This window comes from Vanacampus margaritifer, chromosome 12 (genome assembly GCF_051991255.1).
Source record: "Vanacampus margaritifer isolate UIUO_Vmar chromosome 12, RoL_Vmar_1.0, whole genome shotgun sequence".
Classification (NCBI taxonomy): domain Eukaryota; kingdom Metazoa; phylum Chordata; class Actinopteri; order Syngnathiformes; family Syngnathidae; genus Vanacampus; species Vanacampus margaritifer.
This window is the reverse complement of record NC_135443.1, coordinates 18,426,838-18,695,780: the sequence shown is the minus strand read 5'-3', so window position 1 is coordinate 18,695,780 and position 268,943 is coordinate 18,426,838. Positions and strand designations below refer to the sequence as shown.

Sequence of the window (268,943 nt, the reverse complement as noted above, 5' to 3'; positions counted from 1 at the left end):
GTTTATTAATTACCACAGACTATTATCCCAAAACACTTGGATACGCTTATATTTGCCATCACGGTGAATAGTTGCAGTCTGAGACTTGGTACAACCCAGCTCAGTGGCGTAGTGATAGTGTCCCCCCTGAGACTGGGAGGTCGTGGGTTTAATCCCCGCTGGGTCATGCCAAAGACTATGAAAGTGGGACCCATTTGCCTCCCTGCTTGACACTCAGCATTATGGGTTGGCAATTCTGGGGTTAGATCACCAAAATGATACCCGAGCGTAAGTCCCACCGCTCCCTCAGTGTATGGGTCAAATGCAGAAACAAATTTCACCCTACTTAGATGGATGTGACAATCAGTGGTCCTTTAACCTAATTATAAATTCCGTTCAGATGTGAGCATCGGTGACACACAATCATACTTTCATACTTTGCACCAAATGCATTACTGGAGTGTTTTATGTGACGTTAATTGTTGCTAAATAAGCTACTTGTGCTGTTGGAAGTTGTGCGCTTTTGTCTTTCAGAATAAGAGCATAATACAGGAAGTGCCATGTTTACTGTGTAATTGTTGCTGATTTAACAGCATTTTTAATAGATATCATTTTGTAAGTGCACTGATTTAATTATGGTTACTAGTTATTAGGGCTGGGACGATCTACTTCTGTCACGATCCAATCCGGATCCCAATACCTTGGTGGCGATCCGATATTTTGGGGGTAGGGTGGGGCTACTTAAATATTAAAGTTATTAACCTTAAAATGTGTATTTAAAAAAGGGATCATCCTGCCAGGATGGCCTATTTTTCACTCAAACTCATTGTTTGTTTGTTTTTTATTCAGGAAAGTAATATTAACGTGCATTTTCAATTTCATCTGCAGCCATGCTTTATACATTGTTTTTTTTTGTGTGTAACTGCACCTACTTTGTATGGGGCATTCCAGGGAACCACATATTACAGGGGGTGGGAGGGAATCGGTTTGTGTTTTTGATTTTCGTTGAGTTTGTTGTCTTTCTTTCTTTTATGTGAAGCACCTTGTGTTGCTTTCAAAGTATGAAAGGTGCTATAGAAATAAAGATTTGATTGATTGATTGATTGATTGATTGATTGATTGATTGATTGATTGATTGATTGATTGATTGATTGATTGATTGATTGATTGATTGATTGATCCATCGGTTTTGGAAATTCAGGGGGAAAAAACAAATGTGAATTGCATTACACTTTAATTATCAACACTTGGAAGTTGTAACACACCTGTCTTGTTTTGCCGTTGGGCGCCAGTCCCCCGCAGTTGGGGTTGTCGCAGCCCGCTTCGACCTCCGTTCCTCCAAACGCAGAACGAGCGCTGGCCCGGCCCGTACAGCACCCACCGGATGTCGGTGGACAGGACCCGTTCCCACGCGTGCAGCCCGCGTCGCGTCTGCTGAGGCGGCCACCTCGAAGCCTCCCCCACTGAGTTTAAACATATAACTAAAAAGTGGGGAGCCAGTGGAGGACGATATATTCCCCCGCGCAAAGCCCGCCGGGCTTGGCCGAGGGGGCCACCTTGAAACCTGGACGAGGAGGCAGCAGATCTCTGACCTCTGACCTGAAATCACATGAAACGACCTGCTGAAAGCACATTACTAAAAGGAGATGAAAAGAAACTAACCGGTAGCGGCGAGTGAAGAGGGTAAATGCCGTTTGTCTTTGGCTGTTCCTGGTCCAAGGCGAACATATTAGCTAATAACTAGTAGGCTACACTCTTGCTCATCTCTGTTTGTTTGTTTTTTGCCTCTAAACTGCAGTGGCGCAATACTACTCCCCGACTGGGATTGGCAGAGTAACATATGGCTGGCTACTTGTAATGCAGCTGGCGATGCACGGCGGGCGCGCTGCACGGCAATGTATGGTATCAATTAAGTATCGCGATGCCACTTAATGGATCAATAGTGCGGATCATGAGAACAAGTATCGCAATGTATTGCCAACCGATATTTTGTCCCAGCCCTACTATTTATCCTGTTTGTGTCAATTAGAAATCTGTCTTTATTTATTATCTTTCTCTCTTAGAAAAAAAGTATGCATGCACACAAGCACACATGCACAGGCACACGCTCAAACTGTGAAGCACCAAAATGTATTTTCTTCTTCCTTGTGGTTCTTTGTGTTTAAAATAATAATAATAATAATAATAATAATAATAATAATAATAATAATAATAATAATAATAATAATAATAATAATAATAAAAAATACAAATTAGCTCCCTCCTTATATATATTTTTTCATTCATGGTAAGGGTTTAATGAAATTTGGTTACAAATTATGTCATATGTTTTGTTGTTTTGAATATACTATTTGAAATGAGATATTTCGGACAATTATTTGCGTCCAGATTTGTGGGAACAGTTTGGGGGAACCTCTACTCTAGTGCACAAAGCAAGGTCAGTGAAGTTGTGCTTGGATGGGTTAGGTGTGAAAGAAGCCCATCAAATATCTATGGGATGAACTAGAACAAATATGATGAGCCAGACCATTTTTAGGCGGCACAGTCTACAGCCAAAATGAACTTCCAACATTCGAGGGAGGGGATTTTCTTCAACTCCATCTTCTAGTCTTGGCAGGCTAATTTTTCCTCTCTTTCCGTTGGGAGAACACTGCTGGTGGTATCCTAATATCCACACAGGGATCAGTATAGCAGCTTGTGATGTTGTCAGGATAGGACTTTGCAAAAGCTATGAAGCTCATAAAAGTCCACTTTTCATACTGAATGTCACACAGGACTCTGAAATCATAAAGTGCTTATGGGCCAGAAAAAATACTGTTGTTTTACTACTGGTGTCTCCTGTTTTCAAAGATGGAAAGGACACAAGAGCCTCATCAGTCCAATCCACTTTTTTGACTTCGCTGGGAATTGAGTATAATGTGCGTTTGTGTGCCAGGTATTCATACATGTGTTTATCTTCCAAAACATGAATCTGTCACATGCGGAGTCACCACCCGCAATGCAATGGAAAGGTAGACCCCATCTGGTGTTAAAACTTAAATTTGCTTTAAAGTCGGTATAGTAATAATAATAACAAAAAAAAACTGCTATGTTTATGTTAAGATTGTTAAATGCTATACAAGGGTAAAAAGTGTGCACAAAACTCATCACAGAACACCACTGAACTCCAAAAATGTTGAACGTCAGGGATTTAGTTTTTATTCCCAAAAACACGCAAAATTGGGAGTTGTTCAGACTTAAAGATGTGACTTTATTTTCCCTTTCTGTGGTGCCATTTGGAATGAAAATACAGAAAAAACAACAAAACAGATCAGCTCACTGAAGTGCAAGGATCCAGTGAAAAAGGTCAGCTCCAATAACCCAAAAATCTGGACTCCAAGCTGCTTTCATATTGCCCTGTGAGTCGCAAGTGTTGCCACACGTTCTCCGATGGCCATGTTCACCTAACTGGCTATGGTTGAAAAGTGTTGAGTTGAGGCCAATCTTGATCTGGCTGTCTCTTGAATATGAAAAAAAAGAGAGAGAGAGAGAGAGAGAGAGAGACAGACAGAGAAAATAAAAAATAAAGTTCTCCGCTAACAAACAAAAAGTGCCGGCTGGTGCACTTTCACCACTAAATGGCTTCTTCTGAGCAGGGTGTGAAAACTTTTACATTAAAACCAATCTAAAGTAGGCCAAAGTACATTAGGCAGCTAAATGTATGCATGTTCTTCATTCAACTTTTTCAATGTGGGCTAAATGTAGGACATTTTTTATCTCATTTTTAGAGTATGCCGCAGCTCAATAAAAACAAAACAAACAAGCTGTGGTAGCAAATAGCAATGTATGAATTAAGACGGGCCTCTAGACTCCTGAACGTATTATTTATTTATTTATTTTAATGACAGGAAACAACTTTGGCACACGTTTACAATCTGTGAGCTGCATTTTGGTATAAGACTTACAAAATATTAACCTTAAAATATAAGACAACCAAATTTTTGTTCATTTAAATGCAATTTAAAGACAGTTTAAAATGTTAGATTTAGATTTGTTTTGTAATATTAGGAAAATATTGTTAATTTATTGATTCCTCCTACTCCCCTAAACAACAGGAAAGGGAAATTCAGCCGGGGAAACCCCTCAAACTTGAAATTGGCTGCACTTTTTATATCTTTTGGAGAGAAAAAAATAGTGTGAAACCATGGCAACAAAGCAAACATATACACAACACAGACAAGTGGGGTCTTTTCGCAAAACTACAGGGGCTGAGCATGTCAACTATTTGGAGCTATTTTCTGGATAAAGCTCTGCGGTCGAATAAATAACTCCTAATCTGTGCACTGAGACCAAAGTGGGCATGAAATTGGGGCCTAAAAAAAAACTGGAGCCTGTGGAATTTGGGGTTTTACTGTACTGTGTGTCTGCTTTACAATCATCACCATCATCATCATTTTGTAAAGCTTAAAGAATACCACTAGATCCACATTAACACTGGATAACACTGACTGTACTGTGTATGTGTTTGTATTTGCGAGCCCCTTTAAATCTTTCTCATCTCTTCCGTCTTGCAATGGATAAACTGGATATATATTCTAAACATCACGGTGTTACCTTGAAGTTCAAAGGTCCGAAATTGCCGTCATTGCTTTTTTTGCAAGCCTGTTGCGCGATATTAGTTAACATGGAATAAACTCGAACCTTGTCTCTTAAAGAAGATATTTTTCTGTCTCACTATTTGGCTGTTTTTCTTCTCAAAGAAGCTCCATAAAGATGTTTGTTTGTTTCTTTTGCATCCATCCACAGCCCAGTAGTTGAGGACCCCTGATGTAAGGTAAGGTGATGTTTAGCATGCTTACCTGTTTGACTTGCTAGTACTCTCAGGTGGAGATGATGTGAAGCAGCCTTTATGGAATAAAATACTTTGTTTTTAATATTCTATGACTGGTGGTGTGCATTTTGTATGCTGTTTGACACGAAGAAGCACTACATTAGCTTCTGGCACTAGCCAAAGAACACAGCGCAAACATGAACTTTAACAGGGGTTCAACTGGATTTTTTTAAGATGCAAAAAGAATCATTGTTTAAGTTGGGTGCAGTCATAATATTGTAGCTCATTTGTCATTCCTGTGACAGTGTTGGGTAGAAAAGATGCTGCAGTGCAGTGATGCAAACAAACAGCATAAAATAGGAATTTCTTTTCTTGACAAATAAATGGAGATGCCATTTTCACTGCTTTTCCATTTATTTCTACATTATTAACATAATGTCACTGTCTCCTGAAGCCTACAAACCGGTTGGGGGATTTCATGTGTTGTGTTTTTATATCGTCCTTGGCACAAAATTTGCAATATTGTTGCCCGCTATAGGGATTGCAAGCAGGGAAATCACATTCTTGCTGCTCTTCTGCATTTTTGCCTGTTCAACCCTTTTCTTCTCCCCCCCACTGGAGCTAAATCCAGCTGATATCGCTTCCACGATCTGAAGCGTACTGAGAGAAAATCTGTTTCGCCTCCAGCGTGTCACTCCAGCTGTCTTATTCAGTTGTATTGTTCTATTTTTAGCTACAATGCTTTGTTATTGATGTTTTCATGTATATTTCAATGGGTTTGTTTGTGTGTGCCTATGGGTCATGTGTAGGGGAGACCGAACTAGTTGTATCACTTTTTATACTTTTATCTATTTCTTGGAATAAATATCTCACAAACAAACAAAATGTACACCAGATGAAAGACCAAAGTCTTAACTCTTAAGTATACTTTTTGTATTCATGTCATTTTCATACTTTTTGTCAGTGCGGCGTTATAAACCATCAAATAGAGGGAGTGAACATGTGACATGTTGCCCCACCAATGGGTAAGTTGTCACACTATATGGGGTAAGATGTCACACTGGATTTTACAACTAATAAAACAAGAACAAAGTTATCCTTGTTTTATTTACTGTTTGCCTTATTGATCTTGAAAATTTACTATAGTTAGTCAGTAAGAAAACTTTAACCTAAAATATTTTGAACAGAGTCCTTGGGGACTCCTAACATGTAGGTCATAGCTCTCAGCCTCAAATGCCTGTTTTGCTTCCCTTAAACTAGAAATTTGAGATTAAATTGGATTTCGAAGAAATAAAGCACTTGGGTAATGTATTGATGCATGGTTAATCATTAAACTTAAACCAGTCCTGACATGTGGGCATACTGTAGTTCCAACAACAACTGGAAAATCTATTTTTAAATAATGAAACAAAACCTAGCAAACAAATTTTGTCACTCTTCAGACTCAATTCTGCCATACGTAAACCGAGTTGCCAGAGGTGCATTTTTGATGGCCCATTCTTTGCATATGTGACAACAAACCCCAAAATGACTGAGACAAGTTGCCCCAAACTACCATGTTGGCTAAAACTTGTTCTAGTTTAAAGTTAGCTTAAAACAGAGCAGTGACTGAGGCATGACAAGATACCTGAATATCTCCTCTAACGAGTATGCATGATTTGCTGCTAGAATTTGTCTATGTATGACACCTGTTTCAAAATATATGAAGTTGAAAAATGTTACTTTGGGTAATGCAAAACAGATAACTGCCACTCATCTCAGCTCACAATGTGCTATTTATCTTCTCGAACAGTACACAACCCCTGACCATTTATATGAAGAAAGTTCGCAATTTGGATTTTCATCAAAATTTTTATGGAAAATGTTAGGATGAATCTGTGGTTAAGTAATTACACTCCCTCTACAGTATATGTTCCACTTTCTCGCAATGATTTAATCATCAGGTTCCACTTGTGTGCAGCTAGAAGTATATAGTCGGACTCTACAGTATTCATACTCAAGTGCTACTTGCTTCTATTCAGACTGTCCCCCTCCTACCACCGCTTTGTTTCTGTCTTGCAGCTTACCTTGTCGCTTTCATTGCTCATCATCAAACACATGTGGCCCCGTAACCTGCAGGACATTGTAAAAGGCTTGCCAGATGAGATATGTGCTCAAAAGTATTGGGACGGCTGGTCAAAACAGCTACAAGAAGCAAGGAAAGAAAAGTCTTGAGTTAGTCACACATTTGCTACTATGTCGCGCAATAAAAAACGGATATTTTAATGGATTTATTTAAAAAAAAAAAAAAAAGGATGACCAGACAGGATGTAAAAAGTGTTGGTCACCTACTCTATATTAGCGTTTCGTCTACTTCACAGTTCTGAGTTACTATGTTTCTAATCCCTGCTCTGGCCTTTTCAGTGCCGAATAAGTACTATACAAAATGGATGGACATGCTTTGTTTTGAAAACTGACCAAACAATCAGCATCATGGAACAAATCATGGTCGAGGTACCACTGTATTAGAATGTTGACTCCACATTTTTTGCACATAGCCTTATAGCTAGTATGTGTCTGTTGTGTGCAGATAAAGTGTCCTAACGCTCCTAATTAAGCAGCCTGACGGGCTGACAGTGATAAATGCTTATAGTGAAGCTGCATTGACTGTCTTCAAACGGAGCCAAAAATCCCATTTTCCCAGCCATCGCTGATATCAGAACATGAGAACATCTGCTGGTTCTGAAATCCCAAAAATGTTCAAGTCACATACGATTTGCCAGCAGGAAGGCCAAATCAACATTTCCCACAGAAGTCACGACAAGGGAGTCATCTGTGTGTTGAAATGTAGAAGCAGACTGCCAATCATGCAGCTTGTACTTGCGTAGGATGGAGCGTGTTTAAGTGTTCAAAGTGAAGCTTCACCGGAGTCCAGTTTATTTTGACTTGACTTGTCCAAGCATTTTAGTAGATGTTTATTAGCTTTGAACGCTTCCAAGTTAATATGTTTTTTTGGTTTGTGAGTTCTCATTTCCTGTCACGCCGGGACGTCTTTTGGATGTGCTCCACTGTCAGAATGTGTGTATTTGTGCACGGGAGACAAATCCACAACTTGTGGTTAAGTCAATAGGAGAAGGACTGTTTGCTGTGGCACACGGCCCAGAAGACTTGCAAACATGCAGTAAGTGAGGCTCCAACAGACTGCACTGTCTTGTGCATGTCTGCTCTTACGGTACTGTATGCTCAGGTTGGACTGAATACGGACGCACATGTAGACTGACAATCACTAAACAAGCAAACCACTAAACACAGGGGGACAATGAACTCAACATGGCTTAGGTAGGCATAAAACTTTCCCAAAAGGAGTAAAGACATTGGTAAATATATATTTTAGTGACTGAAGTAGCACTCCATAAAGTTTTAACTATTAACATTTATTTATTTATTTGGTATTTATTAATTACCTTTATTGGGAAAACGCAAAAAAAAAAAAAAAATTCCTTCTTGGTGCAACATCAGATTTTGTCATTAAAACACAATAAATAATCAATATAAACAACGAGCCTAGCAAATTGGAGAGTTCGGCAGTTTCTGTGATCAATGTCATATGTCACAAAAATGTGGCGGTAAGAGGAAATGAATGGCCTTGATTTAGATAGATTTTTTTCTTTTTAGCTGATTTAGTCCAGCATCAAATTGTAATTTCAGTCTAAACAACAAGCCTGACATAGTTTATTACTCAGATTCATGAGGATGACAAAAGATCACGGGACCATGATTTTTTTTCTGGCGCAAACAGAACACTTGAAAAAAAAAAGACTTATTTATATTTGTATTAAATCGCAAAATCAGTTTCTGTAATCATTAGCGTGCGCTCTGACATGAACAAGGCAGTAGGACGCAAGATCTGGCACTGGTGCTAGACGTTTTGTCAAGAGGGTTCAAATAGTTCGTTCCAGTCACAACATACTGTGACAGTGCGAGTAATTTGACAGTTTAACACAATACTTACCACAAAACCTTTAAGGACGTGTTGCAAGTTTGAAGACGTGCAAACCGAGCTTCTTTTTTTCCCTCGCCGTCATTTTACAGCACACACATCTAATAGAAGGTGTCGGTTTGGAGTAAGGAGGAAACCAAGATTGTTTTACTGGAATATAAATCACGTAGAGTATGAAACGTGAACAACTATTGGCCTCTTGTGCACTGTTATAATACTTGAAGGCTGCAGTAAAGCTCTTATTTTCTGCTGAGGTGCAATTTCAGACGTGCCAACTGTAAATACATCAAAACTGTGAACATGCTTATATTTCTCCCAAAAACAACAACATTGTAATATCAAGTTTATGCCAGGAAAAAAAATATGTCGAAGCAATTCTATGACACTATGGGAGTTAAAAAAAATAAGGTTGTGCATGGAACTTCTTTTTTGCTGCCTTGCAACAATAAATGAATTATAGGCAGACTATTTAACTATTTTACAGTACTTTGTCCTCTAATATGTTACAAACAAACTATAATTACAGTGAAAATGTTCATTTAAAATATATTTTTTAAACCTAATACAATATAGCAAACACAAACACACCAACTGAATTTGAAAGACAAATGTCAAAACAAACTTAAACTAAAGCTCATTAAAATAAAATCCAGAACTATTATAACCTATCCATAATGCAGAGTGTATGAATTCTTTCCTCCACAAGTAAAAATGTATTTCTCTATGGGTGGGCTATCATTTTTTTCTCCACACTCTTGTGATCTGCTCTCACAAATAGTCGGCAGGCTCAGGCTCTGCTCCCCGGTCATCATAGGAACTAAATCCCGACTTGCCATTGGCTCAGTGGTATACAGTTGCTCGCTTACATGAAACAAAAAATGGGTTTTGTAGTGTGACCTATAATTCTTGATTCTTTATTTAAATTGTTAAAAATAAAATAAAAAAATAAAGCATATGATTACTTTAAAGGCAAATGTGTTTCCATGCAGCTTCCTCTGAGGAATATGTGCATGTATATAATTGGCATATTTCCTAGCAAAGTGGAGCAAGGAGAAGGATTCTGGCTCTTCCATCTTTTTGTCTTCTGTTTTCATACATTCATGACTTGTGCTGTATTTGTGGATATGTGTGTGCGTTTTTGTGCAACTCAAACAGTGTCTTTGCCAAGAATGTGATTTAGCATATCCTCGGGAGAGTGGGAGGAAATGCAGAGCTAGATAGCGAGAGCATCTAATTTCACTCCCTGTCATGAGTCATGATGTTAAACAAGTTCAGAAAAATGGAGTTTCACCTAAAAATAGCCCTAACAATGTGAAATCACTCTCAATCTTCTAAACCCTTCTTATCTTACCTACAATACTTTCCAGTCAAATAGAAGAGATTTATTCATTTTCCCTCATGAATAAATAACAGTCAGGGGTGGACCTTGCGGTTCATTAACTTAAAGGAAGTTGCTTCCTGTGAAAGTAGATCAAATGGTGCCCAGATGAATGTTTAATGGGATGACTTCCTAACGGCAATGTAAATAGTGGATGCGGGCTTGTGCAGCACTACCGCATGAGCGCCACATGAAAGCACGATACCATTTAGTCAATAAGAAGCCTGCCGTCCAAGCTACAAAATGTACTTTTAAGTGCAGCAAATACCAAATAATCAATCCTGCCGTACTGTGCTTATAGTCAACATTGCACAGTGGTGCCTTGATATATTCCATGTGTTTAATTTATTCTGTGACCACCTTCATAAATCACAACAATCATATCTCAAATCAACTTTCCCCATTGAAATGAATGGAAATGCCATTAATCCGTTCCAACCTACCCCAAAAGTCCCCAAACATATTTGTCATGTGTGTTTTTTTAACTAAGGAAAATAGCTCTATATAATTTTGACTTCATATATTAACAACATAGTTAAATAGAGTGTAAAGAATGTATTGTGTTTGTGCATTAAGATTAATTTGTTGCCATTCTTTCTGGTGTGTACAACTTGGTCTTGAAGACACAATGTTTCACAAAAATTTAAATTAACTCAGTAGAGTGCAGTAATGTGGTAATGATGTGTGTGCTCAAGTAACCATTGCTTAAAGGGTTGTAGCACCATGACTATCGATGCTAATCTTAGCCGGTCTATGGCGTTTTAGATTCTAGTTTAGCACTGAGATAGCAGAAGCAAAACATGTGGTTGCTTTAAGTACACAATGTGTAATTCCCTTTGTTTTAAGTTTAGTTTGACAGTAAACTTCAACTGGGACTAGCACGTGACAATTTGTGCCATCCAGGTGATGTAGTTTAACGTCCCATAGGACTTCTGTCGACAGCAAACTAGTTGCGGTTGAATCAACAGCGCCTCTGCTGGTAGCAGCCAAGTAGTGCACTCCATGTTGCCTCTATCACGTCAAGATGGCATTAGGCTATACAAAATCGATTGATCATAACAATCAGTTCATTGGTTAATCGATTGCATTATTATCATATTAATGTGAGTGTGAAAGAAATAGAAACAAAGAACCTACCTAATAGAGTAAGCGTAGAATGCATAAAATGTTTATATAAATCACAATCAATGATGATTTTATGACTGAAACTGTGGAATGCAAACACACACACACACATAGCCCCACACGCGCATCCCCACACACGCACACACACTCTCGTGCCTGCTGTATTCTCGCCAGCCTGCATGAGCGCGTCGTCGTAGTGCGCAACAAGACAGACGCGTGCCATCCACTTCCACGCGGGAAACGTCCACATCCACGCTTACTGCACATTGCTACAACATGGCGACAGAGGTGAGACATGCTTTTTCTTTTCTTCTTTTCCCCCTCCTCCTGCACGTGGTGCCTTGAGCCCAGGTTGATAAAAGTCAGTCTTCATCTTACTGGTGCATGTTGAAATAATCGTGCCTTTATTTTCCTTATTTGAATGTATTTTCACCTGCAGCTATAACTGTTTGTTTTTGCTTTAGTTAAACTGTTAGGATCTAATTAAGAGCACTGATGAGGCATGGACTGTCAGCACCATGGACAGGGGTGGACTTGTTGTTCTCCCCTATTAAACATTAATGGACCACATTGAAACACTTTGTTGTCATGTGTTCTTCATTTACATAGCGTGAATGAATTCCCATGCGTCACTATGCGTATGCAGATTGCACATTACAGAGTGACTGTACTATATGCTCACTAGGCACAACATTAGGTACACCTACACAATGCAAGAAAAGACATCCTTTACATAAGATTAACAATTATTATTAATATATTAGTATTCCTAATATTGTGGCTCTCTCGTGTGACTAAATAGGATTAAAGTAAAGCATTACCCCAATAATATATATTACATGAAAAACGTTCTTACTTAAAAATGTATTGTGAACATGTACCTAATGTATTGTCCTGTGAGCGTATAACGCATGGGTTTCCACACGTTTTCCATACGGGCTGAGGGCCATTTGCATTCCGCTTTCCACTTTCCAGCAGCCCACAACATATACTCAAAATAACATTTGGCCTGGCCTGTATCACTATTTTATTTTATTTATTTATTTATTTATTTATTTATTTATTTATTTATTTATTTATTTTTTATAAGGGGAGGGTGAATAGTGTGAGCATTGATAAAGTCTTGCTTACGATATGCAAAAACTAAGAAACTCACAACTAATTACCAATTAAAATTGTGACAACATTTCACTTCATTATAGCAATAGTCTAAAATGTTGTCCACCGCTTTATGCTCCCTGTCTAGTTCCAATTAATTCTCCTAAAAAAAATCAATTTACTACAGCTTTCTTTTGTTTTGGCTCTCATTTTGAAGATCAACCTAATCCAGGGACGGATCTTTTCTCTTTGGTCACAGGGCTGCTGACCACCCCGAAATGTGCTTGTCACCTCTTAACAGAAAGCTGGGATGTAGTTGTTTTCTTTTAATAGCTACAATTTATAAATAATGTGAAATTGCTTGGATGATTGGTCTTACCATTTAAAAAAAAAAAGGGCTCTTACATCCTTCTGTTTTTCTGTATGCAGCCCTTGGAGGAATAAGTTTGGACACTCCTGGTATGGAGCATCACCAGTGCTTTAAGCCAATGTGCAGCCAACCCATATGTGTCCTTGATTATGTCACTTTCAAGCTGAAAGCGTAGCCGCTTCAGTCATCATCATAATGACTTCACCGGGGGAGACATGTGGTTAGTTGGGGCATCATTTCACCTTGAAGCTCCCTTCTACTCTTAGTAGGGTGTAATGTAGATAGCTGCAAGTTGTACAGTGAGCATGCTAAATGAGCAATGCAGTATATGTGATACAAAGGTATGCTGCTGCTTGCCAAATATGAGGACTTCCATGGCTCAATCCAACACTTGCATAGAAATGCACATCAATGTCGAAGCAGGTTGGAATGGAAATGCTTTAACCTATGAATAATCCATGGCGGACTGCAGCTGTTCATGTCCGTCAGTGATTGGGGCTCCTGTCAACCACTTTACTTCCTGTCCATCATTGTCTTTGCCACTTTTTCTACTCCTATTTTACCTACATCATAAATATTACATCTCCACTCTTGCCTAAGGCTGTACTACAGTCTGCCATTCAGATAATCACCCAAATACCCAAAAATGTTTGCTTTCAATGTATGAATCAAGTTTTCATTCTTGAAATAAAAGTAACATTTTAATATATTTTTAAAAGTGCATATAGTTAACAATCATACACTTACTATTCTTAATAGTAATCAAAGGATTAGGAGGGATTGAGTTAACTTGAACTGTCTTTCACTCGTTTGATATATTTGTCAAAATGTCGTACAAAAAAATGCTGAATGAGCTCGACTGTTTTTTTTCCAGTGATAAATGATGGCATTGTTTGCCACTGTGTTGTTAATTTGGTCTATTAATAGACCAATTTGTTCATTATGACGAGCAGCAGGCACAGACAGGAGAGGGGTGATATAAAGGATATTTAAAGCACAGTGCAGACAGAGCAATCTCATGGCTGTGTTTTTGGGCTGTGAAGAAGACTAAAATAGCGGCGTGGATGTTTTTCCTGGTTGTCAGTGAAACAACACATTTTCCAGTCGTCTTGGCCTTCTTATATACTCTGTGAATGGCTCCACACAGTTCTCATACATACTGTACAGACAGTACAAAATTTGTTTTATATATGTAAAATGTTGCTATCTTTGAATATAAATGAGCTGCTGAGATTTGGAGTGGTCAAATTCCATTTTGTTTTTGTCATTTTGCATGGGAGTTTTAGGCTAACTAAAAGTTTAGTGCAAAAGTGGTCCAAAATCTGTCAATACTGTATTTCCTTTCAGTCATAAAGCATAAATGTGTAAATGTGGACTGAAACAAACACATCTTTTGATCATTTCATTTTTTTTAAAGTCTGGTTGCTTTTTGTCTTTATCATGCATTTCCAACTAAATTACATTAGGCCTCTGTCAAAGTCCCAGTTTATTTTTACGTCCGGCAACGTGTCCAAATACTTTTCTTCATTTATGAATCACCCCACATCCCTCTCCACTTACTATCCTCTGGAGTGGAGTAATTGAGATCAACACAGAGTGAGTTTACAGTGTCCCACTTACTCGCTGTTGCCGATCCTCTCTGAGAAAACGTCAGTTTGGGTGTAAACCACTCAACATGCTTTTAAAGCAAAGTAGCAGCAATTGGGCCAAGTGATGCGCTGAGAGGGTTGACGATGTATCTCTGACTCAAAACTGACGGGCAACAAGATGTAACGCGGCCCTGAGTTTATCTTGTCGTGTGCAGTTTCACAGCCTCCAGGAGATGAGGCGCAGTGCTTCCCTGGTGATGAAGGTGTTCGTACAGAGGGACTACAGCGAGGGGACCATCTGCCGCTTCCAGACCAAATGTCCCCCCGAATTGGACAACAGGGTCAGTAGCTGACTTCTGTGAGGACATAATATCTCCAACATTAGGGTTAACTCTTTTGCTCGGATTAGCTACAACAGCAGCTTTTTTTTTATTACCTAACTTTTTCTCTGACCATCTGTTACAATTATAAGACTATTACAGCCCTGCCAAGTACAGTCATTATCATTGGGAGAACATCCCACCTTCACACTATAGTAAATGTCTGCATCACTTCACATAAACGTACTCTGGCAGATGCTCACAGGCTTTACATTCTCTTTTCGCCTAGTTTTTTTCATATTGCGTACAGAGGAGGACTTCTAATTTGCTGCTGAGTTGCTCTTGAGTCCAAGCAACACTTTTTGACTGTGATGACATGTGCATATTTGTGCTTTGCAAGTAGATTGAGCGAAACTTGCTGGAGGAAACAGTGAAGACCCTGAACTCATACTACATGGAAGCTGAAAAAATCGGAGGCCAGTCGTACCTGGAAGGATGTCTGGCTTGCGCGACGGCCTACATCATCTTCCTCTGCATGGAGACCCGCTATGAAAAGGTAAATTAGAGCGCCACAAACCAATCTGGTGATATATACTGAAAGAAGGTGTGTGATAGTCTATAGATTATCATTCCATTGTAATTGGTGTCAAAATGTAGAAAAGATGATGCGGCACATTCCAAAGTTCCGCAGGACTCTCAAGTTCTTCCACATCAAACTTGTGGATAGGGTTGCCAGATCCCCTCTCTAGTTGATTTAAAAAAAAAAAAACATTGCTACAGTATACTGTATGAGAAAATAGAATCTGGCCAAAAAACGAAACGAAAAAAATAAAAATAAAATTCAAAAAACAATTATGTTAACAAAATTAAAAAAAAAATGAAAACAATAATAAATAAACTTAAACTACATTTTATGTTTAAAAAACTAACTATAATTATAGTGAAAATGTCCTTCGTAATAGTTTTTTTAATTAGTTTTAATTAATTTAATACATGAGTCTTTGGGGATGATTTTATATGTGATTTTAGGTATATTTATTTAACCGGAATAAGGATGTTTGAAAGTGTGTCACACAGAATTGACGTCATCTAGCAGCGACCAATAGAAAATCAACTTCAGATGATATCGCTCCTAGGCGACAATTTTGCATGTTTGACTTTTTGCTCCATTGGCTCAGCTCACCTGCTTTATCATTTAACTCAGCCGAAATGCAACAATAGGTAAGAAATTTGTTAATTGTTTTCATTTTACCATGGTGTTTATTAAATATTGCACACAAGTAATACATTTTTTTCAACAACAAAAAACTAATACTGAAACTAAAATTTAACTAAAACTACGCATTTTTTTAATAACTAAAACTAATTAAAAACTAACAGAACCACCCTGAAAACTAAATAAAATTAAATTTAAATAAAAACTAAACTCAAAACGAAATAAATAACTAAAATGAAAATTCCAAAACTATAACCCTGGTATGGCCTATGATGTTTCTGCTATGTATTTATAAACCAGTGGTATTGCTTCACAGTATTGGATTGCATTTTTAGGGTTTTGACTACATTTACAGTACCGGCATAGAATGTACATTATTCTTTTTATTTGTTTTTAGCATTGTTGTTACATTTTTAATCAACAATAATGATGATAATGATAATAATGGTGGCTCAATTTATTTAAAAAAAATGGTTTGGTAACTAAAAATCATTGCAATCTCACAAGGTTGTTAAAAGGAAACTTGAAATAGATGCACAGTATTTACTCTTGCGGGCCACATAAAATAATGAGCGGGCCGGATATGGCCCCTGGGCCTCCAATTTGACATCCATTGAATTTGATAAATAGATCAATTTCCTATTACTTTTGTCTTCATTGGGGTCATAGGTGAGCTGCAGCTTAGTGGGGTACAACCTGAACTGACTTGACATTCTTCAATGAACCTAATGTGGACCGAATTCCAGTACAGTCACTGACCGGCCACAGACAGAATTGAGTGCAACAGTTCCTCTTTTCACTGAATTGCGTGCTTGAATGCACTCCCGCACATTGAGGTCCCAGTTGTTTGCACCCGCATGAGCCAAAGACACAGCAGATACAATCTGATCACGCAATAGCTTAATAGACCTCGCACACACCTGCGTGCAGGTGGGCGAAGCACGGCATGGCACGCCACTCGTACAGTTTGTACCACAAGCGTCCGTCCTGACAAAGGACGGGTGATGATAGCATAGTTGCACACGCAGTCTTTGATCACCTGCTGCTCTTATTGGGTCAAACTGGAGTTGCACAAAGTCCCAGCATGCCTCGGTGGGTTGATCTCTTCCACCAGCATCAATCATCTCCCTGGTTTTTGTCACTTTTTCTAAACATTTCCTTATCAACAGAAGGCACTGGGCGCTCCACAATGTTGTTTATAGCTGAGTTGAAGCCATGCAGAAAAGGTCTGCTCCAAGCTCCTTTCATGTCTTTTGTCTGCTGGTGAAGCAAAAGCTATCGTCCTGACTGGAGAGTGACTTTATTGACTCATTTGACAAAATGATGCCGGTTGAACGATGTTGACAAATGTAGCCACCCAAGTGGATCTTTTGATAAGAGGCCACACGCACCAGAGGGAGCGTGTGCAGAATCAGCAGAGCACCCAAAAGCCCGGATGCTTGCGACGCACCCTCTCAATGGGCACTGATTGCTCCAAGCATGTTGAGATGTGTGCTCATCCATTCATATACAAATAATGTCCATTCAGTGTTTTATTTTGCTTATTTAGTATTTTATCTTGGGCCACATGGCTGGTTTTATAGTATGTATCTAGAGCCCAATGTTATGAGTAACATTATAAGAGTTGTTGACCCAAGGAAAAGTTCTACTCGAAGGGCCACATTTTTTTAAAACAAATAGCAGATGAGATAAAATAAATAAATAAATAACATTTCAGTCTTATTTATTAGTAACATTTTTAATTAATTTAAATTAGTCAGCCAATCATTTAATAATACAAATAAATTTTTTTTTTTGGAGCATTTCTTTTATTGCAATGATTACAGTAAATCTAAGAACCCAAAGGTTCTCAAACTTTTTATACCAAGTATCAATTGAAAAAAAAATACTTGGCTCCCAAAGTACCATAAAAATGTATTGCACATGAAAATTTTATCAACGTTGTACTTATATACAGTAAGTGTTTGGGGGGGGGGGGGGGGTGATTATTCTAAAAGACTAAATGTAAATGATTTTTACTTCAAGGTTGAAAACAACTGAACTCTACTATGCAAATGTACTGTACTGGATTAAAAACAAAAACACATTTTGAACATTTAAGTCAGTTATTAATTTGTGTACCACTAGCGTAGTGCTTCTCAATTCGTTTTTTTACATCCCCCCAGGAGGAAGAAAATATTTTGTGCCCCACCTCCCCCCAGCAACTATAAATAGTATAATTTTTCTATTAAAATGCTAAAGTACATCTCTACGAAGGATAATACTCCTTGCAAACTCTTTGACAGTAAGCACTCCACTGCCACCCACTGTAGTGTGTGTGCAATTACATGTTATTATAGTACGGCAAAATAATAATAATAATAATAATAATAATAATAATAATAATAATAATAATAATAATAATACGTGTGTCACATGCACCAACATCGCACTGTGCCCCTAGGCAAAATGTTTTTTAAAAAAAATTTACATAAAAAAATTTGGAAAAAAACATTAATGCAACAATTGCTATAATACATTTTATTGTAATAATTGCAAATGTAACACCTTCCTGCTTTGGTCGCTACTGAAGTCTCACGAGAAATGGTGCCATTGCACATGATGACAGTTTTGAGCCCCAATTTTTGTTTGACTTCTCGGGAATATTTCGGCACCAAATTTTTGTTTCTGACATTATTATGCCTTTTATTCGAACTAAAAAGGTACATGCTTCCTCTGATGTTGTGGAACATTTTTCTATCTTCCCCCTGGGTTTCCACGAAGTGTTGCAAGTTAACACGCAGGAGAGAAAAAAAAGCGCTTTTATGGCTAAGGAGTGTGATTTGTCCATTTCAGGATCATTTTCCTGTCTTTTCCCTCTGCCAAATACAGAAAGAAGCGTTTACGACTATGCGGTTTTGTCTTCGCGCTGGGTTTGCGGGGTCACTACGTCGACAGCTTTGCCTGCAGCTGTGGAAGGCCTTTGCCATCTCCGAGGAGCCTTTGTCAGTATTACAGCAAAGCCTCTGTGGCTCTAATCTCTTTTGGCGCAACACTGGAACGACCTTTAGTTAACTCAAAGATGCAATGTTTAGGTGTGCGCTTCGATAAATCAGCGACTGTACAATAGAGAGCAAATACAAGACTTTCGCTTTAAATCAGACATATTGTGGTAAATTGACTTTTTGATGGCTTATATACAAAAAGTTGGGCAGAGGGGACGTTATGGAGCAAAAAACAGTTGTACATATTTATTGTCCGTCGGTACACAGATGTGCAAATGATCGCACTTGCCTTTTCAGCAGCACTGACAGCTTTCTTTGTGACGGCAAGGCACAGTAGACTGCGCTTCAGCTGTCAGACACGCTTTGGCTGCTTCTAGGGGATGCGTGGCATATCAGCATTGATGTTGTCCACAGAGGCACATAGCCCGTGCTCAATAAGCTGCCCTAATTATGCCACTTAAATCTAATAGCTGTCCTTTCAGCATGACTGGCCATCAGTCAGCACAAATCCTGTGGACATGTCGCAAGATTTGTGCTGCTCTGCTGTCCAGAGCAAACCCGTTATAGTCTGTGTGATGTAAGAAGGATTTAGATGAACTTTCTCTGTCAGTAAAGTAAATGGGACATTTTGAAAAAATTTTGTGGTTTCAATTGTCCTATTTGCGCACATATACTGTATTAGTATAGCTGTGTGATATACAGGAATGAGAGGCAACGAAAGAGCATTTAAAAAGAAAATAATTTATGACTATTTATTATAACCATTTATTTATTTAATCACTCTGTACCCTTATATTTTGGTTACTTTCTTGAGCTTCATGAGAGGCAGGATATTAGAACCAGATAAGCAGTTTTAATATGCTCCAGAACTCTTACACACCAAAATATAGTAATTGTTAAAACATCACAGTCTTTTAATGAGGGATGGGCAAATACCAATATCAGTTATCGGTCTCAGGCCAATACCAGAATTGGCCGCACTCTTGTGTCCATTTGTGTCCATTTTATGATTATGAGCTAGAAATTAGAAGAATAGAAATTTGTCATTAATTTCATGCAATTTTAAGGAAAAATACTATATTAGGATTATTGAGATATACACTACTTACAAAAAGTTAGGGATATTTGGCTTTTGGGTGAAATTTCAGTACGAGCCTAAAATGCATTCAAACCTTTACAGGTGAACTTAATGTGACCTTCTCTAAGCTTTTTAATGGACCAACTGTTATATGTTTCAGTACTTTTGTCACAAGTTGCTGTTTTCTAACGAGTAGTATAAAGCGATACAAGATTTATAACTCTTTTTCCAGTATTGGATTAGGCATTGTGTAAAAAGAATACAAGTGCAACTATCTCTGGCATCTTATTACCTGAATTTTCTTTTAAACTGATTAAGTATCAAAATAAGAATATACCGTGGTAAAAAACATTATCCTGGTCACGTGATCGTGATGACGTATCCGGTGCGTAAACGACAGCTGCCATCATTCATTTGCTGACGTAATGGGCAAGAAAAAGGCCGTCTTCTATCCTAATTACTGCGCCAATTCTGACCAGAGTAAAATCCTCAGCATCTCAGGTTTCATGTCATTCCGGGTGGGGGTGGGGCGGTAAGGTGGCCTCTGCTAATGTTGGCTAAAGCGTGCTTAGCACACAACATGTAGTTTAAACAGTCGTCCTTATCATGCTGTTCACAGTTTGACATCATGAGACCAAGACGACACCTAACAATGGATAAACAGTACCTTTCTATTGTAATGCTTCAAACAGGACGTTCTCAGACAGAAGTGGCCACTGAGCTTAGAGTGTCACAGTGTGACATCAGCAGGTTGCTACAGAGATACTGAGAGACTGGAAGAGTCACAGAAAGAAGTAGAAGTGGACGTCTTTTGGCCGCATCCCTCAATTGTACCCACCATTGTTGTTAACTTTTCTTTCCTGCACTTTTCTCCAGACCTGAATCCTATTGCATCAATCAAACAAACTTTATTTATAGGCCTGGATAGCAATTTTTAATAGCCTACATTAAAATGCAACTCAAGGTGCTAAAACATAATTAATCCAGTGATTGTGCCCCTACATGAACAACACAGGTGTAATTTCATCTTCATGGACAACAATGCTCCATCTTATGGAGGTGGCAACATCAGGGAACGGCTGTTGGAGACTGGTGTACCTCAAATGGAATGGCCTGCACTTTCTCCAGACCTGAATCCTATTGAAAAGCTGTGGCCGTGTAGAGGCAGGAAACTCTGTACCCCAAAACCTCAATGACCTGAATCCTATCTTCAAGAAGAGTGGGATGCCATTCCTCAGCAGAAAATGAGTCGACTTGTGAACAGCATGAGACGTCGTTGTCAAGCTGTAATTGATGCTCAAGGACACATGACGAGTAATTGAGACGTTGACATTTTTGGTTGCGGTGTACTCACCATTGTTGTTAATTTTTTTTCAATGGATTGTTTGAGTTGAGGAAATCACCAGCGCAGCCTTCTACTTAAATGTCCTGCTTTCATGATATGATATCATTGTAGCGTGAACTTTTGACATTATATATATATATATATATATATATATATGTATTTCTTTAAAAGTACTCGTACTTGTATCAGTCTGAAAAAAAGTGATATTGAACATCCCTACTTATATTATATGTATGTTATAATATATATGTATATTGATGCACCATATAAGAAAAATACATACAAAATACAAAAATACATAACAAAAATATAATTGATTATATATTTGTTCATTGTATTATGAATGTTTTTAAAAAATTGCTATTATAGGCCTATAAATAATGTTTGTTTGTTTGATTGATTGATGCTATAATGTTCATCAATTATAATGCTTGTAATTTCAAGGGACCTAATCACTGATCATATTTTAATGGGGAGGTATAACATACATGAAAATGATTACGAATTGTAGGTTTTGATGGAATTTTCCTTTAAAAAAAAATATAGCACTGAATTAAATTTTAACTCCTTGGGGTGAAGTTTGAACTGAAATTACATAAAATATTGACCATATCATTCAAACATATTCTCTAATATTAACGTTCTATGTTGAATTTCAGGTTTTGAGGAAGATAACAAGCTACATCCAGGATCAGAATGAGAAAATCTATGCTCCGCGAGGGCTGCTGATCACCGACCCCATCGAAAGAGGAATGCGAGTTGTATCCTTCAGAGAGGCACCTGCTGCCTCCTTTTCCTACTGACACTCAAACAGCACGAGTGCACAAAAGTGCATGGTAAGGCCACAGCTCTATTAGAGCAGTGATAACAGATAAGAGGCGGCAGCGGTTTAGAGGTCACGGAAGCCATTGTAGTTCGAGTCCTTGAAAATTCCACACAAGCATCTGGGTTGGGCGGGAAAATGCAAAACGCCTTCTTCTCCTCTTGAATGGCCACGAGGCTGCCCTTGGAATGGCACTTACAGTCAACTCCATCAGGGAGGATGTTCAATAGCTGACTGTCATGAATCTTAAATAAGGCTGTGGGAAAAAAGCACTGAGTCAGCGGTTCAGTGTGCGTTTGAGACATCTTGCATTGCATTAACATAGAAAAGTGTCAACTGAAATGTGTCCTTAACCTCCCTCTCATAGCTGGAGATCAGCGTGTTCGAGGACCGAGGCTCGGGCAGCTCCAGCCCCAGCAGCAGCGCGTCATCGACGGGGGGCAGTGCTCGATGACTGGAGGGCCAGCGCCAGGCTTACGGGTACCACCACGGGGGAAGCGGGACGCTCACCAACATCCGCATGCTGAAACATGAGAGCACCCGCTTTTGACACCTGCAACGCACCGCCTCGGTAACAGGAGGAACGCACACTGAGTAAGATAAATTGCAGCTAATGTTTACAGTCAGTTGTCAACAGCAGTCCGACCCCAAAGGGTGATATTTTTCTTTTTACAACTTACCATTTATCTGAGTCTCACGATTTATTTGATTTCGCATGAGTCCATTTTTAATTCATTACTAAGTCAGCAGGCTTAGACTTGATTAAACTGTGTCACCTTCATCAGTTCATACAACAAGGCTCGGTTAGACCTGACCAGAAGTGAGTTGGTGTGTGAAAACCTAACTATTTATGTTTCGAATTGGAGGCACGCCCCACCACCCCGAATGGTATTCTTTTGGGATGCAAAATGACCATTGTTCGGTCAACAAGTCGTTGGGTGGAAACTTCCTCATTTATGTTCCATTCAGTTGTCTAAAAGGTAGCAGAGTGTAAAGTCACTTACTGCCAGAGCAGTCCAGTTGCAATCGATTTAATACCCTATGAAAGTAAATGGCAGTCGTTACTTTTTGGGTAAACCAATGCTAATGAAAATTTGACAATGAACATTGTAGGATGTAAAGCAGATAATTTTCAATAATGGCAAAATTATTGGTGCATGCAAGTCAGAATGTGTGAGTAAATTTGCCATGTCTATGAATTTGGCTGAATTCAATGTCAAATGTAAATGGCAGTTTTTACTTTGCTTTAACAAACCGGTGGAAACAACAACGTTCGAAAATGCTGATAATTAAATATAAATGATAAATGACATTTGCTGTAAATAACCCAACGTGGACAGCCTGGGGAGGTACAGTACTTAACAATAAAGATAGATTGATTGATCCATGAAGTCAAAATGTGTTGAGAAAGTTCACATTAAATTATTAATTCTGTTAAATTCTATGTAAAACATCAAGAACAATACATTTGTTACATACCTTTAGTGTGCTATTGTTACATGCTAAAATTAGTAAAAACAATGTGGAGAAATGTCTACTCAAACATTTACACCTCTAATGCTTAAAGTGGAAGTCAACCTTAATAATTTATTGATAAAGTTATTTGTGACCTCACTAGTTTAATCATGACATTCTGATTAATATTACTTTTGTGGAATATGAGTTAAGCAGCAAAATACAGCCGTTTTTATCCATCTCAAGGGGCGGCCATTTTGCTACTTGCTGTCGACTGAAAATGACATCAGTGTTGCTCAGGGCTCAGACAACAACCAATCACAGCTCACCTGTTTTCAGAAGCTGAGCTGTGGTTGATTGTTACCTGAGACCTGAGCAACTGTGATGTCATCTTCAGTCAACAGCAAGTAGCAAAATAGCCTCCCCATGACATTGATAAAAACGGATGGCTTTTGCTGCTTAACTCATATTCGAGTAACGCAATATTAACCAGAATACTGTATTTAGACTAGTGGGTCTGCATGGAACACTATTGTCCCGAAATTTATTGAGGGGGTTGACTTCCCCTTTAATCTATTCTATGTACTGCTCAGCTGCCTGAATCATTGGTGTATTTTTGCATATTGAATTTTATTTGTTGGCTAATGCCATAATATCGGAACTTAAGATACTTTGCAATTCCCACCTCCTAATCGGCATGTCCACGCCAGTAACGCAGGTGCGACTCCCACGCAAAGCAAAAATATTCTAGATATTCTCCAAGATACCCACGGGAATAAAGACGTGCACGCTCAAGCGTGCATACAGCTGCGGAGACTGGCCATGCGTTCCTACACACGCTCGCACACGTACACACATTATTTGGCAGACATTTGTACCGGGCCTGGTCCACAGGCAGTATTCTCTGAGGTTCAATTTAGGCTCTATAAGACTGCTTGTTTGTTTAGTTGTATAGACCTCCATCCCAATCATTCAAATAAACACACTGGTTTAAAATTAGAAGTGGCAGACAGATGTTGACATAGCTAATCTAAAATGTCAAAATTAAATCATATACTGTAAGTGGTCAATGACTTGCTTGTTGGTTGATTTAAGGGGAAGTGACTAGATGAGAGTGTCAGTTGTGAGTGTCTTTTTGTCCTATAATGCACAGTTCTAGCGCCCTCTAGGGTAAAACTGGTGCCACTGTTAACTCCTTCATTCCCTCTTTTCTGTTCTCTTCACCCCTTTTCCATGTGTTCTCTGAGCTCATCTTCTTGTACAGCCTTTTGCTATGGCTGCAGGTCTTTAAACGGCAATTTATTCAAATGGAAATAGAACACGAGTTGTGCACGTGTGCATCCTCCTGAGCTTTTAATGCCTTCATGTTTCTTCATCCCAGTGGATGGTACCCCAACCTGGTGCTGATGGACTTGAGACATTTCAAATGACTCTTCACTGCCAGTGAGCCATAAACAGGCTTGATAGACAATGTATATTTAAAAAATAAATAAATGTTTGAGAGAACTATGCTGCACATGCTTGTTAATAATAATTTACGAGGTAGTAAAAAAGATATGCTTGGAAATTATGTAATTTGTACTATTGTAATGTACTTTCTTTAACACCAAATGTTCATACACTTTGTCTACAGCTGTATAATGACAATCTTGTTACCATATTGACACCAAATAATGTGTCTGAGGTTATGAATCTTAACTGTTTCTTTCACATAGTACCTCTAACATTTTCTATGATACATATTTATTTAAAAATATATACTGTATTTTCTCATACAGTAGTTCTGATATTTATTCTACCACACGCTTACTATAATTTCAATGCAGTTGTTTGTTGTACTATTGATTGTGTGACGGGCATACCAATTATATTGGCTAGACCAAAAAAAACAATGAAATTGGTTACAATAGAGAGTAAATTTAGATAAATCCCTTTGAAATATATGTATTGTATCAATTTATTGTCTTCTAAATGTATTTATTAATTACTATGTGATTACAATATATTGTCATATATATAATATTGTGTTTAAAATGGAAATGTGTGTCTGGATAGATCACTAGGCATGACCAGCTCATTGACCTAGTGGTAGAGTGTCTTCCCTGAGACTGGGAGGTTGTGGGTTCAATCCCTGGCCGGGTCATTCCAAAGACTATAAAAATAGGACCTGCTTGACACTCAGCTTTAGGGGTTGGAATCGGGTGGTTACATCACTAAATGATTCCCGAGCATGGCTGCTCACTGCTCCCTAAGGGGATGGGTCAAATGCGGAGAACGACTTTCACCCCACTTAGATGGGCGTGACAATCAGTGGTACTCTTTTTGTCAGCCTCTAATACAGATTAACCAATATCTTGGTCAGAATGACCAATTTGTATCAGTTGGCCCAATCACCAATATATATTGGTTGAAAACACCTACCATTCTAGAGTGGTTGTTTTAACCAAAGGATCTGTCAGACACATAACTACCGACTAAATTGGTCAAATTTGACCAATACGTTTTTAGGGTGTAGTAAAGGTGTGATTAAAATACATTTTAAAAATGTATAGTAATACTAGAACTACTACTATTCGTAATACAGTATCATGTATAGTATCAATAAGGTGCTTAAAGAAAATAATGTATAGTCACTGCAATACTTGAGTGTTATTCTAAAGTGTCAGACATCTTTTGTTGTAAATTCTCATTATTGTATTGTTTAACAAAATATAAGGTGTGTAAAGTAACACAAACACATCATCAGCTCTTCATGTATCACTTTTATTTTTTGACATCTACTTGAAAAGCAAGTGTAGTTGTGAAAAAAAAGCCACTTTTCTTTGAACACCTCAGGAGATATACTACGTGCTGATATGTGGCCAGTAGTTTTCAGCGCAGTGGCTTCTGATTAATGAAGACAAGCAAAGGGAGTGGAGATTCATTGGGACGTGAATGTGTTCTAATGCAGCAGAGAACTTCGCTTCGTCACACTCTCCATTAACCTCTGTGCCAAAACAAGGAGAACGCCTGCGTGCCAAGTATTGATGTATAGTCCACTTATATGTACATTCCCACATATGTTTATCTTTGTACTGTATTGGAGAGTCACCATTTGGCCAACGTGTACACTACTGTATATGAATAATGCATATTGTATTGTTTCTATTGAGATCATTTTGTAAAATGTCTTCCTCACGTTATAAAAGATGAGGCGTTGAAAGTCTCTTGGCGGAATGGGAAGATGCTGACTCAGGCAGACAAAGAGTGAATTGATGAGTCACGCTGCATGGTTTAACTAAAGACCAGACTTGAGCGCAAATGATTTATACAGAATTTGCTCTTCCTCAATCTACTGGTGTGTTATTAAAGATGATTTGCATATCAAAACTGACTTTTTCTTTTTTTTTAATAGTCGTTGTGCAGCTGCTGCAAGAGATGTGAAGCCGATGGTTTTCTACTGATGCTTCCAAAATGAATGCACTCTGAGGTCATTTGAGGTCCAGGTTGGACGCGCACACACATACACATGCTCACACACATCAGTGGCTACAAACTTGGGTTATTTGTGGTTTGGGTGGCTCCAATCCTTTACTGTCAGTGAGCGGGAAGAAATTACGCCTGCCGACCAAATTCTGTCATCTCGCTCCCAATCCTGATTCAAACATTTGGCTCTCCAATTGTTAATTACTCCAGTATGTTCCAAGTTAGTACATGTAAAAAATATTTTCTGTCTGAAATATCATTTTGTTATATTAAAAATGTTTATATATTGCAGTATCTGGATTTAATTGAGTTCAAATAATATATGATATAAATATTCATCATAAATGTTGCTCTCATGGACGCTTCACTAGTATACATAATCTTGTGAGAACCAATCATTATTTTTATGTAATGATCGATAAACATAAACATTGTTGACATAAGACCTTAAAATGTTATATTTTTTGATGCAGTGATTCACTTGCCTGAATTCACAGTCAAGTGATTGCATGAGTGTGACTGTAAACACTATGTGTCTTGATTGAGAGGCGACCAATCCAGGGTGTTGTCCCCAACGAAAAAAAATAAAACAAAAATTCAAAAAACTATTTCGTTAACGAAATTAAATAAAAACGTAAATGCTTTTTAAAAAAACTGAAACTATATTTTATGTTTACAAAACTAACTATAATTATAGCAAAAATGACCTTTGTTTTAGTCTTTGGTAATCAATTAATGCATGAGCCTTTTGGGATGATTTATTTTGATATTAACCGTAAAGAGGACATTTGTCATCTAGCAGCAGCCAATAGAAAAGCACCTTCAGATGACGTTGCTCCCATGGTGTTTTTTAAATATTGCGCACAAGTGATACACACTTTTGGCAAAAACTAAAACTAATACTGAAACTAACTAAAACTAAGCATTTATTAAATAAAAAAAATTAATAGAAACTAACAGAACCACCCTGAAAACTAATTACAAATAATTAAATTTAAAAAACGAAACTCCTGCGTTGATCGGTGCAGCGTCTGCAGTGATGCGGACGCTGTATCGGTCCGTTGTGGTGAAGAAGGAGCTGAGCCGAAAGGCGAAGCTCTCGATTTACCGGTCGATCTACGTTCCTACCCTCACCTATGGTCACGAGCTGTGGGTCGTGACCGAAAGAACAAGATCCCGGATACAAGCGGCCGAAATGAGTTTCCTCCGCAGGGTAGCCGGGCTCTCCCTTAGAGATAGGGTGAGAAGCTCGGTCATCCGAGAGGGACTCAGCGTCGAGTCGCTGCTCCTCCACGTTGAGAGGAACCAGTTGAGGTGGCTCGGGCATCTGGTTCGGATGCCTCCTGGACGCCTCCCTGGGGAGGTGTTCCGGGCATGTCCTACCGGCAGGAGGCCCCGGGGACGACCCAGGACACGCTGGAGAGACTATGTCTCTCGGCTGTCCTGGGAACGCCTTGGGGTCCCGTCGGATGAGCTGGCTGAAGTGGCTGGGGAGAGGGAAGTCTGGGCTTCCCTGTTAAAGCTGCTGCCCCCGCGACCCGACCCCGGATAAGCGGAAGAAGACGGACGGACGGACGGACGAAACTCCCCAAAAAATTAAAACTAACTAAAATGAAAAATTCCAAAACTATAAGAACCCTGCTCCCCACTAGCATAAATTGAATAAGCAGTATAAAAAACATGGATAGACGAAAAGGATAACTAAGATGGCAGGCAATGGGGTAGATGCCACGAACTTCCGACTTCCAGGATTTACACATCAGCGCCGTTTCCGGCCACTGCTGGCCGCGTTACAACACTCGCACTCCCACCACTGCGCCCCCCAACCGCGCGCTCCCGCTCATCGGCGGGAGGGCGTCTCGGCTATCTGAAAGGCTTCGGACACTGAAACAGACACTACACACTCGTAGCCTCGCACCCATCGACGGGAACGCGCAACCGAGGGGCACAAAGGCGGAAGCGCAAGTACTGGGACGCGGCCCACACGTCACAAACCGGAAACGGAAACAAAGTTGATGGGTGAAAACCCGGAAGTCGGAGGTCCCGCCTCCTCCGTGGCATATAGTCAATTGATTACATCTAAAAGAAAATGTACATCAACATTATAATATTCACTATTTATTTCATTTGTAGGTTACTACTGTATATTCCGTATTTTTTAAATCAGTTATGTATTCCTTTTGGTATATACTGAGGCATGGCACTTTTTTTTTGAAAAAGTTTATTAAATGTGGCAGGACCACTCACCTAAAAGTCCTAAAAGTCTACTGGGTAGTTCAAGCACAATAGAAAATATCATTGTGTGTGAGTATGTGTATGTTTGTGTAATCCATCATGGCCCGCTCATAAAGCCAATGATGAAGCTGTTCTGGCAAACTGTGAGCCATTACCACACCTGTGTGAGTGTCCAAAGGTCACTTTGACACCATCAGGCAGCTCTCAGCACCCTAATTTGCCCCTGCTACGTTGTTTATTTTTTGTTTTTGCTCCAACTGTTTGTTTTTTTTGTGGTCCAACTTTACAAATTCCCCATTCTTTGGCTGCGCATCGCTCCTTCCTTTCAGTAAACTTCCTCTAAGACCCTTCCTGCTCTAAACAAGAAATATAGGTCATTTTTTACACCATCTGTCTGGATGGAGAAAAAATTAACTGGTATTGATTGGTTGAAATGTTTCTCCTGGTGAATGAGTAGAAAGTCTAGTAAGCAAACTACAATGCTGCAGTGTTGTAAGATGATTGAGACTGGCAGCCGTGCTTGGCACAGGCAGCGCAGTGCTTATACTAAAGTGTGCCATTGTGCACTCGTATTTAAAGCATCAAACACCAAGTCGCAAAAGGGCCGCGCCTGGCATCGGACAAAAGCCAGGACTGCGCTTTTCAAACTCATCTGTATCCGGAATCACACATGAATACTCACTTATGAGTGAGGGTGGGAGCTGCATGTGGCTCGTGGCCACCAGTTGCCCATCCATGGCAAACAGTACATCAAGATTTGAATGCATGTATTCAACATTCTTATTTAGAAATTCCACCTCAAAAAGCCACACCCCAGTCAAACCCGCAGGTTCAGTCTAGCCACCTTTATTTATTGTATTTTATTTCATTTTTGGCAGAATCTCGTATGCCCTGCCTGTTAACGTTGGCATCTCCCGCTTTTTTTTCTTCCTGAAATGAAAAGGTTGAATGAAATATGTGGTTCCACTTTAAAGGCGACACCACCAACCACCTCGCTTCAAAGTGGCAAACGTTACTGTTACTTAGATCTGTTTCAGGGAAAATAAATGACATTTTGATAATAGTGCAAATAAATTTAGCTTTTTATTACTAATACTGTCCTAATGTGATAAAAAAAAAAAAGGTCTGTAATTACAGCTGTTAACTCGGCAGTCAATGACAATTCTGCTGCTACTTCATCACTTTTCTGAATTGCTTTAATCACACTCATTAGATCAGCCACAGTCAAATGTATTCAAATGACATCAGATGAGCCAATGCCATCGATTTTGTTTTTTGTTTTTCTTTTAATCAGGGTCCGAAGGGGTCTGAAGCCTCAATCACACAGATGACACATTAAGACAGGGAACCATTTAATGCACATTCACACTTCTGGACAAGTAAAAGTCTTCATTTATCATATGTTGGACCCATGCAACCATGTAAATGTCCAAAGAGAGATTCAGCTTGAAATAAAATTAAGTCAGTTCCAACCAGAGTGGAATTATTTAAATCACTGTTCTCTTATGAAATATGGTAGACATGATTATGCACAAAACACTTAATCTTGGCTGAAAAAAACCCCAATTAGAAATCAGACAAATTATTACAAAAATTAAAATAATATTGTAGATAGGAAATTACACACAAACAACAAACAGAAAAACCCATGCAGATATAAAAATTAAACTCAACTCTCCTTCCAGTACAGAGAAGTGAGCACATTATAGAAGTTCATGTTCAGATAAAATAAACTCTGTGACTGCAGCTACAAATACAATGTAAACACCCAAAAAGTTGTGGTTTATTTTTCCATTTATTCTTTAAACAAATCCACTCATGCTCATTTCCTTTCAGGGAAAATATTCAACATACTGTACTGTATCTCGCCGCCCGTGTAGCTGCTCTCAAACTCTCGTGGTTTAACTTCGACACTAACGTTGAATGTCGACATTGTGTGCTTGTAGGAAATTGGATGAGTTGTGATTAAAAGCATGCAGGTTGTTCCGCACACACGTGCACATTGTGTTGCTTCAGTTTGCAGAAGGAATTTGAGCAGCTCGTTTCATGGCTGGGGCACACATAAAAGATGCACGCACACACTCAGCATCCCGTTTGCAGAGAAAAGGATTGGACATCATTCAATGACACCGTTTTACAGGCTGAGTTTCTTTTCGAGCCAAAATGTATCACAGTATTCTGTTATTGCGTTCACTGATGTCTTTTTGTCATTGTGTATACTTCCACACTTCCCAAAAACGATGTAATCCTTCTTCCAGATAAGTCTAAAGTGGTCGAGCAGAGATACGCGTCGCTGTCATTTTTTCCCTTTTTACTTTATTGAGGATTAGCTCATACTTTGAACAATCCTCTGATGACTTTTCACAGTTAGCGGCCTTTGCCATGTTTCCCAGTGGGATGGTTGAGTATTTTTTTTGATGTGTCTTATCCTGTTCACAAAATGGCTGCCCACTTTGCCACAGGAATTTAGAAATAGAAAAACATTTGTCACAGAATCCTGCCCAAAGTGGGGCACACAAATTCCCGTTATTTTAAAATGTGCGACCCCACAAATGCATTGTGCTGCTCTCATAATGCATTAGTGAGGTGACCAACACAGCACAATGCACAGATAATGATACATAAAGGTTCTGTAGTACCAGGACTGACCTGTTAGAGGCAGCACAGTGTCCCAGCGCACCCAGACTGGCCAAATACAAACAAGAAGAAATACAAGGTGCTAAATTAACTGTTAGCTTTTCTAGTAACTACATTGTGATTGTAAACTGACTCTTCACCTTGCCATTTCTATTGTGGTAATTGTGAAACACATAATACAACCACGGTTGCTTCTAAGGTCACGTCCTATTTGGCTATCGTTTTGTTTAGAACACAGTGTTGACCATACACATAACAATTTTTTCAACTCTAACATTGTCAACCCAGATTATTTTCAGAGCTAACAGGTGAGGATGAATCATTTTTATCACAGTCTATACCACATGAAAGCTATTCACTCAGGTTAAGTGTAAAATGCTCAAATTAGGCCAGATTATAGACTGGGAGGAGAGCAGAAAGAACTCTATGGGTTGTAAACAAGAAAAAATGGGATCTTTATGGTACAGGCAAAAGAAGCTGAACACAAATGGCATAAAACATAAAAAATCAATTAGGTTAAACCTCTTAGATGCAAACGGGCAAAAGATATAAAATACTGGAATTGACTGAACCTAATCTGCAGGGCCCAGCTGCTAATGCTCTCTCTAACAGTTTCTTGGCTTGCAGAGACAGCATGACTCCATTGGAGCTCTGTCCAGCATCCTCTGTGCTGTGTGAGACTTTAATTGTTTCAATGCCATTTAGTTGTCATTAAAAACATCTGAAATCTCTCTTTTTATACATTTATTTACAGGTGTTGTCTGTGGTCTGGATCCAGTTTGTGAACAGATAAATGGATTATTGTCATGATCAACGCTGTTAGCTCAGATGAAATGTGCAACACTTTCGACAAAAGTGCGCAAAATATTTAAGAGGCCATGAATCACAAAATCTCACACACAAGGCCTGAAGAACTTCACTGGAATCTCAGCCAAAAGCACATGATGTAGTTCTGTGATGATGGTAAAGGCAGTCAAAACTGGACTACGGTGCAGTTGAGAGTTGTGGATATTCCAAGGAGAATTCATCCCTGGAGAATCATTTGGAAGTTTTAGTGAACACGCTGTCAGCCGCTTAATGTTTTTGGTCATCGTTGGAGCCAAAATAGTTCTTCAGACTGTTTTAAGGATCATGCGGCTATGAAGCATAGTTTGTCTCCCTGTGCGATGAATTCCACACTTTTACTGTTACGAAGGGATTGGCAAACTTTTGTAATCAAGGACCAGATTTGATTGATGATCTGAAATATATACAGAGTATAGTTCAACTGTGTATGTAAACTATGTAAAATATTTTATTTTTTAATTCCTACTTTTTATTGTATTTTGAATTCATATACAGTAGTTACTTGGGGTGTAAATCTCTCCAATCAAGACGATTCGATACGCATCTCAATACATGCAGTGCGATCCGATACAAGGATGGTTCGATTTTAAAATGGAACGATTCGGTTCGGTTTGATTCAGTAGGATTACGATTCGGTTCGATTCGGTGCAACGATTATTTGATTACTTGACAAGTAGTCAACTGCCAAATCCATTTATAATTATTCTGATATTCCATTAATCGTTTGAATATGTTGTTTACTTTAAAATGATCTAAATCTCATAATTTGAAAACATCTGCTTTTATTTTGGAAAACAGCTAAAAACATTCATCAAATGTGTGATCCTTGCTGATTTACGGCTCATGAAAACGTCTGATTATCCGTCTTTTGAACACTTAAGTTAAAAAAAAGTTTGTGTATTCCTCGTCGTGTCAAAGCCAGGGGACGCTGCCAATCCATTGAGATCTGACAAGGGTTTGCGTCCTGGACGTCCTGTCATCTTTCGTTTCCCCCTGCAACTGTACATCAATCCCAGGGGGTAATTCAAAGTTGTTTTATGCGACTCGGGGGCAATATAGTTACGTTTTGGAGCAAAATCCGACATAATATTCCCGTTCTTATCCCTCCTCAAATCACGACAGAACGGCTTGTTTGCTAATACTCGCTAGCAGTAGCATGCCGCGCCGGCAGGCAATCCGTCATTGATTTGGAGTGATGTTGTGAATGAACTGTAACCAATCACGTGAGTCACTGGCCGCATCGAGGATTGTATGATTAATGTATGCAAATTGCATATGGCCATGTTTTTTCCCCCCTCCTCTTCATTGGCGAACGGGGAGCGCGCACCCTGTAATTGTACAAGTAACATAAAATCTATTTATAACGTTTTGACTGAGCCATCGGCCGGTTCAAGCTATTTTTAGACCGATTCATTAGTCCGTGTGCCGGCGCACTCGCATCGTTCCAATCAAAACCGGATTTCCGGTTCAAATCGTTTTTTGTTACACCCCTAATAATTACCGATTATTTGATGAGATACAAATGTATGCATGCATGTTTTGTTTTACAAATATTTAAAAATCTACTATATACAATAAAAACACTAAGCAATTATTTAATTAGATAAATTAACAAAACACATAATAAATGACCAAAACATAATGAGTATTTTGTTGTGTGTTCTTTCCATTCATTGCCACTTCTGCTGGTACCGTACATACCTGTCCAACATGGTGCCTGTAAACATCTTTCTAACATGGCGCTCGTTGCGCATGTGGAGTACAGCTTGGACTCCGTTCACCAGTGAACACGCATTTGACAGATCGGTAAATTATATACAATACTTAAATTTAAATGTTTGACAGCTATATTAAACCCTTTTTTTTTTTTTGCTAGCTGAGCCATGAGCACGATTGTGCCCCACATTTGTTGAAATAATATTCACTAATTATGTACTGTAACACAGCAGTAGACCATGGTGCACATATAAAGACGGTTAAAAAGTCATTTAAACGCTTGGGCGTGAATATTTTCTCAATTGAGTGTCAGTAATTACAGCATTTGTTATTACCTTTAATTTTATCAACCTATTAAAAAGGATCTTTTTATGGCAGAGACATTGGCTCGTGTATTCTGGTCGTAGCAGCAAAAATGTAGAAGAGCAATTTGCTGAACTAGTTTTAAAAGTGAGTATTTCACTGCTATCTTTTATGCTGTCGTCATGACCTTTGTGAAATGGGCAGGAAAATCCCACCGGGCAACGTTAAATGGTCACTTTGGTTTGATTTGATTTTCAAGAAGGAGATTTTATTTCGAGAATATCATGTGGTTCAATAAAAAAGTATTTTCTCCTTGAACTTAATGTCTTTAAAATTGACATGGGAACTATGTAATTCAAAAGGCATTCATGAGGATTCTTCAAAGTTAATTAAATGATAGTTGGACTGTGCTAAATATAGCCAAATCATTTGTTATGCATTATAATGGGTATGTTCAACATACTCATTATTGGGCTTTAGTGAATTATTTTAATGAAAGTAATATGCCCCAACATCAACATTTCAAATGCTAACCACTGTCAAATTATAGCAAAAATAATTATAAAGTATTTAATGGAAAATGTAATCTTTTGAATTAAATGGCATGTCTGCCATGTTTTAATTTGATTTTATATTTATTCTGGGCACATGCAGGAGCACCCACAGGCACAGTGAAGCTCATGTTGATGGCATCAAATATAATATAGTGCTAAGTTGTTTTTTTTGGTTTTCTTTTAGTGAGACCATGTGGATTCCCGTAAATAAAATTAAACGTCATGCCATCACACAAAAAGAAAGTGTTCATCTTTGCTGTGCTGTAGAATTATTAATAGTTAACGAAATGTAACCCACCACCGCTGACAGATGGTCTGGCATATGTTCCCGAGCTCACACACGCACACACTGACACACATACTGTACACACGCACACACGCACACACGTTCACAACTTGTAGCTTGGAGACCTGGTGTTCCTCAGCATCCCATTAAGCCCAAATGCAGAATGAGAGCAGCATTGTGCACATACAGACGGCGGCCTCAGCGTGTCCCTAATGATTGTGGCCGGTGGAGTCAGTGGGTTCGATGCAGCGGTTTTTACTCGCGGCAGCCACCACTTATTGACTTGGACTCAGCTCAAATCCCACTGAGATAAATGCCAGGTGATGACAAGGGGGTGATGCGGCTCTAACGCAGTTAGTTCTATCATGCTCCCTGCAAGTTCCTGTCCAGCCCCAAAAGTGACGCATGGTGGCAAACACGACTGATATCACAGATCCATGGAGCTTGTTTTTGGATGAAGAGAAGGGAATAGAATGTTTTCTTCAAGAGTTTCTGTACATCCTTGTGAAAGTGGAGAAAGGAGGCGCCTACAGTAGTCCACTCTGGAGATGGTTGGAGATGAAAGGAAGCACGCCGATGGGTGATAGCCAGAGAGAAATGGCCGACCATGTGCGTTCCGCAGAGGACCGTGTCTTCCCAAAGTAAGCCACCTGGGCTGCAGAGAGAGAAGAAATTGGCCAACATCTGTGCCTTTATGGCTGACGGTGGAATCACATGGGAAAGGAGGATTAGTCATGCAAGACCACGGGGGTACAGGGATCAGACCAGGTCAGAGATGTTTGCACCGTGAAACACTTGACGCCTAGCCAATGTAGTGGACTCGGATTTGTTTTTCACACCGCAGCTGTAGCTAACTTTTTAAGTAGTAAAAACTAGGGGTGTCAAAATGATTGTGTTCATTTTGAGTTAAAGTTCCTTTCACGCCACAATTTTTTTTTAACACACGATTAATGACCACCCCTTACTTGGAAAGACTGTACTGGGGGAATTCCAGTCGCAACGCAGCAGACACCTCCACGTCAACATTTTGCAGCACTAAATTTAATAATAATGCATACTATATTTGTGGAGACTGGGGTCAAGTTGTTTTTTACAATTTTAAAAATGTGCAGAATTTCGCAAGTTACTTCATGTTAAAGATTAGATAGCTCTTAATGAAAAGAAAAATGCACTGAGCTGTCACCAATGTCTTACAAATGCAATTATGCCCTCTAGTGGCAGAAAAATGACCAGCACAAATCAATATCACTCATTTTTTACATATTTTTAATTTTAACTCAATTTTATGAATGAAACGTTAACCTGCATGCTTGATGAAATGTAATTGTTGTGAAAGCTCTCATAACAAACACGTCACGGCATTTTTTTATTAATTAACCATTATGTCTGTGACATTTCAATTCAACTTTCGAATCACAGCAAAACTATTTACTAGGAAATGTGGCTTAAGTCCAATACACCTTGGTTACTCACCCACACATGCAGACCCATCATCGTTGGGCTCAAAGCCCTGGTCGCATCTTCTCTTGGCACGGCATTTAAAGCTGCCATAGGTGTTGGTGCACATAGGGCGGTCAGAGGGGCACACAGAAGGGAACTGGGTACATTCATCTTTATCTGAAGAAGAGGAGGAGGTGGAAAAGGAGGAAGGGAAGACCTTGACTTTGATGATTTGGTGACATGACCAACACAAACAGCTGAAGGTTTTCAACTTACCGATGCAGCGTCCATTTTCATTAAGAACAAAGCCGGGACCACACTGCAAGAGAAACTCTCTGTTACGCCAGAGTGTAGAAAAAACAGCAATGGAATGTGTTTTTATGCTCCAGTTGTGAGGGTTGATGTGACCATGTGGGACCACTGTACCTCTATTTCCACAGTGGGGGTGACCTCATCGTTGTCTCTCGGATAGTAGATCTCCAGCACAGAGTTGATTTCTGACGGTTCCAAGGGTCGAGCAACTGAGACTCCATCTGGCCAATACACTTCCACATTTGTGGCCATGTCTTTACCTTATATGGACAAGCACAGACCATATGATAATCTTATTGTACTTAAGTGTAACGAGATGCTACATAGATCACATTTGATAAGGGGCATACAATAAATCCCAATTATGTGCAGATTCTTAGTCTTTTGTTTGGATTACAACTGTATTTTACTGTCCACATTTGTACTGCCTGCATATAATAATGTTACATATAGAATTATCTCATGGCTACTTGGCTACCCACTTGTTGCAGTTTACATTACATATAAGTGTCAATAATACTACATTTACTTAGAGCATACCCAATGATATCACGTAATTGTGGGGTCTTATGAAAATGTATAGAGATACGTATCAAATAGTATGCTATTGGTGAGACTACTGTGAAATTAGAAGAAAACTTAATGTTTAGTTGAATTATTGTATGCGCTGCCTTAACCAATTTAAAATTATGACATATTGATTGATTATGTTTTTAGATGTTGGCTTTAAAATTGTGTACACAGTTCCACAATTTTTATTTTGAGCAGGATGTTGACAGTAGGCATGTACCAAGATTAAATTATGACGGGATGATAACTGTGAGCAAAAATATTGCAGCATCATGGTATTAAAATTACAGTTCTAAAATTACCTTTTGAAATATTTATAAATTTTACAATAATAACAGCGTTTCAGCACTGCTAAGCTCTTTTGAGCTATTTTTAGAGCAGACCGGTAGGCTACCAATTTGACCTTGGGGCTAACTAGTACCCACTGGCACCATTATTTATTTATTAGGACAATGCGCATCAAGAAAGCATTTAGGCATCCATGTTGTGCCCAGCTTAGACGTGCTCAAAAAGAAAAGGAAGAGCTCATTTCCAGTGACAGAAGTATTAGCAGTTATTGAAACCTTGACTTTTTAAAACCCCGGCGAACCCTCAAACAAGTAATCAGCCCATATCTAGTTGACAGTATTGTGCAGGTGATTGGGTATATCATTGGCTATAGTTTTATTGATTAGGTAGGTTAGGTATTATTTACTATGTCAAAATGGCAGATTTTTGCACAGTCCTGTACAGCAGTGGTCCCCAACCTTTTTTTCACCACGGACCGGTTCATACATGTCCACAACTTTGGCGGACCGGCAACCCAGTGGGTTGGGGCTGGGGGGATTGCTTGGCTGTTCGTCGGCTGATTAATAAAAAGGCTACGACAACAAACGCAAGTCCACTACCATAACAAGGGTAACAAAACGCGACTGAGATAATTAGCATCTTGATATATGTCAAGAGTACTTCGTAAACAGAGAGAATCTGGTCACTTTTCAAAATAAAATATTTTTAAGCCTCGGCTAATCAATTAACCGGAAGTACAGTAAGTTTTTTTTATTCTTTCAACTGTGCGGCCCGACGCGGCCCGGTCCAAAGGTGCCCACGGCCTGGTACAGGTCCGCGGCCCGGTGGTTGGGGACCACTGCTGTACAGTACTGTGTTTCCATAAGCAGCCTAATTTGAACAGAGGGTTACCCCTGTTCAGCGAGACCCTTATTTGAAGTGACATTTGTCATGTAAATGCAGGTTATTTTGTCAGACAGCAATCTAGCCAGCAGGTGTGCCTAAAAATATTTAATCTGTACTCGCTCCCATACGTCACTTTGTGGTTGAGAGGTGGTGAGTGACTGATGCCTTTAGCAAGTGTGCAGTTCTCTTGTGAGGTCAGGGTGGTGCCAAAAGTTTGCTGTTGTGGTTTGTGTGTGTATTTTAGGCCTTACAGGAGAGGCCTAGGAGAGACGATCCGGTCTTGGGTGGGCCGAACCGGCCGCCAGTTTGTCACAGGGCAGGCTAGCTTCCAGCACTAGCACCTGTCTCCCCCCCAATACCTCGCAGAGATACCTCACTCTCCCTCGGGTGTCCAATCACGCCGGAGGTAACAGTCTGATGCTTTACACATTACTTGTTGTTCTTTCCAACTCTGCTTATTGCATTTCTCATCATCAGTATGTCATCCGTTTTAATAATCAACTGATTGTTTCCTATAAAATTCCATGTTTAGCTTTCGCTCTACTGTTAATCAGACAGTTGTGAGCTCTATAGTTATTATTCTCAGTTGCACAGCGCATGGGCAAAATAAGGTGGATCCATTGCAATTACGGATATATGGAGGACAATATTGGGCCTCAATTTTGTTGCTTCTGTCCATTCATTGCCAGATGACTGATGTTGGTTATTTGAGTGACACCAAATTCATCCGAACTTGCCAGCCTTTTCAAATATTTTATAGCCTCATCACCTCTTCATTCTTACCGAGGCCAAAGTGTGCCACAGGCTCCATCTCACAGAGGTACCCCGATCCTCCATCGATGATACGTGTATGCGGTCCACTCCTCTTTGTGTACACCACTACTTTAGCGCCTCTGGCAAAAGCGCCAAACTTGGTCCGGGGAATCACACGCAGCCATGAGTTTGTGGTTCCCTTTAGGACACACACCATTAAGGAACATTAGGTGGGGCTTTGGTCAACTACTGGACATGCACCTTCAAAAGATCCTTGGGACATTTTGTGGTATTTTCGGTATTTTATTATCATGCTATTTTGGCAGTGTTAGATGAATGAATGAATGAATGAACGAATGAATGAATGAATGGAAATGTTTAGTATTATCATTTCTGTTTCTTAAATTAGCATAAAATGGCTGAAGTACCCATAATCCTAGCAGCAAAAAAAAGTCTTCAAAATGTTGGATCCCACATTCATTTTAAACTAATGCAATTCTTTATGTTAAACATTTTATTTCAGATCATTATACTGCTTTCAATTTGAATTTAGTATAAAATCCGCCAGATTCATATACAGATTTTTACTTGATAAATTCAGTTGGTCAGGGTTCTAAGTTACACTCACCAGGTTGACTTTATAGATAGAAAGTGGTTGCGCTGCACTTTCACCATGAGACACCAGCAGCTCTAGACGACCGTCTCCATCAAAGTCTGTGGCTACAGCTCCTGAAGAAGCATCAGCATAACGACAGAACATAAAAGGATAATTCACAGACCTGACGGCTATGAGTAAATTCCTAGTGGAGTTTTTGTGCCATCTAGTGGCAGATAAAAGAACATCATCTCGTTTAGCTTCATTCAAGCTTCATTCTGACGACATATGTCGTGCTGCAGGACAACATTTGTTCCCCACTCACCAGTTCCTCGTCCCTCTGGCTCGGAAGCTTCGCCGACATTAAGCTCCTCTATCTGGGGGTCTCCATGCTCTCTCCTGCTCACCCTGACAATGAGATAAGTGAGCAAGCTGTTACTGAAAATGTATTTTTTTTTTTAAATAAATTGTATTTAAAATTTATTATATTAATTGTACATACAGTAGACTGTTCTTGCAGCATATAATATCGGTCCATCCCTAGTTACAGTAGTGTAATACAGTACTGCACTGCATCATACTAAAACGCACTGACCTTTGCTATTTGCACCACACAGCATTTCCATATGGAATGCATACTGTAGAGTATAATTTAATATGCTATAAGGCTGAGCCAAATATTGATGGTCATATCATAGATTAATTAGCCCGGGCACAATAGTGAGCTTGTTCTTTCATGGCCTGAGAGCTGCGTTAAACGAGTTGCTTCATCTTCATAACAAACGACGACAGAGCCAAGTGTTCTGGAGCGGTGACCCCTGTCGGACCATCACTGCATCCAAAAAGACAAATTCTCCCTCAGTGACCTGGCAAGCAGGCGTGTTTTTGATCCAGAAAGCCGCTGGGGCTTAAACTGATTATTGATATTCCACATGTTTGGATTCATCTGCTAATGGCAACATTCATCAGATGTTTCATTCAAGCTGCTTGGGCTTATGCTAGAAAGTAAGCAACTTGATATGCATCTTAAGATTGTGTTTAGAGGGCTGTGTTCATTAATATTATCTAGCGAGGAAGCCCAACCTAAAACTGTCTTTAATGAAGGAGTCGGCCATGTGTGCAGGAGGTAGGATGCCAGATAAGGATCCTTGGCTGCAAATTCTTACCGGCTTCAAGTTGAACATATTAAACATAGGAAATGGCCACAATATTAGGTACACATGTAGAATCAACAACAACAAAAATTCTAGTTTACAAAGATAATAATGTTCATTTTTGACAGACTGCATATTGTTTGTATTTTGTTTGCAGTCTTGAATTGCACTGAATCATAATAATGTAATTTATTCACCTGTATCTTTGGATTTACCGGTACTGAAGCAACTTTTATTTGTTTATTTTTTGTTTTTACAATCATGTGGCAGTTCTTGTTTAGTATAAGCCTGCCGTGTTAGTCAGAAAACCTTCTTTCTTTCTTTTTTTACTGCATTCTGTGTGTCTGAAATCTCTCTTCATTGCCAGGAATAATCTAGACAGACAGCCTATTCAAATTCTGCTTTTAACTGCTTGAGATTTAAAAATGAGCCATAAAAATCGGTCTCTATTCTTTTCTTTTGCAATTGTTTTGAGGCGTTTTGGTTACCTCATTTAGCAACATGAGGGTGTTAAAAATATTAAACACTTCTCATTTATGAGTTATCACCGCTGTTAACAACAACAACCGCAATAATCAGTGGTGGGAAGGAGTGCCCAACTGGTCGCGGGGAATTAAGTCAACACATACGCTACAAATGAAGTGTATTATTTTAGTTGCTATCATTAACTAATTTAGATGATTTATTTATTTTTGTTTACAATGTTAGCAAAGCCAATGCTAGCTAGCTCTTAAACAACAACACATGACATAATTGTGAATTATTTGTATTCTTCTCTTCTCAAGAAGGAAACTTCTGTGTGCATAATTTTCACCCCCATTATGTCAAGTTATTAAAACAGGTATTTATATGCTTAAGCACAAAGCCTGGGTACTTTGCCACTTCTGGAAATAATAAATACAATATTAACAATTTACAGTTAGAGTTAGAGTTTACCTAAACAGTCTGTTGGCTGAAGGCCCCCTGTAAGCAATGTTGTTGAAGAAGACCTCCAGCTCATTGTCGTTGTCAAAGTCTGCAGCAATAACCGTACGGACCGGGGATGGCATAGAAAACTTCTGCGAGGCTATGTCCTGGGAAGGAAATACGTACAACAGTTTGACACGACAGGACAGGAAATTAAAAGAACAATTTTACCAGTGAACTGATTTTTTTAAATTTTTTTTTTCAAATGTGTACCTTTTAAAGAGTTTGTTGCGATATCAGCCTTATGGCTTTGATTTTTACAATGTCAATTATTTGAAATGGAAGTGTGCACTCAGCTCATTCCATAACCTTGAGCCTGCAAGGTCATTTTGCTCAGCAGACAGCATTAATAATCTACGTCTAGGCCTTGACTCAAACACTCATCTGTCAAATGATCACTCCCTCACTGTAAAGATGATTTTAAAGTGGACAGGTTGTACTCAGAATTAAAGTGTATCTCCCCAAAAAATAAATAAACCACAAAAAAACTCATCAGCGTTTTTGGACGTGAAAGTAACAGATGTCTTTGTGCTTCACTGATGCAGTGATAAGTCGGGAAAGAATTATAGAGCAGCCCTTCACTACCTCCAGTATTTACACCGTGTTTTAATTATAAGGCTCATAAAGCTGCCGGGGGGGGGTTGACCTTCTAGCTTTTTAAGGTGAAGGAGAGGCAATGGCCGACGGAGGCCATGAAGTGGGGGGCGAGGGTGGGGGCTTTGGGCATACAGGTAGATAGATGATAGATGACAAAGACCCACTTTACTACCAATTACTACAAATGTGCCGCAGGAAAGAATTACAGGAAAGCCGTGTGTATGATATTGTAAAAATATGTATCCATAAATTTGAACTTGTTTCTTACTACTCGAAACACAAAGAAAAATTGTTGTTTTTGTCACTTTAGTTTAAATTCCTATTGAAAGCAATAATTGTGAACTGAATATCACTATAAGTGCCTTTGAGATCCTTGATAAAATAACTCAGTCATCATGAAAATGTGGTAGGATAGTAAAACTCTGGGGTCTTACTTACTATAAGGGAACAAACATAACACATTTTGACCATGTTTAATATATTTTCATAATGATTTCCCTCTAATGTTTCGAGTCACATTTACGACCAGCATTTGGGGTTTCATCAACGGAATATGTGGCAGTGGATGATTGCAGAATAAATATTTAGTTATATTGTAATTTTCACAATATTATATGTGTAATTGGCTAATAGCTTAATATGTCCATTTTTGTTGTAGTGAAATATCGATTGATATAAAAACTTTTCAGAAATTCAAAATAAAGCTGTTGAGCAGTACACAAACGGCTTGTGAAATGACTCATTGGATGTGGACTTTCTGACCATACTTGTGACTATTTAAAAAAAGAAAGAAAGAAAGAAAGAAAGAAAAAGTGCAGTAATTCCCCAAACAGGCAACATGAGATATAATGTCCATATTGTTTTCCAATAAGGAGCCCACTACAAGGCAATCATGGAGTCAATTGTGCAGTTTACTTAAACCAACACTAAGGAAACTTTCAGTTTATGTTGGCAAAAGCGGTAATGGTATGCCTGAAGAAATATCACATTTCCCATGAGGCCAAATACATTGCGTCGTTCTTGAGCTATAATTTACTTCAGTATTTGTAATGAATAGGGAAAGGCGGAAGTGATGTATACCATAAAGCAGTCAGCACATTTGTAGTTTTTTGTGTGGCAGTGTTCCTACCATCCTCTCCAAAGTTGCTTAGTGCCAGTATAAATGATACTGACCCCCTCAGGCCATGACAAATGTACCATTCAACTAGTTCTAAGTCAATGTTTCATCAGAAGAGTTATGAAAATATTTTATTAAGGTTGAAAAGTTCTTAGTGTTCCTTTAAGACATGGTATTATTTTTATTTTTATTTTTTTAAAGCAGTATTTTGGAAACATTTGCGTTATGTACTTCCCCCAAAAAATCATTTAGATAAAAATCAGTTTTTTGTTGTTTTGAAAATTTACTTAGCTTTTCAAAAATGTGATCAGCCATCGTTTATAGTTTTGTCCCCCAGGAGAAAAGTACACCATTTAAAAACTGCATTTTCTGTTTCTTCGGGTTATCTTTGTATGATATTTGCATGTGTTTGACGATCCTATACATTATTGTGGGGACACTATGTAATGTGCATTTGCGTGTTCCAACAATTGAAGAAAGAGAGAAAGAAAAGCGCAGTAATAGATTTTAATTAAAGCCCAAACAGGCCTAATCTGCACTTTCCACTGCGGTGGCAAGCTGCTGTTTCAGCCCAATTTAATTAGCGGTTTACTGGAGTGATACAACAGCTTCATTATGCAAGCCAAAGGTCAGCACAGCATGCAGGAATGTCAGCCTGGGTGGGAGGGAGCCATCTTAAATTTGTTGTGGGCTCCTGGTTTAACAAGCTTTGTCTGAGGAATAATAAAAATTAAAAAAAAGGAAAAACATTGGACAGCTTATCCAATTTGTCTTGTGTGTGTGTGTTTGTGTATATTTATGAGAACATGTATAAGTGTGTGTGTTTGTGTCATGTTGATGGAATTATCTTCAGGTTGCGGGTCACTCAATAACCCCTTCTTTGACACTCATAAAAGAGATCTCCATTGACATTTATCTCATCCATGAAGGATGCCGACTGCCTCCGCCCATTCAAACTCATCTCAGCTAGCGTCATCTCATGCATGGCACACAGCTGATCATCTCTTGAACAGATGTCAATAGAATTATTGGTGAACTATTCACACCCTCTGTCTGCATCGTAAAGGTGCGTTCATTTGACATTGATTCTGGCAGTAGAACAAAGGCTCACATCAGCACCTTGGATCAATTATTTGCTACAATGACTGCACTTGATCACTGCAAAACAATTACTCAGCATCCTTAAGTAAATCACGTAAATATCAACATGTTTTTAAAATTCAACTTCAGCTTTAAAATAGTGGAATCTTCAAGGTCTTACACAATTTATTCCAGGATGTCATTTGAAATAACGGAGATAGAAATATCATGATTAATGGAGGCGTTTAACTTTTGAGGTTCCACTGTTTTTACTTTCTTTGCCTTGACTCATTGATGTGCCTGGAATATGTATGCATACGCAGAAAGTGCGGCCTCACCTTGAACCTTTGCTTGCGGTTGTTAAGTTGCATGTAAAGACGATGAGGTCCGTTCCAGTTGCCGTAAACAATGTCCGTCTTTCCGTCACGGTTGAAGTCCGCAAGGGCTACGCCTCTGCCATGCTGCATGGGGTCCTCCACTCCTAATAAGACACATTGATACAGTACTATGCCAATGTTTTAAAAGGGAACTCAACACCCCACCCCCCAAAAAATATAGACAATAATATGTTCTATGCAGTACCACTAGTCTAAATATGGTATTCTGGTTAATATTGCATTAGTGGAATATGAGTTAAACAACAAAATACAGCAGTTTTTATCAATATCAGAAGGCGGCCATTTTGCTACTTGCTGTCGAGTAAAAATGACACAGTTGTTCAGGTCTCAGGTAACAACCAATCGCAGCACATCTTCAGAAAACAGGTGAGCTCTAATTGGCCGTAGCCGGAGCCCTGAGTAACTGTCATGTTATGTTCAGCCACCTCATGAGATGGATAAAAAATGACTGGATTTTGCTTCATAACTCATATTCCACACATGTAATATTAATCAGAATGTCATATTTAAAGTAGTGTCAGGTTGGTGGAGTTTGGTGCAGGACCCAAATGCAGGGAGCAAAGCAGCCAGGCAAGGATGCAGTCAAAAAGGGGATTTAATTCAGAAAAAGGCAAACAAGGTACTTGGCGAAAATAACAAAATCAACAATACCTAAAAACACAAGTCAAAGCAACAAACCAAACAGGAACACAGCTAAGCAAGGAAATGATGACCACGGGACATGGTATGGGTGTGACAGCGACAATGACTGAAAGAAAGCAGGGAACTAAATACCCATAGTAACGAGACAATGAGAGATACGTGGACAAGACACATGTGGCTTTGGGTAACACCAGGATAACAAGCACAGGAGGACATGATAAAACTTGACGAGACATTGACAAAGGGAGAAACAAGTAAAACATGACCCATACACGAAACCAAAACACAGACCATGACAAGTAGTGAGGTCACAAATAAAATTATTATTGTCAAGAAATGTTCAAGGTTGGCTTCCCCTTTAAGACTTACTACAATTACAACAACTAGTGGCAGACTGGTACAAATACGAATACTTGTGTTTTTTTGCTTGAAAAAAATGCTTGCAATAGCTTATTATTATTATTATTATTATTATTATTATTATTATTATTATTATTATTATTATTATTATTATTATTATTATTATTATTATTATTATTATTATTAAAAGTGAAGACAATTTGTGATCTTGTATTCAGCAAGAAAGATGACATCAACACATGATTTGCCTTCGCGAGTCGTATATATTGATGTCGTGGGCCGGATATGGCCCCCGGGCCTTGAGTTTGACAGCTGTGACATAAAGTCATCTTTATTACTGGGTAACATGTGGTAAGGTTTTACTCTGCAATTAATCTGAGAGACTGTTCATTTTCCTTGGACTTGGGTGCTGCTGTTTTGGTTAACAATCATTTAATGACCTCGGTAAAGTGAGTTTATTACACATTTCTGTGGTGAAATGTTTTACTGGAGCAACAAGAATTACACAAGTGTCTCAAATCTGAAGTCAACGGCGCACAAAAAAAAAAAACTTTTCCGTGTTAGCGGCAACATCTTATAGCCGCCAGTTTACTTAACATTATTTGCATATTAATAGCATTTGGGATTTTCCAAAGAATGAAATGTATAGGAGGGATCTTGACACCTTCATTTATTTATTTGGTGAAAAAAAAATCCTAACAGACAAGTTATTATTCCAAGTCTGTCAGGATCTTTAAACCGTTACTTTCTTCTTACCAGCCTGCTGCGCCACGTCAGTAAAAGTTCCATCTCCGTTGTTTCGGAACAGGAAGTTGGGTCCATACTCGTTGTCACAAAACACATCAGAGTAGCTCTGGCTCACGATGGGCCCCACGACCACACCTCGGCCTCCTGCGTGGAAAATTATAAGAGATGAACGCAAAATGAACAGCAGCTCTTAAACGCTGATGAGTCCAAACACGCTGACTGTCGTTTGCCGCTTCAAGACGCATTCAAGAGCAGAGCTGTATTTCCCAGTGACATTAGTGAGGTGACTGCCCTGCCATTTTGATACACAACTTCGCTGACTGTCCCCTCCTGAAAACGTTGTGATGAAAAAGCCATCTATTGTATTGTATATCATTCACAACTGTTTTGGCACAGCTCCTGCAGCCCGCTTTTGATGACATCTTTCTTGTAAAAATGGATGTGATGAAGATTGGTTTGTCAACACACCATCGCTGAAAACTTACTCGGATGAATTTTAAGGACTTTTCAATGACGGCCTACAACCAAGCGCGGTTTAACTCCCGAGGGCGTCGCTTATCAAAGACAGAAATCACTGGCAAAATGGTCCACGTTGTCATTTATTGTGCTGTCTTTACAACAAAGCAAGTATCCATCACACGCTTTTTTTTTGTCCTGGCAGATGTGAGCTGTTCAAGTGAGAGGGAGAGTGAGTTAGAGGTTGTGATATAAACAAATTGTTTCAAGGGTAAGCACTTACTTTTAAATGGCACTTATGTAGCAGCAGCATGCAGTTTTTGCTAGCCAAACTGATCCATTTTAACATGAACATTTTTTTATTAATATTAGGGCTACACTGTTAAAAAAATAGCCTTTTTTAAATTTAAAATGGTTCAAATAGCCTACTCTAATTTCATTATATCAACAATAACTGTTGACTGATTTCTGTAGTCCTTCATGAAAGAATACTGATTATCCTTTGTGTTTAAATCAAAATAAGACATTTGCAAACATCTGTTTTTACTTTGGAAAACAGTCACCGAACCGTCAACATAGTACAACATTGATCCCCCTTTTTTTAATCACTTTACTAATACGAAGGGCGAAATGAACACCAATCACTGGTTGATAAACAGTAATCAAGAGGAAAAATGCTTTCTGTAATACACTTTAATGCAAAAATAAAATTAATCCGATTAGTCGATTAATCGATTGAATAGTCGATAGATTAATTGAGTCTTAAAATATTCAATAGTGACAGCACCAGTCTCAAGTTTAACTGTGTTACTTTAAGTTGAGTTCCCTGCCAGTATTTCATTCAATTGATGGTTTTGTGGAGAGGGCATGGCTTAGCGTTCTCGTAGACATATGATCACTGTGCAAAGCTGTGATTACATTTCTGGGTACAACACAATTTGTTGGTGCATCCCAATCTGCCTCAGTTGTTTCTGTTCCACTTTCTCTTGAACTGCTTTTTTGTTTTAACTATTACAATTTCGCATACATTTTAATAATCCAGTAATATTGTTTAATATTACCGAAAAATGCATTTGTACAAATAAAGGCCTCCTGCTATCATCTGCAGTTGAGCAATCAAACAACCTTTGCCGTCTTTTGCAGAAATATTCTTGATATATATAATGCTGCCTGTTGTCCCATCTGACATGTTTTATATGACTGACTGTTTGTAATTGGACTGGCTAAAGGACTCAGACATAAAATACACAGTTGAGTGAATTGCTAAGATGCCAGCTGTAGTGATAGATGTCGTCTCAGTTCGTACGTGCCGCCCTTCCCCTTCGCCTCTCGTGACTTTGACTGGAGTAAACAGCTAACAAAGAGCCGACTGACATTCTCCTCCTCTTCCTTCTCCACTACAATTAATCACAACATCACAGTTTTTTTTCTTCCCACCTGGCACCACTTCAACTCTGTCATCCTTTCTTGCTCCAATATTTTAGACTCTATGTGTACAACAAGCACATGCTCCTCTGCACACGTCTGTGTAAATCACACCATGGCTGCTTTGGTGCTGGATGAGCCAAAAAGTCTTTATTACACACACGCAAAGACACGCACGCAAATTTCACCCACCAGTGAACTTGTTGACTCCCGCCTGCTCGGCCACATTGGAAAGGGCGATGACGCCTTGCGAAAGGTCACTCGCTGCCTCGTCCATTTCTATAAGCGCATGTGGGCCCACGGTGCCACTGGCATAGTTTGCTATGTAGATGGCATAACGGCCCGTGCCCTGCAGGAGAAAAACAACATTTACATTAAATGAAATTGTTGTTTGATTTAATAAAATGTGTCGGCAAATGACACTGTGCTAGAACTAGTGATGTGTGCCTGCTTGACGATCAATATAATGGCTTACAGCATTTTACTCTGACAAAAAAAAAAGACCCAGGACCCCTTTTAGGGTCCCGAACATATATCTGGCAAGGGTTGTGCGTGAGGATTTATTGTCTGCCTATAGATGTTTCTTGCCAGCACCCTACCAGTGACAAAGACAAAGCAATTTTGTGATATCATAGTGTTGAAAAACTTCCATTTCTTGAACATCTCAGACCAAAAACAATTTCCTGTTTGCGCTCATCCTTAGCAATTTTCATTCGTTTTCTTCAAGAAAACAGTCCAAACAAAAAGTTCATTGAAAGGCGAATGTGTGCAATTTTTGACCCGCTGGTATCTATTGAGCATACAACAGTTTGAGCTTAATAAAACCTTGAAAGTCCAATGCCACTGAAGTCAATTTGTTACAGCAAATCAAGACTCTTCCACACTAAATGAAACGGAATGAAACATTCCACCTCTATGCCTTGACTAAATGGACCATCAATAGTCTAGAGTCTGACTTTAATGTTTGACCTTGTTTCTGTTGTTGCCATAGCCAGTGGTACAGTTATGCTCACCAGTCTAAAGTTTTTAAATGTAAAGAAAGTGACAAGGAAGTGGACTGGGGTGTTTCATAAATTAGATTTTCCAAAATTAAGCCTCACAGACATAAACAGCATTGAAATACTTTTGTAAAGAATTTGTATTTAATTTATTGTTTTAACGTATCAAAGATCGGAATGAGTTGAACTATTATTAATCATTTGGCTAGATATACAGTAGCTAGGATTGTGGCCAGTAGTATAGTATCATATGATCATTATGGGGTTAGTTAGCTAGCTATTTGGAATGTGCTCCCATTTAGTTCATGATCGATATGTCCTTTAGAAATGTAAAAAGTGTTTCCCACACCATGTTAATACTTGGGCAGGCCACCCAAGTAAACTGGCCACCACCCAAGAAGCCTTCAAGAAAATATCCATCCGTCCATCCATTTTCTTAATCGCTTATTCCTCACAAGGGTCGCGGGGTTGCTGGAGCCCATCTCAGCTAGCTTTGGGCAGTAGGCGGGGTACACCCCAAACTGGTTGCCAGCCAATCCAGGGCACACAGAGACGAACGACCATTCACAACCAGGGACAATTTAGAGTGTTCAATCAACCTGCTGTGCATGTTTTTGGAATGTGGGAGGAAACCGGAGTACCCGGAGAAAACCCACGCAAGCACGGGGAGAGCATGCAAACTCCACACAGGAAGGCCAAGCCCGGACTCGATCTCACGTTTACCAGTTTCCTTGCTTATACCCCCTTCCCCCGCCTCCCTTTGGAGATTAATTTCACACTCCATTATCAGTCAGAGCCCCTGCAGACACAAACGGAACCACACTAATAGACCACCCGCTTGATTCCGATGAGTTTTCCCACCAGGCCGAAACATATTTCAGTCAATGAGAACGCATGCGTATGAGAAAACACGCTCACAGTTTTACCATTTGTGTCGAACCTACATGGTATTTGTGCAGGACACGAAACACAAATGATGTAGTTTCTATTTTTCTTTTTTCTTTTTTAATGTCATCAAGTGTCACATTGCCTCCTGCTGAGGTTGGAGGTATTCGCGACAGTATTATGCACACAGTCACGCACATACACATGCACACATGCACGCACACACACGCCCTTACAGCGTGAAAAATGAGACTGAGCTGCAATGAAAGACCTGGCAGTTAGTTAACAAACCTAAAAGTCAATGATTTTTCAATAAGTCTTTGCCCAAGGCTAATTTCTGTCAGTGCAATTGCCAGTGTGATGAGTGTGACATGCAGCTTTGCAAAGTACATGTTGGGTGCCGGTTTAAGTGCCTGCATGGCTCCTATATTAGACTTCATTGAATAGGTAATGGCACCATTTTGATCTGTTCTTAATTTTAATCTGTGAAGTATTTTGTGAGTATTATGAACATTTTTATTTTATGAGTACCTATTGCCTCTTAATGACACTTGTCCCCTTTCCCCACCATGTATCAATTTTATGTTGCACTTTGAGAGAACCTGATCACTTAAACAATTGTGAATTTCCCTAGTGGATGAATAAGGTATCTATCTATCTACGTATCTATCTATCTATCTATCTATTGGTTATGGTTAAGATATAGGTGGAGGGTTAAGTGGAGGGTTAGTAATATTTTATCACTATACATAAAATCTTTGTTTACTAGCTGTAAATTGCTTTTAACACAAATGAATGTTGACTCACTATTAGGTAAGTTCAAGCTATTGTCCACTGTCATTTATAAGGAGCAAAAGGACGCTGTATTCAGTTAACAAGATATCTATGATGAAGAGCTAGCATTTGCTAACCTGTAAACCGACATTTGTGACAGATATTTGTCGGGAGTCGTACTTGCCTTGTCGAACTCTTAACTTTGTTCAAACAAAAATCGAACTAACAAGAAACTAAGAAACCCCTGGGCGGATCCATGGCAACATATTGGCTCAATGGACAGGAGCTAAAGTGCTAAAGCCTTCTAAGGTAGGTCAAATGTTAACTAGCATGTAACAAAATCAAACAATCTGCCTACATTGTGTTCACCAGGAGATGAACAAGGATCATACTTGAAGTCTGCTATTAAGACAAGTCATTCTATTAAGACTAGATAAAATGCTAATGCTATGAGTTGCTAAGCTATGCTAAGACTTGTGCTGAAATATTGCAAGATAGCAACCTGAGTACAAAAATTGCTAATGCAGATAAGTGTGTGGAATATCTGATGACTTGAATAATTTGTAAAGTGATAACTAATGTCTAAGCAATGTATACATCCTAAAATGTAAAGTGGTGCCTAATAGCTTCTTTTTGAACACGCAAGACTACATGCATGTATTAGTCACCAACTGTTCAACATTGCCACATCTTTTGTTGTGCGTTTGAATATAATTTAATGAATGCATGTTCCCCATCAGCCTCCTGGAACCGCCACGGAAGAACACACACTGCGCCTCTTTGGCCGGCTCTTAAGGTATTACGCCATTACACGTAGATATCTTTCCAATCGGGGTGGCAGACACACAACCCATCAGTGCTCAGCGAGATGGGACTGCGGGTTGGAAGAAAAAAAATAACTATTGCGAACCAAACTGTCCTCTCCCGACTATTAGCTTCTTTATCCCTAGATTGGAAGTCAGCGTGCGATAAGAGACAAAGAAAGAGTCCGTCAGAGAAAGTAAAAGAGGCGGAAAAGAAATGAAAAAGGGTCGAAATGGAAAAATAGAGAAAATGATACTGGGCAAAGAGCAGTCATCACTCATCCCCTCATACGATGTTCTATAAAACAAACGAGCACCGGCCTCTGTAATTACACTGCTTGGCGATGGACAGAGGAGAGAAAATGGCCCAACATTCTCCCCAAATGAAGTGTCATAGCACAAGCTGAGGAGGGTGGCGCAGGCAGGGCATGAATTATCACTGGTAAACAAACAGCGGCAACCATGCATGTACACTGACAATGCGTGAATGTAATTTGTGAATGTGTGTGTGTGTGTGTGTGTGTGTGTGTGTGCGTGCGTGTGCGTGTGTGTGTGTGTGTGTGTGTGTGTGTGTGTGTGTGTGTTTACCTTTCTGTCCACACAGGCTACTGAGCGTCCAGCCATACGATTGGCCACGTCCCTGTGTTCGTTAATGTCATCATTCAGCAGATCCTCAAATCGTCCGTTTCGGAACTTGAACAGTTTGTCAGTATATGTCGCACGTCCTTAAAGCAAATGCAAAGATTGTCAAAATAGAAAAAGTCGATCCATCCAGCGTTATACAGTGTGTAGTGCTTATCCTCACTAGGAGAGCCGGCTTGCCCATTAGGCAATAGAGGCAAATGCTAAAAGCAACACAAAATCGGGAAACAAAATTCACCTTCAATGTAATTATTATACTGTATATATAAAACTAGTTATTAGCTTATAAAATAGAAAAGCTGACCTAGATTTGATTGTAAAGCAATTTCCAATGTGCACACAACCTCAACTCTGAGACAGACATGCTAATCTGACTTGATGATATTGATTCAAACCATGTACCTCACAACTGTAGGGCAGACTTGCTAACCACTACTCATATCCACATCTCAGTCTTGTGCAAAGGTGTGGCCACATTCTCAGTACTTTTTTTTTTCATTGACTTGAGCTTTCGAAATACAATTGGCATGCCTGAGTAAACTGCAGAAGTTCAGAAGAAGTATCGACTTTTTGCACAATGTAATTTGTTTTCCAATGCAGGTCTTTAAAACTTAGAAAATGCTTATTGTTTTTTGTGTACAATGGAAACATGTAACAATAAATATGTTGGTAAAAAGCTGAAGCAAGCATGCTTTAGGTATTCAATTGACAAACACTCAAAGCAGCAAAACGTTCCTGACACATGACTGGAAATACTTCTAAAAGGGTATTTTCCTCATTCGGGTGTACTTTTACCAGAAAAGGCGTTATTGGTGTTGAGTACGTAAATCTCCTCCCGACCGTCTCCGTCAATGTCACACGCTGTTACCCCGATAGCGTTGCCTTGGCGGTCTCTCAGGGCGTAAAATGGGGAGCTGCGGTTGTCCACGGCGATGTTGACGAGTCTCCTTCTCTGCTTGTCGAACTTCAAAACCAGATTAGGACCGTTGTAACTGCCAACATGGAACCAGTAAAGAACAATAAGAAAAATCGTCATCATCTTTTTTTTTTTGTCATGTACAACATATGTTACATCAAACTGTCATCTGGTTCTTTAAATAAAAAATCTCAAGTTCTTAGTATATTTTCTTAGCATATTAGCCCTATTTTTGTGCCCAGAATAAGTCTAGCACAGGGCAGTCTCACTGTAGAGTTTTCTTTCTTTTGGTAAATGTATTTTCGTAGATAATAACACATTAAATGAATTGATTTCTACAAGGGTTCGATATTGTCATATTTCTGAATAAAATATGATGATATCCACCACACATATCAGCGGAACGCTGAATCTAACTCTAAAAATTGTGTTACGCTACCTGTGCCATAACTAAAATAATAAATTATGTCTCCTTTAACCCTATAAAGCCAAACGTATCATATTAAATCCAAGACATTTTGAGCTCTCTATTTCATGAGTAAAATATTTGTTCCCATTGAAACCCCGACGTATATGATCTGACACATGCATTGCACGGATAATCCATTAGAGGGCAGTATCACCCAGCTGATGGCTTTTACAGCGACCTTGCAAGATCGGCGAATTGAGAAAGGAGAGACACCTATACTTATTAATAGTGGCAAATGTTATTTCAGATTTTTGGAAATACTAATATGTTTTATATGTCTGTTTATTATTATATTTTTGACAGTTATAAATGTACAAATTTAAAGCATTGTGCTGTATCAAATACGACGCAAATCAAAAGTTGTATGCGGAAGTTGATTAAAAAATATATATATTTTTTGGTTTGTTCAAAATAACCAATAAATACTCTATTTACAAAGAATCTGATTTTTTTCTTTCATATTTTTCATGGTACAGGCTTTATAGGGTTAAGATAAAATCTTCCTAAAGAAGTATTGATCAAAGTTTTCCAAGTGACTAATTACGGTTCCTTGCCTTTTAAATGGTCTATTAAAACGTAAAATAAAAAACATTTGAGTGAAACTCTCAACTTTGCCACTGAAGGTCATTATGTCAATACTGTCATATAAATGAAGGCTGTGATGATGTTCTTCTAATGTGATGCCCTCTCGCTCAGAATCGCTGCTGAATGGGATGCCTTTGCAGAAAAGACATTTATGAGGCGCGGCCATTTGCATCCATCTATCTACAGCCTGTGAGGGATTCATCGCCGCTTCATTGGTTAGAAGCAAGCTTGCCAAAGCATCTCCATCAATGGTGCTCTGTCCAATCTCATCCATTATCATCACATGAGTGAGCGCAAAGTCTTTTTAAGTCTTTTGCCTTTGTCTTCAACCTTTAGCTCAGAAAATGAAGTGCACCTCCAATCCACACATCGATAGCTATCACTCACAAGTTCAATCATCTGTTCAAATTTGTGTAATGGGCAAAATTAAACAATGTTGGCGCCACTGTGAGAGAAGCATTAAGGCTGGAATCATTTCACAAAGTACCCCGCTAATTTTCACCGACTCACTTACCCTGCAACAAACACCTCCAGGTCTCCGTCCCCGTCGACGTCGGTGACGGCCACGCCGTAGTTCAGCTGGGTGGGGTTGTTGTCGTAGTCGGGAGGAAGCAGCGCCTTGGTTATGGCTGAGAACATGGGCTCTGAACGCTGCGTCGAGCAAAGTGCAGGCAGGAACAGAACAAACCAAAACATCGTGACCTGAAGAGAGGAACAGACTCAGGTTTACCATTGACGTCATTGATGACAGTAGCAGTTAGACACATACAATTAGCAGGATTATGCTATAAATTTGTAGGCTTGTAGTTTGCATGGGTCAAGACCCCATTATGTTTCGATGAAGACCTGATTAACAGTGTGGACACAATAATTTACAGTGATTGGTATGCCCTATTTCAGGAGTTGCATCTGAAGGCCGATGATACATACACATACATAAAATTAAAAAAAAAAAAAAGGGTTTGATTAAGAATATATATATAATGGTACTGTACATGAATTGTTGATTTATCATGAATATGTCCATCCTTAGCATCGTGACGAAAGGGAAAGGCTTGGGAATATGTAACATAAGGGTGACCGTTTTGCGTGGACATGGCCACTTTTTTACATCCATTCTGTGCGTTCACCAGGGGGTTATAAATTCCTGAAATGTCCGGTTTTCATTGTGCAACAAATGGGATTCGTACTGCACCGTGTTGTACGACTGGTAGACTGCGGACTGCTCCCAAGTCAGCCATCATGGATGTAGGGATTAGGTAAAGAAGAACGGCGGGTTTTGTGTATGCGTAGTATTATTGTTATATATATATATTTATTTATTTTTTGTTTGTTTGTTGTTGTTTTTTTAAAGTATTTAACTTTTCTGAAAGAAAATAAGTAGGTCAGTATTTTACGAACCGTTCTAATGCAGTCCTGAGCCGTAATGGCGGTCCAGAATTTTAGATCACCGGTAGCGCAATGGATTCACAAACCCCGAAGGGTGGAGGTTCCATCCCCAACCACCCCATGAAAAAAAAAAAGGGCCATCGCTGGAGCAAAAAAGGTTGTGCTTAGAACATTATGTCATTATTTATTAATTTGTAGACTTGAAAGACTTGAAAAGACAGTTATTTTTTTTTGTTTGTTTTATTTTCTGTGTAACACGGCTGCTATGTGAAAAACGCTTATGTCCATTTTTGTATTATTATTATTTTTAAACGTTTGTATGTTTTGGGGATAAAACTGAATGCAGACATCCCAAAAATATAAAAAATAAATAAATTTACGTAGCAGTGACAACATGTTAAAATACTTGTGTATAGCATCTTTAAGTAAACTTTGAGTATCATTTAAGTATCTCGGGCCGGGCCGATTGTCCTATTTTTGGGAAATTAAAATATGGTCACCCTAATGTAACATAACGTAACCCTAGGATTTTGTTGTCGTTCCGGAGTGTGGGTAAAAAGCGGACTACAAATAGTTTTGAGTTTATGATGTTTTCTGGCGTTTTCTTGCTAAATATAGCAAACACGACGGGACAAGTTTCATGCACGTCTCAAATTATTTTTCCACTCTCTCGAACGAGGCTCGCTCAGTTACACCTCTCTCTCTTTTCGGATCATGACATGCGCAGTACACAAAACACTTCAGCATGTAAACTAAAACACAAAACCAAAAGTAATAATTCACAAAACAAATTTGTCAATTACAAGTAAATAAAAATACACATTTGCAACCCTAACCCTAACCCTAACCCTTACAATAACAAGGAAATCTCCTAAAGGCTAGGTTAGACCGTTTAGTTTAACAAGGATTGACCCTACTTTCTAAGCTGCACCTGAGGATGTTAGTTTTTTTCACTGCTTTATTCACAATTGCGTCAATGGGTCAGACCATCCCAGCAATCCAAATGGCGTTGCCAGCTAACATGCTGCTAGCTAAGAACAGCCTTACAAATTGCTCATCTTAGTAGCCTCTGCACTATTAAGTGACATTTAAGTTGTAGCATTGTGACAACAGTAAGTTTAATGTTAGCCTAAGACTTTTGCACAGTGCTGTGCAAGATGTGGCATGACTCAGTGCCAATTTGCTAACTGCTTATATCTCACCACTATTGAGCTATAATGTTCACTTCTCTCACTCTGTGCTCGTTTGTGTCAACTTGTATTGGAGCTACAAAGTTCCTTCCTCTCAAATGACTTATGCCAATGCTATCTCTATGTGGTCATTATGAACGACAACATATTTCTCCGAGCGGTTCGAGCAAATGAGAATCGCACAATAACAGTAAATCGTGTGTTTGCAAACGACAACACGCGGCCTGTGTTGCTAATTCTCCAAATCTATTGTGAGTCGAGAGACGGCACATTTTTGGCCGAGCTTTTTGCTGCGCTCAGACATAAAGATGAAGATATAGCACTGCACTCAGCCGCATTCTGCAGACTTAGATAGTGAACAACCCATCACGTGAAGACAGGCTGAGGAATTGCAGGACAAAAAATCCATACGGGGAGCAGCGTCTCAGCATGAGGCCGAGTGTGAACATGGGGGAAATTGATATGACCCGACACAACAGACCTAAGGTGTTGTTTCCCAAGGGATGCTGGCCACCTCTAAATTGGGAAGTCGTCGTTGGATAATAGGACACAGTGAGGTTTAAGAATCCTATTAGCGGTCACCAGATAAAAGGTAAGCAAGGAGGACTTGACCCAATTGGCTAGTAAAGTTCAGACAGGTAAAAAACATTTAAAAAAGTTGGGAGAGTAGACAAACATTCCTGAGGGGAAGAATGGAAAGCAGAAGGTCACCTTCTAAAAGTTGAACTAAAACACTCATCAACAGTGCTGCAAAACACACACACACAAACACGCACACTAAGTGGCGTTTACAAGCTGACAACTTGATTTGCCCAGCCTGCAGATTTATGCAGGCAGCCTTCGTCATCGCTCCATGGCTGCTTTACTGCTGCAGCTTCCAAACCCCCGATGCTAGCGTGCAGCCACCCGGTGATTGATGCCTCTTTAACATCTCGCTCAACAATTCAATTTAAGATAAAAAGCACATTGCGCTTTGAGTAATACTCTCAAAAGCCCATCGGCCGTGAGAGGAAGCACCTCCGCTGACAACCGCAGAAATATCGCCGGGGCCGACAATGCCCAGCCGTCCTTATCCCTCGAAAGAAGCTGTGTAGCCTATAGCTGTTAGCAAGTTAATTAACAACAATGGAGGTTCCAGATAAGGCAAGTTTCCCTCCATTAGACCAGAAGGTGATGACAAATGAGGGGGACAGTTTGAAACCATCGAGGAACAGTTTACCGTCAGGCCATCAAGAGGAGGTGTGAATTAAAAAAGCATTAGAAAAGAGCTATATACAAGCTCATGCACTGTACTATTTGGACACACTTTCTGGTGGACCCATTAAGAGTCTACTTCAAAGTACCAGCTCAGTTGCTCTGTCCTTGGTTTTCCTCTTCAAAATAGTACAGCAGGAAACTGTGAAAACCACACCACACTGAACACGCCAGAACCAACCATGCTAACAAACAACACCAATGGAGGACAATGACATCACCTGTGTTTATTTCTTGACATAACAAAGATGGTGTCACATTTTATTCAAGAGGAGACAGGCCAGATGCATGTTAGCTGAGCTAACAAGCTAGGCAAACTAATGTTAGCATGTGTGTTTGAATTTTGTGACAATAATTGTTTGTCAATCATTTGTTACCAGCTGTGCATGCTTTGAACCCTGGCTAACCAGGTATACTAGTACCAGGTTCTATTTCTAATATGGAAACTCATTAATTGCACCAAGCCAATTGGAGAACATACATTTTGGGCTATTTGTTTGCCAATGTGGCCAAGGCAAAGTTTTTCCTGAAGGATGAAATCAGTCCAGTTTATTTTCACTTTCTTGAAGTGGGCCACTATGTCGTTAAGTGTAGGTGTACATTACTGTACAATGTACTGTAAATAGATGAAAAGTTTGGGGCTTTCATTTTAAAGCTGGACAGAGGTTGTATTTTGCAGTGAGTCCATTCTTAAAAAGTGCCCCCCATAATTTAGTCAATGTCCTGAAGTAGGGAAAGTAAGTCCAAAGACAGATGAGCGCGTGAAACCACAGGGGACTGCATTGATAAAATGGTAGGGTGATGCCTTTTCCAGTCAAGGACGCCCAGCCTGCATTCACAACACTAAATCTCAATTTTTAAACTAAAGTTACAGCAGGACTTTAAACTAAGTGCAAGAAGTCTTGGACAGTTATGTGCACTCAGTTGTTTTTCAAGATATAATGCGTGCTTAACTGCTATCTTCCTCCCATTGTGTGCGAACAAGAAGCATCCTTTTTTTCTTCTATAAGTAAAACAGTCAAATAGCATGAAATAGCCTCGGGAAAATGTGTCGTCTCAGGCCCGAGAAATGTTTTCACTTTGGGTTATTTATACTGGCATTAAGAGGCCATTACGGCAGCGTGCAGCATCAGCATGTGCCTTGTGGAGCGTTCATGCTCAGCTCTCATCCTGATAACACTGCGACAAAGAGCCAGTGAAGATGTTCACTTTCAAAACACGCTCACAGGAATCTCTTCGCTGTGAAGGACACCCCCGATGCAGTGCAGGCGCGCACACGCACGCACACGAAGAGCTGGACTAGTCCCAGCGAATTACAATTAACTTTCACTCACAGTAATCAGCCATCACCATTAAAGTTAAGATGTTATTTATCCAACAAGGACCAACTTAAATGGTCCTCCAGCACTTCCAAACCAGCGGTGACACAAAACTGACTGGTACACAATTCATTCTTTTGTCTCAAACATAAGGGGAAAACTTCAAAAATATTTATGATTAATATTATTTTATTTGTGGGAAGTTGCAGGATTGTTTGTTATGCGACAGTACGAATCCATTTGACTTTTGACCACGTATGCCTTTTAATATTATTACCTTGTTTTCTACAATTAGCCTATTTCAAAATGTATTGGGAAAAAAAAGTAAATTTTATATCCAAACAACGTTAAAGTAAATTGTATACTTCAAGATTGTGAGCTGCTAATAAAAATATCTTAATATGTATGTGGTCATACTCGTTTAGAATAAGTAAGCAGTTGTAGAAGTAACTTTTGGCATCTGCCCTGCGCATGCCTGCCTAAATTAATGCAATTCATCATTAATAAATAAGGAATAAATAAACAGTCTTGACTTTTAAGCAAACTTTTAGAATATAATTTAAAAATGTACTACTGTATCTAAATTACATTACCAATATATAGAAATCCTATAGGCTATATTGATATTGAAACTGAAGAATCTATATTTTCCGGTAATGATACGCCATTCCTTAATTCGTTTGCACGTTTTATACATTTCTGCAAGAAACACCTCCCTAGTGAAGCAATTCACCTCCTAAATAAGAATGAATAGGTTTATCAGATTCTCTGATATTGATGCATGTGCATTTAAATGCGTAAACTAGTTGAATAAAGTTCAACCGCGCATTTTTCGGTACGTATCCTGCATTAGGTGAAAGCCAGCGGCAAGTGAATGAGGTACTCACGGATGAAGAGGGGAGGGGGTGGAAACTCCGATTAAAACCTCCAGCAAGAGGCAGCAAGAGTCACTATCCTCAGTTTATTCTCCGCTGGATTCCGCTGTTATCACACGGGAGTCTTTTTTTTTTTCTTGTTACTTAATCCCGTTACTGAACTTCTAAAGGTTTTGCTTTATGAAATTTCTGGAGCGGCGGTCGGAGCCAATCATCGCCAAGCACGGTGAATATTTAAGTAGACAGCTAGTGAGGAGGCGGACGTGATGTCGTGGGCGTGTCCTCAGGTGTTCACTGTGACGTTGTGATCGAAGATCAGCTGGGAGGAGGACGAGGCGTTTCAACTGCCCGGGTTTCAACCGTGTGAGGTTTGAGAACAACATTGATGTTTGTCATCTGCTCTTCACTTACACTTGATTTAGTTCATTATATGTCGCCATTAAGAGGACTTGTATCAGTCACGTGAACATGACGTCAAATATCTGCGTTTTATAGCCAGACTGTGTGTAAGGTCAGAGCGATAATTTAGCTGTAGTTATTTTTATTTGTGTTTATAGCTCGTTATTACAAATATTAATATGCATACTAGGCATTTATAACTCTTAATGGGTGGGTCAAGAATTAAAGGAACACTTGCATTTAAGGTTTTAACACACTAATTCTGGTTTGAAAGCTATAAATGTAACAATGTGTTTGTTGTGGTTTCAGTGGCGAAGAGCTACATTGGGAACATAATGGCGTGTTTTCTAATATTGTTTCTAACCATATTAAACAATGTGTTGGGGACAAATTGTAAGAAACAACACTGAAGCAGTTATCGGCTTGAGACCAGCATTCCCAAGTTGCGACCCATTTTAGCCACAGAATCTCACCTATATCCTGACACTGATTTATTCAGTCAGTGTTTATCATGCACACATCTGAGAATAAAATTATTTTGTTAACAAAAGACAAATCTAACCCAGGATGCACTTAAAATGTTACTGGACAGGGCTCATATGGCAGCAACGTAACTCGAATTTCTACATAAATCAGAGCACAACATAATCTATCGCTAATCCACTTTAATACAGTAGTAATGTCATTGAGTGACTTTTGGATCTGACTCTTGATCCATCAGTTCCGAATCACTGCTCAGAAGTATGTAGTTCTGCATCACTGTTAAGTACAGCTTCTACAATCAACGTGTTCTTAAATTAATACCTTTGCATTATCATTTTCTAAAAGCAAATTTGTGGACAGTCTCTCATTGGGTAGTGAAGGTGTACCTAATAAAGGGTCCTGTGTGTGAATTGTGCCTTAAGAGGGTGATGAATTATCCAGTGTTGTTTTGTGTGAAGCAGCGATTTGAATCAACAACAATAAAAAATGACAGATTCTATAGTGAAAGCATGTACACGTTTACAGTTGCCAGTTGCATTATTCTTATGTCATGCTCCACCGAGTACAACCTGCAGTGTGTGTCACGCCGAGCACCCTGGAAATGAGATGTTCACATCCCAAGGACGTTTCCCACCATAATTTAAAAGTGGCCGGTGCTGGAAGGCTTCAAACTGAAAGTGCTGAGGTCATAAAGCAGCTCTCCTCTGTCTCCGCTGTTATTGTGTGAGATCTATTGGTCTAAATCCACAGGCCGGTAGCTGTGACTCATACAATGCAAACACCAAAATGTCAGTTTGATGTCACCGTGCTGGGATTGCAGCACTCTGGCTGCAAGCTATAAAATGAAGTTAAACACCTAAACTTGACAGAGCTTGTGCTTGTTTTTTTTTATACATGTTATTTAGGTGCCAGGTCTCTTTGGTGTGGTCGTACAGAATATTGAAGGTTCAGAAAGAACATTAAAGCTCTCACATGAAATGATGCGCACGATTCTATCAGTTATACAGTACTGGAACCGCCAAAGGTTTTGGTCACTTTTTTTGTATTTATCCAGCTAGGATTCAGCCATTCAGAAGTTTCTTATTTACAATGTTGATCAGGTCTGCACATGCCCTGCTATTGACTGGTGATTAATCCAGGTTGTTGTATGCCTTTCAGTGACCTGGGATAAACGGCAGGCAGCTTTTCTGTGACCCTGAACAGGATGAGCAGTAGAAAACAGATGGATGGCTCTTGCATTTTTTTATTAGACGATAATGGACATCCCTCAGCAGCGGACACAAGCCAGTGACAGCACCAAGTGTAACTATCAGGCATGGAGTAGGTTGTATTCTTCTCCTTCTCTGATCCTAAAATACAGCTTCTTGGACCAAAGATAATGGATGAAAGAAGCTTAAGGAAAGAGAGGTAAGGGGCTGGGGTGGGCCTCCTGCACCCACCAGATCCTTTAGGGGCCATCAAAAAATGTATAGTACCGGCAGCATGATGAATACCCTCTGTGGCGCATTGGGAGAACTCCTTATATCGTTAAGCTTCCCCATGCCACACGTTCCCTAGGCAGGATTGCCTGGCGACGTTCCCTCTCCTGACTAACAGGCATGCTGGTCTACATCAGTGCAGATTGACTGTGACGGCAGTAGGTCTACCTCCTCGTTAGAGGAGGCGTCTGTTAGCCGGAGCAGGGGGTTCCATTGCGTTACACTATACATGTACGAGCAATATATTAAATAATTTAAAGGGCAGGTCAACCCAAACGCTTTCTTTACTATGATATGTTGTATGTTCCCCCACTAGTCTAAACATGGCATTCTGATTAATATTGTGTTTGTGAAATACGAGTTACGCAATAAAATCCACACGTTATTATTCATTTCAGGGGGCGGCCATTTTGTCACTTGCTTTCGACTGGAAATGGCTTCACAGTTGCTCAAGGCTCTGGTAACATAGCCTGGCAAGCCACACGAAAGAAAAAGTGGGTCTAGACAGGCGCCCATAGACAGCGATTCGGCACCGGCCAAAAACAGGCCGGCCAATCAAATTTGTCTATTTGCGGGACGTCGTCTCCATGAGCTACGTCACTCTCCGCAAGTCGTTTCAACAGCGGCGAGCTTATTGATTTATAACGCTGTTTGAATATCAAAACAGAGTGACTCATGACACCATGAATCTTCAAGTATTTCCCGCAACAACGACATAAGTCATTCAGTACTGTCTCTCTTCGGCTAATAAATGCGACTGTTAGTGCAGTTAACCAGACTCAAACTCCGGCAAAGCCGCGAGTGAGTCTGGATTTCCAGGCTACTGGTAACAACCAGTCATGGCTCAGCTTCAGGAAACAGGTGAGCAGTGATTGCCCGCTACATGTTATCGAACATCAACTGTAAAGACAGGTATTTTGATGGATTAAATACAGAGGTCAAATTCTGTGCACTTGCATGTAAGAATGCTCATTCTCAAGTAGCTAACACAAATATTTGATGCAGGACTGCCTCAGTATGCAAGTTTGACAAATTATGTAATAGAATTAATAGCAGACTGTCACATTTATTATTTTTATTTATTTGTTTTCCAACTACAGGGGACTCTGTTTTGATGACCCAACCTACGACATTCAGTTTGTGTTGCACCCCTTCAAGTGTGTAAACTAATCACAGAAGTAAAGGTAAGCAATTGTCCTCCTTTTTGTTATTGTTTTTCATTTGATTATTTTGTAGTCAAATCCTTCAAATGTTTTTGTTACAAAGCCTAAACACCTTTGATACCAAATCTCTGAAGATTGAGGCACTGATGGCACCGCTCATACGCATGCTCGCCAACTTGACATGAAGCGTCAATTGACTAAAATTTCAATGCTGAATGTAAAACGCCTCAAGTGATGTAAGATGCAGCCCGTATAATTCTCCACCTTCTCCACTTGAGTGTCTCCAAATATAACTTGTGAAAAATTTCCGTGCAAGTCTTATGCAGATGAGCACTTGTTTACCACATTTTGTTTTCATAATTCTCAGTTGTATCTCCTGTTCTGTATATACATATAAAAAAAGAACATTTGATTTTCCGAGTGGATGAGCTCCAGTTCGCATCTTTGAACCTGCGCAGCGAGGGCCGCCTGTACTTGCGCCTCCAGGGGTGCGAGCGCATGTGTTGCAGCGTGCGCTTGTGTGACTGCCGCACTTGAATCCACAACGCACACACACAGATGCTTAAATATAGATTCAGCCAACAGGGTCCTCAATAGATCAGACTTTCCCTGACAGTTCTCTTAAATGTCCTTGGCAGCGCCCCTTCCCCCATTCCTGCACACCTTTTTCACTCTGGCCCATGTCATGCTGCAATATTTCTCTTCTGGAAGGCTCCCATCACCACTGTGCCCTGTAATGCATGACACAATCTTGGTATATCCCATAAGGTGTCACTTAGCCAAAGAGCCCACTTCTGCCCACTCTGCACTGAATGGCGTGCAGAGGCTTGAAGAACGATGAACACATCAATTGTTAGCCTTCTAGCGTGCTGGAAAACTTCATTATTTGCATCATACCGTTGCTAGAGTGTCAATTTTCTCCATCCCAAAGCAACAACTCATCTGCCGGAGTTGGACGTCTTCACACGACTTTGAAGAATTGCACCAATAAAACATTGTTTTCGCAGTCTCTGACAAATATAACACGCGCCCCACATTACTATCAATCACATTTTTTAATTTAATGTATGAATATGTGATTTATCTGACTCGTGCGGACGCTGTAAATCTATTTTGCGTGGAGAGGCGAGCTCAGAGCGCTGATGTTTCCTTATTGATTGGCTGGCTTAATGGTGTTTGTTCTTTATAGCTGATCTCAGGAAATAAAGCAAATAAATAGCTGCGAATGAGTGCAGTCGTTGTGATACTGTGAAGGGGAGATGACAGTAGAAAAAAGAATGTTTTTTGGGGAAAGAGCAGGAAATACAGAAATGCTTGTGATTGATGGAGGAACACAATACATCACCACAATCAATTCCCTTTTTGCAGATCTGACGGTGAAATCAGGATGTTGCGTCACATTATGTTTGCATCACCGCTTCTCGGATCACAACCGAAGCACAAGCTGCCTCCAGGTATCACTGGCGTCTTCTACATGTTAACCTTTATTGACAACATGTCACAAGTGCCAGTGCACTTCCACGTTTTGTCTGTTAATGCTGAGTGATGGGCCTTCCTTGGCTTTGGGACCATTCTGATAATTCACAGAGGATTTGTCAAATTGATTTGAAAACCTGACCTTTGGAGAATGGATGGATGGATGGATGAAATGTGTCAAGTTAGAGGAAATAAAGTACTTTAGGTCAAATGCTTTGCAGTAAAACAAATACAGTGAGACCACTGAATTGAACGCCTCTGAGGAACAATTCAACTGGAATTTTTGAGGAAAAATATAAATTCAATAAATCCCGAGTACATATTCTTCCAACTTCATCTCAGTAAGTGTTTTGCTTTTAGTTTGGTTGTTTTTTCGCCAGCCAAAATACAAATGAAAAAAATATGATGATAACCATAGAGCAGGGGAAAAAACTCACTGTGACTTCTGTCCTCGTTAATACAAAAAGGCTGACTCCTTATTAATTTAGCAATTAAAATAAAAGAAGCAGGGATTGTGAACTTGATAACGTATGAAAAATTAAAAGCATTTTTTAAATGTTTGATATGTTCTTTAAAAACTCAAAATCATCCTTAATATATATGTCCTGTGATTAAATGGCAACCAGTCCAGGGTACATCTTCTCATCCAAAGTCTGTAATAGTGTTTTTATTAATATATGGTAGTAAAGAATGTTAAATATTACTTTCAAATGTTTGTAGAGTTAATGAAGGATTTATGATGGCAACATTTGTATTATTTCTTAATGAAAATAAATGTTCCTTATTAATCTTAAGTTGTAGCGCAAACTTTACATCAGGTCAGCCTTTTTTTTTTTTTTATCATTATTTGTGGGTCCACTCTGAGAGGAGGAGAGTAGGGTATTAATCCAGCGCATTAAGACTGGGGTCTCTTTAGTGACAGTCGCCGCCTCCTGGCTGATGTAACGCAAACTTGTGCTTTTGGGAGATGAAGAAGCCTGTCAAGCCACCCTTGGCCGATCACCCTCCCTCTGTGATTCTCCACCTCTAATAGCAAAATCGATTCAAAAATGAGGGACGAGGGAAACAAGGGAGGAAATAAAGCGTTTGTCCATCTCCGGTGAAAGGATAGTGAAAGGGCAGACTTGTTTGTAAAACAAACATTTGAAGATATCACCCCACTTTTTTTGTTTCTTTATCCTTAGCTTGCTCTCTGGACATTTCATTAGGTATACATGCACGACCGAAGGCGCTTCGCTAAATAAAGTACCAAGCAACGCAATTCCGATCTACAGCAAACTCCAACCCCACATATTGAGCTCAGACTACATCATCTGCTAAACTGGTCAGAGCCAATGGGTGTTGCATTACATGGCTACTAATACCTGTGAAGTTGCAATATATTAGATAATAAGTCCAAATATTCTCCATAAACTGCAAAAGGCTTTTGTGGAATTAAAAGTGAATAGCAGCTTGTTTGAAATGTCATCTCACAGCCGGCTAGTCAAGCCCAAAGTAGTGCACCCTCTATCCTTCCTGGTTGCATTCCTGTTGTTCTCTCCTCAGGTAATCAGCCCTTTCTGCTCAGGCGCGCATGTGGCCGACACTGCGGAAATTCATTTTTTGCTTTAATTTCAGGCCCATTGATCGAGGAGCGCTGTACGAGCGCATGACATCCATAATCACAACAATGGCGTGACAGCGCGGATAAATAATGTGGAAGGATGTAAGAATAATCATTTTAAAAAATTGCTTGCTTGTGTGTGGGGAGCGGGGGGAAGAAGAGCTCGGCTTCATCTCTTACTGCACTCTGTATTAATTACTCACAACCCCTCCCCTTTGATGCCTTATATAATTTTTCTTCTCAAACTTATCTGAAATCTGTTTGTTTAAGCATCCATTAAAGTCTAGGCATCACCTCTATAATTACCCTACTGTATATCTCTAATGTTGCTGATTAGTGGAGTGTAACTAAGTTATAAAATAACGTGAACTTTTGCCTGCAAAACTACCGTAAGGCTGCTACGTGTCCGGCAACGGAGGATGATTCATGAAAAAAATGATGATGATTCATGCTGCATTTTTCTAATATTTTAGTGGTCACACAAGTGTAAAAAGAAGTTAACCCCCAAGAAAATTAAAAAACAATGAACACCCTCTTTTCATTTTGAAGTGAAAAAAAACAATCACAAAATTGTACAAAATTAATTTAAGCGATCATATTCAAACTCATGTTAAATAGATGTCAGCAGACACCTGCCACCAAATAACCCTATTTAACCCTAAATAAAGTTCCCCCCCCCCCCCCTAAATTTGCAGATAATTTCACTTTGGTCAAATCACATCCCTGAAAAATAAAAATCTGACTGCTATATCGAACTGTTCATAACTCCCTCCCTTTATCCAGCTGAAGAACTAAGATGCCGAAAGTATGATTCTGCCACCACCGTGCTCCGCTGGAGGTATGGTGTTCTTTTGGTGATGAGCAGTGACGTGTTTGTGAGAACCATACCGATACCTTTTGAAATGATGGCCAAAAAGTTCAACCTTGGTTTCATAGGACCATACAAAACAACTCCCAAACACAATGTGCAACCACAATATTTAAGTTGTTTAGTTTTACCTCCCCTCACAAAAAGAAAAAAAATTATAATAAAAATAATTTGAGAACACAAGGTATAGGTCACATAAATGGCAGAAAAAAGTTTTGAAATGATTCACCAGCGTCTCTTTTTTTTAATCCCCAAAACCTGGTGAATAGACTTTTTTTTTTTTTTAAATATCCATTGGATTTCATAAACTTATGATTGGTTAAGAATGTGGCCTGCGACTGAAGGACCTGGGTTCAACTCCCCCTGCTCCAGTGTATCACGAAAGGTGTGTGCTGACTGATGGATTAAAAGGCAGAGGTCAAATTCTGTGCACTTGCATGTAAGAATGCTCATGTCAATAAAAGCACCTTTACAGTGCGCTTCACAGACACGAAACTGTGTGATTGATGTGCACCTTTTAGGAAGAATCACGCACATCGCTGGCATTTCTTTTCAGTATACATGACAAACATTAGCACATGCTTTGCTTCATCCAAAGTCCTGCGTTTTAACAACACTGAGAGAAGAACTGGAACCTCACTACAAAGTAGATATGACAAAGTGCAGTGCAACATGTGACCTTTTTGCTGCGTGTTAAATAATAAGGGAAGTGCACCAGTGCATAAAGCACGGGAGCTTGTGAGGGGGGTGGGAGTTCCTGCTTATGCAGTCACTCTCAAGTTGTACAATGGCAAGAAAGGATACTTTCTGCATGGGGACATACAGGAACATTAGTATTTACATATTACAAACCGAAAAGAAAATAATTTAAACAATAAATAAGTAATTAGACTTTTGCTATTTCTGGAGAAATGTTGCATACTAAATATAAAAACATTAGAATAACGTGGAATAATTTGGATTGATAAGGAATGATTTAGAATAACATGGAATAAACTGAATATGTGGAAGTTGGAATTGTTTTAATCAGTCAATATAAGTGGAAACTGGGGGTGAATATCTAAATATTTAGAATTTTGGGCTTTATAAACTTTTATGAATTTTGTGATGGCTTGAATGTTTTGCACATGTTGAAGTTGGAATCAATCGATAAAGTAATCTTGAGGGATGAGTGAATAATGTAGAATGTCCTAATGTGGGAATTTTTGGTATACTGTATGTGCAAAATTTTGGCATGTAGAAAATAGTTCGTAAGGGGAACTGAAAAAGGGGAATGATTTAAATTTCAAATGAGCACTATATTAATTATTTTGAATAAAGTGTGGGGGTAAATTGATCTAAATTGGAATGAATGGGGAATTTTTAGGTGCAAAATGTTGAATTATGAGAAAACTGAATTTTTGGAATGAAAAAAACGCTAACCTCCACGGTGTGAATTTTTTTAATATCTTGAAATTGGATTGGTGTGAATCAGATTAATTATGTGGAAGGAGAAGCGCGTCAAAACAGTAGGAATAATAAAAAATAGGAATTCCTTTAGACATCGCACAATTAAACATTTTTTGCTATAGAAGATGATACCATTGGTGTTAATTTGGAATAATTCTGTATTGGTTTGTATTGGTGATGTTTTTTTTTTTTCAATTTACTTTATTTACAAACTTAAAAAAAATAAAAAATAATTCTTGTAGTGGATATCATTAGTATGTGCATGTTTACCTAATAATGTGGCACAGCATGATCACATGGCAGCATACTGGTGAGTTTTAATTAGCTTTTTTTCATCCATGCAGGAGCAAAGGATCTACAAAATGCATCTTGACCATATTACGATAATGATTGGAGCATTCTCCAAGGCTGCACACATATAGTAAGTGATCGGTGTTAGTTGTTATTTGTATGTGAGTCAACAGCCATTTTGCTATGTCGTTAGGGAAAGCTAGTGACCCTATCGTGGACATGTTGAGCCAAGCAGCCTTTTCTTATCTGCATGCCCTTGGAGTACAAGCCCATTGATATGCTATCTTCTTGCCAAGATGCTTCCAATTATGCGAGCCACTGGAGTGAGGTGGAGCATGCTTTTTTTTCCATACAATAGAGAGAGAGCTCTATTGGTTAATGTGCTCTTCTTCTTTTTCTTTTTTTTAACCCACCTCGGCAGGAAGGACCAGTAGATCCAGAGCATCCTTCCCACTTTTCCCACAGTATCGTGACAGATCAATTTAGTACAAGGCTCATCACTGGGGCCTGAGTTTAAAGCCATCACCTCAATACATCACATGAGGGGAATTCTGCTGTGACATGACTTCCTGTGTTGTAAATCATTCCATGGAAGTGTGCTGTCTCTTCTTGGGGAGATGAACACTCAGGGAGGGTTCTGACTGGCAGCAAAGGGGAAGTGGCAAGATCGAGGTAGAAGGTCCTGTAAATGCTGCGCCATGTATCTAGTTCTCCTCTTTTCCAGAAGAGGGCAGCACATCTTAATGCAACCCAACCAAATGGTTCTGACATCTGAAACTCTCCAGCCTGATTTGTTGAAAAACATACAGACAGAGGTCATTATCATGGGGATTTTCAAAAAAAAAAAAAAGTCACCCATGCATGCTCTCAGCCCTCTAATTGAATCATGCCCCTCTTTACTTTTTCTAAAAGGAAATTATTTGGGCTTAAATGATACCCTGGAAACACATTATGATATGAAAGCTGATGCAATTTACTGCACAATTCTCTCACTTTCTTTTGTCATCCTCATAGTCTATCCCTTCTTGCTCTTCTTCTCGGCTCCATTTCTCTCTGCTGACTTTTTTTGTCCCCCTCGTTCTCCAGCACTTTGTTTCTGCTCCACCCTGTAATCACGCCGGTTTCGTGGCTCCCATTTGGGCTGGTATATATAGCAGTAATTGTCAGGGTGCCGTAAGGAGACTGGGCAGCGCATGTGTACGCTCTCACAAGGCTGTTTGCAGCGGACCTTGTTGATGGGGTTTGGGGGAGCACCACAGGCACAAAGGTTCTTTCTCATAGAGGCAAACAATGCACACATTCTATAAGGCAGGGATGGGGAACCCCTTTTCCTATCATGGACCATTTACGTTTTATATGGTCCTTAATAAACTCTAACTCTGACCTAATGCTGAACTAACCCTAAAACCTGACTTAACCTAAACCGCTACTCCAAACCCTTAATGCTCACTCCATTTAACATTTCTCTATGTTAATCATAACCCAAAGTCCTACATAAAAAAATAACACCATACCCACTTACTATACCCGCTCTCATCTGTGATTTATGTAAGGCATGCGCATGTACAAATGGCCGCAAATTTGATTGCTCACCTATAGAAATATGGCAGGCAGCTGATTTACAAACGGGGTACAATCAGGATTGCACCTGCTAAATGTGCTAAATTACAGTGGCTGATTTTGCGTAAGAAGTTTTCCTCACACGTATCATAACAAATTATCAATTTAGCTTCGAAATGATCTCAAGATTCTAAATTATCTGAAGGCTGACTTTGAGCCACTCACAAGAAGGTGTCATGCATAGCAGTTTTCCGGGTGTATTCCCAGTTGCTATTTTACGCAGAATGGACCTGGACATCAATTACCGCACGCTTAAGGTGAGATACGACATCAAATAAACTACAAATAAAATAAATTAAGAGCAACAAGACCTTAATACGGACCCGAAAGTGGAGCAATCATGAGTCACACTATTTGCTTCTGTAACTACTATTTTAGTTGTGAATAGTTTATTTTAAAAAATCCAAATCTAGAAACACACGATATAAAACGTATGTATACAAGTTATTAGTAGTAGCAAACGACATGGGCCATGTCAATTGTTAATTTCAATCCATGACCCGGGCCGTTACAAAACATACGACAGGCCTTAAAGGCCCCCAGTCCATAGTTTGGCCATCCCTGGCTGGTACAAGGCTTAGTGCTAATTAACAACACGCCGTTTATTTGTTCTTCACTCAGCCTTACGTGACATGCAGCATAAATGTGCCTCCTAATGGGTTTTTAGGATAAGAGCTTTATGCAAATACACAAGTCACTACATTTTAATGGTTGCAGGGGATTGAGCCTGATTTGTCGTCAGCCGTCCGGCTTCTGATCCGTGAAGCGGGCCCGCGTAGCGTGCAAATAGAAAACAAGCAAAACAGGCGAACGGCCACACATTCCCATCAGCGCTTCATCAGCCCGAACGGGATTGAAGTGAACGTGAGCAGCCGGAATGATGGAAGTTGCCAGTTGGCTTTCAAGCGAAGGCAGCAATCTGTTTAATCACAAACTCTGCACCCCCACCCCAAAACGCCCGTGTGGCGTAGCAAGCATGGAACGCTGCCTCCGAAAGAGATGACGGCAAAAACATGCTATGCAGCCCAGTTGTTTGTATGACAGGGTGGAGGTTCCTCGCAACTTGTATGGACAGGTCTGTCATTCACAGCGTGCACACAGTCCCGCCATTGTGGAGCTGTCTGTGGTCCCCATGGGGCAGGTCAGGGTGGGGTTGGCCGAGGGGGCCTCCTGAATAAAAACATTGGCTGCAAACAGGATGTGGGATCAAAAAGCTTCGTCCGAGCGAAGTGTTTATGTGTGCCAGTTGCTCATTATTCCGCTGTCTTCTTGGATCACTTTTCATCAAGTGGTACGGTTTTAGATCTGCACTGTATGATGTGTGAGCGGGGTTGTGATTATGGTCTCGGCTAGTGTGTTGAATTCAACGAAGAAGGAGATAAAATGGCGGTATGTGCTGTCACCATTCCGAAACAAGAAATCTTTGAATCCTTTTTCAATAATGTAGGATTGGGTTTTCTCATTTAGTCACTTATAGCATCATGCTGACTTTTACGCTGCTGGCATAGTATCTCCTCACAGCGTCATCCATCCATCAGTTTTCTACTGGTTGTCCCAGCTAACATGGGTGATCACCAGACTATAATGAATCCCCGTAAATTTGCTTATTTGAGAATAGTTCCTTGGAAACCCGTCCTCGGTTATTCTCTGAAAACTCGATATTTTCCATTTTGTGCTCAGGCCAAAGCAATAAAAATACTACTTTGCCGCCATTTTGTGGAATTGTGGTGTTGTTAGGCTTAATTCATTGGTTGAGTTTTTTTCCTCTGCATTTTGAGATCCACCTTGTGTGCCTTCAAAAGTTGAAACTGAAAGTATCTTTCTACTTTTCTCACGATGCAAATGCTAGCTAATTCTACTTCGATGAGCCTCATCGGAAAGTGGCTTGTTTAAAATCCAAAAGGAAAAGAAGATTTTAACTACTACTAACATGGATTCATGATTGTGTACATGCTGTTGGTGCTTTATGGTTCTCTCCGTTTTAACCATTTAAACCTATGAACAATTACGAATATTTAAATAGATTATGAAATGAAATGTTTTGGGAATGTGGGAGGAAGTAACACAGAAGTAGCGTAACACATTACAATTCATAATATTGCAATCTAGTTACTTTCAAAAGAGAGGAAGTAGTAATATGTAGTGATGGGAAAATGAAGCTTCATGAAGCACTTACGAATTTTTTTTTACTCCTCTACATGGTGTTCTTGGTTTGAAGATAAACGCTAGTGCAATGGAAATTAATTACATTTGTGTCTTTTAAACCAAGAGTGCCATCCAGAGAAGTCCAAAAATATCACAAATGCTTCATGACGCTTCATTCTTTCATCACTAGTATTATGTAATTATGGAATTATTGCCCAGTACTGTTGTTTACCAATTTCATCATTTACCTTCATGTACGGGAATGTTGTTCTTCATTATGGCATATGCTGTAGATCAATTGAAAGTTCATATAAATTAAAATGGCTAAATGGAAATTGGGCATTCGGACTGAAAGTGTAAATCCGGCCTTGATTGGTTGGTTGTACTGTGGATGTGATTCGTTGGTATGTCCACAAGTAACAACTTTTTTTCCCAAGTTCCAGGCAGTTGTGTTTGGAGATAAGTTTAGCTCGTTCCAAGGTGGGCAAAAGTAGCGAACCAGGTGCTCCGCTTTCATCCTGTTTACCAAACAGCTGTTTCATCCCAGTCGGCTAGAGACCACTTCACAGTACCTCTGTTTTATTTCTGGGCGTCTTGTCAACTAAGAGCAAGTCAAACATTTTGTTATGACATTTCCTTCCCAGACGCACACTTTCTACCTGGTTTGATATGCTGCAGTTTGGTCATCACTTCCAGGACACTCTGTGTGTTTGTGTTACTCAAATAGTTTGGGCCAGTTGTCGGCTTGTCTGGGAAGGGAAGGGGAAGGCGCTGTTTGCGAAGGATGAAGTCAAAAGCAAGTCGAACAGCTTGAAAGGCTTTGGCTTTTTTGGCTGAGTGCTTGTAACTTGCTTCCAGTCGTCTTTTTGTGGATCCAAAACAGCACATTCTGGTCAGTCGGGCTGCAGGTGGAATGTAAATGTTACCCAACACAGCATCGTTTGTCTTGTTCAATGAGGAGAAAGTTAAACAGACAAACAGTCTGCACGAATTAACAAGAAGCAGACAACAAACCTGTGACCAAGTTTTATTGATTCAGTCATGATGAATGCTGATATTATTTAACCATAAAATGTTCATTAGGACTATTACATGTTTATTAAAAAGTTTTAGTTATATTCAGAAATGTTAATTTAGCTCAAAATGCCTTAATTGTTGTATAGTAACATTTAATGTAAGTAGTCTGATGTTTCCAACCAACCGATTCTTGTCAAAATTGGTAAAGAATTTGACAAGTTACCTCAGTACAAGTGAATGGAAGAGATCGCTCTTCCCTTAAAGCTCATCTATTTGATCAGGAATTTCATCAGTTTTATTGATAAAAAAAATCAATGTACTGCTTAAATTTACTGCCTATATTTGTTAAATTGTGTCACAAAATTGCATTCTTGTAAAACTTGACTCCTGTCAAATTTGGACTTTTGTCATGTAAAGCATAGCAATTATGATTTTATTATCATTATTGGAAATATTTTCTAATGAACAAATATTTTGCATGAATCTTCAGGAAGGAGGCAAGAAGCAAACGGCAGTTTAGTGTGTGACAATGAAGTTTTATTAATTCACAGTCATGATGAATGGATGGATGGTGATTTGAAGTGACTCAGCCAGTGTTTATCCACTTATCCTCAGTTTCTTCAAGCACAAATACAAAGATCACCTTCACATATTTGCACCAAAGAAAGAAAAGGTGGGGTACAGATGGTGAGAATTGTGTGCGTGTGTGTGTGTGTGTGTGTGTGTGTGTGCGTGTGTGTGTGTGTGTGTGCGTGTGTGTGTGCGTGTGTGTGTGTGTGTGTGTGTGTGTGCGTGCATCACAGCAAAAAACACCCAATTACATGGACACATGTTAAATGATGTCTAAGTCCCTGAGAGCTCAGCTTCCTATGAATGAGATTTTAAAGAAGCACCATTTGGCTCACACTCTCACTGGCCATAGGGTTGCTACACTTATAGCGGATTACATACAGTCATATGATGAACATTAAACCACGTGATCTAGGGAACTGCATACAATTTTAAATAAAACACAATAAAACTATAAACATAGCAATTGTACATAAGCACAAAGTGACAGCAAACACTGCTTTCAAGTCTGCTTGTTTTTATATTTGGCGTCATGTTGTTGACTTTGAAATGCTAGCAAATTAAAGGTAATTTCAGAAAAACTAACAAAAAGATGAGTCCTAATAAAGTCACTTCTCCTGAGACATTAATAGGATTTTCAAAGAAAAGCACTAGAATGAGTAGAAACTTGACAATTTTTGAGAATAGTTATTTGTGTCTGTTTTATACATAGTTTGATAAATGTGATTTATATTTTATACAATTTCCCTGTAAATGGTTGTGAAAAAATTACCTACAAGTTTCAGGGCTAATATGCAATCAGATAAACACACCCAGTAATTAATAAGCATTTTGCAAAATGCAGTTGAATGACTGTTAAGCTCGAAAGTAAGTAAGTACCAGGACAATGCTGAAAGGAACAAATAGTATCCATTTAGTAATGTTAAAACTATTATAAGGAAAAAAGTTGTATATTTTAGAGGAAAAAAGTCAGTAGCTAGCAGTTCAATTGAATTTTTTATATCTTAATATTTTTTTCCTTAAAAAAATATTTTTTTCAAGAAAATTCACTCTTCTCATATTACGACTTTATTCATATAAAATTTAAACCATTTCATAAACTTTGATTTAATCCTTTGACTTTTTATTGCAATTTTAATATGTTCTTTTTGCAAAAGTGCAGCTTTATTCTTGCAAAATCCTTTATTACGATTTTATTCATACTCATCGATGTATATCATTTGTTCGAAAAACTTTATTCTCATCTTAACGCTCAAGAAATAATGAATATTTTTTATCTAATCTTTATGATTTTATCTGATAGTATATAGGCCGACTGTATGTTTTTTTTCATGAAACATTTTCCTCATAAAATGGTCTTTTCTCGTAAAATAGTACAACTTTACTCTTGTCAGATGAAGGCTTTGTTGTCATACTGTTAGAACAGTGTGGCCCTAATACTCATTCAGAAAAAAATAAATAAAATATTATATTATACATGTATGAGTTTAGTGATCATTTAGCTACGCTAATTAACAAATAATAACCCTGTTGTCTCGTAGACAAACATGTTATTCTCTTTTTGGAGAGCGTCATTGTCATTTGTATGGCCTGACTTCAAAACGCTGCTCTGGGAATAAAATAAAATAAAAAGATATCTGCATGTACGTTTCTAAAAAACTTAAATCATCTTTTTCCTCCCATAAATCAGATCTGTCATCCTCTGTTGCCTTGCATGTGACATTTATGGAAAACAAAAAATCCCGTAATTCTATAGGCAACTATTCCACAGTGTGCAGAAAAGCACACGCGATAGTCTTAACCCTAACCTTAAAACTAACCCAAACAGACATAATTAAAAGGCTTTTTTATATTTATATATTTATATTTATATATATGCTCTCAAAGCCTGCTGGCATGCCCTCCACAAACATGTGGTTGTCTGTGTTACACTGTTGTTCCCTCCCATCCAAAAAGCTTTGAGAGAAAAAATCCTTACAGTTGCGTTTTAATAACCGCATTTGAAATTCATCTGTTGTATCTTGTCAAATGGCCCGTAGCTAACAAATCTCTTACTGAATGTGTTGTGTGAACCTTGTGAATAAATTAAATATCAGTATAAATAGTACATGTGCATATGAAAACACCAACTTTATATTTCACTGTATTAAAAAACAACTATGAAGCATATATATATATATATATATATATATATATATATATATATATATTCTGGATAGGTTACTATGGTAGCTAATTGAAAAGAAGATTACAAGAATACTGATGTAAAAAAAAGATAAAGTGCTTTGTTACATAAAAGTATTACTAAATCTTGTTGTTTGAGATAACAATTGTTTTTGTTATAGCCAAGGAATAAATTAGAAATGACTGACTTAATTCACTGTTGTTAGAGAAGGAAAAAAAAAAAGTTTAACGGTCCAGTATTGTCTGATATACTGACGTAAAATTCCAAAGCACCGTTTTTATATCCATAGCTGATCCAATAAGATTTTTAATATGCCTCCAGATCGATATGCAGCAGAAAGAACAATATTTTATCCAAAGATTTCATATTGGGTATAACCGCTATCTTGGCAACAGATTCAATAGTATTCCCTGTGTGTACGTTTTGAAAAATCTAACTAGTCCACATTCACCATTTTTTTAAACTACAGTAATAACAGACAAAAGCTGTGTGAGCCGCTCTTGTCGTTCGCCAGTCTAGTTGAGTCTCGTTGATGTGACGTTTGATCCGCTGCCAAGCCAAGCAGCTTTTTTGTGTTCTATGCTGTTGTGGGCGCTACTGGAAGCTTTCCAAGAGTCACCACCCTCTGCCCACCTTGAGCAGCGTCCGCAAGGATTTTGTGTCTACACAAAATTGTTGGTTATTTGCCTCTGGTGCTCAAACAGGTCTTCGGTCTCTGCGCTGTATGCGTCTCCTTGAAGGATGAAAAAATGGTCAGAAGTGGCAGAGAGTGGTGCCGTCGTTGAAAGTGGGAAAACTTTGGAGCTTACCTGCATGACATCCGTACATAAAAGCTCTGTGGCCGTCGTACTTGCAGCGACAGCGCATGACATTATTCATGAAGTCCGACTCGGCCATGTCCATAGAGGGGTTGACTTCCACCTGACAGACAGACACAGTCATCAGTCAGTCTAGACTGGTTGTTTATCTGATATTGTACAGTGGGATCTAGAAGTTTGAATTTAAGGGTTACTGATAGGACGACCATGAAATAAGGCGGTGTCATGATAGTTGAAACGAATTGCCATTAAACCCTTCATTTCGGTAGGTTTCTACTTCCTGATTTTGTTTTGTCATCAAGCTGTGTGATATAGCGATATCATGTATATATATCGTAGATGATATTAAAAACATATACCGTATGACAATAGTCCCCAAAAAACGGTCCGTGGCTCTCTACCTGTCCAAGGGTGATTAAATATTTTAATTTCCAAATTTCCTGGGAGGACACTCGGCCCGGCTTTGAGAGACTAAAATGATACTCTACGTTTACTCAAAGATGCCATACATTATAACTCTTTCAACGTATACCACCTCTGGGTAGAAAATAAAACAAAAAACATGACTCTCTTTTGAATAATACTTGACAAATTAATAAATAATGACACTATGTTGTAAGCTCAACCTTTTTTGCTCCCACGATCGACCTATCATTTTTACCATATTTTTTAATTTAATGTTTTTTATGAGGTGAGCAGGGACGAACCCATGCCCCCTCTGGTTTGGCAGTGCAAAGCATTAACAGTAAGCTAAAGTTAATAAAAAACTGCTTTTATCCTTTAAAAAAACTTTAATATTAACAAAAAAAACACGTACACAATACCACTTCTTTTTTTCCCCCTACACCCCTCACGATTGACTTGGGAGCAGTCACGGTAACATGATGAATTCCGCCTCCCATTTGCCGCACAATGAAAAATTGATATTTTCATTAATTTATAAAAAATTCCCTGGACAGGTTGTAAAAAAGTGGACATGTCTGAGCAAAAGAGGAAGTTTGGTCACCCTATGCTCATCATGAAAAGTTGTATTTGCTGAATTTGTTGGGCAGGTTCTTGCTTTTGAGGCAATTCATTTATTTATTTATTTTCTGTTTTTTGTGCAATATTTCCATCATCTTTGGAATGATGCTTATTTTTTCTAATGCACAAGGGAGTATGTAGTGACTGTTGAGAAGAATCCCATTCATTTTAAACATGCAACAAAGACATTCTACATAATGTAACTACACAATGGCCGACTGGTGAGAAAAGCTTGTATAAATTTGCAGTTAAGGTTCACAGCATGTGGTTTTGCTGCCACTTGCTGACAAGCATTTACTGTCACTCACAACAAGCTTATACATATACTGTAAGTAAACCTGATTTAGGTAACAATCAAAACGCTGTAAGTTATTTCAACTGCATCTTATTTCTGTGTCTTATTCTACCGTACAATTTAATAACACTGTTATTTGGAGCACAACTCTAACTGCTCATACGAGCTTTCTCTTAAGTGATAACACTAACAAGTCATTTACTCTAATAGCTGTTCTGTAAAAAATCCCCACCCACTTTAAACACTGGTTACACACAGTTACAGGCACAAAGGCGGCAAACTACAAGAAAGAAACCGAGGCCAAACTGGAAAGAATTTCATTTTGGTTTTCATTTCTCGTACAGTTGACAGCGTAGCCAAAATTATCCCAGTTCATTCGGAGTAACAAAAATGCTGTAATTGGCATGCCATGCAAAAGTTTTGCAAGGAAACATGTACAGAATGTAAATAATATATCTCAGTTGGATGTAAATTTACACTTTACTGAAGGAACATTAAGGGGTGCTTGTGTTTTGATTGTAAGGTTTTTCCCAACACTTATCACGCATGGCAAGTCATTCAACACTTTTCAAATGATTTCAGTTTGAACCTTTTGAAAAGAATGACATCAAATGTGTTTGAGTCACAGACAATACCAATAAGATGTTGAGACGACACCATTTTAAGACCTGACTGGACACAGTTTTAGTGTGTAAAGGGCCGTTTAGACACACTTTAAAATTATTCCTTACTCAACAACTGCCTCTTAATTTTCCTTGTAAATTAGTGTTTGAACCTTTGCCTGAGAGGCTTTATCGTGTTTCTGTGTTGGTTTAGTGTATTGTTTGGTGGGAATGTGACTATAAAAGTAAACAGGGTAGGAGGAATTCCTTGGTGGCAAATTATCCTTGTCTAATGGGAGGGGAGGCACAGTGGGAGCTTCACGACAAGTGAGGTCATCCTTAACTTGGGTAATTGATGTGTTTCATTAGCACAGGGTGGATCGGAGGGATGGTCTGATTAATCTGTTCTCAAAAGTCGGAACTGTCAATTTAGCAAGTTTAAATATAAAATGCTTTGGCAATTCAGTCTAATTTGCTTAGTCACTTCTTGACTCTTCCTTAGGACCGTATGATCATTTACCTTAATTTCTATCCTCCACATAGAGCACGTACAACTATATAATTGTAACCAGAGTGTTCCAAAGACACTCACTCAGCCAGCGCTCAAAATCATGCGTGATTTGTGGATTACACGTAAATTAAGTAAATGTTGCTCCAACCGACAAGCTTAATTACAATGAGTGAGCGTCGCAGACAAACATCAGTAATTATCAGCCGAGAGTTCCCACACATGCAAGGCCATCAACGAGCTGCAGACGGCTGCAAAAATGTGCGGGATGGGTAAGTCTGCAAGAGTGAGGTGGAGGATAATGATGAGCTGCAGTCCTTGATGTGTTTTACGCTATAGTGACCGCAGACCTGATGGTCTGGCTGAGGCTCAAGTAATGACAGAGACGGAGAGGATGGTTGAGCTAGATTGGGAGGTCGGGATGTTAACAACGAAAATAGACGTACGGTGTTTAACCAGCAACCGACCAAGAGAATATCGGGAGCCTGTGAGAATCGTCAGGCTGAAAATGTCTCAAAAGATATTTGGTGAGTGAGACAAACTACATTCAAACTGGTGCTCATGTTTGCATGATCCATCCATCCATCCATTTTCTACACCACTTTTGCAATCAATCACAGGCCAGAGACAGACAACCATTCGGAATCACATTCACAGCGTCCTCTCACAGAGTGGTTTGTAAGATCAATAATTCCAAAGGTCTCTAAATGTATGACGATTTGAGTAGTAGCCACGGCCACCTCCGTTATCGTTATGTTGTGATGGCGGTAATACATTAGTTGTCTTAGCAGCCAAACAAGAAGAAGAAGAATGCGGAATAGAGTAGAAGAAGAAAATATTGTCATCTCCAGGTAGTCATCCAGAAATTATTAGGTAACTTATGCTGCTTTCGAGACAGCTGGGAAATCAGAAATACCCTAGTTGGAGCTTACAATGTCTGATGTCAAACATTAAAAAAAAATTAAGAAAGAAAAAAAACATTGCTGTGTTTTCACTTTGTTTGTGAATGGATCAATTGACATAAACTGATACCTTGAAGTTCAAACTAAAAATGTATGCAGGAAATATTCCCTAAATGTCTAACTTTCTTACACATTCATTCAAATTTGGGGGGCGACAGCCTTCATACTTGATGCCACTCATGGCGTCTACTAACGATAGCTAGTCAGCTCGGGCTAATTGGCTAACCATAGCTTTCTGAGCTCTGATACTTCATTCCAAACTGCTGAGAAATTTAAAATAACCTACTTGTAAATGTAAACAAAAAATTATTTTAGCGACTAGGCACGCTAACTGTTAGTACTCCCAAAAGTAAACTACATGAACCAGTTTTTGATCATCTTTTAACACCCTCTTGTTTTGTTGCGGGCGAATTTGACCTATTGTAAAGTTACAAAAAAAATAAGCTTTTTGATAGGAAACTTTTATTAATAATGAGTTTAAAAAAATTATACTAACAATGTTTTGATGGGAGGGGGTTGGATCAGACACGTTTAGAGAATTACACATGCCCTGGGTCAAAGTGACCCAGGAAGATTATTGCAATTCCTGAGAAATGAGGAGACAAAATGAGGGTTAAAAAGTTTAGTGAAGCGATGTATCTAAACAATTTCGAGTAAAAAAGGGTTGTATTAATTGTTTATATAGACTTTCAGACCATCTCTGAACACCAGCATTGTTATGTGACTTCAGTGTGAGTCCCAAGTTTGCGTCAAGGATTCCTCCCTGGGCAACTGTCCCAAATTTCAGACTCCCCAGTTTTCTGGAATGCAGCGCTAAATCGGTTGAACTCGCTTTTGAAATCATGCCAAACTTGAACAATGTTCAGGGCTGGAAGAGCAAGTAGAAAGAGGACTACTAACCTGAAAGATGTAATCTCCAGGCCGCACGTCTGTCACGTCAACCCACTGACAGTCAATATCATGGCGGTAGGTATCCCAGCAGCCTACAGAGATACCCTGGTCCCCCATGTTGTAACAGGAAAAGCGCTTTTGGGAACCTAAAACACAGCAAAAAAAAAATCAGTTGAATTCTCGTCATCTTCATCATCAAAGTTAGCTTAATGCCTGCCACTTTGTGAATAACATTTTGTTATGAACGCTGCTTTTTCACACAAGCTATTTCATCCATGATGTAACAAGCAAATGGGGAGTGAACAAACAAGCACAGCGGCGATCTAATACATTAACCACGGAGTAAAACTCCACACTACTGGAGTTAAAATATTGATATTAATTTCCTGCCACTAATGGGAAGTGCAGATTTTGGGTGTGTGTGAATGTTGGTGAATATTACCGTCAGGGCAAAACGTGTCCTCCAGACAGAAACTGGCCTTATGTCCTTCTGCAACCCTGGTGCCGTTGAGAGTCAGCAGGTCATAATGTGTGAAAACCTCGATGCTGTGGTAATGCCTGAGAAGAAAGAGAAAGATGGAGAGGCCATGTAAGAAAGAGAGTGAGCATGCCCAGAGATGGCAAAAGACCAAAATGACATGTAACTATTGTTTTGCTAACACTAACTTACTGGAAAAAATAAAATAAATGAGTTAGTTATGATAACAACTGAAAAAAAATACATCTTATGGGTAAATATTGGGGTTTGAACTGATTAGTCAGTGAGTCAACTGTACAACGATGTACAACGAGATGATGGCTTATTTACATTGTGTCAGTTTTTGATAAAGTAAGGCGAAGAAACTACAGATACTTGTTTTCAAATCTAGGCAGCAAAAGTAAAAAAGCCTTCATAAAAATTAATACTCATGTACCTGAAAAATCTACTAACAGTAAGTACATGAACCAAGTATTTGTACTTCATTACTTCCCACCACTTAGCATGCATTTTTGTTTGCACATTAACATTAAATGAACACTGCTCCCCTATGGCGCGTAGCCTCATGACCTCACTGCTTGAACACGAGCATGGGTGTCACCATAACACCTCTCACAGAGGCTTGTTTTAGCGTCGAGTGGCCTGTTTACCCGCACTCGCTGAATGGAGGTCTTTGAACTCCGCGTCCGTAGCACTAATGTGTTGAAGAAACAACTCACCGGTCACCTTATGCTGTCCTTTGTACCCCTTTGCGACTTCGCTAAATGGATCGCTTCACACGTGCGTGGGACTTCATGTTGGAGATATGACCGCTGTCCGGGTTCGTACGCGTGCTCAAAGGTCAAAGTCAAGCATTTTTCTATATTTTCGAAAACACTGTTCAGGCCAGGGTCGATTATAAGTTGTTACTTCTCGCTTTGCTGCCAATCTTGATCTTATTTATTTGGCTTCTTCGTGACGGGCCTTCAGGTGCGCACGTCATCGAATTGAACGGAGGTTGCCGAGCGCTGAAGCGGAATAACGTCCACCAAATTTGGCGGCCACTCTTCATCTATTCACAGCTGCTAATTAAGGTGACAAAGATTCTTGTGTTAAACTGGTGATCTTGCATGCTACCAGCTGATTCCTTGTCATAATCTACATGTTTTCTTTCCGGCTGGTGATTAAATTAAATTTAACTCCAAATTACTCCACACGGAGGCCATTAATGCATGTTTTCCAAAAACCCGCAACTCATCTGTGTCCAGGAGTCTCTAAAATAAATGACCACATTGCTTAACCACAACATCCCACATTTAGTAAAGCGTTCTTTCCACTGCAATAAATCTCCGCAACACATGCAAATTACCCCGCGTTGGGATGAGGTACCTGTGACACTGGTGCCACGTCCAGCTCTCCCTCGTCGCTTTGGGTCGGAAATCGGAGCGTCCCAGGTTCATGATGCGCGAAGAGAAGCGCAGCAGCCGTCTGTGGCCGTAGGGCCAGTTCATGCGGGCGGCAGAGGAGGACAGACAGTTCTCCTCATTGGCACAGCTCAGCAGGTGGAGCGGTCGGTCTTCCAGGTAGGCCGTCTCCTGGACCAACTGGGCATCCAGAACGAGGTCGGGAGCCGCTGAAGCAGGCCAGACGAGAGATAATATTTGAATGATTTTATACACATTTTGATTATGTACACTGGAGTTTAGGGGTGTTTACATTTTATTTGAGACTATTTTAATTTTACTTTAGATTATTTAATTGTATTTATTATCATTTAGTTTGAGGCTATTTTAATTCATTTCAGATTTTCCTATGTTCTATGAGAAAATAAATGTTTAATAATTGAAACAATTTAGACATCTGCCGGTGTCCTGAAATGGATGCTGTTCAATGTTAAAGGTTCCTCTTATAATATCCATCCATCTATCCATCCATTTTCGATAGTGTTTGTCGTATGTAGGGACGAGGGTGTGCTGGAGCCTATGTAAAAATGTGCTAAATAATAAGATTTTAAATTCTTTACCTTTGTAGATTTCTAAGTTGAACTTGATATATCCGATAGCTAGAATTTGGTCTTACTTTCTGAGCAGGTGACCCCAGCCGCTTTAGGTCCTCCACCTCTTGGACAGTGCATGTGGTTGTTACGGCGACACTGCTGAACTGAGAACTCGGTGCCGACGCAGTGAGTTCCGCTGAGGATCAACTCGGCTGCGTTTGAGTCGCTGGACCAGTACCAGGTATCCTGTCAGAGGCAAGGGGATGCTTGCAATTCATTGTCCAGCAGAGTGAATTAAAGGCTATAGATTGACCTCCATCTCTTCATTTGTTTATCTGTCTTTCATTAACACCTCTGACAAATTAAAGGAGCGCTGCAATTCATCAAAGAGATGGAACTGGTCATTCAGAGCCTCTTGTACTAAACATCCAAGTAATGGAGGCATGCTATTTCATTTGGGGGAGAAGAAACCTAATGGACTGATGTGGTGTCACTTTCAGGTTACCTGATGTGCACTCGCAGCGAATCCCAGACCCAACTGTCTGCACACCACCATGGCCTCATTGATACCCCAATTCTCACTGCAGACCGAACCCCAACGCTTACGGCCGCCCACTTCCATCAGCACCTCCACTCGGCCCTCTGAGGGAACCCTGCCGCCAGCCAGACGCACCTGCAAACATGTCTAAGATTAGTCACCTTTGAACGGTGAAAAACGTATGTGTTAACGTTGTGTGTACCATATTTGCATTGCTCGTACCATGTGCTCTGTGCCGGTTTTAGGGACGTTACAACGCACTGAAGCATCCTGGCTGTGTTTGAACGTCCACGGTTGAACCTCCTGGAAGAAGCAGTCGAGGATGGAGCGCTCTGTCCCCGTGCACTGCACACTGTTCATGTGGATGGGTCCAGTACCTGCACAAGTCAGCAATTTTGTTTTTCATAGTTTGCTTCATCTGGTCTGAATCGGGTCAACAACCATATTATCGCTCGCCACAGCATGGAGCAAAATTGGTATTTGTTGATCACCTTAATTGGTATTTAGACATCCTAACATGTTACAGTGCACCAGCAAAAACCTAAATTATTCTCCTTCATGTAAAAAACAGGTACCGCTGAATATTGTTTTCATAAGAAATCCCCATTGAATGGTGTCAAGAGGCAGAACATAACGGAGGATGAACGCATCGTTTGCTGAGATGTAAGATTTCACGTGACTTTTGTTCGTTCAGGGCCACCCAGTGAACGCAAAAACGTACTTGCGTCATGCAAAGCCTGAAAGCTTATCGGCTGAGATCTGCTTTTTTTCTCTTCTGAGTGCTTTCTCCACTTCAGAAACAATGAAAAGTTAATTTCCCTGGTGATAAAGTGCTATTGCGAGGCAAGCAGCAGAACCTGCAGCAACGACTTGCGGATCTGACACACCTCATTGCCAAACCTCTTTTGCTTTCGGCAAAACAACCACAAAGCATATGCTAATTCCATCAAACAAGGGCATACGTGTGTCAAGACTTTCTTCAATTGGTACTTAATGAAAACCAGAACCTCCAAACGACTTGAATCAAAAGAAATTTGAATGCAAACAGTCGGTTCCATAATAACGCCGTTTTATGAAACCGCTCGCCCAGTTATGGCTTTAGTGTTTTCTTCATGCGTAAGACATAAACTATAAACCTGGAAATGGACGAGCATTTTAGTGAATGCCACCATATCCACAAAAACCAAGGGAAGGGGGGGAAACTGCCAGATAGACAAATTAAATGAAAAATGGCAGAGACGACGGGGTGCGAGAGAAAATGCAGGCTGGCTGGCTCTGTCGCTGTAAGATTGCAGCCCTGCTTCCACATTGGTTACGCATGTGGCTAGAAATGTCGGAAAAACACATATCTGTCCCATTTCCGCTGCTATCGCAATGGCGACTCCCATAAGCTGGATTTATCGCGACAAGGGTGTGTAAAGGCCCACATGACGGATTCCAAAAAAAAGAAAGAAAAACTCAGCAGTCACAGGCTGTACTTAAAACTTCCTTTGGAAAATCTGTGAAATCCCTGAAATAAATTCTCACATATGTTGCAGCACACTTCTGATGAACATTTTATGGTGTTTTGCTCCCCCGTGTGTGTGGAGTAAATTTAATGCAAACACACACCACGGGGAAAATTGTTAAATAAACAAAGTGAAATGAAACTGTTGGCCAAGTAATAGAAATATCTTACAATTTAGCTCTATAATTTTGAGGTGGGTTGGATCACACTGACTGTCAATCGTCAAAACACAAATTTCCACACATTAGCCCTGTGATTGGCTGGCGATAGTACAGTGAGTACCCCGCCTCTTAACCAAAGTCTCCAGCTTACCCATGACCCTAATGAGGACAAGTACCATAGAAAATGTAGTGATGGTATGACATTAAAGTACCATGAAGAAAAAACATCTTCAGTTGTGAAACATTGATCATTTGGTTCCTGGTCACACACTAAAACTATTCCACTGCCAGTCAACATATGGTAAGCATACATCCATTTTCTATACCACTTTTCCTCATAAAGGTAGCGTGACTTTGGGCAAGTGGTGCGGTGCGCCCTTATCTGGCCGCCATCCAATCATAGGGCACATGGTAGACAAACAACAATTTGGCATCTTCAATGAACCTAACATTGATGCTTGTGATGTGGGAGGAAGCCAGGGTTCTTAGAGAAAACGCACACAAGTAGGAGAATAAACGTGCAAACTCCGCACAGGTGGACCTGAGCAGAGATTCAAACCCGAAACCGCTCGATTGTGAAGTAGACGTGCTAAACAATACATCCATTGTGCTCTCTATAGTTTTTTTCTTGTAATGTTTTCTTTTCTTTTCTGTGTAGTCCTATTCCTAACATTAAACACATCAGAACAAGGTCTGATGTGTTTAATGTCGTTTTTAGAATCTCCCGCGGGGAGAGGCAAATGGCTCCATGGACACTGCTCATTTACAGCTTGTTATTTCTAGGTCAAATTATTGGCTTATAGAGTTATTGTATCCTTGGTTCAGTGAGTTTTCTTACAGAATGATTAGAAGTGGCAGATGCCTTCATAGGTTTCATCTTATTACAAAGATGGATTTCATTTAAGGGTTGGAAATTGGGTAATTCTGGCCTTATTCTTTTGGGGATAGCACAAATAGTTGCGCTTTCAAGGAAAACCCTGTTCTTTTCCACGCTGAAATTACACTCCATTTCAGGCACTGAAATTAATGTGCTGTCTGTCATTTTCTCCCCATTTCCATGAACCATGTCTGAGTCCATTTTTCTTAGCCAAGATTTGTGTTAGTTAGGTAGTAATCTGCGCCGTCTGCGGCTGGTTAGATCCTACGAAACATGCCAGAATCATGTTGCTCCTCCAGCAGGATTCCAAACATAATTTAGAAGTTTAAAACCGGTACGCCATTTTATACACAACTATGTTTGTGTGTGTCTTTACCACACACACTGGCAATGTCTGAATGAAACACACTGGACACGCTACAATCTATGAGCACTGGACCGGTCGGCAGAACACATTCTTTATCACATATGCTCATCATAAATAAGTCAGTCTTGTAGCAGAAAGTTTAGGTGGAAATGACGCAACACTTAAAAGAATAGCTGTGTAAAAATAAGTTAAAGCTGCATTTTGTAACAATTTGCCCATATATATCTTTACAATAGCCTTTTTATTTATCCATTTATGACAGAAACATTTTTTAATTAGTCGATTAACACCCTAGCTGTTCATAATGGGAACTCCTGCAAGCCCCTGGCCAATAGTTTTCAGACAGGATTCGGGTTTGAATTTCCCGCCGTCTGCGGATGTGAAGATGAAGAAGGGTGTGTGCAGTTTCATTTTCCAGGTGGCAGTAGCGATTTGAAATTAAATTTTCTGCGTTCAGTGGCTTTAACCCTCGTAAAAACAATAAACTGAAATGATCTGAATTGATATCACGTGATGACATGCATTGCTTTGAATGTCAACCTGTTTCATTTCTCACGTTCTTCATTTCTCGACAGGTTGCTTCTTCTTTTGGGATAAATGTTTCAGAAATAACCAAATAAAAAGCAAAAAAACACAGAATTAAGGTTTAACCGAGGTCTCGTCAGGTACACTGAGATGTATTTTTCCTGAATTAATTTTAGCATGTTAGACACATAAAATACAAAAAAAGCCAAAGAAAAATCCAAACACAGTGATTTGAAGTCTCACAAAAATTCATTTTGTGTTTTTTTGTGTTTTTTTCCTAGTTCATACTGTGCCCCCTCTTTAAAGGGGGCAGAGCTTCAGCCTTGTTTTCCCCCTCCCACTTCCTTATGTTTTTCTTTTTTTCATGTAAGAAACTCAGGGCACCAAAAAACGACCTGCCAGGCTTCCTTCTTCAGTCTCCCTCTCTTGGTCATTGTTGTTTTTCATGTTTCTTGGACGGGTTGTGACTGGGGGTAATGCCTTTATAGGGATCAACAGACTAAGCTGAATCTGAATCCAAAGGTGTTTTTGTCCAATTTTTCGAGTAGCCAGGACAGACGTGTGGCCATTACATTTCCGGTTGTAGGGTTCTCATCATATGTCTCCTCTTTACCACAGAAATCATGTGCAACTTTGGAGGTGTATTTTTGGCCAAATTCCAAATTGTACCCGCTTCACGGACGTCAGAGGTTGTATATTATTTCACACAGAAATTAAACATCTACTAATTAAATCTTTATATAACTTTACCCGAAAATCCTTCTTTCTGCACATAGTGGGAGTTTGTTCTCTCTAAAGAGTCTAATTTAGGCGTGTTTAAGCAACGTAAAGGCCTATGGTTATGTGGCCTGCCTTCATGGCACATGCAAAATTACAGCTTGCAGCCAAACGTCATATAGTGAACGTTGCAGAGGAGAGAGCTGTGCTGTTCTCTTTGAAGTGCCATCGACCTGAAGTTCTCCGGGAACACTGAGAACTGAGAGGTCACAGACACTGTGTGTGTGCGAAGCAAGCGTGTTTGTGTGTAACGGTGTAGACTGTAGAGGGTCAATCCTAGCATTTGTCAGGCTGAAACTTCAGCCGCAGAGCCACCATATACGCTTAAACGTGTGCAATTACACAATTAACCACCTGTGTGAATGAATGTGCTAATTGAAAGCAGATAATCAAAATGACATCATCACCAAAGGTTAAAAGGTGAAAGGGACTGAACACACTCCGTTTAAGCCAAACAAGCAAACGGTCATGCCGCGTTTCGCCTTGATCAGCATGAGGGGAGAGCACACCCTGGCTTTAAGGCTTTTGGGTGGCCGTTCCCACATCTACTCAGGGCGGGGACGCCAAGCACATTCAAGATGGGTTGGTTGAACACTGCAAAACCTCTCAAAAGAGCACGTACAGTTCGGAATTGGAAAAAAAATTCATGGGAAAAGTCGGATGAGGATACAGGAAGGGATGTTCAAGCAAGCAGACAGAAAAACTCCACATTGTTATTTTATAAGGTTGTGTTTTATTTCTCACACCAGTGTGAAATACCTGTAAGTTAACTATGATCACAGATTCACTTTAACCCCACTTTACACTGAGCAAGTGTACTGCTTCACCACACACCGAGCCATTGAACACCACTCTTCTACCCAATGGAAAAATTCTGACCCTATATAGTTTTTCAGGACTTTACATACATTATAATGTACTTAAAAAAAAATTATTATTTTTTAAAGGACTTTAAAAAAAACTTTTGTCAAGAATTGATTGTCAAGAACAAGTGTATTACCCTAATGAAAAAAAAGGAAAGAGTGGCAATTTTTAGCTATTTTGTTTCATTGACTGCACTTTTTAATTTTTGCAAACAGTTTGACAAAAATAATTCATTACTAAATAACTAATGCAAATTATAAATTAGCAAAGTCAATTTCAAAGACAGAATATACGCAATTACCACATTTTCACACTTTTAAGAATGCTACAAAATGAGGCACATTCTTCAACTTTGTTCTAAAAGTTCAGACTTCTACACTTAAAGTTTACACTTGTTTGAGAATGATTTTTGATGTTTTTTTTCTTAAGGGTTTTTTATGATGGGAAGAGTTTCACCCACTGACAGATTATAATTGTATTAATATTATTCTGTATTAGACCAAAAATAAATCTGAGCAAATCTCAGCTGGCCCAGCGTTCTGGCACAGATTTTGGTCAAACTAAGAGGTTCCACTGTATATGAGTCAGAGCTTTGAGTGGGTAAATGAAGGGTACTTTTTGCTATTTGAGCGCTCAAAGCTTAAACAAACCAATGCGGCTTATAGTATTAGACGTCATGTGATAGTTTTGCGGATGTGTGTACACCTGACCGTTCTGGCTCGGGACACACAGGTGGAGATCCAGCAGTGAAAACACAAACAGCTTCAAAGTATCACAGACAGACGTGATCTCATCTGATCAGTCAGGGCAGACTGCTACTGACTTGAGATAAAACACGTTCTGCAAAGGTTGCCGTATCTCGTCTGGAATTCCATCACGCTTGATAGACACTTTGAAACCTGTGCAGTCAAAACATGCTCATTGTTCCTTCTCACCTTGACCCATAAAGGCGCCTTGCAGTGCGTCCTGTGCGGTACCGAAGCCCAGCTCTCTGCACACCACGCTGGCCGCCGTCCGCTCCCACAAGTGGTCCACAATCGTCCCCCACTTTCCGTCTCGGAGCACTTCCACGCGACCCTCGCCGAGCCTGGGCCCGGCCTTCAGACGCACCGGCTACGCCAAGGAACAGGAGGGAAAGTCAAAGTCAACACCACATGAATACACTCGAGGTTTTACATAATAGCACCGTCTTACCACAACTGGGTACGGGGCTTGAGGTCTTCCCGAGGAAATCCTGGAAAACTGAGGGCCCGGAACACATTTGACCACAGCGTGTCGTCCGTTCTTACAGGGGGTGGGGCTACGGGGGATTGACAGCTGGCCGTGGCACTCGGACAAAGTGTTCTCACTGCCCAAACAGTTGACCTTCTCTACCCAGAAACCCTTCTTCTTGGACATGAGGCTCAGCCTAAAAGGGATGAGGTGAAGTTTCAAAATTAAATTGTGAAATGGAGGGGATTATAGGAGACTCATGAATTTCCTGTCTTAAGATGCTGTGTCAGAGGCTGACGAACAGGTTAAATGCATTAAAATTGTCGCCCCATTTCACACTGTCTATTTTTTCCAAGGCTATTCTGTAGAAAGAGCAGGCATGGGATGAGGGATCAAAGTTGACCTGTGCATTTTGGCCCCTTTCACACTGCCTATTAAAGGTAAGAATGTTTTGCTTTTTTTCTTGGGTCACTGTTCTGTCTTACTAGCACAGGATGGGTGGTCGAAGTGGACCGGGGATTTAACCGGATTCTGAGGTAGTAACAGAGGCTATATGGCAGTTATGTAAGCCCCTTTCACACTGCCTACAATAATCCTGATTTATCTTGCCTATTCTTCCTGGGTCATCATTATGTCCGACACCAAGTCGACCCACAAAGTTCCCAACTTCAGCAATAGTATGTGAGGCGTAACAGAGGTGGGACGGCTCCGTTATTATGTCTCTGATGCAGATATTTAGTGTGCTCTCTATGAGAAGTAGGCCAAAGTATAACTTACCTTGTTAAAGGATCTGCAACCTTGGTGTCCCATATTTTCCTGTAAAGAAACAAAGAGAGGAAATGGTCCTATCAGGAGTGTGTATCAACTGTGGTTACGCACACACATCACCCTGTGTGGTGACCTGAGTGACCCACAGTTGCTTCAACGTAATAGTGACTGTAAGATATACTCTGGCTTCTGTTTGTTTTCTATGTAACCTGGCCACACAGACACATGCACATTGCGTGTTCTTACTTGGCAACCAAAAATTGTCACCACTGCAATGACTTTCTACCGCTCCAAATATAACTTTTGTATATAAAACACTGGTTTTCGAGCAAGGTTTAAGTTAGGGATACAAATGGTACGGGCTGGGATAAGTTCACTCTTCCTTCTTCTGTCTTTTCTGTATTGATTTTAAAGTTAAGTAAAAGCATTCGCTGAAATACCGCCATAAGACATTACAAACTTTTTTTTGTGCTTTATTTCTGAAGCTGTAAGTTTCTGAGTTTGTTTTGTTTTGCAATCAACAGTGGTTAGCTTCTTTTTTACACTAGTATCCAAAAATGAGGCATAATACCTTTGTCAAGTTATGCGATGGATTGTTTCAACACAGAAGAAAGAATTGCGTTCACTTGTTTTTTTTTTCACTCTTTTAGTAGTCATGTAAATAAAGCCCAAAATTGTTCAACAGCAGCATTTCTGGGAAAAACCCAGATGTTTTCTGCCAGTTGGAGAATTATGCAGAGTGCAGCGCGGGTGCTGAGGGAAGCCTTCCGCTCACTGGACGGGCACGCCAACATGCCACAAACAGAGTGTGCCGGGAAGGCTTCCAAACCTTGTACTGGGCAAACACTATTACAGATGGTCACATTGATTATGCTATGTAGTAAACGTGCTAAACGTGCTAGCCTGATGGGTGGATGTTTTAAAAATGACATTAGAGGAGTAAACTGTGTGGCTCATTTTAATATCGAATGACATTTTTACTTACTGACGACATCAATAGGTATAATACACCTGTATGTAGCTTTTTTCCCCAAATTTGATTACCGGTAATTAAAATCGATTTATTTTCTTATTAATTCATCTCATTAAATAATGGTTAACTTATTCATTTTAAATAATAATATAAAATATTTAGTAAAATATATTTGTGAAAATGAAATTAAAATAATTGTATTATTATTATTTTTTAATTACGCTGCCATTGGATGGTTCTTTGCATCCCCAGAACCATTATTTTTCAAGAAATTTAAGGCATTTAATTTTTTATTTAATTATTTTTGTCAGTACTCAGTAGTATTGTATCGTTAAGGGAGCAAGGTATTGAACACTACAGCTTAATAATTTGTTAAAATAAATTTTAAAAAAACAGACCCACATGGGGAGTAATAGTATTGACTTGTTGGGGGGGGGGTCTATGACGTACACCAAATTTCTTCAGCCTCATGTATGAATGACACTGACCCGTCCATTTCCAAAATCAGTTGCGGCCCTTGAGCACTGTAATTTATTTGCCCCGTCAACCAAAATGAGACCATTAGATGCAGATTTGCATGTTGACAGAGACAGGTAAATATTTTCACATGCATATTTCAGGTATTAATTTATATATGGGATGTTTTAGTGAGAATGCCAACCTTACTTAATTAAGTTAGTGGGCTAAAATCAAGAGAGGCATTGTAACACCAATGACGTTACGTCGCTGGCAGCTGACACTCCACTTTCCTCAATCACTCCTCGCGCTGTACATACGTAAAGCAAGACCTTTACACAAATATGTTTTTCAAGAATAAAACTTGTTTTGGGGAGAAAATACTTATTACATTCATCACTGCTAATTAGTTTGCAGCGAGAGGAGTTTTCCGATCTGCTACTTCTAAATAAAAACACAAAGCAAACGTGTGTCGTCGCCGAGGTACGTGCTGCGATGCCGGATGCCTTAAACACGAGTAAACAGTTGACGTCATTCTAAACACGCAAGTGAAACGATACTATTCGTATCGCACACTTCATTCGGCGGGTGCAGAACAATCCCATAAACGGGACAAAAGTGGCCACTGACATGTTATTTAACACAGCACGTCCTCAGTTGTACTTGTAAAATGTGTTAAATGCGTCTAGCTCTGCATGCCTGCAACCCGCACAAACAAACAATTGTATGACCTCTCCACACTCTGTATAAACTTTAGACCAACAAAAGACATTCAGATCAAAAACCTATTTCCGTTTTCTGTTTGAAATCTTTTTACATCAATTTTGCATGAGCATCGATTCATTGTGTGTGGACTGCAGACATCTGCGTTATTAGTTTCCTCCACAGCATCCTTCAAAAGGGCTTTAGGCAAAAAGTGCATTGCTTCAGTGATTGTTGAGCTAATTATGCTAATGATGGGTGTCTCAACTGCCTGTTAGTAGAGACGATAATTACATCATTGTGCAAGGTTCATGCACTTTCTACACCTTCCATTTCTCGTTGAATTAAAAAAAACACTAGAAATCCATTTTGGATGGGCATGATGACTGTTTAACTGTTCATCATGTGGACTACTTGGCTGCAATCAGCAAAGGCGATGTTGATTGTCAGCTAGCAACTAGATGAGCGAGACACCAGTGAGTGCATGATATAATTATTAAATATGTCATGATTAAATGACTGACGGCTAGTGAAAAAAAAATCTCTTCGTCGGTTTTTACAATCAAGTACAGTTGTAGGTACGTTTTTCCAGTGTCGTTTCAATGGCTCGAATCCTCAAATTGACCACATCGAAACCTCAACGTTAAGTATTGTATTTATGTTGGGATAAATGTGGGCTTTAATAAGGAGGACGTTTTTTGTTATTATTCTGTTTCTGTATAGCTGTGCCATTTTTTTTTCTAATCTAAGGGGCATACATGACAGTTCTAAAGTGAATATCCTCTGGAAATGCGACATATATGTATTCAACGCAGCCACATGACTTGTAAGTAAAACAAATGGCATTAAATGTCCTTATGACAAGTCCCTAAATCAAAAGCCAGACGAAAAAAGGCGGTCAACTGCTGATTCAACGACTCGTACAGCAACCATAATTAAAGATATTTCACAACACACATATTTCAAGCAAGTGAAAATTAGATCCGACTGGTGCGGCTTAACCCCCCCCCCCCCCCCCTCCATCTCTGGCAAGGCAGTGTTCCTCTCTCACACGCAGTTATAATGGAGGGCGTTTTTTCACTCGCAGCACAAACCCCAGCGAACCTCGCTCCTGACCAACCTGCAATTACAGCATCTTAAGAATCGCATCCAAGACTCACAGGCGGCCCCAGAGACGCGGCCTGGTCAAGGATTGCTAAGAATGGCTTTGGACCAAGATGGAGGAACATGTGGGAGTGTCAAAACCATGCAACACAATCCCATAAGTGTTTCTTGGCTTCCGGTCTCGGGTGCAGATGTTACAAAAAATGTCAACGTCATATTGTCTGAAGGGGAATTGTTTTGGTTGCTCACATGAAGTAATTGCAGTATCTATTTCAGACTGCTTACAATGAGCAAAACAAACCATGCACAGAAAGAGCACGGTTGGTATGTGCTTGCAGATCAACATCCCTGTACCAACATATTAAGAAGCCGCCATTGAGATTCAGAAACATCGGCTTATAGTAATTTAAGCGACAAATGGATCATATAGAAACTAACTTTAGGGTATTTTTCTGTGCCCTAAAAACAACAACTATTTACTAATGAGTAAGTGTCGCCATAGTCAGTCAAGGAAATTTGATGAAATAGCCAGCTCTGCCGCGATGCCATTATGGAAACCAACCGTTGCTCAATACCTACAGTAGATTATTTGAAATGCTGATGCATGCTGAAGCCAGAAACAGTTTCAAACAGTCTCCTTTGTGGAGACAGAAAGGAAAAAAGGCACTTTTAGGCACATCATTATGGTTTGAAGGCTATTACGGCACCAAATTCCAACTAGTTACTAGTGTGTATTTTAGGAACACCTTCGGACATTCCTATTTAAAGGAGGCTGTAAAGGCACAATCTGACTGGAACTATTCGATTAGATCAGATTTCACAAACTTTTCCAGCCACTTGACCCACCAGTTACTAAGTCGTTACCATTACGTTCCCCGCTCCGAAGATTATTATTGGATTCTACGATTATGATTTTGATATTATCGATAAAAAGAGAAGGGCAACATTCAAGGTTTACAACTCAAATTACATCAAACTTCCATCACTATGAAAAAATGTACAAAGACAGGTAAGCGTGTTAACTTAGCACTTTAGCTAAACGGTAGCTGGTCTAGCATTAACATAGTCTTCATGTCAGTTATGAATTTAAATTGAGAAGATACAAAATAGTAGAGAATAGCAATAGTAATAGAAAGCATGGAGAATGTTTGGGGAGTCAGTCCATTAAATAACGTGAGGTAACTAGCAAGTACAGGTATTAAATGCAAAGTGGACTGATTTTGCCCGGAGATGTCCACTTTTTTGGGGAGGTAATAAAATAAAATCCAAAAAGTTTTTCCCTATGTTTCCCAGTAGGACTTACCAAAAAAGTGTTAAATTCAACTGACGCTTTGCACGACAAATGGGACGCGGAGATAACCGTGTTGTTGCGGGATACGTCAGATGGAATATAATATAAAATGCAATATAGTAATAATGTAAGCAATATGACTTCCAGTTCATTTGTCTGTTTTTCACCGCTGTTGTTGAGGTCGCCGGACTGAGAGGTGTTACGTTGCCAGTTGAACAAGCCAAATACAGTACAACTGCAGTCAGTTCACCCTGAGCGTTGAGAATCTTAGCTCACTGGTAGCGCTCTGTGCTCCCTATTCGGAAATGTGGTTGTGGCGTGGGTTCAATCCCCGGCAATAGATCTTAAAATCTAGGGCAAAAAAGGTTGGGCACCCCTGATTTAGAACATTGTCACTATTTATTTGTCAAGTAAGACTTCAAAAGAGGACAGTGCAAGCACATGCAACAAAATATTTAAAAAAAAAAAAAAAAAAAAAAGCCCTGGGCTTGGCACAGCCCTAATGGTAACCATTGTTGAGAGAGGATGTAAAAAGTGAAGCGCAGCATCGCTGACTCGAGCCTGCAGATGCTCTACTGCCAATAAAACAGGCACTTCACACACAAAAAAACTTCATCTGGCCTCACACCACCATATCGACGGAACAGTTAAAGCACAATCAGAAGGTGATATTACACCTCGGGACAGGAATCCAAAATTAAAAGCATTGTTGTTTGTCTTGGAAGCGGAGATAGCATCAGAGAGCCGCAGAGGCAATGAGGTGCGCAGGGGGTGATTTGCCTGGAAAGAGGTGTAAAGAAAAGCCTTTTGCTCGGGACGGAGATGCTTCTTATCATTACTTCTGAGGATGAGGAGAGGAGGGGACCTCGTGGACATGTGGCTGAGGGGGGAAGATAAGCCAGACGAAGGCTTTTACTTATTCTGCCTCTTAACTGGATGCCGCTGCTCTTTGTGTTTTATTAGATAGCAACCATTATAGTAGCCACTTATTGGTCGTTGCATTTCCATCGTTTTACATTGTGGGCTTTTCCATGCTTAAAAACTCACAAATTTTGTCAGGCGTGTTAGCGCTGGTAAAAATATACACCCATGAGCTTAAAGGGAAGTCAACCCCAAATCTTTTTGGACAATAATATATTCTATGCTGCCCACTAGTCTAAATACAGTAATTCTGGTTAATATTATGTTAGTGGAATATGTGTTAAGCAGCAAAATCCAGCAGTTTTTATCAAAATCAGAAGGCGGACATTTTGCCAATTGTTGTCGAGTGAAAATGACATCACAGTTGCTTTTAGGTCTCAGGTAACAACCAATCACAGCTCAGCTTCAGAAAACAGGTGAGCTATAATTGGTCGTTGCCTGAGCCCTGAGCAACTGTGGTGTCATCTTCAGTCGACAACAACTGGCAAAATGGCCGCCCCATAAGATGGATAAAAATGGCTGTATTTTGCTTCATAACTCATATTCTATAAATGAAATATTAATCAGAATGTCATGTTTAGACTAATGAGGTCACATGTAACATATTAGTGTCAAGAAATGTTTAAGGTTGACTTCCCCACGCACCAAAAAATCACCTCCATAGCACCAAACTATTTTTGGGGAATCAGGTTTGACTTAGCAACATGAAATTTGTTAGGTAATCAATCATGACTAGACCCAGAAAAAAGTTTCAAGAACATCATGCCCAAAAAGACACAAAGTTCATTTTGGCAAAGCAGCCATTTTACAGTCATTTTGGTCATTGCCAAGGATTTTGTCACAAGCGAAAGAAAGATGCTTACTCACTTGTACATTTTGAGGTTGGGCGTAGCGGCGTCAGGAAAGCCGAGCATCCCGCACACCACTCTGCTGCTATTCAGACTCCAGCCCATGTCGCACACTTGCCTCCACCTCCCCGCGTGCTTCACTTGCACCACGCCTTCAGTCACCAAGGTCTTCTTCTTGGTCGACATGAGGATAGGCCTCAGGCGCACCTCCTCGATTCGGACCTTACTGTGACCCTGATGGAAGGAAGTCAACACTTGGTATAGCGATAGAAACTTCAACAGCTGTGATGTGAGGCGCCATACCTGGTGAAGTTGCTGCCTATGGATTCGTGGGACCTCGTATGGATGTCCGTTCCCGTAATAGCCGTATCCAGATTGCCTGCGGGTAACCACGGGGCCTTGCCACTGGGGCGAGGGATTCCCATTGGAGCTGATGGCGTTGCCGTGCTCCCCCGTGCTAGTCGTGTGCTCCCGCCTGCGCTCGGTGGCGCACACCACCCCCATGTCTTCATTGTGTTTGCAGTCGTTCACCCCCCAACCGTTGTGCTTGCAGTCCTTTAAGAACTTCTCGGAGCCGTTGCATCGAACGTTGTCCATCCATATGGGACCTTGACGGAGGGAAGTAAGCTGTTATTAAGCATGTTCTAAAGTCCAGCTTGTTCTGGAAACAGACCACACAAGCTCTGAAAAGTGATCCACGTATATGACTTAAACCGGCAGCCTGATTAGGGGTTGCACCTTTGCGGCGTGTTCAGAAGTTGAGTGTTTTACGAGCGTGCCTCTCAAATTCATTCCACGTTGTCTTTAATTTGGATTTAAAAGCAGCAGTAAAGAATGTCCACAAACCGCAGCAAGTGTTGCAAAACTGTGGTGAAATGAATGCTATCATGAGCATGAGCTCCTCCAGCCTGCCGGGTGACCTTAACGAGATGTCATCTTCGTGCCTTTATGATGTCAGTTATTTCGGGTGTCTTAATTACTGCTGTTGGCATACGCATAAGCCGCGTGGTATGTTTCTAAGTAATCAGGTTGGGAGCAACCAGTACAAAATAATTGGACGGCATTTGGACCAACATGAAACGATGATGATGAGTGACTTTTGCCACTGCACGTCAAGCTGTATGACAATCAATGATCATTTAGACCACAATTCCACCAGGCAGTCTGGTTTGCTTTTCCAGTATGGTTGATAGTGACTGGAGTGACATCACGCTGTGTCAAGTACCACAACAAACTCAACAGTGAAAAAGAAACATGAGCGTCAGGACAATGATGAACGACTTCCAACATTTGGTCTTCTTTTTCGTGTGATGTAACTGAAGACATGCTTTGTTTGGGCAAAGTAATGCTTAGTGTTCTTTCATTCATCTTGTTCGGAATCATAGGGCAGCTCAGACTCTCATGTTATTGCAACTGTCACTCAGTGGGAATCGATCCCAGGAAAGTCAGCCTTGTGAATCAGTGCATGTTCTGGGATTTGTGTTCTTCACATTCTCACAGAGAAATGACAATCCAACAATCAACAGTGTGTCTCGTGTAATCTTTTAAATGGGCTTCTCTCTACCTAAAGATGTTGGTCATCCATCTTGGATTGAAATTGAATAGAACTGGGGACTGAACTCAGGTTTAGTCAATCTCTCTATTGATAACCCAAGTCTGAACCATCAGGTATAATACCACAGTGATAGGATAAGTTTGTTGTATAAAAAAGAAAAAGAAAAACATATGTAAGCCCAGTTTGAACTTTAGGTTTGAGTTTCCATCAACAATCGGCTGAATTACTGGCCTTTCAAAAACTTGGCCAGCGATCTCATACATTTGGAGCAGTTTCATCTCTGATACTTGAACTGGGAAGCATGTTGATTGCTTTATTGCCAGTTTACCCTTTTAGCATTAGTGTTGAGTCTTGACTATTCAATTTGAATTGGACGTGACTAATGCCTTTTAGACTTAAGTCGAACAGCAACAACCTGACCTTTGACGTAGGGCTGGGCAATAAATCAAATTCTTTCGATTAATCATCATTTTGAAAATCAAACCATTGAAAATTTGCTACATCGTGAGATCGAATTTTGACTTCTGTATTATTAAAAGATGTTGTTCTTATGTTCTGTTACATCCAGATGTTATTGTGAGTTGTAATTTTCCACAAGTGACAGAATGCAGGTTGGGTGGTTTACAAAGACATGTTTACAATAGCTACCAACTACTTAATTGTAACAATTAAACACAAACTATGAATGTTAAGTTTATATTGAAACTGATTTAGAATCAGCATATATTATTGCTGTCTGAACATTTTGCACAGGAATTACGTATTTTTGAATGAATGAAACCTTTAAATAAACGTTTGTTGGATTTATTACATTAAAATCAATTAAAATATTAATTGTCCTGAATGACTGAAGAAGAAAAAAATTTTGATTTTATTTTTGGGCCATATCGCCCAGCCCTACAATAATTCCAGCACAATGAATGGTCTTTTAATCAACTTCATATCCCCAGAAGTGCAGAATATTGGTGGGACTGGGACGACTGGGACCCCTATTCCGTCAGTGCTGTTTCTACAGAAGAGTTTTAGCTTTGACTTTCAGTAGTTGGTGACTTAGTAGAGTGATCAGGTTTAGGAGGGAGGTTTAAGTAAACTGTGTAAAAAAAAAAAACACTCAATTTTGCACTAGTAACTGTCACCCCTTCTTTTACACTAGCTGGGAATATTATAAGGCCCAAAAAAAAGCAAGATATTTTGCTAGAGTACCATTTCAATCGAGATCCTTGTTTATGGGAGTCTAAAAAAGTCTTACCCTGTCCTTCCCCATACTTGGCGCTGTGTGCCCACGTGACGCCTCCCTGGAAGCCCAGCTCTCTACACACCACGTTGGCCAGGTTGATGTCCACCTCGTCGTCACACACCGTGCCCCACGTGTTGTTGTGCAGCACTTCCACGCGACCCTCGTGAGGCCCCCGCCCCGAGTTTCCCGCCAGACGCACCTTAGCGGCAGGTGCGCGCGGCGCCCTGCGCGGACCGGAAGCAGTGCGCCTCGGCTCGGCAGCAGAGAGACACACAAGAACGAGGAACAGGAAGCAGATGGAGCAGATGGCGCGGGACATTGTGACGGGAGAGGAGGGGTCTGAGGAGAAAGAAGGTAAAACACATATGGGTGGGTTCCTTGCAGCAAATTAAAAAAATAAGTTTGGGATTGCTGTCTAATTCTTCCTTGTTCTGATGCAGCCAGGCTGTGTTAAATGTTATTTTCAAAATATATGGCAGACAAATAAAAAGCAACCTACACGCTAAAAATTGTTGGATGGTTTTCCTGACCCAATTGCTAAAAGTGTATTTTGAGCAGATTGGGTTGCTTTCACCCAAAGTTGGGTTAGTTATATTTAGCTATTTCACCAAATGTGGGTTACTTTCAAGCAAGCAGTTGTAAGAGTGCACAAATGGCCCCTGGTCTGCACTCCACCAGTTTAGACCCAATCGTTTTTCAAGTGTAGAAAGATGACGTTCACGTCTATAAACAATTTAATCTTCAATGTACCCAAGATTCACACTAGGTTTGCATCACATGCCCATCAAAAACCCACACAAGCACGAGGAGAGCATGCAAACCCCACACAGAAAAACCACAGCCAAGAGTCGAACCCTAAACCTGAGACCTGTGAGTCAGACGTACCAACCACTAGTCCACCATGCAGCACCCCACTGCTAAATATCATTGTATATAATTGTAGGCAGTGGTTGACTTCTTCACCTTTGCATGACAGTTAAGGATGTTAAAAAGCATGACGCATAAGATAGACTCATCTTCACTAAGCCTCAATGTCTACTTCCTTATGCACTACAGAGCTGCCAAATTCATATAATTATACTTCTTTTTTACTGTTATAAAACACGAAAAGTCATAATTTTGTCATAGAAGACAGGTGGATTTAAATTCAGAATTGGGTGAATGTGTGTCTTGTTTTTTGTGAATATCACTGTAGAATGCTGAATAATTAGAGGTGAGAGGATGCCTCATTTTTAAAAGAGCAACAATGACATCTTCTGGACAATCAAGCCGGGTGCCCCCTCGGTTGCAGAATAAAACCAGCAATTTTGCTTATCAATGCTGTATACTGTGTGTGAATGAAACTTTTTTTTTTTCTATGAACTTAAACTTGATCACCATGTATTCAACTACACTCTCAATGCAGTCACTCATTGAAGATAAGTTAAGTGCCTGTTTGTATTGCAAACCGCATGCAGAATCAACAAACCAGCGGGAAAAGTCCTAATTGGAGGTTAACAAGCGCAGGGACTCACAATGTGGTCCGGGACTCCACAAGTAAATTCACAGCGCGTCACAGTGACAACACCAGCGATAAAAGAACGGAAAAAACTTTGAAACTTCAGCACTGATGCCTCAAAGTGTGAAAAAAAAATCCAAAACACCTTAAACTACACATGAATACAAATGTGACCAATACAAGAAATGTGAAATATTGAAATGGCAAGGTGAAATTTCACTGACCTGACAAGCAGCAAAGTGTGTGTGTGCAGTTGTGGACGTCTTGAGTGAAGGAGTGTGTCTGCTAAAAAATCTCCTCTCACTTCAATCCCTCCTTCTCCATATATCTCCTCCCTGAATCCCTCTCTCCCTCCCTCCTTCCCCTTCACATCTCGATTGTGCAACGAACATAAAGCTTTAAATTGTGCGTTTATTGATGAGATAAGAGGCCCAAAGCCGTGTGCTTGCTGTGAATAACACAGCTGGTGAAGACGCTTTGGTTGTTTTTGCGGACGGATGCAATTGTAGTGTATATATGTAATCGTTGAGTCAAGTCAATGGAAACAATTATTTCCATTCACAAAGGAACAACATGTTTGCCAGTTGTTTTCACAAAAGCACAATGACTTTTGTCAGTAAACCTTGGCGGGTAAAGATGTAATGTCACAATAATGAGGCATCACTTCAAGGTTCAGCCTCTAGGGGGGTGTCTGGGGATATAAAAAGTCTACACACCCCTGTTCAAATGCCACTTTGTCATATATATATATATATATATATATATATATATATATATACAGTATATATATATGTATATATATAAACTTTTCCACCATTAATGTGACCTATAATCTATACAGCTCATTTGCTTTTTAAAAAAATATATTTTCGAAAGGGGGAGTTAAAAAAAAAAGTTTCACAAGTGGGCACACCCATTTAGAACTGGGTTGCGGTTGTGCTCAGAATTTACCAATGGGAGTCAAACAGTTAATGACAGTTAATGTTAAACTACCAGATTGTTGACGTTTATCATCTCTTGTCCTTTTGATAAAATTTGTTTCATACTAAACAATTCAGAGCTCGACTTTAAACTTTTCTTTTGTTCACATTATTTCTGTGCAATCACCCACAATTTCAGGGGGAATTGCATTGTCAACTAGATTACGCAACTTTCCGACTGGACCTTTTACACCTCTCTCTCTGATTGGCCGGCCAGACTTTTACACAAGCTAACGCAAAAGCGTGTTACACAAGTGCATGTGGGGTGAAAATGCGTGTGACCAACAGGAAGTCCTCGCTTCCAGAATAGATTCAAGCATCCAGAGTTGCAAGAAGCTCCCCGTACCGCAGCGTAGATATTTCCTTGTCGAAAGCACCGCAAACCGCCGACATTTAAAATAGCCGCAGCCTCAAATGTAGCCACGGTGAACGTGACTGATGAAAAACGACATACCACCCCGACCCAAGAGTATGTTACGATTGTCAAACGTATCATCACGCTACACAAAGTAGAAAGACTCATCAGTGGAGACGTCAAACGTGATGGACCGGAATAGCGTTGCTCTTTTCTGATTTTTTTCCGAGCAGGGGTCACTCTAGCCGTCACATATCTTTAAATCTGTTTATTTATTTTTTGAGTCATCTGCTACCAAATTAGCTACATGGTCAAGGTTGGCCTTTCGGGAGCTGTGTTGATGAACTATTTCAGGTTTCAAGTAAACCTCGCGGCATCCTTTTTTCAAGGCGGTCTGGTTTATTCTTAGACGCACTTCGCGTCCATGCAGAATTTTACGTTGCTGCATTGCATATGAGACTTTTTGTGCACATGTGTTAAAAGGCTGTAATTGGGATGTTTGTGTGTGTGAGAGTGCACGTGATGGTGGGGACTGGGTGGCAGGCCGGTGGTCCCGCCCTGACTGGTAAAGCCGTTTTGGAAAAGCAGACCCCCTATTAGCGAGACCAAATCAGAGGAGAGGAAAGTGAGTGAAGTTGCCTAAAATAGCAGTGCTGTGCATGCGCGTGTTGTATGGATGCTGCATCTCACACTTATTCACACACACTAGGGAGAACATGCAAGAAGGCCAGACTGAACTTGAGACTGCGAGGCACACATGCTAACCACTACCTCACTATGCTGTTGCTCTCTTTTTTGACCTCTGTAATCACCACAACCGATATTGCTCTGCCCTGTGCCGCAATCTGCGGAGGCATCAAATGCAGACATGCTCTCCAACAATAAACAAGCTGCCTTTGCACATGGCCGCAACGCCGCAACCCCCCTTCCCCCACGAAAAGTTGGTCAGACTTTTACAGTCAAATCAACGGACAGATTTGCTGGGGCGGGGGTGTACTTGTGCAGGGTTGTGTAAAGTGGAACTTCAAAAGTCAAATATTCCTGGAATTGGATGTGCATTTCCTACAAAAACACGGCTCTAAAGTCATACACAGCTTACAAGGTCAAGTGGTCAAGATACAAGTGACCCAACATTAGATTTTTTTTTTTAAGGTACAAGACATAATTTAGACCGTTTTTTTTTTTTTTTTTTGCTTGCTTGATATAAAACACAAACTTGATATAACCAGAATGAATAGTGACAGTGAACTCAACTTACTTTGGCAGATAGTCAACAATTCTTCCAAAAAGAAGCTTCTAGCCCTTCCCAGGTGAAGGTTCCAGTCCAACTGAACATAAAACAAAGAATTTAACTTTGTGTATTTAAAACTTTGCCTCAAAAATGCTTACTTATTGATAACACATAATGGAAAACACCATTTACAAGCTAAACAACTAATACTCAGAGGCTTACTGAGTGACAGTAGTTGTGAAACTCCTCTTTGTTCTTGTCAGCATGACTGTATTACTACTGCATTGTGTATGTGGGATGGAGCCTGTGGATTAGTGTTTACCTTTTACATTTGCATGATACGTAGAGCCTCTTTTCCCACATAAACACAGGGTGAACACACATTTCGCTTTATCATACAGTTAACTTTTTTCAGCTTGCATTAATTCTTAGGAATGTTAAGTGAGATGCGTTCAGTTTACTTTCCCTGTACACAATACATAATCATAAGGTCGATATACAATGTTTAAGTTGTTAATTTGTTTTTGTGTTTAAAACACTGGCTGTATATTCAACTTTTATGCAGAAGGCTGGCACCGTATAGGTTTGACTGTATTATATCATTCATTTATGTTTATTTTGTGCAAACACGTCAAGGTCTAATTGGACATGGATAGGAGAGTCTCGTGTTGAAAAACTTGACTGGCCTGCCTGCAGAGTCCTGACCTCATCCCAATGCAACGCATTTACGATGATAGAGCATAGACTGAGAAGCAGGCCTGGTGCGCATTCTTTTGACTGATGACATTAGGAACATGTGGAAACTTAGCATGAGCAACACTGCCACCCTGTGGAAACAAGAAAAATCACAAAGCAATTCCTGACATAAGACAGGGAGTTGAAAAGCATTTACAAAACAATCTTTATTGCAGTGCAGTGACGATAATACAAAATATTTGACAGGTTGACAACAAACAAGGCAGTGCTAATGTTACTAAGTGTGCATATTGAATTTAAAAATGCCTTTTCCTGAAATAACTTTTGGAAAATGGATGAAACGCACAAATAAAAGCAACAACGAAGCCAAGTATTGTCAAACTTAAAATCATGAGCAGCTGACATGAACACATATAGGTATATTAAGCATATGTAATAATTCTTCAAGTCTGGTGTCCAATTACTCTTTTTTTTTTTTTTACATAAAGGCCGAAAATAACTGAGGAGCACAAGTGCCACAAACTGTGTAAGCGTAAAAGTGTGCTTAATAAGAATGCTTGTCTAGCATTCAAACAATGTGTACAGGACAAAAAATAAAATAATGAACAAGTATAAATAGGAAATAAATACCGTCACTTTTACTTATGAATGTAGTGAGGATTTAAACTGGAAATTGCAGTTACTGTAAAATGTTGGATGCTACAAAGGCCTTTTTTCCCCTCCCTATTCAGAACCACCAGATTATTTGCTTCAACGAAATACTGACCAATCAAAAACATTGCTTTTCATTAACTGCCTTGTCTAAAACAAATGTGGTTTTTACTCGACACGGCAACAGGGTGGACGTACAGCTTCATGCCAGAAAGAGAAAGTGTGTGTTTATTTGGCCAGAAAAAAAACTTCAGCATTCTTCTGTTTGCATAGATTCAGCAGTGATGTGTTCACACTGCATAAAAACGTATAATAAAAGGTCTGTTATTGAATACAAAGATTATTGTAGTATTGGGTCCCTGTAGGTTTGTTTCTTTTTTGTTTAGTTTTTTTTATTACTGTGGCTGTAAGAATCAAGGCAGCTTGGCACTAAATTCAAGCGTTTTTGTTTTGTTTTTTGGAGCTCAAACGAAAGACTGTTGTTGGACAGAGAAATGACGACAAAATGATTGAGTCCCGTTTTAAAGGGAAGGCTGACAAGAAGTACAATTCAAAATTTTCATCCTACTTTTTCCACAAAGTGTTAAGGCCACGTTGAAAAGAAATAACAAAAATGATAGTACAAGTCAAGAAATTACAGGAGTAAAATGGAAATATTACATGAAAAAAAAGTCATCATTTCACATCTGAGAATTAAGGTGTTATACATGTAACCACTTAACGAGCATGAAATTGTACTTTTAAGAGGAAAATCAGACAGACATCGTATGAGAATGAGTCATCAATCACAAAAAAGGTGGCCGTTCCACAAAATAGTCGCTGTCATTTGACAAAATGAAACTTCTACTATTACAGTTCTAATCTTATAAAAGGTTTTCATTGTATGAGACTAAATCAGAATTAGTATGAAACAAAAAAACAACTGGTCTCAACATCTGCATGGCAATTATGACATTCACACGTTAAGGTTTGGACTTGAGCTACATAGCACAAAATTTGTTATATTCTTTTAAATTTCAACTTCATCCTCATACGTTCCAAACTTTATTCCTATAACTTTCGTTCCGTTCCGTCTTCAATTCCGCTTATCCGGGGTCGGGTCGCGGGGGCAGCAGCTTTAGCAGGGAAGCCCAGACTTCCCTCTCCCCAGCCACTTCAGCCAGCCCCTCCGACGGGATCCCAAGGCGTTCCCAGGCCAGCCGAGAGACGTAGTCTCTCCAAGGTGTCCTGGGTCGTCCCTGGCGCCTCCCGCCGGTAGGACATGCCCGGAACACCTCCCCAGGGAGGCATCCGAACCAGATGCCAGAGCCACCTCAACTGGTTCCTCTCAAAGCAGAGGAGTAGCGGCTCGACGCTGAGTCCCTACCGGATGACCGAGCTTCTCACCCTATCTCTAAGGGAGAGCCCGGCTACCCTGAGACCCAAAACAAGACCCCAAGATATTTGAACTCTTCCACTTGGGGCAGGATCTCATCCCCGACCCGGAGAGGGCACTCCACCCTTTTCCAACTGAGGACCATGGTCTCGGATTTGGAGGTGCTGATCTTCATCCCAACCGCTTCACCCTCGGCTGCAAACCGCTACAGTGAGAGCTGGAGATCACGGCTTGAAGAAGCCAACAGCACCACATCATCTGCAAAAAGCAGAGATGCAATGTTGAGGCCACCAAACCGGACCCCTTCAACGCTTTGGCTATGCCTAGAAATTCTGTCCATAAAAGTTATGAACAGAATTGGTGACAAAGGGCAACCTTGGCAGAGTCCAACCCTCACAGGAAACAAATTCGACTTACTGCCGGCAATGCGGACCAAACTCGTCGTACAGGGACTGAATAGCCCGTATCAGGGGGCTCAGTACCCCATACTCCCGAAGCACCCCCCACAGGACTCCCCGAGGTACACGGTCAAACGCCCTCTCCAAGTCCACAAAGCACATGTGGACTGGTTGGGTGAACTCCCACGCACCCTCGAGGACCCTGCTGAGGGTGTACTGTAGAGCTGGTCCACTGTTCCACGGCCGGGACGAAAACCACACTGCTCCTCCTGAATCCGAGATTCGACTTCCCGACGGACCCTCCTCTCCAGCACCCCTGAATAGACCTTACCTGGGAGGCTGAGGAGTGTGATCCCTCTAAAGTTGGAACACACCCTCCGGTCCCCCTTCTTAAAAAGGGGAACCACCACCCCGGTCTGCCAATCCAGAGGCACTGTCCCTGATGTCCACGCGATGTTGTAGAGACGTGTCAACCACGACAGCCCCACAAGATCCAGAGCCCTTAGGAACTCCGGGCAGATCTCATCCACCCCCGAGGCCCTGCCACCGAGAAGCATATAACAGCATATAACATATAGCATATATCCTATAACTTGTTTCCTTGTAATTTCCCCATGTCTTTCTTTTCAAGGTGGCCTTATACTCTTTTTGTGTGTGTATAAACTAATACAATCATTTGTTCATTGCTGTAGAGACGCGAACCAATAGAAAACATCGGTCCGTGCGTCTGTGAGGTTAGCTTGTATCCCTTTCGGCAGAGGTGGGCAATCTCCTGCAGGTTTTGGAGGTTTCTCACTTCCAACACAAGCTGATTCCAATCAACAGGAGCATTATCAGGCTTATGCAGAGCTTGCTGATGAGCTGATCATATATCAGCTGTGTTGGAGAAGGGCAACATGCAAAACGTGGAGGACTCCGGCCCTTGATGCCCGCCTCTGCCTTACGGCATGGAGAAGTCAGCATGTGCCATGATGTCACTATGAGGTGATGATGTTGCTTCCTTGTTTTGTGGTCAATGTCATTGTAGCACATGCTTGACTTCTCATGCATTTGAACCTGAGTACTGGCACTGACCATGACTTTAGTACTCCACTTTTACCAGGGTATGTTTCATACTAGTCGAGAGATGCCGCTCCGCTTAGTACCGTACAATCCACTTCCTTTGACGGTGTCCTGTTGTTCTGTAAACTAGGAAGAAGCGTGAGTTTAAGGCTGCCACGGCTTCCTGTCGTTTCCTTTGTGATCCGGAATGTGTTTGTAGCGACACTTTTCTCCGAAATGGCAACCTGTGGTTCTCCAGAAATAACACTCGTCTCCGTTCACGGGGCCTCGCCGCTGTGGTCTGAGCACAGTGGAGGAGGACACAGGTCAATAAATTGTGAGTGTGTGTATGAAGACAAAAAAAAATACAGAGGTACCTTGAGTTGTGAGTTTCATCAAGAAACAAGCCATCGGTCTGCCATATTTCTCTCTAGACTTACAAGGAAAATTTAGAGCTAGATGGTGGCAGAAAACCTCAGAACAAAGTCAACAATTCCTCAAAATAAAAGCCAAATGATTGCTTCGAGCTGTTTGTTGCCACTCCCGGGCACTCCCAAGCAGAGTCATTATACTTTTTGGAAAGTTTCATTTTAGTTAGTTTTTATTTAGTTTTGAGTTTTGTTTTTTTAAATTGAGTTATTTTTAATTAGTTTTCAGGGTGGTTCTGTTAGTTTTTATTAGTTTAGTTATTTCATAAATGCTTAGTTTGAGTTTAGTTTCAGTATTAGTTTTAGTTTTTTGTGTATTACTTGTGCACAATATTTATAAAACACCATGGGAGCGACATCATCTGAAGGTGCTTTTCTATTGGCTGCTGCTGCTAGATGAAGTCACTTTTGTGTGACACACTTCATCCTTATTCTGGTTAATATCAAAATTAATCTATTTAAAATCACATTTAAAATCATCCCTAAAGGCTCATGCATTAAATTAATTGTCAAAGACTAAAACGAAGGACATTTTTGCTATAATTCTAGTAAGTTTTAGTTATTTTGTAAACATAAAATGTAATTTCAGTGAGTTTTCTTTTTTTTTTTAAGCATTCTCGTTTTTATTTTATTTCGTTAACGAAATAGTTTTTTGAATTTTAGTTTTAGTTTTTTTATTAGTTTTAGTTAACTAAAATAACCTTGCTCCCAAGTTGAATTTTATTGTAAAACTATACATGAAATGAGAAGAATTGAATGTTGTATATTGGATCAAACTAAGTAGTTAAGTAGCTTCATGCTAACATGTTATAGAAATACCATAGCCATGCTAACAAAACTAGCATCTTTATGCTCAGCAGAAAACGACTAACATATTACAGCATCTTAGTTGCGAGTGTTCTTATATGTTGCATCATTAAAGGGATACTTGACTCAATGAGCCATTTTCAGCAGTAAATAGTTAATATTTGTGTATAATTAATGTCATAGCCATTATTTTTCATGTACAATTAATATCTTAAAAACTAATATTCCACTTGCTGTCGACTGAAGACATTACCTGTGCTGAGAAAGTAGGTAACTTCCAATCATGTCTAAGTTTGCTGACCAAACGCAGAAAACATGATGAACCATGATTGGTCATTACCTACTTCCTCAGCACAGGTGATGTCATCTTCAGTCGATAGCAAGTGGTAAAATTTGTTTTTAAAGATATTAATTGTACATGAAAAATAATGAAGTTATCAAATTCATTCGGGACAAAATATTAACTTTTCACTGCTGAAAATGGCTCAATGAGTCAAGTATCCCTTTAAATCTACACATAGTATGTACAGGTATTACACTGTCCTCTGGAGGCTAGCCACAACAAACCAATAGGAGCAGAATAAAAGTATGAAATCATAATGCAAAAAATGATTTGCTCCGTTAAGAGTCTATTCTATTTTGTTATTTCTGTATGATTTTATAACACACAAGACTTAATATAGAATTGTATTTTTCGTAGCAAAAACACATTTTTACGGGTCTGGAACTGAGTAGGGCGGCACGGTGGTTGACTGGTTAGCACGTCCGCCTCCCAGTGCTAAGGACGCGAGATCAAGTCCAGGCTTCGGCCTTTCTGGGTGGAGTTTGCATGTTCTCTCCGTGCTTGCGTGGGTTTTCTCCGGGTACTCCGGTTTCCTCCCACATTCCAAAGATATGCATGGCAGGTTAATTGAACACTCCAAATTGTCCATAGGTGTGATTGTGAGTGTGAATGGTTGTTTGTCGCTGTGTGCCCTGCGATTGGCTGGCAACCAGTTCAGGGGGTACCCCGCTCATTGCCCGAAGCCAGCTGGGATAGGCTCTAGTGCCCCCCGCGACCTTTGTGAGGACAAGCGGTTAAGAAAATGGATGGATGGATAGAACTGACTAATGGCACTGCATTAATTTCAATGAGGAGATGATTGAGTGACATGTGTCTTTTACGTAAATAGCATGGATGAATTAATCTCAAAAGTCAAGGTACCGCTATACAATGCCGTGCTTCTTACCCAGCAGCAGCTGCCTGCTGTGTGACACTGAGTGGAATAGGAAGGAATCGCTGAGGGCGCCGGTCCGGATAGCGCACCACTAATCGTGTGTTCTCAATAAAATAACCCTGCGGAAGTGAGGGAATCTGTAAATGGACTTTGTTTTGTGACAGCGATGAAGAAGCCACACTGTACTCACGTTGAGTTTGTCCATGGCGTAGGCGGCGTCACTGGTATTCTTGAAATTAACAAAAGCACAAAATCTCTCGTGCAGCACACGGATGCTCTCGATCTCGCCATAGCTGCCATGTAAAGAGCACAAGCAACTAGTCAAATACTAGATTTAGAAACATTTTCTATTTTAAGTCTCATCTGCGTTTGTACAAGCATTGCATGCAACTAACAGTACAGTTAGCACATTAGCCGTAACCAGTACGGTAGGCCTACTTGATCGTTGGCATGTTAATGACAGCAAGACTATCCTCCTTTCTTACAAGCCATGTTAGTATCCACATGATGGAGTGTTATTAATGAATATTATTACATATTGTTAAATATTTTAACGTACTTTCCAAAAACATCCCTTAGGTGTTTTTCTGTCAGCTCCATCGTCACATTTCCGACCCACAGAGATGGGCAAGGGCTGGTGGTAAAAAAAAAAAACAGGGAATGTGAAATGACAACAAAGAATGAAACGCGACCACAGTTTGTCTCATGCACGTCCGTCGCCAGATGTCTTAAGGCTTAAGACGTGTGTTAACCAATAACAACGCAAGTATTAAAATGCTTTATAGTGACATGAATAAATATCACATTACCCATATTGTACAACTGACTGATCTTGGATTGCAGCTGCAAAACAAAACAAGCAAAAGCTTGATGAAGGGACTACACTCGAAATGATTCTTTATGTCACAAGAGTGGCGAGTAACCTCCAGCGGCATCGGAACAAGATGCCATAACTGCTTGCACCGTTGAGAATTTCTCCAGCAGCAATGTGCTCTCCACTTGTTCGAAACCAATCTCCTGAAGCACAGTAAGCAGGATATCTTCAGACAATTACTTCATTATAAATAAAAGAAAATAATTTTCATGGGTATTTACCATCAACTGCAACACTTTGCAGTTATAGAGTTCATTGACAGCCTCTTCACAGTTTTTGTCCAGTTTTAGCACCTGCTCCATGGCCTTCTCTGCCTCACTGTACCGCTAAGAGACGTTCGCATGCAGATGTCAAACAATTATTTTCAATTGAAAAGCTATATGTCATCGAGTAAAGCGAGTGCAGTGCGCTAGTGTCCACCTGCATGCCCATGAGAGCACTGCCCTTGCGGAAGTGTCCTTTGGGCCAGTCTGGAGCCAGCTGGATAGAGCGTTCGGCGTCTGATAGGCCCTTACGGTACTGCTCCAAGCAGTAATAGCAGTAAGAACGATTTCCAAAGAACCTGCAGCAATATCAATTTCAATCACAACATACATTTCTAGCAATCATGCCATTTCTTAGCAATTTAAAGGAATAAAAAAAATCGACAAGGGCACGCACCTGTAATCATTTGGATCACATTTGATGGATTCTGTAAACATTTGGGCTGCTTGTAAGTACTCCCCCTCTTGCACAAGCTTTATTCCCTTTTCTACAGTGAAGAAATATGCTTGCTAAGTCCACACATACATGTTCATTTGATGTTATTTTCCATCATTATTTACCTGCAAGTGATGTGCTTTTTTTTGTCGTGATGTCAGTTACCTTTGTCTGCAAAGGCATCAACATATTCACTTTAAAATCACTACTACAAAGTACAAACGTATACATCATGACAGGTAGATAATGTACAATATAACGAATATACAGTAGATATGCAGTCATTAGCCAAAACCGCAGTTGGTCGATGAAATATATGGCAAACCTAATACAAAAGTAATTCTGTCTTGACAAACCTTAGCTTTAATTGACATTGCTAGAGGGGTATTCATTTAACTATTATGATGGAAGTTTGACTGTTTTTAGTTTGCAATGCATTTTAATGAGAACTGTGAATGTAATATTTTGCTTCTTTCATGTCACAACCTAAATATTCTTTTTTTTTTTTAAATACTGGCACTCTAGGGTTGTGATCAGTGCAAATGGCTGGCAATGAATGAGTTGTTAACTCTTTGACTGCCAAAAACATTAAATGACGTTTAGTAAAAACCTACGGAGGGCCGCCAAGGACGTTAAAAGACGTTCTCCAAATTTTTGGGGGAAATGGGTGGAAGAAAGCCTTGGCCAGCTGTGGTGAAAGTTTCAAGCAGATCTAGTTAGCCTAATGACTATTTTTGGCCCCTAGATGGCAGCAATGACTCTCGTTTGACAAGATTGGGTAGGCGTCAGTAGAAGACGTGAGGCGGAGCTAGAGGGGACAATGGCTGAGGAAGCGAACAATGGCGACCGGTTGCAAGCAGCTCACACTTGGGAATTTTTTTCAAAGACGAAAGGCATCGACCAACGCTAAAGAGCACATTGATGACGACAATGATCATCATCGATGATGATGATGGTGACTCCGAGGTTGACGCTGAAGTTGGAAGCGCTGACGCGGCGGCTATGACAACGTCATAAAGGTTCACGGGCTAGCGATGCTAACACCGATAAACGCGGAGCACAACCGAGCACGCTCAGGCAGACGTTCAATCGGACGACGAAGAGTGCCCCGAGTCCAATGCATATTCATCGGAGGAGTGGGTACAGTCTGCTACTTGCTATTCCCCGGAAAAAAAGGCCGTCAAGAAAGTGTAACGTCTGCACGCGAAACGGACAATCGAAGTGAAACTACTCTGTTGTGCACATCCTGCTCCCTCTCCTTGCACGCAGGGCAGTGTTACAAAAAGAAAAACTGTATTTGAAACATCCACATAATTGTAAATAGTACCACAGTTGCACACATTTGTAAATAGTTTGCGAAATTGTTTTGTCAAATTGTTACACTGTTGAATGGAAATAAACGTATTTTGCAATCTAAAAACACTTTTTCATTGTTGGTGGTGGTGTATTACAGAAGTAAAGCACTATTTAGGTGTTTGTGGCATCATTCATGGACAAAAAGAAGCGTAGAATTCACTAGAGTGCATGAAATAACATCGTTTCACAAAAAGCTCTTTTTCTCCGCTTTTTGTTTCAAAACAGAGCATTTCGGTGAAACTAACCATTTTCTATTGTTGATTGCTAAAGAATGGAATAAGGTAGAAACAAACTTTTTTTTCTGATGAAAGATGAGAGTTCATTCTTTCATTTGGTAGTATGTGTGTTTCCATAGTCCAAACACAACATTTTCTGTGGACCTTGAAAGATCAGTCAAAATGCTTAAATCGGCTGACACTGGCGACATCCCGTTTCTGAAAACATCTGGCAGTCAAAGAGTTAAAGCAAAAAAAATTATTTAAAAAAAGTTTGTTGACGTTACTTGCCCCATAGTCTATCAAGGACATCCAGTCAAATGCCCAGACCAAACACACACACACCTCAGCAGCTGTTTTTAAAGGTGGTCCAAAGTCTAGTTTTTGCACATTAGACTTCGCACCACCTAGAGTTGCAAACTCACCAGTAGTGCCACACACGCCTCATCATGCTGGATTAACTGTACAACTACCTCCTTTCTGGCCTTGTTCTCTTTGGACTTGCGGCATGTTCCTTTCGGCTTGATGTGGCTGGCAGCATTGGCAAAGAAGGCGCTACTCACATCCCACTCGGGCTCCTGTGGACCACAGCAAGACTCATGCTGTACAATGACTTAGAGACAGAGAAAGTGAGAGCTGGGCGGTTATTAAAATCACAAGTATTTTTGATTGATATTGAAATCGCAAAATAATAAAAATTATTAATTGACTACGGTGCTAAAAACTACCATGAGGCCCATTCATCCCTTCACGTTGAACACTATTCTTGAACACTCTTGTTTTTGTAAAGGAGAAAATATCCTTATAAATATCAAGTGAAATTCAAGCGCTTTGAATGTTCTTTCTAATGCAAGTCACACCTTTGTTGCACTGTCTCTTTGCAATCTTTCAAAACCCGGAATAAGCAATTCCCCCTTATCTCTTTATCATATTTATTTTGTTCTATTTTTATTTTCACAAACCTTGGAACTTACTGGACTAACCTGAGACCTTGGGTATCATATTTCGTGCCATGACGTGGAAATGTGTGTTGGTATGACAGTAAAAATTCCTTAAATCATTGAACACTCAACTTTAAATATAACTCACATTCAACTGAAATATAACAAGAAAGTATTAGTGGCTAGCAATGACTGCATCAAACTACCAGTACTTTTCGATGGATGAATCTATACACTTGACTTTGTTTCTGACAGCCTGACAAGTTAAAGTTCCTTCCGATCAATTTTTAACAAACATGGCTTAATGAAATGTGCTGTTTTAGCAGGCAAAAGTACTACTGCGATTCCGACGTCACTGCGTCTCATAACCCAAAATCTCATCTAATGTTTCCAAAAAGTATAGTTTGCTGCTATGCAGTTTAAATATTTTAAAAAAATGTTGCTTATCTAAAAAAAGAAACCTAGTTGGCCGTTTATTAGTAACTTAAATGTCTTATTTACTCTTGTGTCTTCACAATTGTTCTTTAGCCGAGCAAAAGTATGCATTTTACCAGAATACTCGATTATTTGATAGAATTTTAAGTTGGATACGCGAATACTAAAACCTTCAATAGCTATACAGCCCCATTTGATAGCTAAACAAATATATAACTGTAATGTTGGTTGAACTCAAAGCACAGAGTTTATGAAAACATATGGATTGAAAGTTTTGGGACTTTTTATAACAGTTCCTGAAGTGTTGTTATAATTTTGTGTCGTTCTAAAAATCAAACGCTCTCGGGGGCCGCTCCCCACCCGCTCCCCCAGGGGTTCAGGACAGTAGTAATACGTGAACGAGCTCTTACCTCTTCATTTGATCGAGTCTTCTGACGCTCTTTGGAGGGAGTGGCAGAGGTGGAGGTAGCGAGCTTGTATAAGGCAGCTGGTTTTGCATCCTTTTTGTCCTCTTTTTGCAGATGTGTCTGCTCCTCCACATTAGCTTCCGCTTCTGAATCACTGTCATTCAATTCCGACTCACCGCCTCTATCGTCTTCATCCTAGCAAGGAGGACAATGTTATTACTATCCAACATAGTACAGCAAAATCAGATGTAGAAAACACAATGACTACCTGGTCAGCTTTGTCGCTTTGTTTCACTTGTTCTAACTTCTTACGATTTCGACGGAGCTGGAAAGACATTTAGAAACTCAAGCTTGGAGGCAACAAGAACATCTCTATAAAATTGTCTTTAGTAGTCAAGGATACTTTGTGACCTCTTAGCTCATTAATTAGCTCTCAGTTGTTTGTGTATACTGTCTATTCATCCATCTCTGATGGATTCATTCTGTTTTCATGATGAAAGCATTATAACATATCAGGATTACAGTATATGGAAAAGTGTCTGTTCTAATAGGAGCCAAAAGCGCCCCCAAATGGTCCTAGAGTGTACAGTCGATGAAAATCGACTATTTCTAATAGGTTGTAACAAAATGGTAAATGGTCACTATAGCCCTGTCCCACCATTCAAAGTGCTTCACACTGACTTCACATCAGCATAAGGAGCAATTGATGGTTCAGTATCTTACTCAAGGACACTTCGACGTGGTCACAAGGCCCGGGGATCAAACCCGCAACCTCTGGGTTGGGAGACAACCACTCTACGACTGAGCCATGCCGCCCGCCTACAGAAGATGTTAAATAATTTGAAAGAACAGCTTGTTAAAAGATATGTGGCAAAAAAAATTGCCCATTAACTTTTAAACTAAATGTGAAAAATGACTATGTTGGGTACCAAGGTGCCTCAAGGGTTAACGATGCAAAATCAATGCTCATCCAATAACTCTATTAATGGCTAATTAATTCCACAAATAACAGCTCCGGCCCTAGATATGGATTAGGAGCTCTAAATGTGTCTTAATGTTTAAAAAGGAGCAAAATATGTGCATTAACCTTTTTCTTGGTTCTGCATCGCTCGGCTCTGCGTCCGAACTTCTCATCCTCGCTCAGATCCTCAACATGTAATGCCTCCTGAGTATGTGCACACGCAGAAAGTCAGTCAGAGTGGCACTATAAAACTTTAACTACACAGTGTTGACCGTGCCCTGTCAGCGTGACACTGTTTATTTACCTGTGAAAAAGCCGCAGCATCATTTGGGTCAGGGAACGCAGCACCATAGTCCATCTGTTCTTCCTGCTGCTGCGCAGACGGACCTATTGGGGAGAATGGGTCATAATGTACAGTATATGCAACCATTAACTTCTTATTTCAGTACAGTTTTTCAACACTGTCCACAATAAAACACATTTGAATTACTTTCCAAATTAGCAGGAGGCACTAAAGGCGCTAAGTGTAACCGTATGTGTACAGTTTAAAGTACTTTTCCACAATTCTATTTCGTGACCTAAAATGCAGTTGGCATATGGTCAAACGGATACGCTCGTCTATTTTACTGTTGACTACACCAGCAAACTGATGGAAGAGACTCAACACTCAGTGTTGCCTGAGTGTGTGTGTGTGTGTGAGACACGCCTACCAAAGCAGGAATGTCCACACTAGTGGCTTTCACAACAATAACTGGTTTGATCAGTTTGTCTGTGAACAGTTATGTCATTGTGACAGCACACCAATTGAGCAGGATGACGCCATGAAGAAACGACGATTCACGCAATGCAAAGGTGTCTTCTTCGGCTTCGGTAAATAAATAATGATAGTGCGGATGAGTGAGCGGAGCGGAGGCAATTTTGTGGGGTTCACAGCTCTCCAGTTGTTAGCTAATCAAGAATTATTTGTATTATTATTATTATTTTAACTTCTTTTTTTTACCTTATGACCTTATTCTAATGTTATTAAGAGTGTTTCTAAATTTTTTACGCCAAATATCATTAAATGTTACATAATACATTGCCTGTATATGGGCAAACTATATCGGGTTAATAAAGGTTTTATAATGATGACAGTTTGCTGCTGGATTGATTCAATTTCCATTATTTCCAATTAGACAAATTGTTTTGAAATATTAAATAAACAAATAAAAGTTATACCAGAGTTCCTGGATGAATTGTATCCAACCATTAAGGATTCACCTAGCTGGGATTTATGGGTCTTAAACTCTTAATGCTAATATTGTCCCATTTTTACTGCATACTGTACTGCCTGGTGGAATCTTAGATAGTGAAAAGTCAGGATGGATTGGCCCAGATTGCAAGATTGTGGCCACCTAGATGGCAAGATAAACAATGACTTCAATGTTATATTAAAGTACAGGGGCATTGACTCTAATGACGTTTGAGATTGCAGAGGTGAGGTCATAGTTTCTTATCCAAAAATCCAGGAAAGCTGACATATTGACAGAAAACTGAACTGTCAAATCCACGCCACAGCAGTGTTTGACATTGAGAACCTTCTTCTCAGAAACACCACTGTGAAAGTCCTGCGGATGATTTCGGCTCACAGTAGTGGAGTCGAGTGGGGGCACACAAAGGATGAGGAAACACACCGAGATGTGGGAACTGGTGCGGTGTCAGGTTTCCGTTTGTTCAAGTAGGATAAAATAGTAATACATGTAAAAGTGACTCACAGAGTGACTCATGAGACACTTTGCATTGCCCTTTTTTTTCCACACTTTTTAATTCTTTTGACCTGAGAACATTCACAAAGCATTAAAAAAAATAATAATTTAAAAAAAGGGCAGCATTCCATGCCCGGCTATCTACTCTAGTACTTTTGGTTTTGTATTAGTGGAATGTTCTTGTAGCAAGCATCCAAGGTGGTCGGACAGCAGCAACAAAAGCGCTTCTGTCTCTCCAGGTCAGAGTGTTTGGCTTAAATAAAAGCTTCCTCCACATGAATGCACAACACAACAGCGCTCCAACAAGAACTCAGCCTTGAGGTCCTTTAAACTCCTAGGGTGTGGTTTAACTCACATTAAAGGTACAACGTCGCTGTATGACAAATATTATGTATACTATATTTTGTGCTTTCGTTCCTGGAGCAATTTTAAAAAATGTTGTACAGCTACAGCAAGTATTTTGTACAAACATACCCCCAGATGTTTGCTTTTAAACATCAGAAATGTTGAGTGTTTCACAGCATCAATGTGTTTTACATTTAATGTTTTGGAATGTGTTTGAAAAGTACTTCGAAAAAGGACATATTGGATGTGTAAATGTAATAATGGCGTTCTATTACAAAACAATACTTTATTTATGGTCCTCTTAGCTTGTATCAATGGTTGTACATTGGATTGAGGTTGATTCATGAAATTGCCAGTACTATTCTTGGCTATTGGTTATTTTTCAGTATGATAACTCTTAAATGATTATTTTTTTTACGTTTTTAACTTCATACGAGCAATGCTGTTTGTTTTCCTTTTGGAGGGCAAAACTACCACAGACAGAGTAGGGCTGCTTGATTATGAAAACAGAAATTAATCACTATTCATTTGGTAATTATTGAAATCACAATTGGGAATTTTTTTGGGTACAAAACAAGAAAATTTTTAAACTTGTAAAAAAATATATTAAGACAAATAAATTTCCTTTAAAACACTATAATCATGGAAGTTTCTTTTGGGTCAAACAAGATTTATTAAATTTGAATTTTAAAATAAAACTATATATATATATATATATATATATATATATATATATATATATATATATATATATATATATATATATATATATAACTATATAAATTTAAACAACTTAAAATTAGTATTAATAATCTTTTATTTTGTTTATGATTATGCCGATTTTGTCATTGTCGAGTGTAATAATTGAAATTGTATTTTGATTAATTTCACAGCCCTATAGCAGGGTATTGAGTACAAACAAATTATATAAATATATAATAGAAATAGAATTGAAAACCACAATTTACCTTGAAATATTTTTTATTAATAAAAAAATACCTAAAACTAAATGCCAAGGTATTTCTATGTATTTACAATAAAATTTCAAATAGAGACTGAAAATTTGCCCTGTACTGTAATATAAGTCGCATTGAGACTGAATATTCTCATTGGAGATTTATTTAACTAAGCGTATGTGTCAAACTCATTGCCCGTGGGCCAATTGTGGCCAGCCATATCGTTTTATCTGGGGCGCGAGAGCCTAAAAACCAGCTCAGTGGCCAGTGGTAGAGTGTCCGCCCTGAAACTGAGAGGTTATGGGTTCAATCCCTGGACGGGTCATACCAAAGACTATAAAAATGGGACCCATTGCCGCCCTGCTTGACACTCAGCATTAAGGGTTGGCATTTGGCGGTTAGATCACCAAATGATTCCCGAGGGCGGCCCCTGCTGCTGCTCACCCCTCCCTCAGAGGATGGGTCAAATGCGGAGAATGAATTTCGCCCCACTTAGGTGGGTGTGACAATCGATGGTACTTTAACTTTAAAAAGGTCCGATGGTTTTAAAATAAGTTTACAGCATGCATTAACTATGAACTACATTTCCCACAATCCATGCAGATCATGTTACCAGCAAAGTGACACCTTTAGATACCGTTACCAGCCTTATTTACAGGTATCAAATACTTGATGGCATGGTTACATGAAGGCGGCCGAAACCAGCAGCCTATACATGAAGGCAAAAATAATAATAATCTGAAATAATTAAATATCTCGCCAGATACTTGTGCCACAATTACAAGCACGTAGGAGGGAAAAGCATGAGCTCATTCTTGTGAACAAAGTCCGTCTAGCTTCGTTCAATTCCTCCTCTGCCAAACCGAAGCAGCAACCAATCACGGCTCACTTCAAGCTGAGACGTAATGGGCTCTTTGCACAAATCCAATACTTTCTAAACTCAGCAACACTCCTTCATTTCCTGTCTTTCATGATTGGACAAACTGATTAATCCAGGTGTACCTGACCTAGGTAACCACGACGACAATGGCCAGACACACCTGGATTAATCAGTTTGTCCAATCATGAAAGACAGGAAGTGAAGGAGTGGTGCTGAGCTCAGGAAGTAGTGGATTTGTGCAAAGAGCCCATTGGTTGCTACCTGAGCCCTGATCAACTGTGATGTCCTTTTCAATCGCCAGCAAGTGGCAAATGGCCGCCCCCCGAGATGGATAAAAACGGGTGCATTTTTTTGCTTAACTCGTATTCCACAAACACAATATTAAAATAAAATAAAATAAAAAAGAAAACTTGTGGGTTAATTAACTTCCCCTTTTAAACATGTTAATTATTGATATAGAGTAAAATATGGGAAAATGTTCTCTATTTGAACAAAAGCTTCAACTGTAATTGTTGCCATTGTTCATAAATACTAATATATCCTGTCCAATTCCATGTGTCCTACTTTTAGCCACCAGTTGGTACTGGGAATACTGGGAAAGCAGAGGAAACAACATTTACAAAGGTTGAAGCAACCTGGCACATTTAAAAGGCACCCGAAGCATAATAGCCATAAAGATATTGTCTGACCTTTTCTCAATATATTTACAAAACAGAAAAAAACATTAAATGGTTAAAAGATTAAAATATAATAATACACAAATATCCAGTGGAAAAATGCCATTCAAAATATGCCCCAGGACAACAAGTTTTCAAAGAATGTACACTGTTGTTGTTCATTGTGATGTACAATGTTTACATCCACGGTCCTCTCAGTGACGTCAATGTTTATTTAGTGTTATGTTATGTAAACCTTCATCCATTCATTGTTCATACAATGTTAGTGTGTCTAGTCACTTGACACACAAAAGCTCACAACTCTCTTGGAGCGTATGCACACCCCATCTATTAAACTCAGCTCACAAGTGACCAGCAGAGCAGTATCTAGTTAACTCTTGAGCACATCATCCCCGCATCGCACGCTTATCTCCAGGCATTTGGATTTACGCTCAATTGAACTATTACGTTGGATTAAGCGTGGGTTGTCTGGTTATGCCTGGAGAGTGAGGCACAGGGATGATGTAATAGAAAGGTACTGTTAGATTAATGTATGATCAGTCAGACTTGGATTGTGTGTTAATTGATTCGCTTTCTTTTAGTTGTTCTTTCTTCATGAGTATTATATGTATTGTATTGTATTGCATTGCATTAACTGGTTTGGTCCTCAACATTTCAGAAAAAATAGGCAAAAGTGTTGATCATGGTTTTCAAAACTAAAAGCAGATGTTTGTAAATGTTTTATTTTGATTCACCACAGATATAGAGTCTGCTTCCATGTAGGACTATAGAAATCGGAGAACGTTTAATGTTGAGGGGCTCAAATTTCGAGGATTTGGACAATTAATTGATTTTCAAAATTATTATTGATGATAATCGATTAGTTGTTGAATTGTTGAACCTCAATGAGATCTTATATCGTTGGTATTATGCATTTCATTCCCCTACCCAATGACAACATTCTTATCAATTCCCATCCCTAGTGATAGCCAAAAACACCCGTTTTTTGTTGTTTCTATTTCATTTAATTCCAGGGCTCTGCCAACGATACGTGCTCCCTCTCGCCTCACCCATCCTTATTTTTGCAGTATAAAACCAAAGCCATACTGTATTTATATCTACAATTCACTTGTGCGTTTCATTATTAGTACACATTCCGTGGAATGAGGCGGCCTAAAGGAGTGCACGAGCTCACTTTTATGGCACGGACTGACTAAAGGTGGTGCGAGGAAAAGGGTGTAGCTGGCGACTCATCTTAAAACACTAGTTTCTATCTCCACATTCCGAACACAAAACGACGAGTTGAGAGTCCGACTACTAGCGAGGGTTCGCCTAAGGCATCGAGTTGATTGTTTGCTCACTTTTGCTCGACTTTCAAAAGTTTTGACGCAAAGTGTTTCTTACCGCTGGCGAGCCCCAACAGGCGACATATGTCTCGGGTGATTTTCATGAGCGCAACCATCAGCATTATCGTCCCCCGAAGTAGCCCCGGCGAAAAATCAAATTGTAGACACACTTCGGGCGGCGTCGACACCGCACAAGCCGTGGTATCAGGGTTGAGGTCTGCGATTTTAGGACAGTGTCGGACGGTGGAGTGGGAATCTGCCCGTGGCGGATGAGTCTCCAGCCGCTTCCTGACGAGCTGGAGCGGCTGCTTAAAGGCGCAGTACACCTTTTTTTTCCTCCTACCCCGTGTCACATAGTTCTCTTCTCATTCCAATGCACTGATAGCCACATTCCATTTTGATAAGATCACATTTTGGAATACACATTGACAAAATATTTTTTTAAAATTCCGACAGATCCTGCAGATGGTGCTCTTTCTTCTGTCTTTTCAAGTATAATTGTGGTTCAGCTCTGTCACACTTCAATTGCATATTTGCTCCTTGGTGTTACCACACACAGTGCACTTTACATTGCTTAAATTCCCTGATAAGTGTAAATGAATGTCCTGAATTTGACACCACGGCGATTATGTTAACAACCCTGCCAGATTTTAATGATTAAAGGATGTGTTTGTACGAAAGCGTATTTTTGGCCTTACTTCTCTAAAATGTCCTGAAATGTCACACCCCTCACTGACATGCACGAGCGCAATTCTCAAACATTATACTGTACCACTTTTACTTTTTTTCTTTCAGGCCAATATCAGTATGAGTACTCAAATTCTTGAGTAGTCACCGATACCAAGTACTGATACCACTAGTAGTTTACTTTGATATAAAAAATAAAAAATAAAAATAACACAAGCAAGACTTAAATATCCCAATAGAGTATTTTCCCTTTCAAATTGCATAAAATGTATGGCAATTTTCTATTCTTCCCTGCTAAAGCTGCTGTCCTTGCAACCGACCCGGATATGCGTTTGAAAATGGCTGGATGGATGGATGGCTGCATGGAGGATGGATGGAAATGTTTTAGTTCCTGATCGTAAAACTCAACTACCAGTATCTATTGGCCACCCCGTTGTGGTTGATGCTGATATCGGACGCTGAATTCATCTGCTTTATCCCAGGAGGTGCCACGACATACTTTTTTCAGTTACAAAATTGTGTATCAGTAAATAATGGAGAGTGAAATGACACATGCTTGACCATAAAAAACAACAACCCTAGGGCAAGGGCAAATCCTACTAAAATTCAATTTAGCTTTATTTACTTGATTTCATATTTAAAAAAAAAAAACACAACAAAAATCACTCAATAGATGCACATTTTTGGCAATGATGAGAAAGTAAATTACAGTATCAAGCATGCATTACATACATACATTCATACATTTAAAAAAAAATATGTGTGACAATATTGCATTGTTTTACAGTGAGCTCACTCTTTACCCACTAGTTAGGTTTTTACATTAATAATATAATAACTATAATCTTAATAATCAATTAAGATTATAGTAGACTGCTTTTTTTTATTTTTGTGAGTGTGTGTGGGGGGGTACACATTTTTCATGGAGAGGACTTATAGCGGTATATTCCCATTGATTCAAGAATTTTTGGAGTTAAAAACATGAAATTGCATGCAATTATAATGGCTGTCAATTATATGCAGATTTTTGCTATTCGCAGGCTGGCCTTGTCAGACGTGCAACCGATATGTGTTAATGATTGAGCTTTGTATGCCATACAGAGTGCACGACAAAGCATCTGACCAGATAGGAGTGTCGAGAGTGTTTCAACTGTTATACATTATTAACATTTTTAATTACTTATTTCATATATTAACTATGTTGAAATGTTTTATAGATGTGTAGAGTAGGTGAAATAGTGTTGAACTCAGTATAATTTGACCTTAACCTAAGCTGGTACCTTGTTTTGTCTAAAATTCCTTCTCAGTGTCCTGCCTGAAAACATATTCTGTTCGTGAGAGAGAACGCACACACAGCTCCCACAACTATACTACATTAGGAGCTGTCAAAGTTCAATTTGTTTGTGAGATTTTGTTTTGGGAAAAAAGTACGAAAAGTACACTGAGAGTATATTTTGTCTAAAAGATGAAAACAGGTGTGAACTGTGTACTGAAAATTCTGTTTTTGTTCTCTGTTTTTCTTCTGTTATGTAACATATTGTGTGAGAACCAATCTGTTTTACTTATTCATGATGGGAGGACAAAAGGCGTTTTACTTTCTATAAAGAGCTGTCTTTCACAAGGGAGGGGACACGCGCACCCTGGAATTCCACCTTTTACGTGATGTTCAGTGTTGTGTGACCAGAGATTCTCTCTAATAAATCATCCTTGCAAGGAGTCTTTGTCACAAAGAAGTCTTATCTCCATTTTTTGGAACACGCAAATGATGATAAATTATATCATCATTTAACACTGTACATTGTGATAGTTTGTCAGTGGCGTTTCAGGTCAGCCATGGCGATTAGTGCAGCGTTCCAGCCAGGAGACCCCATCACACCTCCACCTGAAAACAAACAAAACAAATGAGCAGATAACATTTAGTTAATATTTGTTTTAATATGACAGCAGTTACTTGCGCATTCTAGGCAAACCTGGATGACTGCCACTGCCACAAAGATACAGGCCTTTAATTGGCGTACGGTAGTCAGAGAGTGAGGGCAATGGTCGCGCTAGGTACAACTGGTCCAGCGACATTGACCCATGAAAGATATTCTGTCAACCAGAGTTGAAATTTGGTTTGCTTTGGCATGAAAATCAACAGTATTATATGTGCCTTGTGAGTACAGAAAACAAGCAAATATGCTGACTCAACGCAAACACTCGTCGATTACATTACAGCAGAGTCCAATGACATTTAACTACATGGGCGTGTTTGAACAGTTGCTAGTGTCAAACAAATCACGAGTGTTTACCCCTCCGGTGAGCCCAAAAATACTCTCCAGGTCAGGAGGTGTTAGGATGTCCCTGCCCACCACTGACTGTTTGAATCCAGGGGCGTATTTCTCCACCCAGTCGAACACTACATGAAAGAAATACAGATGTTAACAAAGTTAAACTATAACAGATTCCAGCTCAAATATTCTTACAATGTTTGGCAACAATGTTCGAGTATGTAGGGTGTTTTTAAAAATGACAAAGGTTACTATATGTCGGATTTAATGTCACCAACCCTAATAAATATTTCTCAATTTCAAACTTTTGACATAAGAAACAAATGAACATGATACCCTTTTCAAAGTAAATGAACATCAAACTAATTTGATTAAAATAATTTCATCAAACCTTGTCCGTTAGTGAAGACAATGCATATGAAAGACACAACTTTGAATCATGTTAAAACTGTTTTGCCAGAATTTCTAACCGTTATCTGCAAAAGCCTCTTTGTCCTGCTCAGTCCACTCTCTGCCCTCGATGTGGAAGGAGGTGAACTGTGTGAACATTGACACCACATGACTGCCAGAGGGCGCCAATGTGGGGTCCAGCACAGATGGGATGGTCATCTCGATCATAGGCCTAAAGCACAAAGGCCAAATAAATAGATTAGATTGCATGGCAGCTACTACAATGCAGTCAAATGGGATGTGGCATTTCAGAGTACTGGTGAAATAATGTGAGAATTGCCTTGTTGAGGGACGTCCATTCATGGCGTCCATGTAGGCTGCCTCCAGTATGTCCACACTCTCACAGTTGATGTGAATGGAGCACTGATGGTGAGGTCCTGGTTTATTGTCTGGTGTGGGAGCTGCGAGAAAGTTTGGCAGCTTGTCCACCGCCACTATTAAAAACAATGAGGTGGAAGTGGGGGCTTAAGGACTTATCCTTGAAATTTCTGTTTTGATAGTAAAATGTGGCGCTAAGTTGATTATTACAGCAACTCTAGTTAATTTTCCGAGGCCCAAGCTTGTTAGCTTGCAAGCTAGCTGGTGGCTAGCGCCTAGGGTGGCCAGACGTCCGGATTTGGGCCGGACAGTCCTACTTTTCAGTGACGTATCCGACGTCCTGCGGAACCCTAAGCCGGACGCTGGTTTGTCCGCCTTTTGAAGAAAATGAGCCGTGGTCTGATTTTATGTGACCCAACATCAGCCCCACCCCCGTTTGTCACAACTGATCTATATTGGCCAAGAGTAGCTGCAGTTAAGAATCTCGTATATCATTGTCTCAATAAATGTAAACAGATTAACCTTCCATGACTTAGTGACGTCAAAAAGACACGGAAGTGCACTCGACCCAGCCCCCTCGGGTTAGTGGCACCACCTGTGGTAAAGGTTTGTCACGCCCACTGTAATTCGAGAAGCTGGCTGCTCATTTTTTTTCTCCCCCTGCTTGCAAATGGTCTGTGGAGAGGGGAAACAATGATCAGGAAAAAGTGGTTGCTTCTTTCGTCCCAAGTCTTTGAGAAGACAGTGGATTAATTTTATTTTTGAAAGACGTGTACCGACATCATTTCTCAAATTTTGTTAGTGAAAGCCTGTTCAGAGCTGGATTTGCAACACGTTTAAACATAATGGATCGGTTCCAACAGTGAGACACGACTGCAAACGGGTAAGATGTATGTTTAACATTTTCGATTTAGCCTTCCTTTCTATCCTTTCTAATAGATGAGCACCTTCTACCATTGTACTGGAGTATTTTTAGTGCCTAAAGTGGGAGCTACATTTGTCGTGTGGAGGTTGTTTGGTTACAAGAGGTCAGATATGATAAAGCAGACGGTGGCTGGATGATAGGAAGCGTTTGCGTATTGTTTTGTCAAGATACAATCCGCGGTGGTTAATTTGCCGTGACTGGCAACTCGCCATCTAGCTGACATGACTTTGTGATGCTAACCGGCCGTTAAGTGGTCTCGACGAGACGGCTTGCACGTTACGACCGCGCAGTGGCCTAAATGTGCACATTTGTGTTATTCATAACCGCTTGTAAATGCCTACAAGCATTCACGGCAAATCGGAGACATTCACGGCAAAATAACGTAAGAGGGAGATTTGCCGGTTACGCATCACAAACTAACGCTACAACATAGTCTCTGTAGTAACGTTATGCTACTTTTTCTTATGGTAAAACGTTATGTCACTTTTCCACATATTAAAATAGTTCTCAAATGTGTGAAAGACATGTCTGTATTTTTCTTTTCTTCTGCTCCCATGGCCAGTCGTTTCCATTCACAACATTAGCACATGACTACCATGATCAAAATCACTGGCCCTTCGAGAGAGATGGGTATGGCCTAGGCGTGGCCTGGTGCAGCTATTTACATAAAAGTGACACATCCCTTTTTGGGGTGATTTAGGGACAGCAAAACTATTAAATCCAAAGTCAGTTTTGAGGAATGCATATCACAGACATATCTTTTACACATTTGAGAACGATTTTAGTATGTTGAAAAGTTGAATAATATGAGACCTTTAAAGGATAAGACACGAGCAGCAGGTGCGTCATAAGTTTATTATTGTAACACGTTGTTTGCAAATGTGCATTTTTATTTACTTGCAATTGACCAATTTGTTTTGTAAATTATTATTACTTTGGGTTTTCTATTGTAGTTTACATGCTGAAGTGTTATATGTTCTGTGCATGCCATGAGCGCAGAGGAGAGAGGGGTATAACTGAGCGAGCCTCGTTCGAGAGAGAAATAAATCAATAAAGAGAGACGTGCTTGAATCCTGTCCTGCCGTGTCTGGATAATTTAGCAGGAAGACGCCAGAAAACATCATAAACTCTAAACTATTTGTAGCCCGCCTTTTACCCAGCCTCCGAGAAACAACAACAGCTTAACATTACATTATTATAAGCCTTCAATATATATATTTTTAAATCAACAAACAAATGTCGTATCTGCGGGTTCATAACTCCATATATATTTACCTTCAACACGGGAGCGCAGTAGTGCACAAACATGATCTATAAACCATGCAAAACTTTATTGTTGATGAAAATACACCGAGAGTCTGATTTACAGTGTTCCCTCGTTTTCCGCTGGGGTAAGGTTCCAAAAAATACTTGCAATAAATAAAATCCGCGAAGTAGTTAGCTTTATGTTTTATATAAATTTATAAATGTTTTAAGGCTCTAAAACCCCTCACTACACAGTTTATGCACTTTTCTCATCGAGGAATTTATATTTTCTCACATTTCTCTCTTGTTTAAACATTCTCAATGTTCAAACCTTCATACATTTTTTTAAATAGGCACATTACTGTAAAAAAAAAAAATGCATGTAAAATTGCACTAAAAAATATCAGCAAAACAGCGAGGCCATGAAAAGTGAACGGCATTATAGCAAGGGAACACTGTGCGAATTTGTGCATTATGCCTTTTGTCAAACATATTTAGAGTTGTTTGCAGTGAAGAAGTGTTGGATGAAGATCGCTTTGGACAGACGGCATTGAAGCCCAGGAGACGCTTATCAGATCCACAACTGACGCATGACGACGGCTACCAAGGGTTGATGACTGGTGTAAACAATTGACTAAGCAAAAATGCCTTGCCTTAGAATAACATGACTGGTGTAAACACCTCTGATAATGATTAGCCACACCCTGTATGGGCTGGGATGGGCTTTTGCTGTGTTCAATAAAGACCAAGCTGAACGGGAGAAAGGGAAGAGCATCTGGTGAATGGCCATGCCTCTGTACCTTGTTCTCTTGCTAACAACAAAACTTTCTGTCTCTTTGCCTCCTTTTGTTGAGTGATGATTTCTACAAATGTCTGCAGGTAAACCTGACGTTGACCTTATGGAAGTGGCCACCCTACTAGCGCCTCTTGTTGTTGCATGGAAATCTCCCGCAACAACACAATGGGATACACTACCGCCGGTGGTTTCAAGTGAATATATTTTCACTGGTAGTTATTTATAGGTATAAGAAAGATACTGGACAAAGTTGTATTTGATTGACAGTTGATAGATTAGCATTGCAGATTTTTTTTTGAAAGCAATGACAGAGACACATTTAAAGCCTCATTTTATGTGCTTGGTGATTTTTTTTTTTTTTATTCATTCAAATTTGGCAGGATTAACAACACTCCTTTATGGTGTGTCAAAGTTATAAAACATACTGTATTGTCACTGGGACTTTAATATTACAATGCATTCTACTGTTTATATTGGCCTTATCATCATATTTGACATTCACAAATTACTTAACATTTTAGATTTTAACTCAATAAAATTATTCTAGTCCATAACTGGATTTTTTTTTATATGTATAATTATTAATGAAGATAATGATAAAATAGTTTGTTAGTAGTTAATAGTAGCCTAATACTGTATAATAGTTAATCCACAAACACCCTAGTCAAATTTTAGGTTAAACTAGGAAAATTGCCGTTAAATTATTTTTTTGTTGGATGGGTATCAATTAAGAAAGTGTCAAAAAACTTCAACATAGTGTGAGAGGTTTTTTTTCATTTACTATCATTTGTAGGTATTGAGATTGAATAAATGGAATTAGATTTTTGTTTAAGTTATACTGTATTTTAATCTAATGATTATTTATAGTAAATAATATATCAATGCAGTGTAATTTTTTAAGAGAAAATATTTTCATTATTTAATAAATGAATAAATACATATTTATTATAATCATACGGTCTCTATGCCTGATCGTGCGTGGCATCCATTTCGACTAATGTTTCTGAATATGCTGTGTAAATAATGCTGCTATATTTCTGCCGATATGTAACGCTACCATGATTGTACTGTAATTGAAATTAGTTTTTTTTTCCACTCCAGTCGCTTTTACATTAGCATAATAGGCCCGAATATTTACCATTGATCTTGGTGACAGGTGATGTGTAATCAATCTGATCGACAGCTTTCAAGAATTCTGATGAAAGGGCACCCTAGAAAAAAAAAACAGGACCATGGAAAAAATATATCTTATACAATCATCTGTACTGCTTCTGTTATTTATCTTTTATTTTTACCTGTGGTGTGAGGTTTTTGAACGTGACATAAGGGGTAGCATTTGAAAGAACAATTCTACTCCGGATCTCTGTGCCGTCCTTCAGCACCACTCCCTTGGCAGCACCATCTGAGTTCACAACAACATGCTCTACATCCTGCAAGTCACACATTGGATCTTATCAAAGGAAAGACCACTATTGGCAATAACAATTACGCAGTTGTGGCAGACGCCTTTCTATAATTAAGCATTACCTTTTCTGTGAAAATGTCTGCCCCATAAGATCGGGCAGCGTTGGCTAAAGCCTTAGACACACCTCCCATGCCACCTTCAACGTAACCCCAGGCACCTTTCTCCTTCTCCAACTCTCCCATCACGTGATGCAAGAGCACATATCTACATGTACATGTAAAATTCCATTAAGAGTGGCTTGAATGGATCGTACACAGGTTAGAACAAGAGCCAAAGGAAACAAAAAAAAGTACCACATGGCCATGTTGCCATTTGTTAATTTATTGCATTAATTATTTTCAGTATTTGTGTCGTGTTGTTTATGTCTTCTATTCATGTGACTTTAACAGAGTTTTTTCCTCCGATCCCATTGAACAAAGCTTGGGAATCGTTTTTTTCCCCTTATCACTCTTTTATGTTTTCCTTCTCATCTGATAAAATCTGGACGCCGTTTGGTGAACCGTTAGCTTTCTCCGTTCTGTCCCCCTTTGTTGGATATTGTTTTTCATGTCTCATGGGCGGGCTGTAACTGTTGAATTCCGTGGCCCCTGACAAAAAAATCGGATTCTATTCATCCACTTCTAATACAGTGGGACCTCTAAAGTGGAACACTCTGGAGCTCTGGTAGACTTCTAAATTGGTCTAATAAGCACACAAAAAACTTATAGGACATAATATGAAATGAATTCATTTGTTCTGTTCCACACACTGTCCATCCATTTTTATAACACTCCTCCACTCCAAATGGTCCAACTTTTTGGGCATTTACATTTCCTTAACATGTTGTCTCACCCACTACCAGGATTGCTGGGACTGGTCATAGCTCCAATCACACCGTCCGTAGCCAGGGTTGCTTTCAGTGGCTCCGACTCGAACCAGCGATTAAGGATCTAACGCGAAAAAACACGAGCTGCGTTACAACGCCACCTAGAGACAGCAGTAAATATTCAGCTGAATAAATAAGACCAACAAACCTTCATGATTGGTGCAGTTATGATTTCGTAAAGCTCTGGAATGTTACAGCCTAATTTCCACCCTATACTTTTTCAAACACACAAAGTATAGAGTGACTCATTTCCTTTTTATGACATCTATGTTTAAAGTAGTCAACCTTAAACATTTCTTGACAATAATATGTTATATGTGACCTCACTAGTCTAAACATGACATTCTGATTAATATTACATTTGTGGAATAGGAGTTTTGAAGCAAAATCCAGCTGTTTTTATCCATCTCAGGGGGCGGCCATTTTGCCACTTACTGTCGACCGGAGATGACATCAATGTTGCTCAGGTCTCAGGTAACAACAAGTCACAGCTCAGCTTCAGAAAACAGTTGAGCTGTGATTGGTCGTTACCTGAGCAACATTGATGTCATCTTCAGTTGACGACAAATCGCAAAATGGCCGCCCCCTGACATGGATAAAACTGCTGGATTTTGCTGTTTAACTCATATCCCACTAACACAATATTAACCAGAATACCATATTTAGACCAGTGGGGCTGCATAGAACATATCATAAAAAATAATAATAATAATTGGGTTGACTTCCCCTTTAAAAAGATGTGTTACACACCGCATTTGACAATAGGCTTTAGTGTTTTAGCCGCAGCCAGCCTCCTCCTCAATGATCCGGCTGTGACACCTGGAATGTCAACAGGAGGGGCATCTAGGAGTGGGTGGATAGCGCCGGCTAGCTTCTCAAGGTGCAAAACAAAGTCTGAAAAAGCCTGGTTGCAAAGACAATTCAAGTTGATCCATATGCAGCAGTTTATATAAATAAAACCAAGCATGTTGTGCTTCATAATACTCAAACCACCTTTGCATCTTTCTGGGAAAATTTGCCAATCTCCTTCTGGTTCTCGGCGAGATCCGAGCCCAGTGTGAGGGACCTTGGCGGCCCACCTCTGACCCCCTCCTCCAACATGGGGGTGAAGGCATGGGGATCCCTCATATACACCTTCAGCCCATGTTTCTAAGAACACAAAATACACCTGGTAGTTCAAAAGCATATCACGTGATTTCTTAATTAAATGTGCCTTGTTTACCTTCAGCTCTAAGTCTGCTATAATGTGCGGCCGTAATAAGCTGAGCAAATAGGAGCACCTGGAGAAGAGGAAACCTGGACGCAAAAAAAGTGGTATTATATAAACATATGCTGCACTATACTGTAGGCTACCTACAAGGAAAATAAGATGTGAGTTTTGGGAAACAGGCTCATGCAAAAAACAACATAACCTGTTTCAATTAAACGTGGAGAGGTGAAATCGTGCTGAGCTTATTAAATTTTTATGTAAATATGGATAAAAATGCAGCTACGGCGTGTGGAAAAGCACTTGTATCTTGTCCGCTTGCCTTCGCACAGTTGGTGAAAGATGTTTGAATTGTGTAGGGATCATTGTGGATAATTGTTAAATTAGTACAGCCACTTTGTGATCACGTCTTTGCCACTGACACCGTGGCGTTTTCTCGAGAGAAAAAAAATTGCCTTCGTCTTAGAACATCTAAGAAGATTGGAAAATGTATAAAATATGGACTGATTAGAGTTATACAGAAAAAAATGAAAAAATAAAAAGTCGATCTAGTCTTTCCGTTAAATACCTAGCCTGTCCTCCAAATCTCATTCTCCAAAATGGCGGACAAACAAATGCAAATCATGTGATAGAAAACTACCTGTTTTTTTTACTCAGATGCAGAATGGTAAATCAGTGACCTGAATTTATGTGACATGTTGATGTTTCCACGTTATTTTACAAAATCCAGAATGCAGCCGAGCACCATATGTTCTGGATCAGCCCAGAGGATGGAAGGATGGAAGCCTCTTACCGGGGAAGATCTCCTCTGTCACTGCTGCACCTCCAAGCACATGCCTGCGCTCCAGCACTGCTGTCTGTAAACCTCCCTTCTGCAGGTAGGCAGCCTTGTGTACACACACACAACAATACCTTTGACCAAAGATCACAAGAGCCACAATGCTATAAAAGTGTAAAAGGAAAAATGTCTTGACTCACTGCCACCAGTCCATTGTGTCCTGCAGTGACATAAATAAAATAATTTCTAACAGAAATAAAATCATATGAATAGCAAATAAAAGCAATGTGCAGAATAAAATGAAGCTGCACAAGCTGTTTTCTAATCTAGTTAAATGCAGTCCAAAATTTAAGTGGTCCACACTGGACAAGCTGCCGCTTAACTTTGTAAAGAATTTACACAAAGTCATACATTAACCAATGAGCTTATTCTCCACAAGAAGACAATACAAAACGTCTAGTTGTGCATTGGTGGTGCAGTAGTTAGATGAAACGTTGCATTAAATATTAAAATGTGCAAAGCACAACTAAACTTTTTTTTTTAAACAAAATTCGTCGAACCTCACCTCCACCGATGACCAGTGCATCATAGTGTGATTTGAAACCGATGTGCATGTAGGCTCTGCAGTTTGCCACAGAGCCCACGACGTTCGCGAGCCTCCGAGTCCACATCGCAGCAGCAGCCATTGCGAGTCCAAAAAAAAAACCTCTTCCCGCCCCCAGGTTCGTCCCCTGAAAGAGAGTGAAAACAGGTCGGTGGTTTCTTCAAGCTTAAAAAACAAACAAAACGTCCTATCCTGCTCGTTATACAAGCGATCATTCATTTCATTTTCAGCACTAGACATAAATCATTCTAAATATAATGTTAAAATATTGATTAAAAAACAAGTTTAGTTTAGTTTTTTTTAAGTTTGTGTTGCTTGTTGTTATCCACTTTAACCACACGAGGACGCAGTTGTTCCATACAAGGAGTTACAACTGGCCACATCAGCAAAACCAGCTTTATGATGATATGGTACCACTTTATCTGAAACAATCTGACATAGGCTCGACCAGCGATTGTGCGACAGTAAGACCCTTTCAGAGAGATAAAAAACGCAGGGGGCATCTTCCATACACTTTATATACATAGTATTCTGTAATAATGTAAGCTATGCATTTCATTATACAGTTGTAGTAAAGTTAATTATTTTTTTATGTGGAACGGCAGTACAATAAACAGAACATGGACGCACACAACACTTACGTAATCGTTAAAGACACTGTCACCATTTTCTTACATGAATTATTGCTCCAGGGAAGTCATTTGCAACATTCAAATTGATCTGAGTGACAGTGTGTGCTTTGGTGCTGCTTTTTTTCAACGGGCTAAGCAATATTTCACAGTAATCCTAGTAACTATTTTATTTTATTTTTTCACAGGAAGGACATTAAGAAATGTGGTATTGTGAACTTGGCAGGGTTCTTGCTTATAGGCTAGATAAAATATTGATACTTTCAATGTCTGACATGAAACTCAGTATTCTCATCCATGTATTGTAAATGTAGCACATCTAAACAACCAATGAAAACATGTTTTATTGTGTCATGTTTTTACCATTAAGCCCAGGAATTAGTTTCTACAAGTTTTCCTTCTTCATTTTTATTAAGAGGCATTGCGGTGTAACCTATTGAAGATTTTCCTAAATTGGTTATCTCATAATCCCCTGTAATTTGATACGATCATGAACACCGGCAAAATGTCATGATGCAAGCACATTATACGATTCCAAGTTACTGTTGTCTACTAGAACACAAATCAAGATGCCTTCTCCACAAATCACAAGATCAACTGTTTTGTTGTCCAGGGAATTAACAACTTGGGGTAAGACTCCAAAATACAATTTATCTAAGAAACTAAATGTTCGGTAAGTGCTGCTATTTTGGTTAGCAACATAGTTCAAATAGGCTCAGCAGTTAACTTGAGTGAAAGCAACTGAGAAAACTGCAGAGGGAAAAGTGAAACACTTATTTGAGGGAGGCATTTAATTGAAATATTTTTGTGTTTATTGGTGGCTCTTATTAATGCATTTTTATAATATTAATTTACATTATGTTCTAAGATTCATTCTATCCCTGGTGATGCTCTGTTAGGCCTCTACTGCTACTTCTATCTTTTACTTTCATATTTGGAAACTGTACAATCATATGAATGTATGATGTGTTGCTACAAACAGTGGGAAGTATATTGCAAGTATAGTATTGTAAATAATGCTGTAATATACTTGTTCGTGCTACTATATATACTATACTGAATAAGTATATTTATGTTCCTGACTTGAGGCTTGTGCCTATAGCGTACTTGACTTGGTTAATTGCCATAAGAGTGTTAAGATGAGCTCTTGAGACATTACTGCTACAGAAGATATTGGCCTGCTTGAAAAGCCGTAGATCATCATCATTGTCATTATCAGTCCACAGGGACAATATCACTAGGATGTGAGAAAGGAATAGTTTTACTTGGGACAAAAACAATAGCACATAACCATGTAATCATGTCTTCATAATGGGGAATTCTGGATTGTATTTTGCTTACAAGGTGTAAAATAATTCTTCTTGGTTGCATAAACAGTGCACTCTGTTGGCTGGGGGAGTAAAATGAGGTGTTTGGGGGTGGGGGGGGTTCTAGGATTTCCCTCCTGAGCCGCCACCCTTCTCCCTTGTTGTATTAGAGCAGGCAAGAGAAATGATCCTGACAGGATGAACGCTTCGCCTTTCCTATAAGGAACGTCTGCGGACGACGCTAAATCGGCCTTAACAAGATCACAAGCAGGAGATTTTGTTCTTGTAAGCAGAAATTAACACTTCAATACCCTTTGTCGGCAGAAATTCAACACTCTGGTCTGCCAAGGCTCTCTTAGGCATTAAAGGAGAAAATTCAATTATGTCATTAGTACAGCACCACAACAAAACACATAGCATCATTTGCTAAGGGGAAAAGATGAACTTCTTTCCCTTCAGGCTGAGAAACTGATGGCCTGCAGTAAATGTACTGACACCTTGAAGTATTCTTAATTATATCCGAGTTATATTAGATATATTAAATATTAGCAACCGACTTATCTGATAATGAAGCTGAGCACTTTATTTTAAATATAAAACTAAATGAAATACAATTTATCAACCATCTTTCTTAAAATAATGGCCTGAGTCAAAATTTAACAAAAAACATTTGTTTTGTTTTGTTTTTTGCCTTGAACTTTTTCCTCATGATACTTGCCACTTCTGCTAAAATCAGACACATCATTAGTTTAGTTAACAGATCATTCAATTTTACCCTTAAAATCAAGTTATTAATACCGGTAAATATAAGATAGCCTAATCAGCATTTTGTTTATTTTGTTATTTATGTTTTCTGATCAACCTTTTTTTTAAATGACTTTGCTCATTATTTTAGGAAGGTGACAATATGTTGATTGATGATTGATGATTTCTATGGTCAACAAATGTCACTTAAAATATTAGATTTTACCGCTTCATTTCCAGTTCTGTTTAGCTGAAACCAAATCAGACTTCTAAACGGAACTGTCAGATCACATTTAATGGATTGTGTCGAAGGAAATATTTTTTAATGGTCATTTTTACAAATTATAAAGATGTTAGTAAAATTTGAAGCGTGTGTTGAATATGTAAATAAAATTAAAAAATTAAAAAATCATAAAGTAGAGTGTCCAGGGACACTAAACTTAATAATATTAATATATTATAAAATGTAATAATAATAATAATAATTAGCAAAACCGTTCTATACACAATTATTATTATTTTTAAACACTTAAATTACTTTAGATGTTTTTTTTTTTTAATGTAAGTACATAATGTCCATTTTCTATTCCAAAGGCAGCCTATCCCATTTGACTTGGGCGCTAGGTTAAAGTTTAAGTACCACTGATTGTCATACCCACCTAAGTGGGGCGAATATTCCTGGAATGATTGCCAGCCAATCATAGGACACATAGACAGCCAATTATTCATACTCATATTCTGACCAAATGGACCTTCTTTTAGAGTCGTCAAATTAGCAAAGGAGCATGTTTTGGAATGTGGGGTAAGGAGTATCTACAGAAAAATCAGACAAACAGGGAAAAAGCACAGGAAGTCTGCAGGCCAAATTCCAATCCGCAACCTCAGAATGGTGAAGCGGATGTGGTAACTGTGCACCTTGCAGTCTTAGATGTAATCATTTCAATAATATTCATAACATTCACTTTTATATCAGTTTAAAAGTGGCGTACCTTTCTTCGTTGATCGGCTGCTGGATTCTACTGCTTTGACATAAGGCGCGTGGCGGCCATTTCAAAACAAATTTCCGTTCCTGCTGGTGATGGTTTCTTTCCCTGTGAAGGGCTAAGGCAAAATGATGGGAAGGAGGTAGATAAAGCATCCTGGCAACTGGCAAGACAAGCAAAATATTGTAGGGAAAACAAGGCAGAGCATCATGCTAAATAAACAATGAACTTGAACCACAAGTTCTACGCTAACAGGTTGACAAAGACCAGTCAGGGTGACTAATATAAACTGACAGAGGATATCAATAGATAGCTTATATTGATGAATAATGGCTGTACATGCCTGCCTCCAGAAATTGAGATAACCAGGACAACAGTAAATTGCATGTATCAAACAGTTTTGTGAGAACTTTTAAGTATTAATGGCTATACAGACAGTATTAAATCACATTTAGCCCCTAGGCGTTATTGTGACCATTTTTTGGCTTTTTGTTGGTTCTGACCAAGCCATTTCAAAATAAAATACTGCCCACGGGTTAATGGTGTGTTTGTTACTGCTGATCTTTGAGCATGTCGTAAATAGATGCATTGCTTCTTGTGCAGCAATGCAGGACGCCTCTCATTAAAGAAAGTGAAAGTCAATAAGGAAGTGCCCAGTCATAAAGTCGATCTAATCTTGTGTAGTGTCTTTCTGTGTGGGAGTTATACTGCTCACTGGACATTTCATTAGGTACACAGCACAATAGAATGATATTTATTTATCGACTATGGGGGGAAATAAGCAATTAATTAGTTTATTTTAATGGATGGGAGATTCTTTATGAACGTTTTGAGGTTCCTGTTTCGTTCTTGTCATATTGAATGGATGAGTTGCGACAAAGCATTGATGTAGTTATATTTCACTTAACTGGTGTCATGTACATTTTTGGAAACCTTGCTTTGACATAAATAAGATAATATCCCTATCTATGCTAATGGTGTATAGTGATCAGTAGAGCAATGGAATTCTCATTGTCATTTGGACAACTGAATAATAGCTTTGTGTACAACTTAACATGCCGAGATTTCACACAGAAGTAAATGTGTAAGTATATTGAAACAAGATCATCATTATGTCAGAATATAAACTATTATTTTAGATGCATTTTTTTCAGCATACCAACATTACAAAACGACATGAAAAGTGGACACACGCTGAGTAGAAACATACGGAAGCGTATTGCATTCACAAAAAAAGTCCTGTTTTTTTTAAATAATTTTTTTCCCTCTGTTTTTCTGAATAATTTTTTTTCTGTTTTTTTAAATAATTTTTTTTCCTCTTGTTTTTCTGAATAATTTTTTTTTAAGGGGTTTTCCCTCAGAGATTAGAGGACAAACAACAATACAGTATACACATTCATTCCTTTATTGAGAGCCAGTAAGTAAACATGACCATCTTATTTAGTTTAATCAAGTTTTATTTTGATATGGGTTTAAGGCACTGGGAGATAGTCCTGTCTTTGAGTTATATAGACGGTATTATTATTAGTTTGTCGACTTTACGCAGGCACCTGAGGACTTTGCATTTGTTCAGGAGGAAAGCCCATTCAGATCTGCTAGATGTAGCAATGTTTGTCCAGGATCAGTTGGATAGATATGGCGTGCTCCATGGCTACAAAATGATGCATTTCAAATGCATTCAGGCTGGCTATGTGGTGACTCAAGAAACGATCAGGATACTGATGAAAATACTGGATCCGCATGGTGTGCAACTGAGGTGCAGGAATCGCCTTCGGCGCCATATCTACCAGAATCCAGGCCCAAACTTTTTGTGGCATGTAGACTCTTATGACAAACTCAAACCGTACGGAATCTGCATCAATGGTGCAATAGATGGGTTTTCACGAATGGTGATATGGCTACATGCTTATTCTACAAACAGTAATCCGAAGATAATCGCTGGATACTTTATTAATGAGGTATCATCAAGGAATGGAACTTGTGCCCGAATTCGTTCGGACCTTGGCACTGAGAACTGTTATATTGAACAAATGCAGATGTTCTTGAGGCACGGCCATCAGGACAACTTTTCGCACAGATGCTATCTGTATGGGTCAAGCAATCACAACCAAAGAATTGAGAACTGGTGGAGCTTTTTAAGGAGGCAACACGCACAGTTTTGGATGAACCTGTTCCAAGACCTAAAAGACTCGGATTCCTTTTCTGGTGACTTCCTGGATAAAAGTATCATTCAGTTCACGTCTTGAAATAATAGAGGTAAGAACAGAAATAACTACTATTTTTCCCCTCATAGTGCACCTGCTTAAGATGTTTTACTTCAATCATAGTAAAATGCCACACTGTGGGTCAGTTTGTGTGTGGTATTCATGTAATGTGCTTAGATAAGATAAGATTAGTGGAAAAATGTTCACTGTCTTTAGGTTATAGGATTCCACACATTAAAGGAAGAGGCCAGTATTATCAGCAGTATACTGTACTGCAGCCTATATTCAAATTACCAGTACTTAAAAAGTGTGAAAATTAAGCAAAATGTTCCCATTAGCGTTTGTTCTTAGTTACATGATGCAGTTAGTTAAGCCTATTGCAGATGTTGAGAGCAGATTTGGACTAAATTACTGTCTAGTTTGGATCATGTTGTCTACTGTACTGCAAAAAATGTGTGAACCAATGTATATCACTTTCTTTATTTATACTTATTTAGAAAGAACTACAGGAAGTTGTTCACCTCTGGAACACTCACAGAATTCACCCAAGCAGGAATGCTGTGTCTCCAGGTGGGCGCCCAGTGATAATGTACACCTTACCCCAACTTTTTGGTGCTAGAGAGTACCTGAAAAAGGTATCCCAACAAAAGATTGAAGCCTGCAGAGAGGAATGCCTTCAGAGGGGACCGTAACCCTGCGATGGCACAGTGTTTGACATTTGCTGCCTTGTCATGGCAGAAAATAATCTTCATCCACCCACCTGTCCAGAAGAAGCCATTGAGCTTTATATGTTCTTACGTGCTTACATGCGAGCTCAGATTGTATGAACGCAATCTGCTTTATTGGATCAATTGACATGATGTAAGCTTCCGAATTTTATCTGTAAAGGGTATTTAGTTACAGCTGTAAACAATGGTGAATTTTATTCTAATGAACATCTCCACTTTGTGCTTTTCTATATCTTCTGTCTATTCATTGAGGAAATCGGTTTTGACAGTTAATGAAAAAAATGGAAGACCTTGGTTTCATTATAAAAAGAGCAGTCAAGGAAAACGAAAATAAAAAATTATCAATATAACACTATATAATACAGTATCCTATGCACGTGTGTATGCTTAATGTCAAATGTAGCTCTTACAAACAGAATATCTATTAATACCAAAGTGAAATATTTGTTCCTCTTTTGATATTTTGTTATTGTGCATTATACCACTAAGGAAGTATACTGTACCGTCCTAATTTTTGTAACTCTTGAAGAGATGTCAGGTGTAATTTGTAGCACATGTAATACAATTTGGTAATTGTATTGGATGTTCATGTCATCTATCATAAATAGATCAGACATTCATATGTATTTGAATGCAATGTCGCTGTATACATTTGTTAAAAAGGAGTTGCCATTAAACTTTCAGCAAATGAAGCATACTGTATGAATAACTGTTATTAGTGCAAGCATCTTGACCTGAGTTTGCATACATTTGATACATGTAACCTTTTGCAATAAAAGCACCAAAAGAAACATGACCAATATTCACACTGTAGTACATACATAAACATGTCTCAGAAAGTATGATTTCTGAACTACATGACTCAACAATAAAGACACGAAAAAAATTAAAAATCTATAATTAAAATCCATTAAAATCAATTAAAAAGTACTTTTCCTTTTTAATTGAACAGATCCACTTTTGCTGTCAATATTAACATCTAATATGAGGTAGTGTTTCAACTTGTATTATTTAACAGTGGAAAATATAACAGAGCTTGTGCCAGCCGAAATGGGAAATACCCATGTTCCTCCAGTCCCTTGGCCAATATCCTACCAACAGACCTCCATTCCTCCTCTTGCCATTTTGCGGAGAGTGATGGCACCCTCACATCTGCACCTTCAGCTGCACAGTCTAGGAATTCTGTCCAGAAGGCAGCGTATACATCTCTGGACACGCCATGAGCATTTCTCCAATTATTGAGCTGTCAATCTATAATAAAAAACAAAAATATATACATTAGACATGAAAATCTGAAACTTTATGTCCAAGACTATTTACTTATAGGCAAGACAACCAATCATCAGTGCAGATGATAACACAATAGACAGTATGAAACAATACAAAAACTTATGAAGCTGGCAATAATGAAGTGTGCTGAATCTGCTGATATAACATCTGACATATACGTTTAGAACAATTTTTATACAAGTAATAGAGAATACGCAGACCATAACTGAGAGAACCTGATGACACTACATGTGAAAAGTGCTGTTCCCAATTAAGTGTAAAGTCTACACCAGTTTACAGAAGTTCATTTTGTTTTGCAAATGCATATCTTATAATCCTGTAACAGTGCAGTACCCATCAGCTCCTGAATCTACTCAAAGCTGTGTGGATGCAAGTCTTTTCCTAAGGTAAAATGTGTTAATTTTGGGGCTGCAGCTATGGTTTGTTTTTGAGAATTTATTTCTCTTCTGATTATCGTCTCAATTAATTGATTTAAAAAAAAAGATTTTTGCATTATCAAAACATAATAGAAAATGATACCTAACAGAAATGACAGGCCAGTTAACTAGACCTAACAATTGCTTTTGTTCATGAAAACAAAAAATGTGCTGTAATATTGTTGTCCCCTTTGGGTTGTCTTCATCATATGTGTGAGTGCGTGCGTGCGTTCGAATGGTGGGGCATGGCTGACGTGCTGACAGATGTGTGAGAGTACTTTGATTAAGCGCAAAGCCAATCAGTCTGCGTTCATGGAAGACTATTAGAAATCATTGATCATTAACTGTTGAAATAACAAGATTTGGACCATTTTAGGTTAAAAAAAAACGTCTCATAATAACTGTTTAAATTGATAAGTGATAACCCATCAACTAATTGTTGCACCTGTAGTTACTTTAGCATGATAGTAAACGTGTTGTTCTAACTGTTCTTACACCATGTAAGTAATTTGCATGACCATGACGTCTACAGTGCATCTCTAAGTTATCAAGCGTGATTCATTTGTTGCACATTCCTATACTGGAAAAATCCAATGATGATCCTTAGTCTTACTTTGACAGTACTGAACACTTCACATATTGTATATTTGTTCTGAAAATATGTCGTAAAATAATTTTAAAACGTGATATTTAAAACCAATCCTGAAAAAAAAAAGGGAAATAGTTTGTATATTCATTTGTATATTTCTATAGCAGTGATGTCTACATCAAGCTGCATTGTTGGAAGGGACAATTGACAAATATAAATATTCGAACCTCTGGAGTCACATGTGGTCAGCTATATGTATAGGTGTATAAAAAATTATTGAAATTTTGTGAAATATTAAAATATACTTGAGACAAAATACTACATGTAGCTTTGCAGGAACAAATTTCCTGTGACTTACATGATCCTGCTGCATTTTCTGAATGCGCTCCTCAGGAACACCTCTGTTGCGTAAAAATGCCCACAGACCATCATCTTGTGGAAGGCCAGGGGTTGATGATGCAGCCATTGCAGCTAGCACTACAAAAATACAGGAAAAGGCCAAATCTATATGAATAATCATTTCAAAGTCAACCTCAGAGTAAATATTGTGCTCACTCAAATTACCAATCAAACTGGTTTGTGTTTCAAAGTTTATTCATTAACAATAATATTATACTAATAGTACATTAGACTAAAGCCAGCATAGAGTAGTAGTCAGAGTAGGGTTTTAGTAATAGTCTTATTTTTGTCATTATTAATGATCAATTGTTTTAGTAGTAGTCTTACTTTTGTTATTATTAATGATTAATTAGAAAATAGTTCATCAAGATCTGGGCTTTGCAACGTCCTTCCTCATCGTTACATGCTTAAAACAGGTGTCCCGTACTAAACAATATGTTACGACTCTCATTTGAGCCATAATAATAATGAACGTTATCTAGGGTGACCAAATGTGTCCTTTTTGGGACGACAGACCATTTTTTAAGTCCTTTCATGAATTCATGAAAATGTCCGGTTGGCATTACGTGACTTATAGGAGGTGAAGTACACTGTGTAGCTGCGACTGCTACCACAATTTCAAGGCCGGGGCGAGTGTCTTCTTTTTGTGGAAATGGGAATATGGTCACCCTAACGACGTTATCTCATTAAGCATAGTGTTTGCGCATATTTAGCATATAACGTTACGACGTAGCCTACATACGGCTCGTTCTACCTAAGGTCCACGGGAGCGTAGTACAGTAGTGCATACTGTACTTGCATATAAACAACGTTATGACGAATGGCTCGTTCTACTTTTGTCAAGTGAAGGATGATCAATGCCCAGCGGGAATCCCTCCTGAATCCCGCTGGGCATTGTTTAAGCAAACTGTTAGCTTACTAAAATCATGCCGATCGTATGATGTGTACGTGTACTTGCATGCTCCATAACATACAATGATATACCTACCTTACACTAAGACATTAATAATAGTGAGTGTGTTACCAATTAAGGTACATGCCTTACCTTAACTGAGCCAGGAGGTACGTTGGAGGTATGCGGGAAAGTGTCCGCCATTAGCGAGTCGGCAACAAGTCAATTGGAGTTCAGAGGTCAAAAAAAAATTACTCCGAAAGACAGACCAGCTCTGTTTTTCGGAATATTTTTTTTTCCTTGTTTTTTTAAATAATTCTTTTTCCTGTTTTTTTTTTTTAATATTTTTTTCCCCCTGTTTTTCTGAATATTTTTTTCAGCCTGCTTTTCTATACGGAAAATTACTCCAAAAAACAGAAAAAAAAATATTCAGAAAAACAGAGGAATTTTTTTTTTTTTTAAAAAAACAGAAAAAAAATTATTCAGAAAAACAGAGGGGAAGAATTATTTAAAAAAACAGAAAAAAAAATATTCAGAAAAACAGAGGGAAAAAAAATTATTTAAAAAAACAGGACTTTTTTTTTTTCAAGTGAATGCAATACGCTTCCGTAGAAACACACAGACGAAGACAAAACTCTTCCAAACAGAATCCCACAAAAAACATTACTTAACCTGAAGTGGGCTGCAGTAACCGTTTTGAATGACAGGTCTTTCAGCCAATAGCGCGCGGAGGACATGCCTCTCGGAGCCAATTATCTTCGTCGCTTGGGCCGTGGCGTGTTTCCGTCCTTCCTCGGCCTTGTTTGGCTGGCTGCGGCTGGGAAGCAACGACGCGGGTGGCAATGTTGAAGCGGGGCAAGTAGCTGCCAAACCCACCTAAGGGAATGCAAAACTCTGGAGCCGAATTGTACATTTTCAGACATTTGTGCGTGCCCGAACAGCCCCTTTCCTCCAGCTCGGTTTCTCATGGAAGCGGATGGATTTGTAAGGAGGCGTCGGATGACAGCGGAGTCTGCAGGCAACGATCCCGGGGTTGCTGGCGCATCTGCCGGGGCAGAAGTTCGATGGCTGGGGGGCAGGTTCCTGGGAGTTTCGGAAAGTATCGTGGGAAGCCTGTCCCCGAGGATTGGAGGCGAGACCGAACTACAGACTGTTGACATCTCGCGCAACGCACAGGATCAAAGTGATGACTCTGAACCGGACTACGAGGGTTTACCACAGGGAGCCTCCACGAGCACCCACATGTTGGCCGGAGCCGTGGCCGGGATCATGGAGCATTGCCTCATGTTCCCCATCGATTGTGTCAAGGTAGCCTAGCTCGGCGGCAGCTAACTAGTTGCACAATTTAGCCTGTTTCTGTGCCATATGTGTTGATAAAATTCCGTTGCTGTTAGCATAGCTCGTTAGCCTCCCATGCTAACCCAAACACGCGTCAGAGCTGAGCACAAGGTCAGCGGCTAGCTTCTCCTAGGTAACGCGCTAGCATGCACACCTCAACCAGTTAACCAACGTTTGCTAGCTAACGTACCTTTTTATAATGTTACGTTTTTTTGTTTTGTTTTTACCCAGTCGCCTTTTAGACGCATCGTTTGTCCCCAGTTCAAGCTAAACCTCTATTAGCTTGTTTCGTAACCAATATTTATTTGGAGGGAAACTGAATAAAAATAAATTTAAAAAAGTTGCCAACATGAGTCAACAGTTGGCTGGTCAGCCATGTCTGAGCAACAGAGCTATCAATCGATCAATCAATCAATCATTCAGCTTTATTTGCACACTTTATATTTGCACACTTTAGGTCCAAGGAATAGACAAACAGGATACACAATGTAAAGAAAACAACAACAAATAAATACACATGCCAACAGAAGCATAAGTATTAATATATTCATTGCCATATAGAGCTTTTTGGTCACAAGGCGATTTCACATTTTTCGTAAAACTGAAAAATGTATGTGCAGAGTTTAAACGTGAAATCAGACATTTCCATTGGATTGTAATTATTACTATTATTATTTGGGCTGACTGGTTAGCACGACCGCCTCCCAGTGCAGAGGACGTGAGATCAAGTCCGGGCTTCTGGCTTCCTGGGTGAAGTTTGCATGTTCTCCCCATGCCTGTGTGAGTTTTCTCCAGGTACTCTGGTTTCCTCCCACATTCCAAAGACATGCATGTCAGGTTCATTGAACACTCCAAATTGTCCATAAGTGTTATTGTGAGTGTTGATGGTTGTTTGTCTCCGTGTGCCCTGGATTGGCTGGCAAACAGGTCCGGGTGTACCCCGCCTACTGCCCGAAGCCAGCTGGGATAGGCTCCAGCCACCCGCGACCCTTGAGAGGAATAAGCTGTTAAGAAAATGGATGGATGGATTATTATTACTATTACTATTAATATTAGTTTTTTTGTTTTTTTTTTACATTCTGATTCCAGGTCAAAAGTAATAATTGTTATGTAGAGTATTCTTATTTAATCTTTTGAATACAATGTCAGTGGTTTTAGTCATTTAAAAAATAAATAAAAATTAAAAAAGGGCATTTCTATGTGACCCCAAACTTAGAATACCAGCCCAATGAGCCCATGTCTCCCGCTCTGCTAATATCATGTTTGACAATTGTTAAGTCTTTTATCCAGCAGATAAATACTTACATTGGATTTCTTAAAACAGCCTGTAACGTTTTGCCTGTACTAGTTGCCACATGAAACAGGATAAATGAGCCTTAAACTGTGTCCACAAACATATGATATGAAGTTGTTTGTGCTAAGTGGGTTGTATGACACACTTGGGATCATTTTCTAATCAAAGTTGTTGTTGTTGTTGTTGTTGTTTTTTTATTTGAGTCGGTGAGGTTAGACCAGTTGACCACAAGGTCAGTCAGTTGCTCTTGATCATTGCATTGGAGAGATGACACAATTAAGCTTAGGACATCCAGCTGTCCGTGTCACACTGAAAAGCAAGCATGTCTTGAACACCTGTAGTTTTCTCTTACAGGATGCACGGACCGAGTCGAGGCTTTACTGCTGTTCTTTTTAGGGGCTACGCGGCTAATGGAGCTCCGCAAGAAACCCTTGCACAGTGCACATGAAGTAAAATCCACAATGGAACCTCTAAGGTTGAACACAATTTTACAGTCAATGTTAATCTACATTGTAAAGTGTCATCCTGCTGTGAGGGTCGGTTTACGACGGAGATCCTACACTACTTACCTACACTAATGTAGCAGTGATGTTATAGTTACAGGACAAGTTGTATGGACATTTCCAGGCCATGAAAGACAGTGTGATGCTAACCGAGCATGCGTTCTTGCACCACGTGTCAGGGATCACCAATGGGCACCAGTTAGTCCCTAATGTACCACATGAGTAGCTTGGGGGCCCTTTTCTAAAAATGGATCACCAATTGATGGACCCTTGTGTTTTTCTAGGAATGTTGTGAAAGTGGTCATTTGAAAACGTAAACACTTACAGAGATGTAGAAACAAAGTGTTTTTTATTGGTGTTTATCTGTTTTCTATCATGTTAAATAATTGTAAGAAACCATGAAACACGATCAGTGTCTTGCCATAGATCAATATTATTGATTAATAACATAAAGGCAATTTGAGCAAAATTGTTAGTTCAGAAGTGTGTTTCAAAGTGGCAGGTCTTTGCTGTAATCAATAGCCACGAAGTAGCTCTCCATTTTAAAACGGCTAGTGACCCCTGACATTTTTACACAAACCAGTTTATTGCGCGCCGTTGAGATCCACTGTAAACCGAGAGCGCCATGAGCCACGTGTCTAAACTCGGCTAATGTGTGCGACATTGCCGAGCTCTCTGTTAGTCCAGCATTCCTGATAGCACAGGGTCTCACGAGGCCGTGTTTATTCTTTGCCCAAGCCCCCTGCATGTGCACACAGACCCGAGGTCGGTTGAGAGTTTGTCCATCCAGCCAGAACACTGCTGTTCAATGATTATGTCAGTGTTCAGTTTTCAAATGCAACTTTATTTTATATTCCAGAGTGCATGATTGACTCGGTTTTAGATTAATTTATCGCTGTTTACGTTTGCGGGACTGAAAGTTTTGATCTCAGGTCAGTGGGAACACAGACAGGATATACGTCATGTCCTCGTGACCTTGGAGCTTGAAACTTCATGCTTCCTTCTATTCAATAATGCATGTACACCGACATGCTCCGCACACCCTTTTCCAACCATTATTTGCTCACGAGGCTCTTTCATTGCTGTGCGATTGTTGACTTTGCCCCCATTTTGATTCTTCCCCAGACAAGAATGCAGAGCCTTCAGCCCGACCCGGCCGCCCGTTACCGGAACGTGATGGATGCCCTCCGCCGAATCGTGGCCACAGAGGGAGCTTGGCGGCCAATGAGAGGCCTGAATGTGACCGCCATCGGGGCGGGTCCTGCCCATGCCCTCTACTTTGCCAGCTATGAGAAACTCAAAAAGACTCTGAGTGATATGATCCACCCCGGCGCTAACAGCCACTTGGCTAATGGTACCATAAAACTTACCGATTACTGTACACAAATAGTTTGTGCTGTATGATGATGCAAAGCAATGCTCATGTTTTATACCCAAGCCCATTTATCAACTAGGCCCGTTAGTACATGCTATAGCATTCTGGCATCTGATTGGACAAAACATTTCCATTGCAATTGTTGCCAGTGTAGTTGTGTAGCTAAATTCCACTTGGGTTTGACTCAATTCCCGTGTGTGTGTGTTTGTGTATACTGAATGCCGTTGTCCCTTTTTCCATGTTTTCCCTACTTTCTCTCTTTCCTCTTTCCAGAGTATTGGGAGGCTGGGTAAGTCCTCTTTCTCCCCTCCAAACAACTCTTTCTTTTTTTTTCTTTCTTTCTTTTTTTTGACTCTTATAGAAGCAATCAACAATGTTGTCCACTAGATGTCTCTCACGACTGGACAACCTTCTGAGTAATGCAATACAATGCTATGTTTGCAATTTAGCAAGGCTCCCTACTGATATTTTTACTTCTTTCCAGCAAGCCTTGTGAATGCTCCCCAGTTATCTGAGATCATTTTAATTTCTGAGTCATATTAATTGCAGGAGCAGCCGGATGTGTGGCCACTCTGCTTCATGATGCAGCCATGAACCCATCAGAAGGTATTTATTTTTTAGTACATTAATAGCATTTTTATACAAGCAAAACCTCAATTGTTGATTTATCACATCAGGTAACAGTTGTGTAAAAATGGCGTGCATGACTTTGTGAAAACCAGCAGAGGCGCTTTTCAGTCGGTCTTGGTTAATTTTTAGCCTAAATAATAAAACAACAATCTGGCGAGTTGAGCAGCAGTCACGTTAGTGATAGACTGATATGTTTGTTTGTTTTTATTTCAAGGCCGATACCGATTATTAGTAGTCAAGGAGGCCGATAACCGATATTTCAAGCCGATATTCATTTGCAGTAAAAGAGAAAATATTAGCGTCAAAATAAAAAAAACTTTTTATTTTAATTTGAAACATAAAAAGAATTGACAGCTTTGTTTAAAAATTGTACCAAAAAATTGCATGGAGCTTCCAGGCTCATCAGCATGTGTTAAGCTAAATTAAAAACTAAGCAAATAAATTGTTTGTTAAAGTGTTCTCCTGTAAATAAAGTTTTCCAAAATTTCAACATAATTTCTTAATTTGATTTATTTATTTAGTTTAAATTTTTAATAAAACGCGTAGGGAGTTCCTAGTTTCAGCATATATTTTTTTTATAAAGTGGGAAAATTTAATAAATCCATAAATGAAAAGTTCCCTGTTTCTCACTGAGTGACAAATGCATGCGAATGTAGCTAATGTGGGGGTTTTGTCAGGGTTCGTAAAAGGTTTCAATTTAAAAGGTCTTTGCAGGCAGTGAAAAAGTGAATATGTTCAAAATGACTTTGCGACAAGTAAAAACTGTCTGTGAACATCTTACAAATCCTGATGAAACCCCCAAATTCACCACATTTGAAAGCATTCGCTGCTCAGTGAGATACCAGCTTTATCGGCCTTCAGATTTGTAAAAAGGCAGATGACGATATTTGTCAAAATGCCAAATATCGGCACCGATAATCGGTCTATCCCTAATTGACGTTATGTTGACAACTCACCGCAGGGAATGTTATTCTGTTCTACAGTCACTCATTTTCCTTTTTTTTTCTGTCTTCAACTACCTCCCACGAACCTCCGGACGTCGTCATGGTCGTCACATGGTCCTCCACAGTTGTGAAGCAGCGCATGCAGATGTATAACTCCCCGTACCGCGGCGCGTTGGACTGTATCCGCGCCGTGTGGCAGAACGAAGGCCCCCGCGCATTCTACCGCAGCTACACTACCCAGCTGACCATGAACATCCCCTTCCAAGCGCTCCATTTCATGACTTACGAGTACCTACAGGAGCTGCTGAACCCCCACAGACAGTACAACCCCTCGTCCCACATGCTATCCGGCGCCCTGGCCGGGGCCCTGGCCGCCGCCGCCACCACGCCGCTGGACGTGTGCAAGACCCTACTCAACACCCAAGAGTCGCTCGCCCTCAGCTCCCTGTCAGCCAACCAAGGGGCCCACAGACAAATCACGGGCCTGGCCCACGCCTTCCGGACGGTTTACAGGCTGGGCGGCCTGCGGGGCTATTTCAAGGGAGTGCAGGCCAGGGTCATCTACCAGATGCCCTCCACGGCCATCAGCTGGTCCGTGTACGAGTTCTTCAAGTACGGACTCACCAAGCACCAGCACGACAAGAGGCGAGCGCAGCAGATGGAGGCGGAGATGTGAAGCCGGATTCTAACGCACAGCACATGAAATCACACTAAGACCCATCTCCACTGTCCCAATGGCCATACAGGCATTTCCAGATTTTTTTTTTGAATACGCCGTTTGCTGATTACGCACACTTTGATTTATGTTGCTAAGCGAAAGGAATGTCACAGTATTAGAATTGTTCAATAGAAGCAATGGGTTATCACCAGTAGAGGGCAGTAGTGTTATTTTCTTAACCTTTGTTTTGGGATCTCCTGTTTTTTTTCCTTGTTTTTTTTTTACACAGCTAAAATGACAAGTTTGCAGTTCACAGGCTTTTCAGTCACCGAATTGTGCAATTATATATATATATTTTTAAACAGTTCAAGATTATGGGGAAAACTGGAATCCTGCAAACAGCTATTTAAATAATTGTAACCAAATCTGCATTTAATTTGTTTAAGGTGATAAAATGTGGATTAAGACCCCGCGCCCCCTTTATTTGCCCTCTCTTTTTAGCATCCACAATCAGACATTGGATGAATCTAAAGCTTATATTTAATTTATTTTCAATTGAACCCACATAAAATGTGATCCATATAAATGGGGAACCTGTTGGCATAATTTGCTTTGTGGCGCTTCCATTGACAACCCCATGTACTTCTTAGCTATTCACCATTATTGCCTTGTCTGCAGATGGCTGTTGTGAAGCAGATATTAGTTCATCTCACTGCTACTACTGAGTGTTAATATCATGTTCTTTCAAAGCAGAGGTTGCATGGAATAGGTTGTGCCCCAAAAATCAAGAGTCAGCTTAATAAGCTATGTTGGAAGAAGTTACTCTATCGTGCCCATGTTGAGTAAATGGAAGCTGTCATTCTTACTGATTCTGAAATGCACTCATCATTAAATAAATTATGAGCAGTGGACAGTGCTCATAAATAATCACAAATCATTTTTGTTGGTATTTTTTCTGAATGCTTTAGCTCAAGAAAAACAAATCTGCATAGAATCAAAAGTAATGGGACATTTGAAAATTCCAGTAGAGCATCAAACTGAGGTTTCATTTTAGTGTGGGGAAAAAAAGGTACATTTGTCTTCAGTGCAGGTCCATCTGAAAATACACATGTACAAAGAACTAAAAGCAAACAAGACAAGGCTGTGCAATTTGCCAAATTGTCCATGACGAAGTATGTTTTCAATGCAAGGAAGGAACCAAAGTGAAACTCAACAGGTTGGTACATACACCATTTTTCAAAAAGGAAACTCGCCATGTTATTTTTTTTTAAAATTGAAACTCTGCTTTTAACATTCAGATTATTGGGACATCAAACATTAATTCAGTTTCAAACTTTGCTTATTAACATTCACAATATTAGAAAAGTCGACAAAAAAGAAAACCCAAAAATTAAACAATAAAAGATAAGGAAAATAACCTAAAGAGAAAAAAAAATCAATTGTGGTCAACTAAAGATAACTCACTAAGGATTTTCAATGTATATGTACTATTCGTGTTTCTTGTCAACTTCATATAATTAATATACAATTCAAATTCCGCAAGAAATACATGAAAATTCGGAAGGGATTTGGTACCATGTTAGTTTTTCTTGTTTTGTTTTTTTAATTACTCTATTTAACAGCTTGAATTTAAGAGTCAAAACATAGCAGCCATATTAGGTTTGTTTCTTTCCCACGGCTTATCCCACCCCCAAACACAACGTTGCTTCGTGATTGGTCTGTGAAAATCAGCGAGCCTCTGTACAAGATGTATTCTCGGGAGTTTGTGAACTTACAAATACCGCGAGAATTCATCTTGCACAGCAAGGTTAGAGAAAATGAGATCACAAGGTGAATTTTCTCTGGTTTCCATGTGCCTGACAAGTGCCCACCTAGAGTTTTCCTCACATTGTTTTCTTTCTTTCTAGCAGACTGGAGGTTTTGTGCTATTTGGAACTGTTCATAAATTCCCTCCACCTTGTCTAAGGTCCCAGCTGAAGAAAGTCAGCCCCGGAGGATAATGCTACCACTACCATGCTTCAACCTAGGTATGGTGTTCTTTTGATGATGTCTTTGCATCAAACATACTTTTGGAATTGTGCCCAAAAAGTTGTGCTAAAGTTTCGTTTCATTTTCCCACCTGCTTTTGGGAGATGTCAAGTTGTTTTTCTTTGCAAGATAAGTCTTGTCGCCTTACCCCATTGCCAAAATGAGGAAGACGTGAGACTGCTGTCACAAGCCAATGCTTGCCAGAAATACCTGCAGCTCTTTCAGTAGTTGTACCTGTCTGCCTCTTTGACCAGTCATCTTTTCATCCGTTTTGGAGGGATGACCAGTTTTTGGTAAAGGGGCTCTTGTACCATATTTTCTCTGTTATGATGATGACTGCCCTAACTGTGTTACATAATGTATATATTACTGCATGATACACACTTTAATAAGATTTTGACAAAGAACTTTGTCTGTGTCAGAAGGTTAAAGCAGGTGTCCAAGTTTCCAATTTGGCCTCTCCACGTGTATTTAGTGTAATGTGAGGGCATTTATTCCCACATGCTCATGTACAGTATCGTTTCTGAAAAAGACCCCTAGTGATGACAAAGGGCTGGCAGATGGACATGCACACTCTCCCTTGTGTACAGTTATGAGCCTGTGTTTTGGAAACTCAAGCCTCCGCTCAAAATCCCTTAAAGCAAGCACCTGTGGACATGTTCATATTTTCACACACACACACACACACACACACACACACGCACACACACACACACACACACACACACACACACACACACACACACACACACACACACACGTGAAGACAATTCTCTTCCTCTATGTCAGCTCTCCCTACCCTGGACTGCCATCCTTCTTTACATAATGTATTGTGCTGTATGGTCAAAAAAGTTCCATCAAGAAAAAGATTTCTCTTCCCCAAATCACACACTTCGATAATATTGGCCTTGGGGACTGGGGAGTAGGAGATCTTGGGAGCGTGTGTAACACTGCACCATTGTTATGTCTGAATGCAGGTGTCTTCCCACTTTCTCTCCCACTCACACCCATGCCGCTTTTCTCTTTGAAAAATGCGTGCAAGGTCATGAAATCTTCATTGAAATACTTCAGACTGGAACTTAAGATCCAGCACACGCACACAGCTCCGGTGCACGTCCACGCTCATGTGCGAAGTGCAGCGTGTGTGCGCAACACAGGTGCAGTCAGGGACACTGAAGAGGAAACAGACCTCCCTGCCCTTTAGAACTTGATCTTGAAAAGGAAGCTGTCCTCTGTCTCTGTCAAATTAGCCAAGCCGCTCTGCCTTCCAGCTCTTGTCAGCGCTAACTGCTCCACTGACACCCTTGCTCCCACACTGTCTCTAGTCTGTCCTGTTGATGAAAAAGTATCAGTTCATGGCTGCAACACAAATCCCTAACCAGGGACATTTCTCTGACTCGGGAATAGTCTTTTCCTCCAAATGTTCAGCCTTTTTTTTTCAGGTACAGTATTCAGCAAAATGGTGCTTCTGTCTACACCAGTTGGTTCTGTGATTGTCTTCTTCTGTGAGCAAAGAGGGTCCGAGAGCTCTGGTCCGTGCCCAAAAATGGCAAGAATCCCACTTTTCCTCAGGCTCCATTTTTGTCCATTTGTCAGACCCAACTGCTGTGCAGCCATGACAGTAATAACAGTAATAATAAGAATATATATAATTTGTAATGCACTTTACATTTCAAAAGAAATCTCAAAGTGCTAAACAGTGTAAATCAAAGGCCTAAGTTTTGAGTGGTCATTTTTTACGAAATTTGAAAATCTTACAAAACTGACACCATGGCTCAATCGCTGTACCAAAATGGCATCAAATCAAACTTTTGTAGGCATCCATCTCCTTCCATTTGCTGTCCTAAAGTTGGCATTGGCTCCACCATTTTCTAGCTTGGAATGTCGCAATAAAACACCTGAGTCCCTGCCTGGTATTGAAAAGTGTATAAGATCTCACTTTTGCAGGGATTTTATTTTTTCATGTCTATGGTTTGGCAAAATCACGTTTATGACCACCCAGGAGGGCTTGGGAAGCTTACAAATCCACACCAAGATGCTAGGGTTCCATTTTTGGAAAACTTTTTCAAGTGAGGTTGTTCGGCAGGTGCTGCCTGAGCCCCTTTTACGAGCTAAGTATATCCTAAAACATGAAACAAAATGAAATCAGGGTAGTAGAATGCAGTGATATTCTATTTATGAATTGGTCTATATAGAGATATTTTTGTGTGCTGTGAAACCTTCAAAATCCTTGCCCAGACCCAGAAGTGGAATAAAAACACATTTCTGCATCATGGGTTTGTTTTCTGCCTTAAAAAAAAAAATAATAATAATTTAATGGCATGACATTGGTAAACTAGAAAAATTCCCGCGTAAATTTAACTGTATAAGAGGCACTGAATGTGGGAGTGGATGGCAGGACATGGAGCCTGGACAGCTAGTTTCTCAGCCTGTTTAAATGGGTCACCTTTTCATATTAAGCATTCTTGTCTAGGTAATCGCTATCCAATTCATACATTTATCACTACTGCTTGCTTTGAGATGAACTTTGGAGCTTTTCGATCCTTGTTGTCCCATTTATCCCCTCAGACAAACACAACCTTGACATCAGTGTATTTGTTTACGTTTATGCTGCCTTTGTGAGCCTGAACTCTTTAACTCAATTTAATAGCAAAAGCTTTGGGATGCAGAAAGGCTTGTTTTCTTGATATACACCTATTTGTTTTTAAAATCAGAGAAAATAAAGTGTTTTGATTATATCGCTTCAAATTGTGTGGAAAGGAGTAAACTGTTCAAAAAATAGAGAGGCCACATAAGGATGGTGTGCTTGGCTTGTGATGGATGTGGCGTCCCCATAGGGGAGGTGATATAGTTTAGTATAGAGGTCTTGAGGTTTCACTGTAAATGTTTACATTCCCTAATGTACTGATGTTATCTGTTAAATGTTTCTGGAACAAGCCTAAAAATCTTCTTGGGTGAGACTGTGCACACACGAGAATAGGTCAAACCAGCAGTCTTTAACAGTGAACCCCTGTTGATCCAAAGTCCCGCCCTCTGTCTGCTAAGTAAGTTTAATATTACTGCATGCATGCTCTGTATGTAGTATTGGAATTACACAACTCGAGGAAGAAGAAAGGTGTTAAAGAGATACTTGACTAATTTAGCAATTTTCAGCAGTAAAAAGTTTATAAATATTTTGTCCAAGATTAATTTGATAACTTCATTATTTTTATAGTAGCCTTCAATTAATACCTTTGGAAAAAAAATTGTCACTTGCTAACAACTGAAAATGACATCATAGGTGCTCAGAGCTCAAGTAACAACCAATCACAGCTCACCTGTTTTCTGGGTTTGGTCATGTGACATGTGCAAACACAACAATGATTGGTCGTTACCTGCTGAGCACAAGTGATGTCATCTTCATTTGACAGGAAGTGGCAAAATGTTTTTTTTTTTAAACGTATTAATTGTACTTGAAAATAATAAATTTATCACATTAATTATAGATAAAATATTATCTTAAATATGCTTCATTTAATTTATGTCTGTAAATATGCCAATAAAGTATACAAACAATCAATGCAATAGCCTATTGATATACTGATCATGGCTTCGTGTAGAATACTTGCATTTCCCAAACCACCACTTTTAAGGGAAAACAAAAACGTTATGTATGCTGAGCCGTTAATATTGCATGTTCAAAGAACAAGCAATAAGATAATTAGTGGTGTGATCTGCTACAGTACAATGCAGATTAGAAAAAAACTAAAACGTTTATATTTTTATTTTGTATGGTTCCCGGTAATCAACTACACAAAAAATAAAATTCATTTAGCGTGCTTGATGTGCTGACCTGACAATTCAGTTGCCACTGAAACTGACGTCAAAAGTCGCCTGTGTAACGCGCGTACAGCGCCCCCGCGAGGTAGCTGGGGTTGCACTCACTGCGTCACTCTCAAAAAATGTTTTTTTAAACTTGATTAAATATGGCTAAATACACGACTAAGCATTCAACGTGGTGCTAAACAAATTTGTAAGATCCACCCCTCACTTAACACCACGTTTTAACTGTCTGATAATTTCTTTTTCCGTATTTTTGGAAAGGTTTTCAAACAACTTAACCTCGCAGCAGTTTCAAAATTGGTTAGAATTATCACGAAGACAGACTGAAAGTTTATGTACATTGGATTTTAATCCAATTCCAATTACTGAGCAACGTTTCCTTTTTTTTGTACATATGTTGTTTTAACATCTTCATAATTAAATTTAACTTGTAAATTACTCTAATGTGAGAGACATTCTCTGACTCCTTTACACAATTATGAATAGCTACTTTATCAATATTTTTGTTATAATTTTGTAATATAAAAATGTCAACGCTGCTTTACTGACCTTCATTATGTCTATCAATTGTGTAGACAACTAAAAGATATGTTTCTTCCCTATTTTCCTATAGGTGGCATTTTGGGCCCTCGGAGGACTTTGTAAAATGGCCCCTGATAGGTAAAAGGTCCCCCGGCACTAATTAGGTGCTCCTCTCTGTGTATTAAGTGTTTGGAGTGGTTGCCATGGCAGCCTTTTGTCCGGGGGACGCCATACCTCAGATGAGCCCTGCTATCTTTGGAGGCATGCAGATAGCGATCGCTGCACTCTGCCGTCGTCCGGCCTGCGTCCTCAGGCACCGCCGTGCTGTCGCCAGCTCTATTTACACTATAGCACCGCCGTGCACCGACCAGGGGGAAGTGAGTGTCCATCATGGAGACAAACGCTCTGTTTATGTTGTCATTCTGCTCCATTAGTGACAGCTTGCAAGGAGGCGTTCAGAGCCGCGCTAATGGACTCTAATTAACAGCGCGCGTGGACGTCCCAATCAACTATTGGAGGAGTTGCTATATGTGGTTTAATACACAGAACCATGTTTCATCATCATGCTTGTATTTCTATTTTCTCTTTTTAAAAAAAGAAAAAAGAAGAAGAAGCAAGCGGTTGCCTGGTTAATGTCCATCTGCGAATCCTGACCGGAAGTACATTCTCAAAGTTTCTGGTTTTTGTCTCAGCAAATACTCCTTGGAACGTTCTCACAGGAAAGACACTAATACTATTTAAAGATTAGTGTCACTTTAAAAAAGATAGCTCAAGGCATTTTTTTTAAGTTAACGTACGTGCAAAAGTATTTTAGGGCACCACGAACACTAACATTGCTGTTTTCCATAATATCCTTTATAACATTGTTTTTAACATGTACACAGCATGATATAATGAAAATAATGAAAACGTTTTCATTAATGGTAGATAGAACACATTTCTTTTATATGACATTTAATACAAAATGAAAAAGTTAGTAAAAACCTTCATGTGTAGGCCATACTTTGAATTTTTAATTATTTTTCTTAGAAAATATTAACATGATTTTTTTTGTGTGAAAAAAAAATGAGTAGAAGAAAATCTAAGTTTCTGGTGTTGACATTTCATTGAGTTAAATGTAAAAATTTGATAAATCAAAATCTGTTAGCAAAGATTTCTTGCAATAAATCGTAAAAACTGTGGATGTTGAACTTTTTAATACACACAAACTTTCAAAACAAAATTTACAGGAATGAATCCCAATATCATCATTTTATTATTTTATATAATTAACAATGTGGGCGTAAACGGCCATAAATAGAACTGCTCCATTAATTAACTGACAAAAAAAATGTGTCACACGTGCATGTTGTGAAGGGAAAACCTTTTTTTTTTTTTTTAAGTATCTATCATATCACAGTAAAAAACAAAAACGTTTCCAAAAGATGGTGCCTCAAAGTCAAGATCCTCACTTGCGGTAACTTCTGCATAAGCGTTCTAATGGATGGCTTAAACTGCCGGCATCCTTACTGCAATAGCATTCAGTAAACAATAGATGTGTCCACATCGTCTATTTGGATAAATGTACTGCATTTATTTCAGTCAAACCTTTAAATTTCTGTATAGCACTCCATTCAGAATACAGTCATCATCCGTTTCTCAATGTGCGTTTTTTGTCAGTTCGTACGTCCTTGACGTCATCAGACACAGAACAAGTACGCATAAAGCAAGTATACGCACGGAATACCCAGATGTTCTTCTTGTCAGGTAACAAACGATTAAGGATACATCGGTTGGATATTTGTGAATGCTTTGCTAGCAAAATATCCCAAGATGCATTTCATTTAGAGAGAGTGGGAGGAAGTTAACAAGTACGCAGCCGTTCCATTTTACAGAAGGAGAACGTACTCACGAAGACCACCTGCCAGTTCACGAGATTGCAGGCCTACGCACGTGAAACGGACATTTTTTTCTGGGTCATCCCCAAAAGGCATATACATCCAGGCGGTGCGTCCAAAGGGGCATTACCATGCCCTGATGCCCTGAAGAGCTCCCTGGCACGGAGGGACCACCGCCCCCTGTGTGGATTGGCTCTGCGTCTGCGCGCCCAGGGGTCCTAAATTCATGTTCATGAAAGCGTTGGCGGCGCTGCTGGAGGCCGGCAGAGCAGGTAAACTAGCACAAGAGTAAGTGTTGGTGTACACCGAGTTGTTGTAGCTGTAGGTCGGGTAGCCGTTGTAAGCGTACGGGCTCGGTGCTCCCACCGCTGAGTAGGAAGTGTTGTAAGTAGGGGATCCAGTCAAACAAGGCCTGCCGTCTCGCACCAGCACCGGCACGGCCACCCTCCTGGGTGGCGGGGGAGGCGGCGGAGGCCCCGGCGTGTGATGGGGATGGTGGTGGTGGTGGTGGTGATGTCCGGCCATCTCTAGAGTCTTGTCCTGCCGCTGCCGCTTGCATTTGTACCTCCGGTTTTGGAACCAGATCTTCACCTGCGTCGGCGTGAGTTTGAGCGAGCCGGCCAGGTGTTCTCTCTCCGGGGCGGACAGGTAGCGTTGCCGCTTGAAGCGACGCTCCAGCTCGAACACTTGAGTCTGGGAGAAGAGCACCCTGGGCTTCCTCCTGGTTCTCTGCTGCTTGCCGGGCGCCTTCTCGGCATCTTCGCCCCGCGACGCACCGACGACTTCTGATGGATGACACATTTTTAAAATATAATTCATGTCATATAGCCAATCAAATTTGCACCAAATCTGCATCACTCTATATTATGCACACCATTAAATTCAATTAAAGAAGTACAATTCCTTATTTACAATTTAACTTTTTTTAAATAAATATAATTATTTTTTCGCGTGTTTACTTGAAAAATCAGACAATGTTTAATCATATATTTTTAGATAATATAAAAAATACAAACATAAAATGCATGTTATCTATCTATCGATCTATCTATCTATCTATCTATCTATCTATCTATCTATCTATCTATCTATCTATCTATCTATCTATCTATCTATCTACTTATCTATCTATTTGCGTACATTGAACATTATGACAACTTTAATAAAAGTTTTTAATGTTAAAAGCAATTTCAAATCCTATCAAAAACGTGATTAGTCGGTTTTTTTCTTGACAAAAAAAACAGCCGCTATAATTAGTGTTTTGAGATGTTGATGTAAAAATTCCAAAAATGACCAAAAATAGCAATTTAGATTTTTCATGATGCTTTTATTGTATTTGGTTCACACAAAAAGTATGCTAATTGGAATATAGCTTTTGAAATGTATATAAAAATTCGAAATTATTTAAAAATGTGATTATTTTTTCCCCACGTGAGTTTTTATTTATTTATTGTAAATTCATTTGATAAATGAATTCAGACAATTTTTATATTTGAGATTCAATTAAAAACGTAATTATTTGGTCATCGTATTTGACGCAAACTTTAAGTGAATGGAAGTTATATTTTTAGATCACAAAATGCAGTTGTTGCTCGTCAGAATTATTTGAAACATGAAAACATTCTGACAGCACTTTAAATTTACTGATGGAATGATGCTCTTGTGTTGCACTGTCAGTGGACGCCAATGTACATTCATATTAATGATAAAATGTTATATGTATTAAAGATGTTGTTTTGTCAAATTTTACTCACTGTTCACTTCATTAATGAACTTTAATACAAGAAGATGATGATGCTCTGAAATGTGTTTGTTTATAGTGCAGTGGTGTAAAGTGGCGCATAATCAAAATTCTGAGCACTGTATTGTTCTTCAGATTTTAAAGGCAACATATGACTATTTACTGTCATTATGCAATGCAGACTTTTAAAACAATATATATATATTATTAACATATGTTAAATACGTCTCTGAAAGTGTCGATCAAAACCCAACTGTCAAAAGTGGCTTCAACTCTACAGTATAAGCTCTCATGAGTTTACCTATAATGTGGCCACGGTGTGTTTAGAAAGATAGTTTGAAGATCACATTTTTTTGAGCAACTGCTTGTGAACATGCATCAATTTGCATAAGGTGTGCCATTGTTTTGATCAAATACTATTAACCGTGGAGAAACGAGCAAAACTTTGCACAGACTTCATGGATTGTTGAAAACTTTACATGAACGCTCACAAATTAATATATACAGTTGTGTGGTGCACTCACTGGCATCACGGTCCTCCTGCTCGGTCTCCAGTTCCAAATCCACAGGGTGGATCTGCGCCGGGTTGCCGAACATCTCCACCGGCAGCCCGGACTCCGCGTGCAGCCGATCCGGTTCGGCGAGCGCGCCGAGGTACAACATCCTCTCGTCGCTCTCCGAGCTGATGGGACTCGGGCTATCTCTGTGGGCCAGCATGCAGGAGGGCGGCGAGTGGGTTCGGAAAGCACCGGACTGCAGCGGCAGCGCGCCAGACAGACCCGAGAGGCACGAGATGAACTGGAATTCTTGCGATTGCTGCTGCAGTTCCAACTTCAAGATGTCCTTGACCGAAAAGGGCGTGCTGGAGGATGTTATAACCGGGCTGGGGAGCATGGTGTCCACCGGTAAAAATCTAAATAAATAAATAAATAAAATAAAATAAAACTTTTTGTGTCCAAATATCTCTGTGAGTAAAGGTGTTTCCCTCCCCCTTCTGTCAGAACAAGACGGTCTGTGGAGACATCCCTCTTCTTCGGCTGCACGTCAATGACTGCAGGGCGAGGTGGGAAAAGGAGGGGTGGGGGTGTCAATCCTATTTGGTTGGCTCAACGGAGTTAAGAGAGAAAGAGCTGGATGAGCCAAGATGCTGTCCTCTCCCTCCCTGAAGGAACTGAATGAGATCTCTCTCTCTCTCTCTCTCTCTCTCTCTCTCGCTCTCTCTCGCTCTCTCTCTCTCTCTCGCTCGCTCGCTCGCTCGCATGCATATGTGTGTGTGATCACGTTAACCTAATTTAGGAAGCACCCCTCCCTATATTGAAAGCGATAGGATAGTTCTCAAACTTTTTACCCCAAGCACCACTCAAAAATACTCTCCACCACCATGAGCAACATTGTAAATAGTAATGATGCACGCGTTCGTGTTCATCAAAATGAAGGCAGAGGTTCTATTTATTAAGACACTATAATTTTATGTTACCACTGCTTTAATATGCTAGGGAAAAATACATAAACAGGCCTATTGATTCAATTCAAATATTGCACATAAAAGTTCAATAAAAATGTGCTATAATAAATGTTAAAATTCAAAACAAATTCTTAATTGCAAATGTACTTAATATTTAAAAAAAAATGGACCGTATACTTAATTTTTTGTGGCAACACAACAAAACAATTGAGAAACTGCCTTTAATTTTCCCAGATCAATTATTTTGCACAAAGTTTAAAAGCATTAATCATGTGTTGAAGACAACCCCCCTCCATCCAAATCGTCCCATTACCACTACAGATTAGCCATATCTTTGTTTCCTGTCTCGGCTGTATTGGATAAGATAACAACGCTCAGACGGTGTGAAATACTCCACAATAGGATGTCCGAGAATGTATTTTAGACTTGTAACGTCTATTTATAACTTATTAATTTAAACAAATATATCGATAATTAATTTACCATTTAATAATATTCTGCCTTGAATTTAATTTATATTTTTTTTTGCATCAGCATTTTAGTTAAATTTGCCACATGATATTACATATTGCGATAGCCTATTATTTTTGTGTTGTATGTTTTTATAACAGTTTGTCTGAATTTTTACTTGATTTTAAGAGTTCTTGGTGTATGTTAATTCTTTAAATTGTCACAATGTGAATATTAAAAAAAAACGATAACAAAAGCAATGCCATTCCAATAATACGTCTATCGGTTGCGTTTTGAAAGTTAATTTAACTCCAATGGAACTGTATCGACGTGTCAAAGGGGGTGGAGGTGCATGGGGTCTGTTTGTTGAAACGGGACACCTCTGTTCTTACCTGTCTACTGTGGCCCAAATGCAGGCGCCAGGCTCCGAGGGCCCATTGGCCCTAAACCGTGTGGAAAGAAAAGGAAAGCATGCTGGCTTAATCTCATCCGCTCGCCATCTAACGAGATGCTGTTTAGATTAGGCCCTGCTGCGGTTTACAAACGTGTCTTTTCCCTAAACGGGCCATTAAAGCAGAGAGAGGAATTATGGTTTGAAATGTGAAAATAAACACGTGGTTTTCAAATCAGATTTTAATGTGATTTCAACCACTTTTTGTTTCCTGGAGATTGGAGAAGATGAAGTATACTTTCAATGAGAAGGCTTTTTTTTTTTTTTTTTACGATTTGGGACCTTTTTATTCTGCCTTGAGTGGAATGTGGTTGTCAAAACACGCCCACACCAAGCCGGTGTTTCCTAAATATTTATTTAATCTTGTTTATTGAGTGTTAAAGCAAAAAAAAAAAAAAGTGAACAAACCCTCAAATGGCCAGTTTATGTAAAATATGAAATCACAGTTCCGTTTACGAGATACTTATTTTAAGACACTTAATATTCAAATCAAAATTAGGACATAACTTTGTATAGCTGTGCATTTCACTTTCACTTGGGAACTAGTGTTTCAATTATAAACTGAGTGTTTAGCAAGCATGCTAGCCTAACTTTTATTGTTAATTTAAAATGGCGGCCATCAATTATGGGCACGCGTGTGCTCAGGCCGCCATCTTTAGGCGGTCCTCGCGTGCCAGCAACGCCCCCCCCCCCCCCCCCACACACACACAAGTGCCGACCAGGGGAGCTAGCTTGTTTACGGAGCGGAAGAGTCTGTTTCCTGCTTGTAACAAAACCCAGACTCCCCGTCAAAGAGTGTCAAGGAGCTGTTCGCCATACCCTCCGCCAATACATCATCTTCATCGCAGAATCGTCGCGAGATAAGCCTCTCAGGTCGAGCCCGCACAGAGGTCGTCGGGCTGCTGCCGTCCTATGAACAAGATAAGCCGCAGATCCCATCTATTCCGCATCAACACTTTCCATCCACTCAGCAGTCAAATTTCAATCACTCCCTTAATTCACTTGCTGCTTGAGCACTTTAAGAATTGGTGGCTTGCCAGGCGTTGCTGAACAGGTTTCGACTAGTTCCAGCCTTCTCTCCATGTGTTGGATCGACAAACCTGTTGAAGCAGAAGTCTCTTTACAGAATGGCAGGTGTACTCTCACGAAATCCATTTCATCCCGAACGTCCTCTCAGCACTTTGTGCAAGTTTGAAGGCCCCCAAAGAGACGATTCTGATTTACTTTGGCTTGTGGCGTCTTCTCATGTAAAACCAAGAGGCGTTTAATGTCTTTTATCACACTAGGCTAACATAAGCATTTGTCATTTTCCAGTGTTTGTTTGGGGGCTTTTCACAAGTGTAGATGTTCCACACAGTGTATTGTTTACAGGTGTAATGTAGATGATTTGCTCAGAGATTATATATGCTTACAGTAGTGGAATGGGGTTTTCAAGCATTTTCTGCCTGCGGTGGTTTCGTGTTGTTTTGTTTGTAGACCAAAAGTATAATTTTGTGGTGTGTTACATTTGCACCTAAGGCAACAAAACAGTCAGGCTTGACTTTAATGACAGCTCGTTTTTAACTTCCTAAACTGTTAAACAAGTGTAAAAATAAGTTAACCACTGTTTATAGATCAAGAGCTAAACACACTTAATCTTGCCTAAAAGTGATCTAATGCACTTTACACATCTCATTTTTTTCAACATTTTTAACTGTCCTACAAGTGGAACAAAAAATTGACCTGTGTTAATTCAGGCCAGACTGATATGGATTATTTGAAGCTGATGCCGATACCAATATTTGACAGAATAAAATTCTAAAAAACGAGTAATCGGCCACTTTAGTTAGAAAGTAGACAATGAATAAAATGACTTATTTTGGCCCCTTAATGCATAATAGTAAAGATCAGAATTCCTTACAGAACATTGGACTGTTTTTACAATACTTGGTCCTGTAGTGTTTGTCTTGACGCTTTACAAAAAAAGAGAAAAAATCTGTAAAATCAAAAGATTTATTTTTTTGGGGTGTTAAATGTCAATATCTTATTATGTATATATAATATAATATTAAATGTCATTTTGTGTTGTAATGTGTTCATATGTAACAAACATCTTTTTTTTGGGGGGGGGGGGGGCTTGTTTAAATGTCATTCTCGTTTTAAGTCGTAATTAGAGGCACAACGATTCATCGACAACTACCGGGTAATCAATTATCAAATTAATTTTAAATTATTTTGGTAATTGATGAATCGATTCAATATCTTTTTTTAATTAAAATTGTCAAAATTCTAGGAATTTCATCTCAACATATGGTCTCAGATTTCTTTAGTCCTTGCAAGTGGTTCTGTGTTCAAATCTCGGAGGAGATATTATGCTATGTTCGTGTCATTTTAAAATAATGTCCTGTTTTTAAAAAAAAGGATGGAAATATTTTTTTTCTTTTATACAATTCATCAATTAATTGAAAAATAATGAACAGTTTAATCGATTATTGAAATAATCTTTAGCTGCAGCTAGGACTGCAATATGGCAATATGGCCAAAAAATGAAATAATTTTTTTTCCCCCAGTGATTCAGGACGATTATGATTTTAATTGATTTTAATCTAACAAACCTAACAAACATTAATTTAAAGGTGCCATTTATTCCAAAAATAATTCCTGTGCAAAATGTTCAGACAACAATAATGTATACTGATTCTGAATCAGTTATAACATAAACTTAACATTCATAGTTAGCAAAATTACAACTCACAATAACGTCTTGATGTAACATAACATAAGAACAAGAGCTTTTAATAATTCAGAAGACAAAATTTGATTTCAGCAAATTTTCAACGATTCAATTTTCAAAATAATGATTAATCGAATTAATTCGATTGATTGCCCAGCCCTAGCTGCAGCCTATCGTTGTAATGTGTTAATGGTACAAGTGTAGAAAATAACTTAAGCACTGCCAGTATGAAGCACTGAAACACGTTTTTCTCTGAACACCCTTTGTTGTGTTGCCAAAAAGGCAAAACGCGCCTTCAGGGTTAATCCTCTAATAAATTGATCAGAAGTCTGAAGATTGTTGATGCTGCTTCCCGCCTTGAAATTTTGCAGGGTCCCCCCCCCCCCCCCCAAATTTGTTAGAATTCACAAAATGGACGACTTTGGGTGCATTCGACTCTTTACTTTCTTCTTCTTTTATCTCATCATTAACATTGTAATACTGTAATGGCAAAGGACCAAACGGTTGTGTTGTCATTAATGGTTGATTTGTCAGTGCCGGAAGCCGTGTCTTATCAGCAGCGCATGTGATGGTGTCGGTAGCCAGGAGCGAGGTTGCGCTATTGTACCGCTGCCTGGGGCCGAGTGACGGATGACAGCGCCTTCTCTCTGGAGGAAATGGGGAGGCCGCAGCTTGAGCATGGGACCCTCGCCTTAACCTGCTTACTTTTTTCTTTTTTTTTGTCCAGAGATTCCTTGTGTTTATTGGCTTTGGGAGACACCCAAATGATCCGTTCTTGTTGGTCTTTTCCTGACCGCCGCCCGCTGCCCTGTTGTTGCGATCCAGGAGGGTTGATGCCAAACTTGGAGTCCGTGAGAGGAGGAAGTGACCAGTCTGGATCCCCTGCCCTTTGCCCTCCCTCGGGTCCCATAAATTAGCCTGCTGTAATTCTCTCCCAGACGGCCTTGCCCTAGCAGGTGTGTGTTTGTATATATGAGTGTTAACAGGGAGATTTAAGGGCTGTGCTGTGTGGGATCTACAGTGTTGGGAATGTCGTTTCGGAGGAAACGTGCAACCTAAATATGTTTATCCTCCGGTTGCCACACAGGCCAAGTAGATAAAGTCGTGGCGGAGGATGTTTAGACTTTTTTTTTGACTCTCTCTAACGGACGACCATACTTGGACACTGCTGAAATAACATTGGCAAAATCAAAAGGTTGAATTAAGTTCATCGTGATCATTTGTGTAATAGCTCTCCAGGGGGAAAAGGCAGCGTTGCTATAAAATATCTTGACATCAACATGTAAACACGTTTGTGGGAAATGCTACGCTCGCTATCTAGAAATGAATGTTTGTTTTGCTGTATGAGTAACAATTATTACTTTTAGCAACATAACGTTAGGTCATTTCATTCTTATAAAATTAATGACACTTCCCGTCATTGTTTCTCAATGCGAATTGCACTCTGTCGTCCTTACTTGAGGTACCTCCCATTTCAAAATGCTTTTCAAGCAAAGGGACAAAACATCTCCAAACATTGCAGTACCTATACTAGCTTACAGTTCACACAGATGTACAAAACTGTATGCACACATCATAAATTCTGATGACATTGATGAAGAGTTACTGTCGCACAACAGCAAATTGAATACGTTATAGTGTATGAATGTTGCCATCGCTCTTGAGGCAGGCAAAGATCCTGCCTCAAGGTGGAGTCGGCAACATAACCACTGGTCGGCCATCTTAAGACGGGTACTGTAAATTAGACCATTTACTCACTTAGAGTTTCTCTCCATAGTTTTGGCACATTTCTTAAAACTGAGATGACATTTTCAAAACTGCAAGCTCATTTGGCCAAACAGACTTACATTTGTGCACAACCTAGCAGTTCCTTAGCAAAAGCACATAACTATCCCAAAACTGGTCACACATGCTTCACTCCAAGTTCCCTTCCCAAACAAAGAGTTGGTACAGTCACAACTGCAAAGATCCTTCTCAATTGCTTTGGCTCATCTGCATTCACTTAGTGCTTTTGCACAACACTGTGGATCATCTGCAAAAGCTCATATCTCTCCCAAAACAGCTCACCTATGTAGACAGGACAGCCATTAGACTGAAAAACAAGTCATCCAGTTAGATCAGCAAGATCAATTCATTTGGAAAATGTGCTAAATGTGGGCACATTGTGCTAACTGTAGGCTAAATGTACACAACCATTTGCACAGATCCACTGAGGCAATTGAGACATGTACCAAGACATTGGCAATTTGTAAGGTACCAATTGTAAGGTGTTTTAGGGATTTGTCCATGGTATTTTGAAAATGTCATCTCAGTTTCAAGAAATGTGCCAAACCCACGGAGAAAGACTGTAAATACTCGTAACTCGCTTAATTCTTGGCGGATTTACAAACAGATTTTTACAAATCTTATATTTCCACCCTAGAAAATCCCCAGATTTTTCCGCAAAAATGCGGCCCGTACCGTAGATCGCACTGGGACAAATGAGGTATCAAATGATGCGGCTCGATCTGACTCGGTGCGGCATTACTTTTCTAGGAATTCCGAGTTACCATGGCGACGCAATTCCCAAAAAACTCCCATAGGAAATGAATGGAGAAAGGGGGAACAAATTACAGTTCAAACACCTTTTTCCAAGACACGCTGCGCGCGCATACGTTATCCGACCGATATGAATTTTAGCTCATTTTGTAGCAATTTTTCCCATCTTTAGCTCAGTGTCAAAATTTATTTTAAGGAATGAAAGCTCTCCCCCCTGTGCGGGTTCAAAGACAGTGAGTGAAATAGCCTTCTATTACACTCTGTGGAGCAATTAGGCTTTGAGTGGCGGGAACCAAAATAATATATTTCCAAAAGTCAAAAGTTTCACTTCAACTCGTCACCATGGCCACAATCTATGCTCACTAGACATCAAATTCTCACATTTTGTAGTGACAAGTCTCTTCTTTCAGACTAACTAACTTTTATTTGGCTAAGGTGTCATTTAGTACCTTTATTTTCACTTTAAGCGAGGAGAAGTCGGACTAACTCGCCTATCTTTTCCATGTTAAATTCGCCTCCTTTTTCCTCTTCATTTTGGATAAGTCATAAGTTTTCAACCTGCTCTCATTTGGTCATTTTTCATCCAATTAAAAAAGTGAGAACATGCTCGCGTTCCCCAAACCCTTGCCGTTCTAACGAGCCATTTCTTGAATCTGCATCTTGAACCGTTAAGTCGTGAGAGGCTTTTGTTCGAGGTGTGCGTCTCTCATACAATATCAATGGAATGTGGGTGCGTGACGTCTCTAAGTCAAATGTGTGTGCGTGAATTTGCATTTTTCTTAAAGGGACAGTAAGATACTTTTAGTTGATGTTGATTATGGTTAACTTCCACATTTCTTGACCGATTCCAGTCGTTTAAATTTTAAACTGTTCAGCTCATTTACATTTTTTAAAATACATTTTGAGGGACAGTGACATACTTTTAGTTGATGTTGATTATGGTTATCTTCCACATTTCTTGACCGATTCCAGTCGTTTAAATTTTAAACTGTTCAGCTCATTGACATTTTTTTATGGACAGTAAGATACTTTTAGTTGATGTTGATTGTGGTTAACTTCCACATTTCTTGACCGATTCCAGTCGTTTAAATTTTAAACTGTTCAGCTCATTTACAAGAGTCAGCAGTCCCATTCAAAATTTCCACGGGAATTTTTCTAGTTATTAACTATGATTCAGGCTGAATTTTTAAATCTCAGATTTTTTTTTTTTAAACATAGTTGTTTGTGCCATCTCTTGTGTCATATCTAACAACGGAAATCGTTTGAGAATTTGGGAGAGTTGAGCAATCTGCAGTTATTTTAAAGTCTGTGCTCCATTGACTGTAATGTTGTGAGTGATTGAGCAGCCCTGTCCCAAGATGGCCGCCCAGTGGTTACATTTCTTTTCACGGGTTCACAGCGTGGACAAGCCATCACATGACTGGGAAATTTCTGCTTGATAGCTAAGAGCTTTGTTAGCGCTACAATGGCTAACATGTTGGTATTTACTCACCCAAAACAACTGAATCCACGCAGTGACAACACAAACTAGCGGTTGTAAATAGGTTTAGTGACATTCCGCTGACCTCTTATTAGATTTCAATGGTTTTGATGTTGTGTTTAGTAGGGCTGGATATAGATTCTAATTTCCTCAATCGAGTCGATTTGAATTCTCAAGAGTTCAGTTCAATTCAATTTAGATTTTTAACTTTTTTTAACTGGTCAAATGATTTAGTCCTTTAGCAAGGATGAGATGAAAATGTTTTTATAATTTAGTTCAATGATTGTAAATATAAATTTAAAAGATTCTGAATTGTCCTTAAAGGTTCATTGTGCAGTTTAAAAAGGTATTAAAGCTTTTTCTACATCATGCATGCTCCACCAATGCCCAGATGAGTACGAAGCGCCCTGACTTTTTTACTGTGACTGCACCTATCATCTTTTATCTTCCCTTTATAGCAGAGTGTGCTCGCACGCGCACCATGATCGAGCGTGACATAGATGCTGCAGTTACACTTTGGGCCAGAGGTGGCAGTTGCGAGTATAAAAGTGACAAACTGCACAAAGATCTTTTAAGAGCAATAAGTCAGGTCTTTCATAAATGTAAGAAAATACTTTTAAAATTTATGTGAACAGTAAATTCCAAGAAGTAAGATACAAAAAAAATATTGATATTTTCTTAATTTATGGGAAAAAGAAGAGATATATAAAATAATCAAATAATTTTTTTATGAATCGATATTGGGCTTGAAAAGGAAAATGGATTCGATATTGATTATTTGATTTTTTTAAACCCAGCCCTAGTGTTTAGTACAAGCAGAATTGTGTTGCCATCTTATCTATCTTCTGCCACTGACTGTCAATCACAGATCTATTTGTGATTGGATGAGTGAGTCCCGGCTGGGGGCAGAGCGAGCGGACGCCTACAGACAACCTTCTGCATTACATCCCGGAAGTTTAGTTGAGCAGACAACTAGTTTGGTGTTTTTGTTTTTAGTGTGTTTACAGTCGACAGTAGCCATTTGTCTCAATTAACTAGACGGCAATAAATATCATAATACTGTAAACGGTATTTCCCCCCCAAAAGTTCAGACTTAAACAGAAAATTGTGAATGTGGTTCCAAAAGGAAAATGTGGTGTTTCCTCAAGAATCAGTTCCGCACAACCGGCTGCTGAATTCTGCTGAAAGCTTGTGGCAATATCAATCGGAGCCCACAAACGCGTGCATGCACATACTTGCGAAGGCCCACACCAAAGCACACGTGTCAGGCGGCGTATAGTCAGTCATTAGACGACACAGGGAGGCCCCGTCCCCCGTGTTGTGACTGTGTCTCGATCCTTGTTCCAGAATTGATGACGCTGTCTTCAGAAAACAAACAAGGCGGGCGGCTAAAAAGGTGGTCACTCACCAAAACTCGCTGACCCAGAAAGACACACGGAGGCCATCGCAACATGTGAGCCGCGCTGCATGCGGAGTCCCCCTCGGAATGCGTGCACGCACACACTCTTGTTTGTGTTCCATTGATATGGCCGCTGGAATGTGTCTGTCTTGTGCCTCAATGTGTGCCTTTGTGTGTTGTGAGTGTCAGCGTAGCACAGCAGCAAGGATAACCTGCATGCAAACAAAACACAGATAAAGCACTTGGCACCACCCCCTGTTTTTACCCTACATGTTTTCTATTGCACTGTAGCCGATTCCAAAATAAATATTCCACATGTCAATTGTCAGGTATAGCAAATTGCAGAGAAGTCCCCGGTCTATATTTGCGGGATTCACTCATGGATCTGGATTTGACACTCCCAAATGTGGGCATCGTTTCGCCAGGGGCCTCTTCTGTCTTCATCTTCTGTTCTGACTCACACGTCACATCATTGGGCCCCCCCCCGGGGGCCGCTCGCCATTGCATTCACATCACACACCCTGCCCTGCTCTGGGCCCCCAAGCCTTGTTCCAGAAGCTCAAATCCCATAATTGCAGGACTGACAGCGATACCTAACGCAGACGTCCTCACCTGGTCGGAAAGAATGAAAACATAACGACTGTCAAAATGCGGTGAGGAGATGATTGAGGAGGGTTAGATACTTGGCGAAAGTGTGCAAGAGCCTCCAAAAACTTATTCTCTTTATTATTCTTATTATATTTTTTATTATCCATCCATCCATCTTCTTAACCGCTTACTCCTCATTATTATTATTATTATTATTATTATTATTATTATTATTATTATTATTATTATTATTATTATTATTATTATTATTATTATTATTATTTAAAGCACATTTCCCCTGCTGGTGCATCGATTAAAAAATCAATGAGAAAAAAAATGGATTAAAAAAAATTGATATACATATACAGTGCATCTGGGAATTGTTCACTGCACTGTACATTTTCCATGTTTTGTTTTGATACAGTCTCATACTCGAGTGGAATAATTACCTTTCATTCCCCTTAATGACAACATGAAAGAAGTCCGACCTAATGGAGCTTGAGAGAAATGGGCAAACTGCCCAAAGACAGGTGTGCCAGAAATATTTATAAAAGTCTTGAGGCTGAAATTCAGGTGCATCAACAAAGTGTTGAGCAAACATAGTGAATACTTATGTACATTTATGTTTTTCAAAAATCTAAAATTAAATAATAAATAAATACAAACCTTTTCCACCTGAGTCATTATGGCGTATTGTGTACAAAATTTTGAGGGGAACATTTTGGAATAATTATGGGAAATAGCAGTCAGTGACGTGACTAGCTTCCAGATGCTCTGTATAGAACAGTAATGTCCAAACTATAGTCCGGGGGCTATTTGCTGCCTGCCATCCATTTTCTTGTGACCCTCCTATGCATATTAAATAATTACTTTTGTGCGGGTGTTGAAAAGGTGGTTGGGTGCGACGCACCTGACAACTATACTGTACTTCTAATCATAAATTAGTCTTTGAGAGCTTTTCTAGATATGTTAAGAAACTACACAGCAAAATCTCTAGTGTTAGATTAACACTGATTAGTGTTAAATCTAACACTCGAAAAGTGTTTATATGTGTCCACTTCAATGAGTGTAAATCAGACACTTTTCAAAGTGTTACCTTTTTTTTTTTAACACTTAACCAGTGTTATACTCCAATACTGTGTAGTGTTTTAAATATACACTGAGTAGTGTTGAAAGTACTCTACACTAGTGTCAGTGTATCAATTTAACTTGAACTAGTATTTCACTTCCATAGAGTTTCTCCTCCTTACAAGGACCTCAAAGTGCTTTTGACGACTGATGACATAGCATCAGGAACTCTACAGATGCTCTAAGATACTTTGACATAGCTACTCTGGCCTGGGATCGAACTCGCATTCTTAGGGTCAGGAGACATCAATTCTACCACTGAGCCACGCTGCCCAAGCAAGAGTAACTGGATGTGTCGCTATTGAAATACCGACAGCACGCTGGAAATTGGAAAGTTTAAGTTTGTCCTTCACTGAAACGGAATGTGTGGTCAATTTAACACTCAATGCAATTAAGTCACTCTGAGCTTCCGCTCCAACACTTGAGAAAATTTACTCTGACAGATTTGCTGTGTATTTAGAACTAAAATAGTAATAAAATGTCTCCTTTAAATAAATACAAATCTTGTGAATTTATATATTTCAGTTTCAAAAGCAAAAATTATTTCATCCACTTTCTGCTGTCTGTCAAGGCCTAATATGATGTGATCAAAAAATAATGATTGCCTAAGATCCTCAAGCAAACACTACTTTAAAAATTGTCATCTTATTAATAATAACTCTTGGTTGTTTTTGTTTTTATGTGGGGCAGGCATGGGCGGATCTATTCTAGTAGGTTACAGGGCTATGGGCCACCCCAAAATAATAAAAAATCGCAATGTTAAAAATATCTAAAAGAACAAAATGAAAAATTCCTTGCTAAAATAACTATAATACATAATTGTTTGATTGCTTGGTTTTTGTGTGTTTAAGAAAATTGGACAATGTCAAAGCGGCCCTTGCATTCTTTGATTTTTCTGTATTCAGTCCTCAAAGGAAAACGCTTTGGCATTAAATAGTGCAGTATAGTTAGCAATCCTCAAGATGGAGAAGTGATCAATTGAAATATCTATACCAGTGGTGGGTAACATTTTTCTTATCATGGGTCAGTTAAATTTATATAGTAGAGTAGTAGAGTAGAGCAATACTAGATCCATGAAAAAAATATACAGTTGTGCTTGAAATGTAGTGCTTATGAGCGCACTGTGAACAAAAGGTTTAATGCAAATAAAATTCAAAATACTGTGGCAATTGTTTTGATAATTTCGGAGGTTGAAGTTGAAATGAGTAGAGATGTGAATGTGAATTTTGGTGACGATTCATCGCATTTTTGACTCATTAAGTGACCTTCAGCTTTTGTACATTTACAGTTGGGCTCATAAGTTTACGTAAACTTTCAAGCACAACTGTGCCAATGATTAAAAACATATATTTGTATATCAATAGCATTTGTGGGGTACAGGAAGATCAAAGTTTACGTACTCCCACTTCCTGCAATTCTGGATTAGCAAAATAATTATATTCGGGAAGCAGTATGTATGTTCACTCAGAATATTTTGCAGACTCTGGACAGAGTTTGATTATGGCCTCTATGTTTGCCGAGTAACCAGAGACACTCAAGGCTTTATATTCGTAGACAGCGCAGCTGCGCTCAAGCATAACAACTGCCGTATGCTGATTTTCGTGCCAACGCAAGCCTGGATGCTGAAATTCTTTGCAAATTTGGTTCATCTCTATATGCGCCATGCTGTGCATTCCGGCGTACCAAGGGCATTTCTTTTTACATGCGTTTGGCGCACCAGACAATCTGATGACTGAAAGTTGACTTAACTTCACATGCACTGGAACCATGTCTAGCTGTTGGTGCAGGTAGAGTAATGTGATTTTGAGTATAAACAAATTTATTTAGCACACAAAATGAGAGGTGGCATGAAGGACTTTTACCTTCATATGAACATAATTTTGAAAATACCAACGAATATGATCACAACATCTTAAATTTTGCAATATCATTATTTACTATTATTGTTAATGCTGTAAAAACACTGAAATGATTTTGATGTTGACAGTCAAGGGATGTCATCTTCACTATAGACAGAACATCTGACCTCCCGTGTGGAAGGACTGAAGCACTTTCCACCAAGCTGCTTCTGGGGTGAGCAGCCTTTTATTTATGAACCACTTCAAGTGGCGCAGACAGCACAGTGGAGCCAGCATGTTTATAGCAGAGCTCAGCGCAGACCTTCTGGACACAACAGATGAGGATCCATGCACCGTCTAATTTACACTACTGCCACGTGCTCTTAACTCAAACGACACTTTGATTGTCCGTCTTTTCGTACACCTGCTCAATCTCATGAGATCGAATACAAGAACATGTATTTTTTCATGCAAGCTATATTTCTTGTTAGTGAATATAGTTTACAGAAGTATTTGCTTGGAGATCGAGAAGTCAGCTTGTCTCCTTTGTATGATGTTTAAATGTGTTTTTTCCATTTCATTGATTGTTTGTTTACTAAGCTTTACAATAGGACCACCCAAGTCATATTGTTTTAATATCAATGCAAATTTTCCTGTAGGAAGTCATGTAAAGTGAATTTGTTCCAGGCTCTAGCCATCAAAAATGCTTAAGGCAATTTTAAGGGACATTTTCACATTTAGAACAGTCATACCACGCTCTATCTCATGAAAAAACATTTCAAGGTGGTTATGATCCTGCAACTTAATGACTGTTTGCTGTAATGAATAAACCCTCGTGTCAGGGCGTGCAAAAGAAGACACAAGCTTTGTGATTTGCATCAATGGTATGAATGATGTCAGAGCTATTCACTTTTCTGATTCCTTAGTTATCATCACAATTTGCATTTAGTGTGGTAGCGTTACAGCAAAACACCCCCTGCCCACTTCTCTAAAAATACCTAATCCTTTACAGTTAAAAAATAATAATAATTTTCTTAAGAATTGATCCAACAAATTTTAAAGCAAGGCAAAATTGTTTATAAACAAGCAAATCCATAGTGCTTTACTACTTTACACAGGCAAAGATGACTAAATATATATATTTTTTAAATACTTGAAAAGCAGGATAAATGAAAAGGCAGGTCAACAATACAAAGCAAAAAGCTAAGATTATAAATTTAAAATCATGAAAACCATCTTGATTTATTTTATTTTATTTATTTTTTCTTTTTCTTTTTCTTTTTTTTTTTAGATGAAAAAAGGAGCAACATTAGCCCTACGATTGGCTGGCAACCAATTCAGAGTGTACTACGCCTACTGCCCGAAGCCAGCTGGGCTAGGCTCCAGCGCCCCCCCGCGACCCCTGTGAGGACAAGCGGTTAAGAAAATGGATGGATGGAAGGAGCAACATTAAGTTGTCAGCACGGTAAAGTGTGTCAACAGTTTGAGCAGATCTCAGGTGGTCTGAGAAGTATGTTCAATAGGTGAGGTGCATTGAAACAAAAGGCTGTTTCACTCTTTTTATTTTATTTTTTACATTAAATAAAATCCTGTTACCAACGAATAAACTATGTCCATATTTTTTCAGTCATTCTCAAAGTGTAAAATGCCCGTGAGTGCTCCCTCGTGGTACGAAAGCCACTTCAATCAAATCAGTGGTACTGTATTTAGCTTTTTAGTGGTTTGCGTTTCTATTAAATATAGTTTTTATGATTATTTTTTTTAAATAAAAATTAATATCCTTGTATTCATGTTTTAAAGTTTTTATAGGGATATTACAATATTAATTCTAATAATAAATCAATTAATTTGCTGTGTACTTAAAAATACTTACAAAAAAACTTTACAATCATTTCCAGCATCGGTTTTGGCGCCATCTGACTGTTAAATATATTACTTGCAGCTTTAGCCCCTGCCATTCTAGATTTGATTGGCTCAGCTCCGTGCCAGTCGAGTAAGAGAGGCGCCCATTGGTCAGCATCCTCGCCGCTTGTTTTCTTCTCTCGCGTTTGGACTTTAACCTGAGATTTACCGCCGAGTATGATTGGTGCAGACCGCGCGGCCACATTCCCATTGGTGCACCCGTAACACTCCCTTTCTCTTTATCGGCGAGCCAAGTGCAAAGTGCCCTGTTCCTGTCGCTTGTTCCATTCAGTGCCTGGTTGCCAGTCAGTTTCTGTTTTGTTTTTAAGTTGAAAGTATAAATTAACAGCGCTAAAACTATGTCTGTGTTTGGTGAGGTTCCCCAAGCGGCACCCGTTGCTGTGTTTAAACTAACACAGGACTTCAATAACGACCAGTTTCCACACAAAGTCAACCTCGGTGTTGGGGGTAAGTTGGAACACACCAATGATTGTATTTATGGACACTTTATTTGCAGTTCATTTTGCAATTCATGGTGTTGTTGATTAGTGAATATTGTTTGCGTCACTCTTCCAGGAAATGTACACCTGAGAGTAAATAGAATTTTGCGTATGCGTTTATTTTGTGCGTCATTACGTAACAGTGCCATCAGTGCTAATCTGTGATGCAAACCTGCACAATGACCTCTGACTCTGAATCAGATTTAAAGTGCAAACTCCTCTTCTGTTTGTGAAACAACCACATATTTTAGTCCCGTGCAACCTTTGTCATTTGTAATCAGATTACGAGTAGTAATCCTGGCCTCTTGCGTTGCAAAAGAGGCGGATGAGAAATGCTGCAGGAATGTGTGGTAAATGTTGTGTTGTGTTGCTGCTTCTGCTCCTACCTGAATGCATTAAGTGCAGGAGGCTGAGTCTTTGTAATCCCTTCATCTTTAACAAGACACAGCATGACAGATGGCGAATGTAGGCCAAAACGTCAAGTGTCACATCCAAATCACAATGTGATTTTGAATTATGATGCATGCCATGCAATGGGTGGTTTGTCGCAGTGAAAGCAGATTCAAGTTGTTTAACAAGCCAGGCACCTTGAATTTTATTCTGACTAAACCAGAGAGTAAAAATGTATATCAATTAAGATGAAGTGTGTGTGTGTGTTGCCCTGAAACAGGAGTGAACAAAGTATAGCCTGGGGGCTACTTACAACTACTTACTTACCCGCTTCATTCTTTAATCTGCCTCACCGAGCATTTACATATTTGTTTTTTTTAAATTATACCTTTCCCCCCTAAAATTACAATGTAGTTATGTTATTCAATTATTTAATTAAAGGGACGGTGTGTATTAATTAGTGCCATCTAGTGATAAACTAGTAGAATGCAGCGAATTTTGAAGCACGTGCACTACGGTGCCTCAAAGAGACCACACTTCGCAAGGTTACTCCCAATTACGACCAACTAGTATTTGGACTGAGCGAACAAGCAAGCAGCCCGGCGAGCAGGAGCGCCGAACAAGCTTGGCTCGTATGAACTAGCTGGAGCAGCTAGCAGGAACCAGCTAGAATGGCTAACGAGCGGCAAGGCTAGCGAGAGAAGTTAGCGTAAGCTAGTGAGGGCAAAGCAGAGGGAGACAAGCGGCGGGAGCCCAAATCACTGGACTTAACGACGACCTGCAGGTCCCAGCTGTGGAAGGTAAGCGGCGGTCGACGCATCGGGTCCAACACCAGCTGCAACCACCACCAGAGGCTAAATTTGTTTGTGAAGTTCTTCTCCTTCGGGTATGCGTAGCAGAAAGATGGCGGCGAAACATGTCAGCCTCCTGTAAGGCACAGCGCGACCAATGTTGTATAATTAGCGATTACTAGACTTACAATAAAATAAAAAAGATTATGTGATGGAACATATTTTTTTGCATATTATTGAAATTAGTAGGTTTTTATAATGAATGAAGTATTACTTCACTACTAAATGGTGCTAAATAATATTCACTGTCTCCTTAAATAATTGATTGATTGTAAGAACAATACATATATATTTTTTACCTTAAAGCTAAATGAATAGGACAGTATATTTGGTATTTTATGATTCAACATTGTTTTGTGTTACTGATTGTTTTTCTTGCATTTTATCTGTCTGTTTTTGTCGACGTGTATTACAGCCTACCGTACAGATGAAGGCAAGCCGTGGGTTTTGCCGGTGGTGAAAAAAGTGGAAAAGATCATCGTCAATGATGACAAGCTCAACCATGAGTACCTACCCATTTTGGGGTTGCCTGAATTTAGATCCTCAGCATCCAAAATAGCGCTGGGAGACAGCAGCCCTGCTATCCTGGAAAACAGGGTGTGTTAGACTTAGTTCATGTACTCAACCACTGGATTTGCACTTCCCGTTTGTCTTTATTTAGATTATTTGTCTGTCCCATTCAGGTGGGAGCGGTTCAGTGTCTTGGCGGCACAGGTGCGCTGAAGATGGGAGCAGAGTTTCTCAGACGTTTCTACAACGGAAGCAACAACACAAAGACACCAGTTTATGTGTCTGCGCCAACCTGGGGTATATATTATACACATTTTGGCTGGGTTTACACTTGAGGTCCAAGTGGCCAATTCTGCTTTAATGCATATATGAACCAGGCCTTGGACAATGTAGAAGGAAGTGTGAACAGTTCAAATGGGTAAGTCAGTGTTGGCACAAAACCACCAGGCTTTTGCTAGAAATTAAAACAAAAAAGTGAGGGAAAGCCTACTATAGAATAGCTAAAAATGTATCCAGGGTGAATTAGATGCACTTTAAATGGTGGCAGATAAGTGCGGACTCCGATTTAAGCTTGAATGTGATTGGTTCATTCTGAACACAGCCACTTCTAGTTACAAGACGGTGTTCACACTTGTCATTATTCTGGTTATTCGTTTTTACTTACCCTCTTAATATTTATTTATTTATTTTAATTTTACTTAGTCTTATTTTTTGTCTATCACAAAAAAACTGGCGTTTGAATAGGGGTGTGTGGACATATACATCTACTCTACCTCTGCAAGCATCATCAAAGAAGTGAACAAATAGTACGTAAATGATATTCAGCAATTTAAATCCAGCCATACAAAGACAATCAAAAGTGAATAATATTTACGATCATAATGCATCCTTGGTCTTCGTGGAAGACACAATAAAGCTATGAATTGTAGTTTTGCTTTAGTCACAACAGCGCATTATCAGTGCATGTTGACACAAGTGTGAGCTAACCTTGTGCCAAAAGTACAAACACAATGAAGAGGCTTTCTGTTTGTTTGCTTTAGAGAATCACAACGGCGTGTTCAGCAACGCTGGCTTCGAGGATGTCCGTCCCTACAAGTACTGGGATGCGGAGAAAAGAGGTCTTGATCTCTCTGGTTTCCTTGCCGACTTGAAGGTAAACAGCGTGACGTGAACTCTGGAGCTACACTTCCAAAATGGGTTTTCTGGAAAAATGTGCCCCAAATCAAATCTTAATACTTAAGTCAATACGTTTAGCTTTTTTGTCATGACAATTGACAACCATATAACCTGAAAATGGCCCTTACTCTGAAAGGGTCCAGCTGCAAAGTACAATATGACAATATAATTACCGTATCTGTTGGACTATAAGTCGCGCCAGTCCAAAATATATAATGAAGAAGGAAAAAAAAACTCATAAGTCGCTCTGGAGTACAAGATGCAGTTTTTTGAGGAAATGTAAAAAAACAAGACTCAGGGTGTAGAGACAGTTGTTTAGTAACCAACTCATGTGTCGTGTCCTTGGGCAAGGCACTTCACACACATTGCCTCCAGTGCTAATCACACTGGTGTATGGAAGGTGCGAATGTTTGGTGGTGGTCGGAGGCGCACACTGGCAACCACGCTTCCGTCAGCCTGCCCCAGGGCAGCTGTGGCTACTGTAGCTTACCGCCACCACAGTGTGAATGTGTGAGTGCGTTAATAATGTATCCATTCCGAATTTCCGAACGCACCCCATGTTGACCGCAGCAAAGGAGTTCCGGTTGGATGAAACTTCCACTTGTAGCTGCTAACTACGGAAACGTTTTTCTTTTTAGTATAAAAGGGCAAACCTTAAAGAATCCCACATCACATTGTTATCAAAGGTAGATTCCTGGTCAGTTTATTGCACCTTTTGGTACTGTAAATCCTTGTTGTGGCGTAAGAGCCGCATGCTAAATTAGCGATACGTACACAATTCGTTGCCATGACTACTCCTCTTCTACTTTCATTTGGTGGTTGGCAAATGCTTTTGGTGTATTGCTGCCACCTTTATCATGATGTAAAGAAAGAACAACCAATCACGGCTCAGAAAGCAGGCCAGCCGTGATTGGTTGTTACCTGAGCCTTGAGCAACTGTGATGTCATTTCTAGTTGACAGCAAGTGGCAAAATGGCCGCCCCCTGAGATGGATAAAAATGGGTGGATTTTGCTGCATTTTGGTGGCCTCAGCATTGCATCTCTGCTTTTTGCAGATGATGTGGTGCTGTTGGCTTCTTCAAGCCGTGACCTCCAGCTCTCACTGGAGCGGTTCGCAGCCGAGTGTGAAGCGGTTGGGATGAGGATCAGCACCTCCAAATCCGAGACCATGGTCCTCAGTCGGAAAAGGGTGGTGTGCCCTCTCCGGGTCGGGGAGGAGGTCCTGCCCCAAGTGGAGGAGTTCAAGTATCTTGGGGTCTTGTTCACGAGTGAGTGTAGGTTAGAGCGGGAGATCGACAGGCGGATCGGTGCAGCGTCTGCAGTGATGCGGACGCTGTATCGGTCCGTTGTGGTGAAGAAGGAGCTGAGCCGAAAGGCAAAGCTCTCGATTTACCGGTCGGTCTACGTTCCTACCCTCACCTATGGTCACGAGCTGTGGGTCGTGACCGAAAGAACAAGATCCCGGATACAAGCGGCCGAAATGAGTTTCCTCCGCAGGGTAGCCGGGCTCTCCCTTAGAGATAGGGTGAGAAGCTCGGTCATCCGAGAGGGTCTCAGCGTCGAGTCGCTGCTCCTCCACGTTGAGAGGAACCAGTTGAGGTGGCTCGGGCATCTGGTTCGGATGCCTCCTGGACGCCTCCCTGGGGAGGTGTTCCGGGCATGTCCTACCGGCAGGAGGCCCCGGGGACGACCCAGGACACGCTGGAGAGACTACGTCTCTCGGCTGTCCTGGGAACGCCTTGGGGTCCCGTCGGATGAGCTGGCTGAAGTGGCTGGGGAGAGGGAAGTCTGGGCTTCCCTGCTAAAGCTGCTGCCCCCGCGACCCGACCCCGGATAAGCGGAAGAAGACGGACGGACGGACGGACGGACGGACGGACGGATGGATGGATGGATGGATGGATGGATGGATGGATGGATGGATTTTGCTGCTTAACTCATATTCCACAATTGCAATATTAATCAGGATGCCGTGTTTTGAATTAGTGGGGCTGCACAGAACATATTATTCTAAAGAACATTTTGGTGTTGACTTCCACTTTTAACAACATTCTAATTCTTTTTCTCAGAGCTGCCCAGAGCGTTCCATCTTTGTCTTGCACGCTTGCGCCCACAATCCAACTGGCACGGATCCTACACAGGAGCAGTGGAAGCAGATCGCCGAAGTTATGATGGTACTGAGACTGTTGTGGCCTCAGTTGTCCTCACTAAGACGTGTTAGTTCAATTTTTGCATATATACTGAGAATTAGTTTCTGCTCTTTGCCAGAAAAGAAAGCTGTTTGTCTTCTTTGACTCGGCTTATCAAGGGTTCGCTTCGGGTAGCCTGGACAAAGACGCCTGGGCCGTTCGGTATTTCGTCTCTATGGGCTTTGAAATGTTCTGTGCCCAGTCATTCTCCAAGAACTTTGGCCTCTATAGTAAGTCATAAAACATTTTGTTTGTCCCAAAGGGAAGTGGAAACAAAGTTGTCTTTTGGATCCTCCTGACTAAAGAACAGGCGGAATGCTAAAAATAAAGCTTAATTAATTCCACAGAGAAATCATCTCACATCTATTGTTCCCATCAGATGAGCGTGTTGGCAACTTGACCGTGGTGGCTCGTGATGCTGATAACCTGAAGAGAGTTCTGTCCCAAATGGAGAAAATTGTGCGGACCACCTGGTCCAACCCACCGAGCCAGGGGGCTCGCATCGTTGCCGTCACCCTGAACACGCCTGAGCTCTTTGTCGAATGGTCAGCTCTCAGAGTTCTAAATATTAGTGGTGTCTTTTCAAATGGACTATTTTATTTGTGTGACTGTAGGAAAGAAAATGTGAAGACCATGGCTGACAGGGTGTTGTTGATGAGGGCCCAGCTGAAAGCCAAGCTTCAGGCTCTGGGGACGCCAGGAACCTGGGACCACATCACAGAGCAAATTGGCATGTTCAGCTTCACCGGACTCAATCGTGAGTGCACACACATGAACATGCACAAATTTGGTTTGAATGCATTCCGAAACTCAACTGTGCTAAGAATTCAAAACTGTGTTCCTGCTGTTACACATCTGGAGTAATGAAGCCGCCTTTCTGCCACGGTTGTTTTTCACAGCCAAACAAGTGGAATACATGGTGAAGGAGAAACACATCTACCTGATGGCCAGCGGACGCATCAACATGTGCGGCTTGACCAGCAAGAACATCAACTACGTGGCTGAGTCCATCCACGGGGCCATCACGAAGGTCCAGTAGAAGACTGGACGAAACTTCATTCCCTGGACAGACAAGTACCTTAAATGCCTTAAGGCAGGGCTGGTGAAACCAAGGTTGAAAATAGTTTTGAAATGATTTATATTGGTCTTATATTTTCTTTATCACAAAACACTGGCATTTTAACATGGGTGTATAGACTTTTTCTATCCACTGTTTAATTAACATTTAATTGTGGATATTAAAAAAAAAAGGTTTCCCACCTCTACCTTATAACATAGAACTTTCCAGTAATTGCTCCTTGAGGTAATTCTGTGTTCAGAGTGTGCATTTAAAGGTTTTGGCATTGCTAATTTATTATTTTAATTTCTTATCATATTACCAGTTAGAGGTTGCTGCATTCCAAGTGTCACACTTTCTAAAACGAGTTCATTATTGATCTTGCTTAAAGTGGATGTCAATCAGAAACATTTCTTGACAATATGTTATATGTCACCTCACTGGTCTAAACATGACATTTTGATTAATATTACATTTGTGGAACATGAGTTATGAAGCAAAATCCAGCCATTTTTATCCATCTGGCGGCCATTTTGCCACTTGCTGTCGACTGAAGATGATTACATCAATGTTGCTCAGGTCTCTCATAACCAATCACTGCTCAGCTTCAGAAAACAGGTGAGCTGTGATTGGTCATTGCCTAAGCCCTAAGCAACTGTGGTGTCATGTTCAGTTGACAGCAAGTGGCAAAACGGCCGCCACCTGAGATGGATAAAAACGGCTGCATTTTGCTGCTTAACTCATATTCCACTTACACAATATTAACCAGAATACAAAATTTAGACCAATGGGGCTGCATAGAACATATTATTGTCAAACTTTTTTTGTTGTTGTTGGGGGGGGGGGGGCTTCCCCTTTAACTATTTATTGTAAACGGGCACATACAAAAATGACTATTTTAAAAAAAGAACTTAATGCTCCCTCTAATAAGACTTGAAACTTTGGATTTGAATCCTTAAACTCTCCAAAAAAGTGCTGAATTTGGTATTAAATCAAGTTTGAAATGGGTCAATTTTCTCCTTATAATGAAGTCTTACCAAATCTTGCTTCCTGACAGATTTTTTACAGCACTGACTTTATTCACTGTGCTTTTGCATCTTTTACATGAAATGAAAATGTCCACAGAGTACTTCTAACACAAGATACCGTAGCTTTATTCTGTTTAGTCTTAACGTGCACATGTATTGAAGTGTCCTCGAGAGAAACGTCAATAAAGGCATTTAAATCACATTTGTGCGTTTGTCATTTATGCTGGAATCAATGTGCATCTTAACACGACAAAATGACTAAACCGGCACTAGTATGGCATTAATGGTAAATAAATTTGGAAAAAAAAGAGAACCAAGTATTTTTTCTTTGTAATGCATTGATTAGAATGCAATATTTTCCTGAAAATATTATATTATAAGTTAAATGTTTTATCATATTGGGATAGGTACAACATTTTCCAAACTACAAAAAGTAAATAAAATGACAACAGTTTAGCATTATGGGAAAAGTAAATGTAAAATATAAAGAGAACAGCGTAGTACAATTTATCATTGAAGAGTACTAGAAGTTTTCTTATCTTTGGATAATTTACAGAACATAATCATCCAGATTGCAAAATATGACAAGAAAAAAAACTGCAGAGTAGATTGAATGGTAAATAAAAATATTTATAAAGAAAAGTGAAAGACCAAAGTATGTTATTATATTTTTATTGTTCATAATGTATTATATATAATTTGTTCAAATATATTAGAAGGTTGTTCAGTAGCTTATAGTTCAGTACAGTACTTACAGTACAAAATCCAAATAAAATGTGACAAGAAAACAAATATACAGAAGATCAGTATTGATGGGAAATAAAAATAAATAAAACAAAAAAGCATATTTTGTTCTCTGTAATAAATTCACATTTTATTTAAACATTTTTGTGTTTTGGTTTGCTTAATTTCATATTACTATCTTTGGATAACTTACATTAACTACTACAAAAATGAGCAAAAATTTGTGTCAGTGAGTCATTTTATTAGTCTGTGTGGAGCTGGGTCAGTCCCAAGTGCTGAGCAGTGCATTATCCTCTGTACTTTCGACCCTTTGCAGGCAGACTGTATTATCACTGCATTCATGTGTGTTTAAAAGAGGCTTGACGTCAGCGCCTGCGTCATATTGTTTTTCTCTCAAATTGATGCAAGTTTCACGTTTCTCTTGGTTCCACTCAATTAAAAATGACTTGAATTATTAACTCCCTTTGCTGAATATCCAAAATGCTTCTAATGTCCTTATGCAAGTATTCAAAGGCCTCAGGTAGCCTTACAAGCCTCCATTTCCACGTGATAGCAACTTAAAGCAGCCTTTTAAAGGAAACGCACGTTTGTTTGTTTTTGTGAAGATCATACACATAAGCGAAAGCAGCATAAGATTTGAAGGAGTTTCTTTTGGGGAGAAGTTAGTGCAGAAATGCTACTCATGCACGGCCCCTGCCCTAGCATGCATGAGGACAGCAGGGCTCTCTAAAGGGGACAATCCTACTTTATAGGTAGCATAAATAAACAAACATGCAAATAACAACTTTTCTCTGCTTATACTGTAAGTCTTAAGACGTCCTCACACACACATGTAGCTTATTGTTAGTTGGTTTGTAGGCAGCTTCAGTGTCGTGTTAAAAGACATGGGGTGACAAAATATTATTGCAGTACTTCCTGTCCTGTTGTGTTTCGATGCACTAGTGCCAAATATTGATGTTTTTTATCGAAACAGATGCCATTATGAATTAATGTCCCTACTCAACAGTTGGACTTAGGCACCTAACGCTTGGAAAAAAAAATCAATTGATTTTTTGAGGGGTGGCATTTACATTGTCAATATGTAAAATGTAATACTGTGGAACTTCTAAGGTTGAACACAATTATTTTGAGCACGCTCCAGTTTTTTCACTTTTTACTCTAAAAAATAATTCTCATAGAATGAATGGAAAGTCTGTTCCAAGGTCAGATTGTCGCGTCAGGGTCTCGCCCTTCTTATTTTTGCAACATTATTACATCCTGGTTCTCTCTGAATAAAGATGCGCATATTTCTTAAAATTTGTCTCAAATGCTTAATTGTCAGGGTCCTTCGACCTTAGAGGTTCCACTATGTTTCAAGTAGCACAGAATTGTCTTATTGCACTATTGTTATTATGGCATCACAATAGTATTATTAGTTCATGTGATAGTCCCTAAAGCTACAAAAGCACAGAAAATGGTGTTTGCTGAAAACATGCAATGATAGAATTAGTAGTAGTATCTAATGCTAAATGAAATCCACCAACTGTACATATTGCTATTGTTCACATCCTATTTGGTTATCTCATATAAAAACAAACAGGTAAGAAAGTGTCTCCTTTTGAAAAGTGTGCAAGCCCCTCTAAAGTCTGTAGGAGTTACAATTAGTTGTCGTTCAAGTTCAGGAGAATATGGCTCTTAAGTTTTTTTCATCTTCAAAATTGTGCTCTGGTCTGTACAGTAGTGGCTTTTTTTGTCATCATCATCTTTTTTATGCATTGGCACTAGATGGCGCCATTATGACACAAGTGGAAAACAACTCCAGTTGCCAACTGTCTCACAATATGAAACGGAATATCACACCGTATGTCCCCTTTGCTGATGGTAAACGTGCTCTCATGACAATATAGTAGGAAATCTTGTTTTGTTTTGTTTTTAACAGAAAAATGCTGTTAATTTATCCTTTCAACGGAATACACCGCCTCTCGACCAAAGTAAAAATCCAGCTCAATTGTGACACTGATGAGGACAAGACAATAATTGACTAATATTGCGTTTGTGGAATATAACTCATTTGCTCACAAAAACGTATAAATATGTGCTATTTTAAATATTACAATGGTCCCAAAGTCGTATTTATATGTTTTTATATTGGTTTTTTTAGAGCATACTGAAGGCTTTGATGCAGCTTCTGAACTGAAGAGGTCGCTTAAAACAATGGTAGTTATTACAAAAACAGCCAGCAAGTGGCAACAGGGTATACGAGATCAACCAGGGCCATGTTGCAAATAACTATTTTCCCCTCTGTTTTAAACAGAATTGTGAATAATGATGAAACTTAGCTAAATTCTTATGCTAATTGCTGCAAAATGGAAACAAATAGAAATAATGTTTTTTTTCTTCCCAATGAAAGAAACTCTTTTGCATCTCAGGTGAGCAGCCATTTTGCCACTTGCTGACTGAAAATCACATCACAGTTGCTCAGGGCTCAGGTAACGACCAGTCGTGTTTTTTGAAAGTGAGTCGTGATTGGTTACCTGAGCAACTGTGATGTCATTTTCAGTCAGTAAGTGGCAAAATGGCCGACCCCTAAGATGGGTAAAAATGGGTGGATTTTTGGGTGGCCTTCTTCACTCATATTCCACAAACACAATATTAATCAGAATGCCGTGTTTAAACTACCTAGTCGGGGCCCATACAAAATATTGTAAGAACATTTTGGGGTTGACAGTTAGTGGTTATTTTTTTACAACAACAAAAAATATTGCAATTCAATTTTTGTCATTTTCCCCTAAAATGCATTTTTTTGTGCATTATCTTGCTAGAATGTCACAAGAACAGCCTTTGATTGAGATGACTTGATGGATTATTGACACGTTATGGCTTAAATTACTGTGTACCACTTTCACACAGATGGTGCCAGTGCTAGGGGGTTATGAGGATTTTTGAAGACAACAAAGAACTCTTCCTCAGACAACTGAAGATGGAAGCAGCAGACACAGAGTCACTGGTCACACTCAGGTAGGGCTGACTCAAGGTAAAACATCTTCAACAAACAATAGTCCAGTCCACACACATGACATAACACATGTACCCAACCAGCACTGGCACCAGTTTGATGTAAAAGGCGTATCAGAGGCTTTAGTTCCCACTCGGGAATCAAACCACCACACACGGCCGATTAAGCCAATATATTGCTATTGGGAATTTTCAGCTCAAGTTCTTTTTTTCTACCCCCACGTCTCGTTCCCTTTTTGTCTCAATCACAGAAGGCGTGAAGGGAGTCAGATTGGGGACAGAGTATCCGTGGAGACCTGACAGCACTGGTAACTACAGCACATGATGAGGGAGGTGCCAGGACATCGAGGGAGTTTACGTCACGTGGACGGTTGGATGAGGAAAAATAAATAAGAAGTGCGCTAGCTTGTCACTGGAGGCTGCTCCAGACCTTCCTCCAAGCTACTTCCTCCATCTCGAGACTTTTTCCTCCTCTTGTTACCTGGAAACAAGGTTAACATGCTGACATTTAGTGGCAAACAAAAGGATCTTAATTATGAAGCATCGAATTAAGGTCAAAAGTTCAACTTTGGTTTTCATTGGAGCACACAATTTCATGAACACACTGGGGGGTGTTCTGACAAAAGGACCAGCCTCACTGGCAATGTGAAGTAAAACTCGACAACATATCCCTTGACCCAAATCCAAATGAAAGAATAAATAAGTGAGTCATAGCCAACAGGGAGCTTAACGTCTGCAAGTAACCATCACAGTAACTCATCATCCGTTGCTAAGTTACGCCAGGCGCAGTTGCCACATCTGACACAAGCAGACGCACAAATTGCTTCATGTGTTCACGGCGGATGTCTCACTCACTCAATTTACGCAGGAGCTTCTTGCCGACGTTCTCTTCTGAGCTGGACAGAGAGCGAGAGCTGATGTAAGGAGACGTGGATGGCTGAGAGTCTGTAGGCACGTCTGAAAGAAGACACAAAAAAGTAGAGCAGGTTGAATATTTAATTACATTTTTTATATACTGTATAATATTTTGACACCCTCTATGTTGTTTTATTTTAGTGCATAATATATATATTCTTTTATTTTTTTCGAGCATAAAACAGCTCTATCCAATTGTATTTAAAAAATATGAGATAAAATTAATTGAGCTGAATAAATGAAGGATAAATGCTAATTTAAAAAATCAAGTAAATAGAGAAATAGATACATAACATAGATTACAAAACTGGCACAAGTAAGTAACATAAAAATATCCAATTAAATGTCTTATAATTACTGCAATGCTTAACAATGTTTATTTAAGCTTATATTCTTTTGCATGTTGACCATTGTGGAAAATTACCCTCCCGTGTGTTGCTTAAAAGATATTGGAATCACGATAAAATACAGTAATAATGTACCATTTGAAAAAACAGTCCATATAAAAAGTCTACACACCCCTGTTCAAAGGCCTGTTTTTTGTGGTGTAAAAGAATGAGACCATCATAAATCATGTCTGAACTTTTTCCACCATTAATATGACCTATAACACATAACTTAATTGGAAAAAAAATTCTTAAAAAGGAAGTCAACCTTAAACATTTCTTGACAATAATATGTTATATGTGACCTCACTCGTCTAAACATGACGTTCTGGTTAATATTACATTTGTGGAATATGAGTTATGGAGCAAAATCCAGCCATTTTTATCCATCTCAGGTGGCGGCCATTTTGCCACTTGCTGTCGACTGAAGATGACATCAATGTTGCTCAGGACTCAGGTAACCAATCACAGCTCAGCTTCAGAAAACATGTGAGCTGTGATTGTTTTTTGCCTGAGCCCTGAGCAACTGTTATGTCATCTTCAGTTGACAGTAAGTGGAAAAATGGCTGCCAACTGAAATAGATCAAAACGGCTGGATTTTGCTGCTTAACTTTTTTTGTAATAACTACTATTGCTTCAACTGTTCTTTGCCATTGAGAGGCTGCATCAAAGCCTTATGTATGGTCTAACATTAAAAAACAACGACAACGTATAAATACGTCTTTGGGACACTTAAAACATTTAAAATATAACTTATTTATACATTTTTGGGAGCAAATGAGTTAAGAGGGGGAGTAAAATTTAACAACTGAAATAATGTGGTCCCTCTTGTAACTGGGGATGTGGTCAGTCACCATCACTTTTAAATAAGTAATAATAATAATACACCTGCCACAATTTAAAGTGCCTCTGATTAAGCCCAAATAAAATTTCTAATTCAAAAAGCAGATATTATTTGACAATACTGACCGTTTTCTCCATAATTTTCTGGACGATCCTCTTGGATGTAGGGAATCCCATCCATACGGAGGAACACGGTGTCATTGGGACTCCGTTGGCCATCAGATTTGCTGCCTGTGTGAAGAAAGGTGCCAGTCAGCAGAAGAACCAAGACTATTGATTAGCTTTTCATGACCCTTTAAGGTAAAATGATTGCATTTCAAGATGGGTGATTTATCTGGCAATGTTTTTATGACTCGCAGTGACATTTGTCTCTGTTATTGACAAGCAGTTGAGCCATCTGCTGATTTTTCTTCTTGACACAGAGGGAGTGACATCTATTAGCAGAGTACAGATGGCTTGTGGGAAATCCTTTAAGCCTAAAAAAAAAAAAAAGGAGCAGATTGTGCATGCCGCGTTTGTTGAGTTTTGGGAGATGAGTCATAATGGGACTTTGACTTCATCAGATGCTTTATCTGTAAATACCTTATGGTACAATAGTGTGAAAGATAATTAAAGTGGGATTTGAGATGCCCTTCTAAATATACGCACGCACTGCCCACCATAATATTAGATGCGATACAAGAGCTGTATCAACAAATCTGTTCTTACATAAGATAATAAAGCTCTGTTTTGCTTGACACTGTCAAAGAGATATTTAATTTAGCATTATGTTTATTATTCCGATTGTATGTAGTTTGCTGTGATGTAGAACTGCACAGCATCTAATCATTTCCCTACAAGCACAGCAAATCGCAGTACGTTGTGCTGTTTTATTTAAATTGTACTGTTTTTATTCAATTAAAGATAAAATTGTCATTTCATCTTAAATTGGCCCAGATGTTGTTTTAGACAACAGAGATTATTTTTTTTAGCTAGGTTTATAGGAAAATAAAATCTGCACTGGTACTTATATATAGATGCAATTAAAAAGCATTGTACATAGAAATGAAATAAAAGTGTACCTAAATTAAACTTCAGCAGTTCTTTAAAAATTAAATATGAATGTATTGGCCTTACATGTTAAATACAAATACAATGCTGTACTTTCATGTACCACTAGAGGGAGTGTGTGTACTAGTACTAGTTTGTTTTTCCAGAAACTAGATCCAAAGAAAACTTGTAAAGGATTATTATCTAGCAAAGTACACCAAACATATTTTTGTGAATATCCAAACTTAAATTGATACGTAAAACTAAATTGTTCCAAATGTAATCAATAAATGTCTCCAGTTGATGCCACCAAACACTCACATCGAGTTCCCCCAACTTACGAACAATACGGTTTCTTTTATTGAGCCTGGAGGTGTTGCGAAGGCCCGCGTGGGGATGTAGCTGAGCGAGGCGTGCCAGTCCCAGGCGGGTGTGGGCGCTGGTGACGGGGAGGGCGATGCTGTGGGAGCGGGCCTCCACGACGGGGGGCCTCCCTTTAGCGTCTGAGTCCACTGGGTCCGGTGTCTGCGGAGAGCTGTCCATCCGCGTGGCCGTCAGAGCGTTCTGGTAGTGCGTCCTGATTATCTGAGGAAAGGGTCACGGTTTGGGGAAGTATTCATGCCGTGTTCTAAATGAGTACAAGTTTGTGTTAGTCACCTTGATGACCTGCAGGTCTGTGAGCTGTCGGACCGAGTAGTCCGGTAGGTAAAGCCCTCCCGCTGAGAGCTGACCAATGCTCCCGCCGCTTAGCAGCGAGTCTGATTGGTTCAGACCACTGCTGCGAGAGCTGTACCGCTGGCCTGCACGGAAAATCAGGAAAAACACTGTAGGAACATGCACAAGAATAATATTTAAAAAATTACACAGGGAAAGATATAATATTTTAGGTTGGGGGTGTCAAAATTAGTGTGTTAATTTTGGGTCAATTTAAAGTTCCTTTAACTTCACAATTTTTGTAAACGAGCGATTAATGACCGCCCCTTACTTGGAAAGCCTGTACTGGGGGAATTCCAGTCACAACGCAGCAGACATGTCCACGTCAAAATTAAGCAGTAATACATTTAATAATAATGCATATATTTGTGGAGAATAGGGTCAAGCTGTATTTTACAATTTTAAAAATGTGAAGAATTTCACAAGTTACTTTATGTTAAAGATTAGAGATCTCAGAACTCTTAAAAGATCTTTGTGCAGTTTGTCTTTTTTTATTTTATTTTATTTTTTACTCGTGACTGCCACCTCTGGCCCAAGATGTAACTGCAGCATCTCAACTATGGAAAGTTAGCAGCTCATGCGTGCAGTGTCGTACGCTAGCTAACACCAATGCTAGCACAACGCCACATGTCCGCTACTCCGCGGGGACGCGCATGATGTCACCCTCCACCACTCCACCCCTCCCCTACCCAAAGAAACTGTGGAGTGTACAGGGTCCGCACACTTTACTATAAAGGGAAGATAAAAGCTGATAGATGCAGTCAGAGTAAAACAGTCAGGGCTCTACGTACTCATCTGGTTATTGGTGGAGCATGCATGATGTAGAAAAAGCTCTAATATTACCTTTTTAAACGGCACAATGCACCTTTAATATGAAAAGAAAAATATACTGAGATTTCACCAATGTCTTACAAATGCAATTTTTTTTCTAGTGGCAGTAAAATGACCTCAACACAAATCAACATCACACTCGTTACAGTACAGTACATATTTTTTAATTTTAACTAAATTTTTGAATTATTATGAAATTACTATATCAATGACTAAAAGATGCAGCCATATTTCGATTAATTTAGCATTCCCCCCTTTTATGTTAACAAGAGTATGTAACTTAATAAACATTTTATTGTACATTTAGAACAGATATAAAATTAGCAATGGATCACGAGTTAACTACTTGAAATCATGGGATTCATTACAATAAAAAATGTTAATCGCCTGACACCCCTAATTTTAAGGCACCACTGCATGTAGCCAACCTACATTATTTTTCACAGTAGAAGATCGAAAGTTTTTATACTTGTGCAGTTTCTGAACTGTGCACTTTTGCAATGTCCCAATTTTTGGATTAAGAGATATTAAAATGAGTTTTTGTAATTGCCTCGGGCCTAACACTGGAATGCAAAATATGTTCACACACTCTTGAAGACCAAAAGTGCACATATAGGAACTGAGAACCTTTTCTGCTCGCTCGGCAGTCTTAGCCCACATAATCCTAGTCAGGTTGTGTTCTTCCGCTGGGAAATTCTCTCTCAATCTCATCTTTTTAATTACTTTTTTCCCACAGACGCTGTTCGGCTGCACTGCACTTAACTTGAAGGGATTTAGATGTCAATTAGTTCCCCTGTTTATCATTGCTCCTTGTTGCCGCCGTCATCACCACCATTAGCTCCCGTTGAGGCCCCCCAGTTGACTGACATATATTGACTTGTTATGGAGGATGTACTTACCGATTGGCAGGGGCGGGATGAGGGCTGGCATGCCGTAGTAGGAAAATGCTCCGTTTTCAAATCGAAGGGCCTCCTTTCCGATTTCTACCTCCACCCGACCCTGCAACGTCAGCATTTTTCATGTCACCACCACGTCAACACAGAATTCAATTGAACAGCCCACACAAGAAATATTTCATCAACATTGTACATGCAATATTGAGCACAAGGATTTGTTTTATTGCAAAGCTGACAAGTTACTGTTTGTTGAATTTTGTTGGGTTTTGTACCCCGAAAAGGAAATGTCCTGTGGGCAGCAGAAAACATACATGACTCCTCAAGGATTTTAGATAAGATAAACCTAAAATGCACTCTAACCTCTAAAAGGGACATTCCCTAAACTTTTATACTATATGAATTTTCTGGTTCATTGAAAACTGATAAAATAAAAGTCCACTTCATTTTGCTGTTGACATTTTGACATCTTGAGACCAAGACAGAGAGCAAATAATTGATCAGCAGTGTTACTGTGGCATCAGCAAGTTGCAAGCCAGAGACTGGAAGAGTCGCAGAAAGGCATAGAAGTGGACGTCTTTGGAAATGTGTTGGTTGGTCACCAGTTTTTACTACTAAAACATTGAGCAATTGCATTCAAAAGTTTAGAGGTTGAATTAGGTTCACCTGTAAAGGTTATAGTGCATTATAGATTCGTTGTGACAGCCCAATAGTTTTTTATGAGAAGAGTACAAGAATGTTTTAGTTTTTTTTTTACAATAAATAAAACGTGTGATTAACGGCAAGTTAACTAGGAAAAAAATGCAATTAATCGCTTGACAACACTACTTATAAAACATATAATCTGATAAAATGGTATCTATATCTAATATGACTAGAATGTCACTTAACGGAGCTCAGACCTCTTCCAAGGCTGAACTGCTAACAAAAATATTTGTTTATTCCCAAGCTATTTTCTTGTTCATGGAAGGTAAATAAGAAAAGAAAAACACCATTGTCACGATGCGGTGTTTTAGGGGAGATTGTAAATTTTTGATCCTCTGTGAAGATCTGAGTGGAGATCAGACATCTGAAATACTTTTTAAAATAGAGTGTTTTTTTCCCCAATTAGATTATTGTATTGTTTTCATTTTTCTTTGGTGGGGTGCGGTGATATTTGTAATATACAAATGTCTTGGCTGAGGTTGGGAAACACTGTATTAGTGGGTGGTAGTGTTCAAAACAGTTTACACTTCAAAACTGACTGCTGTGAAAATGGTAACTAAAACCACAAAACTACTTTTCATATGCTTTTCTGTTAAATTCAGCACGTTTACCTGCAAGATGAGGACAAAGTAATCGACGGGTTTGTTCCTCTGGAAGAGGTAGTGCTGAGCAGCGTGTTTGTTCTTGGGGTTGAATTTGAGTTCTTGCACCACACTGGGATGCTTGATGAGACGGAGCAGGATCTTCTCTGACAGGTGACACGGCCTGAACGGCTCCACCTCTGGCAGTGGGAGACACAAACGCGCATGCAGCAATATGGGAGGGTGAGGGGAAAAAACACCATTGCTTTTTGTTCTCGCCTCCCTCTGTCCCATCTCACATAGCGACTGTTAAGGTTGCTGTCATTAATTTGTTATTGTTTGTCCTTTCTCAAAATAAATACCAACAGCTATAAAACTTTTGGTCAAATTGAGAAAGTTTTGCCCTTGGTGACGTTCCACTTATGCGCAATTCCACAGGTCCCCATCTGGATCACATGACCTACCTGTAGCCAAAAAGCGATGTGTTGCCAGCAACAACTGCGGCGAGATCTTCACATTCAGCTCATTTTCTGCCACTTTGAAGATGGAAAAGTCCTGCTGTTTCCTCTCGTATTGCGATACTCGCCTTTTGGTCCGATTATCAGCTGCGAAACACACGGCCAAACCAGGTATTTAAACGTGTTTTCTCTTTTTACTCACGCTAAATAGGTTTCAGTCATGGGTTTCTTTGGATTGCATTGGATTATCCGCACGCATATCTGATTGATAAATACTAATCCTCCGCAGATGCGAAGGTATTTAATATATTACATTCCCTCAAATGAGTCATAACTGCTTCAATGACAGCTGGTGCCATAAAGACATAAGCTCCTCTTTCCTGTATGTATAATTACTGAATGTGCACCCACACATGACATGCAATTAAACGTTTTTTTCCCCCCAAGTGGTAGCACATATATTGAAAGAAAGCCCATGTGAGATTAGCATTTTTATTCCAGGCAATTAAAGGATTATGGTGATTTCACTTATTTCATTGTGTATAAGTAGTGAGCTGTGAACAACAGGGGTGAGAGCATGGAATCAATAGATTAATGAGGTGTTTGATTATGCGTTGAATTATTCATAGAAAATGCGAACACCTGTTAAAAATAGCCTACAGGAAATATTGCTACACCCTCCCTTTTTAGTGATATATGCTATAGCGAATTGAAACATTATTCTGGCACATCAAATATGACTTTTTTTGTTTGTATCACACATTTTTGAGAGGATATGTCTATCTAAGTATTTGTATTCACGTAAATACTTATGTAAGGGTGAAGTACATGTTGCATATTTTAAAACGTCTGCTCGCTTAATGCTAACACAAAATACAAAACACAATATATAGTCTAACAAATAGATTCGGTGCTGTGTTGCAGTGCTATTATAACTCTGTAAACAAAGAGATAATTGAACATAAACATATACATACATATAATATAACAGTATTCATAGGCATAACAACTAAACTAATGACAACTTACTGGGTCCCCTAGTGAAACATTTCCTATATGTCTGAGCATGGAACAAATTAAATTTAAAATTAAATTAAACCACTTGAGCATACGATAACCTGGGATTATGAGCAACATGCTGCTTCACCAAATCATTAGTCATGTTTCCATCTAATTGTTTCCAATTTTTTAAGCGAATTTACTGAAAATGCGCAAAACGGACATGCGACTTATGCCCGTTTCCATCTGTTCTTCTTTTGCGATAGGGGACTCCGCCGCTGTAGGTGGCGGTATACACCATAGAGATGTGATCCACCAGTAATTTAAAAAAAGAAGAAGACCAGGAAGCGACTGCGCTGTGCGATAACATTGTATATGAGTTTGCTTTTGTAATTCTTGATAAATTGCAGCGTTTCTTTTGCTGTTTTCCATCTAAAATAGCATTAATATTCATACATACCCTACTTTATCGTCCGACATTGCTTTGGCACTACAAACATACGTAAAACGTAATATCTGGTCAAAACGTGCAACGTATATCCGGTCTTGCCAGTGGTTATTCGCAAACGCTGTTTCCATAGCCAAAATTAGCATTTTCCTTTTTTCAATACGCTTCAAAATCCACCCCCTCGAAGCATAAAAACTTTTATGCAAATTTTGGGTTATTTTTCGAATTTCTGGCATTTGCATTCAGTTTTATTTTTGCATTTCTTGAAAATTAAAATTAAAGATTGGTGGATGGAAACCCAACTACTAACTCATGTGCTCCCAAAAACATATAAATACGTTCTATTTTTATTATTACCAGTGTCCCAAAGAGATATGTATATGTTTTTTCTGTTGTTTTTTAAATGCTAGAACATACAGAAGGTTTTGATGCAGCCTCAGAACTGAAGAGAATGGTTGAAGCAATGGCAGTTATTACAAAAACGGCCAGCAGGTGGCAGCAGAGTATAATAGATCAACCAGGGCCATGTTGCAAAAGGCTATTTTCCCCACTGTTTTAAACAGATTTGTGAATAATGATTAAACAGCGATATTCTAATGTTAATTGCTGCAAAACAGAAACAGAAATAGACTCTAATCTTTCTTTTGGTAGGTTGCTTTTATAGCAATAGAACACAATATTCTGTGGACCTTGCAAAATCTCTCAAAATCCAGTAAAACAGCCGGGAGCAAAGGGGGTTGCGTCAGTGAAAATGGCTGGGAGTGAATGAGTTAAAAGCAGTTGGAAACAGAGCTAATTAATTTCTTGCATGCTGGTGTTCATCTTTCATATGTACGTACTATAAAGATCTGTCTCGTCCACAATCTCAGACTTGATGATCTCTTCGATGACATCCTCCAGGGTGACGATGCCCATCACCTCATAGAAGGGGTCTCCCTCGCCCTCGTTGTTGACCCGCTGCACCACAGCCAGGTGGGATTTGCCTGCATTCACAACCAAAGAAAGATGATACTGTAAGAGCATATTTGTGCATTTCAATAGATGTGCATGCCTGTTCTTACGAGAATGTACTGGTAACAGGATTTCGTGCAAACCCCCCCCCCACCCCCACAAAAAAACTGGATCGCATTGCAGACTATTTTTACTATTTATTAGGAAGAACGTAACCATTTTTCTAAATATGAAGAGCTAACAATTTTGACTACGAAATAGAAAAATATAGTATAATATAATTTGTACCACTTTGTAAAAAAAATCATATAAATTAATATATTGATATATAAATGAATATTTCGATATATAAAATAATATTTCATTGTCATTTTTAAATTGTATTATTTGTGATTGAAAACATTTGAATGTGGTGTTTTTATATTCATTATAATAATAATAATAATAATAATAATAATAATAATAATAATTATTATTATTATTATTATTATTATTATTATTATTATTATTGTAAAGGTAAACTAGGTGAAGTCTCATCTCTGTCCAAATGACTTTGGGTGCCACAGGGATTAGATTTATGTCCACTACGTTTCTCAATGTACATAAAGGAATTAAGATGGATGGATGGATTTAATTAGTATTATTTAATGAAAAGCAGCAAATATCACTATTTATTCATTCATCTCAAGGACAAACTGTGACTGTCATAAATTACAGTAACATTCTTGACTGCCATGCGGTTCTCAATGTAAGAAATGAACACCTTAACAGGTGAAATGGACAAAAGTTTTGGGACATCACTGGGACCTTACTGCTGTGCAATTTTGTAGTTATTTTTTAGTTTAGTATTTTTGCCTAAAATGTTCCAAACACCATCCTCCAGGCTGACTTTGAGGTTTCAATGTATATACATTTACATTATAATTACATCCACAATTTTTTGGGTACAGTTTTATATATATCACATATGTGAGCTCGCACATGATATTCCTTCATTCCTCCAATTCCTTTATTTCTTCTGTGACTCAGACAAGACGTCATTGGATATTTGAGGGATTAGCCTGGAGAAGCTTTGGCACTTTGGGAAGATTTGGCTGCCCTTACGTAAAGCATTATTACACAATCAGTCTGGGGATGGCTGCATCTGTGGTTAAATATCATCCAAAGGCTATGTGACACCATGGGGTCAACATAGTCAAGCATTATAAGCATGAATATGCACAATAGTCAAAACATGCCGCATGCACAAAAAATAGATTTTTTTTTTATGTTGTCCAAATAGGTTATCTAACCAGTCGCCAATAGAGACTCAGACGCATATCTAACCTCCAGTGAGCCAGTTTGTTTGAGATTTAAGGTGATCTCTGGTGAGGGATCAAACCATTTAATCCTCTCGAGCAGGGGTGGGCAACCTGTGGCCCGTGAACTGCAGACGACCCACAAGAACATTTGGAGGGTTTCTTTGGGGAATTCTCAAGACAAATCGAACCTCCTAGGAACAGCTAGCATTTAATCCACAAATTCTGATAGTGTGTAATGTGGAATAAAACGTGCTGATTGACAGACTGCTTAAAGTCAATGTGAATATGGTTGAGGTGATGACGTCAGCCTGTCAAAATAGCTCAGGTGAGTCAGGCGTGGATGTGCCCTCATAGCTGCTGATGTGCCCGAGCACTGCATTACATCACTCGTGTGTTACATAATACCCTTGCAGAACAACACACACACACAGTCACACACATGCCCCGAGTGAAACCGGGTCGAATGCGAATGTCTCTTTTGCGAATTGTTCTGCTCGCTCCACCAGTTTGCAGGGCTCCCCTGCCATGATGCATTGTTGTGTGAACATCACATTGCGTTCACTGTCGCTCGTAATGTAATCCCTGCATTACACATATACATTATGGGAACCAGGAGGCTTCAATTTGATTCACTCTGTCTGTTTTTTAATATTGGGATGCGGTACGATGCCGAGGGGAACATGTTTTTTTTTATTTCATTTTTTTGGGGCCGTATAAGAAAAAAGTGGAATTGCATGTCCACTACAATAGGTGGCAGTACTGCTCTCATTGGGTTTTTATTTATTTATTTATTTATTCATTTCAGGCAAAACAGTCAGCCGTGCTAACCAATAGGCTACTGTTTTGTATTATGATTAAACTTTTAAATGTACATTTCTCTCATGATATTTAAAATTTATCATCACCTTTTCTACTGACTAGGCAAAGTCATGTGAGTCTACTTTACAATTTATTATTATTAATTTTTACATTACCACGTTACATTTTTTTTTTAAAGCTCTCCAAGTACTTGCATCATAACCAATGGTAAAATACTAAAAATAGTTGTGTAGAAGGTTCAAATGTTTATCAAAATGTGACAGTTTTTTTAGTCGGTATATTTAATATTATTTAAAGTCATTGTAATATTGTGTAAAAAACTAAAACATTAACACTGTAAAATATTTTCCAACTCAAAAATTGCTAAGTTACATAAAACTGTACCTAATTAATATATATATTTTTAAATATTAATATAAAAAGATTATATGTAAATGTTGTTGTTAAAAAAATTTTTTACAACTGAACTGTACTTGGACAGTGATTATTTTGGTTACCACTAGAGGGAGCCCATGTTCCACTAGCCATTCAAATAGCACACTTTTGCCTACCGAATGTGGTCCCTTGTCACATAAAGTCATAATTTGTCCAAAATGAAAGCTTCAGTTGAATGAAAATTACACATAATCCTTAAATTTACTTTTCAAATGTATCAACAATGCAACAGAAATAATAAACAACTACAGAATATTTTATTTTAAAATGCTTGTAAAATGTTTGACACATTTGTAAATAATGTTGTATTATTTTAATCAGAATGTCAAAGGCTAAATTGTTGACACAGCACTCGTATCAGATCTCGTTATATTATGCTGACGTACCTAATTAGTCGTCTATTGAGTGTGCATGATTGTGCAGGCAGGTTTTGCTGGTGACATTTCCCCTCACTTCCGCCGCATGACCGACCCCAGTAATCCCAGTGTGACATTCCCACAGCAGGGCTGCCTGAGCAGTTGGAGCTTTTAATTCATCAAAGTATGAAGGAAGCCGCCAGACAGGAAGGGAAAAAGGTTGGAATTGAATTTTTCATGATTGGTCTGCCGACTTGAATGGCAACCACCCGCGGAGTGGAAGATGGAGAAAGAAAAAAGCTCTTCATAGTCAGACCTGCGAGCCGGCGGGTCAGCAGACCAAAAGCTATCCATCATAATCCTGAGCGGGATGAAGCAATGGACCTCCTGACCTGTGAGTGGCAATGTCATTTATGATCCTCTCCCCAAAGTCAACATGTCTCCCTTCACATAATAATCAGCCTGCTGAAGCGTTCACTGGCACCCTATTATGAGTCCAAAAACACACACTTTTTGCTAGCCTAATGGCATATTTGCCCACGTTATTTTTAACTTCCTGTTACCAGATCAATTTAAAAAATAACACTGTTTTCTTTTTCCTTTTCAACAGCTCCACTAACTTTCTTCTTCAATTATAATCTGTTTTTAATAAGGACAAATATATCTCAATGATATTGTTCATTATATAAACAGAGTAATAACATTTATTGAGTTAAATCATTTGTACATACTTTAGTGCTGCAATCCAATCCTTCCAATCAGTAGGCAATAAATAGTCATGCAGACACAAATGAAGAATAATACTATAGCCTACTACCTAGCTATTTTTTTCATAAAAGATAAAGATTATATGGGTGTGAGTATTGCTATATTATCTGTCAACGTGTTCATAAACAGCAACTATCAATGCTAAGCGTTAGCATTATCCATTAGCATTCATGGGTCATCTTGCATTGTTTGTTAGCATTAAGCTAGGTGAACTTTTCAATGGCAAAGCTATAATGGGGTTTTCCTACAAATGTTTCAAAAAAAATGTCAGCGAATTTAGTGAACCATCACAGAGTATAAAGCATAGAATTTCGAATTGTTATGATTTGGTTTTCTGCTGTTTCCTGTTTCTGATTTCTCCCTTGCAGTTGCTGGGGAAACAGCTGGAGGGCGGATCCTGCCGACACACCTGCTGCCCATTATGTCATCAGGCCGAAATAAAAGCCTGGCAGCAACAGAGAGGAATGTCGGGTTATTGCTCCGTGACGCTACTCACCATACCTGACGTTTTGATACTGCTACCTTTCTAGCGGCAATCTTTCTTGATGTTGTGGACACCACCAGTAATAAGACTAGTAGCGTTTTTCTATAATCAACGTATGCTACACTCCTCTCTGTTTTATCCGCCCTCCGGCGTGATTTTGTGTTTTCTTGTTTTTGCCCACGACGTACACCTTTTTGTCGTCGTTGCCTTTTGTTGAGGAACCTTTTGTCCACGCGCTGTGCGCTTTTTGTTGGTTCATTAAAATTGAGTGACTTTCGCCCTGGCTCGGTCTGCTCTTTTCTTTTGGGGTCCAACAAACACAACCCATTCGTGACACGAATTTCTGATATTTTGGGGAAAACAAACGGCTTATTCGTTTCGCCTGTGACTATAAACCAGGCAGATTGTTATAGTAGTCAAATGACATTGACACATTTTGAAATTCAATTAATTCTCTCAAATCAAATTACAACCATTCAAAATGCAATGCTTTTGAATGAGCAGAGAGCTTCCTTTCACCGAGTTGATGCTGCATTCAAGGAAGGTGGGAAGTCGGATTGATCCCTCTTCCGACCTCAAAGCGTACAAGGCAATTGTAAACAACAACGATGGCTGATTACGCAGTCAGTCCAAATCATGTTTGATTACGTGGTGCTGCTTCAAATAACTACATGTACTTTATGAAATAAATGTTTATAATTGTCAGAAAATTCGACTTGCACTCTTCTCTTTGAATGCAGCATTAGACGCCATTTTTGCTTGTGATGTAATCTCGGAATTGTCAATAGCCCAAATTAGCATTTCCTTTTAATGATACAGTAGGCTGAAAAATCCACCACCTCCAATCGTAAAAACTTTTTGGGGTGCAAATTTTAGGCTTTTCCATTCAGGTTTATTTTCGCAATTCTTGAAAATTCTAATAAGTTGGGTTTCCATCCACCTATATTTTTTTATCTGTTTTTTCTACATTGGTTAGAAATTCTCTTTTGATGTTTATTGTAATGGTAAACTTGAACTGTGAGTGTTAAACAGCTTGAAGCCTCTTTTTTTGATGAATAGTTCACTATTTGCTGAAATCCTGCTTATTGTGAAAGTTGAATTGAGTTCACTACCACCATACCTGGTCACTCGTATCTCACCCAAAGTCAGATGGGATAGCATCCAGCTATGTGACACAAAATGGATGCACCTAATGTGTTCGATTGATAAATCGCGACAGGCCGTATTTCATCACGCTGACTCTGTAACCCCTGTTTGAACCCTCTCGGTTTGACACTGTTTCACATTTCACATCTGGCCCTCTCCATAGGGATGAAAGGCGCTTCATGGCCACGGCCTACTGTGAGCTTAACACGGCACTTCTCCTCTTGTATTTTGGTATGTTTTTAACTACACGTGCCCACTTCAAAGACTCCTCACACCATAGGTGGTGAGAGCTCCAGAATGGGAAGCAGAGCATATGGCGCCTTAAAAGCCAAGCAGCACCGCCTTCCTAATAGTCTGGCGGCCTGGGATTGATCCAAGAGGAGCAGGATTCACCCCGGTGTTCAATTACCTCGTTTGAATTCCTCCAGCATCACGTCCAGCTTGGTGTCGTTGAACACGCAGTGCATGGGGTGCTTGTAGAACTCGGTGATGGTCTTGAGCGGGGTGCAGTCGTCGGGGTCCACGAAGGCCAGGTCCTTGACGAACAGGATGTCCACGATGTTGGACCGCTCGTTCTCGTAAACGGGGATCCTGGTGAAGCCGCTCTGCATCACGTCCGACATGGTGCCGAAGTCCAGCGCGGCGTCCGAGGACAGCATGTAGCAGTCGGACAGAGGGGTGAGCACATCCTCCACCGTCTTGGTCCTCAGCTCCAGAGCCCCTTGGATGATGTTGAGCTCCTCCTTGACCAGATCGTGGTACGGGTCGGTGACGCGCAGCATGGCCACCAGCTTCTCCCGCGTGTAGAAGCTGGAGATCTCCTGGTGGAGCAGGAAGTCCAGGATCTTGGAGACCGGGTAGGCGATGGGCAGAAAGAGGAGCATGAGGAGCCGGGTCGCGCACAAGGTCTTGGACGCGATGGCGAGGCTGTGCCGGGATGCCACCGAATGAGGCAGGATCTCCCCAATGAAGAAAATCCCCAACGTGCAGGTTGCGGTGGAAAGCGCGGTCATCCCCAAAATCTGACACATCCACACCACGAAGCAAGTGTTAGTGAGGACGTTACCCAGCACTACGGTGCACAGGATGTAGTTGCCATGTTTGCGCACGGACTCGATCTTCCTCGCGTACTTCTGCTCCTTCACGGTGCCGCTGTTCTGCAGGACCCGCAACTCCACGGGGTCCAGCGCCAGCATGCTGATGTTGAGCCCGCTGCACAGTGCGGAGAGTCCCAATAGCAGCACGGAAACGCCGGCTTGCAGCCACGCGTCCGCCTCGGCGGGTCTCTCCACCACCGCCAACCAAAAGTCTCGAGTGTCGAAGTGTTCCCATTTGACGCCGTCGAAGGCGCACATGGAGTAATACTTGACCGCCTCGCCTCGGCGCAGGTGCTTGGCGAGGAGCTCCACGAGCACCGAGTTGTGGCTGGAGGCGGATCGGAACGAGCCCAGCAGCTCAATATCAGAACTCCGGGCGCTCTCCTCCTCGCACGGGTTCCCCCTGGAGCGACCCGCATCCCTGTCCGGTTCCTCAATGAAGGCGATCCATGGTGCAGCGGGAGCCGCCTCGGCCGCCCCGCTGCGGTTCACGCGGGGATGGTCCGTGTAGTAAACCCGTAAAACGAAACGAGTCCCCTCTGTGGCTCTCAGGACGCCGTCCTGCACGGACAACTCGCCGCTTTGGGTGTCCTCCGGCCGGACGCCGAGCAGAGCCGCGGCGGGGGCTGCAAGCCACGAGAAGAAGAAGAGGAGGAGGAGGAGGAGGAGAGGATGCAGGATGCGGCAGGGAGCAGCATCCGCAGCCATCATGCTGAACGAAGGACGTGGGGGGTGAAGCTGGCAGGGTCACGTGGTTGGCAGACGGAGCCGCATATCCACGGAGCGCAGCCGTGGGTATGTCACAGTAAACATGCACCGCAGCCTTTAAATATACATGACACGCCGCGTGACGTCTTCTTCCCTTTCTGCCGCTTGCTAAAAATAGAATCAGAGGGCCATGCCACTACTCCACATCTCATTACTAGTAACACCCATAATAATAATAATAATAATAATAATAATAATAATAATAATAATAATAATAATAATAATAATAATAATAAACAAGTCCAATAGGGGGAAACGATCAAGCGATATCTGTATGTAATGCTCAAATTTAACACCAGATGGTAGCATCGTCACTATTTCAAACAAAACCGCTTTGATTTCAACAGGCATGTCTTTACAAGTCACATGACTGAGGTTCTGAAGTGTCAGTGAAGTGGACGTACTTAAGTACTGTACAAGTACACGCTATTGAGTACAAGTGCTTACGTACAAATGAGTAAGAAGTACTAAAACACTTTAAATCACAACCATTTATATAATCTGTAACGTAAAAAAAAACAATGACATCATAATGACTTAAATGTTTCTTTCCCCGTCTTTAGGTAACTTGTATTTTAACAAAATACAATAACACCCTAAGTTTTATTTATGCTTAATGTACTGTATTGGTGAAATAAATAACACAAATAAAGAGATGAACCATTTGCTTAAAAAAAAAAAAGTAATCATTATTTTTTTACATAGACCTACACTATAGCGAATTAAAAAACATAATTAAAAACTTAATTATTATTATTATTATTGTTGTTTTAATATGTTTTCGTATTATATATATTTTTTTTAGATTTTAAATTTGAACATCAACAGGGGAAAACATTTTCACCCGAAGTCTTATAAAAACACAATTCACAATTCAATAATAGTAATATTAAAAATCCCTTTTTGTCATTATTTACATTTTATGTGCCTGTTAACAGGTAAATTAAACAACACATCTTTAACCGGTCCAACATTTGCTTATAGGCTATATATGAGCCTATATATTTTTGCATCGGATTCTGATAACATACTATTTTTTCGCTATTTCACTGATTTGCTTGACAAATGGACTTGAAAGCACTTTGTTATTGCTATCATGTTATGTTCAGTATAGCTACGATAATTAAATTACACACGAACTAAAACAATTTTTACTTTGCAATCTTTAAAAATATATATTTTCATATCGTTATTTAAGGTGTTGTATGATCGTTCAATATAGCCAACAGACGGAATAAATTACATATTTAAACCTGCTTTAAAGTCGCCACCCGAGTTTATTTTTTAAGACCACTGTTTTTAAATGGCAAAAACCCATGTATCTCCGCTTGCAGTAGCTGCCTCGAACTGGTGAGTGCGTTACTTCCTATTTTTGGGGAAAAAAACACATCGAAACAACAATTCAAGGTTTTAAACAAGCTCTTTAAACCATGAATGTGTATGTGTTTGCAGACAAAAACAAAACAAAACAAAAACAATGGTATATATTCCAGCAGGCCTTTATGTACTTTTTCCAAGCAAATAGGCTAATCTCCAGTCCACATTCATTTAATTCAATTGTGTCGCGTATATCGGCATCGACTAAAAATAAACCCTATATGTATTTATTTATGGATTCTGACTTTGTTCTCGTTTGATACGGTTTTAATTCATCCATCCATCCATTTTCTTGGCCGCTTTTCCTCACTAGGGTCGCGGGGGTGCTGGAGCCTATCCCAGCTGGCTTCGGGCAGTAGGCGGGGTACACCCTGAACTGGTTGCCAGCCAATCGCAGGGCACACAGAGACGAACAACCACACTCACATTCACACCTAGGGACAATTTGGAGTGTTCAATTAACCTGCCATGCATGTTTTTGGAATGTGGGAGGAAACCGGAGTACCCGGTGAAAACCCACGCAAGCACGGGGAGAACATGCAAACTCCACCCAGGAAGGCCGAAGCCCGGACTCGATCTCACGTCCTCTGCACTGGGAGGCGGACGTGCTAACCAGTCAGCCACCGTGCTGCCACGGTTTTAATTATATAGTTTAAATATAATAGTCTTATGTTTGACTTGTGTTTTAAATTTTTGAAATTATATTCAAAGATCTTCAATATTGACTGCGCCTGAAGAACACAGATTCGGTGCACGTATAAAATTCCCTGCAAAAGCTTAAAACGAACGCACAGATTTGTATAGGGTGCCGTTTTTTAAAGATATATCACAACGTTGAAAAGTATTGTTGTAAATATACAAAAAGTTTCCCTCAAAATTTCACATGAGTTTTTAAATGTTGTTAAATGTTTGACAACATGCTGCTGTTATTTATAGCCTTAGTCATAAGAGCGTCCTTCAAAATAATCGTCATCTATAGCTCTTTTTTCCCCATTTTATTTTATTATAAAATGCAGGCCAAAGAGCATATAATATTGTTAGTTTTTAAGTGTGCGGGAGAATCCATGACGCTATGCGACATGTTACAAAGAAGAAAGTAAACCTAAATGAAGCATCTCAATCAGGTTGGCAATTGACGTAATTTGAAGAATAAGAATAAAACCACAGTTCGTTACTTTTTCCTTTTTAAATAAGTGTGGTCTTGCGTGAAAGCTCAACAATTAAAGCCGTTTGTGTCACAACTTGGAAAGTTACAGTTTCAAGTGTTCTTTCCTCGGCCTGTTATGTTTCTCGTGCAGTTTGGTGATCGTGTGTGAAGAAGACTTGCTTGCTTGCGTGCATGACCTCCAAAAGCAGCGCTGACCGCCTGTGGAGACGCTTGGCTGTACGCCCCCTGCATGCAACAATCGTCATACTTTTATTTATGTGCCTGTCACGTTTTCTGCACTTGGAGAACTCAGGCTGAGCACTGAAGTCTCATCGAGTTCATATGTTGTGCAGTGACCTAAATACATCCACATTGTCCATACACGTACCGATTTGTGTTTGTAAAAATGTGCAATAGATAAGTTCATCATCAAACATTAAAAATATATAGGCCCTACTCGTGATTTTTTTGTAGTGCATTGGATACATGCATACGTCAGGTTATTTTATTTGAATCACCTAAAAATGTTGTCACTATTTAAATAATGGCAAGGTAAAGGAAATAAAATAGGCATACGGCTGTGCTGCTTTAGCAATACTGCAATGCCTGTGCATAATTATTCCTCAGTAAATGTATTCAATTACAACCATAAAACACACCACAACCATACAATTACAAACATGATGATGGAACTACAATACAAAGTACTATAAAAGTACCAAGTAGTAAATATGTTTTCTCCTTAAATTATATTTTTGTTTTTGTCACATTCTTGTGGTGAAAATCAACTCAAGTCCCAATTATGTGCCAAAGAGGCCAATCTAAAAACGGGTTCATTGTTTCTTATGAGATAGAAACGTGATAATCAACGTAAATATTTATGGGGAAAACACTAGTAGGCCATAAAACAATCCACTGAAAATACTAAATACAGTTTTCAGATACAGCAAAAGTATGCTCTGTTTTCAAGTAAAAGTGAGCTACTTGTGTAAGAACAAACTCTGATTCATCTCTTGGTCTTCCATCAGATACAAAAAGTCTACACACCCCTATTAAAAAGCCAAGTTATTTATTTTAGACCAAAAAAGAATTAAATAATTTAAAAACTTTTCCGAGCACTATGTGACCTGTGACCTGGCATCTTCATTGAAAACACATGAAATCCCCTTGAAGAAAAACTGAGATGACAAGACTGTGCAAGTGTGCACAAAAGATGTGTTCAGAATTAACCATGCAGTCACATTCAAACCAAATGCATGGGAGTCACAATTTCCACCATTTATAGTGCCAGGGTTGGCTTGACTTTTATGCCATCAAATCAATGTTATAGCATGATCTAAGTCACAAAAATTGCTAAATTAGTTCATGACAACAACTGAAATAAATAAACCTTATGCACCGAGTGGGTTTTTAGCCTGGTAAAAGATACAACTAATTATTCTCAACAAAAAAATCTCTTAAGACCATGGATGGGGAATACTTTGCTTATATTGACTCATGGTTCATGTTCCTCCATGATGCTGCTGTCCCTGCTTTTTTTCCCAGTCTTCTAGAACCTCAGAATCTCAGTCAATCAAGACTTCAACTGACATCACCCTTTTTACATCTTTTTTTTTTTTTTTACATTATAGTTGTCAACTGCTATGACTAGAAGTATAATGAGAAAAGTTTTCAGTTCCACCAAAAATTTCTTTGACTTTTTGTAAGACAGCGCCTAGCTGATCTCACAAACCACTGCTATATTTGAAAATGGTGTGCTTAGACTTTTTATATCCACTGCAGCTCCCTTTCAAAAAAATTGTAAATAGGTTTCTTGATTGTTAATTGTGTCAACAGAAATTAATTCCATATTCAAGTACATCTAGCCCACTTAAAAGAAGAAAAAAAAAGTGTGACAAATTTTGCTGATGGATGTTTTTTGTTGGTAGTTGGGGGGTGACTCCTGCCACCATCGAAATCTGTGCAGGTGCTTGTCTATCTTTAGGCCAAGGTGAGTATTAATTTTGTTTGTTACCTGTTGTTTTTTACAGTTTGTAAATATTTATAGTCAAAGTCAGAAATAATTTCTCAAGTAAAGTACAACTTGGAAAAACGACTCAAGTAAGTTACTTTTTCCCATGCAACACTCATGGTTGTACTTCCTTGATGTGGTGCGTGAGGGTAGGGACGACAGGAGGGACAGTGACCTCCTTTCCTCCACCCCTCTCTGCAGCCTCTCACAAGTGCTGCCTCTATGCGCATGCGCCTTGGTGCGCAGATGTAAAAAAAAAAAAAAAAACACTCGGAGGGGCGGGAGTCCGGGGGTGTTTGGATGGGTTGGGGTTGCGGGGTGAGACCAGCGGGACAAGAAGACAGATTGTGAGGGAAAAGGTGACCAACCTCCATTGTGGTCTCCATTCACAGGCTGGGAAGAGTTCAAGTGTGTTTCAAGATGCAGAGAGCACATCCACGATCGTCCTGCTGGTGGTTGGCATCTTTGCTGCTGCCAGTCATCTCCACCTCTTCCTCTTCTTCTTCCTACTCCTCGTCCTCCTTCCCGACGTACCAGCGAGCGGCAGCCAGCGGGACTCGAGCGGGATTCCTGGGAAGAACGCTGGTTCTGCTGGACGTCAACACCCACAGTCCCACCCGAGTCCTCAACGACAACTTTCTCTCCCTGCAGCTGGATCCGTCGATCATCAGTGACGGCTGGCTGGTCTTTCTCAGGTACCTTTTGCGGAACATTTCTTATGCAAGTTCAGAAGGTGTTAATCCATGTCGGGGAAAACGAAAACAACCAGTGCTCAGCAGATTTATTGCATTTGCACATCGAGTAAAAATAAATAAATAAATAATAATTCAAATAAGTTTTAGCTCAAACCTTCCATGATTTTTTTTAAAAGTCATTTTTGAGAAATTCGCTTTGTTCGCATTACGTGCAGGGAGTATGAAGAGAACAGTCAAATTCCCAAAATTATTACAGTTATGTCACTCATGTCAATGAGAATCATGAAGCATTCAGAGGTTATTTGAACGTTTATTTTGAACTTTGGGAAAAAATAAACACGAGGCAAGGAAATACTTTTGCATTCTCAAATTAACCATTATTGAACAATGCTTAAAATTGGCATGCATGGACAAAGTTCAAACAATAACAAAACAGTCAACCAAATAATTATAAACATAAACAAATTGTCAACAACACCATCTTGTTTTGTTTTGCCTAAGTCTGTCATTAAACCCTTGTAAAAACATATGCCTTGTTTATTTGATTTTGTCAAGCAAGCATTCTAAGACATGACAAAAAAAAGTTTGCGCTGATCATGACGCATTCGCTGATAATTTATAAATTAAAAAGAATATATACTATAACCTATACCATGGAAAAAATAATTAAGCCTGGATACTACCAACCAAGACGTGGTATAGCCTACATTGCACGTTTTATATTTAAATTAGTCTGTTTTAATTGTGGTTGTAAATTAATAATATTGATGGCCATTAATAACAAATGAATTAAAAATTAACTTAAACTCCTCCTTACCAAACAAAATAATAATTCAATGAATCAAATAACCAATAAAACATATTCATCTGATTTCATCTGAAAATCCAACGGCAAATAAAAGGATTACATTTAAAAAAGGTTAACAAATTAAAAAGTTGATTTATTAACTCTTTAACTCGCTGTCTGACTGCAGACTCAACGAGGATAAAAACAGGAAAGGAAAAAAGTCTGTCAATAAAGAGAACTATCGAAGCACCACAAATGGTTGTTTTACAAAAGAAACAAACGAAAAAAATCAACCTTAAAATTTTTGGACGACAACCCGGATAAACTAATTGAAATTTTCTCACAGCTCCAAGCGTCTGGTGACCCTGGCGAGAGGCTTGTCTCCCGCCTTCCTCCGCTTTGGCGGCAAGCGGACAGACTTTTTACAGTTCAACAACCAGAAGAACTTGGCTAAATACAGAGGGCCCGGGCCCGACTACTACCTGAAGAACTACGACGATGGTAATAAAAAATTTTTTTTTTTTATATATATCTTATACCTTATATATATATATCTTACATTAATAATTCAATTTATTAAGTCATTAATTTTTTAGCCGGAAGCCCATGGGGGGTTAAAATATTTGAAAGGCAATTTATAAGCGTCTTTATCACTTAATGGTTTATAATTAGACTATATGTGGAAAACGTAGAATCATGGTTACACCAGACCAATTGACATGATAAGTAATATTTTATATTTTTGACAAAGATACTTTGTACAAGAAAAGGTTAAATATTTAAATTGGCATTCAGTTTTAGAATATGGTTTTAATGTCTGGGTGTATTAAAAGCAAAAATGGTGACACTGTGGAGAAGTGGGTAGCACATCTGACTCACAGTTGTGAAGTTGGAGGTTTGAATGCCGCCTTTTTGTGTGGTGTTTGCATATGCTCCGCAGTATGGCTTCCACGCTCATTCCAAGAACATGCACCGTTCATTGACAGCATGAAATTGCCTATAGGTGTGAATGTGATTGGTTGTTTGTGTATATTTATGTGCTGCAATGGGCTGGCAAAACATTCCAGAGTGAAGTCAGCTGGGATAAGCGACAGCTCTCCCATGACAAGGATAGGAAAATTATACAAAAGGTATATTTTTAGTATCTAACCCAACACCCTCCCACGCCACCCGCACCCCTAGCACTATACTGTATTTTGTGGGTTGAATGCTTATTTTCTGTCAGTTCCTTTGTAGTTTATCTGTTTTTTTTAATTGCATAAGAGGCAAGGTCAAATGCTGACACGGGTCATATGGCCCCCGGACTACGGATTCCCCACCTCTATATTAAAGAAGTACTTCCTTTCTTTATTTATTGGGCTACAGATATAGTGCGCAGTGACATTGCAATGGACAAGCAGAACGGTTGCAAAGTGGCAAGCCACCCAGATATGATGCTGCAGCTCCAGCGAGAGAAGGCGGCCAGCACGCATCTCGTCCTGCTCAAGGAGCAACTGTCCAACATCTACAGCAACGTAACAATAACAGGTAGGAGATCCCACGCTCAGACGCATGTGAAGTATGCTTTCTTTCAGGCAGAAGCATTACTTTTGTTGATTGAACACATTTCGGATCTTGATGTATGCGCACACAGAGGGTTAGCGTGCCAATATAAACTGTCAGCTTTCAGAATGACAAATCCAAATTGACGAGGAGGAATGTTGGGATGGATCGAGGGGCTTAAACATACTGACGTTTCTGCCGGTTAGAATTAACTCAAGTTGACCACAGAAGTCCGAGACCCCATTTTGGGGTGGGCTGTCTTTCTTGTCTGTTTTTATGGTTGACTGCAGTGGAAACTCGGAACTGCGCAAGATGAGAAATTTGTCTTTGAAAATAACTGCAGTCTATGGAATGATTCAGGAACATGTGTGGTGCTGCATTTATAGTGGAAACATTTCCATAAGGTTTGTTGTTCTTTTGTAAACTCATTCTGACGTCTAAACATGTTCCGAGAGGAAGTGAGCTCCACCTCTACGAATTAACGATTGCACCCGTGTTTTTGTTGCTATGGCCAGCAAGTACACCTATTGTAAACATTACAGTGGCTCTTTTCGGGAACCAACCAACAATTTTTGAAAACGTTAATATGAACAAAATTGAGTTGTGTTCACGGTATATGAATGATGAATGAAATATAAATTAAATCCACCATCAGCCCACAACGCTCACATGTTGCTGCTGCAGTTTCAATTTGTCTCATCTGTTGCTCTGTACTCCGTGTCCCTGCAGTCAGAGCGTGCTCCTTCACTCCTATTTTTAGGCCGATATGATAAAAATGAGAAGAAGAGAGAAAAAAAATCACTGTATAACTGTATTCAAATTCTAGTTTATACCTGTAAAAAATTTCAAGGGTATTTTTAAACAAATTATAGAATATTTGGTACAGAGAAAAAGTATACCATGTTAAGTTGAAAAAAATAAATACATCAATAAATAAATAAATAAATGTTAACATTCTTCTGGTTTAATTCTTCTTAGAAAGTCAGTGTCACATCACTGGTAAGCTATTTTTAGAACAAACACATAGTCAGGGCTGGACTGGCCATCTGGCATTCAGGACAGATGCCCAGTGGGCCAGCCTCTTTTGGGGCAGATGCAGTACTTTTTAATTATTTTTTTGTAGATTTTAACCACAAGAGACTGGCCCACAATTTAGAAGGACCAGTCCATTAATCCATTTCGAATATAGATAGCAAACTGAAACATCAACAATAAACATCAGTGGCAGAAATATATGTTAGAGCCTATGCTGGGACTAAGTCAAAATGCCAAAATTATTCTTTTGTGCCAGTCCAGCCCTGCACATGGGCTACTTGTTTTGTCATTGGGACTAACTAATAACTGCTGGCACAATTTTTATGTATTTTTTTAAGGACATTGCACATAGCAAAAAGGCAGCCGTGTTTGCAGTGTCTCATATGTCTTACTCCTCCTCTCTTCTGTACGTAACTGCTCTCTGCTCGCCAGAGAAGAAGAAAAAAACATTAATTGGAATTGTCTTATTTACTCAACTCTGCAAGCTGCCAATCATATTGTGCCATGCTAGACAGCCCCTAAAACATGAAAAGACCTAATTACCAGTAACACGGCAGTTATTGAAAACTTGACTTTTTGAAACTACGGTAAATCGGGCCCTATTTTGTGGTACTCTGAATAACCAAATGGCACATTCCAACAAGTTTCCAAACGATCGGCGTGGCGCACAGCATGCTCAGAGTGTATTTCTGAACACACCCCAAATCTCCTCGTCTGTACTTTGTGTGTGCACCCTCAGTGCAAAAAACAAACAAACTGGCAACTGAATATTAGTGGTGCAACAGATCACTAAAGTCACGGTTCGGATCACGAATTTGAGTCACTGATTGGTTTGTTTTTCGGATCAGCCAAAAAAAAAGAAAAGAAAAAGAAAAAAAAAAGAAAAGAAAAAAGCTAAATAGTACTTTGTCTTCATTTATGTTATAAAGCTCATTTTCCATTAAATTAAAAAACAAAAATAAATTCTAAATGTCTAATATAGCTATGTAAGATTTAGTGTCTTCATTTATTTTGTAAATTGCCTCTTTCCATTAAAAAACAAAATACAAAATAAATTCAAAATGTATAATATAGCCGTTTAGAATTTAGGAACACAACTTTTAAGTGCAACATGAGGCAGAAACATTCTTATTTTTACATGGTTAATTTGTAAAATAACAAGGTATTAATGGCTTGAAGTTGTGTTTCTATAATCTTAACAGCTAAGTTTGACATTTTGAGTTGAATGTTTTTCTTTTTTAATGGGCAAAAGTGTTTTATAAAATAAATGAAAACAAAGTTCTTTTTATCCTTTAAAAAAAAATTAAATAATGAAAAGACCTCAACGTGCAATTTAAGGCACATTCCCTTCCTTTAAACATGGAAAGTGAATTACAAAGTAGCCCTGGTCCAGAATATTGAACAAATAATTCAAGTAAACCAGGTACCAGCTGTCAAACTTATCGTCCAGCACGCTGAAGTTGCACGGTCGCGCTCCCGTCAAATCATCTTTTCATCGTCTTACCAGCCGGCAGCCAGACCCTCGGTTTGCTAACAGGTAGCCGCTAGCCACTTAAATCGGAGACTTCTATAAAATGACTGCGTAATTAATTAGCGGTATCTTAGCGTCCTAAATTAGCGATTAAACATGAGTTGGGGGTAGCGTTGTGTTGAAGATGGTCGCAACTACAATGTCAATCAACTACGATACAGAAACGTCTAAAAGAGAAGTTAGCCATCATGCCACGATGTGGGCGAACTTCAAAGTAAAAGTGTACTAAGGCTATTTGCATTGCGGTCAATGTATTACTGTATGTGGTCAACTTTATTTTGAAGTTAGGCTTAGCGTGTTACGTTGAGTGTGTTTCAGCTTCCTTGACATTTCAGAATGGACTGTGAATGCACATTTTGTTTTTCTTTTGTTTTTTTTCCCCTCACCAACCAATCCTCGGATCGGGTGTGATCTGAACCGTGGAGCCTGATCCGATCCGACCACGGATCAATGATGATGCGTTGCGCCACTACTGAATATACGCACTCTCTCTGACAATGAGAGCACCACTGCCACCTACTGTAGTGGGTGTGCAATTACATTTGATCACGGCAAAAACAGCATGTTCCCCGAGGTCACACACGCTTCTCCTGGCATTGCCAAATTATTTAAGAATGACTGCGGTAAAATTAGGCAATTCTGCCTCAGTGTTCTCTATTCTTGGAGCAAACCCAGATTTGGGGTTATTATTCAAAGTTGACCATGACAAAAGTGAGATGGCATTTGTATAAGTATTTCTCAAAATATGTTTTATACGTTATAATAGCTGACATTCAGTAGTCCTGCAAAGGGTATTCAGTATTTGTCGTGGTTCTAACAAATGTTGTATGCGTCATCCGAGACATTTGTGCTGACATCACCGCTCATCTAATTATCCAATTGTGGAATGCTGTGTGACAGCACACACAATTTTGTGGGCTCTGTGTGAAAGGCCAAGGTAAATTCTGGATCTTCCATTATTGCTCTGATGCAACAATTTTACATAATCTTGTCATGATAGATGCAAATGATAGATGAGATGCATGTAACTGTGGCTAAGAGAAGAAGAGAAGGGTCTCCACAAAACTGTGTCTGCTCCAAGAGAAATACCTCAAAATGTCTGTAACAATGAACGTCAGTGGTCTGTAAGTAATGAAAAATGTTAGGATCTACTGAATAATAGACCACAAGCATTCAATGTCAGTTTGGTTGCTTCCCACCCTTAAAAGCATGCAATAACGATTGAACGTTTTCCCGAGGTGTTTTGTAAGCCAAATGGTGTTTGGAAAATAAATGTGGAACTCCAGGCTTCAAATAACAACTAACCGGTGAGAGAAAATCTATAAATCACATTCTTTATGAATGCAAACATGATTACATTCACAGACATAAGTTGGGTTGATCATGAAATGAATTGTGGTTGTCTCTTGAGCAAACTTTGATAAATTACAGAAAGTGAGACGAAACCCAAATTCACGTCAGAAATCATACTTTGGAGTCATACTTTTTTACTCGAGGGATTCACATAGTGTCTGGTTTCAATTCTAACTATCTGTTATGCTGATCATATTGTTCAAATGCACCAAAAATAAATGGCAAATATGAAGTATTCTTCAAACGTGAATAATGATGGCCTAATTCAGAAATATTAACGCAGGCAGTGGGATACGTGATCATAATAAATCCCTGCTGTATGTTGTTTTGCCGCGTAGCTTGAGCATTGTGTTTCTGATTTATTGTATCCCGACTGAGCATTGTGTCCTTGCAGACGTGAAACTGTGATCGAGTAGTAGGACAAAGAGTGGAACATTTCTTCCTCCAAAGATATTTATTTGTTTTGGTTCAGTTCAGATTGATCCCTCTCTCCAAACATCACTTTGTTCCTTGGATTTTATTTCACATTGTAATTAATTAATTGATAACTAAATACGTTATTTCACATTTTATTTGGTTGTTACTATTTTAATCAGCTATTTAATAGCATTGTACTGTTTTCATTATCGCAACAAAAGCGCCTTGATGCATTAATTTCATATCAATGCGGATGACGAATGACATGCGCCGAATTATATTTGTTGTTCGGCGACAATATAGCAACTGACCATGGTTATTGTCAAACTGGTTAATTGGCAGGCCGATTTAATCGGCAGATATTATTTGTTTTAAAATTGTGAAAAAAAATCGACCAATGTTTTTTAGCGACGTAACGATATATCCAAACATCACGAAACAATATTATTACAATATCCGATATGAAGGTCGCGATATGATAATTATCACGATCCCCTTCATATGACGATTAGCGTGGATTTTAAGCATAGAAGGGCCAAAACATGCCATGTGAAAATTAAACTGCACTAAAAAAACTAGCCACCAGAGGGTGCTAGAACTGCACTAATGGAAATCAACCTGAGTTTTTTAACAGTTGTGATGCTTTTAATATCGTGACATGACGACGACGATATTGTGGCAATTTTAATATCGCGATTACATGATATTGCCGTTATCGTTACATCCCTAATGTTTTTTGCTGATTTAAAAGTTAATGACATTAAAAACAAGGTAAACAAATACTAATACAAAGTATTGTAAAACAGTCAGATGTTCTGCCTGTAATTCATATATTTTTTATTGTAAGAAAAAGACTATTATTTTATTCATTATTTAATTTTTAATAAATCAACTGATTAATCAGATATAATAATTTTATTCTGGCAAAAATCAGAAATTGGCATCAGCCTAAAAAAAAATCTATATTGGTGAGGCCCTGCTGATTACATCTATTTTCATCAATTTCTCTGGGGAACAATGTGTGTAAAAGAGGTCAACCAGTATCATGCAGCATGTTGCGTTGAACCTTTCAAGGATCCACTGTACATTTTTGGGGTCAAATACCTTGAAAGTGACGCGTGAGTAATGTAATTGTTTGCTTGGAGATCAGATTATTATATGTAGCTTAACGCTGTGTAAACAGGCTTTACTGTTAAAACCTCACATTTTTGTGGTGGAAAGAGTAATAAGGATCGGGGATTAAGGGAGGTGTTTAAAATGGTCTGGTAACAATCAGCCAAGATCCTATGTGTGTGCGTGTCTGTGTTTGTGTGTGTGTGTGTCTGAGCAGGTGGTGTATTAAAGGCCCATTTTAACAGTCTTGCTCCATCTCATTTCCACTCACCACTGTTTGACTTTTGACCTACGCTTGTTAGAGGCAGAGCTATCAATAATGGCATGCGTACAGCTCATACACACACACACTGGGCAAAAAAGACAAGGTCACGGTCAGTGTCATCTGGTGTCTTTTTTTCCAGTCGCCCATCTCACACCTCTTCCCTAATTACCACTCATGAGCTTACTGTTATTGTTGCGCTGTATATTGACACTTCATGTGAAAGTCCAATGTTTATTTGACTCTCCAGAGAATGAGGTGATCAGTCTGCCAACCAGTCACCTCAAAGGGATGTGTCCGTGTGTTTAAGGCTTAAAAGATAACCTTGAGGAATCTAGGAATTTTTTGTTCTGTTATTCTTGTCATAAAGAAAATCTGCCAGGACCAAAGCAACACATGTAACACATGTAATAGACACTATATTTTTGCTAAATGAAAGTTCTGAAAACTGGAGTTTTGTGGTTATTATAAGTGATTAACTCGCAGAAGTCGTCCGAACATGTACACTTTAAAAAGAGAATTGTTGACCAACTTAATTGAATTGTTTCAATTGGTAAATTAAGTTAATCCAAGTTAATAATTAATAATGAGCTCATTAAGTTTATTTAATTGAGTTCATTAAACTTTATATATTCATTTTGGGATTAACTGAATTCAATTGTGTGTTACCAATTGAAGCAACTTAATTAAGTTGTTCAACAATTTTCTTTTTAGACTGACTCGTTTTTCCTGGGTAATATTTGCAGCCCCTGGATTGGCTGGCAACCAGTTCAGGGTGTACCCCGCCTACTGCCCGAAGCCAGCTGGGAAAGGTCCCGCGACCCTTGTGAGGAATAAGCGGTTAAGAAAATGGATGTGTGTTTCCAGCCAGTCAGCTTGAAAGGAGATTTGCATGTAGTGGGAGAAGATATGTTGATACAACATGGATACCTTAATCTTGCAAATCAGGGTACTGTAGCTCCAAAGGACTTTTTTTTTTGTTCTCCGTTTCGTTTGTTCTCATTCTGTTCTGTTCTTGTTCGAGGCCTGAAACTATTATGAAAATGCTATGCAAAAGTCATTTGAAACTGCTAAAAATTGCTAGAAAAGAAAAGTCCACAAGCTCTGATTTTAAAATGGACATTCTCGGATAGTTGGTGTGTAGGCTTTGTGTGCTGTAGACCAAAGACAAGAGAACGCATGGGCAAGACAACCTCTCTGAGGAGGATAATCATTACAAACTTGTGTGTACCGAATGTATGACAGGCCCAACCAGTATACATTTTATGGCTACGCGCTGATAGGCCTTAAATAAAACAGCAATATTTTGTTGGATGAGTCAGTAGTTGGCTTTATATGCCGGCAGCTGTTAGTGAGCTCCTTTCCTTTTTCTCTCATTCTCAGTCTGATCTCACATTGATGGGATCATGTGACGTGAATGTTTACAGCCTTTAATCAGTCGTTAGGTTTAAGTAAACATTGCACAGACGACATGAGACACCAATACCCGAGTCTTGCTGTTTGAACTGACACAAAAGCGCAGCCATCAAACGTAGAAGCCTCACTGCTGAGAGCTGTTGGCCTCTAGAGGAACATGACAAGAATGACAATTAAGCTTTACTAAACGCATGGGGCTCAGCATCTGTATGAGTTTTGTAAGTGAGACAATCTTAATTAACACTAGTTTGTGGTGCATTTCGTTTGTGTAATGTGTGATATTTAAAACCCTCCAAATCCGAAGCTGCGGCGACAGGACAACACACTTGTTTTTCAAATTACCGTAATTCCTGAACCGCTAGCGCTAGCAACGTAATTCCAATGGCTTCTGAAAGCAGAGCTTTACGTAGATACCACATACATTACAGCTAGTAGCTAGCAGATTGTCACGTGTGGAGGAGGGGGCGGTCCCGCGTCATTGAGAGGAGTAACTTCAAAGTACCGTAACTCCAGAACAATTTGCGCTAGCAATGTAATTCCAATGGTTTCTGAGAGCCGAGAAGCGGAGCTTTGCATCGCTTCCACATACATTACGGTAGCTAGCAGATTTTCATGTGTGGAGGGAGAAGCGCTGTGTCATAGAGGAGAGTGACGCAGGAGACAGAAGATGACGCATGTCTTACAAATCAACATATCCACAGAACTATTTGCGCTCGTATCTGAAAGCAGAGGAGCGGAGCTTTACGTTGAGAGAAAAACAACAACCCTAAAAACAATAAAAACAGGAGGACTGCTATGATAATAGTACTAAAAGGGTTTTAAGAACTGTAATGGCACACAAAACACTTATTTGACCACCTTTTTCGATTTATATCAACTAAAACAGACATGCTTATGAATAGCTTTTCCTCTCCAGTTTTACTTAACTTCCTATGTTTACAAATATTTTATGTACCCAGACAAATGTGCAATATCTAACACACTTCTAAAAGCAGGTTTGGAAGTTTCTCACATTAAAACCATAACCAGTGATTTGAGGGTTTGTTCATATCCTTTATTATTAAATTTGAGCAGCTACGTACAAAGAGAGAATGTCTACAAATTAGTCAAGTGTGGTTTTTTTTACCCACTATAATGCGACCTCAATTTGATATCCAATATAATCAAGTTAGTTTAGGTGGTCTGCCTTTTCTGATCATGGGGAACTGCCAAATACAAACACCCCACGACCATCGCGTCAGAAATGAACCAGAATGTTCTTGTATGCTGTTTTCTGGTGAGTTTATGATGGCGGTGCCTTGACTTGTTTATTTCCTACTAGTGTTAATTTTATCCGTCGTTTTAAAATTTGGTCTCAATTTTAGTCCAGTTTTAATCACACTAGTTAGTTTTTATTATAGTTAGTCAACCTCATCCCGTTTTTATTTAGTCCATTTTTAGTTGACTATAAATCTAGCAAACTTTTGTTTTAGTCCAAGAAAACATAATTTTATTTGTCTAGTTTTAGTCAACAAAAACTGTCAACGTTTTAGTCTAGTTTTAGTCAGGACAATCATTTTTGTAGGCAGATTATGTTGAACATTTCGGATCCAAAACTATTTCACACAAAAAATTCTCTCATCTTTTTGATGAAAAACAACTTGACACACAATTACAGTACATATCAACAAATTGCCACTATGGCTGCATGCTATATAAACTAGTAATTTAGCCAGCATTAGTTAGCGGTCCACCTCCTGTCTGTCCCATGTGTTTGTGCATGTTGCACTCGCTAGCTGCAGATTTGAAAGGGGTTGTGTCACTGTGTGTCACAGTGACGGATTAGCAAAGACAAGATTTTACTAAATCAAATGATTTTCGTCTCGTTTTGATTCATGAACTAAAATGTCAATACATTTTAGTCCAGTTTTTATTAAGTGAAGTATATTTTCGTCTCGTTTTCATTAGTCGACGAAAATGCATACTGATTTAGTCAGTTATTGTTTACTAATGAGGGTTTTAGTCTAGTCGAGTCTAGTAATTGTCCAGAGAAAAATGTGTGTTGACAAAATTATTTTTGTTTAGTTTTTGTTGACGAAATTAACACTATTTCCTACGAGAGTTTAGTTTTGTGTGTGTGTGTGTTTTTTCCTGAAGAAATTGAAGGTAGACCAACCTTCTCGAAATGTTCTTCGATCTTTAGGGTTCTAGTGTATTAGATGTGATGTAAGTTGAGCATGTCAAGATGCTGATTACTTCATGTTTTGTTTACGCTGTCCACATGGCCTGCACTGTTCCAGATGTGATGGATTGCTTTTGTTCGAAAGAATACCTACAGTGTTTAAATCGCAGAGGGAAACAATATGTAATGCCATGTGTTTGCAATATGCTCCGAGACAAGTGCCCAGCCACCTGCAAATAAATGCCATTTTAATGGCGTGATGCATGGGATGTTTGAAAGCATTGTTTGGCCTGACACTCGTACAGCACATTTGTCTTCTGAGAGCACATTTTGTGGCACTTTGCTTGTTGCTCGCATACATCGAGACGGTTAGACATTTTTCTTGCAAGGATCTGGGTATTTGATGTTTGTGTGTGAGTCCAGATGGAGTTCGTACTGTATTATGATGGTAAACACGACTCCTTCATTATCAGTGATGCACTCATTTTCCTTTTTATTGAACTTTCCTGGCACCCTTAATTTATGAAATGTGTGCATGTGGTTTTTGTCAGACTTTAAGGGCCTATGTAAAGTCATAGCCATCTTTAGGTGAGATATTGAATGTCCCTGTGTCTGAACTTATATACCTTTTCTTCGTGACCCCCCCGCCCCCCCCCATGCATGAACATATTATTCTTGAGGAGGCAAGCATTGTGTTCACAGAGTACTGACTCATAGGCGTCATGATTGATGTGATTTTGCAAGAAGATAAAGTCAAAAGGGAATCATTTTGTCTCACTGCTAATATGATCAGAAAACTATAATCTTTCTGCCAAAAATGCAAAACTACTGGTTTAATTGCTGTTAATCCATTCCTGATTGAATTTGTTGAGGAGGCTTTGCTGTTGTTTTTTAATCACATTTGGAATTTGGAATTTGGATCCTGCCAAAACAAAGTCTCTATATTTCAGTAAACTCCAGAAAAGTTGCTTGCACAAGAGTTTGGCTTGTTTCTTGTCAGGCCACGAGTGTATTCTCCTCTTTAATCGTCTTGTCTTCACTCGGAGCATATGGCTGGTTGGATTGTTAGACCTTCTCAGAGGCCATCTATCACTCTGTGGTGTCGTGCTGAGTAGGAGATTCACAGCCAGCTTTCCATTCTCAAACCGAGAGAAAAAATAAAAAGAGAAGAAAGGGAAGAAATCAAAATGGAGAAACAGCAAGGCAGTTGAGAAAAGACAATGTTATGAAAATAACTATATTTTGCCAGGCAGCCGTGGAATGTCAAATTTTTCAATTTTGCACCCTAAAACTACGGCCCGACCCATATGGATTTTTGAGGCTGTTGGCAATTCTGATATTCGGCTGGGCTGCTACAGTGTGCTAACGTATCTCATCTTCTATTCAAATCTGTGGCTGGTACCATCTGAATGCACTGCATGCCACAGCGAGCACAGAAACCAATCGAGCTGTTAGCGCTTGCCGTCCGTCCCCAACATCCTCTAGACCAGAGTCATTATAGTTTTGGAATTTTCATTTTAGTTAGTTTTTTATTTTGTTTTGTTTTGTAAATTATTTTTTTTTAAATTTGTTTTCTGGGTGGTTCTGTTAGTTATTTTTAAATTAGTTTTAGTTATTTAAAAAATGCTTGGTTTTAGTTTAGTTTTAGTTAGTTTCAGTATTAGTTCAGTTGAAATGTTTGAAAACATGGAATATAAGATTAGATTTCTGTCAGAGTTGTATTTTAAATGTCAAAAAATTAGCAAATACTTAGATAGAGGTGAATTTCATCTTGGCTATTCGGGTAACCAAGATCAAAAACAGACTTTTTTTGTATGAATCACTAGTTCTGAGAAGATTTATGCAAGTTTCTCGTCAGATGTGTTACCAAATTGTTTTCTTTGACCTTTGCCAATGTTTATTTGTTGTGTTGCATTTCTGTTTTGGTATTCAAGATGTCTAAGAAAGAGACATGATACGAAATAATCATACAACTATAAAGTGACGAGGTCCTCTTATGTTGAATGGGTTCAGAAGGAATGAAAGATGAAACACCTTTGAATTTATGACAATTGAGAGAGTAATGAAGAACAAATAGGAAAAGGGGAATCAAATCTCCAGTGGTACTGTATATTCTCAAGACATGCATTCCCAAAGTGATCTTACAAGACTGCTTGCAGTGGCCCAAGAAAGTGAAGGATGCAAGCCAATCCTTTTGCTGTGAGTGGCTCGAGCTGACACCTCAAACCAAGAGCAGATGTTTGACTAACTTCACTTGGCTTTGTCCCCTCCCCTGGCAAAGCAGACAAACATTGGGTCTGGTGCAGCCAAATGCCCCACTTGCAGCATTACCCGTCCAGATCTGCAACAGTAAATGATCGTTGTTTTAAGTCCAAATAAAACGGGCTACCAAAAAGAGAACACATCAACTCAGCCAACTTCGCTCTAAAGTGATGCTGCAGTTTATAATGTTGTCATGCAAAAGTCTTAACCAGCCATTTCCACACCAAGGTAATACTTGGGCGGGCAGAAGAGAGTTGTCGCAGTTGTCGAAGGCAGAAGAGAGTTTTTGCTGTATGTATTCAAAAGAGGAGATGGAACAAGAAAGTGAATAAAAAGAGATCAAATGAAACGCCAGACTGCAGCGTGACCTCCTGTCTCCTGTAGTTCATTTCATTTACCCCGTTTGGACACCACCCATTTGGCGATGTGTAGCGACCGGGCGCTATCCGCGGAGACCACCCCCGGGAGGCCACCCGCCCAAGTAGATTTCAAATCTTTAGGAAACACTGCTGAACCCTTGTCTTCTTACTTATTATTTTAACGATTAGTTATTGTTTGTTCTGGTGCCCTTTTATTCAAGAATAGCACAAAACAGTTTGCTCTGGTACCCTATTATTCAAGCATTATTCAAGCACAGCATGTTCCTTTTGAAATGAATTTAAATGATTCTCGTTGTCAGCATGTACACGTGTGTGGTCGGTTGTTTGTCAAGAGAAGGGAGCTTGAATCTTAAAAAAACCCTCATCTTTAATAGATGAGAAGTTTGTTTAATCTCATTCTTTACCATGACAATTGTTTGAGATCTCCAAGATGGGACGAAAGGAGAGATTCTCTGGCAGCAACTATAGAAATGGTCCTGTGTCTCCATGAAGCAAGCTGTGGTGGTCTTGGAACAAAACATGGGCTGCATTGTCATAAATTTAGAAAAATCATCTCAAAGTGTGTCTGCCTCGTGCTGAGGTCTTTGTCTGTGGACCAACCAATAGGACAAAGCATGGAATGAATGGTAAAATTGACTCCATGTTAGCAGTGACCCAATGCTTAGTCCATTGCACAGTGGATATTTTATTAAATTAAATGATAAAGATTGCAACAATCATAGGCTGTTTGACAGTCAGGAAACCAATCAGAAGCACATGGCTTCAAAGTTTTCTTTGTTAAGGTGTATGGTTGGAAAAAGTCCCAATCTTTCTTCAAGAACATCTGGCTAGAACATCCTTCAAAGTGCTGGGCGAAGTCCCAGTTTTGTCATTATGACTTGCTGGAGAAGTGGGACTTGGGAGCGAAGAGTTATGAGAGGCCCGGTTGAAGCAGGTGCCCCCCGTAGTGTTCTTCCTGCACCTGCCTGATGTTTGACAAGATTTACTGTTCCTGTGAGTGCAAAATGATTGAGTACCACTTAATATGTAATATTTCAAACTCGAAGAACTCACTGACTGTTCCAGTTCATATTGTAGTGTATTAGTAGGCATCAGACATATGATGAAAATTTCATATAGTCAGTGGTTGAAAGAATTTTGATACTTGTTTTTAAAGAAGGATTGTATGAATAATGGCTTCAAATTTAGTCATTACATTCAAAATGTGTTTTTCATCCAATGGGGACAATCCACCTCGCAATTTCAGGTTGTTCCTACGACCAAACATCTTTAATATGCAGTTAATAATTAATTGTTTTAAACATTCAGGACACTGAGTAGATAGACCCGACTCATTATCCACATTTACAAAAAAAAAACAAAAAAACAGCAAATATGCAACAAAAGATTTTAATTCTTGTCTTCTTCTTCTCCTAACCCGGCAAAGCTATTGTCGCACCTGTATGTGCTTTCACACAGTGACATGGCTTCCCGGAATGAGAAAAGTAGACGCATTGCTTTCAAATGATGATTCCCCATTTTGTGGAAATGGTGTAAATACGGAAAAGATGCACGAAAAGCCCAAAAATATGTCTTTTAGTGTCAGTGTTAAAGGAGATGGATTACAAATGTTAACTGTAGCAATAATGATGTGGCGTTTTTAGAGTATGTTGTGATGGCAGTGCTTATGATAATTGTTGCTTTAGAAAAGGGAGAATCTGGCGTGGCATGTGTTTGCCTTGCTGCCCTGTTTGTGATCTGGTCCTCATCACCCTCATCAGTCACACAGCCTGCTGGGATCAAACCTAACATTTCGGAGCCCAGAAAGTAGCAGATGTCCGCCAAATAGACATTTTTCTTGCTTTTGCTCCACTATTTGAACATAATTTTGTGGCATTTGTAATCAAGTTTAATAAAATATTCCATTCTTAGATAGGTATTGATTGAATCAGTTTAACTGCATTCTCAAGCAAGTGTCTCATAAAAAGTACTGCCAGGTTTATTTAGGTCCAAGCTCTTTGATGGTTCAGGAGCAGGCACACCTTGGGCAACTCTGCTTTTCGTTCGACTCCCTGCCCATAGGACTGACGTTTCCCTGCAATTTGAGCGCAATCAGTGCACAATTATACCATTACCAGAGGTGTGTGACAAGATGCCTAACAGGATAAAAGGTGAACGCTTAACAACTGCCCTCTTACTGTAGAAGATTATGGCATAATATCTACTTAAAACATCAGGTGTGACTTTTACGGCCCTCTATTGACCTGCTTATTGGAAAAGCAGCGCAGCGGTTAGCGTCTCTCAAACAACAATCACACCTGATGCATTTGCCAAGAAATTTTCCACTGAGGAGCTTAAATTCACTAAGTGTGTCTAGCAGTGGTGAAATAAATACTGTGCTCTTGCGATCAAGACAGACAACATCGCTCACTACTGGTGCTAGCATCAGCTTCAACAAAGGAAACATTTGAGAAAGTAAGATATCTGCGTTTAATTGGCAAAATTCCGGCCCATTATTATTATTGTTTGAGAACTCTGTAATGGGCTGGTGGATTAATCAGTCGGGCCATAATTTATAAATAAATAAACATTGTAAACCCCCCTCCATCGCAGAATCCAGGTTCCCAGTTTCTTTCTTTTTTTCTTCCTTGTCCAGTAATAATTCAGTATTGTTGTTTCCGGGTGTAGTACCAACATTTCCTGTTTCTCAACATATTAAATGTTTTTTTAATGTAGTATTTTAAACTGTGTTGCTATTGTTAAACACACTTTCACTGGGCTCCCTTAAAATTAGTATATGTTTTATTTTCAGTGTGGCATTAATACTCATTTATTACTCTATTTATTACTCTCCATTTTTTTCTTTAACTATACTTATGTTGCATAGCTGTTGTTGGCATAAATCACACTGCCTACATAGAGTGATGTATCAAATTCTTTTTAATTGTTTCATATTGTTTGAAAGCACTATATAAATAAAGATGACTTGACTTGTTAAAATCCCAACAAAGTACAGTATCAACAAATTATTTGGTGTCCCTGTTTTGAACTAGACATACACTTTGGTTAGTAGCTAAAGGCTTACACTTTTAATTGTCAACGAAACCACTAGCAACCAGCTCCAGCCGCAAGTGTTTCTCATCCCACTTGGGTCCAAATCACTAAAAGGCAGCTCGTTTTATGTTTTCCAAGTCTCTGTGTTTGATTTAAATGTCAAGGGCAGAGTATGTTAACATACCACATTGTTTAGGTCATACGTCTTGCATCGTCTCTCGCTGGGCACACAGATGAGGTACAAACTCAAGTTAAGTCACTGCAAATTTACAAACCAAGGTTATTTCACTCTGATTCTCTTACTTCAAAACAAAAATGAAAAACATGTGCTTATCTCATATCTTGCATTCGTTTAATATACATAGGTGGTTTGACCTGACTGGTTTGACTTGAATGAAGCCTTGCTGTATGAAGGAAGACTCCATGCTGTTAGCAATATGCTTGTGGAGTCATATGGAACTATATTGGAAACACATTTTGCCGTCTGTGCTACTCTTAACACGCAGTGTCAAGTTAATATTATGTGATAGACTGCATCTAATAGCTTTTGATGTAACGGCTGTAACAGTAGATTAGTGTGGAGTTGGCCATAGTAGATGAATTGTCACATTGATTTCTTGTTTTTTTTGTCAGGGGTTGCCTGTTTTGTTGTACGCTTCTTCTTCTGCTGCTGCTGCTGCTGATGATGATGAATGAACTCACTGTGTTTAATTATTGGCTATTTGTCATGACCGGCATTTCACTAACACTTACAGTACTTCGGAGTGGCACAAGTCCAAGCGAGCGTCGATGGCACCACTGGTAATCACATCTATGAGATGTGCCAGAAAACTTCAGGACTGGTGTCACAAAAGATAGTATTTCAAATCCAAACCACAAATGACAAGTTTTGAAGTAATCCCCTTTAAGTCGTAAAGGGATACTTGACTCATTGAGACATTTTATACAGTACGTAGATCATATTTTGTCTATAATTAATGTGATAACTTCATTACTTTTCATAAACAATTAATACATTTAAAAACTAATTTTGACACTTTTTATCCACTGACTACTGACGAGTATTGCATTCAATTGGAAAAAAAAAAAATTCTGTTTTTCTGACAATTTTTTCCTGATGCTTTGTTTTATTTATTTATTTATTTTTAATTTTCTGTTTTTCTCAATTTGTTTTCTTCTGTTTTACAGATTTTTTTCCTCTTTCATTTAAAAATATTCCCAAAAACGGGGGAGTTGGGGGTGGGGGTAGGGGGGATGGGGGTTGCTGGCTATTCAGAATAACAGGAGAAAAAAATATTCAGAAAAACAGGAAAAAAATATTCAGAAAAACAGGGCAATTTTTTTTTAAATTACTCCGGAAAACAAAAGCTGATGCTCTGTTTTTCTTAGTATTTTTATTTTTATTTTTTACCCCTGAACTCTAAGTGACTTGTCGCAGACACTTTTCTGCATACCTCCAACGTACCTTCAACTATATCACTTAGTAAAACTGGCTCAGTTAAGGCATGTATATGAACATGTCAATTGATCGGCATGATTTTAGTAAGCTAACCATTAAGTTTAGACGGAATCGTATTGCATGCGGGAAAGTGTCTGCCATTAGCGAGTCTGCAACAAATCACTTGGAGTTCAAAGGTAAAAAAAAAAAAAAGAAGAAGAAAAACTCAGAAAAATAGAAGCTGGTGCTCTGTTTTTCAGAATAATTTTTTCTCCTATTTTTCTGAATATCAAAATAAACAGCAAAACAGAACAAAAATATTCAGAAAAACAGAAAATTACACAAATAAACAAAGCTCCCCAAAAATATTTGTCAGAAAAACTGTTTTGTTTTTTCCCCTAAGCGAACGCAATACGTTTCTGTAACTGACAGTTTTTTTAAATAAAAAAGAAATATATGTAAAAAGTGAGTACTTCATAACAGAGCATAGAGGAATAACAAAGAAGATATGGCCTGCTTTGGAAAGCTAAAACCTAAGTTTTTGTCATCGTTTTAGTTCAGGTCAGCGGTAATCACCCGCATTCCGCCACCCAGAAGTACTGTACCTGGTGCTCATTGTTTACAAACATTTTGAAATGTCCAATTGCACCCACTCATAGATGCTTAACAGGAAAAAGTAGGCTCAGAAGGAGTTTGTCTTCGTGGCCGGGTTCCCTTCCTGCACGTTTTTGGTGTATCCTTCTTCAGATTGGACTTTTCTTTTCTACTCCTTTCTTTCTGTTTTTACTTGCATTGCTACCATTTTAGGGGCCAAGTTCAATTTGAATACATATGAAGGCCTTTTCCCCACTTCCTTCTTTCTTTAACACGTTTTCATGGTTCATGGTGTCATTGAATAATTTATTGTTTATGTCAATGGCAGTGTTTGTGCGTGAGTGTCTGCTTCTGATAGTAGCAAGGCCATGCCTCAGTGTTTGAGCAGACTTGTTGAAATGAGCCATAACATTGACTGCTGTATTGCTGTATTCTCTGCTTCACACGACTGGCCTTTCTATCAGATAGACAGCATGACATGATCCAGACCCCACTCTCCGCCACACACAAGCACACGTACACACACATGCAGCTTTCAGTGTTTCTCCTGCTTTCTTCAGGTCTTCGCCGATTGTTGTAAAGCTTTGCTACCAAGTGAGAATATCACATGGTCTCAGACAGGCCTTTATTGTGTGACCAGAATGTGCAATAAATGTTTGGACACTGTCTTCAAAGGAAGCTAATGATTAATGACGTTATTGAATGTAATTGAGTCTCATTTGTTACTTGCGGCATAATAAATGGCAGTTTAATGTTAGCTGGATTAAGTGCTTGTGTCTGTGTTTGTGGAGCACTTCATCATTCGTATCCCTTCTTCATCATAGAATGATCCACTTAGGCGTTAGTTACCATATATCAATGAGTCAAATTTTATCAACTTTATCAGCTTATGAACTCGCATACGCAGCTGTACTTATGGAGTATGGGCCTTGCACATATGCACAAACTTAGTCTTGTCTGGCCAAGATCACACATTTGTAGCTTGAGGGTTCTCAAGTGTGTGCTTGTGAGCACTTTCATGTTGGCCCCAAGTGAGGGTGGAGTGCTCAAGCATTGTTTTCCTTTGCAAGAGAGCAAATGATGCCCTGCTCTTGGCAGGCGACAAATGAGAACTCCACTTTACTGGCCAGTAATACTATCCCTTGTCTTCAGGCTACTAGCTGTTGTTTGTGTGCTCAGCTCAAACAGAAACTATAGCAAACGTTCTTCAACATGCTAACTAAGGATTAACGACCATTAAAAAGGGTAGCTTGTTCCCAGGGAATCAAGTTAGCCTCTGTCCCATTTACTCTTCAATGTGTGTCAACTCCCCACGTTCTTTGAGAAGTCCAGTGTGACGTATGAACACTTGGACATAAATCCAGAAATTATTTGGACAATTAGTTTGGATGATTTTCTAGGATTAAAGTCCTTTTTACACTGCACTTGCTTTTCTTGGTGTTCGCCACAGCGTACAAGGACAAGAATGCCCTGGTGCAAGTGTGCTAATATTTTGTGGCGCTTGCATAGCAGCTAACCAGCAAGTAACAGGTGTTTTTTTTTAAATGTGTATTTCTTGTGCACAATATTTAATAAACAAAACGCCATGGTAAAATGAAAAAAAAGTAACACATTTCTTACCTGCATTACGGCTGAGGTAAATGAAAGTGTGACACACTTTCAAACGTCTTTATTCCGGTTAATATTGAAATAAAAATATTTAAAATCACATTTTAAATCAACTCCAAAGGCTCATGTAGTAAATTAAAGTCTAAAACAAAGGACATTTTCACTATAATTATGGTTAGTTTTAGTTAGTTCCGTAAACATAAAATGTAGTTTGTTTAAAATTTTTAATAAGCATTTTCTTTTCTTTTTTTTGTTTAGGAAATTGTTTATTTATTAATTTTAGTGTTAGTTTTTTGTTATTAATTCAAATAACCTTGACTCGCACCAATACAAAGATATGGGACTGTATTGGGCCACCATGAAGCTACACACACTTTTCCTGATAGGGCCAGTACAAATGTATTCACTTAAATTGTTAGTGCATCTATTAAATCCTTCCCATAAATAGAATGACTTGAATACAGTAAAAAAATATACAAGTCTGGATCGATGCTTTGTTTACACCCATCAAACTTAACAAGGACTGTCTCCTTTTTATAAAGGACTTTGATGATTTTGAGCCAGCTTCTTCAGCTTTGAGCATGGAAACCAGAAAATTGGGGGAGCGTATACTCAGGGGTGCACATATCTTTTTTTTTATGGGTTACTCACATGAGTATCAGGAGATTGTGTTTGGTACTCACTGAGTGGTTTTAAGTAGAGTCTTCCTCAATGTCCTCCTTTGTGTCCCCACCGCTTTTATCTGTTTTAATTTTCAGCATGGTAAATGATGAAGTTGATGGAGATGCATCTCCCTGTTCCTGGTTGAGCCTCTGATTAGCGGTGTCCATCCATAGGTCAACAGCTGACTTTGGGTCATACGTGTCTCTGTGGTCTTTGTAGACAGGTGAATGTGCATCAGGGCTGTGAGTCAGACATGTGACAAACAAGATCTGTACTTGTTTTTTATGATGTTGAGATGTGAGAATCCCCTCTCACAAGTTGCACTGCTTAAAGGGAGTGTAAGAGACAGTTTAATCAGCTTGTTGATGTTTGGATACATATTCAGGTTACTTGTATTTACTATTCGAACCAAGTCATACACAGAGGAGGCTCCAAAGCGTTTTCCTGCCTGTTTTAAGTGCATCCATTCTCTCACAGTTATGTCGCTGTCAATTTGTAAGATGACTTCATATTCCTGAAGAATGCTTTTAACAGTTGTGTTGCCAAAACGGTGGTCTTGCATCTCCTGAGGCCATGTTGTGGGATCAAATACTAAGAAGTGGTCACATGACTTGAGGGAGTTGTATCTAATTTCAAATTCTTCAATTAACCATCTGAGTTAAGTTTGACTTGTCTCTGTCAGCGTCAGCATTGGAAACAGCGTGCGTCTCGTGGTGACCTTTCCTATCAAGCAGAAGTGTTAACTGTCTAATGGCCACCATTAGTTCATCTTGAAGGTATTATTTGATTACTATATTAAGTGTAATCTTTGCGTGTTCAAAAATAATTGAAAAATGAGATCTGATGAAGAAGCCTTCTTTATAAAGAATTTATTTTAAGAGCTCTTAAAAGACACAAGAGTAAATGCTTACATTCCAAAGGTGATGTTAAGCCTCGAGTGTGTCAATATGAAAATACACAGTTGTTTTATAGATGAAAAAAGCATACTCCTCCTCTGAGGCTGGACAAAGGGTTAGTAATTATAATAGACAGACAAGTGATTTACTGACATGTTTACTCCAGTTCCGTCCAAAGCCGGAAATATATGATTAGACAGGTACTACCATGCGACCTAGACTCCCTCAGACCCACAGTGTTATCTTCCATGAGAACTTGAGAACCCGCCTCCCATGTGCATTCCTATCTCACCAGCTGGAAGGGAGTGAAAAGTGTTATTCATTACAATACAGTTATATGTCCAATATATTTCACACAAACATTATCACAGTTATATGGCATCTATATACTATAAGTAAATTCATAAACAGTAAAAATATGCATAGAAAATGTTAAATGTCTTCAATCTTTACATTGTCCAATTTTTCCTTGTGTTACCAATAGCAAGCATGTTTGCCAGAAAACATTGAAAATGCTCTGTGCAGATATGCTGCAATTCCCTTGTGTCACTTTTAGCCAGCTGCATTTTAATGGCTAGATCTGGATATTTTTAACAGTGTTTCATGTCTCAATGCAGAATATCTGATATTATGAAAATTACTTACCCAGTTTCACAAAAGAAATCCCATTCTCTTCACACATTTTTATCAATGTAGCAGTGTTTTTTGCACCACCTTTCTGTAAATAAAATTGCAGCAGCTTGATCAAACAGTGATTAAATGTCTCACATTAAGGCACACTTTGATCAGCTGACTTTGCACAGTTCTCTAGTGTGTGCACGGTGCACACCAGCGAGTTGCTTAAGTTTCAGCACAACGCCGTTGTACGCACCAACATTGACAGCAGCATCATCTGTGCACACAGCGACCAGTTTAGCGCTCCAGTTATCCAATCCTGCGTCCTGGAAAAGTTTGACTAGTCCGTCGGTTGTGGCTTCAGCACCCAGTTCAATCTAAGGAAGTCAAAGGTAAATTCTCCGTCACTGGACACTGACACGACGTAAACGATCTCCTGCTCAGTTTTTGTGATGTCCTCCGATCCATCAAAATGCAGCCCCCAAAATTCAGAAGACTGCAGCTTTGCTCCCAAATCCCACTGATGGTTGCGCAATGCTCTGAATTATGAGCGTGCCACCTTCAAGAAGAATGATACACACTGCCGACATCCACTCCAAGCCGCTTCAGTACAGGAATATCTTCAGAATAGGAAGACATGGGATATGCATGCTTACCGTTATGAAAGGTGAGGAGTAAAATATTGCACAGAGCTTGTTGTTCATCATTGAGTCTGTCTCGCACCTAGCAAGAGGACGACTGGCTATTTCTTCATGGCTAGCTTGTTGATTAGCAATAGCTTGCACTATATTCATGTGCTCTTTGCTCTTTTCATGTTTGTCAAATAAAGGATGGCTGAAATTCTTTGAGCCCTTAAAGAAACGCACCTGTTTTGTCAGCAAGATGTGGACATGAGCGGCAAATCTTGCACCACGGAAAGTCATGGAGTCAATTTTCAGAAAAAGCCCTCTTGTTCGGCTCAGGATTGGATCTTTTTTGGTGGTTTGATTCCAAAGAAGCTGCTTAATGTCTGTTGTTTCTTTGGCATCTTTCAAAGTTCTCTCCTTCATTGTACTCGACAAGAATGAATGAGATAGTGGATGGCAGTGTGAAAAACAGGTACGCAAAGGCACACCTTGATTCACATGACGTTACGCTTCCGTTATTTCTGTTGCGCATGCGTACCTGCGTACCAATTATTTGCACCCCTGCTTATACTATACACGAGTAGCAAGGAAAGTTTGCTTTTGAAGGGTGATTTTGGGGGAACTTATATCCGAATGCGTATTATGATGGAGAAATTATAAGATCATCAAAATATGAAACTAATTAACCATTGAGTAAATACAGCAATTGTACCAGTACTCACATTTTCAGGGCTACGATCGTCCTATTTGTGAATCAAATAATATTTTTTTTATTTTTTGGTAAAAATTATTTTGAGTCTATCGTTGCCTAACGTTTGGAAAAGCTCTGACGGGTCTTTAGTACGCCACATTCAGTTCCTGCTTGTTTGTAAGTCTTGTTGCCTTCACTATTGTCTATATTAACTAAAAAAGCATGCTTTGTTGGCTTGACATTAGACCATTTATTGGCTATTTAATTTGTGCACTTGAGGATGGAATTTATTATCAATAAAACAGTAATGTTGTCACTTGGCTTTGTTTGTTTCTTAATGGAAAATAATTGAATGAGAGTTTATTGATCTCACACTGGCAAAATACTGTATTTACAGCTGCAGTCGACATTAGTAGCATATAAGAATAAAACCAAATCTCGATTATATAGCCTAATATATACAGTTTTTATAACACCAGCCACCAGGGCCCAGATGTTCAAAACTCGGTTATATCTAGTAGATTTAACCAACCGTTAACTTTAACGGCACTGTTATTTTGTTGTTCAAAACTCTGTTAACTTTAACCGGGTGTTAACTTGCTTCTTAGCACACTTAAGGACCACCGCTAACTTTTTAACAGTGTGGTTATGGTTGAGTCTGCGTTCGTGGCTAATGCTGCCTTGCCCGTTGAGCGCAAGAAAAAGAGTCCATCAAGGGCTTGACTTTGACATTGGTGATTATTCTGATGAAGAGTTACGCACACGCGATTGCTTAGCAGTAATACAATGCCAAGTCTCATGCCGAATCAAAAGAGAAAGAATAAAAATGTGTTTTTTAAGACGAGTTCTAAAAATGGAAAGAGAGCGGGCTTGCCCGACATTTAGTGGGAGGGGATTCCAAAGAGAGGTTACCTGTAATGTTTCTTGTTTGCTTTCACGTCAATAATCAAACGGACAACAACACTGTGAAGAGTGGCTAATTATTTACTTTAATTTAATATACTACTACTACTACTAATAATAATAATAATAATTATTATTATTATTATTCAATTTTTTTAATTTATAACAGTTACAATTACAAATATTAGATGAAGAATACACACTTACAAGAAGTATGTAAATACAAAAACAAGACAAATAATTCAAAACTATTCTATCAAAATATTACACAAATATACAAATCAGTCAAAAATACACATATGTTAGACATAAAAAACATTTGACAAAAATATGGGGCGGCACGGTGGCTGACTGGTTAGCACGTCTCCCTCCCAGTGCAGAGGATGTGAGATCGAGTCCGGGCTTTGGCCTTCCTGGGTGGAGATTGCATGTTCACCCTGTGCTTGCATGGGTTTTCTCCGGGTACTCCGGTTTCATCCCACATTCCAAAGATATACATGGCAGGTTAATTGAACACTCTAAATTGTCCATAGGTGTGATTGTGAGTGTGCATGGTTGTTCGTCTCTGTGTGCCCTGCGATTGGCTGGCAACCAGTTCAGGGTGTACCCCACCTACTGCCCGAAGCCAGCTAGGAAACGCTCCAGCACCCCCTGCGACCCTTGTGAGGACAAAGCGGTTAAGAAAATGGATGGATAAAAAACATACAAATAAGTAATTTCACAAAACTCATAAATTGCTTCATCCATTGATTGAATAACACTTATTTGTCAATAGAAAAGTTCCTGCTTCTTTTTTGGGGGGTTGGGGGGCGAGTGGCAAGGTTTGTTTGAACAGTATCCATTTCTTTCATCGACCCGGAAGTAAACAAAAAGATGTAATTGTGGGATATGTCGGTACTAACCAGTGACGTAAACAGCACGGTTAACTTTGACGGATTCGTAAATTAACAGCGTGACTAACCATGTTTAGCTAGTTAACGGCAGGTTAGGAATTTAACCGGTGGTTAGGGGTTAAACAGTGGTTAAAATAACAGAGAATTGAACAACCGGGCCCCGGTAGAGAGACTAAGCAGAATGAACTTGTGTGGTAACTTGGCATGAATATAAAAGATGCTATATTGTATGTACAGAAGTGACTTTGAATAGCGTCGATTACTCTGCAACATTCTTTGTAGAAAAAAAAAACTATACATATGAATAGTCTTCAGCACAGCAATTGAGAATGATACTAAACACATAATAGAAAGATGGCTAGATACTTAATATTACAGTGGCACATGTTTTCGTTTTGCTTTGGCTTTTCTGCATCTGTGATCCAAACTTATTTTACAATGTTTGGCAGTTAAAATGTCACTGTTTGTTTTTCATGTAGGGAAAAATTGTTTTGAAATGTAAAAATCAGAGGCGATCAAATTTGATCTTGGACGTTTGCTGTATTTCTACATTCTATTTCTGCTTGTTGAGTTAAACTACATGCACATTTGAAGACTGAAAGTGAATATTCGTGATGCACGTTGGAAAAGGCTATTTTCACACAACCAGCAGCCTGGAAAAGATCCCTGCAGGCAGCCCAATGCGCTCTGCTTTTGTCTTCATTCCACAATTTGGCAAGTTCATATGGTGTGGAACCCTCTGTCGAAGGCAACATGTAATCAGAAACAGACTAGCCAAGAGAGTGGGTCATAAGTCAAGGTAATATTTATATTATTGTAATAACTCAAGCAGATCACATTTCAAAACAAGAGTATGTAACACCCCCTGTATCGCACAAGGAGCAAACTCATTTTGCACTGTCAGCATATAGTTGCCAGCGAGACGCAGTGTACATAATCTACAGTGGGTAAAAACACTTCTGGCATCATCATTGGGAAAGAAGTCTGATTTTTATGTGAACAAATTTGCATGCAGAAAGATTGCAACACCAGGCGCACCACAACAAGTGTCTGATACATCTCACTCGTGCTTTGGAATACACTAATGTGTTAAATAACAGGACTAAATGTGCAGAAAAAGATGTTATTTGAATGGATGCATACTAAGAATCAAAGTTACAACTGCTTTGTGGGTTTCTCCCAGCCAGATCTTTAGACAAATTGTACAACTTTGCCGACTGTGCTGGGCTGCACCTGATCCTGGGCCTCAACGCGCTGCACCGAAACCCTGACAACTCCTGGAACACCTCTTCCACGCTCACCCTCCTCAAGTACAGCGCTGGCAAGAAATACAACATCTCCTGGGAGTTGGGCAACGGTCAGTAGAATATGACTTACATTGTTTTCACGCAGGGCATTTCAAAATCAGGATGGCTAAGGTCTAAGGCCTTACGATAAGGTCACAGTCTTAAGGTCAAATCCTACTTCTGAAAATAACCTTTGCAAAGTCATCCATTTCGGGACCAATGAAAGTTATTTGCGCATGTGTACTGAAAATACTAATGTGCACGCCACATTCGACAGTGTCAGTGCGCATTTGAGTGCTAAACATACAGCAGTTCAGTCAGTAGGACTGCGGTGAGGCAAGCTTCCAGTCAATTGCATTGACAACTATATACAGTATTACTTGTTAAAGTTGGCCCTCACAGCCTGTGAACAGCAGTTGCGGCTACTGGCTAGCCTCGGATGGGTCCCCACCAAACGGCTATACTCACGTTGGGGCATCTCGGTCTCACTATGTCATGGCTTTGATGGTCCGTCAAAATATGTCTTGACGTAAAAGTGGACTATGATGCACAAAAGAATTGGAATGAACTGCGTTAAATCAGCTAGCAGGGTCAATATATATATATATATATATATATATATATATATATATATATACTGTATATATTTTTTTATTATTATTATTATTTTATATATATATATATATATATATATATATATATATATATATATATATTTATATATATATATATATAAAATCAGATTAATCACATCTTAGAATTTTGATTAATCATGATTCATCAATTCATTAAAAGGCTTTTTTATCAAAAAAAATGTGCCCACCAAACTTGAAGAGCACATGCTGTGTTAATTATTTCATTTAATGTTATGAGGATGTCTTTCACATTTTTTGATCCACTGCACATTCTCATCCTCCTCTTTTTCTAACCAGTTACTTAAAATGGAAAAAAAATGACCCCAATATGTTGACATGAACAATTAATCTGAAGTCGTATGCAAACATTTATTAAATGCTTTACTTTATTGCTCAAAAACAACCTGCTTTACCTTTAACATTACCATCCACTGTCAAGCTAAGGGATCATCTGCAGTCAAAATTCATAGTGTGATTAATCTGTGTTAATACATGATTAATGCAATATTTTTTTGTGATTAAGCAATGACGCTTTAACTTTGACAGCACTAATATGTTGAAGTATGTTGTTGTTTTTTGCATTCTGCATCTTTATCGTTTTCAGTATTTCTTTAAAAAAATGATTAAAAGGATTTTTCATGATGTTAGTCGAGTATTTCAGGGGTTAATTGTAAATTCACACGAGGAATGTGGGAAACCTGCTAGTTCTCATCTATGCTCTTCAAATAATGAGCGGAACTGCAGCACACCCAAACCGTCTTAAAACATAACATGAAATGTAATGTAAAAAAACATAAAAAACAAAACACACACTTACAGTAAAACATGGCTGCTAACCAACTGGCTGCCACGCCATTTTCATTTTCACACATTTTCTGATGTGAGTGACTTCTAGCTGAGAGTCTTCATTTTTTGTTTTCTGGGCCAACTTCATGTCCCAAAAAGTAAAAAGCAAAACACGCCCGTGTTATTCTGACCTCCTAAATTATGACAGGTCCATGTTGAACATTTGTGCAACATTTAAGGCATATTTTTCCTTCTACTTTATTCTCATCTGCTGTGAAGCTGCTGCTTGGACCTTTTATGTTTTCCTCAGCCGTCGACTGAAGACCGTGCAGAATCCACTGATTTGACCATGTCAAATCTTTGAGTGAAGACCATGGTGAAAGAAGCTGTTTAAAATAGATTAGACAGATTGTGCAGATGTAGTGAACATTTATGGAGGGTGAATCGCAAAGGCTGTTGCTCGTAAAACCGTGAGGACTGAAACTCGTAAACAACAGATAAATATGTACGGATAATAATTCTCTTTAGAGGTGTGTTTAATCAACGTTTAAACAACATGTATCGTCTCCTGTCTTTTGGGTCTAACCAGATTGCGTTTGTTTTCTCATGACACTGAGTCCATCTGTCCACTTAGAATGAATTGCTCAAGGTCCTCCTTAAAAAAAAATGCAAGAACAATATTAGGGATAGACCAATTATCGGCTGGGCCGGTTATCAGCGCCGATATTCAGCATTTTGACGAATAATAGATCAATTTAAAAGTGTTAACTTCAGGGAACTAATTATTTAATTTTTTAGAGATGCTACTGGCCCTCGGCCTTCTGTTTTTGTTTGAAATTAAAACTAAGATAAGTAAAATTTTAATAGTTTCGATATTTTGAAATTTTGGAAAACTATTTTCTGTAGAAAACATTAGGGAGATGTTTACTTAAGTTTTTAATTGAACTTTTGCAAACATGCAACTGCCCCTTGGAGATCCCTGAACTTTTGTTAGATTTTTAAAACAAAGATGTCTACTGACTAAGTTTTTAACTCTAATATTTAACAAACCTTAAAAGTTGTTCAATAAACATATTCTTAAACATTCGAAAAATTTAAGATCTGGAGTTTGTATTTTTTCATATTTCAATGCCAATTTTTTTCCCCTTTTAGAAAATGAATATCGGCTCCAAATATCGGTTGTCTGCGTCCTTGACTACTAATGATCATATTGGCCCGGAAAAAACATATCGATCTGTCTCTAAACAATATTGTACAGTCTTGTGTTAACGATGAACCTTTTCCCGTCAGAACCCAATGCCTACCGCAGCATGGTGGGCCGCGTGGTCAACAGCACCCAGCTGGCTCAGGACTACAACCATCTACGGACCGTGCTGCAGTCGGTACGCTACTATAACCGAGCTCACCTTTATGGCCCTAATGCAGGAAGACCCCGGAGGAATGCCATTCTACTTCTGGACGGGTCAGTTATGGCGATGCATCACTTGTCTTGATGCATATGCACACGCAGTCACACGCATTCAGTGTTTATGGCTTTCCGCATGGCCCGTTTGAGCATCTCAGCCTTAGTTATATCATGTCAGCCTAAATGAGGTGTCACCTGATTTACAGCGTATCGGCACAAATTCTCACCTGCTTGTTTCTCCACCAGTTGAAGTTGGAGCTGCAGGATTATCTAACAATGCTTGGTTAATATATATGTATTCTTTAGTGTTCTTTTTTTGCTCTAGAAATGCTGACATTTGATTTGTTAGTCTCCTTTCAGACTTAATTATATTGATAGGCTATGTTGTTTCCGAGTCTGTGACTAAAAATGTCATGTTTACCAAACGTAAGACAGAATTTCAAACACAAAAAATATTACAACTTTCGTATGATTTCAAGTGTGAAAATATTAAGATCTACAATGTTAATGGTTTAATGGAAAAAAAGAAAACATTATTTTAAGGCATTTGGAATCCTTCTATAATCAACAATGATAATATTAAATCCACCCATTTTGCAATTTACCCTGGATGTCATCGCAATTTGTGGTATGGCGTCTATTATTGAAGGGCTGCTGTTCCCAATACACTTGAAAGACAACCTATTGTTGTGTCAAATGTAATGTAAAGATTTTCTGATTCTCCCCTCAAATCTAATTATATTAGCAAGCTTTGTTTGTTCCAAATCCATTGAAAGCATTGACATGTAAAATGTTTGCCAAACCTACCCTGAACTGAAGTATTCTCCATGATTAAACAATCAAAGGAAGACATTTTGAAACATGTGTAAGTTTTCAAGACTGACGTATTAAGACCGAATGTTGTGTCCATAGTGCTGGGATTCCAATGCAAATCATGTCAAAAGCAAATGAGCTAGGCTATTATGGTCAACAGTGTCCACTGTACTGTGGCTGGATAGAAAGCTGTCCCAGCTGTGACCTGTCATTTATGAGAGCTTTCTAACGACCAAATAAGTGCAATGGAAAGATTGCCCTGTGTATCGCCAGCCTTGAACTCACATTGTGAAATAAACAATTGGAACCACAATAGAGCCCATAAAGTCAAACGGCACGGTAAAGCTGTAATAAAATCATGTGTGCAGATAAACACAGGAAGAGTTTAATGTCTGCAAATATCTCCACCTGAATCTGTCTCTTCTCTGCAGCCACCCACATTTTGACAGGTATTTGGAAGAGCCGAATTTGAAGCGAGCCTCCCTTCGCTCGAGCGACTTAGATCAGCGAGGACATTAAGAGCAGCAGCTGCTTGTTTCTGACAGATGAAATTTACTCGCAAATAAAAAGCTGTGTATTTGAGCGACGGCTGAGCGGTTGGGAATAGGAAGGATGTGGACGATAAAGGTGAGAAGTGTAGGAGTAGGAGAGCGAGGAAGGCAGGGGAGTTTTCAGGTCAGGTTTAACGACGAGGTGATTCTGGTGTGTTTGACACTCTTACGAGGACTGTTCTGGTGTTGGAAAGCTTAACGTTGATTTACACTGTGAGCTGCTAACTATCCAAATAGCCGAACTGGGCAGACTAAACAAGCCAGCGCGGCGAAAGTTGTGTGTCTCTGATGTTTAGAAAGAGGCTGCACATTCAAGCATTTCTGACAAGCTGCTACGCCCCAAATATGGAACCGTCAGTGTCAGATACAATGCGACTGCAAATACTCACACTGAAAGGCTCAAGTGCAGGAAAGGGTGGGGATTTTTTTTTTTAATCTTAATTTATGAGTTACTTTTGGGATACAGTAAAAATATTTTGGCTTTTTATAGAAGGTCCTCTGAGATATTATTAGGGCCCGAATTAAACATTTTCTCTTGTTTTATTTTATTAACTAATGACTGTACCAATAATAACACTGCTTGATATTGTGTGCAGTAAACTTTAAATAAGAAAATAAACACCACCCAAAGTCAGCACTCCCTCATAAATCAATACACACAAAAATAGAGAGGGAAAAAAAGCAACTCTGCTGCGTGTTTCCTTTGGTAGACATGTTAAAGCTCCTGGAAGCAATTGAATGTTTTAAAGGAGCCTAAATTGCAAATGCCCTTATTAAATGTTCTCACACTTTTTGGGTTGGGGGCCTTTATTGCACTTGCACAGAAACTTTTCCATGGTGCAAATCAGCATGATACATTTTAATTAGATCCTTTCAGATCGGTTGTGCTTAATTGTTTTTTTTTTCTTTTTTTCAGATTCATGAAAGACGCTGGATCAGTTATTGACGCAGTTACGTGGCAACAGTAGGTATTTTACCCCTTTTTTCCTCTTTCATTCACCAATTGACATCGGCAGAATACACACACTACAGTATTCTCTTTATTGCAGTGCCTTAAAATGTCTGCAATTAGATTTTCCAAAATAAATGCCTAAATTTTTCTTTAAAATGACACCTAATTAGATCCATTGTTAAAAAGTAGTAAGAATTCCACAGACACAATAAACAACAATAAACAGTTGCACAAGCGCACAAATTGGCTGTGAAAACCCACACTTGTTGCTCACAAAATGTTGCTAAAATGTTAGAAGATATGGGTCTTTTTGCATTTTCAATCGCAATAAATGGATAATGGTTTAGTGAATATAAAAAAATGTAAATGGCCTTAAAAGTCATAAATGTGGCAACAGTAGGATACCCTGCTAAGGGAAGCATGAATCAGAAAGACTTCTACGATTTTATCGCAGCCAGACATGTCCACATTATTACTGAGATATTGAGGGAGATTGTGAAGAACTGTGAGTCTTGTGGGAATGGAAAAACAAGGGAAAACAACCTACAGTTTGTGTTAAATTAGTAACACCTGTCATGTGTCTATTGCACACATTCTAGGAATGCATACAAATTCATCAAAGTCCTGTCTCCTTGCACACGTGTGCATGCGGAACAACAGACTCACCTTGCGTGAATGCACGGTCAGTGAGGTGAAGGTCAGGTCTCATTAGAAGAAACGGAAGGAGGAAGGGCTTGTCAGTAGAGCTTAGAAAAACACCACCCACACTGTTAAAATCAAACCATATGTTCCAGCTCATTCTCTCTGTCAATTAGCCAGTTTTATATGGAGCTCAAGATTCCAGGCTTACAAGCTTGCATGATAGAAATTCTCGTGTCTACGAGAAAAACTAAGCTAATAAACTTGGAGAGCACTCATTAGCACGTCTACGATGCGCATTTCATTGCGTTGCAGCTGCCGTGACTTGATTTGTACAGTGCGGTACATTTCAATCACTGTGAACTGGTCATTAGAATGCTCTTTTTTGACATGTGTGGCTTTCAGTTTTCACAATATTACAGTTTAGCATTTGAAGCAATTTGTATCGATATTATTTGCTTAAAATGTTATTCCTTTCTAGTTATTAGAATATTTTAGTCAGTTTTTTACTCCCGTATGATGTATTGGATTTCTTTAAATAAAAAAACAAAAAAAGGTTTAACCTCTTGAGGAAAAAAGGGACTGATATTAAGATTTTTATTTTCAGCAGTCAATAAACATCCCCAGTTTTTTGAAGGCATTTTTTCTTTGTGTTTTCGATTTAAAAAAAGAAAAGGAAAAAATTGCAGGTGCATGATGTTTAGTGCATTTCAGCTTTTAAACGAGTCATTTTTTCCAATTTATTTTCATTTCAGAACATTCAACAATATTTTTAGGTAAAAAATGTTTTTAATGCAGCTCAAAATGATGTATTGCAAATATGATTTGGCCTTTTGTCTAATGTTGAAAACCCTTTAAATTTATTGGTGTGGAAAGAAATAAGCTAGCTACTGCTAGAGTTTAAAAAGATGTGTGATGATTATTGGTTTAAAAAAGTTGCTTTTATTAATACATTGTGTATTTGAACTAGAGCTGTCAAATGATTATTTTTTCAAATCAAATTAATCACATCTTAGAATTTTGATTAATCATATGATTAATCACTTAATTACAAAGGCTTCTTATCAACATTTTTTGCTCGCCAAATTTGAAGATCACCTGTTATGTGTCAATTCTTTCTACACAGCAAAATCGCTAGTGCTAGATTAGTGTTAAATCTAACACTAAAAAATGTTATATCTGTCCACACCAATGAGTTTAAATCTGACACTTTTCAAAATGTTACTTTTTTTGACACTTAATCAGTGTTATTCCAACAGTATAATGTTATAAAATCTATACTGGTAAACACTGAGTAGGTAGTACTCTACATTAGTGTTAGTGTCAAAAAATTAACTCAAACTAACACTTCACTCTGGTAAACGGTACTTCATTTATATAGTGTTTTTCCTCCTTACAAGGCCCTCAAAGCTCTTTTGACTACTGATGACACAGCATCAGGAGCAACTTGGGAGTTCAGTATGTTGCTAAAGGATACTTTGACATAGTTACACTGGCCTGGGATCGAACCCACGCTCTCAGCGTTGGGAGATAACCATTCTATCACTGAATCACACTGCCCCAACAACGACAACAACTGGGTGTATCGCTATTGAAATGCCAACAGCACTGGAAACTTGTAAAGTTTGTCCTTCAATTGAAATGAGTGTGTAGTCAATTTAACACTCAAGGTGGGGCTGATTAGGTTACACTTAGCTTCCGCTCCTACACTTGAGGAAATTTACTCTGACAGAGTAATTTTTTATATCGTAACAGTGTCAGAATAACGCTGTTTACACCAGATTCCATCAAACACTGGAAATTTAACATTGACAGATTTGCTGTGTACATTTGATTTTATGAGGACATCTTTGAAAATTTTGGATCCACTGCAGACACTCATCCTCCTCTTTTTCTAATCAGCAAATTACTTGCATAATTTAAAATTGTATATACTGTATGTCAGATGCAAAATGCTTTACTCTAATGAATTTCGTTATGTTTATTGCTCAAAAACAACCTGCGTTACCTTTAACATTACCATCCACTGTCAAGCTAAATGATCATCTGCAGTCAAAAGTAATAGTGTGATTATTCTACGTTAATACATGATTAACGTGGTCATTTTTTGTGATTAATCAATGAGTTAACCCTTTAACTTTGACAGCACCCAATTGAACTTGAAGTATAATTTTAGTTAGTTTTGAGGACTCCGTTTTATTTTTCCATTTGCAATGAATCATATTTATTTTATTACACAATGTATTTTTTTAAATGGATATATATTTGACATAAGACATTCACTTTTGGGCAATAAGATTGTGCCAGTTCATGACTTTGACTTATATTTATGACATTTTATAATTTATTGCAGAAAGTAGAATTTACTGGACTTGGGCAGGTTGTCAGAGTTTATTTAACAAGAGTTGCACATAAATATGAAACAAACGACTAAACAAAAAGCAACGGGACAAATAAGGTCGACCTGACCACACAGTATGTATTCATACCAAAAAAGGAAGGTGAATGGAAGCCACAGGAGGATGACACCGAAATAGCTAGAAAAACTGGGAAGAAAAATATCAACTACACAAAGTAGAGGAGCAAAGCATTAGTAGCACTTACTAAGCGGGGGACAAAATTTTCTACTATGAGGTCATATTTCCAACAGGTATAGGCACCAGTAACGAGCAATCGACAACTTCTCGGCGCCTTCCTCCCTCGTCTACATGTAAATACCCTGCTGATGATGATCACCAGCAGGTACGATGCGGGAGCCTCTGCCCACCAACACACACCAGGGAAATTGCGGTACAGAGAAAAATTCCACACAGGAACACGCAAACAAAACAGGATATGACATTTATAGCGCTTTAAAACATCATTCAAAGTTCAGAACAAACTCCCAATCAGCGGCCAAGCTCCAGTTCGACCCTCTGACCTTGTTAAGTCTTGACTGCTACATTGCCGTCTGGCCTTGTGGAAATATGATGGGAACAAGTGAATGGGACAAATTTGCTTCCTATTTGCTGTGCCATGGCCCCTGAACAGCACACTTTATGGGAGCTCTAATTGCAAGCAGCAGTGCATTAGTGGTGTCTACATGAGGTGTGAGGGGGAACACTGCTTAGTTGGAAAAAAAGAAAACAAAAACAAATTATAATCCTATAAATCCACTTCTGCCTTTTTTTAACTGCTGTGTGTTTCATTGTGACTTTTAAGAAATTCCTCAGTCTTAAATAACATGAGATTTACCTGTTTGTTTTTTTTCTAAATGACATTTGTTGCCCATTTCTTTGTTTCTGTCAATGACTTTGATGTATATACTGTAGGTTATTTTAACATTAATACAAAAAAAGAAAAAAAATACTAATGGGATTGCTTAAAATGTAAAAGGTTTGAAAGCTGATCTCATGACGTTTTTTTGTGTATGTGTGTGTGTGTTTTTAATAGTGTATCTATTAAAAAACGTTTCAATCAGAAGTTGTTTTGCTTTTCTCATTTTGAAAATACATAATTTGACATTTTAGTTTTCAAAATAATGTTTAAGCACACACACACACAAAAACATGAGCAGCAGGGAACTTTTCCATTCAGGAGCCATTTTAGTTTATACAAATCAACCCAGGGTCATACAAATTAGTTGAAGAAATATCAGCCGATGATTGGATGAAGGTTCAATTATATGTTATGAAAATATGTGGGTTCAATGTTCTGCTGTGATTTTCTTTTCAATTTAAAACTGCATGGTTGCCCAGATCAAATCCTCTCACATGTAGTTGGTATTAACCAGTCATACATTCAAAGCATTTGATGATTATATTACTATTGAACTTAATAGTATTTCAAACTGCAGCGTGCAGAGTGTGCATACTGCACACAAAAAAGTAATGTGAGAGAAACCGCACAGACAAAAACATGTCACTCCACATCCAGCACATCATTGGCATGTGAACGTAGGCTTTTCCAAAATAAAGATGTTTGAAAGCCAGGAATTCTTTCATGTTATAATGATAATGAGCTATTTTTCCTCTGCTCCACAGGCTTCATTAACATTGTCAATTTGATTTATGGATCCTCTGACTGAGGAATCTACATCATTTTGTATTGCTTTCCTCTTCAGTTATAAAATATATGAATGGTAAATTGCCATGAAATAGCTGAAACGTAATGAGCTGATATAGAATGTTGTTTATACATTTTATTGCCTTGATAATTCAAAAAAAATAATTCTCACAAATGATGTTTAATAAATAGGTATACAACTGTTTATCATGCCACCATGTCGTTGAAAAAAATAATAATATTTGCCAAAATTTGCTTTTGTTTTCATGTGTGCATCCTTATCTTCAACCACTTATTTATAATTAAAAAAAAAAAAAGATTGCTATTGTATTAAAATCATCCATCCGGAAAAGTTGTTAATTGGAAAGTCATTATATTGTCCATAACTTACAACATTGCACAACGTGTTAACCTGTGTAACATCAGGTTTACAGAATGAACCTAACATGGTATAACAAATTATACATGCCACAAGTTTTCCCAAAATCCTAATCATTTGTTTGTAACGTTTGTGAGATATGACATGAAAAAAATAGTACATGGTATTGTTTATGTTTGCGCTACTGCTTGTATAGTATAGGGTCTTAAAATTATCCGTATCCCCATCCTGTCTCACACACACACACACACACACACACACACACACACACACACACACACACACACACACACACACACACACACACACACACACACGCACACACACACACACACACACGCACACACACACACACACAGGTTTGTTTTACTATCTTTGCGGGGCCATCTCATTGACAATAATGCATTTCCTAGCCCCTTCCCCTAACCCCAACTGTCAAAAATGATTGTCTATCCCTTTTCCTTACCCTAACCTCAACCATAACCCAATTCAAACCTAAACTCTAAAACCAAGTCTTGACCCTCAAAAAGAGGTCTAAACTTGCGGGGCCCAGCAAAATGGCCCCACATGGACGACGGATGGGCCCCACAACTCTGTGAAATTCCGAAATGTTGGCCCCACTATGTAACAAAAACAAGACCCCCCCCCCCCACCCCGGCCCCCCGCCCGCACACACACACACACACACACACACGCTCATAACCATTGTTGTATTGTTTAGCTGCAATTTTAAACCCTCCAAATGCAAACTCATGCTCAGTCCCACAATTTGGCCAAGAATTGGCTTGTTAGTCCCTGTTCATGGCAGCCAATTGTGAAAGGCAACTTTCAACCTCTGAAAGTGATATTACCACTGTTTTTATTCTCCAAACTGCAGTCCAAAAATAGTTGTGGTTTGAAAATCTGCAGTGAAAATCAGCCTACCACGCATCCAGCCAACAAATGAGTTCACTACATACAAAGTAAAATTATTTTTCAATTATTTCTAGAACATAAAGAAATGAAGCTTGAAATCTTCTTTTGTATTATTTTACAGTTCAATTGTATGTGTTCCACAGTTATTTCCAGGATGGCAGAGTGAAAAAAGTGGAGGATTTCTTAAAAACACGTTTGTTGGATACACTGAGAGAACAGATCACTAAAGTTGCCAAGGTACTGGTATTTCTGAAAAAGTTGTCATAATGGCGAACTATGAAGAGATTGCTTTGTAGGGGGGCACTTTCATCGCGGCACTTTTATCACTCAAAAGAACGGCTATTCATACAAAACGCTTCAGGATTACTCTTACTATGCTGCAAAAAAACAACTTTTATTAGAACCACTTGATCGTGACTTTTTCTTTCAACTCTCTAATGTGGCTACAACTTAACAGTGTATCACAATGCACGGAACCACACTGCCCCTAAGTGGTCAAATCGGGTATAACATGAACAGCATTCCCAGTAAAGGCCCACACAAATAAGTGTAAGACAGTATAAAATAATTTAAAGAAAATCAATTTGGGAACGTTTAAAATGTATTCTGAATCGTACTAAATGAGAATAGCGATTCTTATGAGAATATAATTTTTGGCACACCCCTATTGCTTTGGTTCGTATTTTAGAACCTTTAAGAAGCACCAGACTTTTACATGTACATGATCACGTGACAATGTTGTATGTTTATTATCCGCGGACACCATTTGTTTCTGTTCTTGTTTCTTTGTAATAATCTTTATTTTAGACTCCAGTTTCATTTTACACAAATTCTAATATGCCAGTGATGTTTTTAAGGTGTATTTTTTAAGGTTGTCCCCAATAAATAAATAAACTGCAATTGTACAAAATCAATAAATTCACACCTGTGTATGTTTTTTGTTTTTGTTTTTGTTTTTGTGGTAGGTGGTGAGCACTCATGCACCTGGAAAGAAGGTGTGGCTCAGTGGACTGGGTCCAGCATGGTCAGGAGGCATCAATAATCTCTCAGACACATTCGCTGCCGCTTTCCTGTCAGTAACACTTTTAGCACTCTATAGCTTCCAGAGAAATGGACTATCAGTATGAGACAATCATGAATTAATTACAAATATGTTTAACATGTTATTATTTCATTAATTGTGTGTCTCATCCCAGGTGGGCTAACACGCTGGGAATGGCTGCTGTTCAGGGAATTGATGTGGTCTTGCGTCACTCATTCTTTGATTATGGATACACGCATCTTGTGGATCAGCATTTTAACCCTTTACCAGTAAGTCATATTATCTTTTATTATGCAGAGGTCCTCAATTGGCGAATGCCTGTTCACATCTGGTGACAGTCCTAGATTCCCTCTTATACTGACCCAGACTAACGCAATGTTTTTGACAAATGCTTGTAAATTGACCTGCAAAACATGTTGGGAATTAACTATCGTCTTGTCTGATCCTGCACAACTTTTTTTCCATCTTTTTTTTACATTACTATAATAAATATATGCACCAAGCGCGCATATTCTTACACCCACATGACATGACACAGCCAATCAAATCCTTTATTCAGAGCAGCTTGGCGAGTGCTGTGAGTGGGTGTTTGCAAGCGGAGAGGAGATAAATCCAAGAAAGAAAGTTCAAGTTAATGCCTGCTTTGAAAAATGAAAACAGAGGACAAAGCACATATATAAGCACCGATCGATCGAAAGTGATCTTTTCCACCGATCTTATCTCCCTTCTCAGAGGTCTGAAAAAGTCAGCCACTGTCCTCTTTTGCTCACGAGTAAAAAGCTTTTCATTTTTATTTGCCGTTAAAACAACCGGTATTATTTCAGAGATATTATTCAATGTTTTCAAATAAACAAGATTGGAATACTGAAGGTGTATGCTGCTTGTTAAATAGAAAAATTGGGATTGTAAAAAATCTCAATCGACAGGTCAGACTTTTGAAAAGATCAGGTATCGGCCGGAAAATTATGATAGGTGCACCACTACTCTCTCTCTCTCTCTCTCTTTCTCTCTCTTTCTCTCTTTGTATGTATATATATATAAATATAAATTTTAGGGGTGTGACGGTTTTTATATTCATCCCGAACCGTCTCAGTTTGGGGCATACACTCAAAACGATGAATATGCAACTTCATTGCAGTATCTGCACTCCAAAGCAGGTGGCAGTAATGCGCCTAAATCAGTTTGCCAGCCAACTGTAAAAAAAACAAATAAAATAAAAAAAACACGTAGAAAAAAACGTTGTCATAACAACAAACGGACATGATAGTTTTTTTCCCCCACACACGATAAATCGTCATTTGCATGCACGTTTGTTTACATATGTCAATAATATTCACTCGCGCCACGTTTTGCGTCTCCTGTCAAATAGATTTGTGTTGGCACTCACGAACGCAGCGCGCGCACACGCACACACACAGACTGGCAGCGGACTAGTGGAACATAGCGCTCTTTTCGTACTATTTCATTGCTTTTGGATGAAAGGATGGATCGGAATCGCCAGGAGCTTAAAGAGAGTGGCGACCGGCATGAGATACCCGTTTAGAACGAGACCAGCGTAAGGAGTTTCTCAAGATCTCCTGTGCAGCCACAGTGACGAAGCTTACAGCTCGTGCATCATATAAGACATATTCAACTTTTTTTCTTTCTTTTAGGAGAGGATTGATTAGATCGTGGAAAACTACCTTTGTTGAGCCATTTTTCTTACTTTAGAAAACCACAAACAAACAGAATAAAAGTTACTAAACAATTATCTTGTCGAATACAGTCCCAAATGTACTTTATGTGAAATCCGAGCTTGTTTTCTGTATTTGCAGGGAGTCATTCTGCGTACTTTACAATGCTGACCTGGCATATATAACATATACTTAAAAAAAATATTAATACACACTAACAATAATAATAATGATGATAATACCATACCAGCTATCTCTGAAAATAAAGATAAGCGTTTTCTTTCTTTCTTTTTTTCAAATAAAGCTTGAGTACTTTTATGTGCATCTGCATCTAATGCCAAGTTATCTTTGGAAGTTCTAAAAGTTCTAAATGACGCTATGTTGGACAAACTGTTACCTTCACTATTGTCTGCTAAAATAAATGGGGGGAAAAAACTACGGAATTTCAGTTTTTGGGACTTTTTGTTTTTCCTGTTATACTAAACTCGTACCATATATATATATATATATATATATGTATATATATGTATGTCTGTATATATATATATATATATATATATATATATATATATATATATATATATATATATATATTCTGTATGTTGTTTATTTTTCTATTTTCAGGCACTTAAATCAAATGTTATTTTTATTTGAAGCCTTTAAGAGAGTCCTGTTGACATTCAGTTGCTGAGGAAAAAATATTTCCAAGAAAAGTATAATATATTCTACACACTGTGACGTACTAGCCCTCGACGTGAAACATTTTCCTGAACTGGAGTACTTAATTCAGCTTTAATTTGAGGACCACCACTGTAATGTATTCAGCAGAATTCACAGTTTGGAGCTCCTCTCTACCAGACCCAGTCTTGGATGTGCAATCTTGGTTTTTCCCGTGGGAGCTATTAGCTGAGATGAAAGGCGTTTAGTCGTGATGAGTGGTTAGACGCGGGGCAAAACGCTATGTAACCTTAGCCCTTTGTCAGTAACTCAGGACAGTGTCACTGCCAGCCCATCCACTCTCCCCCCCTTCTCCCCCCAGCCCCATCGCAACTGTGTGCCTTTCTCTGTGCATCATGTTGGGCCGCTGAGAGAGATGCAACCTGAGATTCAGATACACAAGCGTGTAAGGTGAATATCCAACAACATGCTGAAATGTGGAGTACTTGTATTTCACATAATAAAAACGAATCACTCCTATATTTTTCCACAATTTAATACCTTCTCTCAGTAATGTGTTAACCTAATTATTTACTGCAACTCATTTTGCACAGAACTGTAGGATGATGGCTGTAATGTTAGTTTATTGCTCCTCGTAGGACATTGATAATTTAAAAGTTACAGTTGTTCCTTTTAAGTGGTGATTTAAACCATTTTGCTGAGCAGGAAAAATAAATGAGAATACTTATAATGTTGAAAATTGCTAACATAAGTGACGTTATTTTCCTATTTAGCAAAGAGAAAGCAGACATGTCAAGATTTACTATGACATGCAATTAAAAAGGAAAGAGGTTTGTTCTCTTTTAGCTTTCAGCTAAAGAATGGACTTGGTCAGTCCAAAATTCCGATAACTACTCGGCTCATTCTTCAAAAACTTCCTTTTCCTCAAAATTGGATGCACACTTTCCAGACTCTCTTCAGTTATGAAACCATAAACAATGAAAATGATGTTCTTTTTATTTCTGCTGCGTCTCCATTATTTTTCCTGGTCTGGTGGCCTCACGCTAGGATCACAATGCTTTTAAAGTCACTGGATTTCTGAAGTCCGCGCTAGCCTACCTGCTGAGAGAATTCACTGCAGGGCCAACCTGTCCTGTGGACCAGAAATTTATGACCGGGCCCTTCCTTTCCCTTTAGGTAAAGTAGCTGTCCAATCCCTTCCTACAACACTGAATGACTCAACCGCTTCTACACTAGCTTTTTTATGGAATTATCCCACACTTCTCTTTTTCTTTCTTTACAATGTGCTCCTTCCTGTCTTCATCCACAGGTGCCTTGAGAATTCCCAGATATTGTAATCTGAGGTACATTTTTAGAGCTGCCAAAATATCTAGCGTGCAGTGCTAAGTAAACACATAATTTTTTTATGACTATATTCATTCCCAGAGGGGACGTTCACTTTTACACTTTGTTATTTTTGTTACATGTAATTCACACAAATGTACGCACACACACACACACACACACACACACGCACACACACACACACACACACACACACACACACACGATATACATGCACGCACAATGAATTCAATGGTCTTGCAGGCAAAGGTGTCGCAAACTTGACTAGAGTTGTGGCTTGATGCTTCAGGGCATCTCCATAGTGCTCAGGAAGCAGGCTGGCACCTCTCCAATACGCACGACCAATTTCCCTATTTTTACTCCAGGCCAGGTTGCAAATCCAAGGCAAGCTGTGATACATTGCATGTCTGTTATCCTTTTAAAATGTTACCCTTCTGACTTCACTCATGAACAGACAAATGAATTGCTCAAACAAAAGCAAATGTTTGCAACCTAGGTTTACTTTTAGCTCCATAAATAAAACTACTCACCGTAATCTGCCTGCCACATACTGAAGTGGGACAAGCAAAGTGTTTGGAGAGTGCTACCGTCACCTAGTGTTGCTTTATAGAAAAATAATCCACTTATCACAACTTTTTTTTTAACCATACTTTGCTTTAAAATATTGGGTGGACTATTTTATTATCATGCGCTGTGCTGTGTATAGCTGTGCAGCTGGTGTTTGGTTGGTTTACCTCCCTAGGGGCATTACTGAGTTTACTACCTGTCCATCACTTAAATGTGAAGATCATCATGGTGGTTTTCTCTCTTTCAGAAAGTCAAACAGGTTTTTATGGATTTGTTAATATGTCATTATGGACACAAGCGTATGTCATAATATGTCAACATTTTGTTAATAACAAGCACTTCTCTTTTCAATATAAATCAAGGGTCCTGAAATAAAAGTTAAGGAGGCCCAGTTCAGGAAAATAGATTTTCTTATCTGTTTTCTTTACTTTTTACTCCAGGCACAATGCTGCGCCGTATAAATAATTTGATTGACTGAGTTGTATATTGTGTAAAGTGTTACAACACATTTGATTGGTCAATGCATTTCTTGGACACACACAATAACCACAAAAGCTTCCAGAACCTTGCATATAAAATAAGATTACTGTAAACCCCACAGAATTACTGCAGGTTAAGTTAATGGGTCTGTATTCCATGTATTAAAAAAAAAACTGACCTTAAAATCCCGTGAATAACACAAAAAGAGAATTGTTGAACAAATTTAAAATTACAAATTGAAAACTTGAACAACTTTTCAAAAAAATCGCTTCAAGTGGTTACACGTGATTAAATTAAAGTAGTCCAATGTGAATATATTAAGTTTAAGTGATTATGAGTTCATTAAACTTAATACTTTGAATTTGAGTCGCTTTGTATGAACTTAATTCAGATGAATATATTAAGTTTCATGAACTCATAATCTCTTAAACTTCACTTTGAACTAATTTAATTTGTGTGTTACCACTTGAAGCGATTTTTTTTCAAGTTGGTCAACAATTTAATTTATGATCTTAAATTGGTTCAACAATTCTCTTTTTAAAGTGTAGCCCCTTGTATAATATTTCCTAGATTTGGGATTTTTTTTTTATTTTTTTATTATTATTATTATTATTATTATTATTTGCATTGTGTTGTTCATGGGATTTTACCGTACATCAAACAAGTGGAGTAAAGGGTCACATTGATCATCTTATTGTACAAGTTTCCTTGCTGAGAATCACAGCTCTAACTTCCTGGTATTCACAACATACAGTACAGCACTCCAAGCATCCCTCTGTCCATGTCCAACGCTATACTGTGTTCTTCTGGGTCTTTCAATGATTAAGCAGCAAATTAAGTTAAAGTCTGCTTGGAAAAAAAATAAGCCCCTAAATGTTGCCATATGCAGGATTGCATGGGAACTTCCTGGGGAACACATGTTGTTCAGGGGCTCTTGGAGAGGTGTTGAGTCTGTGTTCTCCATGAATAGAACAGCAATTAATGAGTACAGGGATCAACATAATATTTGGTTGAAAAAAAAGTGCCGTAATTGAACCCATCCATTCCAAATTAGGGGGTGTTTTTACAATGCAGTGTGACATATTACATGAGCCAATTAGCTTTAAGCGTCAAATGATCCACATGCTTTATTTTGTGAGTCACTTGGGGTTTTGCCAAAAACCAAACATGCCCTAACGGCTTTCTTCTTTCACAGTCCTCCCACTTGGACAGTCACAATTTTGACTAAATGTTGGGAGACAAATTCTAAAAGTAGTGTATATGTGATGGCCCTTTTGCAGGATTACTGGTTCTCCCTTGTCTTCAAGCGTCTGGTCGGGCCGAGGGTCTTGGCCGTGCGGGTAGCTGGACTTCAAAGGAAGCCGCAATCGGGACGAGTCATACGGGACAAGTTGCGCATCTACGCCCACTGCACCAGCTACTCCAAGTACGTGCTGTGACACACACAATCAAATCAACTGACATCAAATTTACAGTAAATTGAGGCTGACGCAACTGAGCTAGGATCCATTTGGGAACGTTGCGGAAGATTCGGGCTGAAAGCAGACTGGTTCATTCCAGCTCCTTGCGTCGTCCTGCAAACACCTGAGGCTCAGCGCATCTGCGGGACTAACAAAGTCCACAGACAGCGTACTCAACTTCCCATAAATAAGCAGACCTCGGACACCCGCACATTCACAGTTCTGACCCTATAAAACTTAACGGGTATCACTTATCAGGTGTGTGGGTTCTGTCTCTCCGCTGTCAAAGAGTTGCTGAAATGTGCGCTACGCCTTTATACCGTCTCGGATTGGCTGGAGGGGTCTATTAGAGGGGGGTTGGGACAATAAGGTAGTCTGTGCAGAGAGGAGATAAAGAGCACTACCATGGCCTGTTCAAGGTTATCATTTAACCCAGGCCAGGGGCTGTCAACACCAAGCTAGATTTACGGCCGTACTCCCCATAGGGCTCACTTACAAGCTGGAAAAATGTTCAAGCACCACGCAGGTAAGATGATTGAGGTGGTAAACAGGCTGAAGTTGCATAACCAATTTAATGATGAGGTTAAGTTACATATCTGTAGATAGTTGAAATAGTTGCTCACAGCAAGCCACCTGGGGTGTGTGGGATAACTTTGGCCAGTCAGTCCTGGACTCACATTATAATGTCACATTTGCGACATTTTTTACATTACGGAGTGGTTTCACCCTAAGACTTATTTTGACGGACCGGCATTGAAACAAATAAAAACGAATTATAATATACAATTCTCCATTATGCTGAATCATTGTATTTGATATATTTTTCTTTCTCTTTTTTTTTCAAAAAACTCCCAAAGCTTGTGTTTAAATGCCAAGTGCCTGGGCTCCATGTCACAAAGCAATTTTAGTAGCTACATTGCCTCATTTGCGACATCACATCTTACAGTCCACCAATAAATATGACCACATAGGTCGTTTTGAAAAGGTGCGAAATTACAACCAAGTGTTGCATATTTTAGTTTAGCGACATATAATGGCCATGTTAAATAGTGCAACAATCCAAAACTGGGACTCGAACCCGTTCCGTCTAGTCAGGAGACAAGTGTTTATCTGACTGAGCTATTTGTCCAGTGGTTGTTTTTAGTCTTGACTACATGTTTTTGGTCTACATTCTCACTGTGCCTTTTCCTAATCTCAACCGTTAGTGTCCCATGTAAAGACATAACGTGCACTGTACAACCTCACTGAAAACCTCATCCGAATCCCAACCATTAGTCCGTGACGGCGAATTGACATACATATCAACGCTAAAAATGAACACCAAGATCATTATTGGACTGTTAGCTCAATAAGGAAGAAGCTAGTCTTTCAACCAGTTGTTCCGTGTTCGAGTCTCCGCAGTCCTGTGTCTTTTAGATGTCTCCCTCCTCCAATAGGTGAGGATCCTTATCATCATAGCATGTATTGATGTGTGAAAATTTATTATACAACAAAATAATGGCTGAATGATTTTTTTTACAGTGTATAACTCAAATGCTAATTCACGTTAACTGCTAGGTCGCATCAATTTTTAGCTTAGTCTCTGAGCGGCCCAGTGTTTGGGGACCCCTATTATAGAACACACAGCAAGATAGTTCTAACAGTCCGTCTTGGATCAAATTTCCATTATTTTCTTTGTGTCACGTTGCGGTTTTACAAAGTGTGTGAGTGGACGGTGGTTTGACTACACAAACAGCTTAAATATGCTCCGGCAGTCAGCGGTCTAAAAAGATTAGATACTTGGCTTTCGCTACCCTTTTAGCCCTTTTAGTGGTTAGCATTCTTTTTCAATTTTCCAGCAGTGCATCAACTTCAAACGCTAACAACACATGTTTATGTTTCCCCGTATGAGGATCTGAGAACATCATCTTCTGTAAGGTCTCAGAGGTCATTATCTTGCCCTGCATCGAAATAGAATTTTTGCACACATTCAAACACAGTGTTCATTTTTGTGTTTGTCCTCTTATAACATAAGGTTTATGAAATGAATGGCTCATTCTGTATCCAAGCAATAATTAAAAAACAAAAACAAATGTAGAAGTAAGAAATGAGATTTGATTTACGCAACTATGTCGGTAGAGCAAAAGCATTGACCCTGAACCTCATAGCAGACATGTGGTACTCACTAGAACAGATGTTTTTGTGGTCGTATGGAGCCCTTATTAGATTTGATCATGTTTGTCTTATCTTTCTGTTAAAGTTATTTATCTTTGGCCAGTCTCCATATCAGGTTGTGTCCCCAGTGCTTTGACTCAAACATTGTTTTTTGTGTAACCCAAGACTTGTTGCCCATTACCTTCACACCGTTCATGAGACCTTTGACTTTCTGAAGCTTTTTCCTGTCAGGGGCCATTTGAAGTTTTAGAAGGTCCACGGATAGTCTTGCTGGAAAATATATGAAGCAACGATCAAACAAATGTTATTATTATTGTTTTTTTAATACCTCAGAATTGATCAGTTAAATATTTTGGGCTTTTTATATGAGTTCATCTGCATGGTCAGTTGGATCAGGTGCTGTCAGCCGTCAGTTTCGCTCCCAGTAGACTTAAAATAATAAGGAATGACAGAATTGGGCACTGTAATACTTCACTGCTCATCTTGATCAAGAGCATTAGCTTAAATTGTATTGCAAGTTATAACAAAGCTATGAAAAACAGCCATCTCTTTGTAGTCTTCTTTAATTCAAGAGAATGTGATTCTTATTCTTTAACTTAGTCTCTCTTATTTCATGTAGATGGGAGCAAAAATACATATATTTTCTTTAATCTGCTGTGAATGTAGCATCAAAAGATCAACAAAAAGTAAAACATCGTTTTCTTCACTGTTCCAGTCACAACTACGTGAGAGGCTCCATCACCATCTACATCATCAACCTACATCGCTCACGGAAGAAAATCAAGTTAGCGGGCACGCTACGGAACAAGACGGTGCATCAGTACCTGTTGCAGCCCTACGGCAACGATGGACTTAGAGCCAAGTTAGTGTGCACACAAACACATGATCAAAACAATTGCTGATTGATAAGAATTTATACATTTAGAGTGATCTAATATTATTGTGTTCTATTTTTTTTTCATTTATGATTGTAATAAATCTAATTAAATTAATTATTGAATTAAATTAAATTAAATTAATATAATTTAGTCTAATGTTAATTGTGGGGTTACTTTTACCTTATTTTACTTTAGGGATGAGGACTGACAAGTGTAATTTATCTAGCATGCACTTCTTAATAAATAGCCTACCTCTGTTATTACAAAAAAAAAGGCCCCTTACCTTTCAAGCTAAAAATGGTCATACTATATAAATAATTTGTTTTCATTTTTTTTGCTTTCATAATTTTATGGCCCTCAGAGCAAGGCTCCAGAATGCCCTTTAATTATGGCATTTTGATCCTGAAATATGAGAGTAAATTTTTGCCAATTTTTGCGCCTGCATGACCAGGAAATTTAGAAGATTTCTTTAAAAAATGTATTTATTGATTTTTAATTCTTGAAAGTTTTTGTTACTGAAAAATATCTGCTCCATACTTAAGTCTATTTATCAGTAGTCAAAATGAGTGGAGTGAATATTTACTTTGCAAGTCGACATACACTATGCATCTCTAAATTTTCTACGTACGCCCCTTAAATATTAGTAAGGGGCCCTTGTGCTCCTACTCCTAGTAAAAAAATTTTTTTTTAAAGTTACGTCTGGAGCGGGGGGCAAAAAGGTTAAGCATACCACTATAATAATTTCCTTACTCTTACCCAACATGTATTAATCTGCACTGATGGCATTGTAAATCTTCAAAATTAACATAAGAAAATAAAACAATCATCCTGATTTAGGTGAGAATATTTTGCAATAATTTTCCTGATTTGTCTTCCGTCTCTTTTTATTTCCTTTGACAAAGCTTTGAGTGACTGCTTTTTATGTGTAGAATGTTTGCTTGTTGCAAGCCATCTCAGATTTCATTTTTCAAAATTACATTAATGATCTGAATCGAAAAGTTAGTGCAAGTCTTTTTTTTCCCGCCTTTTTTTCTTTTCTGTGCGTGCTTGTGTCTGCATGTGTGCTATGCGATACTTATGTGAGATCCTAATGGAGGCTCAGGCATGATCCTTTTAACAACGGTGAAGCATCTTCTAGATGTTGGGAAAAAAATGGTGAAGCTGGATAGAGTATTTTGCTTTGATCACACTTTTATGAAAAATGCTGTTCTACTAGATGTCTATAACTTTTTCTGAATATTTTTTTTAAATGGTAGTCACGTGCATATGTTGCATCAAAGTTTTGGTAAATGAACTTGTTTCACAGCTGCTTATTTTTATTATTATTTTTTCCTTTGTGTGAACATATACAGTATGCCGATCTTACCTCTCAGTGCAATTACATAACTACAAAAAGTAGTTGTAATTACAGTATAAATGCAAGATGTTAAAAGTATAAAGAATAATAGAAAAAAGTGCAACAATTTTGTCTTGAGGAAAGCTTTTTAAAAACTTTTTCCAGGGAAATAGATGCATTTCAGATGCAGTATTTTTTATGTAATAGTGCATTTAATATTGCATCTTTGTAATGGATAGATCACCCATTTACAAAAAAAATAAAAAACAAAAAAATAACACAAATAGCTTTAAATGTTTTATTTCCATGACAAATTGTGCTTAGTAGAATTAAATCATTAAATAAAACAATTCGCATCAGGACTTAAATGGTTAATAATAATTTCCATTCAAGATATATGAAAAAAATTATTTTAGGTACTAATGCTTAAACATCACTTCAGACCAAGGCTCATTAAAATGTTCAAGTTTTTCTTTTTCGTGTTTCACAGTAATTATTAACTGTGTCACAAAGACAAAAAGTGGCAGAAGTGGAATAATGTAGTTTCATCGTATTTCCTCTACAGTATTGTAGTTTGTCATTGTGGTACCATTGACATTGAGGTTAGTGAATTTCATTGGAGAACCAGTAGCACCCCCGTGTGTACAAATAATATAATAAACCAAACGTCATGAATCATCTTTACCCGGACTGACTTTTGGAGTAGACTATCAAACAGAAGTTATGTATTCTATTTCTTCTTCTTCTTCTCTCAGAGATGTGCAGCTGAACGGCGAGAGGCTGTTAATGCTGGACAATGAGACATTCCCGGAATTGAAGCCAAAGACTTTGCGAGCAGGACGGACAATAGCCATGCCTCCTATGACCATCGGCTTTTACGTCGTCAAAAACATTAATGCTTACGCCTGCCGAAGATAGCACAGATGAACCATTTACCCCCCCCCCCCCCCTCATTTGTACTCAAAGCTCTGAACTTGGCTTTCTTCCATTGTGGACTTTTCAATCAGTGTGCGACCTCCTTCCTCAAGGGCATATCAGAAGTTGGGATATTGCAGGAGTGACCAACACTTGAAAATGACAGCTACTTCTTGTGTACTGATTAGCGCAAAGGGCTACCGGTTTGATACAAACTTCTGAAATAACACATTTGCTCAAATTATTTTAATTATATATTATTAATATTAGTCATTTATGACATTGATCATGCGAAGATTACTCACAGTATACATACCTGTAATCAGTGATTTAACAATATAAGAAATAGATCAAATCTGTGTTTACATTTTCAAATGTCCACAAAATTCCTAGGAAATCCCAATGTGACCGTGGGCACCATGTTGGTGACCCCTGAGGTACTGGTCCGTACTGGTTTTCCGCCAAGATGAAAGCTGCACTGAGTCATTTTCACTTCCTTCCCCATACAGTAACTTTCCAACCACCACAAGATTTGTTTTGCCTTGGAGTAGAGGTCCCCAACCACCGGACCGTGGATCATATCGTACAGTAACGATTTATTTTATCCCCAGACTACTGTACACTGTTTCCTCAAGTAATGTCTATCCTTTGACAGGCACGTCAATTATTCGCCGAGTGCGTAATCCACTTAGGATAGATAAGTAAACCTATACTGCCCCTTTTCCATTGGAAAAACTTGCTACCCAAAACAGCAACACCAAAGCACGTAAACAGTTGATGAGTTTCCTGCGCAGTATTAAAGACGATGTCACATTACATGTCGAAGACTTTTTCTCTTGAGTTTCACGATTCTCGGTTTCAGTGCAGTATCGTTACAGGCTACTACGTTCATGTGTTATGTGCTGCCACAAGCTCATCACCTCCAGATGGGAGCATCAAACAGGACACCCACTAATTCTGCAATATGATGAGTTGCAATAGAGTAAACATATTTAGTGATCAGAAAGACAATGGACCGAAATAATTCTATCATGTGCACTTTATTCTTTCTGTCATGCGTGGGAGTCGATGACAACATAAATGTCGACACCCGTTGGTCCACTGAATTATTGTTCTGCGTGCAACTGGTCCTGCTCCGTGTTGTTGGAGACCACCGCCGTTTCATATTTACAGAAATCCAATACGGGAATATCAAATTCATCTGTGACTCGATTAACTCTGCTTCCCTTGCCCAGGCCATCAAAGTGAAAAACATTTTGGGAATGTCTGCCAAGAGAATTGTATCCATTCAGTCACAAGAATGACAGAAAATTCAGAACAGGTGAAAGTAGCATGTGTGCATTACGTGTGTGTTTGCCCGATAAAGCTACTGATGTGTGTGTAACAGCGCTTGAAAGGATATGCTTCTTGCCGCAAAACATACCAGGATTTTATTTAGTTTATTGTTTATTTTGTGTCACTGTTGCTTAGCTACAGACAAGACAGCAGAGTACAGTGGGATGTTTTGGGATGTGTTAGGAACTTAGAGACTAAAATAAATAAATCCACTTTACATTATTTTCTATGGGACAGATTGTTTTGAAACTAAAACAACTTGGAAATCAAACAGGACCACAAAATAACTTGTGTTCAACTGTACCGAGATTTAACTGCATCCATTTTTAAATTAGACGCAGAAATGAACATTTTGAAGATTTATTCCGACCTGGGCTTAACAACATCCTGTGCTGCTAGTTTTTACATTTTGTGTACAGATTTGCTATAATAATTTACAATCCCAAATCAGTAAAAGTAGGAAAAGAGTTCCAAAGGTATTGCACCTTCTCTATTAGGGGCAAAAATTTTGTTTGAAGGTTTTTGTTGTTACAATTTATACTTTTTTTTTTCAATTTTATGTCATCCCACTTTTTTTCTGATTTGCGTTTGTGTGAATTGTTATTATGTACATAAGAGAAAATACACGTTTTAAAATGTACTTGTCTTCACTATACATTTATTTATTATTGTTTTGCTGTATTTTTATGTTTTGTTATGCCTGAGATGGTAATGATGCATAATCCAAGTCATTGTGAACATTTCTAACCAACATTGAACTAAGACAGTTACAAAATCAACAAAATTGCTTATACTGTATGTTAGCAAATATCATACATGTTGGTAAGTTCATGCATCATGATGCATCTTGCTTATGGGCTAACCACATTGATGTTATTGCTAAATTCCCGAATTTATTTTATGTGTAAAATATTTGTATTGTGGAGGTGTTCATATTTTGGGAAAAAATATTATTATATTTTATAAAGCGTGTATGTGTGTGTGTATGTGTGTGTGTTTAAAAAAAATACATTTATATTTTTTGTAAAAAACTAAAAAAGACAAAAATGGGTGACAATAATATATATTTAGTGGCTATTGTTATGTTTTTTTTGTTTGTTTTGTTTTTAAATAAATAAATGTATGTATATTCCAATTACAACAATTGTGCTTTTTTGGGACAATAACATTACTTTGTTATCGCATGTTGTCAGAAAATATTTTTTCTAATGGCTATTTTCTAACACACCTTTCTAAACCTCATTTCAGCCTGCCTTAAAGGAATACATGTTTTTCTTTCTAAAAATATGGCTGTGGTAAGAAAATGAGAAATGAAGACTATCGTCACCATCAGGGAGGTACCACAAAGTTTTTCAATTTCAGTTGGGTTATCCCAAAAAGCAGTATAAAATAAAATCATATCAGGTAGCAAAGCATTCGAGTGGCATCTCATACATGCCAAAATCGGTCACTGCTGTTTCTGCTGTCCTGACTTTGCCTTAACAGCATTGTTTCTTTGTATTTTATTTTAACCTGGAGTAGATTATTTTTGAGCGTGTGAGTCCATTTTTGTGTGCTGTTTGACAAGAAGTAAGATTGAGTGCAGGACATAGGCTGCTGTGTTAACTTCTTGCGCTAGCTGCTAGATAGAGGCTGTCACTTGTGATCATAGAGTGTTTATGCGTGCGTTTTAAGGTTTTTATAAGGTGCACACTTAAAGAGTGTTGACACAATGTGAGATTTAAAGCAAAGTGGTTATCACTGAAGCCATGCAGGCCCTTAAAATTGAAGGCTCCCACAGGCCCATCACTGTAGGCGGGCTTCACTTTTTTAAAAGCTCATGAGAAAACACAGAATGTCCACAATGCTAAGTACCCTGAAACGAGCTGTGCTTTTTCAAGAAAATTGTTTGGGATCATGTGTCAAAGTTGGTTTAAAGTGCTGGTAGCCGATTTGCGTTTGAAGTGAAGGTCTAAATGGTCAGCAAGTCCCAATCTATTTTCAAGCCATGTTTCATTTCAGTCTTATGGCACCAAATTATATTCAAGGTTATCTGAAGGCTTTTTTTTTTTAATATGGACTGCACTTTGAAATTCATTTTTCGATTTACACTACCTTTGTTTGACTTTTGTAGCTTTTCTCACAATTGAGTTCTCGCTACTAATTGGCTGAAATGTTCCTTACAATTTTATCTTAATGTCAGACCGTTTAGTTTAGTTTATTGATTTTGTTCAGCTTTTTATTAATTAGTTAGATATAAGTAAGTAGTAAATATAACCAATTGTCGTTAGTAAACTTTAATTCTGGTATTTCCACAATCATTCCACACATATGGTATGATTCCGCTTTTGATGTTATAATACTTGTAATGGAAACGGCATTTAGAATGTCTTTAAAATGACCTTACAATTATGCTTAATATTGGCCATTTTTTCCATTATCAATTTAACTCATTCACTGCCATTGACGGCTATAGACGTAAAAAATTCATTCAAACTATTTCTATTATTATTATTATTATTATTATTTCACTTTTATTAACAAGAGTATGAAAACCTAGAATTTTTTATTGTACATTTAGAACAGAAATCACATTTGTGATTAATCGTGAGTTAACTAGTGACTAATTACAAATATAAAAAAAAATTGCCTGATGCCCCTAATTAAAAAAAGAAAAGAAAATATTATTAAACAATTAGGGGCGTCAGACGATTACATTTTTTAATTGTAATTAATCACATGACTTCAATAGTTAACTCACAATTAATCACAAATTTTATATCTGTTATAAATGTACAAAAAAATTTCTAGGTTTTCATACTCTTGTTAACAAAAGTGGAAAATAAAATGTCTATAGCCGTCAATGGTAGTGAATGAGTTAATAAACTCCACCTTGACAGCACAGGTATAATTTATTTTTCTTTGTTACTGTTTTTCTTTTACGTATCTTTACCCAGTTTATTTGACCCCCCAATGTCAAATATTGTAAAAGAAGATCTCATTATGTACATCATAATTTAACATCTCCATTATGTGATCCTACTTATTCTTCCTTATTTTTCATGGCTACACAAATCTGTGTTATATCAAAATATTGAGTTTGGAATGCACGCTTGGCTGTTTGAGCAGAGAAGTAAACATTTATGTTTCATTAACCTTGCTGAGCTTAAAACAGTCGCTGAGTTCCACATTTGGGCCAACGTCTAATCTGCTCCTTCGGTGTTCTGGGAAGCCAGGCCCTTGTTTGCGCTGACTCCTGTATATACTGAGTAAACATACTGAAATCCTCCGAGCTGGCTAAGAGGGTCTCGCTTGTCTCCTGGCTGATCACAGAGAATAAACAGTTGGGGGGCCGCCCTGGACAACAGCCCCCTTGAACCACGGAGGTGCTGTCACGCAAGATGGCCTGAGCAACAAGCAGAATCATTATTCTGCTGAATGAATCATCTTTTTTTTGCAT

General features: G+C 39.1%; 10 protein-coding genes and 4 long non-coding RNA genes across 20 annotated transcripts; 7 read left to right on the top strand and 7 right to left on the bottom strand.

Annotated features, from left to right (window-relative positions):
* Positions 1-11,415: 11,415 nt before the first annotated feature.
* Positions 11,416-26,918, top strand: LOC144061954 (golgin subfamily A member 7B-like). 2 transcript variants are annotated; one of them, XM_077582913.1, is made up of 5 exons: positions 11,416-11,559; positions 14,544-14,669; positions 15,052-15,204; positions 21,931-22,032; positions 22,462-26,918. In XM_077582913.1, exons 1-5 carry the CDS (start codon positions 11,548-11,550, stop codon positions 22,546-22,548), a joined length of 480 nt encoding a protein of 159 aa, XP_077439039.1. In that variant the 5' UTR covers positions 11,416-11,547; the 3' UTR covers positions 22,549-26,918. The 2 variants fall into 2 exon arrangements, with proteins under 2 accessions (XP_077439039.1, XP_077439040.1); XM_077582914.1 differs by having other exon boundaries at positions 21,931-22,107.
* Positions 26,919-30,620: 3,702 nt separating this feature from the next.
* LOC144061472 (cartilage acidic protein 1-like) lies at positions 30,621-61,654 on the bottom strand. Of its 2 annotated transcripts, XM_077581973.1 has the most exons (15): positions 61,488-61,654; positions 55,963-56,150; positions 54,274-54,470; positions 53,425-53,561; positions 49,569-49,725; positions 47,505-47,639; positions 45,687-45,829; positions 42,525-42,661; positions 40,760-40,842; positions 40,468-40,568; positions 39,870-40,038; positions 37,458-37,603; positions 37,308-37,350; positions 37,065-37,208; positions 30,621-36,246 (listed from the first exon to the last, which is right to left on the bottom strand). In XM_077581973.1, exons 2-15 carry the CDS (start codon positions 56,142-56,144, stop codon positions 36,119-36,121), a joined length of 1,902 nt encoding a protein of 633 aa, XP_077438099.1. In that variant the 5' UTR covers positions 56,145-56,150; positions 61,488-61,654; the 3' UTR covers positions 30,621-36,118. The 2 variants fall into 2 exon arrangements, with proteins under 2 accessions (XP_077438099.1, XP_077438100.1); XM_077581974.1 differs by lacking the exon at positions 37,065-37,208.
* LOC144061475 (uncharacterized) lies at positions 51,953-55,735 on the top strand. Its single transcript, XR_013296188.1, has 4 exons — positions 51,953-52,072; positions 52,194-52,342; positions 52,774-52,829; positions 55,560-55,735. It is a non-coding gene; the product is annotated as an uncharacterized LOC144061475 (long non-coding RNA).
* LOC144061473 (uncharacterized) lies at positions 61,544-92,667 on the top strand. 2 transcript variants are annotated; one of them, XR_013296187.1, is made up of 8 exons: positions 61,544-61,836; positions 63,516-63,764; positions 64,936-65,019; positions 66,367-66,452; positions 85,869-86,015; positions 86,275-86,491; positions 86,558-86,697; positions 92,340-92,667. It is a non-coding gene; the product is annotated as an uncharacterized LOC144061473 (long non-coding RNA). The 2 variants fall into 2 exon arrangements; XR_013296186.1 differs by having other exon boundaries at positions 61,544-61,843.
* loxl4 (lysyl oxidase-like 4) lies at positions 75,983-104,223 on the bottom strand. The gene is made up of 15 exons (XM_077581972.1): positions 104,180-104,223; positions 102,470-102,796; positions 99,969-100,273; positions 99,685-99,899; positions 93,380-93,418; positions 92,585-92,798; positions 92,326-92,503; positions 86,535-86,689; positions 86,280-86,447; positions 85,858-86,020; positions 85,168-85,411; positions 83,764-83,879; positions 83,331-83,467; positions 79,032-79,143; positions 75,983-78,955 (listed from the first exon to the last, which is right to left on the bottom strand). The coding sequence occupies exons 2-15, from the start codon at positions 102,774-102,776 to the stop codon at positions 78,885-78,887; spliced, it is 2,424 nt and encodes an 807-aa protein (XP_077438098.1). The 5' UTR covers positions 102,777-102,796; positions 104,180-104,223; the 3' UTR covers positions 75,983-78,884.
* A 3,175-nt stretch (positions 104,224-107,398) lies between these two features.
* LOC144061637 (uncharacterized) lies at positions 107,399-125,222 on the bottom strand. Of its 2 annotated transcripts, none has more exons than XM_077582247.1 (16): positions 125,009-125,222; positions 119,327-119,409; positions 119,149-119,226; positions 118,330-118,386; positions 118,065-118,256; positions 116,704-116,856; positions 114,833-114,878; positions 114,669-114,759; positions 114,429-114,570; positions 114,230-114,334; positions 114,058-114,151; positions 113,944-113,977; positions 113,694-113,768; positions 113,325-113,427; positions 113,147-113,253; positions 107,399-110,983 (listed from the first exon to the last, which is right to left on the bottom strand). In XM_077582247.1, the coding sequence occupies exons 1-16, from the start codon at positions 125,070-125,072 to the stop codon at positions 110,848-110,850; spliced, it is 1,560 nt and encodes a 519-aa protein (XP_077438373.1). In that variant the 5' UTR covers positions 125,073-125,222; the 3' UTR covers positions 107,399-110,847. The 2 variants fall into 2 exon arrangements, with proteins under 2 accessions (XP_077438373.1, XP_077438374.1); XM_077582248.1 differs by having other exon boundaries at positions 116,752-116,856.
* Positions 125,223-127,354: 2,132 nt separating this feature from the next.
* On the bottom strand, positions 127,355-147,628 carry pyroxd2 (pyridine nucleotide-disulphide oxidoreductase domain 2). The gene is made up of 18 exons (XM_077581802.1): positions 147,414-147,628; positions 140,230-140,341; positions 136,522-136,687; positions 136,157-136,176; positions 135,972-136,065; positions 135,194-135,267; positions 134,965-135,120; positions 134,722-134,875; positions 134,120-134,181; positions 133,938-134,035; positions 133,169-133,310; positions 132,937-133,071; positions 132,780-132,852; positions 128,638-128,791; positions 128,378-128,529; positions 127,929-128,035; positions 127,608-127,728; positions 127,355-127,519 (listed from the first exon to the last, which is right to left on the bottom strand). Exons 3-18 carry the CDS (start codon positions 136,640-136,642, stop codon positions 127,449-127,451), a joined length of 1,734 nt encoding a protein of 577 aa, XP_077437928.1. The 5' UTR covers positions 136,643-136,687; positions 140,230-140,341; positions 147,414-147,628; the 3' UTR covers positions 127,355-127,448.
* LOC144061719 (uncharacterized) lies at positions 143,851-146,991 on the bottom strand. The gene is made up of 3 exons (XR_013296257.1): positions 146,895-146,991; positions 145,809-145,927; positions 143,851-144,406 (listed from the first exon to the last, which is right to left on the bottom strand). It is a non-coding gene; the product is annotated as an uncharacterized LOC144061719 (long non-coding RNA).
* Positions 147,527-154,417, top strand: slc25a28 (solute carrier family 25 member 28). The gene is made up of 4 exons (XM_077581803.1): positions 147,527-148,049; positions 151,002-151,230; positions 151,801-151,857; positions 152,951-154,417. Exons 1-4 carry the CDS (start codon positions 147,708-147,710, stop codon positions 153,499-153,501), a joined length of 1,179 nt encoding a protein of 392 aa, XP_077437929.1. The 5' UTR covers positions 147,527-147,707; the 3' UTR covers positions 153,502-154,417.
* Positions 154,418-155,266: 849 nt separating this feature from the next.
* On the top strand, positions 155,267-160,417 carry LOC144061825 (uncharacterized). 2 transcript variants are annotated; one of them, XR_013296281.1, is made up of 3 exons: positions 155,267-155,313; positions 155,391-155,510; positions 159,947-160,417. It is a non-coding gene; the product is annotated as an uncharacterized LOC144061825 (long non-coding RNA). The 2 variants fall into 2 exon arrangements; XR_013296282.1 differs by having other exon boundaries at positions 155,272-155,313; positions 155,394-155,510.
* Positions 160,418-161,494: 1,077 nt separating this feature from the next.
* nkx2.3 (NK2 homeobox 3) lies at positions 161,495-164,370 on the bottom strand. Its single transcript, XM_077582291.1, has 2 exons — positions 163,998-164,370; positions 161,495-162,517 (listed from the first exon to the last, which is right to left on the bottom strand). Exons 1-2 carry the CDS (start codon positions 164,365-164,367, stop codon positions 161,859-161,861), a joined length of 1,029 nt encoding a protein of 342 aa, XP_077438417.1. The 5' UTR covers positions 164,368-164,370; the 3' UTR covers positions 161,495-161,858.
* Positions 164,371-179,655: 15,285 nt separating this feature from the next.
* got1 (glutamic-oxaloacetic transaminase 1, soluble) lies at positions 179,656-187,325 on the top strand. The gene is made up of 9 exons (XM_077581390.1): positions 179,656-179,893; positions 181,582-181,763; positions 181,850-181,973; positions 182,717-182,829; positions 184,919-185,023; positions 185,118-185,268; positions 185,418-185,583; positions 185,653-185,795; positions 185,938-187,325. Exons 1-9 carry the CDS (start codon positions 179,785-179,787, stop codon positions 186,075-186,077), a joined length of 1,233 nt encoding a protein of 410 aa, XP_077437516.1. The 5' UTR covers positions 179,656-179,784; the 3' UTR covers positions 186,078-187,325.
* A 456-nt stretch (positions 187,326-187,781) lies between these two features.
* On the bottom strand, positions 187,782-207,849 carry cnnm1 (cyclin and CBS domain divalent metal cation transport mediator 1). The gene is made up of 10 exons (XM_077581387.1): positions 206,333-207,849; positions 200,503-200,646; positions 198,223-198,363; positions 197,789-197,958; positions 196,479-196,578; positions 194,692-194,834; positions 194,376-194,619; positions 193,132-193,236; positions 191,717-191,818; positions 187,782-191,342 (listed from the first exon to the last, which is right to left on the bottom strand). The coding sequence occupies exons 1-10, from the start codon at positions 207,729-207,731 to the stop codon at positions 191,263-191,265; spliced, it is 2,628 nt and encodes an 875-aa protein (XP_077437513.1). The 5' UTR covers positions 207,732-207,849; the 3' UTR covers positions 187,782-191,262.
* Positions 207,683-264,182, top strand: hpse2 (heparanase 2). 2 transcript variants are annotated; one of them, XM_077581389.1, is made up of 14 exons: positions 207,694-207,815; positions 212,241-212,302; positions 212,716-213,018; positions 214,152-214,306; positions 215,171-215,332; positions 240,421-240,594; positions 243,235-243,406; positions 245,630-245,677; positions 251,786-251,879; positions 252,608-252,714; positions 252,839-252,953; positions 258,707-258,852; positions 261,756-261,902; positions 264,010-264,182. In XM_077581389.1, exons 3-14 carry the CDS (start codon positions 212,744-212,746, stop codon positions 264,170-264,172), a joined length of 1,758 nt encoding a protein of 585 aa, XP_077437515.1. In that variant the 5' UTR covers positions 207,694-207,815; positions 212,241-212,302; positions 212,716-212,743; the 3' UTR covers positions 264,173-264,182. The 2 variants fall into 2 exon arrangements, with proteins under 2 accessions (XP_077437514.1, XP_077437515.1); XM_077581388.1 differs by lacking the exon at positions 212,241-212,302 and having other exon boundaries at positions 207,683-207,815.
* The last annotated feature ends 4,761 nt before the right edge of the window (positions 264,183-268,943 follow it).

Bases quoted from the DNA above. Each gene is read 5' to 3' on its own strand.
- LOC144061954 (XM_077582913.1), top strand. The intron at 14,670-15,051 runs GTCAGTAGCTGA...CTTTGCAAGTAG, and splicing joins CCCCCGAATTGGACAACAGG to ATTGAGCGAAACTTGCTGGA. The intron at 15,205-21,930 runs GTAAATTAGAGC...GTTGAATTTCAG, and splicing joins TGGAGACCCGCTATGAAAAG to GTTTTGAGGAAGATAACAAG.
- cnnm1 (XM_077581387.1), bottom strand. From the start codon at position 207,731: ATGATGGCTGCGGATGCTGCTCCCTGCCGCATCCTGCATCCTCTCCTC. The intron at 196,579-197,788 runs GTAAACGTGCTG...CTGACGTTGCAG, and splicing joins ACTTTGTCCTCATCTTGCAG to GGTCGGGTGGAGGTAGAAAT. The intron at 191,343-191,716 runs GTGAGTGAGACA...CCTTGTTTCCAG, and splicing joins GAAGCTCCTGCGTAAATTGA to GTAACAAGAGGAGGAAAAAG.
- LOC144061472 (XM_077581973.1), bottom strand. From the start codon at position 56,144: ATGTTTTGGTTTGTTCTGTTCCTGCCTGCACTTTGCTCGACGCAGCGT. The intron at 37,604-39,869 runs GTAAGAATGAAG...TGTCCATATAAG, and splicing joins TGTGGCACACTTTGGCCTCG to GTAAAGACATGGCCACAAAT. The intron at 37,209-37,307 runs GTAAGTTGAAAA...CCTCTTCTTCAG, and splicing joins TGAAAATGGACGCTGCATCG to ATAAAGATGAATGTACCCAG.
- got1 (XM_077581390.1), top strand. From the start codon at position 179,785: ATGTCTGTGTTTGGTGAGGTTCCCCAAGCGGCACCCGTTGCTGTGTTT. The intron at 182,830-184,918 runs GTAAACAGCGTG...TCTTTTTCTCAG, and splicing joins GTTTCCTTGCCGACTTGAAG to AGCTGCCCAGAGCGTTCCAT. The intron at 185,269-185,417 runs GTAAGTCATAAA...TGTTCCCATCAG, and splicing joins CAAGAACTTTGGCCTCTATA to ATGAGCGTGTTGGCAACTTG.
- hpse2 (XM_077581388.1), top strand. From the start codon at position 212,744: ATGCAGAGAGCACATCCACGATCGTCCTGCTGGTGGTTGGCATCTTTG. The intron at 214,307-215,170 runs GTAATAAAAAAT...ATTGGGCTACAG, and splicing joins CCTGAAGAACTACGACGATG to ATATAGTGCGCAGTGACATT. The intron at 245,678-251,785 runs GTAGGTATTTTA...TGTGTTCCACAG, and splicing joins GACGCAGTTACGTGGCAACA to TTATTTCCAGGATGGCAGAG.
- slc25a28 (XM_077581803.1), top strand. From the start codon at position 147,708: ATGGAAGCGGATGGATTTGTAAGGAGGCGTCGGATGACAGCGGAGTCT. The intron at 151,231-151,800 runs GTACCATAAAAC...TATTAATTGCAG, and splicing joins TAACAGCCACTTGGCTAATG to GAGCAGCCGGATGTGTGGCC. The intron at 151,858-152,950 runs GTATTTATTTTT...GGTCCTCCACAG, and splicing joins AGCCATGAACCCATCAGAAG to TTGTGAAGCAGCGCATGCAG.
- nkx2.3 (XM_077582291.1), bottom strand. From the start codon at position 164,367: ATGCTCCCCAGCCCGGTTATAACATCCTCCAGCACGCCCTTTTCGGTC. The intron at 162,518-163,997 runs GTGAGTGCACCA...GTCATCCATCAG, and splicing joins GCAGGAGGACCGTGATGCCA to AAGTCGTCGGTGCGTCGCGG.
- loxl4 (XM_077581972.1), bottom strand. From the start codon at position 102,776: ATGTCCCGCGCCATCTGCTCCATCTGCTTCCTGTTCCTCGTTCTTGTG. The intron at 86,021-86,279 runs GTAACCTGAAAG...TGCCTCTGACAG, and splicing joins TCGCTGCGAGTGCACATCAG to GATACCTGGTACTGGTCCAG. The intron at 85,412-85,857 runs GTAAGACCAAAT...GGCCTGCTTCAG, and splicing joins TGGGGTCACCTGCTCAGAAA to CGGCTCCCGACCTCGTTCTG.
- pyroxd2 (XM_077581802.1), bottom strand. From the start codon at position 136,642: ATGGCTGCTGCTGCGATGTGGACTCGGAGGCTCGCGAACGTCGTGGGC. The intron at 136,066-136,156 runs GTGAGTCAAGAC...TGTGTACACAAG, and splicing joins GACACAATGGACTGGTGGCA to GCTGCCTACCTGCAGAAGGG. The intron at 128,530-128,637 runs GCAATTCTCACA...TTTGTGCTTTAG, and splicing joins AATGGACGTCCCTCAACAAG to GCCTATGATCGAGATGACCA.
- LOC144061637 (XM_077582247.1), bottom strand. From the start codon at position 125,072: ATGCTGATGGTTGCGCTCATGAAAATCACCCGAGACATATGTCGCCTG. The intron at 114,879-116,703 runs GTGAGTTTGCAA...ATGCCTTTGCAG, and splicing joins AGGCGTGTGTGGCACTACTG to ACAAAGGTAACTGACATCAC. The intron at 113,978-114,057 runs GTTACTCGCCAC...TTTGTTTTGCAG, and splicing joins TTGTTCCGATGCCGCTGGAG to CTGCAATCCAAGATCAGTCA.